The 286,804-nt window shown below is 42.0% G+C and overlaps 17 protein-coding genes and 2 long non-coding RNA genes across 44 annotated transcripts; 9 read left to right on the top strand and 10 right to left on the bottom strand.

Annotated features, from left to right (window-relative positions):
* Positions 1-31,845: 31,845 nt before the first annotated feature.
* Positions 31,846-37,684, bottom strand: LOC118447936 (uncharacterized). The gene is made up of 2 exons (XM_035880508.2): positions 35,250-37,684; positions 31,846-35,077 (listed from the first exon to the last, which is right to left on the bottom strand). Exons 1-2 carry the CDS (start codon positions 35,368-35,370, stop codon positions 33,531-33,533), a joined length of 1,668 nt encoding a protein of 555 aa, XP_035736401.2. The 5' UTR covers positions 35,371-37,684; the 3' UTR covers positions 31,846-33,530.
* A 34,476-nt stretch (positions 37,685-72,160) lies between these two features.
* Positions 72,161-73,537, bottom strand: LOC146872806 (uncharacterized). The gene is made up of 2 exons (XR_014982469.1): positions 73,217-73,537; positions 72,161-72,500 (listed from the first exon to the last, which is right to left on the bottom strand). It is a non-coding gene; the product is annotated as an uncharacterized LOC146872806 (long non-coding RNA).
* Positions 73,538-141,691: 68,154 nt separating this feature from the next.
* LOC118447827 (uncharacterized) lies at positions 141,692-155,066 on the bottom strand. Of its 2 annotated transcripts, none has more exons than XM_035880275.2 (12): positions 154,519-155,066; positions 149,075-149,180; positions 148,776-148,998; positions 148,173-148,688; positions 147,180-148,098; positions 146,979-147,092; positions 146,479-146,874; positions 146,033-146,379; positions 145,412-145,927; positions 145,219-145,331; positions 144,917-145,127; positions 141,692-144,838 (listed from the first exon to the last, which is right to left on the bottom strand). In XM_035880275.2, the coding sequence occupies exons 1-12, from the start codon at positions 154,657-154,659 to the stop codon at positions 144,259-144,261; spliced, it is 4,182 nt and encodes a 1,393-aa protein (XP_035736168.2). In that variant the 5' UTR covers positions 154,660-155,066; the 3' UTR covers positions 141,692-144,258. The 2 variants fall into 2 exon arrangements, with proteins under 2 accessions (XP_035736168.2, XP_035736177.2); XM_035880284.2 differs by having other exon boundaries at positions 144,917-145,124; positions 154,519-155,064.
* Positions 155,067-158,186: 3,120 nt separating this feature from the next.
* Positions 158,187-170,324, top strand: LOC118448015 (peptidyl-prolyl cis-trans isomerase, rhodopsin-specific isozyme). Of its 5 annotated transcripts, none has more exons than XM_035880724.2 (5): positions 158,187-159,809; positions 169,176-169,380; positions 169,441-169,643; positions 169,728-169,870; positions 170,098-170,324. In XM_035880724.2, exons 1-5 carry the CDS (start codon positions 159,804-159,806, stop codon positions 170,192-170,194), a joined length of 654 nt encoding a protein of 217 aa, XP_035736617.1. In that variant the 5' UTR covers positions 158,187-159,803; the 3' UTR covers positions 170,195-170,324. The 5 variants fall into 5 exon arrangements, with proteins under 5 accessions (XP_035736617.1, XP_035736607.1, XP_035736633.1 ...); XM_035880714.2 differs by lacking the exon at positions 158,187-159,809 and adding an exon at positions 168,247-168,386; XM_035880740.2 differs by lacking the exon at positions 158,187-159,809 and adding an exon at positions 168,262-168,396.
* Positions 160,121-161,985, bottom strand: LOC146872805 (uncharacterized). Its single transcript, XM_085658946.1, has 3 exons — positions 160,894-161,985; positions 160,736-160,822; positions 160,121-160,643 (listed from the first exon to the last, which is right to left on the bottom strand). The coding sequence occupies exons 1-3, from the start codon at positions 161,923-161,925 to the stop codon at positions 160,545-160,547; spliced, it is 1,218 nt and encodes a 405-aa protein (XP_085515072.1). The 5' UTR covers positions 161,926-161,985; the 3' UTR covers positions 160,121-160,544.
* On the top strand, positions 162,312-167,530 carry SMC5 (structural maintenance of chromosomes 5). Its single transcript, XM_035880373.2, has 14 exons — positions 162,312-162,942; positions 163,053-163,380; positions 163,463-163,801; positions 163,888-164,016; positions 164,104-164,314; positions 164,399-164,530; positions 164,661-165,185; positions 165,329-165,458; positions 165,538-165,784; positions 165,854-166,261; positions 166,391-166,618; positions 166,687-166,866; positions 166,926-167,021; positions 167,093-167,530. Exons 1-14 carry the CDS (start codon positions 162,884-162,886, stop codon positions 167,222-167,224), a joined length of 3,144 nt encoding a protein of 1,047 aa, XP_035736266.1. The 5' UTR covers positions 162,312-162,883; the 3' UTR covers positions 167,225-167,530.
* LOC146872804 (uncharacterized) lies at positions 167,388-168,852 on the bottom strand. 2 transcript variants are annotated; one of them, XM_085658945.1, is made up of 3 exons: positions 168,726-168,852; positions 168,360-168,646; positions 167,388-167,661 (listed from the first exon to the last, which is right to left on the bottom strand). In XM_085658945.1, the coding sequence occupies exon 3, from the start codon at positions 167,658-167,660 to the stop codon at positions 167,388-167,390; it is 273 nt and encodes a 90-aa protein (XP_085515071.1). In that variant the 5' UTR covers position 167,661; positions 168,360-168,646; positions 168,726-168,852. The 2 variants fall into 2 exon arrangements, with proteins under 2 accessions (XP_085515071.1, XP_085515070.1); XM_085658944.1 differs by lacking the exons at positions 168,360-168,646; positions 168,726-168,852 and adding an exon at positions 167,765-167,899.
* Positions 170,325-170,488: 164 nt separating the features above from the next.
* Positions 170,489-192,772, top strand: Piezo (piezo type mechanosensitive ion channel component). 8 transcript variants are annotated; one of them, XM_085658998.1, is made up of 40 exons: positions 170,489-170,980; positions 174,105-174,197; positions 175,588-175,803; positions 175,873-176,105; positions 176,187-176,618; positions 177,375-177,497; positions 177,928-177,975; positions 178,341-178,452; positions 178,527-178,636; positions 178,713-178,979; positions 179,117-179,443; positions 179,528-179,673; positions 179,752-179,898; positions 179,987-180,117; positions 180,222-180,364; positions 180,426-180,602; positions 180,698-181,214; positions 181,339-181,434; positions 181,504-181,946; positions 182,059-182,464; positions 183,952-184,014; positions 184,567-184,709; positions 185,152-185,328; positions 186,709-187,014; positions 187,123-187,199; positions 187,644-187,721; positions 188,156-188,236; positions 188,690-188,966; positions 189,061-189,224; positions 189,325-189,489; positions 189,615-189,782; positions 189,861-190,008; positions 190,076-190,290; positions 190,409-190,567; positions 190,645-190,771; positions 190,846-191,252; positions 191,393-191,697; positions 191,791-192,037; positions 192,127-192,354; positions 192,469-192,772. In XM_085658998.1, exons 2-40 carry the CDS (start codon positions 174,134-174,136, stop codon positions 192,581-192,583), a joined length of 7,788 nt encoding a protein of 2,595 aa, XP_085515124.1. In that variant the 5' UTR covers positions 170,489-170,980; positions 174,105-174,133; the 3' UTR covers positions 192,584-192,772. The 8 variants fall into 8 exon arrangements, with proteins under 8 accessions (XP_085515124.1, XP_085515118.1, XP_035736124.2 ...); XM_085658992.1 differs by lacking the exons at positions 177,375-177,497; positions 188,156-188,236 and having other exon boundaries at positions 170,489-170,770; XM_035880231.2 differs by lacking the exons at positions 177,375-177,497; positions 188,156-188,236.
* An 881-nt stretch (positions 192,773-193,653) lies between these two features.
* On the bottom strand, positions 193,654-195,208 carry LOC118447985 (uncharacterized). Its single transcript, XM_035880627.2, has 2 exons — positions 195,056-195,208; positions 193,654-194,910 (listed from the first exon to the last, which is right to left on the bottom strand). The coding sequence occupies exon 2, from the start codon at positions 194,872-194,874 to the stop codon at positions 193,912-193,914; it is 963 nt and encodes a 320-aa protein (XP_035736520.1). The 5' UTR covers positions 194,875-194,910; positions 195,056-195,208; the 3' UTR covers positions 193,654-193,911.
* A 108-nt stretch (positions 195,209-195,316) lies between these two features.
* mRpS14 (mitochondrial ribosomal protein S14) lies at positions 195,317-196,342 on the bottom strand. The gene is made up of 3 exons (XM_035880838.2): positions 196,073-196,342; positions 195,716-195,853; positions 195,317-195,638 (listed from the first exon to the last, which is right to left on the bottom strand). The coding sequence occupies exons 1-3, from the start codon at positions 196,193-196,195 to the stop codon at positions 195,453-195,455; spliced, it is 447 nt and encodes a 148-aa protein (XP_035736731.1). The 5' UTR covers positions 196,196-196,342; the 3' UTR covers positions 195,317-195,452.
* Positions 196,343-196,354: 12 nt separating this feature from the next.
* On the bottom strand, positions 196,355-200,335 carry LOC118447961 (elongation factor 1-alpha). Of its 2 annotated transcripts, XM_035880554.2 has the most exons (6): positions 200,273-200,335; positions 199,004-199,085; positions 198,501-198,673; positions 197,649-198,257; positions 197,294-197,569; positions 196,355-197,212 (listed from the first exon to the last, which is right to left on the bottom strand). In XM_035880554.2, the coding sequence occupies exons 3-6, from the start codon at positions 198,642-198,644 to the stop codon at positions 196,853-196,855; spliced, it is 1,389 nt and encodes a 462-aa protein (XP_035736447.1). In that variant the 5' UTR covers positions 198,645-198,673; positions 199,004-199,085; positions 200,273-200,335; the 3' UTR covers positions 196,355-196,852. The 2 variants fall into 2 exon arrangements, with proteins under 2 accessions (XP_035736447.1, XP_085515127.1); XM_085659001.1 differs by lacking the exon at positions 200,273-200,335 and having other exon boundaries at positions 199,004-199,127.
* Positions 200,336-200,472: 137 nt separating this feature from the next.
* Positions 200,473-201,931, top strand: EMC10 (ER membrane protein complex subunit 10). Of its 2 annotated transcripts, XM_035880762.2 has the most exons (5): positions 200,473-200,611; positions 200,782-200,865; positions 200,957-201,220; positions 201,302-201,583; positions 201,662-201,931. In XM_035880762.2, exons 2-5 carry the CDS (start codon positions 200,806-200,808, stop codon positions 201,761-201,763), a joined length of 708 nt encoding a protein of 235 aa, XP_035736655.2. In that variant the 5' UTR covers positions 200,473-200,611; positions 200,782-200,805; the 3' UTR covers positions 201,764-201,931. The 2 variants fall into 2 exon arrangements, with proteins under 2 accessions (XP_035736655.2, XP_035736674.2); XM_035880781.2 differs by lacking the exon at positions 200,473-200,611 and having other exon boundaries at positions 200,647-200,865; positions 201,317-201,583.
* A 132-nt stretch (positions 201,932-202,063) lies between these two features.
* Positions 202,064-220,073, top strand: LOC118451239 (BBSome complex member BBS2). 5 transcript variants are annotated; one of them, XR_014982476.1, is made up of 13 exons: positions 202,064-202,552; positions 202,675-202,794; positions 202,864-203,052; positions 203,153-203,335; positions 203,405-203,627; positions 203,703-203,914; positions 203,987-204,157; positions 204,289-204,393; positions 204,467-204,779; positions 204,905-205,159; positions 205,277-205,476; positions 218,374-218,485; positions 219,934-220,073. XR_014982476.1 is itself a non-coding variant. In XM_085659000.1 (12 exons), exons 1-11 carry the CDS (start codon positions 202,328-202,330, stop codon positions 205,369-205,371), a joined length of 2,091 nt encoding a protein of 696 aa, XP_085515126.1. In that variant the 5' UTR covers positions 202,064-202,327; the 3' UTR covers positions 205,372-205,385; positions 219,934-220,063. The 5 variants fall into 5 exon arrangements, 2 of the variants coding, with proteins under 2 accessions (XP_085515126.1, XP_085515125.1); XR_014982475.1 differs by lacking the exon at positions 218,374-218,485 and having other exon boundaries at positions 219,934-220,050; XR_014982474.1 differs by lacking the exons at positions 218,374-218,485; positions 219,934-220,073 and adding an exon at positions 207,703-208,666.
* LOC118448076 (uncharacterized) lies at positions 203,971-219,934 on the bottom strand. Of its 3 annotated transcripts, none has more exons than XR_014982477.1 (7): positions 219,038-219,934; positions 218,740-218,965; positions 217,496-217,726; positions 217,245-217,380; positions 216,996-217,111; positions 204,314-204,626; positions 203,971-204,185 (listed from the first exon to the last, which is right to left on the bottom strand). It is a non-coding gene; the product is annotated as an uncharacterized LOC118448076 (long non-coding RNA). The 3 variants fall into 3 exon arrangements; XR_014982479.1 differs by having other exon boundaries at positions 203,971-204,137; XR_014982478.1 differs by lacking the exon at positions 216,996-217,111.
* Positions 214,012-217,000, top strand: LOC146872803 (insulin-like growth factor 1). Its single transcript, XM_085659002.1, has 2 exons — positions 214,012-214,377; positions 215,728-217,000. Exons 1-2 carry the CDS (start codon positions 214,016-214,018, stop codon positions 215,888-215,890), a joined length of 525 nt encoding a protein of 174 aa, XP_085515128.1. The 5' UTR covers positions 214,012-214,015; the 3' UTR covers positions 215,891-217,000.
* A 12-nt stretch (positions 220,074-220,085) lies between the features above and the next one.
* Nfs1 (Nfs1 cysteine desulfurase) lies at positions 220,086-223,708 on the top strand. 3 transcript variants are annotated; one of them, XR_004840020.2, is made up of 11 exons: positions 220,086-220,221; positions 220,314-220,393; positions 220,497-220,613; positions 220,688-220,825; positions 220,891-221,096; positions 221,194-221,315; positions 221,404-221,561; positions 221,631-221,902; positions 222,015-222,104; positions 222,326-222,463; positions 223,434-223,708. XR_004840020.2 is itself a non-coding variant. In XM_035880576.2 (10 exons), the coding sequence occupies exons 1-10, from the start codon at positions 220,116-220,118 to the stop codon at positions 222,387-222,389; spliced, it is 1,353 nt and encodes a 450-aa protein (XP_035736469.1). In that variant the 5' UTR covers positions 220,086-220,115; the 3' UTR covers positions 222,390-222,576. The 3 variants fall into 3 exon arrangements, 1 of the variants encoding a protein (XP_035736469.1); XR_004840022.2 differs by lacking the exon at positions 223,434-223,708 and adding an exon at positions 222,759-222,898; XM_035880576.2 differs by lacking the exon at positions 223,434-223,708 and having other exon boundaries at positions 222,326-222,576.
* RabX6 (RAS oncogene family member RabX6) lies at positions 222,708-224,325 on the bottom strand. The gene is made up of 3 exons (XM_035880795.2): positions 223,767-224,325; positions 223,040-223,284; positions 222,708-222,944 (listed from the first exon to the last, which is right to left on the bottom strand). Exons 1-3 carry the CDS (start codon positions 223,944-223,946, stop codon positions 222,746-222,748), a joined length of 624 nt encoding a protein of 207 aa, XP_035736688.1. The 5' UTR covers positions 223,947-224,325; the 3' UTR covers positions 222,708-222,745.
* Positions 224,326-224,854: 529 nt separating this feature from the next.
* CSN8 (COP9 signalosome subunit 8) lies at positions 224,855-237,236 on the top strand. 2 transcript variants are annotated; one of them, XM_035880818.2, is made up of 4 exons: positions 224,855-225,106; positions 225,340-225,410; positions 226,357-226,535; positions 226,911-237,236. In XM_035880818.2, the coding sequence occupies exons 2-4, from the start codon at positions 225,388-225,390 to the stop codon at positions 227,165-227,167; spliced, it is 459 nt and encodes a 152-aa protein (XP_035736711.1). In that variant the 5' UTR covers positions 224,855-225,106; positions 225,340-225,387; the 3' UTR covers positions 227,168-237,236. The 2 variants fall into 2 exon arrangements, with proteins under 2 accessions (XP_035736711.1, XP_035736702.1); XM_035880809.2 differs by having other exon boundaries at positions 224,855-225,073; positions 226,911-231,116.
* An 11,072-nt stretch (positions 237,237-248,308) lies between these two features.
* Positions 248,309-285,677, top strand: Hr38 (Hormone receptor-like in 38). Of its 2 annotated transcripts, none has more exons than XM_035880426.2 (8): positions 248,309-248,817; positions 275,805-276,049; positions 277,354-277,592; positions 277,723-278,328; positions 278,469-278,838; positions 278,951-279,259; positions 279,495-279,729; positions 279,995-285,677. In XM_035880426.2, the coding sequence occupies exons 1-8, from the start codon at positions 248,715-248,717 to the stop codon at positions 280,249-280,251; spliced, it is 2,364 nt and encodes a 787-aa protein (XP_035736319.2). In that variant the 5' UTR covers positions 248,309-248,714; the 3' UTR covers positions 280,252-285,677. The 2 variants fall into 2 exon arrangements, with proteins under 2 accessions (XP_035736319.2, XP_035736309.2); XM_035880416.2 differs by having other exon boundaries at positions 248,309-249,955.
* Positions 285,678-286,804: the final 1,127 nt, after the last annotated feature.

The following is a 286,804-nucleotide window of genomic DNA, read 5'->3' as shown; positions in this document are numbered from 1 at the left end:
CATATATTTTTCATAGAGAGAGAGAGAGAGAGGGAGAGAGAGAGAGAGAGAGAGAGAGAGGGAGGAAGGGAGAGAGAGAAAGTTCTATCAACGAGAACAACACACGATTATTTCAATACTCCTCCTTATTCGTGCTACGCTTTCCCGAGGTAGACATAAATTATTCTGAGAGATCGCATCGATCTTTATATAATCTAAGTATAGCCGAGTACGGTTAAAAATACTCGAATAAACGTCGAAAGGGGAGGCGATTGCACGATGGAAAATATTCGCACGGTATATACGTCTTATGCATATGTTCGATAAGAACAATTGAAGGATTAGATAAGAAATTAGATATCCCGGACAATTTTCGCCAAAGTAAATGATAAAAGAAAGGATATTTTAGGTAGCTGTACGTGGATATAAGCGATATCGATGACTCCCCCCATACAACGAGAGTACACCTGCTATAACTTGTGACCACCGAGGGCCAAGGTCCGGTGACCTCATTTCCTTCCTACTCACCTAGACCCCTTTAGATCGTTTCCTCTTTCTCTGTCCTCTGTTCCTTCTTTCGTCTCTATTTCGATCCATTCCTCGTCACCTGCGAATTCCCCGGCCACACTTCCTTGCAACCCCTTTTTCCGGTCCCCTCCCCCCCCTCTCTCTCTCTCTCTCTCTTGCTCCCACTCGATCGAACGATAGCTCTCGAAGAATCTTCTCTTGTTTCAAAGTACCCCCACGACCTCGTCGTTACACCTCGATAGATTCGCAGCGTTTGAACGACACGCGATAGCGTTCTTGTGGTTATACGAAAACGAACATGTGTTTACATCGGCAAGGACAATTCCTCGCTCTTATACACTAGAACGTAATTATCTTTCCGTAGGTATATTTTTTTATCATATCGTTATACCTAGCTCGTAAGAAAGAAACGATCAATAGAGATGCTACATACGTTGATCTTTGTAACGCTAATGAAAAGTTGGTATAACAGTATTCGAAACATTATCATATTCTCTTCCATTCAGATCCACGCAATATACTCATATATTATTCTCGAATAATCAATGATGTGCTTTCTTTAGTATTCTGATTAATACGCGCGTACGTAATTATAGCAGTGGCACGGGTTCCATTATCGACGCATGAAACATCGTCACGACGATGCGATGGTACGTTCGTATAAAGAAAAGGAATTAAAAGGAGGTAGCACGCGTCGGCGATTCGTCATCTGGCATGCATAAACCGAGTTTACCGCCGCGGGGTGGCGAACTTTAACTTTACGTGGCACCTTACTTTAGAACGCACCTGTGATTATTCGAAATAGTTAAGCTTATAAAATATACAAAAGTTTTTATTAACGTGTTATCATTGAATCGAAACTTGGAAAGACAAATCGTTCATTCGAACTATATCGAAAGATCGAAAGATATAGAATTTACGAAATATAAAGTTGATCGATTCGGCTTCTGTTGAAATTAAAATAGATTCGAAACGAAGCTGCTCGTATATTTTTAAACAACGATATATGGGGGCTTCGACGTTCGGAAAGCTACGCGTAAAAACACGCGAGAACGAGACAACTCTATATAGATCTTTTCGAATACTCTCGCGGTAACGATCGTAACTTATACGATTATTTCTACGAGTACATCTTTGTACGTACAATGAAAGGGGTACGCGCCGTAAACTGTCCCGAATATTGGTTCGCGATAAAAGGGAACTTTAAGAGCGTAGTTTACGAGATGCCGAAAGGATGGGGTCTCTCTTATTAATGACGGTTTTATATTCGCCAAAAGGATAAATCGGTTCTTCCATCGCGTCGTTCACTTCCGGGACGCGCATTGTTGTTCGCGTGTGCTCCTTAAAAAGTAACGAGTAATTTCTCAGTTCACCTTTAAAGGAGATTTAAAACTTACGTACCGCGTAGCTTTATAATCTCGACGTACGAGAGGACACGCGGCAACTTCGCCATGGTGCGCACGAGTTCCTCTCGTATTTACGATCCTAACTTTCGCATTCTCAAAGAAATATAAGCAATTTCAAAATTCGACGAACGTGCAATTCTTTCGTACGATAACGTCTTTTGAACAATAACGTTCGACGAATGACGGCAATTTGTATCCGCGTTAAATTCGATTTTCTTTTCTTTTCCTTTATTTTCTTTTTTCTTTTTTGTCCTTCTTTTTCCTTGATGTTCTTTCTTTTTTTTTTTTTCCTTACAATGATTCAGAGCAAAGAATGAAAGAACATGTAGACGGGCGACCTCGTTCGGCCCTAAGTCCTGTCCCCTTTTCCTTCGGAAAAGGATAAGTAAAACGTAATATCGGTTCAAGGATGGGAAAGAATATATCGAGGATATTACCGACTCCGTCATCGCGCCTCGTCTCGTCGTCGTCGACGCGCTCTTTATCCCGCGTAGAATCATTTCCGGGTGTGGAACGTAAGAACCAAATACTCACCCGCATTTTCGTGCGCGACATGCCGCGAACGAGTACGGCGATCATTTAGACTCTCGACTCCTCTCGACCCTGCTCGAAGCGCTTTCTTTCGAGGCTGGCGCCATGCGTAGGCGCCGTTTTTTCTCGTGACGTTCGAGAGAGAGAGAGAGAGAGAGAGAGAGAGAGAGAGAGGAAGAGAGGTCGGTGATATAATCCGGAGAGATCGAAGGAGATAGAGAGGATCGACGATATTTGTGTTACGCGGTGAGTACCGCTACGCGACCCGAAATCCATGTCAGTGAATGTTTCTCGTGAAAAGCAATAGTAAAATTGGTGACACTGATAATGCAGAGATAATTGAAATCCGGTTCGTATCGCGACGAGACGAGCTTCCGACGGCACGTGCGACCAAGAACGATCTCTAATACGTTTTAATATTGTTTACGACAATAGCAAGATATCTCGATTCGTATTATCGTTTTAGTAATAATGGAACCTTCGTTGATAAGAAGATTATAAAAAAAAAATCTACGAACGTACGAAATAATCTCTTGAAAATTGGTTTAACTCATTTGTAATAACTCGATCGATAAAGAGTTGAAAGCATTATTGGAAAGAATAAAAGGAGGATATGTTTACGGTACTAGATATTCAATGTGTTCTCTTTACCATAGCTATCGACGTTATCGTTCTCGGAGGAATGCCAGATCGTTAAACGATATACGCTCTCCGCATGCCGTATTCCTTGTTCAGCAATTGTATTACACGTCCTGGCGAAAGAAGGATCGATTCGAGTTGAGCAATCGCTCACGATGACACCGACTCGTAAGTTTGTCAGTGCCCGGCGCGCTTCCAAGTGCTGCGATAAATCGACTTTTACCCAAGGACCAATTTCTCTTGGCCGATCTTCTCGCGATCTGTGACGCCGAGTGACGCCGTGGATCGTCACGAGGAGATTTATGAATCGTACGAATCTTAAAGATAGAAAGAGAGATCGTTTCATCTCGCTTCGTCCAAATACGCTCCCGCGTATATCGAACGAAATGGACCGAGTCTTTCTATTCGTACGAGAAGGTTCTCTCTTTCGATTCTTTAGTATTTTTACAACTGTACAAACTTTCTTCGAGATAAGTGTGCTTCGGGGTTGGAGGTCGAGGCGAGGATAGTAAACGATATACTTTCTCTTTCCGATACGGCGAACAAGGCCGATCGCGTTGCCCGAACGTGGACAAAAATACGAATGACACGTAATATCGTCAGAATTTTATTAATTAATCCCTTTGAAAAAATTACATGAAACGTGTATAAGATGGGTGTGAAGTGAAAAGAAAAAAGAAAAAAGAGAGAAAAAAAGAGGAAAGAAAGAAAGAAAGAAAGAAAGAAGAAAAAAAGAAAAAAGAAGAAAAATATGAGTCTAGTAAAAACCTGTTAGCTCAGAAATGTGGAAATTATCGTAAGCCCAGCTGAAAGCCACGAAACAATTCACGTTCTCCTATCATAATAGCGACTTATTATCGGTGGTACGGCTAAAAGCGTTGCACTTCCTATCAGTAGATAAGACCGTTTCCTCAATGGCGAGGAACAATGTACGGACGTAAAGCCGTCCGGAAACTATGCGTACGAAGGCAAGTCGACAGGTAGCCAGCCACAAAAATTCCCATCGGTTCTGCTACGAATACTCACCTGCCATCGGCTTCGTCAGCCTGGCACCATATGTCGACTCGCAATCCGAACATTTCCCAAAGGCGACACACAGCGTACGACTTATTTCGTGCCCATGTTCGCAGAGTGTTTGGCAAACATGTGGATATTCAGCAACGAACATTGTCACAACAATTCGACAATAGACCGAACCTTCTTCGTAGATTTTCTCAAGCGTTGGAAAAGCGTGCATATGCATAAATGTCATAAAGTTTAACCTTGCATTCGTGAAACATCTTGAAATGTATAGAACTTAAAAATACCTGCTTGTAACAATTTAAGTAAAAGTTAACGATAATTGGTTATTACGATTATAAATACAATGATAATGGTTAGTGAAAATCAACCCTGATCCAACTATTATTTCAATTGAGGACGCTTCGTAAGATTTGAAATTTTGTTTCGAGCACGTTTAAGGTACTCCATGTGTTTGCACTTGCCTGGTAAAACTTTATTAAATGGTACCTTGTGGTGCGTTACGAAACTATACCAGATTGGCCGGTTTATCGTGCAAAGTCCCTTAATCCTGCAATATACCTTAGCAGGTATAACAGAATCTAAAAAGACAAACGGAAAAACCAGAATCTTCAACCTGGTTAGTTTTCAACAATGCCGCTCTTAAGAAACGACAAGGCTATAAATTAAAATATGTACAACTACTCAATATAATGCCGTTTATCAGGTATCGTTTAATAATCCATTTAATTATCTTTATATCACGAACGTTTGCCAATTGTGCATTTTATGCGACTACAAAAGGAACTTAAACTCTCTGTCACTTTCGTGGTAGAAATCGGATTGTCTTAGGAATCCCGACGAAAGATTAAAACGCACAATGGCGATAACATTTATTCCATTCTTTTAAGATTCAATTAAAGAACGATATATGAGAGTTACTTATACGCTTAAGGACTTTCGATATATAATCATCGATATTCTAATCACTATCTGAAAGGGTAAAGGAAGGAAAAGGAAGAAATCGGCGAGCGTATTTAACGCGTTTTAATTCAATCGTTCGTATGCGGCGAAGTGAGGCGCGCAGGGTCACTGCGCAGGGTCAATCGTATGCTAATTGCCGACGAAAAGACGAGCTCGCGCGCGAGTCAGAGAAGGTGGTAAGGGGGTGGAGAGAAGGAAGGAAGGAAAGAAAGAACAAGAGAGAGAGAGAGAGAGAGAGAGAGAGAGAGAGAGAGAGAGAGAAAGAGAGAAAGAGAATTTCTCGCGTCCTCCGACGATCGTGCCTATATTCTTGACGTTCGCGCGCGCGCGCGCGCTTGCTGTGTGTGTGTGCTGCGAGGTCTTTGAACCGGCGCCGCGCGCGCACGCTCCGTAATGCACCGTCGTCGTTGAATTGTTCTGCATAAATTGATGATGAGCGAATGTGAGACGCCGCGAAGAAGGTGCACGCACCGTAGGACGAAGACGAATCGTCTCGGAGAAAGAGAGACGAGCCGAGGATGCCCCCGAGGAGGCCACCACGCCTCCGTCGACGTTAATTACCGGAGATCTCGCGCGCTCTCGAGAGTCAAAGTCTCGAACGATGCCCTCCACTTGCGGCCGATCGAACGCTCTTTCTCCTATCTTTCCACTGGGATTGAATCTTTCATACGTGTCTTTCTCCCTCTCCCTCTTTCTCTCTCGTCCTCTTCTTTCTTCCTGCACTTCTATCTCTTCGTCTTCGTTCATCTTCCAATGCAGAGTACCGTATCGCTGATGGAAATGCGACGTATTTCGCAGTGGGAAGCCACCGTTGCCCGCTTTCACGAGATTAACCTCTGCGCCCTCGATCGCACGGTGAAAAAAAGAGCTATGAATTCGAGACATAAATATGCCAATATAAATGGGCGTACGCGAAAAATCGGCATTCGAAGGAAGAGAGGATTGTAGATAGGTAGGTAGGTAGGTAGGTAGGTAGGTAGGTAGGTAGGTAGGTAGGTAAGTAGGCAGGTATAAGGTAGTCGTCGATTATTAGGACGTATGTAGGTGCGGTTTGACTTTCTACGTTGAAACGGTGCGAACGTTTCATCGCACGAGCCATTAATATTAATTAAAATCTTCGCTCTGTTGATTTCAAGACTAAATGAAGATTTTGCTTCTTTTCCAGTGCAAACGACATTCTTTGAAATCGACGGAGATTCTTCATTCTCATTCTCGAGAAACATTCAAGTATCGAGAATCTTCGTCGTGTTCGATGGACTCGTTTTTTTTTTGTTTTTTCTTTTTTCCTCTTTATCCTTCGCCGATGCGCTTCTCTGGAAACGTGCAGCACGCTCACCTTCCACGCGTCCTTGGTGGTACGTGCTCGAACGCGAAGCCCGAACGAAGCCACGGCCGGAGGCTGGCCATCACATGTTTTTCGGGCCCTTACCTGTTCTCCTCTCTCTCTCTCTCTCTCTCTCTCTCTCTCTCCCTTTCTCTCGCTCTACCCCTCTTTCTCTTACTCTTTACCTGCGACACACATGGCGAGCATACACCACCGTCGAAATTCTCTCGAAGCGCGAGCTCACGTTATGTACCTGCACCTGCATTAATGAGCTGGCCAGGGCCACCGACGGTAACGGACACCCAACCTCTGTGCTGCTCCACCATGTGGACGACATACGTTTGCGACAAGAGAAAAAGAGAGTTTACGTTCCTGGACACGTTCGAGACGAAATCGAGTCGGCCGAAGCGATTCTCAGAAATATCCCGATGGATCGACTCACAGAAATGAGATCACCCGAGAGAGCTGATTTCATTCCTCGGAGACGACGAACGGATCGTTCTCGTCCGTTCGATAAGAGAATCGACGTCTCGAGCGTGCCGAGTACGTGAGAAGCTGCCGTCAACAAGTGACGATGCCGAGTAGGTTCCAATCGCGACTTTACTCAGGGCTTCCTCGGTTGACGCATAGTTGTACGTGCTCTTCGACCGTATCACGATTCTCGCGATTGATTCCACAACCACGAGATATCGCAACTAGGTCGAAAATGCGACTTATAAAAATCAAACGAAATCGTATGATCATATGAAAATGTGATCGAGATAATAATACCCATTAACATTCTCCTAGTGGAAATAATCTAGTAAAATGGAAAGAGTTACTTTTACGTAGACGATATAGGAAAGTATTAAGCAATATCGCGCCATTACGATATTCCTTCGAGTCTAACAGAGCCCTTTGCTTACTTTGAAATTCGATACGACGCTATCGAGTAAGTATTTACATATATATATATATATATCCGCTCGCACAAGTCTGTGTTGTGCATCTATGTATGCGCGCATACGTACGTCTCTCTTTCTAATCCGCAAAGATTCTTATATTCAGGACTTCTTTTCTCGAGTCGCTATCTGCCGCGAGAGAAAGGTCGTCGCGAAGGGAAGGTTGAAGAAAGAAAGGATAAAAAGTAGAAGAGCGTCCATCGACGACACCTGCTATCGAAATAGCCAGCGCGTGCTGCATCGGCTGCAAGAGGATACGTTCGAACGAGCGACGTCATCGTTGCGGGGACCGTTTTATCGGTGCCTCCAGCACTAAAATTCTCGCGTAACATCGCCTTGGGACCGATGCGTGCGCGCGCTCGAGCGGGTTCCTAGCTCGTTATCGACACCACGACGCTCTCGCGAGCTCCCCATGTTAATATTATTCAAATATCTTAATAGCTCGTGCCCACGGGCTTGTCGTCTCTCTCTCTCCCCCTCTCTTTTTCTTTCTTTTTTCTCAGGTCCAGGCTCGCTCGATTGTGCCACGCTCGTAAGCACGTACTTTATACACCGTGAATCGTGAATACGTTGTCGGGTATATTGCGAATAACCCCACGAAGTTGAGACTGCCGAAGCTGATCTCGAGAGTCGCTTCTCTCTCTCCTCTCTCTATCTCTCTCTCTCTCTCTCTCTCTCTCTCCTTGCATTTCTCTTTGGGACCACTCTTCCAGAACCCGTACAATCGTGTAAGGCCTTTAAACGGTCTCAAAGTTGCTCGTATGCGTCGCTCGGAGTCATCCGTATTATCAAAGGAACGCTGAAAACGCTCGTCTTCCTTCAAAGAACGCTAAAGACTAAGTAAGGTTAACGTTAGAATCGTTTCTATTATTCGCGTTCCAAAATGTAATCAAACGGAATATAGTTGTTTTCGTTCTTCGCTCGACATAACCTTGAATAGATCGAAAAAGAAGACTCGATCGGAGTCACGAGTAGATTCCGAGAAACGAAGCGAGTTCGAAGAGAAAGTACACAGGGCGAGTTCTCTCGCGCCTCTCACCCATATAAACGCACGCTCGCGCGCGCGCGCGCGCGTACCGCGAAGATATCTCACGACTCATCGACGCCGCTTGTCCTCTCTATTTCGTAACGCCGAATTGTGTACTTTCCGATGCTCCACAAATATTGCATTCTCGAAGTAATTTTAATAAATGACCCTCGCGTAGATACGTAATTTCACGATCGACGCGATCCTTATCGTACGTCACTCGTAAACGATACAATTTAACGCTAATTTAAAAGATTACAGATCGGGCTTGGCCAATCCTCACGAAATAGTTTCGATGAACTAGTTTCGTAGAAATTTTTCATCTCACATACGTATCCACGTATATACGTAGTTATATATATATATATATAAATATATTATGAACGCGCGTGCGTATGTATTATAAATCAGTCGGCGAACTTCAATAAATTTGATCGGTCGATACGATTCAACGTCGAAATCGAAAGGCTTGGAGCACGGTCGAAAATAGAAAGGGCGATGTAATTTCTTTCCTCTCCGTTTCTCCGGTTCTACGACGCGAAATCGCTTCTAATTAACCACCCACACGGTCGGATCCCAACGTACGTAGCGCAGTCGATGTTCATTGATTTCAAGTGCGAGCCGGCGTATACGGACTCGTGAGCACAGCTAATTCGTGCGCTGAATCGAAAGAAAAAAAAAAAAAAAAAAAAAAAAAAGAGAGAAAGAGAGTCGAGCGGCGCGCGCACGGGTGGGCCCAATGTGCCACAAGTCCCACGCGGAGAGAACCTTACTCTCCTCGCACCACACACACGCACCGGCATTAACACCTGACCTTACGCTATCTACGGAGTGCAGGTTCATTATCGGGCATAAATTACAGCGGAAAAACCCGAAGGAACTCGATGCGCTTTGCCAACACTCGGTTTCGATGTATCCTCTTTTTGTAAACCAGCTGCCTCCCTCGCACACACCTATCGTGTTTGTGGCAGCTTTTCTGCGAATCCTTCGAACGCGACGCCCGCGAACTTTTACTTTTGTTACCTCGAAAGCGATACCGAGCTTACGACGGACGAACTCTTCGAATTTATTACTTTTACCTCTGCCCGTTCTTTTGCAATTTTATTGTGCAAAGAGACATTATTTGTCAAAATTATGTTTTTCCTTGTATCACAGTCGGGAAGACGATAACGATATTACAATATACAGGGTCAAAGGCTATATAAAAATGATGTATACCTAACGCTAAACAATAGCAGATATCACGAATGAGAGTGTCTTTAAACGTCAGGTAGGAAGAAACAACTTAATCTCGAAGAGATATCGCACGGGCACAATCGTCGGAGGATTCTCGATCTCCGACATTCGACGTTTACATATATCGGTGGCCGGTCGAGATCGGCCAAGAGGGGTTCGCGTTAAGAGGCGCGCTTTCCAGAAATGCCCCTCGTCCGACGGGATTGAAATTCAACCATAAAGGAGAATGATCTTGCTTGTAAAGGCGCGATTGCCGTCGTCTGTAGAGCCAACGGCGCCCGTCAAAGTAATAAAACTGACGGCATAAACGCCCACGTCCTCCTAACCAACACACACGTCAGAAAGAAAAGAAGGATAGAGAAAGAGAGAGAGAGAGAGAGAGAGAGAGAGAGAGAGAGAGAGAGAGAGAGAGAGAGAGCCACCTAAAGCTCGCAATGATTTTTCAGATGTTCTTTGCATTTCGAAAAGTCGAGCAACTTGCTAACGTTGAATTTTTCTCGTCGTTTTTTCATTTTTATCTTCCCACGAAATTCAAGACATATTAGGTTGCTCGATCTTACCGTAAAACGACTGGCCGAATTAAAATATTCGTAAATCCTTTGGAAAAAAAAATTGTCCTCGATATCAGATATGTATACGTAAGTACGTGCATAAACGTTCCGTTAAACTTCGCTCGGTCTTGGGAATTTACGAACGTAGGACTTCATCGTCCGGGTACTTATTTCAATTTTTATCGACGTCGTTCCACGCCTAATACCTTAAATCTTCCAAAAGCAGAACGCGGATGCGACTTACGAAACGTATCGCCAGAATGTATTTCACGGCGTATGTGCACGCGAGATTACATATCTCTTTTCTCTCTCTCTCTCTCTCTCTCTCTCTCTCTCTCTCTCTCTGTCCTTCTCTCTTTCCATCGATGTCATTCGAATATTCTCTCCCATAAAAAATGGTTTTTCGTTCCTGGAAGAGCGCGTCGTTTCTCGCGCGGATGACCGCGACACGCCGGTTTCGGTGCGGGTCAGAGCCTTTCGTAAAATTTTGCGAGCAATAAATCCTTGCGTGTAAATCACCTGTCGGACGTTAAGAAGGAGGAGGAAAAAGAGTGAGGAGAGATGGAGAAGAAGAAGAAGAAGAAGAAGAAGAAGCAGCGCGGGAGGATGATGCTCGAAGGTGGAAGGGAATAAAAGAAGAAAAAAATGAAGGAGGAGAAGATGTGGAAGAAGATGAAGAAGGGAAGAAGAATAGGAGGAAGAAGAGAAAAAAAAAGAAAAGAAAAGAGTGAAATCGGTGATACGTAACGGTCGCGTTTGGATTCTGCATTTTCAAAAGAAAAACTCATTTTGCAACGTATGCATTCCGTATGGCGAACACTCTTAGCTCTTTTCGTGACACCTTCGAAAACTCCATTTTACGCTCCTTTCCTCTTCCCACGAAGAAAAAGAGAAAAGAAGAGAGAGAGAGAGAGAGAGAGAGAGAGAGAGAGAACGGTATTACACGTAAATTCCATTATTCTCGGTAGTATCTGGAGAACACATGGTCCCCGCGTGGTGTCTTAGACACCATAAAACTTTAAGTCATGGACGGGCCGAACGTGCTTCTAGCTTGCCCTTCGCAACTAGACAACTGGGTAGGCCCACTGGATAGTTTCCGTTCGACCATAGCAAACTCTTTAACCGACTTGAATATTTTCGAACAAAGAGAAATTTAAGACGGTAAGAAAACGAAAAAGATCGATTTCTTAAATCGATCCATTTCAATCTAGATTCTCTAGAAAAGTATTTCAAACTCTTGCGATCTCGACGATGGGAATGAAGACATCAGGATAGGGATGATGATCAATCGCTCAATTATGTCACTCCTCGCAACCGTATCACTTTCACTATTATTTCATTCGGTTGGATGTATATACTTAAATATCTATGTAAATCGAATTTCTCTCCGAGCATAAATCTCAACTAAAGGATCACGATTCTCTATTGGCTAAATTATCTTAATACGGATAACTTGAAAAAAATTGCGACAATTCTGATAATAGATTATTTTCGTTCGACGGATATGACGGAGATAGGAAGAGAGAAAGATAAAGCGAGTAGAGAAGGAAAGATTAAAAAAGGGAGAAGGCTGAGGATGAAGGCGTCGAAGATCGATATCGGGGTATCATCGGTTCGACGAAGGCCTTCTCTCGATCGAATCCTCGCGGAAGAAGCGCGACGAAGACGCGAACGCAGAGCTTCGGCACTGGGAGGCACACACAGGAGCTGTCAGCGCCGTAACGCGCTCGGCTACTCGATAACATCTTGGCTTTTAGCATAAATTTGTGTTTGACGTGGGCGCCAATTAACATAGTAAATAACGTGAGAGTTTTATGGGGCCTCTCTGCTCTCTCTCTCTCTCTCTCTCTCTCTCTCTCTCTCTCTCTCTCTCTCTCTCTCTCTCTCTCTCTCTCTCTCTCTCCCAAGCCCTGTCTCTACAACGGCGGTCGATAAAAGCGAACGAGCGGCCAACTCTGCCTATCCTCTCGTGCTGCTTCTTCTGTTACTTCTTTTACTTTTTCTTCTTTCTCCCCCGGCTCTCCCCCTCTGCTCCTTCTCCTCTTTATTCTTCCTCCCCGCCCCCGCAGCTGCGATTCCCTCTGAAATGAGGGCCCTGGCGTCACGAAAAGTGTATCGCTTCGATTACCGTGCCGCGATTTAATGGAGCCGATCGATTAACTTTACGATCGCTCGCGAAATCAAGACGTTTCGTCGAGTCCGGCCCCTCGAACCTGTCCAGGCTCGTCTACCTCGCTTAAACGCGCTCTTGAGAATTAATGCGACGATCGATACGACGCGCGATTAGCATGGAAATACGTCTCACTTCGATCACCTAAGGAACGAAAATTTATCTCCCTATTACGTCGAGAAATTACGTTACTTTTTCACAGAGTGAATATACGTATGTTTAAATTCTGATATCATCTTGATGGTTTTGAAAAAAAAACAAAAAAAAAACAAAAATAAAGAGAGAGAGAGAGAGAGAGAGAGAGAGAGAAACCTTTTTTCCGCGCTCCGTCGACGAGAAAAAAATAACGATCGATCGAATTAAACGTTTCTAGGCACGTTGAGAGATCAGGTGAATTCGTTCAAGTGAACAGGAAGTACAGTTATTCGGGTTTGACAAAAAAAAAAGCACTTCGTGTATGAAACGTCATGCGTTATTAACGCACCGACTAGCCATCGATATTCAGGGGTACGTAAAACTAATGACACGATGCGATTCCGAAATCCCTCATAGTCGTCGGGGCTATGGGAACCACCGTTGAACTTATGACAGGCAGGTGACGCGAATCGATTTTTTACCCCGCATAACACGAGAACGTATCGTTTAAGTGACTTGTAGTTACCAATGATGTTCCCTCGCAAGCAGGTGTCACTGCGATAACTGGGATAATTCGACTAAATAAAATAAATATTTCGTCTAATCGATTTTGAAAATATTCTCGCGGTCTCTTCTTTCGACGACCTTCAAAATAAACTGACTTGTAAATAAATCTTATATAAATTGTTGACCTCGATAGATTTGAAAGTTTAAATATAAAAGTGGTGGCAAGGTCTGGGCTTTATTATTCAAACATCTGGGGAGAAGCGAGAGACGTTGAACGAGGAAGGCAAAACCTTGGGATTAAAATTCACGAGGAACTCTTCTCGAAGATTATGCGACAGCGCGACATCGTTTACGCCCTCGCGCGACCTTCCGCGGGACTTTCAGGGTGGCTTATAAATTTGCGATTAGACGTGTGGCAAAGCGCGCATGGACTAATTAGCGGCCGTGAAATCAAGCAGAGCCGATGCGGTCGATCTCGGTTCTCCTCTACAAGCGTCTGCGGTCGCAGTGCGTCACAGTTGTTAGCCCTTAACCACCTTAACCGCCGCCGTACCAGGGCCGTTCTCGCCCATCTCGTTACCCCTGTCTATCGCGAAATTTAAACCGTTTCACCCATCTCCTGTCTCTCTCCTTCGTGAAATCTTTTTACTCGACGAAATTAACGTCGCGTTCATTGATATATTTCTTCGTTGCGTCCTTCGTCCCGTCTCATTCAAAACGATATAATATATTCAATACCGTAATATATTGGTAAACCATTCAAATATCAATACGCACGTTAGTGGTTTCTTCGGCGAGACGTTAATATCGTTATAAATTCGATCGTTTAAAATCAAGAATAAGGTATGATTTGTTGGTCGACGGGAAGAAAAAAAATGTCGAATATCTTCGACACAAAGTTTGATCGTTTCATCGAGTCCGTGCAATGTCCTTTTTTTTCTTTTTTTCCTCTTTTTTCTTTCTCTTCTTTCTTTTTTTTTCGTCCTTTTCTTTTTTGTCACAGAGAAATCTGATTCAAAGAAAAGCAATGGGGCCAGCTTGTGCCGTACCTGGAACTGCGAGGAGACGTCCGAGAGTACGGGGATACAGTAAACTCTAATCCCCGCGGACGTTGACTGATTTACACCGGCGACACATTCCCCGCGTACGCACTCTCCAAGGAATGAGAAATAAAAAGAATAAAGAGATTTGCTCACGCGCCCCCGCCATACTCGAACCGGAGGAAGGTGCGAAGGACGAAGTCCTGTAACTAAAAAGACAAGATACCCGGAGACAAAAAAGGAAAAAAAGAAAGGAGGGAAAGGCTTCCTTCGCGTCAGGACTGCGATGAAGTTCCTAAAGTGGAAAAGAATAAAAAGTCCGGGATAGAAGAAGAAAAATAAGAAGAGGAGAAAGATCGAACGCGAGGAAAAAGAAAATTCAGCGGTAAATCACCCCGCTTTTGCTTACTCTCGCCAAACGAAGAGAACGAATCGACGAACGTTTCGACGTATGCGCGCATACACAACGAGCACGGCAAAACCGATGGGCACCTTGTCGTTAAACGACTTTGAAAGTCATCGTCGGTGGTATTGGTGGTAGCTGCCGTCAGTGGTTGTTCCTGCCAATGTGCCGCTAGTGTGTTGCTAGTGTACTGTTAGCGCGCTAGCGCGCTTACACGGCCGAAAACCGCAGAACGAGAAGGGGTCTGGTTAATTTTTATTGGGCATAAATTTGCCAAAATATTCGAACGTGACATGGATGGTCCGTAACTCTCCGAGTTGTCCCACCGCCGCAATCCTCCTCTCTTCTCTTTTCTTACTTCTTTTTTTTTTTTCTTTTTTTCTTTTTTCTTTTTTTTCCTGCTTCCACCGAAATTCCATTCCCCTCTTCTACTCTCTTTTCACGCTCGTAAGGATGGAATCTAGTCGACGAATCGACTCGTATCGGATATTTAAATTGGCAACAATGAAACGTGGTGTTAAAATTTGTCTAAAATTTTCGTGACAACGATACGTCATAAATTCAATCTACGTGCGACTGAAATTCTAATGACATAGGTCTGTCACGAGAAACATTGTCAAACTATAGAGATACTTGTCTATCGTTAAGTACCTGCAGAGTTTACTGTACCCATAACATACGAAATTTATATAGCCTATAAATCCCGAAGCGGACTTTAAAGTTCCGAACCAATCGGTGTACCTGCGAACAAGCGTCCCTCTCTTAAAACTTTGTCACACCCACGCCCCTTATTTGTACCTTTCAGAGTCTCCAAATTATCGAACCACAGATGGGCCGGTCGAGCAAAAATGAGACCGGCTAGAAAATTTGAAAGACCGAAACGCGCTCTTCGCCGTAAAAATTTCGCTTGAAAACGAGGGTGCCTCACGGGGTAGCAAAGTCGAGACGAGAGAGAGAATATCGAATAATAAAGAAATAAGAGAAGAGAAGAGAAGGTAAGAGAAAGAAGGGAAGCGGCTTTCAGAAGCGAGTGGAACGTAAACGAAACGATCCAATAGCTCTTCTAGGTTGCTGTTCTACTACCACGCCAGCACCGCTGGTGGTAGGTGGTAAAATATGAAAATCAATAAGCATAAAAATTAACACGCCCCTGACACCTATAATTTCACCGACGGGAACGTTACCGCGCCGTTAATACCAACATTATTACCATGGTCGACTACGTCGCTGCATTATGGGTGGCCAGGTACTGTAATTTGGCAGCTATATAATCCCCACCCTCGCCTCCCTCTTCTTTTCTTCGTCTTCCATCCCTTCTCGATCCTGACTCTTTCGCGCGCGCTCTCTCTCTCTCTCTCTCACACACACACACACACACACATTCTCGTTCTATTCTTTCTTTCCGTTCACAAAGGTGGACGTCTCGGAGCGTGTCCACTCGTCGTGTCTCTCCTTCTCAAAAAAAGAAGACGGAACGTGTACGTTTGCAAACGCATGTAATACGCATGAAAGAACGAAAGAGCGAGAGCGAGAGCGAGAGCGAGAGAGAGAGAGAGAGAGAGAGAGATAGAGTAAGACACGCCCGTAACAACGGCGGAATGTACTTGCCACGGATATTTATACCCTTAGCGATTTAACCGAGAGACGCGTAGCGTCAAGATATCCTTTTTGACGTAGTCGAACCACCAAGAGGAGAAGGCCCAGCGTGTCCTGCCAAATTATACGGCTAAACGGCCTGATTTACGTCGCACTTTACAGCCATCCAAGTTGCGAGCGGCGTTCTCGTGGAACAACGAGATGACGACGAGGAGAAGGACAAACGAGGCCTCGACGAAATACGATGGCTCGCGCGAGCCGCAAAAGAAGAAGGAAGGAACGAAGAAAGAAGAAAAGGAGGCGTCGGCTCTGCGATAAACGCCAAAGAGCACTACCTAACGCGTTGCTTCTTCTTACGACCTTAATTACGTGGAGATCGTTCTTCGGCTTTTGTCTTCCGAGTCGGGATAGCCGACATCTTCGGGGTGGTCCCTCGAACGATCCGAATTTTATGGAAGACCAAGGGTGTAAAGCCGTTTTACGCGATTTCTTCCTGGTAGAGACGTAAACGCTCCTTCGATTTCTCGTTACCTACTCCACGAAATTCCAACCTCGAAAAACTCCAATGTTATCGAACGAAAAGTCCATGTTTTCCGTTCTTTCTAAATAAAATAAATCTTATCTCATTGTTGTTTACATGTATAGATAGAAACGTAACGATCGTAAGAGTATATTACGTATTATACAAATTGTTATATACAAATACTTTCTTTCGCCTATCGTAAACGTATGTACATTCATTGAATGTCTCTTTTTTCTCATAGGATTAAAATATGCGTCGCGAATTTTCGGGCCCAAGGTTAAACAAGGGAAGGAAATAGAAGAGAAGAGACTCGAAAGACGCTTGTAAACAGAGAGAGAAAGAGAGAGAGAGAGAGAGAGAGAGAGAGAGAGAGAAAGAGAGAGAGGGAGAGAAAGTCGAAAAAACGCGGGGTCGAGGCTTTGCCAAGGATCGTAAAATACGTATCGTTACAACCATTCGCTCCTCGTCGTCGTCGTCGTCGTCGTCGTCGTCGTCGTCGTCGAGCGCTTGTATCTGCGAAAGGAGCTCTTGTCGTTTCGCGCCTTGCACAGCCAAACGAACACGACGCGTTCTCCGTATTCGCTCGACTCGCTCGTACGATTACGAGACGAATTCCACACGAGTGTTGCGAGCGAGCAAGTTGTTACGCGACTGACGCTTGGAACCAGGACTTTCAGAAAGTCATGAAAAAGCAAAAGACCATCTCTCTCTCTTTCTCTCTTTCTTTTTCTTTCTCCTTGGTCTCGTTACCTCGAACACGCGATCGCGGTATGCCATTATCCTGCCATTTCGTCGCTTTATCTTCGCACTCGACGGGCAACGTGATGAGCCAATAAAAGCGTACCAACGGATACGAGCGTCGAACACAAAAATGTCGTTCTACTAATTCATGCTTCTCTCAGGCAACCAAAAATTTCGTCTTGGAAGAACGATGATGATTTTGTTGTTAAACGAAACGGTATCGTGGATAATCGTCAGTCTCAGAAAGAGAGAGAGAGAGAGAGAGAGAGAGAGAGAGAGAGAACCATCAAACTTTTCTGTTAGAAAGAATGAAGATATCTTTAGATCGCAAAGTTACATTAAACAAAAGAAATTCCTAAGGATCAGGACGGGTCAATAAGAAGGCGATCGAAGGAATGGATCGGCTTGGTGGCCACCGAGCGACTCGATCTTTTCATAATATATAGGTACGTATACACTGCACATTATCTTATCAGCTAATCGAGTAGAAGGAAAAGACCGATAGAGAGATAGAGTGGGAGAGATGCGCGATTCTTCCTCACGGATGAGAGAGAAAGAGAGATAGAGAGAGAGAGAGAGAGAAAGAGAAGCAAAGTTTCCCGTTGCAGTTGCATTAAAACGAGCGTGCACGAGGGTGAGATGTATGTACGACCCGGCGATCTTGCCGCCGCAGGCAACGGTGATCTACATCGGTAGTGATCTACCGATCTTGTGTATAACTCCGCGCAAATCGTGATCGGCCTTTGGGCATCAGAAGTGCAATCGTCCGGAATGGTTCTGGAGCCAGTGCTGCTCTATACGCTCGGCCCGGGATGTAACGTTTTCTCCGAATGGAAATCCGAGATAGACGATACGTATTCCCACAGGCTCGTTGAAAGAGGAAGAGGGGAAAGAGAGAGAGAGAGAGAGAGAGAGAGAGAGAGAGAAAGTGGAAGCATCCGTGTACACGAATAATTTTCCAATTCCGAGTATTTCACAATAACAGATACGAAATATATAATCTATAATGGCAACTATTTTCTATTCGAATTATTTTATTTAATAAAGAAAATCGTCTATTTCATAAAACAATGTATTCTAAAGCCGTATAAATTGCAACACAATGATCGAGATTATCGAGAATCGATGTTCACTCCGATCGCCGGAGATAATGTTACGTGGTAATATTACGATCGACCCTTATCTCGCGAGGAACTGTAAAGTTTAAATTGTGAATAACGTTCGAGTCTCGAGGCGCAGATCGTTTGACGAAAAAGACGGCCGTGCGCTGCTGCGCGAAATGATCGCCTTCGAAAGCCAATGTAAACGACGTAGCTCGGTTCGTTCGATATCGAAACAGAGAGAGAGAGAGAGAGAGAGAGAGAGAGAGAGAGAGAGAGTAAACAAACGAGTCCTCGTAAGCGAGAGATTTAAATTCAACTCACGAATGATATATACCGATGTTTCCGAGATAAAAGTACGCGGGAGTTACGAAAGAAGAACGAAAGAGAAGACGGAGTAGGATGCGTACGATTATAAATCACGAAAAGTCGAATAATTCCCTCGAGTGACGAATAGTCGCGATTTCGTGCGATCGATCGATACGTTCTCGCGTATCGATAACGAGAGTCAAACGCGCCTACGCGTATAATTTATAAGAAAAAGGGGGAAAAAGAGACGGAATAAGCGAAGACACGTTTGTCACTTTACGATCGGAGAAGTCACGTTGCAAAAGAGTGATAGTGGTCCAACGAGACCGAAGAAGAAGAAGATGAAGAAGATCGTCGTCCGGTCGTCATCGACGTGCGACGCCCGGGGCAGTGAGATGCGAGGATCGACTTAACGATCCATCGATCGATCGATCGTGACGTAGTCGGAGCCCCCACGACGACGTTTAACAAATCGCCGAGGGAACGTGGCGCCATAGGGGAGCGAAGAGCACCGAAAAATGAGTTCCCTCGAGGGACAATTAGCCGACGACGTCCGAGGCTTTTCCTTGGGCGCCGCCAACAACGTCGGTGGCTGTGCTCTTCTCCGAGGAAGGAAGAAGGAAGAAGAGAGGAGCGGAAGGCCGATCCACGCTCGAACAGTCCAAGAGAGATAGAATGAGAGGGAGAGAGATAGAGGATAGAGCGATGATAATAAATGACGCTCATCAATATGGAATTAGCATGAGCCAGTCGATGACGGAACGGAACACGTGTGTATCGAGTGTGGGAAGCGTAGGACGTGGACGACGAGTGTCGGTGGACTTATCGACGTGTCTTTCTTTATCGAGCGGATAAAGCTATTTTCCAAAATCGGGAGCGATCCTACGAAATCTTGCCTCTTCTTTCAAAACCTTGTCTTCTTTCAATTCTAATATTCTACTCCTGCAATCTGTTCTGTACGTAGATTATGTATGTATATATATATATATATATATATATATATATATATATATATATATATGTATACACACATATCGTTTTGTTAACGTTGCGTCAATAAATGCGATAAAGATTAAATCGTACTCTCACTTGTCTTTTCTTCGATGGATCGATAGAAATTTTTTACGACTAAACGTTTCCACGTCAGGACGATAATTACCAACATTTTTCTTCGTGAAGTCGGACAATTAGAGACGAGCCGAAAACAAGTTCGTTGGCTTCTATTTCTCCCTCGCAGAAACGAATTCGTTTTGAGATCGTGACTGGACGGTGCCTCATCGCTTAATCGTCGTTAGAAACTGCATCCTCGCGTCGTCGAATGACAAATCAGTCCTTTTGTCTCTTGCACGCTCGCTCGTTCCGTTCGCGTTACATGCACCATCACGAACGATTAAGTGGCGTAATTTACTTGATGCGATGAACAATGCCCCGTGCTGTCTTACGTAAGAATTCGTAAGAAGAAGCCCGTCTCTGTCTATTGCGAACATTAGAGAGAACTCGAGCGGAATATTCGGATATTAGAATAGGTAGAGTCAACAATGGAACGATGAAAAGTACCATCGACGAAGTTTATTCCTTTCGAAGTTTTCGAATCCTTCTGCCATAATTCGTTAAAAGTTTCACCGTTGACGTTCTCGCAAAATGAATATTCAAAAGGTTGCTCGATCTAATGCGAGTAAATAGAAACATCGAAGGACCATATTTCCACGTAGAGATATTAATATGCAAACGAATCGATAGAAAACGAAGGTACGCTTTCTTCTAATAACCGTTAGAGAATATACCGGTCTCTCGCCAATTAGGACGCATATCGTGGAAGAGCGCGCGGCTGATTGATCGGTCGCCATAAGTCAGCTGCCTTTTTGACATTTTTCTCGTTGCACGCGGGAAGAAGGGAGAGTAAGACGAGAGTCAAGGGCCTTTGGGACTCCGTTGCGACAACTACGACGGCTCGAAAGACTAAGGAAGAGGAGAAAGAGGGCGAGGAGAATGGGGAGGAGGACCGCCTCGAGTCTCTTCGAGAGACATTAGTCTCTCGCACCGCGAAGAAGAATACGGGCGTTCGTGTTCTCAACGATAGCAGGGCCCGGGAACGCAGGACGACGGAAGGTTCGTCGGAGAGTCGGCTTTGCCCGCGAGGTGCAAAACAATTCATTACCGTGCGACCTCTGACCCTGGAGCGCGAGCCGCTCATTATGGCGCACTTTGATGATCCCAAGCTGGCCCTTGCCAGCCTACGTTCACCGGTACCAACTCGTCCCGTCCTTGGTTCGTGGGTCCAGGCACTTGCCTCTCCGAAACTACTATTCAAAAGGAAGGGGTGAGAAAGCGTTGCACTCGGTTCAAATTTATACTTCCTCGATCTCGCGATATCCGTCTACATCTAGAAATATTTTATCACGAGAGAGAGAGAGAGAGAGAAATAGCATTTTGTCTTGTTGATTCCATCCACGAAATATAAGTCGAGCAAGGAGATGAGGGTCGGACCGATCCTGGTTGTAGTTGGGTATATGCAACGAGCGCGATAACGGTACCGGCTCTTAAACGCCACGTTATTCCGTCAAATGAAATCCTCGTGACCCTTGGGTCCGGCATTCTTTATCCTTCGTCCGACCGTCTCTCTTTTTCTCCGTCCTCCACCCACCTTTCCGGGCCGTCCTCTCTTCTTTCTCTTTTTCTTCTTACCCTTCGCTCTCTTTGCCTCTCCTTCACCCTTTTTTCCTTTCTTTCTCCCTCTTTCCACCGGTGCTCGTGCCTTATAACATTACAATTGCTAATTCCCCCGCTGCGGTTGCACTCCGACGCAATAAAGTTCGACCGTCGTAAAAGCGAGGGCGATTCTCTCCGTCCTTTGCTCGCTCGCCTACGGTTTTTAGCGAAGCCGCCGACGGGACTTTAAACGAGCGCGCTTTCTTCCTGGTGCACCGATAGTGGGTCAAGTTAATATGCCGCATTGTGATTTTTAATATTCTCTCGCAGTTCTGTGCGCCTTATGGACTCTTCTCTCTCTGTCTCTCTCTCTCTCTCTCGCTCTCGCTCTCGCTCTCGCTCTCGCTCTCGCTCTCGCTCACGCTCTATCTCTCTTCGCTCCATGTATTCCTTGCAAAAAAAGAAGGAAAGAATTCAAGTACCGCTGGAACGAGTCGTTTTGCAAAGAGGGCCAGACGTTGTAAAAAGGATCGGCGAACAAAACGAACGATTCTTGTTTTCTATGCAGCTCCGAAGGAGATTTAAGGAGGAAATAATCTCAAAAAAGGAGACGTCGTCTCTAAGATCGATTCGATCGAACGTGGAAGTCGAACGCGAAGCGCGGCAGATTATGTTGGTAATCGAAAGGAGACAGAAACGAGCGGTATTCGCGGTAGTCGTGATCGAAGAGAAGCGATTCGATGACTAGCTCGAGTTGGTCTCTCTCTTACTCTTGGAGTCTCTTAAGTTTCGAAGACACGTTGTACCTCGACAGGTACTCACGCTGAAGGAAGCTTATTAGACGCTACGGTTGCATAACCGGGGGCGTTTAAGCGGACCTATCAGAGTCGACGGTTAACCCGAGGAGGCCCCACTTCTTCAGCGTTCTGTTCGCAACGCTCGGAGAGCCGTGAGGCCCACGATCGTGACCCAACCTGCTGTCCGATCGATCGGACGATGTTGCCCGTTCGCCACGAATCGTGCGATATTTCGCGCTCCCCCGAGATTACCGAGATCCACCGCACACTTCCGCGCTCCCCTTTCGACGTCTTCGATCTACAAGCAGTTAGAGTATACTTCCAAGTTCTATTTTCCTTCACTTTGTGTCGATAGAAAAGTATTTCCAACTCGTTGACCTTCTACGGATAGAACTCTAAATTATATTCCGTTCTATATAAGTCTGTTTAGACAGAAATAAAGTTCTCCGATTTAACCGCGTACACGGATATATACGATATAATCGATCAGCTATCTTGTCCAGCAATCATCTCGCACTTAACGATACTATATGCTTTCTACTATACGCAGGTAAGACTTATGTACCGTACATATATCCCTCCTTATCCCGTCGATTCTCAAAGAGAAACGGTAGCGCGGTAACGTGGGTGCAGCATTAGCGCCCCTGTCAGGTCAATGAATCATTAGAGTCACGGACAGGTCGGTAAGGCGCCTATCGACGACACGAATAAATACCGATCGCCATAATTCTCCTCCTGCGTACGCAGCGTGCATTATCGGGAGCAAAGACGGGGCCCAATCACCGGTATATACAAACTTCGACCGGGACGAGGCCCGAGTAGAACTCTTACCTTTCGAGAACTCTTTCGCTCGGAGAACGGAGAATAAGTGGGACGTTCCCTGACAATGAGACCGACTTCCATAAATCAGCAAACGCCCGTCACGGCAGCGCGAAACGGCAGCAACTCGTTGCTACTCGTATCGAGCAAAAGCTCGCCTATACGCCAGACGGGTTCCATTGTCAGCCGCGTAACCGCTTGCAAAACTCTTTCGATCGGTCTTACATTGCTCCGCTAATATATCGCTTCCGCCTTGTCACGTTTTATACTTCTCTCTTCGCGATCGCGATCGCAGAACGATCACTTTGATATGCTCTCGTTTAAACGGAATTTCAAATCGTAATAAACTGTCAGAACTTTCGATTCGTCATACTATTTTCTATTATTCCCTTCGGTGGGTAAGACCGCGAGCTGATTTCCTGATCGCAATACAACAGCCGTCGGTGTTGACACACCGCAAGGAAGATATTCTTAATTTTTGCTACATGCGATAAATCAAAGACGATGCATTCGCAACAAATCACGTTATCTCACAGAGAAGATACCTATTGCTTTTTAAGGACATCTCGACGGTGACCCGCTTGGCGAACCAAAGACGAAACTCGACGGCCATTCTCTCTCTCTCTCTCTCTCTCTTACTTACTAACCGAGGCGGATGAAATTGAAAAATGACGTGCGGGCAGCGGCTAACGGAATTAAATGGAATTCGCGCGTATGGGCGGACGCAGGAGAAGCGTAATTGTCGGTATTAACCCACTTGGGCGTCTCCTCGACTCGGCCCGCATCGAGTGCGCTCGCGTGTTCGGGAGACAAGCTCTTCGTATCGTCCAATCCCAAGCTTTGCCTCTTTCGCCCTTCGGAACGAACGAAGAGCGAAAGAGAGAAAGACCACTCGCAGTTTTTTCTCGATGCGAACGAGAAAGAGAGAGAGAGAGAGAGGGGGGGGGAACTTCGTGCGCATGCTTTCTCCGTCCTTCTTCCTCGTTCCTCAAGTGTAAACACGTGCGGACATCGCCAAGGAAAAATGCACGCGTGCGACTGACATGAGAAATGTTCTTGCGACACGCTTTCGATGGACTCTCTTAACACGATGAAAAAATGTTAAAGATTACGAGGAAGTGCGCCAAGACTTTCTCTCTTTTTCTCTCTCTCCTTCTCTCTCTTAATATACCTCGACTCTTTTATCACGTTCGATCTCGTTGTTACGAGCTATCGAACATTTACCGTAACCCCTAATAAATAAGTTCTCCCGTTGTATTCGAAATCGATCGAGTCGATGTAATTTGACGGTAATGAACACTTGGACGGAAATTTAACATAAAATAGGTCTTAGTTGATATCCTGGAAAATTCGTGTAAACTATTCTTATCTCGATAGGTAACGATCGCGGCACGCAACTTATTACGCGGAGTAGCAACAGGTGTTATCGAACTTGTTGCGCGTACGCCAAGCGGGAAGGCTAACACGAAGGCTTACACAGTTAAAAGTCGCATAGTTACTCGAGAGAGTCTAAGTTATGACTATGCGCTGCACGAGGCATTGCACCGTTCAAATATTTCATTATGATCGAGCTTATGTATTTGATTCAAAGTCTAAAGGAAAAGTATAGAAACTTGCCCTATTACCTTTTTGCGATTTTAAGACGGACGATTAACGATCGCAGGGGTTCAACTTTCCCAGCACCGACGATAAATTTCGTTTCCCGAATCGATAAGCAAAATTATCACGTGGATAAGCGTTTTGCAAAATAGATACCTAATCGAGAAAGGTAAAGAAGAAAAAACATTACGAATGCCGATCGAAAAGTATCTAATATTAACTAACACCTACGACAATAGTTGCAGCGAGAATTGCAAGCACCACCCAGTATCGTTAATATGCACGATGGAAAAATATTCATAATGAAGTATTCGCGTCGTATCAATTCGCGATAAATTATCACCGCGTCGAGAATCGTACCGCGCCCCGTTTCGTACCGTATTTACAGACACACCAAGCGATTATTACCCGATCAGCAATTAGTACCACCCGGTGATAGATGGCCTCAGCCCTGAGAATTCCTATTACCTCTATACCTACTTCTCACGTTCGCTATCGAGAAAGGAACGACCAATCAGATTTTTATTAGTATCTTCTTTCTTTTCTTTTTCTTTCTTTCTTTTTTGTTCCTCCCCTTAACAAATTAATAAAACTCTTCCTTTCTACTGAAAATCAACAAAAAAAAAAGGAAAAAAAAGGAGAACTAAAGAAACACGATCGAATATGAAGATTCGAGATGACCGGGTACGTTGTTGATTCGAGATCCACAAGATAAAGGAAGAATTCAAGGAAAAAATATCGAAAGATCTTGTCGCAGGTGTAAAACTCTTTCTACCGTGGCATTGCTCCCAAGGTCCGACAAGGTGCACCGTCGTAAGAGAGCACGAGCTCGGAGTTCCGATCGACGGAGATATCGTGCGAGATTACGAAAGCGTTATCTTAATTGCCCTCGAGTGAAGGAGCTACGAGATCTCGGGAAGGGTAGAAAGAGAGGGAGAGAGAGAGAGAGAGTAACGACGGTAGATCGCCCGTTCGCGACGATTCGATCGATGACAAGATCGACCACGGACGATCACCGTGACTTACTTTAATTACCGATAGCTGCCTCTCTCTCTCTCTCTCTCTCCACTCTCTTTCTTTCTCTTCCTCTTCCTCTTATAGAAAGAGGAGTCCTTGCGAACGCCTTATGACCGGACCACCGGCCTCACAGTATGCGAACTATGCGGCTTCGAGGTCGACTCGTTAAGAGACGAAATGCCGAACGTAAAATCGACGCGATCGGGATGGATAATTAAAGACAATTCTATCTTACTCTTTGTTCATGAATTTATTCAATCGAGGAATTGGAAAAAATATAACGAGTAATAAATTTGGAGCAGACGCTCTTGTAGAAGAACTTGTTTATTTTTCGAGTGTAGGATGTCACCCTGAACGAATAAAGAAACTCGGAAGAACGTAGAATTTGTGGAATGCAGAAAGACACTTGCCGTTACCACGTGTCCCTTCGAAAACATTCTGGCTCTTTCACGAGACACTGTCCAGGTCAACTCTCAAAGATCATTTTTCCTCTTTTGCCTTCTCCACTTAGCTATTCCGACCGTCCCTACCGATAATTCAGAAATGCCACTCCTTTTTCAGATACTATACTAGTCTTGGCGATAGCACGAACAAAACTAATCTCGATTATTCGAGACATCCTTATGCGTCAAAGAAAAAGAAAAAAAGAATGAATGTCCGTCCGAAATAAAGCAGAAAAAGGATATAAAACGAAAAAAAGAAAAAACGGAAACGTGCTCAGGAAAGGGTCGTGTTGCGACCTTCCAATGGTCGCCGATCATTATGCTAACCAGTCATCAGTTGGTAATCAACAAACCCGGCTGATTCGCCGCGCACTATTATGCGAGGTGTGGCGCCGCTGAGAGAGACATTGGTGGGTGGTCTGTGAGCGAGTCAGGGAATCAAACGTGTGAAACTACGATTTGGACGTGACGACGAAGACACCGAGATAATTCGATGCATTTCGACTGACAAAGAGAAGAAGTCGACCTCTTTCTGAAATAAAAATTACGTTGACGCCCGTCGATCGCCATCTGTTTAAGTAATTTGGAATAAAAAAAAAAAAAAAAAAAAAAAAAAAAAGAAAAAAAAACCAAAAAAAAAAAGAAGAAAAAAGAGAGAAAGAAGAACAAGAAGCGTTACCGATACTAGAAAGGGACGAGCTGCGAAAGGGCTACCTGTCCTTGCCACCTTCCAATATCGTGGACGGATGCTCGTCGTCTGATTTCTCCCCTGAACTTCCTCTCAGCAATTTCTGGATATTAATCTCCGTCGAAATTAATTAGGTTCACCGTTGCGTACCGACGCGTTTCTCGAGGTGATGGATATTCCAACATTTGTCCGCGACACGGTAACTCTACGCAAGGTGTTCGACCTTCCTCCTCCTTTCCAACTAAAAAGTCTCTCTTAGAATTACTTTGATCATTCGAAACGCCTACGCTTTTATTTCATTAGGCTGAGAAAGCTATGCGATGAAACTTTCTACGTCGTACTCGGGAACGCAAAATTAATCGATATGCTTGTAAATACGATAGCGATGATTGAAATATCAAAAATCTAAAGTCCCTAACGAAACGTTACAAATGGTTAACGAAAGTCGAAGGAATATCAACGATGATGTCACAAGATTCTACGACCTGCGTTTTCGAGCGACGTTAACTCGTCGGCCCTTTGGGATCATTTAAGGAAGGTGCGAAAAGTGCGCTAACGTGGATTTTTACGTGCGAATAAATTCATAGCCGTCGACCAATTTGGGTAGAAAGGCACCGACCTTCTCGTTCCTCGAAGATTCGAAGAAGACCTTTTAAGAAGTTAGTGTGGGTGGATGGAGACAAAGTGGGACGTTTTCGCGAAGGAAGAAGTTTGGAATCCGCTCGAGAGCGACAGGGAAGGCAGGCAGAAGCAGAGAGAGAGAGAGAGAGAGAGAGAGAGAGAGAGAGAGAGAGAGAGAGAGAGAGAGAGAGGCTTCGATCGTAGCCCGCCCTTGCCTGCGAAACCGGCAGGTGGAACCTGCCGCCCTGTCCGTGAACCATCTGTTGCGCACGCAATCTTAAAGCCTTACGAACAAGGCCTGGGTAACAGGTTGCTCCTGCTCCTGCCACGGCCGAGAGCAAGCGGAGATTGTTTTGTCCGCGCTCTTAAAGGTCCTCCACGGGCTAATGAGCCATTCTGCCGGGATATTGGCCCGATGCCCGAGAGCCGCTTTTGATCGTTGCCTCCTGAAATATGGGCCCCATTTGTTTCTACCGTGTAGAGAACGAAAGAGAGAAAGAGAGATTCGATGCTCTTCGTCAAATTATACGAAACTCGATGCGAGTTGTGTTTTACGTTCTCTTACCTCCTTATGAATTTATTAATTACCCTCCTACGTTTTTTCTCTCCTTTGCTTTTTATACAAGGTGTTCTTTTCGTCCAGCACTTTCCAGCGGGATGCCCGGTGTACATAAAAGAGAATAAAGAAAATAAGGAAGGAAGGAAGGAAAGGAAAAAAAATTGTCCGTTAATATATTAGGATCTCGTAATTGTCCAGAGATAAAGGACTTTTACAATTGGTATAATTGTGTGTTTAAAATGGTCACGGTACGATCGAGGACTCCCGATAAAAGAAAAAGTAGAGATCGAATAAGGCAGTAAATAAGAAAGGAAGTAAATCTCGGAGTTAGTCCGCTGTCATCGTTGATCGTATCGTCCCTTCTCCGAGACACGCCGGTCTCGAGTGATCGGCATTGTGAGAAGAACGAGGAGAACATGGTCTCGCGATCGGGCCCTCGCGAGCTTCTTCTCGTTATCGACGATCACGTTTTTCGAGGAAGAAACTGGCGCGCGGGCGCACTCTTCTCCGTACACCTGGTGCTACCAAAAGCACCGATCTCCGGCGCGGCACACACAATGGGACACGTACCACCACGGTGAGTAAAGGGTTGCAAGAAGACGAGAGTCTTCCGGGAAGCGATGAAAGAAGCTCGCTTCGTCTCGCTCTATCTCGTGGCAGCTTCTCCGTGTGGTCAGGTGTGCCACATCTCTCCATCTCTCTCGAAAGGTACGCTCGATTTTAACCGGGGTCAATATCGTCTCGACTTTTCTGTATCGGTCGATGTCGAAGGTCGTGGGATTTCTTCTTCGCGTCTCTTGCTCCGATCTTACGAGACCTACCGTGTCGAAGTAATAAAAAAGAAATGAAAAAAAAAAGAAAGAAAAAAGAAAAAATAAAACAAAATAATAATAATAATAATAATAATAATAATAAGAAGAAGAAGAAGAAGAAGAAGAAGAAGGAGAAGGAGAAGGAGAAGAAGAAGAAGAAGGAGAAGAAAAACGAAACAAAAAGAAAACAAAGGAATACTTCCTTTTTATTTTAATATGGATAAAGACTTATTATTTAGGAATTATATTTCGGAATTCTTTCATTTATTATATCTATCGTAATTCCAAGAAACGGTAGATTTTTCAAAGAGGTCCAACTCTCGATCGAGTCCAGTCCCTTTTGTCGCTTGAAGAGGTTCGAAGATCAATGAAGTCGGGCTTTCCTTATTCCTTTTACTCTCCATTCACAATTCTCCAGGAATATCTTTTCTGGAATCGTATCCAGCTCGTTGTTCGAAAAGAGTAGGTCGTTTTGAAACGTTAATTTCACGCTGGAGTTAAACTAACTTTCAGTTTTCTTCGAAGAGAGAAAGAGAGCGGTGTTACGGTTGGTTCAACCAGAAAGAACGTTTCGATTTTCGCGCTGCTACCTTATGATCGTACGTACCCTCGAGTATAGGGAGAGGGGAGAATTCTTGCAAGAATCCACTTTCTTTCTCTCTCTCTCTCTCTCTCTCTCTCTTCCTTTCGGTCTCGACCCCCTTACCATTGTGTGTCGAAAAATTCTCCGTGGCCTGAGATCTCATTTTGCCGCGACGGAAGCTGCGACGTTACGATCTTTTGTCGTCGTTTTGGCCTTTTGCACTCTCCTCCGTGCTTTGCTTTCCTTTCGCAAAAGTTTTAAAGCACGCACGACGACCAAAAAACGCACACCTCTCGTACATTGGACTACGAGACTTACTTTATAATAGAAACTTTAGCCGAGAGTACAGACGTACCGCGACGCACCTGTTCGATCGGACCACTCGCCATAAAAGCCCAAGGATCGAGGTAGCTTTTGCTTCCACACTTTCTTGCTTCGTATTCGTTCGAGCCGGTATGTCGCGTACGTGGATACACATCGCTACCGCGGATTCGACTCGTTCGCTACTCGAAAAAACGAGAACACCTGTCGGTCAAACGGAGATATTTTCGAGCGTGCCTCGAATTCTCGATTTTTATGGCTCCGAAGGTATATATATATATATATATATATATATATATATATATATTCGAGACAAATCGAATACCTTCGTGCAAAAATTCAATCTCCCGTTTACAAAAGAATTTCTCCGCATATAAATTTCCTATCATCTGTTCGCACGATACGATTAATACGCACGTATTTCCACTTCGATTTCTGCCACATTGATTTCTTACAATGCGACTGCCAAAGTCAGTTCTCTCTTTGAAAAATCAATGAGGCCCTGCGAGAGTCCGTTGGAAACCTAGTAGCTGCGGGAGCTGGAAAAGATGTAAAGGGGGAGATTTTGAAGGAACTCAGGAAGGAAAGGGAAGCCGAAAATCGATGAATCTCTTCTTTAACGTTTTCTCTTTTGCCAGAGACAAGTATGAGATCGTTCGTATTTTTTCAGGACGATTATGAAAATGGACATATAATTGTAAATTTATGTAAACGTTGTTTTGTAAAAACAGAAAGCGTACGATTTAAAATTGTTACAATTTTCCGATTTACCTTACTCAATAAGTATAACTGCGTTTCCACGAAATATTTGCCAATGGAGCCTGCGGATATTGCTAGTACCCATATGGACGAAAGATCGCAGAACAAAAAGGTTTCCCTTCTCTCCCCTCTCTTGACGAAAAGTCTGGCACGGCCGATTGAATCGGCAAATGCGCGCTAAATACGCGTGGGATTTAATACGCGGCGCAGGTAGCCCTGGCGTACGAACGATTCAATGCATTTCGTACTACCATTTCCACGCCATATGTTGTTTGCTTCGCTAAAAGTCCTTTGTGTGTCACGTTCTACGCTTTCTACGCGCCGTTATGAACGCGTGCGAGCGAGATAAATTCTAACGCGAAGGGATCTTCGAAACGATCCTCGAAGCGCGAGTAATCGAGCTTCGTCGATCTTCCTTTGGTTCGCGTGCCAAAATGTAACTATCGCGAGATTACGGCTTATTTTATGTTAAACTACCTGTCGTCGGTTGGTTTGCGTTGTAATTTTCATCGCATAATATGGGTAGCCGTTTACGACGTCCTGTCATCCTCTATCGATATTATTTTATGTACCAACAACATACGCTCCTCGCCACCCGGATAAATGTACGACCTTGCTTTATGCTGATAATAAATCTTATACGTGCATTAATGAGACTCGCCGAATTGTCTCGCCTATCGTTAAGTGCTAAACATATAAGTGAACGGATAAAAATTAAATGGAATTAAAAAATTTGATAAGAAATTAAAAAATACGATTTAAATCTTTCTCCTATGCTAGATAGATTGATAGATAGATAAATAAAATTTTGATTTATGCCAAACTATTTCATTAGTATTTCGAAGAAATCGATTCTAACGAGTTAACGTTATTGCAGGCGTATTATGTAGATCGAATCTCACGATCAATTAATAATGGTCTCGCGCTATTACGCCCCTTTCGATTCCAACGAACTCCGCGAATATACGCGAGTATCGTGCTCGGCCGTAACTCTCGTTGAAATTATTTAGCAACCAACTATAACCCGTCCCTTTCGAATAGATGTAATTATTCTGTTGCATACGCACGTGTCGTACAACGCGATAGATATTTTTAAACGTTCGCTGATCATTCGCTCATCGAATCTCCGAATCAAATCGAATCGATTCGTCTCGATACGCAAATTCTCTTCCATTATGGACAATTGTATCTATCGACGAACAGCCTAAAGGCTTCCTCGAGAATCGAACAAAGTTTCCGTTTCTTTCGACGATATCCCATCTCTCTTTAACCTTGTGATCGTGAAATCCAATATTTTTCATATATGTATTATATTGAAAAACGACTCTATGTACGAGGAATGCTTTATTTATACTGAAAATGTATTTCTTTTTTTCGCGATAAACAATAATAACGTAGAATTTAATAATTGATCTTACGTGAATGGAGGAGATTGGAGGAAGAGGAGAAAATCGTTAAGAAAAAAAAGGAAATTAGTTTCAAGTTAAAAATCCATATTATTTTATTTCGTATAAAATATCTCTATATATAGCCAATATCTATATCTCGATAGTAGTTTATTTTCTTTACAAAACTAGAAATAGTGGTACTCGCCTCGAGTCGCGCTCTATTAATTACAGGCACAAAGATTAACGAAACGACGACTCGTCTTTCAAGCATATACCGTGGTCTCTTTCGTCTTTTCACCTTTTACGGATGGAAAGAGAAACTTTCTATTTTTGTTTTCTCTCGTACGGCGAATAGCTCTCCTTCCTTCTAGTTACACATACTATATGATACAATGACTAGTTTCTTCGAGTAACTTATGAGTGAGCTGTGTGTGGCTTCGGACAAACGTAAGAATACAAAACGAAGAGAAGAGGTGAACAAACAAAAAGAAAAAAAAAAAAAAAAAAAAAAAAAAAAGAAAGAAAAAAAGGAAATAAGATCAAAGGCCGACGGCGTCTGACACCGCCCGACGTCGGCCGTTGAATGATCCTTAACGTTCCGTTTACGCATATACGATATTTAATACTCGACATGCATCTTCCTCTTGTTGTCTTACGAACTAATCGTTGAACGCTTTATTATATACAGCGGAACGACGGCTTTTCATCGATGGCACTTTGGTGCGCTACTTAAGGACGAAACCAAAAAAAAATAAGATACTATTATTTTACGCGTATAAATTAATAACACCCCGCTTATGCACGCATTCTTCTCGACGAAGCAAAGAAATATGAGACACGGTCTTTTTTCCAAGCTTCTTTAATCGTCGACTATGTTTTATCGCGAGTGATCTCTGAAGATCCAATCGAACAAACGAAAAGACAATGTAAAGTAAGTGGAAAGATATAGAAAAGGAAAATATAATGGCACGACGACTTCACGGGACCGCGTCGAGCGGTAACTTTGAACGCTTTCTTCCCGTCTTTTTTTTTTCTTTTTTTTTTTTCTCGTGGCCAAAGCAGAAGCGAGCTTTGACCAAGATTCCGTAAGAGAAAACAAGCGTACGCCGCTACCCTACGTACGGGCGCAACACCGATTATTCTTTTACACACGTACTCGTAATAATACTCTCACTCGTCGCATACACCCATCTTGAATATATTTACAACGCACAACGAATGACGATCGAAGAAGTTTCGAGGGGAAAACTACGCTCGAATCGAACTACAAAAAATACACGTGGGATCGTGTCGTCTTCGGCAATCGATTTCGGCTTTTCAAGTGCATTGCAAAGATTAGGCATCAAAAGAGAGGGAAAGAGGAAGAGAGAAAGAAAGAGAGAGAGAGAGAGAGAGAGAGAGAGGGAGAGAGACGAAATAGAGAAAGGAAAACTACGATCGTTGAAATACACGGCACGAAACCATTTGCCGACCGCTCGTTAAAGTCTCTCGGGACTTCGATTAAAATCCAAGTCGTGAAATCGAATCTTAATCGAAGCAAAGTTACATTCGTATTAACTTTTTAGATGACTCGTCTTTCGATTCGGCGTTTTTCCCAAAGAAGGCACTTTCAGAAGAAATAGAAAATGTAAAAAAGGACGAGCGCGCAAGAGTCTTTCCGTCGGTTCTTTTTTTTGCTTTTTTTTTCTTTTTTTTTCTTTTTTTTTTCTTTTTTTTTTTTTTTAACGCGTCACGTGCTATCGCACTTTTTGTGAGACGCAGGAAACTCTCGGTCCACTCCAAATTTCCTCCATTGTCGATGGCACTTTAGCAACCGTATCCTATTGGAACGGGTACACCAGGACAACCGCCCTCCTGATGCTTCGTCAGCAGAGACATTCGACTGAACGTTTTGCTGCAGGACGTGCAAGAGTACTTCTTAACGTCGCTGTGAGTTTGTAGATGAGCCCTGAGATTGCTTCTGTCGGCGAACGCGCGATTGCAGTGCTGACAACTGAACGGCTTCTCTCCGGTGTGAGTCCTGATGTGTCCTTGAAGTAGCCATGGCCTCGAGAACGCCTTGCCGCAGAGATGACACTTGCATGGCAACGTGTGCGTTCGAATGTGCATTTTGAGAGCACCGAGGCTGACGTAAACCTTCTCGCAGTATTTGCAGGAGAAGGACTTTTTCGTTTGACCTTCCGCCGCGGCACAGTGAAACTGTTGATGCTTCGACAATCCGGAATACGTGGAATATGATTTTCCACAGTCTGGACACTGATATCTTGGCGATGTAGCGGAGGAGGAAGAAGAGAGTGACGTGGAGGAGCCACTCGTCGCGCTCTTCTCGATCTTAGCGTTCACAATCGTTGGGCCTGCTGATGTACTACCGGCGGAAGATCTACCACTGTCGCTTCCCGGGGAAGATAGGTCTTCGGGAGTGACCGGTGGAGGTGACCTAAGGGATCCCGATCCTAAGGAACTGGTAGGCGATAGACCGCAGTGATCGGGACTTGCCCAGTGAGCATAGCTCCTGGCGATCGGTCTCTGGATCGTCGGACAGGTCAGAGCGGCGTGTGGAGGCGGCGATACCGACGAATGATGTTCAGGCGAGGAATGTGGATAAGCTGGCATCGGATAGGACGGATAGAGTTCCGTGCCCGGATGATATCTGTAGGCCGCTGGATAGGGCAGATAGTGAGGTGGATAAAGAGGCGCGGAACGAGCCCATGCCGGTGTCGCGTAATGAGCAAGCGGCTCGACCGGAGTGTTCAGGTTCAATGGCTCCAAGGGCGCCTTGCTGGCCATGAAATGAAGCGGTGCCGTACTACTAGCAGAAACCGCGGCCGTAGCCGTAGCCGCCGTCGTCGTCGTAGCCGGTACCACAGTCGAAGAGGAACTTTCATGCTGTATAACTTCGACGCGAGCCTTCTTTGCAACAGGATGGATTGGTGCGATTCCGGCCGGCGGCGTGATTGCCTTTGTGGGATAATGATGGTGATGATGGAGATGATGCACCGGATAAAGATGATGGGGATGCAAATGTTCCGATGGCGAGACCGGCCTAGGTGCGATCACGGGAGAAGGTGGTTTTATCGGAGGTGACGGCGACCTTGACGGATACTCGCGTTGATGCGTCAACGGTTCCGACGATATCTGATGCTGCTGCAATTGCTGCTGCTGTTGCTGCTGCTGCTGCTGCTGCTGCTGCTGATGATGATGATGATGATGATGATTATGTTGTTGTTGTTGTTGTTGTTGCTGTTGTTGCGGTTGATTCGAATGACGTTCTGCATTTCTACTTAGATCTTCCGGTTTTGTGCTCAAATTTTCGGGCTCGGGAATATCGTCTACCACCACGTCAATGATCTCTTCTGAAGAAGAAACGAAAAAACACGCGTTTAAGCAAATGGATCGAAATATTCGGAGGAGCGAATGAAAAAGAAATAATTTTAATTTGCGAAATCACGATTTGTATGGAAATAATAAAATTAATGTTGATGTATTTTCGCACGAAAGAAAAAAAATGCGTTCAACGAGACTCACCTTTGATTACCTTCGGGATATCTTCATTGAGCAAGACGTGCACCGGCCGCTTCTTAAGCGGGCAGTGACTGTAGCTGTTGTTTTTCTTAACGAAGCTACGAGGCATCTCATCTATAAGCATATTTGGGCCTTCGAGAGCAACGATTACTGATAGATAATAGTTTTGCTCTTCGCAGGTAGTCGACACCGCGAAGGCACTGTCAGTGTTAATCCAATTTGTTGAGTAGCACGTAAACTCGAATTACTTCTTCTATCACACTATGTCGCGATGCGTTCATGAGTAGAAGACCAAATAAGGAAAAATTGCGAGAAATTATAAGAATAATCCTTGATAGCGTGATAATGTCACTGCACTATTTCACACACCAACTTCTCTCTTCCTCGTATGGCACTACGTTTTTTTTTCTATCTCGTTACGTGATTATTCGAACGAATGAAATGAATCGGACGATTAAAGAAAGAAAAATTGAAGAATGAATTAAGAACGAGTAACTAGACGATCGTGAAAACGGTTCGGCTGCGAGCCGGTCTCTGACTGGTAGGGGGTTCTCCAACATCTTTTATAAGAGGTCGCCCCACCAGGCAGGTGCAGGTGGCCCGCACGTGCTGCCGAACCAATGCGGGGCCAGGGGCCCCGTACAGCTCGCCAATGGGGGACGGCCAGTCGCGGGCCGTGAACCAATAGCGACGAAGCCATCTGTTCCGACAGCTCGTGCGTCCTTCCCCACTCTTTGAGCTAGCCGAGCTACGCTCCACGGACGGGAGGTGCAGGATATTTGTGAGCGCGACGCGATTGTCCCACTGCTGCGCTTCCCTCTCTTTTTTCCCTTCGTTCTTCTCTTTCCGCTCTCTTAGTGACCGCGTGCGCACGCGCGCGCTCACGAGATTTTTCTCGCGCGACACGACGCGACGCGAAACAGAGCAGATGCTGGGCCTCTTCTCTAAACGGCCACCCACCCTACCTCCCTCTCGCTGTCGTTGCTGTACGCGACTTTGCGCATTACGCCTTTTTCCATTCGAATTTCCGTTCGATTTACCTGGCCCCCCTACCTCTTTCTCTCTCTCCTTCTTCGTCCCTCTCTCTCTCTCTGGACTCTCAGGAGCATCGCACGTACCGTTTCTTTCGTCATACTCGAGCCTGATGCGTGTGCGTGCGAGGATACAGCGATCCGTTTCGTTCCCCTTGCTGAATTTCAGGCCTCCTTCCCCTCGTCGACCGGCAGCGTGCAGCGCCAGTTTCGAACGTAACGGTCGTGTCGCGTGCCGCAGCATCGCCCACGCGTGCTGAAACCCACACGTACGGGTGGATCCCCCTCTTGTTAGAAGGAGAGCGTGCCAGCGTCAACGAGCGCTCGCGCGCGCGCGCCTACTCGACCACGTTGGATTCACGAGCCCAGAGCACTGCCATTTTCGCGACCAAGAACGTTTGCTCTCTTCGTGATTTCGCCACGTGACCTAATACTTATTTATCTCCTCGAAAAAAAAAACTCAAGATTCATCTCCCTGTTTATGATTTTTCTTGTACGTTTCAGTCAAGTACAATTTGCTCTTACGAAAAATAGGAAAATTTCATGAAATATCTCGCCTCGCGGATACGTCATTCACAGTTTTCCCTTTGAATAGTATATAGTCTTCAAAAGCATCGAGCAAAACATTGCGAACCGTACAAAATTTATCCTAGATAATGTATCCCCAAAAGAAAGTTCCTATCGCAGCACGTACATTTCAATAATATTGAGATTTTCCTTTTTATCCTTCTTCGATTGGCAACGAAGCGGGTTATCACAGTGAAACGAGATCATTCGAATCGGCCGATCGTGAAACGATAACCACCGGGAGACCGGTACGACGACGGGGCATTAAGAAAGGCACGACTAAAAAGATTTTTGACGAAGGACCCTTGTACTTGTCGTCGTAAACAGCTCGTTCGCGTAACACTTTATATTCTTTGGACTAGTTTCCAATGCGCGCGGTTGCGCGCACACGAGAGAGACCGCCCGATCATTTCGTCCGATCGTTTCGTAATAAAGGAGAAACAAAGAGACAGCTACCGAAGCCCGCGACATGCTCTACGACAATTTTATGATAATACCTTTTGTAACTCTATATTCCTTGTTCGACGCGATCGAATGAACGACGCTCCGTCGACAATTCGACGTTTATCCCGTATTAATTAAGAAACTAGTCGCGATTTATAACACCCTCCTGTAGGTAGCTATAAAAGCGTAACGCGTTTACGCGCCCATAAAGATCATTTTACGTATACGTTTTCCTCGCGAAAACGACGCGGGGATCCACGGCCGAATTCCAACGACTTTGATATACCTGCCGCTTTCCGACTGGCCTACATTTTATTAACGTCGTAACTTATTCTCTGCGTGTGTGCGAGATCGTACATAAAAATATTCTTCCTTCCCGAAGGAAGAAGGGATAGAGGATCGATCTCACCGACGTCGCCGTGGATCTTTCTTTTCCTTCTCATAATTCACCACTTGCGAAGCGTCCAACCAAAGCAAAGAAGGAAGGAAGGAGCGAATCTTCGGTTATACGCGCGATCTCTCTCTCTCTCTCTCTCTCTCTCTCTCTCTCTATCTAATTTTAAAAAAGAAGAGAAGAAAGGATGAATCGTGCACCGGTCGCTAGTCGACGAATAATCTACCTGCCTTGCATGCTTGAAAGTACGCTCTTAAGAAAGGTACCTTTCGTAGCAGCTATCTGTCTCTTCTACTAGGCATACTATGCAAGTATCTACCTACCTACCTACCTACCTACCTACCTACCTACCGTATATCCCTATCCTCGCGCGCTCGCGCTTGATCCGTCGAAAAATATTCCGAGGGAGAGAACGAAGAGTACCGAAATAAGAGGGAGAACCGCAAAGAGAGAAAAGGGGAAAGAGAGGGGGACGAAGCAGACGACGGAGAGACCTGCATCTCATCCGGTTATTCCGGTAAGCTACCACTGGTTCCGGTGAGCTATTCCGTTTCTTTCTTCCTTCGTTCTCTCTTCATCGCGAAAAAAAAAAAAGAAGGAAAGAGAAAAAGAGAAGTGGCCTCGAAAGGTGCTCCTAAATTATACCAAATGTTGGGCGCGTTAACTCGCCTTGCCTTTTGTTTGGTCGTATATTCTATACGTGCAAACCTAGCGAAATAAAGAGAGAGAGAGAGAGAGAGAGAGAGAGAGAGAGAGAGAGAGAGAGAGAGAAACGATGGACGTCGGCTTTTCTATTCTCGGTCACCCTCCAACTAGATTGGTCCCAAATTCGGACAGGTTGCTACCAAAATATGTACATATATATCTGTCCTTCCTCTGACAAGTAAAGCGTCGATATCACGAGCAGGTCTTCTCGAAGAACCCTTCGAGGCGGTTGCGATCTTACGCAGTACGCTTTGTCACCGGTACTTTTAAAAGGCTAGAAAGAAAAGGCGTTAACGTGTCCGTTAATTTATAGACTATACTGACGAGAATCCTCTTCTCACCCCTTCCTCTCTCTCTCTCTCTCTCTCTCTCTCTCTCTCTCTCTCTCTCTATTTATCTGTCTGTTTATGACGATTATCATATTTTATACGTTTCAAAAGACACTTTTTAACTTTCGTCGAATGGACAAACTTAAAACAGATGCTACCCTTGTTAGAGAACTATATCGAAGAGAATTTACGGATAATCCTTGATACCTATATCCTAGGATTCGTATAATTTACTTAACGGGCCTTTCAAAATGGAAAATTACACGGTAGGAGCGAAGAGCAATGAAAGGTGTGACTCCAACGATCGTAGAAGTAAGTACGAGTTTCCTCGAGTTCACGAGCGTGTTATATGTATTTCGACGGAACGTTTAACTAGTCGATATATGTGGTGGTCGTCGTAGTTGAGCCGGCCCATTCGAATAAATCTGTATAATTATTACGGCACACCTTGTCTAGGTGTGCGCATGTGTACGGTACGTATACCGTGTGGCTCAGCCGATGGGAGGTAGCCCCATCGGAAGGAAGCTGGTTTGTTTTTTTGTTCCGCCGCCTCTCGAGGCGAGGAGCACCCCATCGCCTCACCTTTGAAACACCTGGCTATTACCGCGAGATCTTCTCTGTGTGAGTGCCTGTCTACGCTCGCGCCACATGCGTAGTTGCCACCATATGCGAGCGGCCCCACTGGGACTAGCTTTACGGACCCATTTTCGGGGCCTCGTAGATCCCTAGACATGTGTAAGGTACCCCTCTCTTTTGGGGGGAGAGAGAGAGAAAAGCAGGGTGCCTCCCCTCTTCTCTCTTGCCTCCGGATCGTTCTCTTTTCTCGTCGCTACGTACGACGACGAATCAAATGTTTTTTTTCGACTCACAAATGTTTACAAATTATTTACTATCTATTTGGAATAATACCGACATATCACGTATGTATGTATATTTAGAAATAAAAAAAAAAGAAAAAAAAAACAACGCATGAAAATCGCATAAATCAACGGAGCTCTTTATCGTAATCTAAATTATCTATCGATAGTTTTAAATCCATTTCAAAGTTGAGTCCATATACAAGTACCTAGTGACGTCACATATTTTTGTCGGTACGTATACCGATTTCTTCGCTATGTGTCATTGTTTTTCGTTTTCTATCGGATTAATAATGACCTTCGGTCAATGGGACAAGAATTTATAATGCTTTTTGTCAAATTATTTGAAAGGTCTTGATAATAATAGACAATAATATATTTTTTTGATAATTATATTATTATTCTGCAAGTAATGCGTAATTGAAAGTTTGTACAATAGTTCAATCGCAATAAATGTAAAAATACAATAACAACTTTCCCGTAAATTTTCCCAAATATGCCGCAAAGATTCTATTGACGGACGATTCGTTTCATCTATCTTATCGTTTCTTATCTTTCACTATTATTATTTTACTCATCGCATATATATATATATATATATATATATATATATATATATATATGCATATTGTTATGGTCCGACAATGAGATGTGTCACTCGTTTCATTTACTAAGAAACTTTACTTTCTTATTTAGTTTTCCAAAGATCTCGGATAGTATATCAGCAATTACGTACTTGCATGCATAAAAAAGATAAGCAATTATTTACATTACTTTTTGATTATATTCTCGTAATGTTAATAGAAAATTTGACCTATGATTTATATTATCATCGTTATGTATACGCGTCCACTCCTTTTCTCATCTCAGAACGTTTATAAGGTTATTAACGACTCGAATAATCAGGTTCCAAACAATATATTCGAATAAGACGACACGACAGTAAATGGTGCTTACTTCCCAAGAACCCAAAGACCCTTTGTCCCGCATCATGTACCTGGCCTACGAATCTTTCTACCAGCACGTGAACCCATGTGGCATTCTTCTTCAAGAGCTCTTCCATCGTTTATTTTTTTACCAATTCTTTTTCCCCCACCATATCGTAACGAAAGAATACATTGTTCGACTGGTTTAACGTGACTGATTTGATCTAAATGAAATAAATAGCAGGTATGTTTCAAATTTTCTTAGATCTCGTCTCGTTGTCGTTACGTTTATCAATAATTACGAACGACAAAGAATTCGTCGAGTTTTGACTTTGCAAATAATATGTAGAATTATAGTAATCCCGAGGAAAAGAACAAAAAAAAAAAAAGAAAACGATGATTGAACCGGACATTCATTCAAAGACGTTCAATAGAAAAAGGTCGTCGCGAGGAGACCACAGAGAATATCCATGACGAATTACGAGAAAACTCCTTTGCAGGGGTTCCAAAGTATCTATACCTTTCCTAACCAAAAGGTTTTCTTAAAGACTCTTTAAAACGCATTTTCTGATCCACTCGAATCCTTCGCCATTCATAGTGGTGAAACGGATACGGCTAGGTTGTACAGGTGTGCGATTCTTGAGGTGCCGAAAGTTCTTACCACATTTTACATTAAGGTCAGTACCACGTAGAATAAACGAGCTCATTCATAATCACACAGCATCATTTCACGTTCGAAAGATTACAAAAACGTTTTTCCCTTGAGACTTTGAGTTCTTCCTGGCATTGCGTCATTGCGATATGCAATGATTGCAGATGCACTTGTACGTATACTTGTACTTTGTTTAAAAATGAAAGCACCACAAAATTGTCGATCCCTCGAGAAGTAACAGAGTTTCTCATTTTGAAAGGAGAAAAAAATGGAAAGTTTGACGATTAAGAAAGATAGGTCACGTGGAACGATCGAGAACCTCTGTGCACGCCCTCTCACAATGCACGCTATTTCGTAGATCGTGAATGAGACTGGTGCGCCGGAGTTTTTCCTCTTTTTTCATATAACAATGAATGGCCGCTGCGGCGCGTAAGGTCTCTCCCCATTGTACGAAAATCTCAAAGAATCACTGCTTCTTCTCTCGAGTCCGCTCTCGCTCTCGGTCAGAGAGACGTGGTATATACTTGCCCTTTGTCCCTGCGAGACCTGCTCCTTGCTTCTACCGCCTTTGCCATCCCCGTTGTAATTTTTTCCAAAGTAACGCCGCTCGCGTTCTAACCAACTTCTTCTCCGCGACTCTATCTCTTGTATTCCTACGAATGTTAAGGCGCACGACGTAGAAATGACGATGGTTGCTCGACTGGACGATAATTTGTCCAGACTGGTTTCCGTGCATGGCGAGGATTTAATAAAAATCTCATTACTATGCCAAAAATGTGTGTATTTTAAGTTCAGACACGTTTCGAGTCGAAGGGTCGTTTTATACCCTTTCCTTGCGTGCACCGTGCAGAAAGTTCGAGTTGCTATATAAGTTGTTATACAGCGTAAGGGCTGAAATCGACACTGAACTCGTATAACCTGTTGAGCGAAGAGAAACGTAAAATAGAGAGAAATAAATACTGGTCGTACGAGTAGACATGCAATACGAGTCTACCGATTTACAAGAAATATCGATTTCTCCTTTCGAGTCTCCCTCGGGCAAGCTCGAACCTGCCGCGATGCGTTTCTGCCAGCACGGCGAAAGAGCTTTCTCGAAAGGGAAACGACGAGGATGGGAGCGGCGCCCCGTTCACCTGAGAACACCAGGTCGAAACCTGGAAAAATCGTTGAAAAAAGTATCTCGAGGGATATAAGAGGGATATATACACAATTTCGAGAAGCAACGTATGCGAATACACCGCCTAGCGGACGGTGGTAACATCTGTCTGGGATCGACGACAGCTGATACACCCTCTTTCTTTCTCTTCGAAGTCTCGTGCCTCCAGCAACTTTTCATTTTTCGAGAAAACGTTCACGGAGCTTCCTTGCTTCTTGAATTTAGTTTCGGACGGACGTTTCGCTAGGATCATAGGGTGTATTATTAAACCGGAAAATCAAATGTTTCGCTTCTCTTTCGAATCTCCGTTCGATCGCGTAACACCGATTCTCCGAGGCTAAGAAATACCTTTATTCATATAATGAATGGAAATTACTTGTGTCAGTTTGAATCTTTCTTTTACTTTTCTTACATAGTTTTTATTTTCTTTGTTTATTCTCTTTGCAAAATACGATGATATCTTTGAAAATTCGTAGACCATTGAAAAATCTTTATATAAATACGATTAAGAATATCGCAGTTTGTTCCTTTTTCCGAGAAAACGAGAGCATATGGTCAGTTCGTCGAACGATTTTCCTATCGTGGTATGACGCGTGCCCAACAGGGGGTTGCTTTATAGAGGCGGGCAGGTGACGAGATGGACCAGATGACCGAAGCTCTACTAAATTTCGATCTTCTAAATATCCCTACCTACCATAGCATACTTTTCTACGGTGCGAAAGGTCTGCGTCGTTTCTTTTTCTTTTTCTTTTCTCTTTCTTTCTTTTCTTTTTTTTTTTTTTTCTTTCTTTTGATGAGTCTGCCGAAATCTATCTTCGATAAGGAAATCCTATCTCCGACCGTTGTAATCCTTTAGAAATATGACTCTCCACCTTTAAAAGAATATAAAATGGAAAACTTGTAAAATTGATTACGCGAGAAGAATGGAATTTAGATATGCTCGAAGAAAGACTCATTTATCGTTTTCTCTCGCCTTATTTGTCGTTGGCGATTACGGAGATAAAAAAACGTCCGTCCCATCGTAAACTTGTTCGCTCGAGCGTATCCTGTCCTTCATCGATGAGAAGTAAGCGTCACGCCCAAAGTCCACGTTCTCGTTCGGACGATATTAGTTTCGACGTTTCCTCGACGAGCACAGGGCCCGTTTATAGAATCGGTTCGGCGTTATAATGACATCACGAGACGTGTCACCGGGCGCGAGAGCGTGCGAACGCGATAAGATCTCTCAGGACGACCACCGGACAAGAAGCTCTTATCTGATCGGCCATTACGGGGAGACGCTAAGCGCGCCCTATGAATCACAACCCCTCTGACTTTTATATTTTCGGGATGTGACTTGGTTTCTTTTTCGGTCACGAACGAAAACAAACGAAAACCAGGAGTTCCTGCCGATTCGAAGCAAGATTTCTACGAGACCTCACGCGTTCTTCTATAAAAAAAAAACTTGAAGTTCAACAATGATCTACAAATTGTTTCAAAGCATTTACGATCGCTATCAAATTCTTCCATATTACTATATATATATATATATATATATTATATATCGAACGAACGATCAGGGAAAACTAGCGTGACGTTTATCTATTCTTGATTTTACAAGTATACGAAATCCAAACGATAATATCCTTATCTGAACGAATAGACGAAGCGAATGCCTGCGATTCCAACCCTATCGCTTATTGCCGCACGGCGTACCGTCCATGCTCGAACAATCTTTCCCTTGTCCTGAGACTCGCTACCTCGAGTTTCTTCCAACTACGCTGTCGTCGTCGTCGTCGTCGTCGTCGTTGTCGTCGATGTCGTTCGATGAACGAAGGAGCTTGCTTAATTAAATTAATTTCAATTGAGCTCTTGTATCGAGTCGAATAGACTTTCACTCTTGCGACAGACAGACCGAGCAGCTATCTCAATCCGATACAGGTCCGAACCAAGCACGGCGTACTACTTGATAACAATGCCGAAGACGCCCTGGGGCCATTTTGCGGCTGTGTCCAGAGCCAGAAAACTTTTCGTCCCGCGTGAACACGCTCATACGTACCATAAGTATAAGTATCTATATTCAACAAGTATACCACTAGCCAACTCCGTTACGCGTCGCGCTTCGAAATTTCAACGATTTATCGGTTGGGAATTGGAACGAGACTAATACGCCACCCGTTGGTCCGCCCGTAATTTCTTATCGTTTATTTTTCTGTCGGGATGATTTGTTACGCGAAATGAGATCTCCGTTGCAGGCAACGAGAACACGACGTCGGGTTACTTTTTCTTTCCTAAAGTCTATACCATTTACGATACTTTTATCGTTTTTTTCTGCGATTACGGCAAGGATTATTATAATTGGAATGGAAATATCAAAGTGCTTCGTCGAATCGTTGAAAAAGACGTGCCACGCGATAACTCGCGATAAGATCTCTCGCGTCTCATCGAGACGTGCCGATGACCGAGCGAAATTCGTTTCATCTTTGAGATCGTTCGCGTCGAACCTGCAAGCTTGCTCGCTCGATCGCGAGATATGCCCGTGTTCTACCCCCAAGAAGGAAAGAGGAAAAGAGGGAATAAAGAGAGCAAGAGCGAGCGAGCGAGCTAGAGAGAGAGAGAGAGAGAGAGAGAGAAAGGGATGGAAGAAAAAAGTCCTCGAGCAGGCCGTTTAGGGTTGAACGACCCTGGGCAGCAGCGCGTCTTTCGCTCGTCGTCGTGTTAGCACGATGCCGACGAAGCTTACGGGTGCGTTCATAATCAGCGTCGACAAGGCGTACACGCATCTCGTCGGCGGTACAATGAGTCGTTCCTCTTCGAGCGAAGGAGAGGAAGAGAGAAGGTAGAGAAGAAGGAAACCGGACCTGTTGCCGATTCAGGGACGTCTTCACGGCGTTGGAAGTCTCGACTAATGTCGAGAAAAGAAAAGACGACGGAATCTCCTCTCCTTTTCTCTTATTCTCTCGCTCCCTTACGAATCCGTTTCTTAAAGAAGTAGAGGAAGAAGTAGAAGAAGAAGAAGAAGAATCGGAGTGCACGAGGAAACCATTTTCTCACATGATCGCGGCTCTAAGACGATCTCTGACCGGTCGAGCACGTTCGGGACCGATTCAGCTCGCTCGTCGTTGTTCACGGAGAAAAATTTCGAGATAAAAGGGGGGCGGAGAGGGCGAGTACGAGAAGAAGAGGGTGAGGAGGAGAGAAACCGGGTTTTAAACTCTTTCCTGTCTATCCACAAGACGATCGCACGAGACTACGTACAAAGGAAGTGCCGGACGTGCTACCGTCGACGCGAGTATCGTTTCGATTGTTTGTAAGGAAAACAGATTTTAGTTCCTCTAAAAGCCTTACTGAAAGGAGTTCGAATGCTTTCTCGCGCTTTGATGACGCCGCGTATTCCTTGTTCTTAAATGAACAAATCCTTTTCGAAATAGAAAAAGAATATCTCTTTTGAAATCCATATCTTTTTCTTTAGGATTAATGCAATATAAATAATTTGCAATATAAATATTTAACGGTTATATATATATATATTACGATTATAATTCCATAAGATTAACGGGAAGAGAAATCTCCGAGCTTTCTTTCATCGATAATAAAGATGTGCGAGCTTCCTTCGAGAAATAATAATAATAATAATAATAATAATAATAATAATAATAATAATAATAATAATAATAAAAAAGCACTCAATTCCAAACCGGCCGATCCCGTATCCACGAATCTATCTATCTCTTCAGCCTGCTCAACAAAATGGAGCATCGGGCGTACCCATGCCGCGGTTAATATTTTATCGCGCGAGGCGAAGCAACACTTATCTCCTCGATTCGAGCGCGGCCTCGGTAGAAAGTAAATCTCCGACGGGTCGGTCCGTACCACGAAGAGGAAAGAGGGAGCATGATGAAGAATAAGAAGAAATGGAAACGGAGAAGAAAGAGGAGAAGAAGAAGATGGAGGAGGAGAAGGAGAAGGAGGAGGAAAAGAAGAAGAAGAAGAAGAAGAAGAAGACGAAGAAGAGTACGACAACGACGAAGGGCCGCTCGCGCTCGCTAGCGAGCATAAACATCCTTACGTATACGACCTGGAATTCTCGTTTGATTTACTGCCGCCATCTCGACGCATTAGTCTTTGGTCCCCCGGGGGCCGATATCATCTGCTTTAAAAAATGCTGCCGTCAACGCGGCCCGCCAACTACCGTGCTACCCATCCTCTCTCCGCGGATCGTCCGTCGCTGTTCCGCACCGTTTATGGGCTATCTCTCTCTCTCTCTCTCTCTCTCTTTCTCTCTCTCTCATTCCCTATCTATCCATCTATCTCTCTTGCTCTCCAACGTTGCACTTTCTTCTTTCTTATTTTCCCTTTTCTCGCTTCTATCGTTCCTCGTGCGTGTGTCGTTCTCCTCATACTCTCAGTGCATCTATCTATTCACCTTCTTTTCCTCCACCTCCGTTCTCTGCTCTCTTCAAGAGAGATAGCCCAATGGCCCCAAAGGGGCGACCTCGACAGGTAGCAAAACGCGCTGCACTTCTTATTCTCTCTCTCTCTCTCTCTCTCGGTACCATTGGAGTTATTGGCTTCTTATCAAACGACATGCAAAGGATCGTACGATATGACGATGTCGGACGGTTCTCCGATTCGTTTGAATATTCGCGAACAACCACGCCGCGGTCTTGTTACGAGTGAAAAGAGTAGTTTGGGTTTAAAATAAGCTCGACGATGCGTCGGACTCGTGTGCACACGATATCTTTTCTTCTTAATGTTGTTCACTTTGAAATCGATTCAACTTCTCAACGTCGAAATATATGACTTCGCGACATTTCGAAAGAGAGGGATAAATAATTGTCGCAAGATTTTTCATTTCAAATGGATATCACGCTCGATGCAAATTCACAGAGAGATATTAGAAGCTCCTTGAGAGAAGAAACGGCAGGAAAAAATGAAGGGAAAACGTGTTACGCTTTATTACCTGGAGCGTCTTTGCGCTCTCTCTTTCTTCCTCTTTCTCTCAGCGATACGTCCGAAAACGAAATTAGTGCGTGAGCTCGCGGATGGGTAGCTGGTGCACCCTACTGCTCTCTGCCGGTCGGTGGTCCCTGCCGGGAATACATTAAATAAATAATCTCGATCCTCCTCTACCGATATAACGTGACTGCTTAGAACACCGGTGAGAAGCTACTACCGGACCTCCTCCTTACGCAACTGTCGGCCGCTCGTTTTAATTAATTAGCATCATGGTTTAAAAGACGAGTCCCATCATCCGCTCCTTCCTTCCTTCTTCTTCTTCTCCTCCTCCTCCTCTTCCTCCTCCTCCGCCGCCGCCGCCACCGCCGCCGCCGCCACCGCCGCCGCCGCCGCCTTCCTATGCCTCTCTCGCGTTCAGATTATCCGAGACGACTTTCATGTGCATGCTCGAGTAGCGCATGCTACTACTAGACACGGACATTAGTTATACGCTACGCGTATCTCGCCTGCTTTATATCCTGGAATACTTATCGGAAATTCATATGTTAATACGTTTATGCATTCGGTGCATGGAGAGACTCGTTTAAACTTTGCTCTCTCCCTATTTTCGACGTCCAAACACGTTCGACTTACGATCGGAAACGATTCGTAATTTTAAAGTACGACTAGTATACGATTTTATGAATTTTTACTCGCGTGCAGTCCCGATAAGGAAAGCGAGTTACGATTCGTTCGAACTCGAAAATATACAAGGTGTTAATGAATTATAATATCTTCGGAATAGTCTGAAAAATCTCTAAAGATCCGATATATATGTATATAGTTGTTAGGAGCGATATCGTTCGCAAAGAATCCTTTGCAAGAATATCGATGGAGATAGAGCATGGTGATCGCCGCCACGATAAAAGAAAAGTCTCGACGAGTTTCGAGCTCGTGTTTGGGCGAGTGGGTGCGATGGCGTATGGCGATTGGAGCAGCGCGATTCCTCTAATCATTCCCCCAGCTATTAGGGTCACACTTTCTCCAAGCGCACGAGAGACAATGGCCGGGAGTTCGATCATGCGAGTGCGCGCAAGTTGCGTACGTGCGTGCGACCACGGGTGAAATTGTTATTGCGAAAATCAGACGATGAAAAAAAGAAAGAAAAATAAAAAACCGTCGAGAAGGCCCAAGAGTAGTGACTAACGGGTCCCGCCATCGCGGAGATTCGAATCAGAAAGAGAGAAAGGCAAATTAATAGGTGGATTGAAAAAGGGAAAGGGTCCACGAGATACGAAAGATTCTTGCACGTTACGTCACGATTGCATGATCTTATAAAAGAAAAATATCCTTTAAATTATTAAATATATACGTATATATATATATATATATATATCCAATAAATTCGAAACTGTAGAAACGATATCTGCAAAAATCAATGTATATATATAATACGAGTTACTCCGAGTTACGTAATTTCTTTCACCGAGATCATGATAGATCTATCGACTTGACGCTCGCGTTCGATCGTTCAAAGTTCTAGTCGCGAGCGTAAACACACGTGCGTAGGAGAGCGGAGAAGCGTTCGAAGGAGGAGGAAAAGGAGGAGGAGGAGGAGGAGGAAGGAGTCTGAACCGCTCTCTTCGCCGCTTGGGACAGTGCGGCGCCGTAAGTGAGTGGTTATAGCGAGATAAGTGCTAGAACAGAGAGAGAGAGAGAGAGAGAGAGAGACTCGGGGACACCCTGGAATGCGTTCTTAATGAACCCACCGTGTCTGCCACTTGCCAACTAACGCGACACCGTGTGTACACAATGCTCGTGGGACTGTCGCCTTGATCGTTTACTTACTCGTGCTTCTCTTTGTCATCGACCGCCCTTCCCCGTCCTTTCTCTCTTGGGATTATTAATCGCCCCGATGCAATTTGGTCCCACGATCTGCGACGCTTTATATCGAACGTTTTTCGTTCGTTCGTGTTTATATTCTTCTCGAGTTAACGCTACGACACAACGATTGTATATCTAATACTCGATAAACCGTACTAGGACGATCGAAAGACGGACAGTTTGTTTTGATTTCACTTTCCAAATCCCTCGTCCCGATCTTTCTCATTCAATTTACATATATATATATATATATATATGTATGTATGTATGTGTGTATGTATGTATGTATGTGAGTAACGTTGATTACAAGGATCAAACTTACATAAATAGTTTAGTCGATAAAGAATTCCTAAGCGATTTCTACGATACCGTTATCGCTTTGTTGGGTCTACGCAAGGAGAAACGCAAGGAAGGGAAGTCGGATAGGAAACGAAAGTATCACGAATGATTTGTACGAAAGACCGATCGATCTATCGATCGATTCGCAAACTGAGTTTCAGGTCGATCGAGGTGCGAGCCTACAATTATATTCTCCTTATCGATACTCATACGTCTGTGTATCTACCAATCAAGGAGAGAAGAGAAATGGAAGGATATCGGTCGGCCGATTAGTCGTAGTACGAGTTATTATTGACTCGTTGTTATTGGCGGTGCGCGTGCAGTCGAGATAAATCTTGCACGATTATTGCCAGTGACCGACGTTGCATCAGACGGCGAAAATTATGTTTCGCCGAAACGTATAGCGTTAAACCTGTTGTCTTTGATCGTTCCACAGGCTGATCACAAAGTCGACGAATATTTTCTACGTTACGTGGAGACCCATCGACGACCACGCGTTTCCGCACCCAACATAACAGCGGATCAAATCGGAGAAATTATTAAACGACTCCTCGATAACGCTTTGTATTTGCTACGTTAAATATATCGAGAAGTAATTGTGTAATTATCGAAGCATTTTTTAGATTAGATATATTTCAAAAAATCACTTAATTAAAAAGATAAAGATATCGCACGATATTAATACAGTTATGTTTCTACTTTTTCCTCCACGGCCGGTTCTTGTTCGATGATTTATTTAATAAACTCAACGAAGCGTTGAAAGAGAGTGAAATCTCGGAGGGTCGAGTTTCGTCGTTTAATTACGAGCACTCGCGATCAGGTGAAGTTACGTCGCACGTGCGCACGCTTAGAAAAGAAAGAGGGAAAGAGAGCCGGCGAGTCTGGACGAGCCGGCGCCTCGTATCGTTGGCCTACGGCGATATTGCAAGAAAATTCACGTAATTTACGGGCGACAATGCGCCCGGTTCCACCTCATTGAAGCGCGATCCGAATGCTGAACCTCTAATCGCCGTCTTATCTCTCTCTCTCTCTCTCTCTCTCTCTCTCTTTTGTGTGTGCGCGCGCACGTGCTCACGCCAACGAGTGTCCACTCTTTGGGTGCCCCGTTGTTGCTCGCCTCGAGTCTATTCGAGAGAGGTAAGCTTTCTTGAATTCCGCGGTACCGGCGCTCCTAATTGCCTGGACACTCTCTCGCGCTAACTTTGGTTAGCTTATACTCGCTGACACGCCAAACTATGGCACTGTGTCACGCGAGAGAACGTGAAATTTACGTGTACGTAGGTACTTACGTACTCTCCTCCTCCTCCTCCTTCTGTCTCGTGGTCTCGTTCAGCTGTCACGGTAGCTATCTCGAAAACACACACCGTACGCTCGCGTAAACTATCGGCCAGACGCAAATCGGCCAATCTGTTAAATCGTTTTTAAAGGGGCCTTTAGAAAGACCTAAAGGATAACGTAACGTGTCGTAGTAAAATCGCGATTGCCTTCCGAAATGCTACTGCCAACGATATCGCTCCCGTTCTCCGTGGCTTTTCAGCTCCTAGATCTTGCTTAAACTCTCTTACGAAAGCTTCTTAGAAGATTGTAAATGCGATAGACTACGAGTTCCGTTTTCTACTTCTCACGTGTTCTCTTCTTTTTTCTTTTTCCTTTTTTCTTCCTCGTCGATCCTTTGAACGAGAACATTTGACGAGCCTTTCTTTGCGGTGGATATCCTAAAAGATATAAGGATATTTTAAACCGTGAAATCAAAAACAACGCCAGCTTTCCGGTGCACGCTCGTTTAACGAGGCCAAACAAATTCTGCTCGCGAGTCAAATCGCCGATTCTTCCAGTCACATCCGTCCATTGCTCCTTCTAATGCGGAGGAAAGGAGGAGAGAGAGAGAGAGAGAGAGAGAGGGAGAGAGAGAGAGAGAGAGAGGGAGAGAGAGAGAGAGAGAGAGGGAGAGAGAGAGAGAGAATAGGCGCCGTCCCTTCTGGGCAGCACGACGATCGACGGCGCGACCGATCAATTAACGCGCCATTGAATCGTATAAGACGATGATCGTTTGGAAAAGTTCCCGACACCTGGCCACCAACACCCACGGCTATGCCGCGAGCAGATGCACTCGTAACCTTACTCCTTTCTTCTTTATTGTGATTTTACCGACCCTATACATCAGGCACAATATGGAAAAGTATTATTAAGGATACGTTAAATCGATATTATTCTTCTTGGAAGTAAAAATCATTTCTATCGTTTGAAAATTGGAAAAAACTAAAAAACAATTTAATTTGCCGTAAGATTTTTTCGTAAGAGTAATGCGTGCACGGATTATCGTATACGTTTTTCACACGTCTAACGGTCTTTCGAAGGGACCAGCCTCAACCTGTCTAAGCCTCAACGGTCATTCCCACAGTCACCTGTGCCTGCGAAGACACTCACTGGCCCATTATAACGACCCCTAATGCGCGTTATCCCTTCAACTTTTCTCCCAGTCTCTCACCTTTTTCCGCTTTGCGTTTCCGACCGGTCCTTGTCTCGTCTTAGGCTTCTTCCAGCACCCTTCCTCTCTCTCTCTCTTCCTCTCTTTTAGCTCTTAGCGACGACGATGATACCTCTCATCTCGCTGCGACGCCTCGCTCGCGGAAGACAAAGAAGTGTCCCGCGGTCGTGGTTGTCGTTGTCGAGCTTGAAATGTAAATTTCAAAGGGTAAAAGGGAACAGTGACACGTTCTTCCGAGGGATGGTGAAAGCTAAAAACGAAGATGACTGTGTCGGTAGGAACGTCAACAAAGTAGAGAAAAGAATAGATGGAAAAGGAGGGAAGGTCTGCGTGAGCCGAGAACCAATGTTGCACTACCCAATCACGGGACCAACTTCATTTTGTCACTAGCCGGATATGCAGAGAAACGGCCGAAGTAGAAGAAGCAGAAGAAGAAGAAGAAGAAGAAGTCGGCATGGTAGAGTAGCAACCGTCGCGTCTAGTTCTCGAGCCAGACCAGTCTTCCTCCCGTTTCTACGAAGCAACCAACCAGTTCTTTGTACCACGATATGCAACCGAGTTGCGCGTCGACGAGAGAGCGAGAGAGTGAGTGAGAGGGAGGGATAAAGGGAGAGAGAGAGAGAGAGAGAGAGAGAGAGAGAGAGAGAGCGACGACGTAAAAACAAGAAAGAGCTGCCGAGTTCTCCCTGAGTTTCGTGTGAAATCTTTGTTTGCCTTGCCATCCGTCTACCAAGTATTAGCATATTTCCGCGTTCACGCTCACAGTCCTTCCTTTGATTTATATTTCCAAGCTGATTAATACGAAGAGGAGTAATGTATTATTAAAAAGAATCTAACGGTGCGACGTACTCGGAAGGATATGGCTTTGATCTATCGAATTCTTTTTGCTATTTTTATTTTTCATTTATTTAAACGACCAAGAAGATGGGACAATTTCCTCAATTTCTTCGACTTTACTCGCGAAACATATTACGTACTCGTCAAATTCTCAATGGCATTATTAAGACGCGCCTCGTGTATCAGTCCGGTTGACCGACGTTTCTCATGAAAGACCAACGTCCTATCTAATGCCAACGATCCATCATCTTCCTTTGGCGGAGCGCTCCTGGTACCGACCTCGGTTATGCCAAGAGACCGTTCTAAATAACGTAATGCCGTTTCCTTCGTGATTCTTCGTAAACGAGATCGAACGTGTTCGCGAACAAACGGAGCTTAATTAATCGGAGCGGACGATCACCGCTCTGTTTTCGATAGATCGAGTCTATTATTCTGAGTATCAGAATGATATAACAGATAAAATGCTTTTATCTGATCCAAATCCTCGATCTTTTTCTCTCGTCATATTCTAAAGGAAACGATAAAATACATTTTACGAAATTGATCCTCTTTGTTAGATCGAATACTTGGATAGAGAGAAAAAAAAGAATAAAGTTGGCCTGATACTTCATTTTTCAAATATTTCCTGGCGCGTGCACGCGCTGAACGAGAATATCGCGAGGCATGAAAAAATATCATAAAAGTGGGTTCAACGTCCTCCGAAAGCATCGAGTTCCGGGAGTTAGGATCGTGACAAAGAGAGCGTGATCGAGGAAGCCGTTGGAGAAAAATTGGGCCGTCGTAAAGGACTAAACTCGCGCAAACAAGGCTCGTTTATTGGAATCGCCGATCTCGTTCGAGCACGTTTCGTCGTTTTACAGTGATGCCTTTATATACCTTTCTTCGTCGATAGGGCTGCAGAACAGTAGTATTTTTGTCGAGGTTTCGAGCACATGCCGCGCGATAAAAGTCTCACGAGCGTCAAACGCGACTGTGCGTTATCGAACCTGATCGATAAATACCGAAGCTGTCATTCCCGTGAATTATTCGCTCGTCACGTATGGTCGTGCACCAGTGCACTTCGACAAAATATCGAAACGTTGATGATTCGAAACGATTATCGACACCTTTTATAATGAATACTTTTCTAACAAGATTCGATTATCTTCAACGGACGTTTGAGAATTGTACCATTTCGCAAGGGTCGATAAACGTATGTAAATTGCTCGATAATTCGAGTTTTTAGAAGTTCTACAGGGGAACCGTCTAATTTGCAAGGATTCCGAAAATTTCGCTGCTGGAATCGGCGAATTCTAACGATCTTGGAATTTGTATAAATATATATATATATATATATATATATATATATATATATATATATCGATTTGAATTCTAATGCGCCACCGAAGAAAACCACGTCGATGAAGAGCCCTCTGTCCGGGCAGGGTCATTAGAGAACTTAAATATACGATGGTGGGTCATAAAATGGACCGAAGTAAATATTAAGTCTGCGGTTTTACGGTTAATGCCAATGTTAGCACGAGCGCACGTGTATTTTATCCGTACCAGACGGAGATTAGGATCAACATTTTTGGAGCCATCGACGACGAAACATCGTAGCGCGTTTCTCTCTCTCTCTCTCTCTCTCTCTCTCTTTATCTCTATCCCTCTCCTCTTTTAAACGCTTTATCCTGTTTCTTGCCAAACGAGGTACGCCGACCGGTAGAGAGACCAACGATGAGCCGGGATTAATGCGCTCAATCTTGCGGTTAGAGAACAAACAGCGAGAGGAAAGGTGAGAAGATAGCTGGTTGCGGTTGAAATCACAAAGAGGAGGGTAGTAAACCTTGCGGTTTTAGCTAGCATCTTTGAATGTACGTATCGATGACACTGGAATCGATCGATTCGTATGTTCTTACTGCTTCTTCTTGTTTTTTTTTCATTTTTTTTTCTTTTTTTTTTTTTTTTAATACCTATATTAAACGAGTTTCAATGAACAAGACAAAGGACATTCGATTGCAATCGATTTATCAGCGATATAAGTAGAATTGTTTCACCTTACGGAACTGTCAGTTGGAATGAATAGACGTTATGCATAAAAGTAACAAATCGATATTCATCTAAACGATGCAAATTTTTATCTCGCTAGAGATCAATACGAAAAAATCATTTCTCGCTAGAGCATATTGTCTCGTGGAAACAATGGACGAAGTGAGACAGAAAGGCGTTCGATAAAATGGGGTCTTTGAAAATTGGAATCGGTAAGTCAGGTTCGTTCCGCGATCGGATAGTTGCGAGTACCTCCAGAGACAGTGCTATCGAAAGTCCGATCGTTTAATACACGCATTAGTTAAATGGTCGAAACCGGTTATTAGAAACATTGAGCTATTATACACAGTGGCATATCTTTACACCGAGCGTCTAGCGCGAGGCGAGGATTATAGATTTTTTTCAATGACGAAACCGCAATATACATCATACGAGGGCCGCGCGTAATAATAGTCCGTATTATCGCGTTTAATCTGCTTGACGTTAAAATTCCCAGGCATTGGTTTCTAACGATATTCGATGCCCCTTCGCGCCTCGGCCGCGAGACGGTTCCCTATTGCCGCGTCACCAAGCTCGTAAATAAGCCGTAGTATAAAACGTGTTAAACGTTCATCGATACTCTACTTTTCTTTTTTTTCTTTTTTCTTTTAATTTATCCCGCGGATTAAGATCGTTATCGACGCGACTATGACTAATTTGTCCCGACCCCGATCGTAAATTTAGTTTTTCAATATCTTTGAAGGTTGATATTTGTAATTATACTTAGAAGAATGAGAATAGGACGGTATCGAAAGAGGCGTCGCATTGGGAAGCGTTCGCAGGAAACTCCCTTCCTTCGCCTTATCTCACGTTCACCGATATCCGAACGATGCTTGCTCGATATCGCTAAGAGATAAAGATTCCGACGCACGTTACGTGTATGCACAAAGTTTCCCTCGCATTATCTATGCCGATTCTCATGGGATCCGCTCTATATTTACAAATGCCACAAGGTGTGCTGTCGCTATATGCGCGATCCTCACCGACGCGTCACCTACTTTGTCACCTGCCAAATTGGCAAATAACGCTATCTCCGATCATATCGACGGCAACGTAGAAGCACCGTTACCGTTCGACGAAACATCTATCGCTACTATTCGAAAATAATGCTGATTTTATTATAACTGTAACGTGACAATTTTTTTATTACTTTTTATCAACAGACAAAGAGGAAAATACGATTTTGTCCAAACTCGTTGACTTTTACACTTTGTACTTGATTTTCGCTTTTGGACGCGTCAATCTCTGTCGCTTGACGGGAACACGTTTTTCGGCCGTCGTATTTGTCAATGAGTCCTCCGACCTGTTGTATGACGCTGTTTATCACAAACCGGTTTTGTTTGTTCGTTATCACGGCTTTCACCCTCGAGCACGTACAACGGGACGTGCTCTCTACGTAAAACCATCCATGATATTTTTATCGTATCCGTTTGTCGTGCTTTCGGATTAGTCCTTGTTTAGAGACGATACGAGCGAGATCTCGGGATAAAGATTCGAGAGCGCAGGTCGGTTTTTCCTTCCTTCCTTCCTTCCTTCCTTCCTTCCTTGCTTTCTTTCTCCCTTTCTCCTCCTTATTCTATCTCAAAGAATTTTTAAGGACACCATCCGCTCTTATCTACGTTACGCGTGTTTACAATATGCGCGCGCCACATTCTTCCAATCGCCTACTTTTTTTTCCAATACGTATTGATCGCCACAATTGACTTTAACAATGATTGGCTCATAGACAATTGTATTAGAGTTAGAATTTTTCGCAGGAAATGCGTATGGTTCGTGACTAAGGGCATAAGGTGTGGAGAAGGAGGAGAAAAAGGAGGGTCAAAGCGCCTTTAAAACCGATTACGAAACCGGTCTTTAGTCTCACAATCGTAGCTCGACACCGCGAGCGAAACGTTGGAACGTCGAGAGGACCGTGATGGAGAAGCCCTTCGAGGCAGTCAAGGTGCCAGTTACGTCGGTGTCAATTAGGCTCAACGCTCGGGGGCGTGATCGACCGTAAAAAAGACCGCCATCACTTTGTTGGATCTTGTAAATCAAATCTTATTGATTCTACGTCTCTTTTTTGACCGATTCTTTGTCTACCAAAAATGAGCAACTCTTTTACTTTTTCCCTATTCATTCGTATTAAATACCTCGCTTGTATTTTCTCGAATGGAAAGCCGTGAAACAAAATATCACGTTGGTTATCGATTATTCGGCAAACAAAATGTTTTTATTAAAAAGATCTCACCTACTGCGACGTCGAAGAAATAGAGAGAGAGAGGGAGAGAGAGAGAGAGAGAGAGAGAGAGAAAGAAAGAAGGGAAGATAGAGTTCACCACCTGCCGGCCCACGCAACGTCTCGGTCAAAATAATCAGGTACCAGTCCATTGGCCATTAGGGTGCATGATACATCGTATTAGCCCGTGGCAAGGAACACGATGCCATTAGGAAGATTGAATCGGTTCGCCTCGTGCGGAGAACGATAAGAAGGGAGAGAGAGAGAGAGAGAGAGAGAGAGAGAGAGAGAGAGAGAGAGAGAGAGCATGTTTATCCGCGTCATGTAAGCATACGTAAGACGGGGGTTGGACCGTCACCCATGGGTGTAACCGCGGACCACGTGGCCTAAGAGCATGTGTTTTTTGGAGTGAGTAGGTACTTTCGTGCCATCTGCCTTATAAAGTTTTCGGCCTATTGCCTATTACTATGGTTGGAAAAATATTTAACTGGTAAGTGCCTCCACGCTCCAAGAATCATTGCCGTGAAATTAAATGACCCTTTGATACCGTTTTAATTTCGACCAGATCCAATAGATAATTTCCAAGGTAATTAAAGTTTGGCTTTGCTTTCAAATTTGTTGATTCACGCGTAAATATCTTGATCTTTAATTACCCAATAAAATAAAAAACTAAAAGGAAATATTTGTCGTCTCGTTTGGAATCCATAATAGTCGAAGAAAGTTCGTAAAGCGTATTTGGCTTTTTTTGCCCTTTTATCTAAAAGTGAAGGAACAAACAGGAAAAACATTTTCCATATCGGAAGACTCTATTTCTGTACGGCGAAGAATTACTTTCTTTGCGAACATAAACGTCGTCGTTGTCGGCGGCTCAAAGAAAATTCGAGGAAGAGGCGAGTGTGTTGATGTTTTGTCGAAAATCTCGAGTTCGTCGGCGAAAGTAGGAGTTCTCGTCGCGCACCCTTCTCCAATTCTACTCCAATTCTGGAGTGTCCCTTTTTCTAAAAATAATACTAGAAACTGTAAATTATTTCCAAACTTTCGTCACCACGAATAGATCTCGAGAGAAGTTGATCGAACATTGAAATAAGAAACGATGCGAGGAATATTCTTCGAGTATTCGAATCCTTGACGTACGACGTTTAATTACACGCCAGCAAAACGCCAGTTTCGTCTTAACGCGTACCAACGACTCAATCGCGTGAGAAGAAGTTAGGAGGCTGTATTTAAGGTATCACTTTTACAGCGTCGAGTCCACTAAAACCGTTGATATACTACATAGATTCACTTTAATTAGTCGGTCATTCGATCCTTTCAACCGGGCACTTACAGCTTTCACGTCTGTCATTAAATTCTTCGCGCGTCATTCACGAAGGGTGCGTAGAAGGCAATTATTAACGTCTTAAAGTCTCAAATCGATAAATAAGATACCTATCTTCTTAAATTTATCGAAAAACCTAATTTTTACTTCGTAATATAAATAAAAAAAGGACGTGTAAATCGGTTTAGCGGATGTCGATCGCAGATGTTCACCCAATGAGACTTTATGAGAAATACTTTTTGCATTTGCTACGAGCATCGATACGAAAATGCGATTCCACGTCTTTCAGCTGCCAAAGATTGCCTCTTGCGAATTTGAGAAAGCTCCCGTGTCAACGCCTTCGCGTGTATCCTACGATGGAAATAAAAAATAATAAAAAAGAGAAAGAGACTATATGGTAACTTCATCCTCGTGAAACGCACGATCGTTGCACCGCCCATGAGCTCGCACGTTGTACAGTCAATTTCTTTTTGGTATTGTTCAAAATATGAAAGAAGTGAGAGCTGGAAAGAAAGAGAAGGAAGATGAAGGTTTAGGAGAGGGTGTTTAGAATTTCATTTCCGGGCATTCGTCGAGGCGGTCTCTCGAACGAGTCGACGTTCTCTCTCTCTCTCTCTCTCTCTCTCTCTCTCTCTCTTTCTCTCATCTCGACTCGTCTGTCGTCTCTCTCGTGCGTCAGAAGAGAGAAAGAGAGAGACGGAGAGAGAGGACAACGCATCTGTCCGCAGATGCGGAGCAGATGCACGCGCGCGACACTCGAAGGGCCAATGCGCGTGCGCTCTAATTGCAACCCTTTTCTTGGGGGTGAATTTGCATTGTCGCGAAACTTCATTCATTGCCCTTGCCTCCGGCCGGAAGAAAGGAGTCGTGGTCGAAGACCGGAGGCATCGGCCTCTTCCGGAAATTATTCAGGCCGCGTTCATTCGCATCGTATTGTCTCGTCCGTCAGTTCGTCTCGAAGCGTCAAGTAGTACCATTTATTGTATTGACCCCTCGTACAATTATCGTACGAGATTAATAAACTTTTTCCATCCTTCTTGTGGAAAAATATCATGCTAGTCTTGGCGTTCGTTGGAACGACAAGGTATATAGGCTATAGAAAATACCTCCCTGAAAGATCGAAGATTCTTTAAAAGACGAGGATCGAATCTCGTGGCACGCTTCTCGGAAAAGTAGGTCCGAAGATCAAACCACGGGGACAGATGCAAAAATTCGTAGGCGAATCAATGGGGGCCGTCATCCCCTCACCTGTCCACACATTTCTTCCGCCTTTATTCGAAGAACATCGTTCCTTCTCCCTTTTTCTCTCGCTAGTTCACCGAAGAAAATTCTACGCGAAGGCATTTTGTGGCTGCACGATGATCGCGCGTTCCAGGGAGAACGAGATTCCGTCTCTCGATCTTTAGCACGGCAGAGGAATCCTGGCAGACTCACCGACTCTTTCTATCTATGCTCTCTGTGTCACCTCGACTGCGAGACCCTCCACGACAAAAGAAGTACCAGGCTCCTTTGTCGGTTTCTTTGGCCGCTTCTTTGTGAAATCTTCTCTATTCAAGTCCGTCGACCATTCATGCTACGCGTACCGTATAAGGACGAAGGAGAACGCGGCAAGTGCGGAATGCCTTGCGCAAACGGCAAGCACAAGTGTACCCACCGATACGAACACAGATTCCTCATAAAAAGAGGATCTTTAAAAGTATCTCATCCCTTCTTTCTTCTCTTGGTTCATCTTCTACGTTAATCGATTTTTTCACTCCGACTACGATTTTTTTCTTTTTCATTCTCTTTTCCATCCTTCTAAGTAATAATTTCTTAAACGATCGTTCCTTCCAAAAAGCTCACGATATTATCTCTTCGAAACTATTTATAAAAAGGACTGGATAGCAACGTTTCGAATAATATTTTAGTCCGGACGAGGGCGCGGTCAGACTCACGCTTGCAGATCTCATCTTCGAGTGGCCAAGATCCAAGAGGATTTCTTCGGATCGTGTTTAGTGACAGGATGGTTTCTAATTTTTGTGGGTCCTTAAAAGAAAATACTTTTCTCCCCTCTGGGATGGATCCTCGAGGAAGGGGCTAGTCGCTAATAGTACAACGGCAGGGGGCAATAAGGCCACGTGTCTTCGCGCGTGCCGGAAATGACCAACCGGATGCAGACATCCGAGATGCCTATTCTTTTTCTCCTCGAACGAACATGCCTCCAGTTGGTTTTGTTCTTGCGGATTACAATGCCGATCTTCTCGTTCCGTCTTCTCGAGAGGGTGGCTCTTCGAAAAGGAGAGGGTTGTCACGAAGAGAGATGTACCTTTCGATAAAGCGACATCTGCTCCTGCCTAAGAAATCTTTTCTCGTTATGGCGAATCTTAACTCTTCGACGGATCTTTTTTCGATCATTCGGATCTATGAAAAAAAGAAAAAAGAAAAGAAAAGAAAAGAAAAAAAAAAAAATAAGAAAAAAAGAAAAATGTTTCGGTAACGTTTCTACTATCATTCGTAGATTCATCGTATCGTCCAATTGTCGTCGAAAATTCGTAGAAAAGTCGTAAAACAAATTTCTTTCCTTAAGAAACGTTTCCTTCGAAGCGTATCATCGTGAAGAAGGGAAAAAGAAAGAACGCGGTTGCTGTTTGGAGAGGAGAGAGAAGCACTTTTGAATTTCGGTACGATCCTGTAACACGATCCTGAGCACCGGCTGTTCCATTTTTGCCGGTCCTTATTAGCAAACTACTTCGTCTCGAAGGCGGCTGCACTTGACCGCAGGAAGCGGCGATCTTTTGTTTCTTTCCGCTGGACAAACGAGGTTCCATCGTAACCGACATTATCGATATGTAACGTGCGTTCAAGAAAAGTGTCCTTTGAGAACGTAAAAAACTTTATACCTAGGAAATTTTCTTTCCGGTTATAAATCTTGGAAGTTAATCGAAAGGGAAAGAAACACATTTCAAGGGAAACCTTAATGTTTTTCTCTTTCGTAGAAGAGGTAGAGAATCCTCCCGCGCCACTCGATCTATTTTCATCCTAAGCTCGCCCTTCTATTTCTTCGTCCTGGAACGACTTTTAGCGTCGATGGCACGCGTCCGTTTTGAAATCTCAAACGAAAGGGGAACGTATGCGTTCCGCGAAAGAGCACATGGACGTTTCTCTTCTCTACCCTTATTATTTTTCGTACACACATGCCTTCACCCCGGCATCCATCCTTCGAACTCTCGTTGGCGAGATGACCGTTGAGATATTCGAGAAGGGGTGCGCGCGTTTCTTCAATCGAACCTGGAGTTTCGAATGAAATGGAAGAAGTTTGGAAGAGAAAAGGAAGAAATAAAAAAGGATGAAAGAAGGAAAATAGACACGTGGTAGGTACACGCCTTTTGCCCGACAAAAGGGCATTTCTAACGAGAGTAACGAGCAACGCCGTGCTTAACAACTCACCCTGATATATCCGGTGGTACTGCTTCTTGGGGTGGGCCCTAAACGATAGAGAAAGATAAAAAGAAAGGGCTTGGCGTGCTTCTAACGCCGCCCTTCAAGAAGTTCCAAAGCCAGCGACGACGGTAGTAAACGACGATCGATCGACAGGAGGTTGCATTTCTTTTTTCCTACACGCATACGTATAAAGGTGTACACCTATCGACGTACATGATCGTACCTACATACGGTTCTACTTCTAACCCTCTTCGAAGCAAGAAGTCTCCTCGTCGTGTTCTTTCAAAATGGTAATCGGATGCAAGGGCCGCACGTGACGTCTTTCCGCCAAGGTCTTCCGGTCGTCAGCAGCAGCAGCCTCCTCCTACCCCAAAGACGAAAGAGCATCCCTTCGAAGACGTTCGTAGGGTTCTCTCCTCTCGAGGAAGAGCTAGGAAGAGAAGACGAAAGAAAAGGAGAGGGAGAGCGCTTCGAGCCCGCCCCCGCTCGTGTGGGGCACGCGCCCGTCACGAACGGCCGAAGGGGAATCCACACCTGCCCGTGCGACTCATTGTAAGCACGAAACTCAACCCCTCCTAGACAAAACTAGCAAAGCCCTCTTCTCCCCTTCTCTACTCTTCTCTTCTTTTCGTCCCTTTAGCCCCGTACACTGTGCCAGCATCTGCTGGAATCTGCGAAAGAGAGAGGGATGCCGCGAGGGCGATAGATTGGCATTGTGCCAGAACCGGCAACCACACCGACCGAGCATGTGTGTGCATGTGTGAAAGAGAGAGAGAGAGAGAGAGAGCGCGTGCGTCGATGGACCTAAAAGGTGCAATGGCATCTGTCCGCGTTTTACGTGCATCGCCACCCAATCCTCCCCGCCTCTCCTCGAAGGCCACAGTAGGCTGTCCAAAGACCTCCCCATTGATACTCGGGCTTCGATGATATTTTCAATCTCCCTCAATGCTTTTAACGGTTTTGTAATCGCCGACGCAACCTTTAATGCAACGTTATTTAGGGAGCCTGCGGATTACGATGTACGTTTGCCCTACGTGTTGCGCTTTTCGCTACGTTTTGTCCTATTCTCGGAAATTATTGAAGTTTTTGAAGAAATTAATTTCGTTAATCTTTTTCTCGCTCATACAATACGTAAGGTGTACCTCGCATTACCAATATGGCGAATATATATGCGCGTGTTGGAACATGTTGGCGATAAAAGTGCCAATGGATGCAAGAGGTATATACGCGCATCTGTCCGTGTATCGGTACGATGCTAAAATTCTCCCCTCCGACTAAACGGTTACCCCCTCGATGGTGGAATCTCTCGATGATCTCCCCAACGATGCCAAATGCATCGGACTCTAACGGTTAAAATCGTTTTGTGATTCTCTTCCATGCAAGCGGTCTTTCTTAAGGGCTGCCTCGCATACAATTGGTACACATTCGTGTACACGTTGAATATGGTTAAAAAAAAGAAAGTTTTACAAACGCATTATGCGTTCGTTATTCCACTAATTAGCGATGAATAATTAACAATGAGTCTTACCGGAAATTCGAAACTTTAAAAGTCCGTTAAAAGTTATCCTCCGAAAAGAATACTGACGTCCATCGTGCGTTCAGAATCTATTCATCGATGCAAAGCAAAGAATAATATATGCTCGTTTCTAAAGTAGAACACACTGTTAAGAGTGGTAGTTAATAAGGAATTGGTCGATCGAACGGGGGAAGTAGCCTCGCAAGAGTAGTAATCGCTAAGAGAAGGACGGCACTCGACGGGCTCGATTCTCACGAGCGGGGCCCCTCTTGTTCGCTCCAAGAGGAGAACCTGAAGTGGCCTTCTTCGGGAACGAAGCGAGACTCTTTCTCTCTGTTCCACCCTTTTCTTCGGCCCTAATTTGATCTAACGACGAAACCAACGACGACAGGTAAGCACGAAAGCGGGTATATTCGTTTCTATTAGCACCCAGCTTGATTGGCGTAAGTACTTTGATTCTTCCTTGAAAGAGGAGGCGGGGGGAGAAGGCGTTTCTTCGTTTCCTTCGGGCCGACGAGGACGAATTTAAAAGAAGAAGAAGAAGAAGAAGAAGAAGAAGAAGAAGAAAGAGAAGGAGAAAAGAGAAATGCAGCCCGTATGTACGCGCAAACTCCGGTCCGGAACTCTAAAGTATCTACATCACAACGTCCATGGGCATATAAGCCGGACTCATTATTGTTCTTCCTGCACCTGGGCACTCGAGAATGGGCGCGCACGCAAGAAGATTTGTAATCACCTTAGCCTTACACCGCCCAGCCCTAACCGCCTTTTGTGATCACGGCTTCACGGGGGTCAGTGCAAGGAAATCGAGATTTCCGTTGGCAATCGTCCCATTCCTACCGTGTTCTTATGCCGATTGAATTGTACACCTCCTTGGCTACCAGGCTAGATGGCTTTGTCGTGTTATGCGAGAAAGTCGTCCACTCCCATAGATATGATTAATAGCCACGAAGTAGAATTTTGGGTCAGCATGCATTACACTGGACTCGACGGTCCCTTACATAAGTATCGTTTGCTTTAACGTCCATACAAGTTGTTACCAGACGACTAGAAAGAACGAGTGGATACGTCGTAAGGTACGTTTAAGACTATGTTAGATAATAAATTAATAAACGCGTTAGCAAGTCGATTTCCTCCTCTCGACTTTTACTTCCGACATCGTAAAACTGTTTACCTGTAACCCCTCCTTGCCACGGGGCCATGTGACTGACATTATCGTTTTATCTAATTGCTCGGTTGAATATCGAAAAGGACGTGTCTCGTTATGGATAGAAATTCTATCTGGCTGGACGTTGCAGAATATGGGTCGCAATATTGTCGTCGGTCAAAATAATTTCAACATCCGTGATGTTTGAAACTAATGGTGGTCATTCGTCTTTACGATCGTACTTGCAAGCTTTCCCACATTCGATGTTAGACGCGATCTCGTTATACAAGAAAGTCTTTGGCGGTGGTGGCGGACACGCGGCTATGATTGATAGCCGGGAAGCGTATTAGGTCAACGTGCGCTACCATGGTAGCGGCCCCGATCAGCTTCAGCCGGCAAAGAGAGTTGCCACCATCGCGAGAGGAGAGAGTAACGCTGCGAATCCAGAGGCCCCCAGTCACTTTGGTTCGCGAGGCCGCCGTTAAGGACCGTACACACATGCCAGATCGCATTCTGATCGATTGATCGCTCCATTAACGTGTCCGTGACACGTTCCCTGTCGAAGTCGACTCAAGCTTAACCCGCGCCAAAGACATAAAGGGCATTCTCTCGCAAAGATTCGTTGACGCAATCGATTGTCACGTATATTACGCGAATCCTTTCTCCAACCTGCTGCGCGTTCCCAATCGGCTCCCGAGGGATATCTCGACGAGATGCTATCGAGAAAAAGAGATCCTTATCTTTAGTTAGCCACGTTCTCGAGAATAGAATCGAAGGTAGTACTAACATTCGACTATACCCACTTTCACTTCGATTCGTTCCGAAGATTAAATCTCTTAGGTTAAATCTGTGGAAACGTATTCCTCCGTATGCGAAAATATAGATTTTATGTATAAACCGCCGGATCGGTTTCTCCGTTAAATCTTAATACCATTGAAATTTTACTACTTTTTTTCTCTCCTTCTATTTTCTTCAAGCAAGAGATCGTATATCGGAACGGGAAGAAGGCGTTGTGTACGTCCAGCTCTTCCGCTTATGGGCGAACCTTAAAGCGGTTTTGTCGGCTAGACGCAAGCACGCGATCACGAGCACGCAACAACGATTCTTCTCAGAGCCTATGTTTGACTATTACGGTGGCGCCGATAGTAGGATTGTCTTGCGCGGTGTTGTCTCGGTGTTTAAATTGACGCTATTATGTTTCTTCAAGAGAGAGGAAAAAAAAGAGAGAGTAAAAAGCAAGACTGTACTTCCACTTGCGAATATCGAACCAAAGAGATCTAACCGTTCTAAACAATCCTAAGATTTTTTTTTATCCTCCTTTACTTATCCGGTATTTCGCTTCGTTAGAGTCATGTCGATACTTATATGGCCAGCTAGAAACCAGAATAGATTTCTCAGGGTGTCTACGATGCTCTTTCAAAAGGGCAATGATAATACATTTTCAAAAGGAAAAATATCGGCTTTCCCTCTCTCTCTCTCTCTCTCTCTCTCTATGCCTTTTGATGATTCCTTTAATTCATCCGGTAAGATAAGATAAATAAGATGCTCAACGAAGTTTACGACCATCTCTCTTCACTCCTTTTTATTGTTCAAAGGAACTGAAGAAGGGTCTTTCTTTTCGTCGAATTGTTTTCACGCGAATGCGAGAACGGGAACCGCAAGAGTGAACGAGCGGATAGCTGGAGCCGGCTCAGAAGAACGTAATCTCATTGGCCACGCCAAGACGGCGGTCTCACTGATCTGCGTTGATCTTGCCACGCTTCCGAGTCGGATCGCATTGTCGCTTCTTTGCGCGCAGATTTACTGCGTTTTCTCGGATTCAAGCTTTTCGTCTCGCGTGATACCACCCCCGTGTACTAGCCGAGACGAAAGTTTTAAGAGACTGAGAGAGAGAGAGAGAGAGAGAGAGACAGAGAGAGATAGACCGAGAAAAAAGAAAAGACACAACACGAACAGAAATAAATGGAGGCGGTTTTATTCTTTTTCTCCCAAGAGATTTCACTTTGTCCCAAGAAACCTTCGTTGCGCCACGACCTGTTTTCAGGATTTACGTATACGCGTTTATGGTCTCCGGAACTAAATGCCACGCAAATCCGTTCTCTCTTATAAGAAAATACATATCCAATTGTCCGTACAATCTTTCCAAACGATCCGGTTATACTTGCATTAAAATATTATACATAATATATTATATCGATGAAGATTTATTTTTCTTTATGGGAAAAGAGTTTTTTTCTTTTTGTCTTTTCTAAAAAGATCCAAACCGTCTAACGATCGGTCAGCCTATACACCGTGTACCATGGTGCGTAAAATCCACCGCGACATAAAGAATTCATACGGTTTTTGGCAATAGCCGCTTGACCAGGATCTGCTCGTTCGTTTATTGTCATTGCGTAGATCCTCCACTCCAGCTGCGGTCCAGAGCCGTGACGAAGACAGCTGATGGCACGTGCCCGTTTTCGAGTATCGATACGAAGTGGGGGAAGAGCCCTCACTCTTGTTCCGCGATTCACGATCGATCCTTGTAACATTACACATCGATTCTTTCATTCGCTTACGTATTCTCTTTTTTTTTCTCTCAATGGTTTTCAAAATCAATTATTTCACGTATATATTTTCTCGGAGAAGACGCTTATCAAACTTATTTGTACGATTAAGCGAATATGATTTTTTTGAAAGGATTCGAACATTTTGGTAAAAGTTTGAAGTGTAGTCGTCGAGCGAAGGTCAAAGGACGGAATGAGAACCATCGATGGAAGTCGCGTGGTAGCGACCGTTCTCATCACCTGCCTTTTTCACGTACAATGGAAGAGAGTGTGCTCGTTCGACTAGGTGAGGCGAGGTGGGTTTCTCTCTCTTTCTCTCTCTCTCTCTCTCTCTCTCTCTCTCTCTCTCTCTCTCTCCCTTAGCAACCCCTCTTCTGCCACATACATCCTCATTATGTGATAGTTGCACCCCCTGAAAGTTTGCTGCGTACGTGAATCGAATATGTACGCACACACTTGAAAACGGGGAGAGTCTTTTGAGTGTGCGTGGCTCGGGCCACATACGCGGTAGGCCTGGTAAGCAGAGAACTAGTAGGCAAGCCAGCCGAGCAAGCAGGCACGAGGTACAGAAAGGCAGAGATTGACAATGCAGGGGGCCCACCTGCCCCTACCCCAACCTGGACACGCGCCCCGCGCTAGCACCTGGTTCTCCTCTCCGTTCAGCTATGGTGTTCCAACGTTACCTAGGATTCTCTACCTATCGTCGTCATTCACGCTCGCTCCCAAAGTCGATGCAACAAATGAATTACGCTTTAGGTAACTCCGATACCTGTTATCCCTATTATCATAGAGCCTGGTAAACCTATCCGTTGGGATGACTGCCTTTTTTTACATTCGAAATATATTTCTCTCCTTCGTCCCTATATAATCTCAAAGTTCGTCGAAATAACGTTGGAAATAACGTTATTTCACGGAGTTACGATGAGCAGCTACATACGTAACTTCTTTCCAGTTGATTTCTCGCGACAGAGAATCGTTAGAACGGCGGAACGTCGAGGTTGATGCGCTTCGGGCACTCCTCTTTCGACTTTATCTGTTGCTTTTTTCGTGGTGATGTATAAAACCGCGTTACCGGGTGTAGTATCGAGTTACAGGGGCCGACGCACGGCTGGCCTTCCCTTTTTTCCTTGTCCGTCCTCTGCTCTCCTTATTCCTTTCATCCTTTGCTCTTGCTCGCGAAGACGTCGACGTTGCTCAAAGAGGAGTGCCGAGCGTTATGACGCTAATGCTATCGCGACGTCCATCAGGATTATTGAACCACAACAACGGCGATGACGACGATGGTGATTCAATTTTTATTAATCGATTTTTCACGACGTTAGCCAAGTTGAACGACGTAGATGTCGATTTATAACCGAGTGAAAATCTACGAGGTACACCTACATACTAGTAAATCAATGTATCTCAATAACAGTCAACGAGCAACAGAAGCAACAAGTTGAAATTGCATAATTGTGAAAATGTTTGTACGATCCGTCCGTCGTCAACGTCGTCGCGTTTTCTGGACCACCTTGATCTTTGCCGTGGCACAGGGAGAGAGAGGTTCAGGGTCGATCTGCATTCTTCGACTCGGTTACTCCCATTATAAGGAGATCGCGGCCTCGCATTCGTATCAACGTCATCTCACCTCGCTCGACAAGCATCGCGATCCGATGTCATAGGCGGCGATGTTACCGAAGAACTTGACGAAGCAAACGAAGTAAAATTTACGAAAATTTTATGGAATCGAAGGATCCTTTGATCCCGCAAAGAAAAGTGGGAGTCGATAAATAACTGTACCCGATGTATATATATATACATATAAATTCTCCTTAAAAAAGTAGGACACAAAAAGAAGTAGGATATCTGATTCGTTCTCGATCAAGGTTTCCAAATACCTATCTACGTACGAAGCTAGGCGCGAATTCAAGGTAGCACGAGTTCCATTGAAAAAAGCCAGGGTACCGTTTCGCGAGGCCACGCTTCCTTTTTATTTTCAGGCACCCACACTACCGTTTTCTCGAGGAGGGTCGGACCTTTGGGGAACGTAGTCTCCTGTTTGGATTCGAACAGCTGGTACGGAGAAAGATGGAAAGAGAGACGGAGAGAAAGAAGAAGAAGAAGAAAAAGAAAAAAGGAGATGGTATTTCAACTCGTGTTTGCTCGGATTCAGTTAATGTCGGCATATACGACGTTTTACCTTCGTCACCGAACGAATGCGAAGCATTCGGTCGAAGGACTTGTTATAACGCGACGCGAGTTTACGATTTACGCACAACCTTCCGGTTAGCTCTATCCTTATTGTTCCCCTTTCCCTATCACGTGTCCCGTACCATTGACTCTGCCCAAGAGTCCCAAAAGGATTAGGCGGTTACGTTCCTCCGATGACCTATCTGTGCCGTTTTGCCGGTTCGCAGCTTGTGCCTCTCTCTCCTTCTGTAAGTTTTTAAATTCCTTCTTTATCGAATATCGATCGCGAGGATTACTTTGCGCCAGGTGATGAAAGTATATAAAATAATCGATTTTAAAGCAGCCCTGGAAAATATCGATGATTCTTAGAAAATCAAATCGATTTTTTATTCGTGGAGCGTGGCTTCTGGCAAACAGTTGTAGTCGTTTTTCTTTTTCAATTTTCTCGAATGTCATATGAACATCACCGGTTCGGTTCGTGGTACAGGACGACCGAAAGAGTTGTTAACGTCTCGCGAGAAGGCACAAAGAAAGACGGCTCTTCTTCTTGTGCTTCTTCCTCTTCTTTAGGAGCAGACGTCGCGACATCTTCAGTGTCTCCTCAGCATCCTGTTGCCGAGGGAATGACAAATTTGCCAAGGTGCTGTGGTAGCAGGCACACAAAAATCAAAAGTCTCCTTGCGTGCAGGTGTCCAGAGCGTCGAATGTATATACACGGACGGCAGGTACCTTTCGGCTCGGCTACCTTTATTGTGCTCGCGCTTCACAAAGTGCCTACACGAGGTACGATCTTGAATGGAATCGAGCTAAGGCCCACGAGGTTGCGTCTTTGACGATGCCAAGCCATGTACCGGTCTTCCACCGAAGATGCATGTGCACCGGGTATATATATATATATATATATATATATATATATACATATATACGCATGTATGTACCCATATATCCTCTATATACGTGGGTATGTGTGTACATACAGACCGGTCGCTTTTAAAGTTTAAAAGGAACAAGGGAAGCGGGGAATATCCTTCCCGAGATTTTCATGCCCCACTCGCTCGAGCGACGACTTTTTTCTTACGACGCAGGAAATCCTGACGAACCGTTTCGGATATCTCTACCTGGATATATCTCTCCGCTATACGCGTTTAGATCCAACGGATCTTCTTGCGTAACGTTTCGGCGAATCTATCTTCTTCTCCCATATTCGTTTCCCAATCTAGGTCGACTTTGAGGTAGTCGGTTTGAAATCGCGCGAGTCTCTACGACATTATCGAAAGACGAAATTGAAAGATCTTCAAATAAAATCGATTTTATCTAGCGGATCTTGGTTAATTGATAAGAAATCTCAAGTATTCGCGATATATTTCTCGATCTTCTTTTTCACGGAAACGTAAAGCTGTCCTCGAGTTTTACGGCAAAGACAGGATCACGATCGGAGAACGATTCAGGTGCACGTCGCGTCACGTTTGTTCTATCCTCAGCAGGAGACCGAGGACAATGTCTTCGACGCATAAAGACGCTTCTTCTTCGCTTTTCTAGTCGTGGCTGCTCCGGGAAGCGTGCCAAGCTCCGTCAGCTGCTATTCTCCAGCTAGCTGGGATACGTTGAAAACGATTCAGGTATGGGATTTCATCGATTGGCAAACGTGCATTTTTAAAGCCGAGAGTCAAGATCGCGATAGACGGATCATTCCCCGAATAGAATAAAATTCGTTAAATTTCCTAATTCCTAAAGAAATATGATTCTAAAGGACAAAAGTTCCAAGTGGAATTTCTAGCGTTTTAATTACGAACAATCTAGTTCAGTCGCATTGAAAAATTTCTTACCTTGAAAAACAAAAAATCGAACGCGGAGAACTCATGGCTACAACATTAATAAATCGTCTCATTTGCTCGCTGTTTGCTCGGCATAGAATCGTCGTTATCTTTCGCTCGTGCTCGCGGGTGTTGGCAGAGCGACCTTCCAGGAGCAAACGATTAATCGATGCAACCGGCAGCAAGTCTCCGTATATATATACTCCGTTCTACCCTTCACGCATCGCGCTATTACAGACACACGGACGTATCGAAGGCGCCGATAAATCGTGCTAAATGCGCGCACCGACCGCAGAAGCATTGCTATCATGACATTAGAATAATTCGAAGGCAAAAGCGGCAGCACGCGCGAGGCCCCCGGCACCTAGGTAGCCTCCATTAATACCGTCTTACCGCACGAACGAACAATTATTGACACGCGAGCGTCCTGCGTGTTCGCCGAGTCGTCGATCTAAAGTTTCGCAGCGTAGACCCATAGCGGAGCCCACCAACGATAAGATCGGTGATATACGACTCCCAGCGAGGCCGTTTACGGCTCCTGAAATTTTGGGACTTTGGCTCCTAGCGTTCCCTTTTTCTAGACGCTTCGGAGCGCTTTTCGTTCTTCCATTTCTGAAATATATTTATTTTAATCTGCTATCATTTAGATTCAACTCGTTGGAATAGTTCATACGTCGTCGGCCCTAAAAATGGTTGCTCACGAGGAAGGAAGATCAATAAGATGATCGGGGAGAGGAGAGGAAAGGAGAGGGAGCATTATCGACGAAAACACCAGAGCCAGGATCTCCCGGGAGTGGAGATGAATGCGCCGATTATCACGGCCGGTAATGTTCTCGGAAGCATGAAGCGGCGATGCTTCTGGACCCGGCCAGTGTCGCCTTAGGCGACCTTCACACCGGACTAATGACCGGTTCTTGTCGGACTGAGAATTTGTTAACACGGTCGCCGATGTCCGCTTACTTTGCGCCACAAAGGGATCGATTAATCACCGACCGATATGGTATCTGAAAAGAAAAAAAAAAAAAAAAGGAAAAAGAAAAAGTGCACTTTCTCTCTCAATTTGAATCTTTGCATGGTCCACGAAAAAAAAAAAAAAGAACGAGCGTAATCGTGAACGGTTCCGATAGCAGACATTAGCAGTGATTTCGATTTCCTCGAAAAATCAAGCAACGTGTGCTCGTATGAAAATTGCTATTAATTTTGTCGCATCTACTTAAGATCGTATCTCCGGTCTATCGTAATAAATATCGATAGTTAATTTTCTGAACCGATCGATCGATTTTCGGTGTGAAGCGGAGTTAACGGTGTTCAGTATTCGCCGAGCCAAGTTAAGTCCGGTCCAGGTGCCGCCTGCTATGCCAGCCGGTGAGATGTTGCTCCTGGTGGACCTGATCGAGCTCGCTCGTGCCATTGACCGCCATTGACTCCCCCACGTACGACACATTGCCCGACGTGTCCGCCATGGTGGCGTGTTCTCGGAGCCCCACCTCTGCGCCCGCATGGACCCATCGAGCTGAAAGAGAAACGATTTTCGGACAAACCAGATATCTTTCTCTTTGCTTTTTCGCGCCGATGTTTTTCTCCTCTTCGCTCGAACGCTCGTCTCGTCCTCTTATCTAAGAATATCGAAGGTCGTGTGCGTTAGAGTGCCGTTAGATCGATCCTACCTTCTCTCCTCGTGGATTTATCAGGGATTATTAAGATGTGAAATTTTGATTATTTTCCGCGGTGAAGAGCGGTACTTTCGTTCTTGGCCCTTGAACATAAATGCAGTCGTTTCGAAACGATAATCTTATCTTCGTGACACGGTCTCTTGGTACTCGTTATGATTCATTTCGAGAGGTAGTTGCTTCTTTTGTGGTCCAAATATTAACATGGAATCCAGCGGGCGAACTACGTGTAACGGGGATCGTAAACGAAATTAATGGACCTTAAAGGAGTGCGGATTGACGTATAGACTCTTAATAACTCCGGGAGACCCCATTACGGACACTTCGAAACCGACCGGATCATTCGTCATTGCTCGATCGTCCGATCGATCCAATTACGGGTTCCAGCCGAAGATCCCATCGATTCGATCCATTGATCTATGGCCTTCTCGTACACATTGTGATCGGCTAATCGAGATGCGCGCGCGACGACGGCCACGTAATGATTTAAAAAAACATTAGTCTCCTCTCCTCTTTTCGCTCGAGCGATCACCCACGCTCTCCCGTAGCTCCTACTCACCTGAAACCTCGGACTCCGTTACGTCCATCGTCCTTCGAGCGTATGCAAATACGTCGTACTCTGGTTAGAATTAATAATCGAGACTTTATTGCGAGACTCGTACGAGAGAAAGATTGACGACTGTCATAATCGGCGTACACGCTTATGTTCTCGCGTCGTGCCAGTTAGATATACGAGGCGTAACGCGTTTCGCGAGATATCGATTATAATATCATTCGGTAGTTATAACTAGACTCGTTCTGCTCTCAGATTTGGATGGATAACATTTTGACATTGTCGAGCCAACTTCGTTGATTCGAGTCGGTCACAAGCGATGCTCGGACCAATGACTCGAGAGATAATGAAAATAATCGTCAGGTAAGCGCAGGCATGCAGGCAGGCATGCAGGCAGGCAGGCAGGCAGGCAGGCAGGCAGGCAGGCATGCAAGCAAGCAAACAGGAAGGCAAGAAAGCGCGTACGTGACGCGCAGAATTTCGAAGGCCTCGCGGCTCGCCGAAATACGACACTTCCGGAAACCGAAACCGTCCGGTCGACGTTACTTTTCACGCCCGCTCGTTCGCGCGCGTAGGCGTACCGAAAGTGTTCCGAGTGACCATATCGCGAGCACGGGACGCGTAAAATAAATGTTGTCGCATAAACCATAAACCTGCACCGTCGTCGTCTCGCTAAACCGAAAGCACGAAAACAAAACAGAACTATTACTTTGAAATCGTTATCGCGTACGACGTAAACGATTTTTATAATAGGTGAAATATAAGAACTAATATTAATGCTAGTATAATATGAAAATATGAAAATTCTTTTTCAAGTTACAATTTATTCGTGATCTTTTAAAACGCATTTTAACGGAAGAATCCGATAATTGGGCGTTCACCGAGGCACCCATTCGATAGCAATGTAATAAATAGGTCGAATCCTAGTCATGTCGATTTATCGGCAATTTATCGCTCTCGGGCGAGTATAAATCCCATATCGGTGGCTTAGATCGCGGGACGGCGCGCGACGCGTGTCGCAAGAGGCGGTGGCGTCGTCGACTTCGACGCCAGAATGGAGCAGGTTTTAGTTCTGGAATCGTTCGATGCGATCTCCGCGATTTCGCGCAACATTATCGCAAGTCTTTTCGCTCGAAGCGCGAGATCTAAAGAAGAGAGGAGGAAGGAAGGGAAAAAGGTGAGAGAGCGCTAAATCGACTTTCTAAGAGGCGGCGTTAGGCGGTAACGGAAAACTGCGAGCTAATTGGTGGTTGCGCTGCGAAAAATCCTCTCACGACCTAAACGCCCTCTTTTCCTCCTTCTCTTTTATCTTCGAGGAGAAAAAGAGAGAGAGAGAGAGAGAGAGAGAGAGAGAGAGAGAAAGAGTCAGAAGTAGACGGAGACGGATAGACGGATAGAAATAAGAAAGAGGAGGAGGAGGAACACGTGGTTGGTAATGAGATTTTCTAACCGTGGAAACGTAGTCTAACGACGAGGGAGGAGAGGGCGTTTGCACCGCGAGAGAGAGAGAGAGAGAGAGAGCGCCTCTATTAAGGTCCCCATGGTCACGAGGCGAGCGTAGCGCGGCGTAGATCGAATCGAGGAGTTTCGGGGCGATGGTTGGGCTACAAGAGGTGAGCTCATTAATTCAAATAAATCGTTTATGCATCGGCGCGATCTCTCGAAGAGAGTAGGAGTCGCTTAACGCTTGCCCTGACCAAGACGAATGGAATAGCGCTCTCTCCTTCGCGTGGCTCCTTCTTATCTCCGATGCATTCCTAAGGAACCTTGCTCTCTGACTTCTTTACCGGCGGGATAACCATGCGCGTTATCCCTTTCCCCGTCTTACGATAATCTCCGCACGAAACTAACGAGAAGGTCACGCCTTCCTTCCGATGGGTTCCTCGTTTACTCGAACAATAACCATACTTTCGAGGTACAAATTAAGGCGATTTACGATTATCGGATAGATCGTCTAACGAACGGTTTAAAGGATGCTCCTCTTTTTCTCATTCTTCCTTCTCTTCGATATTCCAGGTCGTTTGCGAATCGTTACGCTTCTGGGAAATATTAATGCGAACCGTGATGTTTCGCGAGGGAAAGGATCGTTTCGCGAACGGATCGGTACCTCTAATTTCTCGCTTCCTCGACTTTATTAACGATCGGCTGATTACGACGCTTCAAACTCGCCACCCATCGTTGCGTCTGCAGAGACGCAACAACAAACGGCGCAATCGAGTCCCTCGCTCTCTACTCCGACTCGATTAGTCGCGATAGAACGAAATCTCTCGGGCGCGAAGAGTCAGCTCTCTCTTTCTCTCTCCTTCCCTCTCACGCTTTCTCTCTCTCTCTCTCTCTCTCTCTCCTCCTTGTCTGTTTGTTACATGCGCGATACCTATCTTCTCCTTCGACGACGACGACGACGACGACGACGACGACGACGACGACGACGACGACGACGACGCAGCCTGACTTTTACACACGTTCGCCGAGATCGAAGATTTTTAAATTGTCGTCCTCGTATGCCGTCGAAGACAACCGAGACGCCTGTTACGGGTAACAGGTAATTAAATCCCTCCACGAGAGTACACGCTCGCGTAACTCCTATCTCCGTCGTGCGCGATCGTAAACGTTTTCGTTTCTTTTACGACGTTGTCCGTTTTAAAAGCTTCCTTAATTCACGACTTTGCGATACCTTCCAACCGCCGATTCGATAATAATCCTACGTTCTCCCGATTATACGACTACGACGATCTATAATTTCGTAATTACACGATTTTACGCTTTCCTGAGTTTGCCAGGATTCTGCCTCGCACCGCGATACTCTTTAACGCGAATTACACCATTCGAGATGCAAACGACCCTACTTTTCTCCTTTTCTAACTTTCGAAACAAGTGCATCAAGATGAAATTTTTTTCGTGCCAAACTCCCACGCGTGTAACGCTCGGTTGTGGTATGCGGTAGCGATAGATACTCTAAAGGTCGAGAAAATTAGCGAGAAAATTTGAAAGCGGAATGTTGAAAGAGAAGGAAAAAGAGATGAACGTGTATTCTGAATCTATTTCTTGGACGGCATCGTATTCCCTCTCTGTCTCTGTCTCTCTCTCTCTCTCTCTCTCTCTCGTGATTCTTCGCGGCTTATTTAAATAACATCTCCGTTATGGTAATCGCCGGTGGGTAATAATGGTAATAACCTTCGTGTAAGAGGAACGAAAATGGGCCACCGTGGATCGCGACGATCGTCGACATCGACGTGAACGTTGTCGGGAACTGTGCGCTTTTATAAGCTCGAGCCGACTTTGTAGCACCGAGAAGCATCTCGCGCTCGTACGCTAGCTCGGCGCAATATGTGTGTCCTGAACCTGCGTGTACGCACTTATCCTCGCTTACATTACGCTTTACACGCATCGTACACGAGAACCGCATCGCCGTCATTCATCGGCATCCTTCGTTGCTCTCTTTCTCTCTTCGCGTTCGAGGTTGGAAAGGAATCCTCTTACGTACCGGCCTCACGCACCGTTGACTACACTTAATTATTTCACAGTGGACACACCTTCCTGTCCCTTTATTTTACTCGTACGGGGCCGATCGATTGCTTCATGTACACCGATGTCTCGGTGTTGGTCTTTTTTTGTTTTTAAATTATTCACGATAATTGTAAAAATAACGAGTCATCCACGTTAGACGTAGTACGGCGGCGGCGACTTACGGAACGCGATTCCTGCTGACGCACGTTGAACGTAGCTCGTACGTTGTGCAGAGATGCGTGTATGTAGTTACATACGACGTGTATACAGGAAACGAGTCGATGATCGCTCGAGAGAAATTCATTCCTAAATCGTAGGAGCGGTCGTCTAAATCGCATGCTTCCTCCGTTACGCAACGTACCCATTATGGAGATTTAAACTTTGAAAAATTAGCCTCTGTACATCCTCCTGTTACCTTTTGCGCGATTTAAAATGTGCCACGTGAGTATGACTTTATATCTTGTTATCCCGACAAATTGATTTACGTACTTCGTAGAAATGAACTAGTTGCTAGTGGTGTATTATTTCATTTAAAGAGAAAACGAATTTGAAATGTTCTAATTTTATATTGATTTGATTTTATAAAAGTAAATAAAGTCAAAGTATCTATGTATTTTATGTATATCGCTTTCGATTAAAACGCGCTTAAGTCGTTGTGCGAGTCGTGTAAAACGATTTATCGGCTTCTCGAACAGTGCCAGCCAAATAAGTTGGATTTACGAGCGAGCAAAGGAAGCCGCGTGAAAGGAAATCTGAAAACCGAAAGGATCGGAGGCGTCCGAAGGCATAATTCGATTCGCTGGTGAAACGCGCCTTCCTTAACCGACAGGAAACAAAGTGGGCGCATCTTAATGGATTACACTTGTAGACATCGCCTACTGCCGATACCCGTACTACCTCCTGTGCCGCCAATTATAATGCTCTTTCGGTATATAAATACCACATTTTATTGGTCGTCGTCGTTGGACATGTGTGGAGACATTGATCGGATGCTATATCCTTTAAAGAGCTTCTTTGGTATTCCTTCGATATGTACAGAGAAACGTTTCGCAACATTGCTCTCTGAAGAAACGATAATAAATTATTCGAAGAGGGACAATTTCGCGCGTTAAATCGACAAAAGTTATGAGACCTAATATAAAGTTGTAAAGGCGATATAATATAGAGCTGTAAAGCGATCGTTGTATCAACACTTGCCTCCAACGAAATAGTATTCCAACGATAAAATGTAAACTGCTATAATGACCTGGCGATATCACGACCCGTGGTCACGTAGGTAACGCATCGGCCAAAGTTTTTCGAAAGAAGAAAAAACAAGAGAAAAAGAAAGAAAGAAAAAAAAGGGGAAAAAAAAATAAAAGGACTTGGATACTAGAAGGAAGGTATCGCGTTTCGACGACGCGCTGCACATTCTCTGAATGGCCCATTGTGTGTCGTCCGATCGACGTGGATTTTTCGCTGAATCGGCGGTGGAACTCCGACTGCGGTCGCCCTCGATAGGCAAGCGGCAAGAATAAATTAACGTGCCGGTTAAAACGTATTCGCAGCGGCCACGTAGGTATGAACGCCTAGTGTCGCAACGTAGTCCATTGTGCGTGCGCTCAGAGAAAATGGAATTGAACCCATCGCCTCTCTCTTTCTCTTTCATTTAACTTTTCTCGATAGGGCGGCAAATAAGAAAGCCAGTTTGCTCTCTTGGCACCCTCGAAAGGGTGAGAAATCTTTGACTTTTGAATAACCCATAATTCAGTTTCCCTCGTTGATTTAGATGTCGTTTCTATACATGGAATTATGCTAGCGGTCTATGGAGAGTCGATAAGCAGAGAAATAGGTTCGCGATATGGTCGACCACCGTTTTACCATCCCGTATTATTTTCAACTGGATGTTTCTCGATAAAAAAAAAAAAAAGAAAAAAAAATAAAGAAAAAAAAGAAAAAAGAAAAGAAAGAAGAAGAGAAAAGAAGCAGAAGAAAAAAAAAGCAGAAGAAAGAATATAATAAATTACATCGCTACAAATGTACGAAATAGATTCCACGAAGTGCACAGTATTTACGATCGATTCTGCGGTTATCGAGCGAGTCGATGCGACCCACGAAAAATAAGAACAAACGAATCGATCATAAATTCGCTTCCAGAACACTCGAGGAGGAGACAAGAGGAAGAGAATAGAAATAATCTCTTTGAAAAGAGACAAAACGTTTTATTCAGCCGCAAGGAGTCTATCGTAGAGCGCGTGGAAGTGGCCAAAGTGCGCAAAGAGATCTCTCGACTGTCCTCCGGCATGCTCGTATCGCAAATCTCGAAAAGGAACTGCCCGAGCAACCCCGGGTGTCGCGAGAATGCGACTGTAGAAGATAGGAAAGGTAAGAGAAGTGCGAGCGAGTTGTGCGCGCACGCACTATCGAGGTAAGGGTGCTCTCCGCATCCCTCGAGGTGTCTCCTTCTATCGAGTTCCTTCCTTGTCTCTCTCTCTCTCTCTCTCTCTCTCTCTCTCTCTTATTTACGCGAAGGCAGCTTCGCGCGCTCGCGCACGCACGATAAGTTATTCGCCACGGTTTACCGGTGATAGGCGGGCGCCAAGACCACCGACCGTCTGGGAATGTATGCGCCTCCCTCCTCCTCTTCTTTCTTTCTCTTCTCTCCTCTCCCTACCCCCTCTCCCTCCCCGTCACCCTTCCGATAGAGTTCTGAAATCGCGAGACTCGCGCGACTCGCGATTTAAGCGACACCGCATTATCGAACAATGGATTCGGGAGAGCCGGCGAACGATAGAAGCGAGCCAAAGTATACGAAGGCGACAACTCGACGCACGGCTCTTTAATCGGTACCGCAAAGTGTACCGAGAGATAAGAGCACGATGCGCGTTACGAATTAATACCAAGAGATATCGTAGAGTGGTGACATTCGAGGAGTAAGTACGTCTTTTATGCGCGCGTTTAAGTCTCGAAGAGTAAAAGCAAGAGTGCTTCGTTTATGTTTCTTGGTACTTGTTATTTCGAGAGTCGCGACTACGTATGGAAATGGAGAAAGGTCGGAAGGTCGATAGACGTTCCGCGAGCTCCGATCAAAAATATGAGAACGAGAGATTCGTCGGTGGGTCGTCGGTTGCAGTCGGCGGTCGGGTCGACTCGTTTCGTCGAGTCCACCGAAACGAGACGATTCGCTTTAACGACGCGCGTTACGAAAGAGAAACCGAGAGAAGAGAGGGAGCACGCGCCTGTAAACGTTTCGTCGCTGGCAGCATTTTTCATGCCGGCTTCACGGCAGGCTCGTGGCTCGCTCGAAGCCGATGGTAGAGGAGGAGGAGGAGGCCGACTCCGAGAGGCGGTGTGAGAGCCTTTTTAAGGAGCGTTTTATTTTCGTACTGGATGCGACCACCGTTAATCTCGACCTTCTTACCTCGGCGATGATCCGAACGATAAATTCCGCGATGCTCGTGCGCTCCGAACTCGTGCTACTCCTCTCTCCTTCTTTCCCTTCTCTTCTCTCTCCACCGTTATACTTACACGAGCATACCGTATACTTGCACGAGCATACGTTATAATACGCGTAGTCTCGGTCCGCTTAAAAGGCGATTTGATTTAAGGACGTTTAGGATAATCGACGAGCGCGCTCGAGTCATGCCGCCACGTAATCGGGCGCCTCGTGTATGGTAATTAAGCCGCGTGTCGCAATCCGTTCTTAAATCGCGATAAATCCTGCCCCTCTTGGCTTGTCACTGCGCAAACTCGCTACACGAGAGATCAAGTACGAGACGTGCACACGTATGTACGTAGGTAGGTACAATCGCCATCGCGACGATTATTTCGTGCGCGCAAATCAAAGTCGTTGAAATACGAATTTGTTTGACATCTTCCAGCGCAAAGCGTAACATAACGGGTTCACGATCTCGTACGAGATTCTACTACATTTCATTGGCGTCGCTCCTCCCTCAATGCTCTCCCTTCGAAGCTGGCGTTAAAGATCAACCGTGGTGATATCTCTTAGCTCGTATGTAAGCTGACTTCATAATCGTCGAACGAGAGATAAAAAGAAAAAGAGAGAAAGATGTATGCGCTCTATCGCTATACGTCCGTGTGTCCCCGCCCTCAATTCGTATAATTTATCAATTATCCGGGTTCGTGATTAATCGTCCTTTTTGGTCACCGCTATTCCGTGACACAGGACGAAGAAGAAGTGAAGGAAGTCGAATGGGAAAGAGAGAGAGAGAGAGAGAGAGAGAGAGAGAGAGAACGTCGTCTCGCGACGTAGACATTCGTTTTCAGGCTCGTCGTTATATATTCGTTTGTGGGATGTTGAGCGACGAGAGAATATGCACGATCCGTGTCTCCGATCGAGCTGGACGATCCACCGGCTTTTACGAAGGGACGCCTTCGAGAGAAAACGGATAACGTTGGACGATTAAATCTATGGTTCTGCCTACGACGATTTCGTTCCGAGATACGATCGAGGAAAGAACATCGATGGATCGTCCCTTGTTCTTTCGAATTATCCTGTCTCTTTTTCTTTCTCTTTCTTTTCTTCCTCCCTCCCTCCTCCCCCCAACCCACCCCCCCCCCCACGCCCGATCGTAATGTCGAGCCGCGTAATGATTTTTCTTCAATTCATCGAGATATAATACAATCGGCAGGAATGCGAATTAAATTCGTCTCGGATCATCGTCGTGAATTATTCGAAGGAATCGTTGGAAGATCTAATGAGACTCTCGTGACAGGTTCACTTAGATCGCAGCGTGTATCTGATCGTTGGGAACGAGTGTAAATATCCGAGACTGATGCGCGAACGAGATGAAGGGAACGATCAGCTGGAACAGGAAGAGGAGCCAGCTCACCGGAGACGGATAACACGGCAGGCTTTAATGTACGACCCGACGAGATCGAGCTCGCGCTTAGAATATCGCGTGAACCTGTACCTCGAGCCACGTAATCCTTGGCCTTACGATCGAATCGTTACCACTATACGATCCTTACTATTATTGCGTATCAATGTCGTAAACGCGTGTTTGCAAATCAGTTACAACGTTCGACCGGTAAGATTGTTTCATAAGATTCGACTAAATAACGCAAAAAAGAAAAAGACGTTGATCCTTTCGTCAGGAGAGGAGAAAAAAATATGCAATTAAATGTGTTCGATCTTGTCGTTAACCTTGCGGTTCCGTGGCCGCGTATAGCACGCGTTGCGTGTTCGCGCGTGCCTCGGGCGCGGGTGTGCCCGCGTCTCGTGCTGACTCGCACACACACACACACACGCACATGTTCCTCGCACACATTCGAAAACACACTGAGAACACGCACGAGAGCCATGCTTTCTTACCTTGCAAGAAGAGTGTATCGTCTATGCGCGTCGTCCGTGCATCGAGATATCACGATCGCGCTACCATAATAATTTCAAGCCGCGATACGAGTTTGCTAACGTACACGCGGGTCGTTACTTTGTACACAGCACGATCAACACCGTAGTAATAACTGACCGGTTCTCTGCTCTACCAGTTGTACGCTAATTTGCGCGTAACGAAACTTATCGAAATCGTCGGACGATTATTCGATGACAAGGGTACAACGTGTCGTTATTTTTTATTCCCCTTTTTTACAAAATTTCATCGACCTACGTACGAGCATGGAAAAATGAAATGTAAAAAAAGAAACGTGTCTTTCGTCGTGCCTTGGAGAGAAGTTAGCGATTAGATTTTGTCGAACTCGAGATTATTTCGAGATCCTTTAAACGATCCCACGTTCGACATCGTCGTCGATATATTTCCACGAAGGCGATATTCCGAATGGAAAGCTCGAAGGAAATCACCGGTGAGATCGTTATCGACGACGAGATATCTGTGCGAGCGTATCTCTGGTCGGTCTCTCTCATCCGGAGCACAGGTAGAAGCGTTAAGATAGTCACGTAGGAGTAAGAAAGAGAGAGAGAGAGAGAGAGAGAGAGAGAGAGAGAAAGGAGTGGCGGGGTGCGAGGGGCAGCTCTCTGCCCTCGGTGGTGAGTCCCATACTGGTAGTACTAGTCCCATTAGTAGTCGGCTGGAAGATCGCCGTACGCTCGTAAGTTACCAACCAGCTGCCGCCGTTGACTTGCTCTTTGAGTAAGTACTACTCGACTACTCCCCCGCGTGATAGCGGATCCCGTGTTCTCCTATCCGTCTCTCTCTCTCTCTCTCTCTCTCTCTCTCTCTCTGTCTCTCTGATAGCCGCGTTTCTATCTCGTTTTCGCCTAGAGAAAAAGAGAGAGAGAGAGAGAGAGAGGGAGAGAGAGAGGGAGGGAGAGAGAGAGGCGTAGCTGTCCTTCGCCTCTCTCGCGCGCATGGATATCGTTGTATACTTTTTCTCTTCGTTCTTGCCGTTCGTGTCGATGTTGTACAGCTATGGTGTGCTACGTACTCCATCGTGGACTTGCATTAATGTCTTCCGCCCGGAATTTATTAGATTCCTCGATTTCTTCGTGGAAGCTTCTAAATATAGTAAGTCGTTCTAAAGGTAGCTCTTTGCTCTGAGGATTTGGAAGAAATCGTTTATACCGGATAGATCTGGACACGCGATCGCTTAACTCTCACGAAAATGACCACCGTTCGCCTGATGAAAACGTGATCGTTGTTAATCGCTTTGACAAAGATTCTTATCGAGAATACTAATAAGCGATCGTGCCGTTTCTCGCTATCGAGAAAAAGCCAGACTTCAAAGCTATCTCGGAGATTTAATTAGCGCCGAAAGAATTTGAGGCTTATTGCTTCGTGAATAATTACCGTTCCCCGGCGTTAAAGGGAAAATCAATCTCGGTCGAGATCGATTAGGCGCGATCAGGGTAGCGCTCGCTCGCGAACAGAATTATGCCGCTGTAATCGATTTCGTCTTTCGATTTCCAGTCTACGTAGAAACTGGACTATCGCATACTAGCTCAGTTCCACGCTCTACTATGGATTATAACGTATGTGATAAGCGAGAATAGATACAAATCGGGCCGTAAAATGTTCTGATTAAAGACATTGCTTTGGAAAAAGTCTGAACGAAATCGGGAGATCGTATCGGCCGAACCGATTTTACTGTCGCAAATCGTTTAATCGGCTCGTTGATTTCTTTCAGATCCCCTTAAAAGATCTCTGATGCAACATAGTTATTCTCGAGCAAGCACGAACCCGGTGAAATATTTAACGCGCTTAGAATTAGAATCGCGATAAGAAAGATGAGAATCGTGACGTAGAACGAGCTCCGATATCGACGCGTTAAAATAAATCGAAAAACTTAAATCTCGAATCGATGATCCTCGGGCACCTGCTTCTATCACCAGGACTCGTTTGAAAAGTATCTATCTACACTACGGACCGAGTATACGGGTATAATAAAACGATTAACATAAATACGTACGAGAGATACGAGCGATTTTCACATGCTGGAATATCTTTGGATTTGGATCGAGCAAGAGGAGTTCTCGTACGATCGTATGAAAGCACGAATTGAATTATAAGGGCCATGCGGAAACGTGGCCAATTAATGGGTTTATAAATTCAATCGCGAACCGGTCTCTCGAACAATGCGACCCAAGGGAGTAAGCGTGCGTACTATCAATGAAAGGTGTTTTCCAACGTGGAACCAAGTAATGACTCGACGCCGCGGTATTCCAAGGAACAAAAAGGATGAAAAAATCCTCTTCGTTAATAGCCCTGCGAAAGCGAAGCGTCCTTTCTCATTCTATTTCATTCTCCTCGGCACCGATACCATTCTATCTATCGATTGGCTTCGGCGGCGCTACGCGCGACTGATTTCGCGACGATTCACTCGTTAATCAACCTTTTTACGTCTTAATAAAATGTAAGAAACGTGCATAGATACGTGCGCCCGTTAATTTCATTCTGGCGCGCTTCGCTGGGCAAATCACGCGAATCTCTCCCTCTCTAAACTAATTGATTTACGACCTTTCTCGACTTTGGCGCAGGGAATAAGAAGCGAAAAGGAGAGGAGGAGGAGGAAGAAGAAGAAGAAGAAGAAGAAAAGAAAGTCGCGAATAAATCGTCTTCGACGCGTAACGTTCTCCATAAATCCATCCTCCCGATATATATCCCGAAAGGGAGTCGCCATAAATCGCGAGCTAACGAGACCCGACAAAAATTCCTCCGTAAGAATCGAAAAGTATTGCGCGTTTCTCCGATCGAGATCGTATCTGTTGGCGGCGAGAGCTAATCCGCTTCGACCGCAGCGGATCCCATATACTTGCGAACTTGGAACGAAGCCCAATCAAGGCTCGCGAGAAGCGAATATTAGAGACTTATTGTATCGTTATCTTTGACAATCGCCGGCACTGCCGTTCCGTTCCTGTGCCTTGGTGTCCGTTGTGTGGTGACTCGCTCGTGTACGCCCTCGATCCGGCATGTTACGCTCCGCGCGACTTATATTCGTTCGAGCCGAACGAAGGAGCTCGCGAGAGGGCGACCGTCTAGCTATCGACATTCCCGATTGGACAAAAATTCCGCGCCGGACCCAGTGACTCAGAACTGGAAGCAGCACTTTACGAGACCGGGGGCTCCGGCGTCACGTTTCGCGAATACGGAGCAATAAATAAGGCGGTATCGGTAATCGACGGAGCGCACAAAACCTATCCCCACCTCGCCCTCGGCCCTCTCTCCCTCACCTTTATAACGATATTCGCCTCAGCGAGAGATAGAACCTATCAGGCTGTCTCCGCCTGCTCGCCCTGCCAACGCCATCGCTCGTACTTTGTTTCCTCGTCGAACGTGTATATAACAAAAGTATAATATACAAATATTATGCTTCTTCGAGACCAGTCGTGGAAGATGAAAATCGAGAGCGTACGAGACAGAGCGTACGGTACAGATGGGATTGCATATCGATAAAATATCGACCGCAACGGATATTCATAGATGTATATTTTACTTTGGAAGAAAGAAAACAAACAAACATTTTTCACGATCAATTAAATTTCGAAAGAACGTAAAAGATCGCAAGGTGGAAAATGTAGCTGCGTCCTTATGTAAGAGGCTAAGTTAATTCTCTGCCGTCGTTGCAGCTACCGAGGCGTCGATGCGAGAAACGTAACGTAGAAACACGTGACCGAACGAAGGCATGCGAAATCCCGCCGCCTCCGTAGGAGTATCGCTAGGTAAGCATTACTATTTGTCGAGATCCTATCTGGTTGGGTGTAGCAAGTTATTACAGGCAGAAGAGCGCGTTCTCTCTTCGTAGAACGACGACGAGTGACCCTGAACTCCGTGGAATCTTTCATCTCTCTTCTATACTCTTTATCGTTTCACTGCCGACTTTGCCCTTCTCTTTTCGCACTTTTGGCAGAGGAAAGGAATTCTCTCTTTCTCTCCCGCGAACGAGGCGAGAAACGGGAAACCAAAGAGCCCGTTATCGATGGCGAAAGCTCAACGAAATCCGTCGCATGGCTATCAATTATCGACGATATTCGCTAACCTCTAGACGCCGGCACGCACGACCATAAACCATGCGACACCGACTGATATACGCTCTTGCCGCACGTCCTATTCTCCTACCATACCCATCTTTATCTTCAGGACTTTCGATTCCTCCTTCTCTTTTTTCTCTCATGGGCGTAGGCGTCTAAGCTTCTTAAAGTTTTTTTCGTAATATTTTTGAAAATAGGCCTACCTACTAATGAATTCGAAATATATTTTAATCATCGAATAATCTTTCCGATGTTATCGTGAACCATGTCGATCAATTCGAATAGAATCTTTAACATTTCTTTCTTTTTTTTTTTTGTTTTTTCATCTTATACAGTCACGAGTACAGTTCGTTCAGTTGTTTGTTCAATAAATAAATGACTCGATCTCCCTAGACGAGAATACGTACAACGGTCAACCGATCATAGTCTTTCATTCGTTCTTCGGACGGCAAAGCGTTCGTACCGTTCTTCGAATAGACGCCAATGCGTGCTCGAGCACGCGTGTGGCCATCCGTGCCTCGGCAAGTGGCGCGAGCATACTGGTAGCGCGCATTTGGCGCCACGGGAGTCATCGATCGCCTTGGAAATCAATGATTTATCGCTATCATCCTTATATACGCCTAGATCCTAACGTAGACAATAATGTTGTAAGATTACGATGGTCCTGTGAAGAATAGTCCTGTAAGAAGATCGCTTAAAATTTTCAACTTGCACGTCTCGATAACGTATACGTAAGAAGGATAAAAACGATTAGCGTGCAGTTAACTCCGTTGCTCGTGATAATTTTTCTCTTAGTCTAAAGACTCTCGTAACGCGATCCATTCTCGTCTGAAAGCGAGCAAAGGCGACAGAAGGCGAGACACGGTGATTCAGTGATGGCGTAGAAAGCGAGCTCGTATGTAAGAACGCATAGAAATGATTAATTTCACCGTTAATTACTGGTTAGTTGGATAAGATTAGTCGTTCGTCCGAAACTACTTGGACGAAGATTTGTACGTCTGGCTCGCGCGTCCTATAATTCAACGACTTCGAGGAACTTTATCATAAATGTTTTCTCCCTTTCCTCTTTCTTTGAAATATATGATAATGATAACTTATAGTTAATCGCATAATCAGACGATAAATAATTATTACTGACAAAATTCTCACAGCTACTGGGAATGCCTGCAGCTTTCACGCCGATGAAATTGAGAATACATCGTGGGAGTAAATAGGAAGTATTCAGGAAGCGTAACAAAAGATGACACGGGTTCTCGGAGAATCGCGAAAATCGACGATGAGTTTTCCCACCGTATAGAAGAATTGACTCGTAAGTGTTTTCCCACAGGTGGGACCATAAAACATTCCCCATGAGTGCGAAGCATATGCTCCTCCCTTCTCTTTCCATTCGTTATTCATCTCTCTCTCTCTCTCTCTCTCTCGTTTTCGATGCTCACCCTTCGTGAACAAATCTGTGAACTATAATACCGCGTGCGTGCATATGGGCTGTGCAGGGTAAAACATCGTTGGTAAAAAAGTAAGTGGCTGATGTTTGGTTTCGTGTATGAAATGTTGACACGATTTTTCCATCTCGGAAAAGGGTCGAAGCTCCATCGATATGGTTTTCTCCGTTACTAATTGCCCAGAAATAATAAAACTGTAAGTATGACGCACGTTTCGACAAACAAGGTAACAAAGTTCCTCACTTCTCTTCCTCGTTTTCAATGAAATTGTCCATCTATTATACTCCAAAGAAATTATTCATTTATCAAAGGAACTAATCATACTCTTTTTATCTTTGACATATAATTCTTAAGCATTAACTTTCTAATTCCATATCTTTCATTCTCATCTACCTTCTCCGAGTCAAGTTATTCGATTTTGAGGGACGCTTTCGTCCGCGTAACGAACGATCTACTTTTCTCGTTACGATCGATCGAACATCTCGAAAGGTGTCAATTAAAGCTCGACGTTTGAACGTTAATCGCGGACGTTCGTGCTACCATATAAGAGGTAGATAAAAACGTAGGAAAAACTCGGACAGACGCACTGCCCGTGGCTTATCGTAAAATACGAAAGCAATAAGCAAAATGCGTTTCATTATGCTCAACGTAACGTATAATATCCCCATATTCACGTCAGCATGTCGGCTTCTAAACTCATGGGCAATAGATTTCGTTAAAACGCACGTCTCGAGTACGCAGGTCCAGCCTTATATCCAGATAAGGTACTGGGAGTTCCGTATCCATGATATCTTTTCGCGTGTAACGAACGCACCGGTCGCGGAACTTGTACCTAACAAGAGCGTCCCTCGAAGAAAGAGAAAGAGAAATAGAAAGAGATACTAAGAGCGCGGAGGCTGCATACGAGAGATAGACAATCGCAAGAGAAACTCTTGTCCGTCCCACGAGCGACGATAGGTACTGATTTGCAGACAATAGTTCTCAAAAGGGTATAACGTGCACTCGTGCTTACGACAATGGACACGTGACGTTCGCGTGCTGCGGATGACAGTTGACTTCGACGAACACGTGACAGAACAAACGCGAATTCAGTCGTCTCTCTCTCTCTCTCTCTCTCTCTCTCTCTCTCTCTCTCTCTCTCTCTCTCTCTCTCTCTCTCGTGCAACGGAAACGTCGTCGATGTCGAATCCAGGCGCAAATTATATCGGCGGAGATGTCATTAACGCGACGAGATTGATAGCGTATTGTCATGGCTGAGACGAGAAACGATCATTTTCCTCTCTATCGTCTTTCGAATTCTCAACGTGTGTGTCTCCTTGTACGCTAGACGCACGCAAATGCAAAGTCAACTTAAAGTTCTGAATAAACGTGACTCATCCATCAGCTGCGATTGAGTATTTCATCGCGGTATACTCGGTATACTCGTTAAACGGGATGTTTCTCGATATTAATTACACGAGGCTCGAAGCGTTAACATAAAAAATACAGAATGGTGTCATAACTTTCCCCGCGCGGTCTTACAAGCGATCGCGTGATTTAAAGAACCATAAATAAGCGTTAAGTATACGATATAAATTGTCGTGTAGTAAAAATCGGACAGATAAGAGGGCCGCGTTACATTCACCGTAGCTAAGAGCGAGTCGTTTGATGGAACTCATTCGGATTGCCTTGGAATTTCTTCGAGAAGAGGAAAAATCATTGACGTCACTTCGAAGCCTACGATCGATATTCTTATCACCGGCAAGGAGGACTCTTATCGAGGTGACACCATCGATACACAGAGGAGTATCGTGTAGCGCGTCGTATCGTCGATTTTTAATTAATACAGCTTCATTAGCAAAGAACGATAGGCGGTGACGGTAGCGCCGGCGCGCGTGTTCCCGTCTTGTTACGGCGCCTAATGGTGTTCCTCCTTCGGCAGAGAGGTAGGATCGATATCCATGTGTATCGATATGGCTATTAGCCGATCGTTATACGATCGCTTGTAACACACGTAACCGAGGGCTAATTAATCCCACAGATAATATGACCCAGTTAGCGGGTACTCCCTTTCGAGAGCATTGCTCGTTTCTTCGATGTGTACGAGTATATCGGCTTTACGCGTACATATGTTGCTCGCTTATAACGAAGCGTGGTGCGTAAGGGATCTGTCTCTTTCTCTTTCTCTATTTCTTCCTCGCCTTCACTCTCTATCTCCTTCTCGTCGAAGTAAATGGTGACTCTCTCGAAGCGACGCCGGTGGTGGCTGGGCGCGTCGTACACGAGCGCCGGCGGTAACAGCTACGCAGGCCACACTAACGAGCTGAATTAATTTATACTCATTGAATTTTGTTGTGGCAGAACCGCTTTTCGAGAAGTCATAATAAGGACACCACGGGGCATTTCGATTATTTAGCGTCTGCCCTCTCGTCTATCTCCTCTCCTCCTCCTCTCTCTCTCTCTCTCTCTCTCTCTCTCTCTCTCTCTCTCCCCCCCCCCCTTTTCTTTACGTGAGAATTCAAAGGATCGAAGGATATTACGGAATACGGGACAGAATGGAGACTTTAATAAGTACACTGCGGCTTGAACCAGTATCACATGCGAGGAACGATTAATTACGAGATAAAGATAAAAGATTTATAAGCATTAAACATGGGAAAACGTGGCATCGATGGAACCGATGGTAAAGAGAGGCGAGAGAGGGACGGAGAAGGAAATTGAAATAGATAGATGAACTTTCGTTTTATAAGCCTACGTCGTAGAACCGACGAGGTAGTGATTTATCACGATTGAAAAAGAAACGATTATACTTTTACGAGCAGTACTACGAACCGATCGAGGAACTTTCGCTAGTGCGTGAATGTTGTACGCGTAAGCGCTGTCTGAAAAAGAAAATCTCGTTTGTATACGCCGACGATCACAAAGACGTTATATCGAGCGTAATCACGGTAGTATTCCATTAAACGTCAAGGGTCGACTTTCGATGGTGCTCGGGTGGTTTAGTCCATAGACACTTTAGTTCCCACAGGTCCACTCTCATCGAGCTTCTCCGTTATAGAGCGCTAGCATATTGCCGCTGTTGACAAAAGCCATGGGGGGTTCAGGAAGATTCCGTGTACCCGTATCATCCCTGTAAAGCGAGAGAGAGAGAGAGAGAGAGAGAGAGAGAGAGAGAGAGACAGAGACAGAGGGGTGCACCCACCAGCAGCATCACCAGCGTTGCGAGTACCTCCGAGGCACCTTCGCTTAGGGTGGGAAAGCATGACCACCATCTCATTACCGGTTCCCATGGGTGCATGTGCGCGCGCGTGCGCTCTTTCGCGTGGTCGCGTGTATGCCGCAGGTCCGCTCGAGAATAGGTCTATATTCGAGGGTGCATCGCATTATTTAATTCTGATGGAGCAAGCTTTGTCGCTGACTAAACGAACCACCACCTATCTCTCCTCTTCTCGCGTGTGAACTGTCCTGGACACTCGTCTTTCCAACGACGCTGTCACAATTATCGATTATGGATACGTTACTTATTACGTTTTTAAAAATCTTTTTCATTTTATGCTATTATCATTCGAGCGTGGTAAATTCGTCTGTATAAAAATATAAGATGATTTTTTGTCGAAGCTACGGATCGTGAATCAAACTATTACGAGACGTTCACGTTCGATCTCGAGATTCGTTCCGATATCATCGATGAACGGTTGGACGAATTCGCGACGAGTGATCTGACCTTTGAACGTTGGCGCGTCAGGTTGGCGCGATCGACCCACCTGGAGATTCGATGCGGCGATCTCATCGATCGTGGGAAAGCTAAAACGAACACGAAGGAAAAAAGTCCCTTACGCTTCTCGATTTCTATAGACATTTGTTATTGCCATAATAAATATTTTTCACGTAGCAAATATCAGTCGATATATTTTTGTACGTACGATTAATCGCGACGGTTTATCGCGAAAGGAAGATAAGACTATCCTATAAGCTTATACTCGATCCACGGATTTCATGGAACAAGATTTCATTATAATCCCTAATAATCTCTTCTGGCTCGACGTGGTCAGGACGTAAACGTATCCGTGATATCGTTCGGATTAGGATAATGTGTGCGCGGGTGCACGCGTTCGGATATATTACGAACGTACGATAGCTTTGCCTAGGAAGTAAATCATGAGGCAAACACAATTCCGTTCCATTTGGCGTCCTCATTTCGGCGACGGTAAATTTTTCGCGTTATCTTTGTACCATTGTTCAGTGATAGGAACGTAGGTTAGCGAACTACCACGTGCGTGTCGGCACGTGGCCAGAAGTGACTCGATTCATATAATTCAATTCCGGAGCGAGCATGACGAAGACAGGAGGAAGAGGAGAGAACTGACGGAGCAGCACCCTATGTGAACGCTAGTAAAGTTCGGTATTGTTTCCCTTTATCTTGGATATACGAAAGCGGAGAAGAAATAGATCCTAGTATCCGTTATCGAGGAAGCAAGAGACGCGATCGCACGTGTTTCTGCATCCGGCCGTTTGTTCGCGATTCTTTTGTCACGAGTTTTACGAGTATCAATCGAACGTTGTTGCATCATTAGATAACGAATTCTCTATTAATATATCTTGATAGAATATACCTGAAATTTACGAATTCTAGTTAATCTCGAATATAAATGCCTCGAGTGACTCGTTTTAAATTGCATGCGCGTGGACGGACCCCTTTGGCTTTGAATCATACGGAGATCTCCCTCGTAACGCGAGCTATCTGCCGACTAATAAAGTTTGGCACTCGGTCAAACCGCCGTATCGTGTTGGTCCGCAACCCCATGGGAACGACGTCTATGTATTTCCCACAGACAGCTTCGAATTCTCTACTCATTATTGTCCCGGCTTCTGAAACTTCGAATACAATGTACGATCGGTGGTACGCATATGCTGGCCGACAACGGGAGTAAGTATTGCGAAAAAACTACCCTCCAAATGAAATTCTAACCAGGTCCTTAGGGACTTTCATGCTACCTCAATTTGTCGCCCACGATTAATCGTAACGAGCTTGTCTCCACGTTTTATGTCTTGTCTATTCGAGTAGGGTCGATGCAATAGACCTCCTCGATTGTGGCTCTTATTCCCCGTGTAAATGACGTAATTTAACTCCAACTCGTCTTGCATCATAACGAATCGATAATTTCCTACGGTAAGATCTAGAGGTTTTTGATTTAATGGACATCAACCGCTATATCGTTAATATGTATATTCGCGAATATTGTCCCTTTCTATTCTCCCGGATGAGAGCTCTAGTTCTCGTTAATGATTCGAAATACATTCGTCGTACGCCAAAAGGTCGACGTAGCGTGGCGATGCCAAGAGCTGGTACTTAGTTCAATCGTCTAGAAATCCTCCTATGACGCACATCCGCCGGTGAATCAGATGACGGCAGGCCTCTCGTACGATTCTACGAGAGATTCGGTGTGCGAGAGGGAGGGAAAGAGAAAAAAGAAGAAGAAGAAACAACGAGAAGCGACGCGTAGAGATGGAGAGAGAACAAAAGAGAGAGAGAGAGAGAGAGAGAGAGAGAGGGAGAGAGAGAGAGAGATGAAACGAAAGAGAGTGCGCATATCCGAGCTGACCACTCGTACCAATCGGAAGCTAGTTGTTCCGCGCACCCCGACACCCACTTTTCCCCTCAATCTAGCCTGCAGGGTGGCTGATGGATTAACTGCAATTCACTTTGCAATTCGCGCGAGTACGCCGGAAGACGATATTGTGCGATCGTCACAATCAATTCCTTTCATATACTTCTCCGTACGATATCAAGTATTTAGTTCGTCTCTAAAGGATATTTGTAAAAAAACTTTTAAAGTCAACTTCAAGATGCGCTATTTTAATTTGGATTAATTCTCCGATCGTGAACAAAGGTTTATTACTATAACTATATGAACTGGCTACCACGTTCAGAATACGTCGTTCCGAATCTAATATCGAATTGGTAAAATACAAGGGAATATTCGACGCAGAAAGATATGAAATCCCTAAGAAGATCAGTTGAAATATTATAAGTATATAAGAAAAAATTTTTGTCGAGAGAGTACGCAGAATGATGATCATGCATTATTCTACCAGCAGACGTTGATGGCAGCATTAGTAATAGTTTGAAGTAGATGGGGATGAAATAAATAGGTGGAATCGAAGGGTGGATATACCAAAGAGGGATGGTGAACGAGCTTTACGAAGAATCACACGGACTACTGGTGCACGATGCAGGTTCTGAGAGTGGCACGTGACTTTACGAGCGTGGGACTGGTGCATCATGAAAGTTGGTGTACCTTCGTTAGGATCGCGGGTCGGAGGAGAAGACCGATAATATTGGCACGAGGCATATTGCTGGCAGGACCCTTTTTTCTTTCCAACTCTCCTCTTCCCTATCGTTCTATGGCCCACATTGCTCGAAGCTGCCTGCTCCTGTTTGCAAGGGTGTGGAAGGCTTGCACGAGATCTTTCAGTAAATCTTATCGATCTATTGCAGGCTTTCACGTATGGGAACATGGGTTTACTAATTGTTATTATTATTTTGCATTTTGATTTGCATCGTTTATAATAGCATCCTATGATAATAATAAAAAGAAAAAAGAAATAAAAATAATGAATCGCTTTGCAAACGATTCTTACTACGTATTCGAATTAATATTATCCCGCCGAAATTTATTCCCAAACATTTGCCGTCTGTTTCTATTTCCCACGAGATGACTAGTTCTTTCGGTTTATAACAAAATTCGGATACGAACGATTTAGCGTGAAATCATTCCGGAAGAATGATCGGACATTCGAGCTTAAATACTACCTGCATCTTTACCTGTGGGCCGATAGACAAATTAATTCGTTAAGCATAATATGTCGCTGCAGGATCGACCCGCATGATCCCAGGTGTGGTCCATGGACGACTAAATTCAACGGCGGACATCGGAGAGAGAAATAGATAAATATCGTGGTAAACCCGTATCTATTTTGATTGGACGAAATTGACCGAGAGAGAGAGAGAGAGAGAGAGAGAGAGTCTTGTAATAAAGGTAAATGGAATTGGGCGTACAATTATGTGGGATGGATAAGGTGCTTTCCAAGAACACGATTGGAATGAAATTGATATTAATGGCTAATTGTGGAATATTTGAAAGAGCTCGAACGAAAAAACGTTATCTGCAATTACAAGAAACGATCTCTTATGAAATTGATTACTATTATCGTAGTAAAAGCTACAATTATAGCGTTTCTTTTTATCGTTCGAAATCTGCGAGATCATAGGATAGATAGATAATATTACAAGCTACATATATCTATCGTTTCATCGCGAAGACTTGTTAAGGAACGAAACGAAAGCAAAGAAGTAGAAATCTGCGCGATGAGATCTTGACGTAGGACAATTAATTAGAGCGGACAGCCGCGATGTGCTAATGACGCGTGAATGATTCGGACCGATCAGTAATTGAAGACCGCACTGGTCTTCTTTTCCACGAGATGCCCGATGATTGATCGTGCTCGATGCGGAAATTGCGCCTCGTAGAGTTTGCGAAAGGATCCCATCTGCGAAACAGTGCCTCGCATCCTTGCTCTTCATTACTTCCTTCAGCGTGAAGAAGTAACGAATAACGAGGCAGCTTCAACGTAGATATTTAGCTCGGAAATTCACTACTTCGCCGCTCTACTTTACCTTCTTACCTCGCCACGAAATACGATGATTACTTCTCGGCGAATATTAGAGAGCCTGATGCAACTCTGTTATTTTGCATTTAGAGCGAAATATTACGAGTACCATACCCGACCGAGAGATACGATCTGTTAAATATATAAATATCCTAATGTAATACTTGTTAAAAATAGACCCTTGGATTATATCTAATAATATATCGTAGAAGAATCAGGCGTTTACTATGTTTAATAATTACTCGAGAAAAAGAAGAAGAAGCAGCACGAAGGGTGCAACGTAACCGTGGAAATTTTCACGTGAGGACGATCGCGGATGACGCTCGATTATTTTCTAATGTGTTTCACTCCCACGCACATGGATCTATCCGAGGGTAGATTTAATTCGTCACTGTCGCGAACAGACGATCGGTTCGCATCGTTTCGTTCTGAGGCGTCTAAGCGTAGAGTCATCGATGATACCAAAACGAATTTATCCGAATGGAATGGAACGTTTTACGTCTCATAATACCGTACATCCGTGTATATTAAAACGAAGGGACATTTGAGCTCTCGTCTAATTGTAAAATATTAGAAATAGTCAATATTACGTTCCGTTATGCTTCGTTACCTTCGACCGCGATACCAAAATGGATCAATTAGTGGGTAATACCTCGTTAGAGGTCAATTACCTCGGAGGAGAATCTCCGCCGAGAAAGCACTTTTACGTAAGTAAGAAAAGTGACAATGGCGCTTTAGCCGTCCAACATCTCCTCCTCCACTCGACGAACATAAATAAGTTTTGTGTCGTAATATTAACGTTATTAGCGCATTGACCCGCATAACGAAGCGACGGCGCACGTGAACGTACCCATTGTATCGGCCGACGTAGAACGCACAATGCCGCGTCGAGCACCCTAATAAGTTGGCGATATAGTGCGAGTGGCAGGCCACCATATTCGCGCGAGTTCTTAATTACATGTTTCAACACCGAGAACCATAGTGGGTGATATACGATCCTCCGAGCGGAGAACGCGCAGTGCGTCGTGCGCTAATATCGAAGAAAAATATCGACCGAAGCGGCAATAAAGCACGTCGCTCGTTTCACCTGAAATACTTAATTGCAACAATAATTATTGCTCGCTCGTACGGTGTAACGCAAAAGTAAACTATATAGGCGCGTACCGACATATACGTATATGTACATATAATATTGTACATGTATGTTTAAACTTTAACGGTCGTTGGAAATATCATGGTGAAATATCGCCTCGAAATGTCTGGAAAAAGATTCGGAGCTTACGATCAGGTCCGAGTAACTCGAGAAGAATCGTGCGCGAGGAAACCGTCGTATTTTCCGCGATATTAGTAGGGCGGTGGTCGCGTAATTCAAACGCATCTCGTGAAAAGAAAGAAGGCTCTCGCTCTCTCTCTCTCGCTCTCTCTCTCTCTCTTTATCCTTTAGTTAGGGAGATCCGTATGGAAAACCGTCCTCACGCTCTAGATCGTTTTACTCGCATTCTGGTATAACTCGGAGCGACTATGTCGAGCATTATGGCGGGACTAGGAGATAATACGACCGATTGTTTGAATTTTACGAGGGTCATGCGCGCTCGTTTCACGGCGTGTGTTCCAGCTCGACTTTCGTAATCGTGAATTCGCTCATGATTGATCGACATATAACTAAACTCCGTATAGTATATTATTCGTGGCTCGCCAGATGCTGGAAAAACTCGATTGTCCATTAGCGAGCTTCCCCGTGGATTACAATACAAGGAAAGCACGATACCGTTCTGAAAATGTTTCTCCGAAGGAACTAGACTGTCTTCCACTTTCACCGTTTCTTTAATCGATCCTCGCGAAATTAATCTCGACGTGGAAAATTTGTTCCTGCCTATTTGCCAATCCGCTATTTCAGAGTTAATTGCAAAAAGATAAACAGTTCCGATCCAGTTCGTAGACGGAGAGACGAAAAAGACTTCTCGGTTTTCCTTTCTATCGAACGTGATTTAACGTCCAGTACTCTCGCGTATAATGGAGGTCGAAGGTGGAGAATCGAGCCTGGACTGCTATATCGGATACGTTGGGTTGCTACAGGTGGATTAGAGAGAAATAACAGGCGCTTTCTCAGGCCCCAATACGATTACCCCGAGACTAAGTACCGAGCTACGTCCAACGCTTGTCCTTCTTTACTAAGATTAACGGTAGTTACGAAGTCACTCGTCAATTCTCCGTGAACGAGAAGATATACGGCCGCTATACGTTTCGTATGAACCCACTGTCAAAATTAACGATCGCAAAAGTCAACTTTCCTTTTGCCTTTATTTTTCTATCCCGATAAGATCGTAATTCACGCTAGATACCGTATACCTCAATTCCAGCTTGTCCGTTGAATGATTTAAATTCTTGCAAACAAATGAAAGAAAAAGTCCCATTGCTATATCAATAAAATTCTCGGCCAATATTCTTGAAATATAAATCGGGCAATAAAAAAACTATATTAAAATTACACGTACCGTTATTCCCCTTAACGTTCTTAGACAGAGACATATGCCAACGTGGACAAATTCAGGAGGCACATAGAATCGTCGTTAATAGCGACAACGAAATTAGTTCGATGTATCACGCGGTGCTCGCAGAGATGTTGAGGAAGAGGGATGTGCGAATACAAAGGAAGGAGAAGGAGCCGAGAGTAAGACGAAGAAAGCTCGCTTAACCAAGACGCGCCGTGGTCTTTATTATCGTCGTTAGAGGAGAGGCAGGCACGAAATTAGAGGACAGTTCGACAGGTCCGCTCCCGGTAGGTACTTAATTAACGCCGAGGCGATCGCCTCTGCCCTTGCGCCGCAGCCTTAATTGATTTACAAACGTCGTTGGCCGCGTGGTCCGCGCGCCACGTCACGATCGCGATCTCGATCTCCAAGCCGATGGGATCGTGCGCCGACAATTTGTCTTGCTCCTCTCTCGTGCCCGAGAGACGTCTCGCCACCTCATCGCCAGCTCATATTAGACTTATACGATGCCTCGGCGTAACTCGATTTTCAACGTCTAATTTTTCCTTTCCTTCTTTTCCTTTTTTCTATCGTTATAATTATCGTTATCATTATTATTATTATTATTATTATTATTATTATTATTATTATTATTACTATTATTTATGCGAATAGAAAATATCATCGCCTGGAGGTAAGTCCGTAAATGTGCGCGTAAAAATTGACAACGATTCGAGATCGAAGATATAATCGATCCTTGTAACTCTTCTCTTATCTCGGACCAATCAAGTGTAATGTTTAGATAAGCCACCGATGCATTCCACCCCTCTCTTTCTATCCTCTTTAAAGAGATCGCCATGTATATCGATCCGGATATAACTCCGGTATACGCGGGCAGACCGTCCCGCACGCAGCTCAATTCTACTCTCCATTCGCAACGCTCTCTCCCTTTTCCCCTTAGCTCCTAGTCTCGTGTTGCGAACGTGTAAACGGCGCTACGGTTAAGGGTCAGTTACACAACGAGTGCTACAGTTACACTGGAAATTGACCGTCAGTCTTTATATGCTCGCCGACGTTTGCGTGTACGCAATATGCGATCAGAAAATTAACATAGAGAGCTCGTATCTTCCGAGTCACGAGTACGCCCACGCACGAATCCGCGTTAATAATTTTCTTCGAATCGATTAATCATTACCGCAGGACCCACTATGCTTTTCCATGTTCTCTCGAACATTTCCCAAGGTTATTTTCTTATTTGATTAATAAATCTAGCAATAACTTACGAGGACACCAAACTGGCTTGCACTCGTGGGCATCGGTACGGAAGAGACCGGGAACGCATCGACGACACGTGGTGGGCGTCGAGAAGATTCAGTACTCGACGAAGCCGCGCCAAGCCCAAATGGCATTTCATTCGATTCCTACCGCCAGCGGCAAGCATTAAACTCAACCTGTTCCAGTTTGCTCTTAAGCGCGTTATAACCGAGACACTTCCTCCTGCGTAAAATGAACTTTACGAGGGTGCAGGAACAATGAGATGATACCGCGCCGTACCGCGAATCTCTCAATCGAACTCGACGTTCAAGCCGTGCGAAGCTACTACGAAAGAGAGATCGAATGGTCTTTTGATTTTATGTCTTCGCACATACATATATCCTGTCTACCACAAATATTTCTCGTTAAAGTGAAAATCACTTCCTGATATACTTAATCGAATTGCACGAATATAAATCTTTCGCAGACTCGAACACGAAATCGTCCTCCTTCGATGAATTATCTCATTCGACTTTGAATTTTCGCACGTCCGTGAACATTGCCTACGTTCGATTCGTCGATCGACTTTTCAGATAATCCGTATCACCATCTAAGGTATAATAAGTAAGTACGTGATTTACACGCTCCAAGCATATGAGTTCTCGTGCGAGAATTTTACTCCCTCTTCATAGCCATAACCACTTCCGGCGGCTATACATGGGCATAATCTTGCGCTAAGAGCTCGGATAAATATTGACCCGATTGTAATCTGTGTGTTCGTCGACACGCAAAACTTATCGCACGAGTTATATCGTTGCACGGAACATCGGAAATGTTGAAAGGACCAATTGAAATAAAGATATTTGGACGCTTTCATTCGGACAGAATGCGATTCCGGAAGGAAAAAACGGAAAGAAAAAAAGCAAAGGAACGTGCACTTTGTACCACGACGATGGCCGAGAGAGGTGAAATTAAATGATATTTAGAGCAGCATGAAATTTCGTGTTAGGACGTATCAATGTAGATAACGGGACGATAAGACGGCCTTGTTTGTTTACATTCGCATCGATTCGTATCGAGGTAGGTAAACTATTAAAATTGCGTGTTACTGCTTTCACCGTCGATCAGCATAGAAAGTGTGCGATCTCGTTCTATTGGTTTAAATTATGTGTATATCCAGGACGCGCGACGGTGAACGTTCGAGCGTAACGTATGCTTTCCATGCGTTTTTAGGGCGTATCCGATCGAGTAACGACGCGCTTCCTGCGAACGTCTATCATAATAAACATGCTTATACGTTTAAAATACTTAATTAACGATTAACCACTCTTCTCCTTCCTTTCTTTTACCTTTCTCCTCGTTGCTCGAATAACAGCAAGAAGATACGCGTAGCTTGTTCGTACTTATCGGGCGCACCATCGACGTTTCAACTCTCGAAATAGCTTACGCAAACCAGTAAAATTTTTTTACGAACGACGAAAATAAAATACACAACGCGGAGATACGAAGGGCAAAAGAAATCGTTTTCCTGCTCTAGATGGGAATTAAAGAGGCATAAATAACAGGGTATTCGTTAAACAGCGATTTGCCTACGGTATAATTTCGTTCCGTTCTAGGTATCTGTATATCTAAGCTTTATGAAATAATATACCGACAGGTTTTACAATGGTCCGCGAGTGAAGCCTTTTTAAAGGCGACGCCCCCGAACGTATCCAGTTCTCTCTAATGCCGACTGATAAAGTCGCGGAGATACAACAACACCGATAGATTTACACCGTTCGGCGTTATATACCTAAACGAGAGAAGGAGATTGAATTTTTCAATTTTGACGAGCCGCGAGTCGCACGAACTCGAGAAAACAGATCATTTTTCGAATTCACTTAGCCGTGAAACCTCGATTCTCTACAGACATAATACGAGCAACGTATTATACTGGCATCTTGGCTATTGTTGGCACTGTTCTCGTTTGCTCTCATTGCTGCTGGATATTTTTTCTGCAGAAAGATAAATCAGTTACAATTCTCGTTATAATTATCGCACGCAGGGCCCGATAGTTTACCCTGAGATTTTTCAGGCTGCTCCTTTCGAGGACACTACACGACTACACGACGAAGTAACTACCTTGAGCGAGTTAACGCGCGAAAGGACTTTCTTTGTTCCGTCGACGTTTTTTTTTCTTTTTTATCCTTTGGGAGAGCCTTCCAATCGAGCTATTAAACGTAAGTATGTAGCATTAAACGCGATATCACGCGATTGTTACAGAATACTGTCACAGATTGGCGATATTCATAAATTTTCCGTACTTCGTCATCTTTCGGCCGAGCCTTGTCAAGATCATCCTTTCCGCTCCTGCTTCCCCAAGCACGCGATATCTCGAAGCCACGAATGGTATCGTACATAACGCCTTTTATAGGTAATTAATTTTTCGCATCGGCTCTTTTACGAGCCGATTCAACTTATCGTTAAAATGTTTAAAGATTTATGAATCTGATATTCTAATCTAATTACATTTTCGAAGCTATGGGGGGAATAATTTATGCGTAGATATATTCGAACTCGAACGTAGCAAGAAAGTTTCGCTCGATGTGAAAAATTCATCGAGAAATTCATCGAGAAATTCATCGAGGGTATTAAAGTAAAATCTATCGCCGAGAATATTCATAATTTCGCGAGGCAGGAGAGTTTTTCCGTAGACGACAAAAACCGAGGTAATGTTCGACGATACATCGGTACCCGGATGGTGGTGGTTTGTGTTCGATGTGTAACGACGAGAGCTAACGTCGATACGATATAAATTTAATTACCAGAGCGTTCATGCTCGAGGGAGCAGACCCCGGTGGCCCGAGCCAAACAATCACTTTACGTGAAAGTATGAAAATAATTCCAGGACGAAGGAAGCGGACAGTAGGTGGGTCCGCTCGACTATGGACGCCGCTATGGTATACGTGCGTATAACCGTGTATCTAGCGATCGTTGGGTGCACCGATCATTAGGCTGCCGCGCTGATCAGTAGACTCATGGGCGGCGACTACGGTGAACCTCGAGCTACTTTCGAACATCGTAAATTCGCCATCCGTCGTTTAATACGCCGAAGATCGAGCTGCAAGAGGCACCTAAATACTGCTAAAGCTAAACGTTAGCTTAGCTAGTAAGCTTTTCATAATACATGGAAAATTTATGAAAAGGGAATTGATAAAATTCTTTCGAGAAACGATATTTACGAGAATGATTTACGAGATACCCGCAATTCTGACGTTCCATTACGAAGCGAGCTCGTAAAAGCTACGAGAAAGACATACGATGCCAAGTAATCTATCATAGAATCACTCTGACGTTCATAATACGATAATGACTGTGTCACGAACTCATTGAACATATACATCTATGATCGTATTTGTTAGTTCCTTTAGAAATCTTACGAAAGATCTTTCGAAAATTCGAAATATCGATATCTCCGCCCATGGATGAGTGTACTCGCGTAGTTACGTACGTGCGATCCACGTGCACCACGACTATGGACGCCGCCGGACGGTTCAGGATGTCGTCTCGAATGCTCAGGTGCCTCACCTAATCCAAATTCCTCGCCTGCAATCTTCCAGATCCAATCGAGCGCCCGTCGATTATTGCTTATTGTCTTATTAAATAAATTATTGTACCGAACGACGAGAGCTACGAGACGCGCGAATGTCATTTTAAATAATTGCTCCGTGCTCGTTAGCTCGGTCGTTAGCTACGCGCGATGAAAATTAAGAAAAATTATCGACGAACCTCCAAGAATTTCATAACTTTCTATTGGAAGCATCTTTTATATTCCCGTGCATCGTGTACGGGAATACCTATTGCTCATTTGCAGTCTTCGGAATGGGACAAGGTGCAATGATTTACAGCTGTATTAATAGCGATATTTCACGCTCGCAGTTGATAATCCTCGCACGAGCTAATGATTCCCCGTTAACTGTCATCGTGCTAATTAATCGCACTTTGATTTTCCTCCTTTGATTTTTATCGATTACCTCTCCCTTACTCGTAATTACATTCTCATGAAGGTATATCGTCGCAGATTATGAGCACGGCCATATGCGATCGATTCTACGAGCAAAATTAAGAAAAATGATTAAAAAATGATCGACAACGTTCAATGCACTCGCAATGAAATTAGCGCTTGAAACAGCAATACCTTTTGCTCTTCTAAAGTCTAAGCGTAATGCTAGTAGCTTTCGAAGAATAGTCCGGGTGAAACACGAAGATTTCCTATATCGTAGTTATCTTGCTGGTTAATTGCGACCCGTTGAATCCAGTTTGTGATTTACGAGAACGTCCACCAAGATATCATTTCGTCCCTTTCGCACCAAACCCATCCGATATTATCGATTCTTCCTGCAGAACCAGTTAGTTAACGTCCCTCCAACTAACTTCTTTCGAATTAATACGCAATAACGCGAGCGATTATATCGCACAAAGTTGATACAAGGTGAATGTTTAATCCCCTTAATACGACGTGAAAGTAAATATTGAATATACAATCCGTACGAGAGGTGAAATAACAAAGAAATTTTTTGAAAAAGGTTATTATTATGAGTAATAAACGTTGAACCAATCAACGCGATACTCGCAAGTAATCTTACATAGGTATTACGTGTGTAACGTTATTGAACCAAGTGAAATGTCATGCAGAATGGAAAATTTCGAAAGAAATAAGAGGCGTAATAAGCGGATCGATCCGACGATACCGAAGCGCCGTCTACCGAATTTAATTCGAGTCGGCCCTATCGAACGTCTATCGTCTCTCCGATCGCAAGAGCCAAGAGCGAAGAAACATTCAACTCTGTAATCGGCCATTTATTTCATCGAACGGTCTCATTATGCACTGCCTATGCGCCCCGGTGCGAATAGTATGCAAGAACACAGTGCTCTTTGATTCTCGAAAGTCCCTCGCATTATTGGCGGCCCCGAAAACCACCTGAAAGGACCCATTTCGCTCGACGGGGGTCCTCCTACGGTAATGCGCGATCATCTTAACGGACGCACGAATACGCGCGCTCGTAATACCGTAGAAACGATGCGTTCGTTAATATACTGACCCCGTGAAATGTGATCATAATTATCGATTCGCAAACCATTTTACCTCGTGTATCTCCCCGAGGCGATCTACAACGCCTTCGAAATGCGCTAAAATACTCTAATAAGACGTCATATTTTATATATCCTACCAATAAATTGGTACGCGCCGATGGAGACGATCTACATTCGTTTTGATTCGAACAAAAGGAATTATCGTCAGATAATTCGCGAGGTGACTTGGTCATTAAAGTCAGGCCACGGGTGGGCTTTACCACGAAGCAAAATAATGATTGCTATATCTGCACCAACGGTACAGTCGCTCCTCCGACGAAGAAGAAGAAGGAACAAAGTAGGAATAAAAGTGTAAGCTTGCCCAACGAGATAGTCTTTTTCATAAAATTTCATAAAAAATTATGTCTTATCCAGTGGGTGTTCCAAAAGGCTACCGTAGATATATATGTGTGTGTGTGTATATATATATATATATATATATATATATATACATATATATATATATACCACGGGTGCGCACGAAATGGAGCGTTAAAGGTTCACCCCAGGCATTATGCTTAATAAGATATTTTTCTGCGTATTCCATATTCGCGAGACTTTAATGCATTGTACCGGAATCGGCGTTTCGTTGCTGATACGTAATCCGTATGTCGTGTCGTAAGAGATAGAGAATAATGGTCCCTATCTGGCAGCAGCGCAAGTACTTTAATATGACGAGAAAATATAAGGTTGCTGCTCTCGATATGATACCGCACGCTGAGTAACGATGCAATTTTTCCACATCGCGTTCTACACGTCGCCTTCTACACCGGCCGCCATCGTACGCGCGCCTTCGACCTCTAATGCGTGCCACAGCAAAGTTGGTAAAGATAAATCGTAATTTTATTCATCGTACCCCGCTATTCTTTTACTTTCACACCCGGCTCTCGTTACCGTCTCGTACACATGCGTACGAGATCGTTCTCCCAACTAACAAGAAAAAACTCGAAGAAACTACCTGTACGCGTTATGAATTAAGTGCGAATATTTATCCTATCAATAATTTAACATTCGAAAATATCGAAGCTGCGGGATTTAAAAAAGGTGCTTAAGACTCAACTTCTTTATTAACGTTACGAAAAGAAACGAGCTAAATGCGAAATCTCTCCTACATCGTCTATACATATTTACGTCCGCACTTTTGCTCGCGCTTTCCACGCGAGGCAACACGTGCTCGCGTGCGATACGCATGGCATCGGTGTTGTGGAATGAAATGAAGGATAATGGTAATTCCGGCTGCTATACAGGTGCCTTAGCACGACACTAAAACGTATGCTGCTTGCCGACGTGCAATGCTATCGCGTGCTCGCGTATTCTTATGAACTTTTATTCTTTCCCATTCCAACCTGCTCGACGTGTCGTGATCGTCGTCGTCGTCGTCGTCGTCGTCGTCGTCGTCGTCGTCGTCGTCGTTATCGCTATCGTTGTAAGCTTACGCAACTATCGTTATTTTTTTGCGAAAATCTTCAAGAAGTAAACTTTTATGCGCCGTTTTCTACGTCGCAGCGCAATTTAACTTGCCACCGTAGTTGGCATTTTAATACGATTATAGAAACGTAAACCGTTCGACACTCGATATTCTGCGACGCGAATATCGTAATCATTTTTTTTCGGCTACCGCTAGAAGCCGTATAGATAAGTTGCGTGAGTTGTATTCATTGCTCTGTCACCGTACGATAGAGATATTATTCTATTTACTATTATGATACACGGAACGAGCCCAGCTTCTTTCCTCGTTTTTTTATCCTTTTTCTCGCTTTTCCTTTCTGCCCGAAAGGAGGAGAAAGAGAGAAAGAGAGAGAGAGAGAGAGAGAGAGAGAGAGAGAGAGAGAGAGAGAGAGAGCAAACTCTTAACCACGGAACGATAAAATTCATAGTTTTCGTTAGGCGAAGCGTAACTCGTAGACACCGTATGTCGTAAGAGGTGAATAATAACGATCGTGATATCAGGTGAGGTCGGTGTTCTCGACTCGATACCGCATGCTGAGAAATCACGCTGACTTTTGCGCCCGACACGTACCTATATGTATGTAGATACATACGTACGTATGTACATATGTAACCGCCGCAAGTCTCTTATCTAGTGAGAATTTTCAATCAAATTTCGTTACTATAATATTCGTTCGTTCTGTCGGTTCTTCGAAGAAACTCAATTTTTCGTTCCGTCCTTAAATTCTACCGAATAAAAAATCGAAAAGGTCGAAAGGATACACGTTTACCACCGAAAATAAATAAATATATGTATATATATGTATATATACATATATATATATATATATATAATACGATGCAGAATCGAGACCTGTACGGCCATGTATTTGAAAAGATAGATAGACGAGAGATAGGCGCGATTTGTCCTACATCCTGTCGAGTGGATCGAATGAAATCGAGCAACGCTCGGCTCGTAAGAATCACTCCGTATAACGACAGAATAATATTAACTGGTTGGGGTTCGCCGATCCGGAGAGAAATATACTGCGTCGGAGTTGATAAAATTGTCGATTTTTCTTGCGGAAGTTTAACAAGCTAACGAGCAAACGACGACAACGAGGAGAAGGACTTCGTAGTGGTGTTGCGTGGAGGCCGATCGATAGAAACGAAACGTCGTTTCCTGGCCTGTGTTTCAGGTCGACTTTTTTTCCTCCTCTTAATATCGCAAAGGTCTCTGAAAGCGCGACCGGAGCACAACCAGAGAGCGTACCTCGTCCCTCGGTTCGATTCGTGGAATATCGCCCAGCGATTAGTATAGTACGAGCACGGAGTACCCATAAATCCTTCCCGCGGAGCGCGACGCAATGCGTTTACGCAACAGAGTGCACCGAGTACACTTGGAAATAAAAAGGCACATACACACGTGCATACACGAAAACAGTACTACGTGTCGGCGATACGAACTCGCACGCACTAAAACACCCTGCTCGACAAATCGGTCGATAATACGATTAGAATGATAATTAATCTGTGCCGCGATTTCGATCGGTACACCGACCCACGTTCTCCCTCCCTACCCAGTAATTGTCCTCGGAGAGAATGCTTTCGTCGATTCGTCGAGAGGAAGTGTCGAAATCGCGATGATTCGTCGTATTTCACATCGAGAAATGAATTCGAATGGATGAAAAAGGTTCCTACATCTTTATCGGTACTCGGATAATCGGCTAAAAAAAAGAAAAAAAAAAAAAAAAAAACAAAAGAAAAGTAACTAAAAAGAAAGAAATATAGAGATCAATAACGATCGCGTATCGTGATCAACGAGAGCAATATATTGATTCTTTAAAATCAAATCGCCGACTGACCAAGAGAAATAAAGCGAGATAAAAGGTATAGGTCTGTCATCGATGTTATCGCAGATCCGTTTGCTCCAAAAGCAATATTTTTGAATGGCCGTGCAATGACATTTGTGCGCACCACTTAAGTGATACGACGAGGCAATTCTACAAAGCGACTTTCTATCGTAATTGATTTGTCATGGTCCGGCCGAGTATTGGTTAAAGTTAATCGACGATGAAAAGACCGTAGTCCCTGCCAGCATTCACCACCGGACACGGTTCTCCTTCTCTCTCTCTCTCTCTCTCTCTCTCGCGCGCTCTCTCTCTCTCTCTCTCTCGCACTCTCGCTCAGAGACACGATATTTTCATACCTTACGCGAAACAGTTCCAGCGTTACTCGGATGTACGAGCTCGGATCGTGACGGTGCTTTCGACGTATTATTGCCCGTGTTTCGCAAAAGATCGATCGGTACAGCGCGTGTGGGTTAATCTGAGGAACCCGTTTTGCCAGAAGGCGATATTTTCCGCCTCCGCGTGGCGCCTCCCTCTCTCTCTCTCTCCTTCCTCGTTCAATCTCCCCTCCTCATGTTGATCCTTTTCCTCTCTTCCTATCTCTTTTATGCTATTCTCACTGTAAAATCGACCGAAGCGTTGTTACTGCGTTTATGCGAAATTAATTAAACGGCCCGAGTTAATGGTCCAACAAAAAGCTCATAATCCATTGCGGATAAGCATCGCGGTGAAACGACACACATAGTATGTTATATCGTTTCGAGAAACGCACCGGTTCACCTTTTGATCCGTATTAAACTCAATGAGAGAAAGAGAGAGAGAGAGAGACGTTCGAGCTCGATGTTGCGTAGACATGATACATAGAGGTACATACAGGATTCTTACCTATATCGGATGTAATTCGCGCCAATATGAGAAAAGGCGCGTTCGCGCGAGAGAATTACACGCGACCCTAGATCGCTCGCGATCTTTCTCGCCATTAAATCCACTTACGCTGGGAAAGAAAGAATGGAAAAAAGTGCTAGTATTATCGCTTCGATATAATTAAGTTGTTAGACTTATGCGCGGCGGAATATTGTAAGAGAACTTGAGATTGTATCAAGGATGGAATTTCTCGAATGGGTAGACGTAAGTCTAAGATACGGAAGAAAAGTCATGAAAGTCGCGTGTTACTCGCAAAGTTTGGCTTATAAAATCGACGAAGAAAAAGAAAGAAATACAAAAAAAAAAAAAAGAAAAACAAGAAAGAAAAAAAGAAGAAGAAGAAGAAAAAGTAAAAGAAAACGGAGAGAAAAATATTTGTAGAACGGTGAAAATCGATCGTGGGTGCACCTTCGAACGCGTTTCTCGTTGTTATTCGTACCTGTCGATATTGGCATACACGCACCGTCCCTCGCACTTTTCACAGCGCATAAAGCCGGTCATTACGAATGCCGGTCGTAAGAACCTCGGCCGCTCCGGCGAACGAATGATATAAAAGTAAAGCTCCGTGATCTAGATTTAGAGAAACCATGGAGTAACACACAATGGGAACCTTCGGGCGTCTTTCCACACGTTCGTTTGTTAGGACAAACACATTTACCTCTTTGCTCTCGTCACATTTTACGTCACGTTACGTTTATGTACCATGCTCGATCGTTATTCTTTCTTTATTTCTTCTGTTTTTTTTTTTTTCTTTTTTTTCTTTAAAATTCACAAATGCTACGCATCACCGAATCTAACGTAGCATGAGAAAGAACGTAGAACGAGGAAGACCGTGATATATAATGATATGTAAGAATACGAATGTCATAGATGCGTTAGCAAAAGACATGCGCGATTATGGAACACACCGAACGCGTGCTGTGCCACGTTGGAAGATACAATACGTCTTTGATATGAAGCAAGACACGTTATTTGTCACGGAAGGTCTTGTCAACGGTATCACGACGATCGCGACACTTGCACGGCTTGACGTGCAAACGTATTTCTTGTAATCTACGCCCTAAGACATCGAGCAAAGTTACGCTACCATGAATCACTATGTGACATTTAATCGCGTAACTGACTTCCTCGAAGGAACAATGATCTCTCGTTCGACGTTAGGATAAACGACGATCTTGCCGAGGAATTCCTCCGTCTCGTCTCGTCTCTCGTCTCGAGCGACGAGGATAATTAGGGGTTATGTTGCAGCGATAACAATGCCATTCGTCGTACATTGTTTCTCGAATTGAATCTATTAAGCAGAAACGATATTGGAAAGCTCGTTTACAAAAGAGAAGAACTGACATAAAGTATATTTTAGATTATAAAGAATGAAATAATCGATGAGGAACGAAGATCCAGTTTGTAACGTGAAGCGCAAGCCAGAGTTAACTTATCGAATCCGTCTCGAATGACAAGCTCTGAGGCATAGATAACGCCCACGAATCGCGTGGTCGCATCCAACCGAGTCGAATGATAGACGCTGACGGGGATTCCTGATGAAATTGATGATGCCGGAAGGACATCGCCTGCTTATCCGTGTAAGCTTTATTTATCGATGCGCTCGCATCGTCGATCGGCGATCGAGCGTTATCTCGCGAAGGCGATCAAAATCGCGAATCGAAGTAGAATAAATTCGAATCACCTCTTCCAATCTTAGGACTAAGACTTAACCATTTTCCTTATCGCGTTTACTACTTTATCCATATACATTTTAATTTGGTTAAGAAAAAAAAAAGTATTTAGAAGAAAAATCTTTCGCTATAAGGAAAAAAAAGAAAAAAAAAAAAATAGAAAATCGTTGGTGCTTACTTATCCGATTTCGAGTCAACGGGCATTAATAAGATAAATGAAATAAAGAGAGGAAATGGCAAAGGCGTTTTGTAATATAATCTTTCGGTACGACTAACGATACAAATGGTTCAGAACCTTGAGAGAAACTTTCACTAACCTGGAAGATTATGGCGCAGGAATAGCATCTTCGTACGAGATACTAATCCTTGATGACGCTTTAAGGTCGACAGGGCAATTTCATGCGATCAGCGTAATTTATTCCTCCGATTTTGTCCGGCTATCCGACGACGAGATTTGCGATCCGGTTGTATCGCCATGTTTTACGTACGAGCACGGACTCGTGCCTAATGCCACCGGACCGCGTACGTTTCCGTACGCTCGTTGAAATCTCTTGTGTTTACTTCCTACGTCTATACGGGAGACATTTTTCTACCTTCCTTCTTGTACGATCTTGTAAGACGCGCTCGTGCGGAACGACCGCTGAAACACCAACGGAGAACGCGGGATTACGATCGTTTGCCTTTACAAACTACACTTGATACTTTGTCGCCATTGAATCTCCTCTTTAAGAAATGAAATATTTATACCGGCGGAGAATTACATTCGAGATAATGCCAAAGGCGAAAGAAAGGAAAAAGATAGACGTAGGTAGATTTTAACGGTCTATATAAATCTAGACAAACTTTAATATCGAAACGTTCTCGACAACGTTCACTACCGCTAAAAGTGATTTCTCTCGCGATCGAAATATTTGACGATTGTTTTCCTTTCAGATAGGACCTATCCTATGGCACGAAACCAGAGGAGAGAATCGGGTTAAACAAACGTTGTACAGGACATAATGGCGCCCTAATGACTTGATAAGCACTCTCCGGTACTACGTTGCAATAATCCTGTTACGACGAGGCCTGATCCGTGCCTGGCAATCCTCCAGGAATGAAGAGGCAAACTATTTCGAGTAAGCGAGGCAGCCCGAGCGAGCTTAAGTGGTAAGTTCAACGGTAACCGAGCTGCCGGAGAGTCTCTACCACGCCTCCTACTGAAAAGATTAGATTGCTCGCGATACCAATTACCCGCAATGGTAATTAGTTTCTAGTGGTGCCGATTGCGAAAGTAACAGGTCAACGAAGTTAGATTCGTTCGATACTTTTGTATTAATTTTGTAAAATAAAAGTCTAGCAGCGAATAAAAAGAAACGAAATAAATACTATACAAGCGCTCTTTTTATTTACCTTAGCCCTCATTCTCCGATCTCAATTCCTTTTGCGATAACATCACAATAAAATTTCTATTCCTACTTCTTTGGCCTAAGATGAAACTTTTAGTAATTCTGGTAGTTAAGACTCAAAGGTCAATTCATCGTTGGTGGGTGCTAGATTACGGTAAAGTAATACGATGTACCACGCGGAAGAGAAATAAACACGCTTCTAACATACGAGAGGTCAGTGCGTCGGCTACCTCTCTCTCTCTCTCCCTCTCTCTCTCTCTCTTTCTTTTTCATCATGGTAGCCGAGTACTCGCACACACATATAATTAACTAATTCAATAAACACCGAAGCAGTGACAGCGTTACCCCCTCTTTACACGAGTATATTCCAACCTGTCATTACACGGACGATTATGTCGTTAGAGCTTGGTGGATTTTAACGTGTAATTAGAAGAAGTCTCGAAGAGTCGGCGACGACGATGACGTTGCACGAAGGTAGAAACACATCCATAAAGGGATTTACGTGAAATGAGTATTTTAGAGTTAACGGCATTTCATCGAAATCAACTTATGAAAAACATCAAAGGTCAAAGAAATTTGACGTAAAAATTATCATTATCCTGGATAAAAGTTTGTACCGATTTAGCAGGTGCCGCGACGTTATGATGTAAACGTTGTTATGCCAAGGATAATCTATTTATATATATGAAATGTATCGTTGTCAATGGCAATCTGATTGAGAATTTTACGAGGCAAAGGAACAACTTGTAAATATTCCAAGGTAAAAGAAAGAAAATTATGCACCGATCGTAAAGCGATCAGTTTTCTTCTTCGACTAGGGCGAACCCATACGTAAACGATTGAGTCGTAAAAATCAAAACGAAATGATGGGGTTTGTGTAAAAAAAAAGAATTACTCTCGCGGGAAACGACGCCAGGTGTCGACAAGACGGTCCTATCTTTCGGTGGTATCCTTGCAATTTCGAAGAATACGCGAAGACGTCGTTCACCTTGCCGCAAGGAACGAAATCTTTAAATCCTTGTATTTCCAGTCTACGCGTCTCACGTATGCGAGGCCCCTTTCAAGGCTAACCGATGTAACGTGACCGTCTAGTAACGAAGGAGAAAAAAGCCACGACGAATAAAATATCATCCCGTGATGATCTTGAATAATGAGATATTTCGCTTTATGTTAATACAGATGATAGATTTTCTTCTTCCGGCTAAAAAGATTTCGATGTTTTCTCGAAGAAGGGTTGCAGAAGGATTAGCAATCTCCGCGATGTCGATGAGATAAAAATGATGAGTAGCGGACGAAACGGTTCTCTCCGTATCCGCCTTCTACTATTCTCGACTCTTACAGTCTCCTACAAGTATGGTTGCCACAAGTTGGCACCTGCAAAGCGACGTTAATCGCTTCGTAGCTCGTAAAGGAACCGATCCGATAGATAAGAGAAGCAAGAGAGAACTTCTCGTGGCTCGCTCGCCGCTCGTACATACGTACAAACACAAACGGAATCGTCGGTGATTTATCTCAACGTGCGAGTGAAATCGTTCCGGCGGGGGTTTCGTCACTTTCGCGGCGCAGAGTGAAACGAGACGGTCGGTTCGTTCCGTCCTCGCGATGGAAACCAACCATCTCTCTCTCTTTCTCTCTCTCTCTCTCTCTCTTTCTCTCTGTCTTGGAAGAGCAAAAGACAGAGAGAAAGAAGAAACAAGGCAGCAAATAATAATTAATACTTTCGTCGTCGATCGTTATCGCTGTGTACGTAGGTATGATTCTTGCTCTGCCCGCGAGTTGATCGACAGCCGAAGAGCTTAAAACCGGGATGATCGTTCGTAGATCCTCGGTCACTCGGTGTGATCCGGTGATTTATCGTGCCACCGCCCGCCATCTATCATGCCTGATAGCGCCGATAGTCGAGACTCTAGCCGAGACTCTAGTCAGCTCGTGCAGAGCTGGCCTCTCTTGTCCATTGGCGTCGAATACTTGGGAATCTTTGTTAATATTTATCTAAAACAAAAAGAAAAGGAAAAAAAAATAACAAATAAAAAAAAGACATTGTCAAAAATTAGATTCGCGACCACACAGTTTAACGTTTGAAAAATTTATTCGTTCAAACGATCCGAGTGTGTATGTACGAAATTCCTCGTTTGCCGTTTGATCGATCTATTTGATCGTTTTGCAAATTATTCCTCGGATATGAAAACGATAAATACCCAAATTATCCTGTCGTTGAATATTCTTTTTTTTTTCTTCTCGAGCTCATTAAAAATCAATTTGACGATAGCAGGATTTTGCGTTTAATTCGAACGTAGAAAATGATCTGTCGCCGCCAATGAATTCGCCTAGTACGGTGCTCAACGCCGAGCAGTGGTATGCTCTCATTACCACTCACGCTGGTAATCGCGAGCCCATAACGCGCCAAGGTTAAGGACTCTAGGGCATTGCGGGACCGAACGAAAGATACACGTTTGCGATACGCGACTTATTACTTCCTATATGATATTATAATGTGTGTCCCGTCGTCCCGTTGAGTCTCGTCTTGTTCCCAATGGTACCATACCATTTACTATTCCACCCGAGTTGCCTGGAATATTCCGTTTTAAATCTCGACAATATAATATTTGATCGATTTTAACATGTCGTATTTTAAATTCCAAAAGAAGAAAATTCTCGAAGCGATAAAGATATCTTTCGAATGCTTCTCGATTCTCAAGAATTTACGAACCTTTCACCGTTTCATAATAATCCCCACCTAGCGGCAACGTCCAAATCGAATAATTTTCATTCTGTATACTTTGACTTAATCGATGTTTGCCAAGTAATTCTTACAAAATACATATCTTATAATATCTATAGGTACTCTCGATTTACAACATATCGAACTAATGATAACTTCTGTTCGTGCTCGCGCGCACGGAGGAGACAAAGTCGGAGCGATGTTATCTTACATAGAACGACTAGGCAGATCCCGAGGTACGACCTACGCTTTCTCTCGACGCAGAGAGCTGCCGCCGCCGGCTTAGCTCATTGAGCGAAAGAAAGAGAGAGAGAGAGAGAGAGAGAGAGAGAGAGAGAGAGCGAGAGAGAGCGAGAGAGAGAGAGAGAGAGAGAGAGAGAGAGATTGCCTACGAGCATCGCGGCGGGCACAAGCGCGCACCGCCGGCGGTTTTATTGTCTTAAAGGCGTTTCTCGCCGTCTGGGCGGCCAACTTTTGTCCCGGTATATATCATCGTTCGCGAGTTACCTTTGCAAAGCGCCGGTGACCCCCTCGAGTTCTCTCTTTCTTTCTCTCTCGTTATATGTCTCTCTCGTCGACGCACGAGAACGCATACGAGGGGGTTGGTAGGCGCCACACATCGAGGATCGAACTTTTCTCACGAGATGCGGGTCGATACGATCGATGACTTTCTCGATCACACCTGCGACCCGGCAAGTTATGCGAAACGCATTGCGCGACCACGACGAAGAGAGTCCTACGAACGCCAAAGAACGATCTACGAGTTATGTTACGTTTGTTGCTCTTTAAAGAATTTCCTTGTGGCTTGCTCGAATGCCCCTATGAATTATTAGATTATACAAAGTCTAAAATATCTATACGTTGCGTCTACGTTTTTACGATGGAGCCTAGAAATAGAAGATAGTTGATGTCAATTTACGCGTCGTAATAATCGCAAATCGATTTGCAATGGCAAACGAATTGCGAAATTTAACGCTTCCGTTATTTTGAATTCTCAAGGGACAACGTGTATCGAAGAACCGTTAAGGCGGCACGCGTTTACATTCGCCAGGCTTTAATTTATCGCAACGTTTTATTACTATCGTTTAAAGATCGAGACGCCCAGGAAATTCTCGGCGAAAATTCTTTGAGGATTCTCCGTTGAATCGAGCCAAGACGAGATAGATCGAGGGTAGATCGGGACGGTGAGAGAGCTCCAACCATAACTTAATCGCCGCGAGTCGCCTACACGTGGCTATAGGACGGCTAAGCCGCGGATCGTTTATTTCGCGTTATATCCTCGAGAATGCAACGCACCGCCGATGTAGCGTGTATTACGAGAATGGCTCGTTTATTCAAAGACTCTCGGCTTTCCCTCGGCCGATTTATCGGCTCGCGCCAGATAAGATGAGCCTGGGAACGTTACCGATGCGATACTTCGATTCGGCGGCTCGTCTCGATACGCCTAGAAATGCATAGATGCCATTAAAAATGAGAAAGAAAAACATATTTTTCCGTGCGATAACGACTGTGTGTAGGATACTGTTTATTGGCATTGAAAGAAAAAAAACAAAAAACAAAACGAAAAGATAAAAAAAAGAAAAGAAAGAAACCAAAAAATGTCAGGATTGCGTCAGGATATTAGTCGGAGCCAACTCGGCGAGCCGGAAGGAAAGCGGGCTCTTTCGAAAGGTGGATCGCGTGCGATGCCGCAAGTACTGTCGCGTATTATGCGACATCGCATACAGATTGTTTCGAGCCCACGCGAAAACCGAGAATAATAACGCGACGACGTATTTCGCGTCTCTCGCTTCTCTCTTCCATATCGGTTATTATGACGTTTTATTCGTTCGCTATACCGGCCCAAGGCCTGCTTATCGGACGAAAGATCTAACGATTCACGATCGCTTCGTTGTAGACCTTAAACCGCATTTTCCAACCTACTACACTTCTTCGTTAAGAATTTATATTTATCGATATTGATACTAAATATCGGAATAATGAGGTTCAACGTCACGCCCGCTTACTTCGCGTTCCATTTCTCGCACCTGCGTGCGTACGACGACGTCTTACGCAATGACCCCGAATGGGTGACTGGACGAAAGGTCGACCCGCGAAAGCACGCACTCTCCTTTCGAGGATCGAGAAACAAGAATCTAGTTATCACGAGCTGGTTCTGATTCAGCCAAGTTTATGCAAACTAACGCGAGCACTGTCTGCTCCGGGGTCCACGGAGAAAGGATAAAGGTGAAGTGTTCCGTTGTCGTCGCACGGGCACAATTAAAGACCCAACGAGCGAGTACCGAGACTCGTGATCCGAGATAAAATTATTTCGACTCTAAAAGCTTACGTCCGCCAATTAAAGCCGACGAAAGCGTGAAAGCGTAAGTAGCACCGAAGGATAACGAGGCCGGTGTAAATCACGAGACGGAACAAAATTGAGCTACCCAATAGATAATCATCGGAGTAGTAGAGGGAACGAATGTAGGTAAATATATAACGATCTGTAAAGAATCATGAGGCAAATAAAGAAATAAGATAAACGTAAAAAGTTGATCCTCTCTCACTCGCTCTCTCACTTCCCTTCTCCGTCTTCTTCTCTGAAAGCAAGCGATATCGCTTTTTCTTAAGGCGCGATGCGAAAAGGAGATTTCGTCCGTGGGCCCCGTAATGCGGTAGCTCGGTTCATGCCACGCCGTCGAGACGTAATTGCGTGTTTGCCGAGAGCCGAGCGAAGGTAAGGCGAGCCAAGCCGGTGTTATTAGTTTCGCCTTCGCCGCGCACGCAATCCTCCTCTCCGGGCGCTCTGGTGCTCCGAAGGAAGAGAGACGGTGAGATAGCTCGATCGACTCGCGGACAATAAGAAACCGTGAGAGGGTGGAGCTGACAAGGAGCGAGCTACCAGCCGGTTAACCGCTCGGATAAAGCGCCTTTCGACTTTTTTTGCCGAGCCTCCTTCGCTAACTCGTCTATACATCGCACTTCTCCTCATCTCTCCCTCGTCTCCCGTATCTGCGCACGAGATTTCAGATAACTTCTACACACGACGTCAAGTTTGCGCGACGAACGATCCAATTTTATTATCGATATATGCATATATACATACATACATACATACATATGTATATATATATATATATATATATACATAGTGATTCTTTACGAGATCCTTAATATCGTACGTGTATTGTTAATCTATAGAATGCAGATAATTTCTTTCCACGAAACGCGAGTTGCTATCTCGAACGAGGAATCGCACGTTCACGGATCGATAGGTCAGTCGTAGGAAAAATAAATCGAGATCGTTAATAAGGCCAACACCTTTCGCGACTCGACCCACGTCTTCATTAAGATACTGCGCAGTCCATTAGTTTACCGTACGCGGGCAGCTCTACCATTAGGGATGATATTTAATTAACAGTCGAATGAATTGGAAATATTCTCGATCGGCGGGACGACTCTGCGGGTGTGCGTCCGGTCCACGTTGGCGTAATTAAAACTGTGGGATCGTCACGCCTGCGTTTTCCCTTTCGCCGGATACGCACGTGCGCTTTCGAACGTAAACGCCGGTTCCTTTTTCGTACTAGGTAGAAATCGATGACGATGACTCTTCAATCGATTATCTCCTTCTTTATTTCTATCTTTCTCTGCGTGGGACTAGCGCAGGTGCATCTTCTCCTCTCTTCATCATCGCGTGAGTAGTCATAGATTCGTGCTTGCTTTCGTGCCAGCTTCCTTCTACGACGTCAAGATATTCCATATGAAATACAATCGATGTGCGAGAGTAGGCAGGTAAAATCACGGAACGTCGAACGTTCGTGAGCTTTGACGATTGGATTTTATTATCTAAGATACAATAATCCTAAAATGTTATCGCGATCCTCGATAAATTTATCCATTTGATGTCCTTGCATTCGTCGAACGATAATAATATTTGTTTGAGTAATTGAAAGCGGATTTTCAAACTTTGATTTGATTAATAAATCGAAAACATTAAGATTCTTAATCGAATTTATAAAGTAATGGTTGTAAGCGTGCCACGAAGTATTCCAAGAGAGAATTCACCCACGATCGCCGTGCATACACCAGGGTCGACAGACTTTCTCTCGTTGAAGGCTCGTTAAGGAACACGATAGGAGCACGAAAAAACAGGCTCGCGGCGTTTTTCGGGAAGGAAGCAATGGACGAGCATTCCCCCCGTAGTCGGCCCCTTCGCCAAAAGAAGAAGTGAAGAGAGGAGGAGGAGAAGAAAGGAGAAAGAAAAAGAAGAAGGAGAAAGAAGAAGGAGAAAGAAGAAGAAGAAGAAGAAGAAGAAGAAGAAGCGGTTAAAATCCCGGACGATTCAGGCACTTCCTCCGGCAGACGCCTTTTAACCACCAGCCGAGTTAATAATTATCGCTCTTGGGTACACCGTAGTTGGGATTCTCTCTCTCTTTCTCTCTCTCAAGGGGTTGCCAACGCGAGTGGCCAACGCGAGTGGTCAACGCGAGAGGCCGCGTTTCGAGCTATCTGTGCATCTGTCTCGTAAATGGGCTCAGGATTTATGGTCGGCCCAACACGCGCCGAAAATCGTTGTTCGTTTGCCTCCACTACTCCACGAAGATATTTATAAGCGCGACCTTGGCAGTCTCTCCACACCCTGTCATTACCCACGCATATGCTGCCGAGGCTCCTGAATGAGAAAAAGAGAGAGAAAGAAATCTTTTTCTTTTTTCTTTTTTTTCTTTTTTTTTTTTCATCGACTCTTTTCTCTCCGACGTGCATCGCGTGGCATCCATCTTGATGATCTACTTTCCTTTCGTAGGTCTTATCTCGGAACCACGATCCTTCTCGGTGGTCCATCGAACGTTCACTTCGAGCAGCGCAAACTGCTCCGCATTGACGTAGGTTCCATCGCTCGGTGAAACGACTATCACGGTACTCGAGTTAATTATGTCACGATACAAAGACTATTCTAGCTTCTCGATGGTAGAAAGTAGAGGATGATGGATGCGTTGTTAAAAAAATCCTTAAAGGATTCGAACTTTCGCTCGAGCAAAATCTCGAAACAAAGTTCGAGACACCGAGAAGCGAGGAGAGCTCGTAACGTCGGAATCTTCCAGCTGCACGCTTTCAACGGTAATTCGAATTACGTAATCGAAAGTAAAAGAAAAAAAAAAAACGAGAGAGAAAGAGAGAGACGCGATATCCGAATAGACAACCCCTTAGGATGAATAATGACTCGCTTTAACGCGCCGTGCGATCATCGACAAAAGCGAAGCCAACAAGTGTAACGCGTGGTCTGAATGCCCTGAAAGATGTTCCTCCACCAGTCAGTATCTACGGCTACAGGCAGATCGGAGAAAGAGGCGAAGTCACTCTTGGAAAAAGATAGACGCCGGGCAGTCCGCGCGGCAGGCTACGGTCCCCGCGATCGCGAGAAGAGAGGCTGCATATAATAGTCGGTTAATGATCACCGCTGAATACACACGCCGTGAATCGCCGTGTGATCACCTCGCCGTGCAAAAGAGTTTCCGACGGAGAAAAAAGAAATAAATGTAGATGGAGATAGAGCGGCCGAGTGAACGAAAGATAGAGAGAGAGAGAGAGAGAGAGAGAGAGAGAGAGAGAGAGAGAGAGCGGGCGCACACGAAAAAGACAGTGGATCCTTCTTTTCTTTTTTCTTTTTTTCTTAGTCGATCTTACATACGAGAGTCCTCTTTCTTCCTACGGCCGAGCCGTCTCTTTTAAAAACCGCGTGATTTATCGTCCGTTCCCAGGCGCCGGACAGGTGGACCGTTTCTATGTAGAAAAGACGCGTGTATACGTTACCCATACGAATAGAGGAGGACAGGAGAAGAGACGAAGCTCATAATGGATACTCGAACGAGGATCAAACGCGAGATTCTTCTCGGATTAGCGTCGTTTACCACGCTGCTAATCGGCCAACAATAAGAGCTCCGACGGAAGTTCGCTCGAGCGTGCGAATTGACAGTAATCGGGCTATCTCCTCGCCCAATGACCGTACCGTACTACCGTACAATGATCCTGACAGAACGAGATTCGCTTAAAAGAGAAAGAAGACACGCGTATTGCTCCGCTCGAGCGCGAAACGAGCCAAGCTCCTCCATTCGACCGACATTAACAAACTACCGTAATGGTCAGCTTTCTTTCGAGCTGACCTAGAAAAAAAAAAAAAAGAAAAAAAAAAAAGAAAAAAGATATAATAGAAAATTATACCCGTCGGTCTTTATCCTTACTTTAATTCAATCCTGCTTTCAAATTTCGGAATCGACGACTACCTACCTACGAATAGTAAATACATTTTAATCGACGTTGAAACTAAGCGAGTTTAGCGACTCGTTACTCTAAGTAATGAGTTAATTACGAGCACGTGCGCGCGTCCTATTTAATGCAAGCACGAGGTGGTGGTTCGCTATAATGAAAGGCATTTCTTAGGCGTCGTTCAGCGCTCTTTGTTCGAGCCGCTCACGATACACGGATCTACTACGGGCCGAGGCATAATGATGTATGTATAACAAAGTCGAAGAAAATGAAAGATTCAGGAAGGTTAAGGAATCCGTCAGGGCGGACCCTTGCACTGATTGAGACATTAATTTGCTGTCAGAGCACGAACATACCGATTCCAAGTACGGCGAAGAACTTCGATATATGTACATATACGCGAAATATTTCTACGATTTGTTTCTACAATTGATCAGGAAAAACGACGCGAGTTAGCCGGAATACGATTATTGTTCTTATTCGTTCCTATTATCGCAAAGTATACACGTACGAGATTGTCATTACGCGATTGTCAGTAAAATAATTCTCGGTAAGAAAATTATGGCTCCTAAGAAAAGGAATAAGGTGTAATCTATTACACGCACTTATCAAGATTACAAGTTTCAAAAGATAATCTTTGCTTTTTGCTCATTTCAATTCGAATATCCGAACGCTCGAGGACTCACGAAAATCAATGCAAAAGATCAGGTAGCATTGATTACTTGTTCGTTGAATTGCCATCAATTTTCACGACGTAAATATTCCGTACAACTTTGGTATTGCCATCGCAAAAAGAGAGAACGAGTCCATCTTCGATTTTTCATTCTTTCGGTGAGTAAATAAAATATTCGAGAAAAGTTCTTTGGTGATCGACTGTTCGTCGAGATTTAAGCGGCCTGAAACTAACTACTAAGGCGAGGGAATCAATTTAAGGCGTTATAAACAGGCCTCGACCGTCATTAGGATAATTCCTGTCCCAAGGCGTGTGGGTGGCAGATGTACGAGGCATCCTTGCGAAAGCGGATTGCGTAAATCGTGAATTAACGTCCGGCTAAGGGACTCGGTCGATCTCTCGAATTTGCCCGCGAGTCAAATCGTACACCGAAATTCTCTGGCCGTGAATGATCAAGCGTTGATCGTTACCGACGATAAGGAAACGTAATTAAATAAAATCGACGATGCGATGATATATTTCAAATTAATTACGATTCCATTCGGTCTGGATTAGAATTATAAAAAAAGAAAAGGAAAAAAAAAAAAAAGAGAAAAAAAAAAGAAAAGAAAGAAAATGTAAAATGTAAATGTGACAATTGAAAAGAATCGACGATTAGACGATTCTCGTCTACGTGCACTTGCGGATAACTCGCAGATTTGCGTTATACGTGAGATAGCCGGGCGAAAGAAATAATGGTAAGAACGGTGACCTTTTGGGAACGCAACGTCGACAAGCGTGCGGAATAATTAAATCGCGTAGACCGATGTGAGAGACGGTATCGTGGCACGGTATCTCGCGATGTCGATATAACCGGATTAAGTCGACCGTTGAACGCGATTAACAATTGCCGGTGCTGCCAATGGTCCAGGACAAGCGTATCCCTCTCCTCCGTTTCTTTTCGAACTCTGGTGCGCCTCTTACGTGCGCGCGCGCTTGCTCACGTATCGCTAGACGTACTTGTATGGCCGATATGGCGAATGATCGATCAATTCTCTGGCGCCGTCCTGCTCTACCTGCTTCCTCTCTTTGTACTTACGTGTACGTCGGGCACTAACTAAACGCGCACGAGGTACGAAAGAACGCGGTTTATCGTTCTCCTTGCTCTACACACGACACAATGGCCCGGTGACACAATGGGTCTGTGATTTTAGAGAAATGTCTTTGGAATAGTTTCTCGCGTCGTTACAGCTACTGATTATTAATTCGCGCCTTGTCCTAAAATCCTAAAATCTTTCTCTCGGACGAGAATTACCGTACGAAAGATACCCGAGATCATCCAAGTTTAATTCAAAAGGATTCTCGGGGTCTTTTAGCGAAGATCCCGAGTGACCCACTTTTCCATCCGAGCGGAAATTCGTCGTCACCGTAAGCGGTCCCGCTAGACAGCGGATGCTGCAAAAAGATCGTCTGGTTAAAAGTTCGGTCGAATTTTTCAAGCGGAATCAGAAGCGAATAGGAGAAAGGGAAAATATTAATAAATCGAACGGTTAGGAGGAACTTCCTGGGTCCCGACATTTATGTTATGGCTGCAGATGTACCGTTCGTGTGTCGTATCCGTCGATAATCGATCTATCGTTCTTTGTGCCCAACAAAAGACGGCCTCATTTTTATCGAAAGAATATTTCTTTGACGAGATTCGAATACCCAACGGTTGTAATTGGATATACATAGAAAGACACGCAAGGATTGCGTTTAATCCATTCCCGGAAGAAACGCCTACGATCGATCAAACTCGACGTATCATACACGCGGAAGAATAATTTATTCTTAATATTATGATATAGATGATGGCGTGCCGGACCAATACACACTACTACTACCAATACACACTTATACCTTTAGATTATCCCATAACGTATCGTATCTTATTAACAATAATACTTATTAATCGAGACGTATAAATATTGCGTATTAATGAAAACGTATAAACGAATGATAAAAGAAAGATTATTCTATGACGGATATGTTTAATTAATCGATGGAATGGCGTTTCTAGTAAGTGGGATTAAAAGAAATCGAGACGAATGCGTTTTAATAGGAAGGGCGACGGTAACGACGTTATAAATCGATAATGTGATCCGGAGACGTGTCTCTCGCGGTGAAAAGTATCGGGACGCGATTGGTTGGCGCGAAATCCCGCGGACCGGACACCCGCGTCCGGACAAGTTTCACGCGGCGAGTGACACGTCCGGCTAATTTATCGTACCGGTATAATTATCTCGGCGTCTAGCGAGCTCTGGTAAAGGGTGTTCGGCCAATCGGCGAGCGCGACCGCCTCTCGAACGCTCCTCCCCTCGCTCGACTCGAGAGAGTCACACGGATTCTTCCCCTCTTTTCCATCTCCAGATCTCCCTCGTCTTTGACTTTCCGATCCATGCTGGTCTCTCGTCGATCATCTCGGAGGCGCATCGTCGATCCTTCCGCTTCGCTCGGTTAAGCTTGCTAGTTCACGTGTCCCCGTGTACGAGCACTCGCAATCGACCGATCGAGCGGACGCAGCGCAGCGCAACGAGTCACGATAAAGGATCTATCGATGTACGACGATGGAGACACCATACTCGTGCTCCAATTTCTATCTGATTTATTCGACGTGTCGAGATAATGCGCGACCGTGCTGCTCTCTTACTCATTCGTAAATGGCGCTCTCGCGATTCTAATATTCTTAAAGGGTATTGAGAAATCTCGTGTAAGTCGACTGGAAGAAAAGTGCTCTCGTAGATGATAATGGAGATGATTTTAATGATCTCGATTATTCTCCCCTCCTCTCTCTCTCTCTCTGACACAAAGGAAAAAAAGATAGGCGATCGAGACGATTCGAAAATCCACGACGCACGCAAATCACGCTTTATTATACGAGATAGAGAGAACGGAATGGCGAGGAAGGAAAGTTTGCTTTACGACTCGGTATTTCGAGGAAGAATATCGGCGATCTCGGCTCTCTCGGTTAAGCGACGATCGAGAATCGAGTATGTAAATATCCGTGCGAGGTTTCGTTACCCTTGTGTGTCCTCCGATCGAACGACGAGAGCAAAGGTAAAAGTCGGCTTCGCGTATAGGTACGCCCGCGTGTCTCTAGGTACTTCGTGTTCGCTCTTTCTCCGTTTTTCGCATGAGCTCGCGCGCGAATCTATGCAAATAAAGTCTCGTGGGCGGCCGGTCTACGACTGGCGGAGCCTGAATGAACCCTTGCGCCACGCGAAGTGAATGGATTTGCCTAGCGTTTAACGTCCACCGACGTACTTTTGCCTACGTTTGGATCTCTCCCGGCGTATTACTCGGCTGGAAGTCTTCCGTTTTCTCTACGTCGATCGCGCAGGTGTGCCGTCGATCTATCGATGTCGTACCGAGAAGAGAGAGGAGATATGTATAAATAAAAAGGAAATTTATTCGCGCGCATAAATTCGCGCGTGGAATCTCGACGGTTCTCGCGGGAAGATTGTAAATCTATCGAGGGTAGGACGTAAAAGCGAAAAAGAACGATCACATTTACATAACGGTCTTTCAATCTCTCTCTAAAATACCTAAATCTGGTACAGCCATATAATACCGTCTAGATCTTTACTGTTACGCATTCTATTTAGCTACCATTATTCTATACTCGAACATAAATCTAATCGAACGATCTATCTCGATCTTAAAAGAAGATCTCGCAAAGTCGGAAATTTATTTTGCACTAGGATCGAAATACACGAGATTAGATATCTCGCTAAATTAGTGGCATAGATTAATCGATACAGGTGCAGCTACGCGTGGTTGCTCGTCGAACGACGTCTATCCGATCGCGAGGAGTCATCTTTTAAAACCATCTCCAGCGAGCTGGAGCGACCATCATGCGAGATCGCTCGTCGCGATTTCTATCCTCTCGTAAATTGGAAATAATCTTGCAGGAAGATATAAATCGTTGTTCACCGCCGATCTTTCTGTTTTACGTGCTCGCCCGATCCGATCTATCGGTCGTACCTATTAGTCGTGTGCGTGCGCGGATCGAACCTTTATCGACGTAAAGCTGCGAAACGCAAGAAAAGAAAAGTATATATATATATATATATATATATATATATATATATATATGCATACACATATATATATATATATATATATCCGTAGTTGTTTCTCTCGCGAAACTTTGTCTCCGCTCTGCGTTCCTCTCGTATCGCTTTCCAATGGCTGCGATGTACCGTTACGAAAGCACGTGTAGCTGCATTAAATCTTGAGAAGGGGACGAAAGAAAGAAGCGGAAAGAGTGCGAGGCAAAGAGAGAGAGAGAGAGAGAGAGAGAGAGAGAGAGAGAGAGAGAGAGAGAAGAATCGTAAGGTGCAGCCATACAGCAAGAGAGCCGTATTGCCCACGCCTCGTGATCCTTCACCGTTCTTCAACGTCGATATTCAAATCAGCGTCTCCTCTACCCCGTTCTTCTTTCTGCCACGACATCGGCACGACGTAGCGCGTCCTCTTTTTACCACCTTTTCGTGCCGTAATTTACCGTTACAAAAGGCTTCGCCCACGCGTCTCCGCGGCTCTCCCCCCTCCCCCCACCTCGTCCTCCTTCTCTTCTTCTCTTCTCATCATCGGCTCTCACAATCGGCCATCGATCCGTCGATTCACGCTGCCATTGTAATTCTTTCTCTCTCTACCTCCCCACCCCCCCTTTCTCTCTCTCTCTCTCTCTCTCTCTCTCTCACTTTCTCCAAGATGTACAAGGAAGATTTTCTTCTTCCTCCGAGTTCTTCCTTACTCACGAATCGTTTAGTCGAAGGACGTGGCAGGTGCCTCGGTTAACGAGAGAATATCCTCGACGGTGACGCTGACGAAAAACCGAGGAGATCGATGCCACTCCCTCTCTCTATTTAAAGAGGAAGAGAGAGAGAGAGAGAGAGAGAGACAGCCTTTTTGGTTTTTGAAGAGCCACTGATTAGCTCGAATTCGAGTGGAGATCCCTCCGAACGAGGCTCGCATTCTCCTTTATAGATTTAATTCTGACAAGCCCGCTCGCTATTAGCACCGAGAATAGACCTTACGATGCTCGAGATTAGAAAGCTACCTGTTGAGCGATCGCCTCCATTTCATTTTAAATTGTCCATTTACACGCTCTTTGAGTATTCTGTAACTGATCATTCATTTCTTAAATCAAATTTAATGAAAGGAGAAAAATTCGAAGAATCGAGAACTTGTCGAGATCGAATCGAACGAATCATGAATAGAGCAAATATAAACGTCTATTTTCTATCGTTACTCGATAAATATTTATCCGATGCTAGGTTAATCAGAGAAGAGGTATGTCGCTTTAGAGCTTGCCTGAAAGTAACATCGAAATACCACACCCAAGAGGAATTTAATCTTTTTGATAGAGGCGTGTGTGCTCGGACGACACCTTCTCGATTTCACTGTTATCGCTGTTGTTTCGACGACGCGCAGAATGACTCGTGTCAGCGTAAAATCTTTTTTTCTTTTTCCACTTCGTTTAACGATTAATCGTAACTCTTTAACTATGAGAATTATCTTGCAAATGATATACGATTCTCTGGGTAGCTTCAAAAAAAAAAGAAAGCGAATTAGATCATACGATTAAAAATTGAAGTAAATTATTAAAAGGAAAACAAGAAATACTTGAATGAAATCAAACACAAATGCGTGCAAATAGTTTGAACATTCGTCGACATTTCCTATATGCGTTCGAATTACGTTTTAACCCTTTTGCAAGTAACGTGACCTTCGAATAAAAGTGCGGAAAGCTGTAGGTCCATACCGAGAATGCCAAGTCGCTAACATTCGATCCAATCTCTTGCGCTTCGTGCGGAGGAAGAAGGGGGAGTAAATGCAGGACGACGCGAGCGATGCCAGAAGGTGGTCATAATATGCACGTGTCGCGAATATTTTGCGGATAGGAGCACGCGCGGCTGAAACCCGAGACGTCTCGCCAAGGCGCGGAAGATGGTGTCGTCGGCGTTGTAAACACAGCCGTAGCGCGAAACGTCATCCTCTTTTGCCATCGTCGCTCGCCTTTTAACGCTACCCACGTATATACGCGAGAACACGATCTGTAACACGTACCTACAAGAGTCTTATTCACTCTGTACACGCGCCTTCGATATCTCTTCTTGGATAAAGAAATCGATTGGACAAAGAAACGGTAGTAATTAATAAACTAGTCGGATGTGTGGCGTAATCGCGTTAGAAAGGGTCGAATCCAGCTGAAAGAAAATGAAAATATGTGTATATATACATATAATATATATATATATATATATATATATATACATATATACATCGCCAAGTATCGTATAAGTTAGGCGCGTAAAACGCGTTCGGAAACGCATTAAAACCACCAACGCGAGTCTCCATTTTTCCCAGGCGATATTACGAAACAGTCTTCGTCGTTGTCCAATAGAGCCAGACAAACGTTTTGAAACATGGATCTCGAGGGGTATTCATAAACGTCCAGCTGTATCATAAGATCCGGCGAATAGTTCCAAGAGCATTCAAATTCGATATTTAAGCGGCTTTGGATCGCGCGCGTGTAGCCCGCATAAATCGTCGTCTTCATTGCGCGCCGATTAGGAATTCAAGCGGCGTCATAGCGAATTGCCACGATACAGCAAATCTCATTATAACACTCGCGCTTATTCGAGAGATATTATTGTCGCTTTTGGGAACGCACGCGGTTCTCAAGTATGACCGACGGAAAGAGAGATAGATAATAAGAAACAACGTAATAGCGGGAATTATTCGACCGTGTCTCTTGCATTTTTTTCACACCTTATGAGCCCCTTGCGGATATAGTTCTAAGCTGCGGAAAATAGATTATCATAGATTATCATCGAGTTAAATGACGAGCACGATAGTACTCGTGTTACTCGTGATCGAGATTTAAAGAGATCGCATCGAACCAGATCTCACCACATGGAGATGCACGGGCTAAAACTGCTTACTGATTATAGTCGATTGCAAATTCATAAATTGCGAATTTGCCTTTATCCATTCGCGAGAAACAGCGTGGAGTCTTTATTAATCATCTTGAAAATATCTAGAAAAAATTCTAAGCGACTGTCTCGAGACGATTAATTGACATAAGTTTTTACATATAATTTGTACACTCTGGGAATATACAAAATAGGTATGTGGATTTTTTATAATCTCTAGTGTATTACACATTGACTATTAAATAGTAGTTGGGATTTAAGAAGAAAATATTGGGTTCATTCGTAATAAATTTTATAACTAACTCATTCAACGGGATTTATCGAAGATAATAAAACGGTTCTCGTGCAAATAAATGGGCATGACTGAAATTGATGGCTATACATCGTATTACAATTTCCAATTCTTTTGAATTTTTCCAAATTGTTTATCTATTTGCAATTGAAATTGATTTAATGTTGCATTGAAATTAATTTAAGAAATAATTAAACTTGGTTAGGGTACAGGAAGAAACGGTTATAGCGTTACAACGAGCCTTGAAATCGATTAGGACTTTCAGAAGATGCGAATAGGGTGGTCTTCGATAAAACGATTTCACAGTTGTCTCTAGAGTCTGACGAGGATCTCGATCCTTCGACATCGTTAGAGCCGGAAGGAAATGAATACGCAAACTCACACGTGTATCTTATCGAAAAATTTTAGAGTCATCGGAAAGCGGCCTTTCACAGGCATAAATATAATTGTTAATTTTTACGCTTCTTTTTTCCTTCCGTCCAGTTCTCTCTGACATGAAATTGCAAAAGAAGCAAAGAAGAGATATAAAAAAGATCGAAAAGTAAAACGCGCGTAGGTAAGGATCCTTGTCCTTCGTGCTCGTCCCGCGAAAGATATGAATTCACGTCTCTCGGTCTCGATGTATAAGCGCAACGCGACACTCTAAATAATACTCCCCATCCAGAAGGATTTATTTCCATCTAAACGATGCTCGGCACGCTGGGGTTTCGTTGACTCGGAAAACTTATGCTTCATCCGCGTTGGAAGAGTCGGGCGAAACGAGCGAGCGAGCGAAGTATGGAGGGTCTCCTTGTATGTAAAATCGGCGACTCTACACGGCAAATAAATGAATCACAGCGCGTAATGAGCTAGGCGCGCATGGTATTGCCGTAAAACACGATCGTCCTACACGTCCTCACCTGTCGAGCGAAATATCGCCAAGAGCGACGAACTACCGCTCGTTTGCGAAATGCTCGTCCCTGAACGTATCGAAAAACTATCCTATGTTACTCGATAACTTTCGCTCGCGCTATGACGTTTAACATTTTAATCTTACGATTAATGACATACATATTATTATTTATAGAGAGAAATCATTTCCTTCGGACACGCCTTGACCTCCAACAGATCTTTCAGTCTCGAGAATTCGCATTAGGGTTATCCGATTATATTCGCTACCTACTGCTTCGTCGAAGAGACGAAGCTTTGCAATTTAATTTAAAGCGCTCGTCAAGTCGAACCACAGACACGCTCGCGCGTTCATGCACGCACGCACACCGGATCGACGTAGTACACCGTTCCATCAACATATTCAATGGTCTATTAGCGTCGAACGAAAGAAAAACGACAGGAAGTTGCGAAGAAGCACGAAGGTCAAGAAGGCGGAGCACCCACACTCGGTCTAACGTAGATAGGTATACACCGATAAATAATTTTATATAAGCGAGCAAGTAAATAAATCGATCGATAATAGGCGGCCCGTAAAGAACGACGGGGAGTCGTCGGCGGAAGCTCTTGGATCATACACACACACGCACACACACACATTAAAACAATGGCCTCCTCTCGCGGTCGTCCGCTCGCAGAGTCATCTTCGAAAATTGGCAGGTGCCTCCTGCTTCTTCGTCTCTACCTTATTTTCTTCCTCTTTCCTTTCTCCTTCTACTTTCACAGGTAAATCAATATTTAATCTCGCTCGCGTAGACACAGGGCAGGTGCGTTAAAACTGGCCACGTATTGTCTTAAACGGACGTTGATTTTCGCTCGCTACAGGGATCCTTCTACTTTTTCTCCTTTTCACGCTCACTCGACGAGATTACCATCTCGTGGAAGAGATACGAGCAAGATAATTAACCGTATCTATCTACCTCGGATCTTTGCTCCTACGTTATTATTAAACGTTCGATATAAGGTATATATATGTAACTTGGGTATATAAGTTCGTCGATTTTCGAAAAGCGAAAAGGAATTCGGTCCTGTGAAATAAAATAAAAGTAAAGGATCCAGTACGAGCCATGAATCATCTCGCGAGGAACAACAAGAGAATCCATAAGCAATAAGAAGGAGGTAAATCCTTGAACCGGACCTTGGCGGTGCGCGCTTAGCTGCACATTAGTCAAACAATTAAGAGTTTGTAATGGAACGTCACATAAATAACGTCAGTGCACGAGACGTTTCGCGATGCGTATGCCCTCCTTCCCTCTCGAGCTTTCCTCCTGAGCATCGGACCCGCTGGATCGCGTTAATGGAATACGTACGTATGTGCCTTGAGCCTGCGTGTACATGAGCACGCACGTGTGGCAAGAGGGCGTTTAGGTTCGATGTGCGGTCGCGCTAATATCGCGTGGGCGGTTCAATTTCCAACGACCTAACTTTCTCGAATTGCACCGGCGACATTAACCTGTCATAATTACGACGATCTCGAACCTCCTTCTTTTCCATCGGTTCGCATTTTTATTGCAATCTACATAGTCGCTCGAGCGTTTCTCGTGCGATGTTTCCTTTACGTCATCGATCTTGTAAGTTCGTTAACCCCTCTTCGATCCCTTAAATCCTATGATGAGAAACCGGCAATCAAACAGATTACGGACCTCTATTTCGATCGATAAATAAAACCTACTCAAAGATCTCGATAATTTTAGACTGGCTCCGTTTAAAGAGATTCCACCGTAATTTCCCAAAAGCATTGGAATCCTTGAAAAGACGTTGTCGCGTGAAACTTTAATTACTAGAGAAGAATGAACGATATAAATTGTTAGTAGGAGTAATTAGTGTCGGTCGGCTGCCCCCTTGAGTAATTAGCAATTAAGCGCCACATAATTGCCTAATTCCTGCCCGTCATTCGAGCACGGTCCTTAATACCGATAAGATCGCCGACGTACCTCCGGGCGATCGTTAAAGGCGTGTGTGCGTGCGTTCGAGCAAGTTCGTGTATCGGACGCATCGATTCCTCTAGAGGTACCTTTTCGTCGGTTCTTTATCTTTACGGCAGGTAGCACGGGAGCCTTGTTTCCTCGAACGAGGCATTTTTACGATCACCCCTCGAGGATGTAGCTCCGCCAAATCATGCACCGTGGCGTGAACGAACGTCGTGTTAAAGACACCAGTAATTATCACAAACGATTCATGATTTCAATCTCGAACTGATTTATTGGATTCGTTAACGAAAGAGAATCACATCGACGATGTTACCTATTTATTGACATTTCTACGAGAAAATGGAGAAAAGTAGGGGCGGGGGGGAGGCAGGAGGTCGTGCGACCTTAGTTCATCGTTCTCGTTCTACTCGTGAAAATGAAAATCGGCTCTCGAACGGCGTCTAAATGCCGCAACCGGTGACCAATCGTGAACGGTTTTGAGAGCGTGCGTGACAATGAGCCATGAATCAATTTGGTCACGTCACATCAAAGTTGCTCGACCGCTTAAGGTCTAGATACCGACCGGTTGGCATTTCGCAGAAACGATACCGCCGTCCGTTGTTGTCGCACACGCGCGCATAAGAGTGCTCGACTCTGTCAGCGTGATTAAGGTGCACTACAAAGTGTCCGTGTCCGCCTCTTTGCGACTATTCTGTCTCTCTCCCTCTCTCTCTCTCTCTCTCTCTCTCTCTCTCTCTCTCTATGTATCTATAAGACTGATCGAAGAACGAAGATATGGCGATTAACCGGGAAATTATGAAAGATACTCGCGATACGAATCGTCAGGATTTCGACACGAATCTTTACGACAATAATCATCGAATTCATTCACATTTTTAACGAATAATTTATTAACGAAACATACGACGAACGAACAAAAGAGAAAGAGAGAGAGAGAGAAAAGATTTACTGTCCCAACTGCCAACGAGGACGGTGGTCTAGCTCGTCCGACAAATGGATAACAAGATTCGTGCGGAGGTAAAGTGCGTGCAAATTAGTCACCGATCCTAGCGCGCACTCATGATTCTCCGCACATGTCGCACATAAACGTAGAAGAACCATAGGAAGACCGAGAAGAAGAGAGAGAAGAAAAGAGCATACTCGAAACGACTACGACGACGACGACGACGACGACGACGACGACGACGACGGGCGATTCGCGTCGTAAATGCGTAGGCAAGGGCGAACAGACGCACTCCATTCACTTGGCGCCACATTCATTCATAGCTAGAGCAAACTATGTGCTAGAGCGCCACGAATCTTTCTCTCTCTCATTCTATATCGGCTATAACATGGTCGACGAGGATGACGACGTCGACGATGTTCGCAGTATTACCTTCCTTCTTCCTCCTCTTTCGCTCTCGCTCTCTTACTCGGTCTAACTCTCACGACAAACGTCCGATCCGGTTGCGTTATTATCGCGCGTGTGCGTTATTACACGCGTTTACCATAGCCACGCTCCCCATTCTCTATATACCGGACTCTGGCTAAAGGCGACCATTCAAGTGGGTGTCGACACGTTTTCTCCGTTCGCCATTTTTACGCTCACCATCGTAGTCGGACGCCTCTCGTTCTATTCTTTTAGCTAAAATGGTCGGGGGATAATTAAAATAACGATTTTAAAGATGAAAACCTTGAAAGATTTGAAACAAGCATGTAGCAGAGAATTGCGATCGTGCGATTCGTTTGGAAAGCAATCGAGCAGCGCTCGAACAAACTCAATCCACCTTCGACACGCGTTTCGAGGTAATTAAATTTATCGAGTCGTGGTCGCCCGCTTAACAACGTTTTTACAATTTTATCCGACGAATTGTAAGGCCGTGCTTGTATATTTCATTAATTGTTCCACTCTCCGATCGTTCTCGCGTGATCGTTCGTTCTATCCGAGCCGCGGGGTAACGTACAACACGAATGCGCACCGTCGAATAAATCCTTGGCGCACGCACTAACGGCGTACTGTATCACCTACGCGTTATCTACGCGATGTTGTGTATAGCGTTGTAATAACTAATCGCAATTAGCATTTGTTTAATTCTTATCTTGGAAAAGCTGTTTTACCTATCGAATTAATCGCCGCGACGATTTTTACGCGTACCGAACTACAATAAATGTATATTAACATAGAATAAACGTTCAACAATAAACTATTCTTGGCCTCTTACGGATCTCGCGTGGTCGTAACGACTTTTCCCGTTACGTAAATTCCCATTTAATGTTGCACTATCTTGGAAGACGCGAAAACAAATTAATTCGTGTAAAGGCCATTATCGTGCGCGTTAATTTCGAATCGTTGTACGTTAAGTACGTACGAGATACGTACGAGAGACGTTTCAAGAATTCCGCTCCGCAAGATTCCTTTCAGGATCGCTTCTCCAAAGGTGTATACCATTTAATAAACGTAAACTAACGTTTATACGTATCTAAAGCGACTAACGAACGAACCCGTGTCGAATCGCATTAGGATAACACATAACGATTCAAAGTTCTATCCTGTCGATGATCGACGCGTGTCGTTGAAAAAGACCTCCCATTTGTCGCGCGTACCTATGCACGCTGTTAGAGTATGTACGTAGATACGTACCTACTTACGTGTTTCTCTAGCCTCGGGGGTAAGAGGCTACGCGGGCTCCGTGCATAGCATTCGTATAAATCGTCGGCGCACGCACTTACGGCCGTTGTATGTCACCTACGCGAATACCTATAATTTAAAGTTATAATAACTAGTTGCTGGCTGGTTCGCTTGCCGGGGCGCCGTCTCTAGATGCACGTGCAAGTATTGTGCGGCTCGAAAGACAGAGAAGAGGAAACGAGTCGTAGTAACAGGTAGAGGGAGAGAGAGAGAGAGAGAGAGAGAGAGAGAGAGAGAGGGAGAGCAGAAGAAAAGACCGTCGAGGGACGGAAGAGCGATAGGAAGGCTCTTATCTCCGCCAGGCGATGATTCACACTCTCCGACGGAGAAGGTGTCACTGCTTGTATGCATAAGCGCGACTCATTACGCGGCCATCCTGAGAGCCCACGTGCCTTCTACATCGCGATGTATGCAAATCGAGAGATTGGATAGCCCGTAACATCCTCACGTTTCATCCTCGTCTTCTCGTTGGGCTCGTTTTGCCCATTTAAAATCGACACTGTTCCTGTAAACGATCCAAAAGATATATTTTTTTCTATCGACTTCCAACCAGTCAAAAAAATGTCTAAATGTCTAAATACTTTTCGAAGAAACAAATTTATAAACAATCCTCGTGACCACGAAGACGACACTTTGTGCAATGGAGAAACCAACGAATAACACAATCGGTAATAATAATGTTCACTCTATCTCCGTTAATCTGATCAACCTGTATCTTTCCATGGATCCCGAAAAAATGCACAGACTTCGCTCGTACACGCGTCTGATTCATTTCGTTTCCGATTCTAGCTCCGTGCAAGCGACAAAACGTTGCATAGCGTGCGGATTAATATTCGCGGCATAAGCGTAATCCATGTTCCGTCCATTACCGCGATACGTATCGTCCAACGATTTCGAAAAAAATTCGTGCCGAAAGATACGTTTATCCGACGATTGAAATATTTCCAAATGCTTACGATTGAAATATTATCGACGATCTACGAAAGGTGAGACAAAAGTCGAGGAAAATAGAAAATTCGTTGAATCGAGGGATTCGACGCCTATGACGCCTCGACGTACGCGTGAGCGCACGACTACCACTCTTCGTCTACGGACCACGCCGTCATTTTCATAATGACAATGGCCCGACAGCCCACACGGGGTGCCCATGATGAGTAGTTTACGGTGCGACTCCCGCCACCTTCGCAAATCCCAAGCCGGTCGAGTCACTGGTCCCTGTCGGTCTACATCGAGCAACGTGTCTCGTTAACTATCCTTCGGCTTAACGATTTCATTAGGGATTTTCGCAGCTCCTTGACCGACCACCATTAAACGTAAGATCGATTTAGAGATTATTCAAGCAACACACGAAAATCCATCGAAACGTTTTAAACGAGTATCTTACCTATCGTCATTCTTAGCTGTTAGACGTAGGCCTTTGGAAAGATCGTACCGTTACGATAAAGCATATAACCCAGAGAGGGCGTACTAATTGTAAGTAGACGCTTTTTAACGAGCGCAATTAAAGGAGTACAATCGAATCGTGATTCCGCGAGAGGAAATACACAAACACATAGATATTGGCAATGGTTATCTGAGGAGTGTCATCGAGGTCTCCGTAGGAGAATCTGGATCGGTAGCTATACCTGTTTCACGAAGAGACGATTACGATAAACTCGAAATCGATAAGGATCTCGAGTTTATGAGGGGAACCTCCTTGGGTGGGATGAGGATGATCGGCCGAGATTCTTAATCTAATCTCTGAACGGAGCAATTATCGTTCCTTTGGAGAGGGTCAAAGCCTCTCTCTCTCTCTCTCTCTCTCTCTCTCTCTCTCTCTCTCTGGCGAGGACAGGAAAAGGCGAAGCACGCTGCACATGGATGGCTAGGCAGGAATAATACTATAGGTAAGTAGTACGCGAAGGAGATACGCGAAGAAAACGGCGCTCGACACTTGCCGCGATGAATGCTCGTGCAGATCGGTAATCTTAATGGGACACCCACGTGCACCGCGTATCCCGGGGGAGAAGCATCCTCGTGACATTAGAAATCGTGCCTCCCAGAACGCGCATCGTATCGATTCGACACGATTCGCACCGGCATGCACCGTTCGTATTCCGTTAATTGCAAATTTATCTATAACGTCGCAGTCGCCGTCGCAGTCGCATAGATATCTCCGCGCAAGACATCCAATGAAAAGTCGTCGTCTCGTTCTCGAGCGATTAAGTCGAGCGAGAAATAATCCTTGGTTTTCCTCCGTTACGAGTCAAACCAATCGATTACACGTAAAAGCAAGTCGGTAAATCAGTCGTAACATTTCATTCTTATTCTTCCTTTCCTTAACCATGGTATACCCACCTTCTAAGGTCTTTTCCTTTCTCCATTTTATTTTTCACTTTTTCTCAAACGCTTTTACTATCCATAGATTCGCGCTTCTCGTCTCTTCTTCGTTATCGGCCATCGAGAGATGGCAAGTAGCTTGGGTTAGCACGAGCGCGAGTCGCTTACATTATTGTCAGAGCGTGACTCATTCGATGTCTGTCGCTCGACCACGCGTGATTATTTCACGTTTCAAACCACCTCCGCGGTGGTAGGTATTAGCTATACATTGCCACCTCCCGTTTCCGTACCTACATTGCGAGCTCTCCTACTACCATCGATCGCGTTGGCAGCCTCGCGCTCAAAACTTTATTCCTTTCTACTTTCCGCAACTTTTATTCCCCTTAATCCGTCCTTTCCCCGTCTCATCTAATAACTATTTCGAGATAATCGCTCTCTCATTTATGAAATACATTGCAATGTTGAGAGATTATAGAGCGTAAATCACGTAAATTCGAATGCGCCTTCGAAGGAACGATATACTGAAATCGATTTATTTTCTATTAGAAAGCCCATTAAATTCTAGACAATAATAGCGTCGCGGTAATTTACTAAGTATTCAAATAGTTGCGCGAGCTGTTGATCTTGATCCATTATAATAAACGATTACTTTCGATCGTGGAACGTGATCAAATCGTAATAATTTGATCGGAAAGATATTCCTTTTTCCAGGGAAATGAATAATAGAGAGGAATGTGAATAAAATCTTTTATTAATCTTAACGCCTCTTCTAAAGGCGAACAACGCGTAACGTCGTCGCATTTCACTTATCCAGAAGACATTTAACACAATGGTACGTCGACTAAGACAATGCGTCGTTAACGTCTATCCGTTCTTCCGTCACGATTTTTCACCTGCCCGTTCCCGCTCAGTGAAAATAAAGAACGAGTCCCTCGGTCCATGTCTTCCCGACGTCGAGCAATTTCGCGAATGCCGCAGGTCGCCAAACTCGTATGAATCCTACGAAAGTCTTGCGATTACAATTAGTAGCGACTCTTAACGAGACAGTCGAATAATCGTGAACTTCTTGCGAGGGTTAATCGACATTTGCAAACAATGAAGTGACATGGAAGGTAGTACATAACTACTCGGCTAGCGTAGGAAACGTTAATGGGCGTCGTCGTTAAGTATTCTCCAAAAATTCTTAAACGTATTTCCGCCGAGTCGATTCGCAACGTCTATTCGATTTAATTCCGATAATAAACATCCAATTTGAGAAAGAGAGAGAGAGAGAGAGAGAGAGAGACGTTTCGTTCTATTCTCTCAAATCGTTTTAGCTCTTCCATTTAACAAAGTCCATAACGCATGAGTCCATAATACGCACTAGAACGTCTATCGAGATTTCTCGATCTCGTTCCAACGATCGAACGTCTTCGTTTACCTCTATCGAGCCTCTCGGTCTCTCGCTCCCTGCTCTTCTTGCGACAATGCGGACCAATGCGGGAATGCAGTCGTAAAACAAACGATAGAGAGATAATATTTTCTAGCGAGCAAACAATGGCTAACTTACGGCGATCGTAAACAATCCCCTTATCCGCAGGTCGTTAACGCTGCATAATAACTTTCATCAACCCCCGCCGAGCTACGCGTACCTACACACACTTTGTCTATCGACATAGTTTCGTTAGGTGAACCTACCACTTCCTCCAATTTCGCATCGTTCCATGCTGTTGTGACCGGGCTTACTTTGACTAAAAACGTTTATGTTCGTCGCAAAACACCGGATCTAGCTCGTTATCCATTAACAACGTGAACAAAGTGAATAAGATACTCGGGAGTAGTTGAGAAAAAGGTGAATTTACGTTTCGCTCTGGTACCCCAATAGAATCGATTGCGCAATTCTCGCAATCGATTTCGTCGCGAACAAAAGTCCTTCTCTTTTAAACCGTCCGATGATATTTCCAAATCACAGAAAAGAAAAGGAGATAAAGCGATAGGTGAGAAAAATTGCTCTTGATAACGCCTCGATTTCGGGCCTCGCCACGCCCACGTGCACCAACGAATGATCTATTTACGATCGAGCGTGATCTATCGGCGATCGACGAACCGTGGGTGTCGGACATTCGATCCACTGTACTGGATATCTCGTTGCGGTGAGAGGTCATTCTGACTCATTTGAGCCTCCGGTGCGATGTGTTAACGACGCCGGCGCACAGCCCTAGTAACTGCAATCATAATGCGGCGCGATTATATAAGCATAAACTAAGAGATACGATACCAAGGCGAATTACGTTGTTCGTATCGTAACTCGTACCGTCTCGAGCGCCTAAGTCTAACTGAGATACTTTACGAGCTACGAAAGTGGACGACGAAGAGGAAAGAAAAAGAAGAGAAAAAAAAAAAAGAGCATGAGGATGAAAGGCTTCGACTCATAACCGAACGTAATGCGATTACGGTGCTCTTCGTAAAGGTTTTTTTTTTTTTATTTTTCTACGATAAATCGTTTATCGTACGATCCGCGCGATCTCTTAAATATCTGCGCGATATATCTATCTTAGACCATATTGATTTCCCTTTTCGGCTTTATCAAATAAAATCAACTAGTATTTTCACACGAAAACGATGTTGTTGAGAACGTCGAACAGGAAATACAAATGATCCCTGGTTGGATTCAAAAGAAACGTTATTAATCGTCGAAAGATCAAAGAACATTGTCCCTGAGATAGGGAGAAGCAAACCGGCTTCTTAATCGCGTTAATTTGTAAATCATTTGGGCCGTTCGTCGAAGCTATAAAAAGAAAAGAAAAGGTATGGCAGGCCGACGGGTCTATACACGTCGTCGCAAAACACCCCCCGGGGAGGTTCCGACTCGGTGCGGCGTGATATATCGATCGAAGCTCCGATTGCGTAAGTGCAATTAAAGCGATCTTGTAATAGTCAGGTCGCGTATTATTAATGAACGAAATTCGCGCTGACGCTCCGAGCGCCTTCTTGTCTATCTATCTCCCCGCTCGATCTCCCCCCACGGCCAGACTGACTAAGCGTAATTTGCCATATTGTCTCTAATAATCCCAACTAATTAGTTTGCTCTGATATTTTTATGGATCGTTAGAACGAAAAGACGAAATCAAGAAAGTAAAACAATTGGAATTTCAAAATAAGAAGAAAATACTACTTTCGTCCTCCGATTGTCTACCGTCGCTCTTAAGGCTCTATTGCGAGTGAGCGAGTGGTCAAAGAAACTAAATTGAAATGTAAAAGCGGACTAGGAAATAATCAAGGTCTCTCTCTCTCTCTCTCTCTCTCTCTCTCTCTCTTTCCTTCGCTCGTTGCTCCTTCTTCCTCGGCAAACAGCGCATAAAACCCGGCCGGTCATAAATCCGCGACCTCCGGCCAGCGTGATAGCCGGACTTCGTTTCCCTTTCCTTCCCTCTTACCCTCTTTCTCTCTTTCTCCCTTGCCAAGTAGTAGTGCCGCCTTCGCCAACATCCTCCGCATCGTCGCATTACCCTTGGCTCTTGCGCAGAACTAATTCCATCCTCTAATGGATCCACGGACTCTCTTTGCTACCGTATTCGCTATGCCGAGACGTTAAACAGATTTAAAGTGGCTCTTCTCGGTTGGACTGACCTTTAGCTTGACTCTCCTCGAGATTCAAACGCGAACTGCTCGTGATTGATCTTCGTACTAAATAAAACGCCGTTGTTATTGTTTCGGATAGAGAGAGAAAGAGAGAGAGAGAGAGAGAAGGTCATTTCCCAATGTCTCGCATATTTGTAAATCAAAGCAAGCGAGGGGATACGGTGCGTGCGACGTAAATACGTCTCTTTCTTCAGTCATTTACGCCCACCGACACGACCGTAGCCACGCGAGCATAACTGATTCGCTACTAAGATTTATCCGGTCCACCGCGATCTTTTAACGGAGATTTCCTTTGTTGTGTTTATTGGCTTCACATACGGACGAACGTTTACGATGACCGTGATGTGTAATTAAAGTAACACGACACCTCGCTCCGTAATGAAGACGCTTTATAGAGCTTCGGAATGAGATAGAACAAAGGAGAGAGAGAGAGAGAGAGAGAGAGAGAGAGAGAGAGAGAGAGAGAGAGAGAGGACGAGTGAGTGAGATTGTCTATCCTACCAGCGACATTTTATACCTTCGTCACCGTCTCCGAGAGATAATATAAGAAGCGCACGCTCTGCATATTTGCATAAAATGCAAGTGCCGGCGGTTAAATCGTCATGGATAAATAATTATCTCGACTGATTTGTAATTAATCTTGTTAGATTTCCGTTAGAAACTTGACGCTATAGTTAACGTTTATAAGTTCCATTACTATTGTCCGTTTAACGACGAGTAATATTCTCGTTTATAAATCCTAAACTCATTCGGTCGTGGATATATCGATCGAAGGATTCGGTCCTCGGTAAATAACGACGATCGAAAGAGGCACGATAAAAAAAAAGGGTTCTCGGAGGAGCCTCTTGTGCAATTTCAACGAGTCTTTTTCTTCTTCTTCTTCTCTTCCTCCTCCCTTCTCACGTGCATGCGACATAACTTTCGAGAAACGACTTCTGGCCGGGTCTACGGTGGACAATCAGATAAGCTCGAACGCCCGCACGATCTTACGTAACTGTACGCGCGTTACGTCGTATAAACGAAACTCGCGACACACCGGGAGTTAAGCGCGCTCGCTACGAGCACAAAGCAAGAGCTTCGTTTCTCGATGAGAAAGAAAGGAAAGAGAGAAATAAGAAAGAGATCGTTTCTCGATGCCATTAGTAGGTACTACTCTTGGAGAGATCGCTCCGAGAGATCCTCCACGAGAAGTGTCTCCTTCCCTTTATTTCTACCTTCTTATATATGTGTATATATATATATATATATATATATATATTTTTTTTTTCTCTCTCTTCCCTTTTCGTCGCTACTTTTCTTTCCTTTCACGAGAAACCGTGTCTTCTCAATCGTAGATAAGAGAATGGTCTCGTTAGAATATTTTATTTAAATCTATATCAACGCTCGATACCTCCTCTTCTGCAAAAGCGAGTACCTATTTTTATAGGTAATAACGCAACGTGCATACGATGTCCGATATCAATTTTTTGAGTACCGTTCGATTTAAAGCTACCAAGAAAAATAAAGAAATTGTGAAAGAGGGAACGAAACGTCGTGGCCAAGTTAAGACGGTGATATCGTAAGATCTTGAAAGCTTCGGAATTCGGATGAACCCGCATCGTTCCTACGTGGCGCCGTGCATATATTTTACGAGTTTTTGTAATCCTCCTTTTTTCTCATCCTCGGTGATGTCCTTAACCTCGTGCCTAAGAATTAGTCACCGAATAGAACAGAAACAGATTTTTTTCAAATGGCTTTTCTCATTAAATTCATCTCCATTCGCTAGGTAAAGGATTAAACATTTCATTATAGGACTCCCATCTTGAGCTTAATTGACAAAAATTGATGAATGAAATTGATAATGAAAAAATCCTCACGGCCGATAAAGTACCAACGGATAGTAGAGCAGGCAGCTTAATTACCGTCGATCGACATTACAGAGAGCTCTTCTCGAGCGCGCCAAATTGAAATTTTATAGAGACGAAGGGAAAGAGGCCACAGAAATAATATGCGATATCAAATGTTTTATAAATTGAACATTCTTTTAACATATAATTCGAGAACGAATAATAAACGTTATCAGGCACGCTTCGTATGTACAAAATAATAATATACAGAATGTGCGTGGGTAATTGCGTCCTTAACTCTGGTTGTTCACGCACATGATGTAAGAATAAATAATGATGTATCGTTTGCGAGAGTAAAATCAAAAATCTCGAAAAATAGATCTTCAATCGTTTTCTCGTAAAGCTAACAGATAGGAAGAAAATTTGTTGGTCGATACGATATCAACGCATTAAAACGCTATTCGTTATAATCAAATAAACGATTCAAGTCTACGTTTGCGATACGCAAAGATCCAGAAGGATCGAGCATATCACCGAAGACGGGTGCAATATCATTCACGGTGTTGGAATTCTTTCTCATTTATTTTAATATACTGCTTTTCCTCCAATAAGAAGACTAGGAATGCTCTGCAGTAAAAATACGAATATTACGCGTTTAAATATTTAAAAGCTAGAGACTGGAATTGAATTAGAAATATGAAATGACATCTCTTACGTCTTTCGCGAAATCAATTTTTCAATTTTTTGCGCGAGATAAAAATATCTTTGATCCGTTTTACTAATATAATTATTTCGTTAAAGACGAAGAGAAATCAGAATGCCAAATATTTCTCTAAATTCCAGCTGTGCGAATTCTGTCGAGAAAATTATTACGCGTGTCAATACAATGACCATTTGTAATTATTAACTTTTCAAGCTCTTCGCCGTTTGCCTCTTAACGTTATTCTATGTTGACATAATAGAATCGTTCATCGAGCTTTCTTTATCCATTAAAACGAAGAGACAACTAAGTTTCTATATCTTTTCAAAAAGCTTCTCTTTGTAGATTAATAAATAGTTTTACGATATCGTACAAATTTAACGATTAAGCGAATGTTAAATTAATGATATTCAGCGAGGATAAAATGGCAACGTAATCGATCGATCGAGGTCGAGCACAGTCGGCTTGATAAGACGAGTGATCATAGTGAAAGATAACATTTACAATTACGTATTACAAACTAAGTTACATGTGGGTAAAAATTTGTAATAATTGCAACGAAAGATATTGTTACGAGCTTAGATAAAACATGTTTTTAAGAAATGTCATGACTCTTGCCATTTGCTCTTTCAATATATAAGATTTTATCAAATGCTATGTACCATAATGCTACGAAGTTTCGTTTCTCTCTTTTTTTTTCCTTTTTTGTTTCTTTTTTTTTTTTCGTTTTTCTTCTTTTTATCAATTTTTAATATCTTTCTCAGTATTATGCTGTCAAGTCAAAGTGATAAAAATGTTCTAGAAAGTGTTTCAAGTTTTGAAAGTAATATCCCTCTTGATATTCGAAAGATATTTTATCTATATATAAGTGTTATAAAAATAAATAAAATGAGAACGGTTTACTAATCTACGCGTGTGCATGTAAAATAACAGCTTTCTTTTGTTTTTTTTTTTTCTTTTTTTTCTCTTTTCTCTTTTTTCTTCTTTTAATCCAAAAGTCTTACGGAATATTATACTATTCGGGCTCTATTTAAAACGAGCCATCTCTCTTTTCGTGATATTATAAAAATGAATAAATATAGACATCTATATAAAGTGAGAAAAAGTGAGGAAACACGATGACTCTGTAAAATTAATCTCTTTGCGATAAGATATAATTCTATAATTTGAGAAAGGAAGAAAATGCAAATTTGTTTCTTTTCCTCTTAGAGTAAGTCGCTATAAAAAATTACTTACGCAGATATTAATATTGTCGTTGGTGAAATAGTGTCTCTTTATATCGATAACATCAGATCGTAATAAACATGGCTTAATTTTACTATGTATGTATCAGTCTCAAAAGTAGATCGAGCGGAAGTCAATCGATGTACAATTTAGGATCAGATTGGCCAGTACTTTCTTACTACAAAATGTCTCGACCGTCGACGTTTTTAACGCGTGCGTCTTATTGCTAACGAAAGCTATACGCAATCCATTTAAGTATCCTATTATATCTTTCGACCGACTAATGCGACGGAATATCGTCTAGAGATCTATTTTAAATCTCTCACTTCGTTTTATTTATACTCCAAAAAATCTTCAACGAGCTTTAAGACATCGTCGAACGTTTAACCTTCTGGTCGCACCCTCATATTTTTAGGAAAGCGGCGCAATTATTGATCGCACATCTAGTACATAGATCGTACATTAAAAAAGGAAGAATATTTTGGTATACATTGTTTTGGAATAGCCGTAGCTAGTAAAACTGGCCAAGAATTTTGGCAACGATTCAAAGCTTGATCATCAATTGGCTCTACCATAAACTCTCTCGGTAGAACAAATGTAACGAAATTGTTATTCTTTGGCTCTTAAAAAGTTCTAACAAAAGATATATACCTCGAACTAGTAACCGTCGATTTAAATTCTAAGCTCTATTCTGCCTCTTTATAAATCGTCCACGCACGTTATACACACTTGCAGCCCTTTTACTTTTTGTGTGGCCACAAACTGTAATCGATTAAACTCTTACATTATCTAACAAAACTTTTGACTAGTGACCACATCAGAGAACGGAGACTTCCTCGGTGTCCTTGTTATTCCTTGGCATCATGGACACCATTTCTTCCGTTTGTAAGTTTCCCGTATTGCCATTCCTACTAAGTTGCCTCGTCGAGGTCACCATTCCTGGCAAAAGATTGACGTACTTGTGTACAATGTCTTTCTGTTGCTTGTTGGAATTCTGGCGAGAAGCAACGGGCCCCTTTATCGTTCTTTCGAGACCTAACAAAGGAATTGTACCATCTTGACTGGAAACTCTTCTGTCCGAAGAGAACTCCAGATTTTGATTGTCATCGTGGGAACTTATTTCGAGTAGAGGCGGACTGATCGACGTAATCGACGACGTTGGATCGGACGATTGCGTAGACGACTGTTGTTGCTGCGACCAGGGCAAAGAGAATTTTCTCACGCTATCCGTCAGATGCATCTCCATTTGCCCGGTGTGTTCAAGCTGTACACTAGCAAGAGGTACGTCGAGGCAAGGAGATAAAATTCGAGGATTCGTCGCCAAAAACTCGACGATCTCCGGTGCCGATGGTCTCTCATGTTGATTTACAGACCAACAAGAGTACATCAAGTTTTCTCTATAGATAAGAAATAACGTTAATATCAATAAAATTTCGCTGTCATCCCTTTTATGATTCGTTATTTTCGATACTTACAGCGGTGACTTGACACCTTTAGGAACTACAAGACAATTGCCGGCCTTAACGTGAGCTAAAACCTCGTTATTGCTCATCCCTTGGAAAGGGAAGCTCCCAAATGTAATAATCTCGTAGAGCAAAACGCCATACGACCATACGTCGGAGGCAGCGCTAAATATTCCCAAACCAAGGGACTCTGGTGCCATCCATCGTACGGGCAACATACCTGCTTGGCATAAGAAACGATTTATGATTGAACAAAATTCGAGATATATTTCAGATATAAGACGGCTTAAACGATTCGTTTGATGGAAAAATACCTTTTCTATTAAATCTATAATAATCGTTCTCGTACATCGGCCTGGTCATACCAAAGTCGCCGAGTTTAACGACTCGTTGTGCGTTTATCAGGCAATTACGAGAAGCAACATCTCTGAGGAAAAGAAATTCATCGATTAATCGAACGGATAATACCTTAATGCTTTCAAACGCTTCGATAAGTAAAAGATTTACCTATGAACATATTTTAATTGCGCTAAATAACTCAGAGCTCTTGCGACGTCCAAAGCCATAGCTGTTAATTTTTTATTCGATATCTCGTCCGAATCCTCGTAGCTTTGATCGTTTACCAAATGTCTTCTCGCGAGTAGATACGTTTTCAAATCACCGTACAGCATGAATTCCATAACCGTGAGAACAGGTTCGGACTTTAAGCAAACGCCAAGCAGCTTGATAATATTTTTATGCTCGAATCTTTTCATAACTTCAAATTCGCCCAAAAAGTCTGATTTTTCGTCGGTCGAACTTCCAACTTTCAATGTCTTCACCGCGACAGCCAGCCAACCCTTTTCAGGGAAGAAAGTTTCGCCACCGTATACTGTACCGAAAGCACCCTCGCCGATCTTTCTATTGATCACAACTCTATTTCGCGGTATGTCCCATTTGTCTAAGCTCGAGGTATCCAATTTGGAAAAGTCAAGTCCCAAAGACTTCATATATTTCTCGTGAAGCCGAACTTTCTCGTCGTATCTGGTCGAACAGAAAAAGAAGAAATAAAAAAGAAAGAAACGAAAAAGAGGGAAGAAAGAAACATTTGTAAATGTGAAAAACAAGATCGTTGCGAGCTTTACGTACTTTCTCTTGATAAAAATAAAACCAATGATGAGCAATATTCCAAGGAGACCGAAGCCGATGATATTGACGATCACGATGGCCGCTTCGCAGGAAACTTCTAAAAGTTCAGCGAGTCCGCTGAAAACGCATTTAGGTGGAGGCTCGGAGCCGTCGTCGGGCATAGCTTTCGACAGCCATACAAACGCGGAGATGTTCAAATCCAATCTACCGCCTATCACTTCCCTTCCAGTCTCTGAAATGTTTGGATGAAAATTTCCAATGATGCGCGTTTCGTTATCAATATTTTGGACAACATTGATGATGGAGTATCTCGATGGTCCGCCAATGAACTTGATTCGACCGGAAACCTATAAAAAAAAAAAGATGGAATAAAGAGAAACTCGTCGTCGAGCGTATCTATAGGAGTTCGATGAATTATTCTAACGTATTAGGAAGACATTACGAACCCCGTTAAAATCGGTAGCACCGATAATGTTGGTCAAACGATTGACGGTCTCCTCGCTATGAAGTCGAAATACGTAGCTTTGATTTTCTTTGATTAGAGCATCCATCGCGTAGGCATAGGTCCACATGGCGTCATAGGCATATCCAGCGTAATTGGACGGCGTCTGATTTCGCATTTTACACAAGGACTCGTAACGATCGCGCCATTGCCGTACCGTTATACCTTCCTGCATGATGTCATCGTCCGATGCAAAGTACGCATGCGACAGACCAAGATGCCCATTTATTGCTTTTGTCATCTCAATCGTACTGCACGGAACCTGCTCGCCTTGTGCGTTATATTGATCGGTATCGTACCACTGCGGTCGAAGCCATAAAGGCAAGAACCAAACGTATCCCTAGAAGGAACGAAACGAAGGAACAAAAGGAGAGTGAATGTTTCTTTTTTTTTTTTTTTGTTTTTTTGTTTTTCTTTTTTCAAAAAAAGAATCCGAAAGATTACTTGGACAGCCGTCATTTCCAGTTTATACGCTTCGCACATGACTTGCCGTGCGACTTGATCGTACACATCGGCGATAATTATCCTTGCCCGTTTCTGCTTCAAATCTAGAAGGCTCTAAAACAATAGATAAGGCAATTTAAGGCAAAATCGCGTTTTAAACGATTAACGAACAACGTTCGCAAACGCAAAGCCAGTACGCACCTTCGTTATCACGTCAGGATCCCATTCTCTCGGAAACTTTGCATTCGCCACGAACGTAATGCCATTATCGCGCAGCATATCCTGCATATACGATATATATTCCGTATACTTTTGTCCATCCTCGGTCAACGACGCAACTCGGCGCCAACCCAATCGCTGAAGAAGATACAGATATACGTGTTTGTATTGTCTGTTTTCACCGATCGTCCTAAAGAAGTAAGGATATCTAATTCGATCTTTGAAGCTGGATCCTTCGGCGCTATAACTGATGATCACGGTATTGTAATGCCTCGACACGCCGACAAGGGGTTCGACGGTTTCGGAGCAAGCAGGTCCAAGAACGCCGACGAGTCTCACGTAATAATTATGGACGATGTAATCGATGAAAGATTTCATTACCATGTCGGACTTGCACTGGCCATCGCTCGCCAATAGCGCCATATTGTAGTCCCTCAAAAGACTATTGTTAAAGTTTATCGCCTCTCTCGCCATGTTGGCAGCGATCACGATAGATTTGGCAGTGTAGGACGTGCCGGTCATTGGGAATATTCCACCGACGTAAAGAGTGTTTTTATCGTCATTGTTCGGCATCCACTTGGACATCGCATAATTTAAATTGTCCGTAAGCCAACCACAGCCGATCTTCGCCTCATCAAAGTTCTTCGAATGCACGTTGTACCGATCGATCAAATTTTCATACATCGCCGACGTAAACTTGACGCGATTTATGCTCTCAAAGGCAAACTTTGCCGCCGACTCCAATCCCGTCCAGACGACTTTGGTCAGTCTGTTAGATTCGTAGGCACAACCGAGCTGCGAGTTGTTCGTACCGCAACGTGGAAAATTGATGCTCACGAAATCTCTCTCGTTGGGTATCACGGTACTCGGTGTCCAATGAACGATGACCAACGACCTTTGCCTAATGGCGAGTAAAAGAAAAAATTGCTCGTTACTGATATCCCTATATGGGAATATAAATGGAATTAAAAATACCTGATGTTCGAAGAGGAATTTGTCGACGCGTTAGTGTATTCCTCGATCAGACTTTTCGTAAGCTCTCTCAAATGTGATCCGACCCAAGCTACTTTGACGTAAAGATTTAAACTATCGATATCCTCTTTGACGAAGGACGTTACGTCGGGATGACCGGCCAAGAGTAGAGCGCAAGGTTGGGCCTGTTTGTCGGAAGTTTGGCATTGCCGAGGAACGTACATACCGTGCTGACAATAGGACGTCTCGCAGTAATAACTATTCGTAATCGGATTGATCGTAAAATCCTTGATCCGAAGTAGATTCGATTCGGAAACGTCGAAGCGAGCTGCTCTTTCCTGTTTGACAAACGACACCCAGCTATCCTCGATGTTGTACAATTTCTCCGGTACGAACCAGGCGAAATGTCCCGGCGGCGCGACCGCTCCACATTCTTTCACGTCGTATTTGTTCAACAGCGGTATCGTATCCTCCTGCGGCGGTATCCACACTTCCATATTTACCATTGTATCGGGAAACCTTTTTTAAGAAGAATAAAACAAATACACCTTGCTTCTTTCTTCTTTCCTCGAATCCAGAACGAAATCCCCCTGCGAATCTACTTACTTTCTGACCCCGAATACCAAAGTGTCGGATAATCTTTCGTAAATATCTGTTAAGTAAAAATCGTCATCATTCTCAACTATCTCTACGTCCATATAGCCTAATACCTCCTCCAAAAAGATCTTGGTAACGTGAGTGACTAATCTCTGAGTGATCTTTCGCGAAACTTCGAATCGTAACCCAATGGTTTTACCATTGAAGACGACCAATCGTTTTGGATTAACTTCTGCGAAAAGGATATCGAAGTGAAAGCTCGAAATTGTTTCTATCATATAGATCATTCATCGTTGGACCATGCGTACCTTCTAACTTCGTAAGGCAACGATTGGATTCGATGATCTCGAAACAGACCAGAATCAACAGGAGGCCAAAAATTCTCCATGATCTTGGCATCTTGACGTATGTTTCCTGAAACACATTTTTTTTTTTTTTCTTTTTCTTTTTATCAAACATAACCATTTCACAGTCATGACGTTTAAATACTTGTTAAATTAAATAATTGACGTAGTTAAAACGCGCGCTTTCGCGTTTCTACATAGCAATAAACGATAAATTTATAGTAGTTTGCGAAAGGGAAACATTGGTTACTTATAATCGCGGAGATAATGCAAGTAACTATTTTCGCGATATGACAAAAACGAGACGTACCTACGATACGTATACGCGCACGTTTCTCGATACCGTTACTCCTGGTGCGGCGTGCGTGCGTGCATGCGTGCGCACGCCTATGTGCCTCGATATACTGCAAAACAGAATTGAGCTCTGGGAACGAGCTTAATTGACCGAACGTCTGGGAGTAACTTTATGCGCGTAGATAGCCGAGTTATTAGACCATTTAACGATGTAATAGCAAATGAAAATGAATATCGACAACACTAGACTAGTTTTTACGCATGAAACATCTTTGATGACGTTTAATCATGGCAATTCCCAACTCTATATACCTCGAAGAAGATATAAATCGAGTTTAGATAAATTATGCGTAAATCGATTTAAAACCAATAGTCATCCTGATTTTTAACAATTTATTTCTCGTTAAGCAATGCTCTACCAAGGACTCTCAACCATAGCCGCGAACTGTTAACGCGATGCAACTCGAATGACATAAAATTTACGATTCCATCGCGATGAATTTCAATGTGACGAACATATATATATATATATATATATATATATATATATATATATATATCGACATATAAGTCGGGGTCAAAAAGGGAGGGTTGGTCGTGGAAGCAGACACCGAGACTTTCTGGCGCCTGCCTTGCGGCGTCTCGCCGAAACGTATTCGAATGAACGTTTTCTCGTAACGACCAAATGTGTTTTCATAAAAACAAAATACCATTTCGAAATAAGTATTTACAATAGCATGAGAAAAAAATATTGTTATTTATACGAGAGCTATCGATCGTCGATAAAAATTCTTCGAATTTGACGCTTAACGTAATTCCCTCAATTCGCAGAATGAATGTATCTATTACATATATCTATTACATATGAAACAAACAACGTAGCAACGACGTCGATATATCTTGAAGAATAAAATGAATTAAGGAATATCATGTCGATCGAGATAAAAGATTAAATTGGATCGAACGTGGAGGCACTTATAGCAACAAAGTAAAAACCTTCTAGACGATACTACGCACGGCGCGATAACGTTCTCCTTTCGATAAACAGAGTTTTTTTCAACAGGACCTGTGCCGTTTAGACAGGTGTGATACCAGATCGACGTGCTATAGGATTGGTCGAACGACCGTTAGTAACCATCGTTGCTGAGAACAACGACAACGAGGACGAGGAAAAGACGATGAAAGAGCTACACAACGACTAGAAGCAACATGAGAAACGCAACGATCGTCCCTATGCTATTCTGGGACGGTCGACGGCATTGCGACGGTGCCTTGACTTCTGACCGTTTCTCGTCGTCGTGGTCTCAAATAGTACGATTTGCTGCCACCTTTAACACTTTTCCTCCTTAACAGAGGAAAAAGAGCCTAGAAAAAGGAGCTTTACGATCGTCAAAAATATCGTCAAGACCCGCCGTTATAATAGGTACTATACGTGCGAAAGTTTCTTACATTTACGTATTATCAAGAATTAAATGGTTCATGCGGAACGATATTAAAATCGATGTTACTCTTAAAAAATCTGAAAACATTCTAATTTCCAAGAAAGAATATACAAAATAACATTGATACGAGCGCAAGGTCGAGGGTTAACGCGATCGTTGAAGCGTACACTATTCGTGCGTCCATGAGAACGTACAAGGTTACACTACGAGAAAACATAGTTTGCCTAGTTCTCGTCTCGCTCGATCGTGATAAAGGCATCTGTCCTCTCTTTCTCTCTCTCTCTCTCTCTCTCTCTCTCTCTCTCTCTCTCTCTCTCTTTCCACTCGTTACGTCGTTCGTCTTTATTTTCTATTTTATGTTCTTTCGATCTCCAATCCTTCTTCACGAAAACAACTCGCAATGTAGTCAGCAAAGTAGTCAGACTTTTGAAAATAGAGGCGATCTTGGAATATCATAGAAACTTTATGATCTCTTTTATATACGTATATTAAGTAATATATCATAGCTGGTAAGCGATTACGAGTGATATTTTCATTCTCGTTGCGTCATGTAGAGACTATTACGAAGTAAATAACAACGAATAGCAGGGTATCGTCCGAGGGTCTATTCGACACGTTCGTTTAAAGTGAGCGACACGAATGACGTTGGAAAGTAAATAGAGATAAAGAGAAACTGGGGATCGAGCAATATAATATGATCGAAAATATTAAACGATTGCAATTTAGTCGTTTTGTCAAGGCGTTTAAGTGGCCCAACCTACGACCTCCCTTATCACGAATGAATAAAACATTATGGAGTACGAAGCACGTCGACGAATAAATGAATTGAACTCTTACCGATGCACTTTGAACTCTTGGCCCTCCTTCTTCCTTCTCCTCTATCCGCCGCGAGCACATAGGTATAAAATGGTGCGTACATTGAACGCTTTAAATAATAATTCGCACGCTTCATAACGCGTACAACGCGTATATTATCGATGAATGACGAAAGAACGAATTAAAAATAAGAGAGCCATCGTGTTTCCTATTTATATTTATTCATTCATTCATTTATTTATTTTCGAAAGGAGAAAAAACAAATAAATGTATATTCTTTTATAATAAATATTTGACATTATCGTCAAAGTATCGCTTTTCTTATTCGCGAAATATTATTACGCTTTTAGAGTCTTCCACGTCGCGTGGCCCGTCGAAGAAAAATGCATGATAGCATGTTTTTACGACGAGAACGAACGAGACGAATGGTAAGAGGAGACCGTAAAAATAAAATAACCAATAATATACGTATTATGTATGTGTGTATCTATGCGCATGTATATTGTATTAGCATTACAATTCGCGGAAACGATTAAGCATTGCGCATACTCATTATTTTTCATAAAAAGATGACGTCTTTTATAAGCTTTCGAGCTTTCATTTTTCGAGCAAACGAACGATCATTCTAAAATTTTCTTTTCACCGATAAATCTCAGCGATAAGTTTCTCAAGTACAATGACGCCCAGCAACGAGAATAGTTTACGCACGGTGGCTTCCCGGTCGTCTTATTATTTTCGAGACGCGTATCGAGCTATCATCGTCAAGGCCGACTTGAAAGTGTTTGCTCTTGACACAAGCTATAATACTGGCTATCGCGAATATACCGTTTTCGAGCAGTAAGCTCTTTGAAAACATTCAATTTAATAAGCGAACTTTAGCCGATCCTTACCCTTCTTAATCGAATATCGTTTGATCTATGTCATAATGGATATGTGGAAATATATATCGTGTAATTAAACAAATTTATCGATACGAGAATGCAAACAATTATAAAATATGCTATTATAAAATGTCGACTTCGATATTGATTGACGTCACGATGACACTAGCAGTTTATCACATCGAGATCACGTCTATTCCGATCAACCATGATAAACAACAATTATCGTGGTACAGATAAGCGCTGACGAGAATCATGGTTGGACGAGCATTTATATTTGGATTCCTTTCGTATTTCGAGTTCTTCGACGATGGGATGCGATTAGCGTCCAACTGCAATATCATCGATAGATTAGTCACACAGCATGCAACGATTTCATGGCAAACTCTTCGTTATTGTCTTCATCGACAGTTTATCGTTGCCTTTTATATAATCGACGAAGATTAAAACTCCATATACTGTAGAATTCAATTGGAAAAGAGAAAACAACGAACGAACGAACGAGATGCTTTTTAGTTCTAAGAACCGTGATCGGTCCTACAGATTTATGAACATATTCGATCTACTTTTACAGTCATTGTAATTCTATATCCTACTATCGTTCTTTCACGTTGAATGAAAAAATGTGTAATTTATAACGTACGTTGACGTAAATTGGTAACGTTATTTACGCGCGTCTAAGAAATGCGATGCTCGAAACGAACATTATATAAAAAAAGACTAACACACGTAATACATTGTATCGGCCATGACGGTCAAGTATTTTTCTCGTCATTCACGTAAAATATTACTGTGCAAACTTGGCGCATTGTAAGATGTCGCAAAAAGTATTTGTTTTTACGACTCGCTGAAACATATTGACCACACAACCTTCCGAGTCGTTAAAAAGACAACGACGACGACGACGACGACGTAACGCGCACACTATCAATATAACACAAGATTCATTGGGCCGTCTTTGAACGTCGAGACTAGATAAAACCTTCGACTGAAGGTCAAGGTATATCGATTCAATCCGATCGTAGGAAAGAATACGTCGGTATGAATTTTTTTTTAGCGAGCTATGAGACAAGAAAATCTCATCGTGAAAAGGCCACAGATAACGACGATAGAACGTAATGTATATCTTGAATGGACACGCGCGTTCTCCCGTCGGACTCCGATCCTATCAAGAAACTGCTATTTACATCGATTTCATTAGTAACGCGTTCCCTCTCTCTCTCTCTCTCTCTCTCTCTCTCTCTCTCTCTCTCAATCGAGATAAACAAAGGGCTAAACGACAGCAGGAATATTATCCTACGACCAGAGAGTATCCGGATCTCCTCTGAAAAGGAAACTTGCATTAAAGGCAAACATCCGAAACAAGTATAAAATAAAACGAGTATGGAGCCGTGTCAAGGACAAGCTCGGTCAATCGGCAAGAAGGAAGTATAGTAGTGGCAATAGTAGTGGTGGGTGGAAGGCATCGACCTCACAACAATTCATCTCGTTCGCTCGTATAATTCAGTCATCGCCGTGGAATGCATCGCATTCAAAACACGAAGAACGAGAAGATCTCTCGAAACGCAAGCACGCACACATCGTCAGCGTATTTGTTTTCTCTCTTTATTTTCCGCGTGGTCTTAAGAAATATAGAAATTTCGTCGAATAAATATTTTACAAGATCCGCACGATGTTTCTTTGTCGCAAAGCAAAAAATAATCGCACGAGGAAATTTGTTTTTAACAAAACACTATCTGACGCATCGAATACGCGCAATAATAAGTATAGCGAAAACGCAGAGAGAGAGAGAGAGAGAGAGAGAGAGAGAGAGAGAGAGAGAGAGAAAGAAATAAGGATCGAACGTGCTTCGAACCCGTTTCTCTTTTCATCGATTCTTTTTTCTTTCGATATTATCGCAAAGTATTATATCAGCTAGCTCAAAGCCAAAGGAAATACATAAATCAGATCGATCTCCGTAGAGCCGAACGCCTACCTTCCTTCTCGAGACGAGTAACTTTACTTTGTCGTTACAACGAGCGAGCAAATCGCGGACGTCGACGTGTAGTACCGGCTCTCGACTCTTTATCTTTTTTAACAACGTCATCCTCCGGCTGCGATCCGCCTTCTTCATCATAGTGATTCATCGTAAAAGCAGCGCCGTTGTTTTTCTCTCATCCTTGGTCGAAGTTACAGGTGCGGTAGTAAAAGATAAAAAAAAAACAGCTTGGTAATAAAGAGAAAGCGATCGAAAAAACACGTAGTACGTAAGTACGTTGGCTCGACTTTAAACAAAGGAGGAAAAATATGGGTAAATAATACGTGTATTCCCCGTTATCGCGTGACCGTTCGTTCGTTCTCCCTCTCTGTCTCTTTCGACTCGACATCTGACATTTTTCACTACGAACGAAAGAAGGGAAGATACGTGTTTGCGCGATAAAAACTATATTCGAGGCCAATCTACAAAGCGGCCGAACGCGCGCAAATCAATGACATAATGTTCACGTCTGCCTAATCTATCCTATCTAACGCTATATTTTCCTAAAGATTTCAACAACGATTTCAACGTTAGCGACGCGCCTTGCATCACATCTCGCATCCCTCCTCGCGTTCTTAGGGATTAATTCGAGTAAACGAGCGACGCAATATCTTTTCTAAATTACGACGAAGACGCGCAATAATGTGAAATTACGTTCGAAGATTGAACGAGAAGAAAATACCAGTGAATCGTACTATATTCGACTAGCATACCATAAGTATATGCTATACGCATATATATATATATATATATATATATATATATATGTTTATATCGCACGTATGATAAATTGGTGCAGCATACCGTTGGCGGGCCAACGCGTCATTTATTTAGAGTACAAAAATAAGAATAAAAGAAATAAGAAAGAGAAAGAATAAGAGAGAGGGAGAGTTTACACTTTCGTCGACGGTACTGGCTACATAAACAACCGATTGCCACAATCAGCGTTTCTTATTCCTCTTTCAATTTTTCTACGTCAACGGTTGTGTCGTTGGCTCGACTCTGTCGATGGAACGCCGTCGTCATCGAGTCCTCCTTCTCCTACAGCATGACGATGTGAAGACAAATTTTGCGAAAAAGACGTAATAAGGTATCTCTTTCTACGAGAGAATCTTCACGTCACACGTCTTCTCCACTATCTACGTGCTTTCGTCATCGTCACGCGTACGTTAATACTATACGTATACGACATATGTAAGCACATACGTATACGCTTCTTTTACGTTAGTCCGTTACGTTAATGGTAATCGATCATAGCGAACGTAATGAACTCGAATTTATGTCAAAATAGTCCTTTTCTACTCGCGACCGTCGAACGCTCATTTCAATTTCAAATTTAACAGCAATAGGATAAAGACGATTCGATAAAAATATGGTTTATCGAAGCAACGACTTTATTTCTTCGCAAAAGCAAAAATATTGCGTTATCGCGAATCAAGGATGATTAAAGAGATATAGAAGAAAAACGAAGGACGACGTTGTCGAAAAGAAACTTGTGTTATTTACTATACGCGTTGACAAATATAGAATACCGTAAGATAATGCATAAAAATTTTATTCACCTTCGGTCGCGTGATTTCACGCAGATAACGCATACACGCGAGCGAATAAACTAACTACATAATATTATGAAAAACGAATGTTTAGAAAGTCATCCTCTCTCTCTCTCTCTCTCTCTCTCTCTCTCTCTCATTTCGTAAGCTAACAGGAAGCGATGGTACTAATTCAAGTTCGAGAGTGTCACGCATATACATAAAATCATATATATATATATATATATATATATATATAAGAGAAAGAGGGAGAGAGTGAGAGAAAGAAAGAAAGAGAAACGACGAAGCGACGACTTTGAAAAGAACGCGTTCCTATCCACCCACGTTAGCTATCAGAAGCAAGTTTATACGACGCTCTATTCCAAAGGTCCGTTATACGCGCGTGCCATGGTCACTTGGCTTCCATCTCAACTTCCTCTTCCCTTTCTTTTCTGCTCGAAAGTAAAGCTTTGCGCGTGCTCTGTTGTACGATGAAACTCGGGGAGTTTGATTCGTTTCAATTAGCTTATCCGAGCGTAGCGTAGCCATGACAGAAAACTAATAGCGCACCAAACCTTTTGGCCAAAAGACTCGTCCGTCGAAATATCTTTGGCTACTTCTCTCTTTTTCTGTATAAAGTCTAGGTCATCGAACGAGCTTACTCACGATACGATTCGTGTACTTTACCCAGATAGATAGAGGGCCAAATAAACGAGGACGTAACTCGTGCAATGCGACGAGTAATCGTCAAGAACGAAAAGAGTATTTTTACTTTCAATTTTGATACGCGCGTTAACACGGACACGTACGTTAATCGCGATAATCTTATCTCGAAGTCATTAAATATAACACATCAGTAATAAAATAAGAAAGAGAGTGAGAAAGAGAAGAAAAGAAACGAAATTTTGTCGGTACACGGGCGAAGCAAGCAAAACAAGTTTGTTTGTTCCAATGAAAGAGATATGCGCACGGAAAATACGTGTACGTAGGTGCCCTCCTCCTATATATGAGAGCGATGTGAGTCACTCGATAGCATTTTACAGCCATCCCAGATCCGATTTAATCCTCACGCGATATCTCAACAACAACGGTGACGATCGACGTAAAACATCTATGTATGTATGCTTATGTACGTGGCATCGTACGACGAGACCTCGAGAAAAACAAGTGGTACTTCTCTCTCTCTCTCTCTCTCTCTCTTTCCTTCTCTCTCGATACTTGTGAATGGACCATTGGCCTTTCGAGGTCAAGCGAGTCTATGAGACCCGACGCTATCGGAAAACGTACGATGCGACGCTCCAAGATGTTTCGTAAAGAAATGTACAATTTTGAAACGTTGTGTCTTCCGTCGTTGTCGATATCGATGAAGTTCTAACGTAAGAACTAATGTATGAAAATAATACTTACGACTAAAGAGATTTGCGTACAAATTACACGCAGGCAGTACTAATGCCAAGCCGAGCCAGCGATTTACGAGCGAACGACCCTTCTACTTCCTACCGACCCTCGTATCGTTATCGTCCACGCAACATCTTCTTCATCGCATCGTTCGACTTTTTTTACATGACCTTTCAACGCATATAATCATACTTTATCAAGCTGAATAACTTGTTCAAATCTATCCAACTAATATTCTCGAAGGAACGGCTGAATATTTTTCTATTCCGTTGCAATATCATCGCTTTCTTTCACTTTCTAATTCAATGGATGAAGAAACGAATAATGATCGACAAATTGTTATTTTGTCTTAGAGATAGAGACATTCAAGCGTGACGTTTACAGTAACAATACAAAAATGATTACTTTCTGGTTATTTCGTTCTTTTTGCGGAAATAATCGAGCGGAAAACAATACGACGCGGAAATAGCGATGGACGTCACTTTTGAGAGGAATTCCGAGTATCGAAATTCTATTTTCGAAATAGCCCGTGATTTTGCGTACCCGTCCAATATACGAGACGACGTTTATCGAGAGAGAGAGAGAGAGAGAGAGAGAGAGAGAGAGAGAGAGAGAGAGAGAGAAATAGCGCGCGCGTGTGTTCCGTAATTGTGTTCGTATATAAGTAGCTAGCTATCGCTTTATCTGGAAACGTAAGTTTACGCTCGATTTGATCCTATTACGTTCTCTTCGTCATGCATCGGAATGATTCTTGCGATGACGATCGCAACGATTTCTCAATTTTTTTCTTCAATTTTTTTCTTCAAACATATTCATCGCTAAGTTAATCATCGAGCAATCAAAACAAACGACGTGCGATAAAAATATTATTACTATCGTGTTTTGTCTTGGCATTAATTGTAAGATGTATTTATTGGGATGGAACAGAAGAGAAAAAAAAAATTCTTGAACGAAGAAACGGAATTGAGAAGTTGAGGTTTATCCAAGACATTCGGTGAATCGCGTTAGTCCTTGAAGATAATCAAAACTTTCGTCTAGACGTACACGAAAGGAACTCGTAACGTATCTCTAAGCCACGAGCGTCCTTACGTTACTCAGTCACGAAATCGTGCCAATGCTTTAAAAGAAGCGAAGAAAGCGTCGTGGGAATATGAAAGACGGAGGTGATCGACGTATGGTTCAAACTCGATTTCAACTAGACTTTATTCGAAGCGTCGAATTGACGGAAAAGCTAAAAGTACTCGTAATACATACTCGACGATATCCAGCTGTTTATGGTTATTCATTCAACGATGCTCGGTCTCTGCCCGATGTCATCAAAAATCCGACGGAATCTTTTCGCATATTTCGTTTGTCCATTAGAGCAGACCAATTATATATTTAGTTCGAAAAGTTATTTGTCGCGATAACAATGTTCCTCGCTTTGACGCACTCCGCACTCGATAAAAGTAACTGGCATCTCATTGCCGCGTCCTCGCTATGTCCTCCTTCGAGCAACAATATTTTCCCTTGGGTAAACGCGTTCTTGATCGAACAATCGGTAATCCTTAATGTTATCGTCGATCGATCTTCTTCTTTCCCCAATTCTCTTTCATAATTCGTCATAAAGAACGCACCCGAGAGAAGAAAAAAAATCGTGCAAAGGCGCGAAAAAAATTGTACCTCACTCCACGACGAAACGAATCGCGCGACTGCCTGCGCTATACTGACACTGGGTACGCTTCATAATAAAAGCTGGCGCCTCGTCGATCTTAGGAACAGTCGCGCGCAGTCGCGTGATCGCCTACGCCACGACGAATCTCGCGGTCTTCTTCTTATCGCCCAAATTAGAAAGAACCGCATGATTTTTCGGCGAGAGCACCAACGACCCGCGATGCTCTTTCATAGAGATCGAGCAAAAGAATTCTTTATTTCGATACGTAAATCTAGTCGAATAGTAGTACTTCGAGTATGACGTTCTTCAATCGAGATATCAAAATCTCATCGTCGACCATTGCTCGTCGGGTCTTCCAATGCGATTAAAATATAATACAAAAAGGAAGTCGTTCTATTTTATTCTAATAACTAAGAAATATTCGAATTAGAGATAAGGAAAATGGGAATCGCTCCGGCGATCGCGACGGTCATGTGATCCTTTATTGTGATAATGAACTAACGATAAGTCTCTCCGCGGTGATTATAATGAGAGGGACGGATCGAAGAATTGCGTCGTTAGTTATGAATGAACAAAACGCGTTTTTCTGCTTCTCTATCTCCTTTCCCGAGTTCTTCCAACTTGCGATATCAACGGCATTTTTATTTTGTTAACAGGATATGAGCGTATGTATGTTTATCGTTTCCATCCTAAATTTAAAGTGCGGTTAAATCTATACTACAACATTGTCGCGGTTATCTAATTGAGTTATTGTCGATAGGTCGAGAAAGAAAAAATTATCGTTATCGCTTTTCCCGTTGAAAGAAAACAAATAAGAAAGTTGTGAGTCTTTTTGGATTCCGTGGCTCACGGAAGCACGCGTTAAAAAAGTGGAACGACGAGCTTCGACTGTTGACGAGACCCGTCTATCCGGGTCAAAGAAAAATGTGTAGATTGTTAAAAACACGTTTACCTTGTAAGAGGAGCGTAACGGATGTATCATTTGACAAGAATATCGCGGCCCAAGTTCAAAAAGAACTTTGTCGCTTGTAATCTATCTTAATCATTATATCACATATAAATATTATTACTTTTTCTATTTAAGCCACATAAGTAAGTACACGTACAGAAACAGACAAACTATTATATTATCGAATACTCCGAACTCAGGGACGAAGTTCGGATCGCTTATATTTACGTAATACGTATTTCTTAATCTGACGCATCAATTAGCAGCATCTATTATTACACATTCTCAGTATTCAAAATAAAATTCTTTTTGTGTTACCCAGAAACTTGCCAGGGCGCCTTCAATAACCCGTGAAAGGAATCAATAAGGTCACACATGCGTAAAAAAAAAACAAAATCTTATTGTTAAAATCTCTTATTGTTAACGATTTTCTTCCTTCGATTTTTCCTCGTTAAAACATTACGTTGGTCGCGTTGTTGGATTTGCATGAGCGCAAGGAAATCAGAAATTGTATTAAAATCAACAGATACGTTGTAATGCTTCCTACGATCTACGAAAAGAACGAAAAAGAAGGGTTATTGATATCAAATAGAAATTTTGAAGGTAAACGATTATAAAACTAATAAATATAATTGTTTAAACCGTTGTTAAGAGAGACGCGTCCATGGTGAGTCCCTTGGAGGTGAACGTGTTATCACGATGCAATACTTGCAAGGAAAATAATTGCAGCTGCAACATCAAAGAAAGCGTCGAGTAGCTTCTCGAATGAACTTTTTCGTTACGAGGACGTTACGCCTTACCTCGTTTTTAATATCCTTGTCTTTAGTATTGATAACTACCTCATGGATCCTAATTCCAACCTCGGCAGCCTGATTTTTAGCGGTTTCGCATGTCCACGCTATTAGACCTAACTTGATGGAATAATATGTTATCGACGTTATAAAGTACTCATACCAGATTTGATTTTCCAAATTTACTTCTTTCTTATTGACCGTTTGCAATATGTAAAAGTATAGACTGAAAGTTACTTCCGCAAAGGTCATCAAAGACGTGATAATAATTTGAGAGCCAAAAGTCGAGTTCAATTGTTGAAGAACATCACTGACTTCTTGATGTCTCCTTTTAATGGCCTTCAATTCCATTAAAAGTAAAGGATTCTTTTTTTCATGATAGACCCTTCTCAAGAGATGAGGCTCGCTAGTCACGACAACGTGCTGAAGATTTTCCAAATTTTTGTTAATTCTCTTAAAGCATTCATTAATTATGCAAGTACAATTCATATAAAGCATATCCATTATGAAAACTGTCAATGTCACGTATAATAAGGAACACTTGGTAAACGTTACGGCCAAAGATCGGTTCAACACGTTCGGCATTTGTCCAACCAAAAAGAAGAAACCGATTATATCTTTCGCGTGAATATATTTCGAGAGCTTATTGAAGGTTTCGGAGGGTAATTTTGAGGCTACTAGATATAATTGTTGAAGGAATAACAATCTATGACGTAAGTTATAGTACGCGGTTACAACTACCGCGGTACCAAGGATGAAATAAAAGTTGACTTGTAAAATTCCCGGTACGCTGTCGTACTTCACTACGCTGGACACATCGGTTTGATATAGAACAATGAAAACGTGAACGACGTATAGACCTGTTACGAGCGTAGAATATAGGTAGCCAAATTTTGACATGCTCATGTTCATTGGAGTGGCGTTATAGGGAAATACACCTAGTATACAAGAAATGACGAAGCATGGTCGCATCAAGGAACAATAATCTTTAGCGCGGAAAATGAAATACTTTTTACGATGAACTGGTACTTCGAATTTCATGTTTCACGATTAAAGGCGCCAATGGTATTATTGACGGCAGGAAATAACGATAAGGACTCAACCAACAACCGCTTCTTTTCTTTTCAACTGCATGAAATGTCTTTGTTCCAGACCTTTATGTGTCGGTAGATCATTTGTTAGCAATGAAGTAACCATAGCGATGATGTTTTTGGATCGATCGCTTATCACCCTTGGGATAAAATACATTAACTAATGATGTTTTGGTGGTGGTAGTTAAACGAATAGTTCCACATGCTTGTGTCTAACGTATTACATAATAGTCTATGTGTGTATTAACTGATATGTTTGTTTTCTTTTTTTTCTGTCTTTTAATTAATTACTCCTACCGAAATATCCTATTAGATAAGGAGAATCTCTCAAGTCGTTATATTTAACGAATTACTTATGTTACTTTATAATAGAAAATCACAGAATGTGTAGGAATTGTAGAGATTGTCGCGAACACGGAAATTCAAATGTACGCGGGCACGTAGGCGTTCAGTACCGTGCCGACCTAACCTTTAATAATAGAGGTAACGCGCATGGCAAAATAAATTTTAAAGTGACTTGAAACGTTGTTGAAATATTTTCTATTTCTCATATTTCAAATATTACATCGAGAATAAGTTATTAAACGTCGTTGTTTGTCGATCGAACATTTGCCTATTTTCCACAACTAATGTTTTGTAATGAATCTTATTCGATGAAAATTTTAATTCATGGTTATGTTCGTTTCTAACTGTTAAAACGATTAATTATTATTTGATAAATTTATTATTAACGCATTAGTTGATACAATGTACGATTTAAGTTTAATTTTCAATGCGATTTCAATGCGAAGAAAGGAAAATGATGTAAATACCTCGGACATTTCATAGATCAACTTTGATAGTCGATCGCAATAAGAATAAACTTTTCCCGTTCAAATTTATAAACGTGACGACTTTTAAAAAATACGATGGAAGATAACGGAATTGAAAAGGGAATAATAACGCAAATTTATCTTGAAAATTTTGTGTAAGTATTTGCAAAGAAATATTGAAACTTTAATTTCCATATTGTATCAGATGATTACATTACTTTTAATTTATTATTTTCTTCTTTTTCTTTTCTATTTTTATTTGAAGAACTTATAACAAGGTTGTTGTCAAGCCCGGAAGAAATCTGAATTTAATCATTGGCCCTAATGGCACTGGCAAATCAACAATCGTATGTGCAATAGTACTTGGTTTAGGAGGTAAACCTAACATTATTGGTAGAGCATTACACGTGAAAGATTATGTAAAGAATGGTTGCAACGATGCAAAAATTGAAATTACATTGAAGGAGAACCATACCAAATTTGTTACCATTACAAGATTATTTGATAAGAAGGGCAAATCATGTTGGTTGATAAATGGACAATCTGCTACTTCCGCAGCTGTACAAGAATTAACAAATAGTTTTAATATTCAGGTATCCATTTGGGATTCAACATTAACAAAATATTTTTATGATATATTATTAAAATTCTTTTTTTCTTTGCTCGTCCCTGCAGGTAGACAATCTGTGTCAGTTTCTTCCGCAAGACAAAGTTCATGATTTTTCAAAAATGAATGCCCAAGAATTGTTGGAAAGTACGGAAAGATCAGTTGGTGATCCAATATTATTAAAATATCATATAAAGTTGAAAGAGTATCGTATTCAACATAAGGATTTAGAAACACAATTAGCAAGTAAACAACGTTTGTTAGAAACTAGAACGCAAAAATATGAACATTTGAAGGGAATTGTCAGTACTATCAAGGAGAAAAAAGCAATAAAGAATAAAATTTTGACATTGAAACAAAAAAAGGCTTGGATGGAATATGATCAAAAGAGAAAGCAATTGGTCGAAGTAATTCTTCCAAATTCAATATTAAATCCAATTATTGTGTATCTTTGCAGACCTTTCGTTAAAATATTTTTATTTCACATAAATAGGTAAAGAAGAAGAGAGACGTAGCGGAAAATAAAGTAAAATCTGTACAAGCAAAACTCATGCCGATAAATGAGATGATACGGAAAATACAATCGGACATTAACATGCAGCAAGACATAGTAAATGACCATGTAAGTATATTACTTCTGATATATCATAATTTATAGAAATGTTTACAGGATAGGAAGCTCAATGTCATTAATATCCTGTACTTTTAGAATTCAAACAGAGTCATTGGGACGACATTTAAAGCCAAAGAAGTAATGAGGAAAATTCTTGAGATTGAAAATGAGATTAAAGAAATTGAAAACGAATGTTCACGTAGAATACAAGCGGAACAAAATCGCGATCAGGATATAAATCTTGCGCAGCAGCAAAAAAATAAACTGGATAATGATTTAAGTCTAATGATCAAGGATATTGGTTCGGGTATGTAATTTATGCAATTTATCTACCATACATATGCATTTCAATTCTATGTGATTTAACGTGTATACCTTTAAACTTATATAGAGGAGACGTTAGAAATAAAACAGAAAGAAATTTTGTCTCTCTTGGAAAAGCAAAAACATATTAATAGTAAATTGTCAGATCAGATAATCATTTGCAAGCAGGAACACGAACGAGTTGAACGAGAGATCAGAGGTACTTTTCATTATTACTTGAATCGAAGACTAATATCTAGAATTTGTATTTGCCTCTGTGATTTACTATTATGTCAAAAATTGATCAAACTGTTTTGTGATATTATATTATAAAGTTAATTCTATTTTAGCTGTAAAAGAAGAACAGAAATCCATTAATATTGAAGCTAAGCGATTGGAGCTTTTAAGGCAAAGAAGTCTTGATACGTACAAAGGTGTACTGTGGTTGCGTGAAAATAAAGATAAATTTCGGGAAAAAATATATGAGCCCATGTTAACGTTGATTAATGTTAAAGATATTACATATTCTAAATATTTGGAAAGGATAATTCCTCATAGAGATTTAATAGCCTTTGTCTGCGAAAATAAAGAGGATATGAATTTATTGACAAAGTGTTTGAGGGATCAGCAGAAATTACAAGTGAACGTGGTACATTCTGATCCTAACAAAAAAGTGTACATGGAACCGAATATACCATTAAAAAATATTAGAAGATTCGGCTTTGAGTATTATCTAGGTTCGCTCTTTGACGCGCCATCTGCTATAATGAAGTATTTAATACCATCATATAATTTGAATAATATACCGGTTGGATCGCGTGCTGTCGAAGAAAATGTGGATAATATACCGCACAGTTTATCTTGTTATTTTAGCGGTGGGTAATACGTATTAACGATCTGAATGTTCAGATCTATCGTTATTTTTTTCTTTTTTTTTTTTCCATCTTCAATATACAGAGAATAATTACACATAATTTGTCGCACTTCTCATACTATTATGTATTATTTACATTTGTAGAAAATCATATATATTCTGTGAATATGTCCAAGTATACCGGTCAAAGATCTATTAAAAAGATACAAGTAGTTGGAAATGGGATATTATCAATAGTATTGGATACCAATAAATTGGAACAAATGGAAAAGAGGTATACTTATAATACTCTGATATATGAACTCATTTATGAACTCATTTATGCTGATCATGAAAGTAATACATTTCTTTAGATTGAATCTTCTTGAGGGAAAAAGGGAAGAAGTTCTGCGTAATGTAAAAGAATTCGAAGAAAAGATGTGTAAAGAGAATAAGCAATTGGATATATATCGTGAAACTAGAACAAAGTACCAACATAACCTGCAACAAATGCAAGCGCTGAGAAACAGAATATCTATAGCTGATAAAAAGATTAAAATTTTAGAAAATGAACGAACGAGTAGAGAAGATATTATTGCGATGCATAATAAAAAAATTCAGGTTTTTACAGTTTATTTAAAAATGCGTGGTATTTGGACTTATTAGTTTTATTCACCTATATTTTTGCAGACCATTGTACATAATCAGTTGGATAAATACAGAGAATATAATTCATTATTGAAGGATTGTTTGAAATATGTAACGATTAACGAACAAGCCAAGTTAAAATTATATTTGTACAAACAGCTTTTAATAACTAGAGAGAATGAAAATCAAGAATTGAAAGAGAAATTATCCGAGGCAGAGAAAACGTTTAAAGAGATTGAACTCGATTACAAACCGTTAAAGCAAGAAGCGATCAAAGCATACAACGAAGCTAAAGATCTTACCAACGGTCTTAGCCCGCAAGACGAAGAATTCAAACCTATAAATCAAACATTTGCTAAATTACCACTTACGATTGAAGAAATAGATAAAGAAATAGCCGTAGCGCAAACCAAGGTGTTTTGTATGAAACAAAATGTTGATGCCGAAAATGTAAAGTATCAGAAACAAAGTCGTTTGATTATTGTTATTATTTTATATGTATATATATATATATATATATATGTATATTTTATAACACGTGTTTCTCATATCGCTTCTTATTATACGACATATTACTAGATATACCGGGAATATGAGGAGATAAAAACAGACATGCATAGTTTAAAAGAATCCATAGAAAGGGAAAAATTACAATTGGAATCCATTACGCAAGACACCGTTAAATTACGAGAAAAATGGTTATCGCCTTTGGAGAGATTAATCGAACAAATAAATGTGAATTTTAGTTCACATTTTTCAAATATGAAATGTGCTGGCGAAGTTACACTTTGTCATGGAGATAATATCGTTAGTATCATATAATTCCCATAGGACAATTATCCTAGAATTTTGGATTTTGAAAATTATATTTTCAGATGGACTTTGATAAGTACGGTTTGAAAATTCGAGTCAAATTCCGAGATACAGACGAGCTACAGGAATTGACGAGGCACCATCAAAGCGGTGGAGAAAGGTCATTAACAACTGCAATCTATATGATTTCTCTTCAAGAATTATCTAGAGTGCCCTTTCGCTGTGTCGATGAAATTAATCAGGTATTTTTCAAATCAAATCTACGAATTTATTTGATATGTTACGTTGATTATATTTTCAGGGAATGGATGCAATTAACGAAAGGAGAGTTTTCGAACTGCTGGTTAAAATAACAGGAAAGCCAGGTAGTTCCCAATATTTTTTATTGACGCCAAAAGTGAGTATCCAGCAATTCGTAACATTGTAGATTGAAAATTAGATTTATATTAATATTATTCCTTTTTATAGTTATTGCCTAATCTCTCATATTGTCAAACTGTAACTGTACATTGTGTGTTTAATGGTCCATTTATGATACCACATTCGGAATTGGATGTAGAGGAGTACTACAGGAATATCGCAAATCGTAGACGTGATTAAGCTAATTTTTCATAAACTCATACATAGTATATAATGTGATTGCAAAAAGGTATACATGTATAATTTTCTCTAATTTTCAATCAAAGAAGGAAATGAATGAGAAAAAAACTGAGGATAGTCATAGGTATATGTTGTTCCAATATACAAATTTGTAAAGCAATTCTCACTTTCTTCCCTTCTTCCTCTTTTTCTTTTGTGCTTCTGGCCAGGGGAATCCTCGACATTTTAAAACATCCATGATATTGTGACACGTATAATAAGCATTCTCCATGGCTTCTTCATTGAATATATCCATAGTAAATTTCATTCTTCCACCACTTTTTTTTGTTCTTCTTGCACCTTTACCTTTCTTTCCATTATTTCCCTTGCCAGATTTACCATTGTTCTTATTGTCGCTGGAAGATCCTTTTCTTTTGCCTTTACCTTTTGTTGCCATGCTAAGGGAAAGAAAAAAAAAAAAAAAACGAATATATATTATGAATCGTATTTTATTTTATTCGCATCGAATATCGTTGATGTATTTATAGATTATCAAAAAACCTTTTGAAATATTAAAAAAATCCGATCACTTGTCACAAGTAGTTTTCTTCTTTCGATTTACGAAACAATCGTTGCCATGCCGTCAGTTGTATCAATAATGCTACTCGTTACTAATTATATATAATGACACGCGAGTAAAATCGCATTTTATTATATTTAAGCACTTTATTAAGAATGAATAATCAATTACAAAATGTACTTTCCTATGCAACAATAAACGCCATGTAATTTGTTTTGTATAAGAAATGAAATCGATACTTATCCATAGAAAAGTGGATACGAAGGATAAAACGAAATTGGAAGGGAAGTTCATCTAATTGGATCTTTCGAAAGCATACGTGAGAATGAGCGCAGACGCGCGATTCATTCGGTCGAGTTTGACTTGGACAGAAGCGCGTTGACCGTTCAACGAAAACTATCGTACATATCTAAAGTGGATGTGTGACATCTCGATATACGTCACAAAAACTTTTGCGAAGAGCTGTGATTTCTCTTTTTTTTATTTTTCGGTCTGAATGAAAGTAAATAGGATTCCATGTGTTTGAGCTTTTACTCATTGAGTAAAACCATGAGGTGTTTTTTAACAGTTGCTTACCTAGTTACTCTTGTTTTACACAACGAGGTACCATTCCGTAAGATAATATTCTTAATAAATTTTTCTTAAATCGCTTGCTACCCATTCGCAGTGATACATATTAATTTGTTCTCATTAAATGTTCACGTTCATTTTTTCCTTTGACATTTATTCTTGACATACATTTCACTTGAAGGTTTCCACAGAGATAGGTCGGAGCAATTATATGGTTTCACTATTCCGTCCTGTGAATGTTCTTTCGTTGATACGCACAACATTTCATATCGTTTCATTGCAAAATAAATGATCTTGAAGTAAAGTCAAGATAAAATTACATTTTGGTAAAAAAGTCGACTTTAAGCGGTCAATAAATTTTTATCAAAATACCTCTATCATCTCGATGAGAATCGTCATCGTTTTATATCGTTCGTGTGGTCGATTAAGCAATCGCAAGTATATATCCCTATGGAATTAAACGGTTAAAAAAAATGAGATCAGAAAAGTCGAATGAACGACCAGATATCGTGATCCCGCGTTCGTACATATCAGATATAAGGTTTCCCTCGTTCTCTTATGCGTACGCGCATGCGCTCTTGCAGAACTTGTGTTTGAAATTTTATATCTCTCGTTGTGCGTCGTCGAACTATTCAAAATGAAAGGTGGTATTCGCTTTGCACATAGATAGAAATCTATCCGCGAGAGAAGAGCCTGCGAATGATCAAAGCGACACTTCGTAAAACTTGTTTTTTCTATGAGTATATTGTGCCTTAGAGACCGATAAAGGTTAATAAACGCGTCAAATGGAAATTTAACTTTTAAGAATTATCTTTCTTGCAGGCTGCTACTTTTACGGTCACCGATAAGGTATATTTCGACGTCATGATAGACGATCATCCCGCCGGAAGAATCGTTTTAGGCTTGTTCGGGGATATCGCTCCAAAAACAGTGAAGAACTTTCTTACGATAGCTACGACCGGTATAGATGGGAGAACTTACGCGGGCACGCCCTTTCATCGTATTATTAAGAAATTTATGATTCAAGGTATCATTAATTATTCCTACGTTGCACATTAATCGATCATATAAACAAATCGAATCTCAGGCGGTGATATCGAGAATGGCGATGGTACTGGATCTATCAGTATTTATGGGAAATATTTCGACGACGAGAACTTTGATTTACAACATACCGGACCATTTTTTCTTAGTATGGCAAACGCTGGTGAAAATGCTAATGGTTGTCAATTTTTCATTACGACCGTTGCTACGCCTTGGTTAGACGGAAAGCATACCGTTTTTGGGAAGGTAAAGAACGAAGGATATATTAGAGAAGAATTTATATCCTTCACTTTTATACGTAACTTTTCAACAAAATGTTGAATTCGACAGGTGATCGAAGGACAGAGCGTAATTTTCAAAATCGAACTGACACAGACGGACGTCTATGATAAACCGGTCAAACCGGTAGTTATATCCGAATGTGGAGTAATTCCGGTGACGTCGCCGTTCTCCGTTTCCGACGATCCCTACAAGTAAATACCCTTTTCTGAATTAACCATCTTCGATAATCCCTCGTAGGGTTTTTTTCTTTTCCTTTTTCAAATAAAAAAAATATCTTCAGGTGATCGGAAAGAAATCCGTAAATACATTAGTCCGTAATTACATTTTATTATAAATCCATTTAGTTTTAATCAATGGTTAATTGATATGGTTTCCTCGAAATGATTCGGACGGCTATCGTTCATCCATTAATTTGCAGTATCTGGGAATGGATCAAAGCGACCTGCGTACCATTGACTTTCAGTTTCACGGTTCTTGCTTTCTTTCACTGGATGATGAAGCAACTTGACGTTTAAAAATAATCTAGAAAGTGACTTTATGTACTGAAAGAGAAAGGAGGGAATATCACGATGGAAGGCGTTCAGATCGAATAGGATATAATATACGTATATGTCGTAAGGGAGAGCAATTGATATTACTTATATGGATTCTGAATAAATATTTGTTAAAATGAAATGATACTTTTCGTCCCTTCACCAAAGTTGTAAGACCAATATGTACGATCCTGACGGTGAGACAGCATCGAACGCTGTAAGGCGCATGCTCGAATTGCCGCTCTGTCCGCCGTTGGATTACGCGGTGAGCGCCAGTAGTAGTAGGGATTGACATGTCGCGCAGAAAGGAGATGTTTCGAAACAAGTGGTGTTTATCGCTTCGGTAGTAACGTGCCGGCTGCGGCAACGGGATGCGTGTTCTCCGAGAGTCGCTTAACGTAAAATAATAAAACGTATAGAGGAGAATCGAGCGCGAGCCAACTCTCGTGTGCGTAGTGTCTTCTAAAGCGGGCCTACGTTTCGACGGTCCTAACCAAACCTGATTGCAATTCGTTCTAAGATAATTGTACGACTTAATCGTAGAAACTTTTAAGGAAAGTAAGTAAATAAATGATAAAACGGTAAATATAACATAGCGTTTGCTGATAAGAAAATTCGTGATACATTTATTACTTGATGCCGGGGTGCTCGCGAGTGGACTAGGAGAGCGCATTTTGATTGCTCTCTTCGAGAGATTCGATCGGTCAAAAAACAACTGGGAGAAAGTTTCTAAAAGGAAATGTTTTAAAATCCCCAATCCCATACAAGGTAAAAGGTATTTATGCATATTTCTTAATCCTTTATCTTCCTTTGTTTCCATATTTTCTTCGTAGAGGTTAAGTGTTTTCCTTTATTTCCAAATTCTACGTTTCGATTCCACGAGTTCCATTCTAATGGGTGTCGTGCTTGTGCAAAAAGTTTTTATTATTCGCTTCATAATTCGACCGTTCGTAGAAAGCGGAACCACGTATAAAATTAGGACTGGCAATGTGTACGATAAAAGATCGAGGCGGTACCCTTTTGGTAAATCTCTTTGGTACATATTACGTTCGTGCCTTCTCTATCTGATTTATTACAATTTCTCGGAACTTGGTACCAAAGTATCAACTTATTTTATTTTATTTCATTTGAATGATCTCATCCAGGATACAGCGATTATTGCTGTTATATATTACGTGACAACGTATATACCGCTCGCGAGTAAATTCGAATGTTATTTCTTATAATTAAAGAACAAATAAATCGTACAATTCAACGATATCATTGATCTATAAATTAATTCAAAGATACTTTCTATGAAGATCAATCGGCTTGATTTTCTTATCGATTTCTCGATGACTATCTATCATCCGCCGTGCTTTTTTCTTGCGATTTATCGTCATAAAGCGAACCGAGAAAAGTCTCTCCCCTTCCTTACCGAAATGCGAATAGTCGTAAATGAGTTGACATTTACAAGGTTTTACGATTTAACAGAACACGTCGAGGTCGCCGAGATTGAACCGTTGGCACAGTTTCCGAAAGCCGTTCATCGATCTGTTTATAAAGACAGCACCTATGTTCTCGTCCATGTATGCGCCTACGTATACGTGCACAATGCGAATAATAAATAAATTCCCACCGTTCTTTGAATCTTCGCGCGATAAAACAGCGTATGGTGCCCCTTGTTTGTCTCAACGTTTAATACTCTTTTCGGCTTTTCTCATGTCGTTTCATATATATATGCATGGATATATATATATATATATATATATATATGTGTGTGTGTGTGTGTGTATGTATGTATATATCTCATGGCAAGTTATAAAGAAAAAATCAATTATCCTTATCGTATTAAGCGTATTCCCATTCCACTTTTAATGCAGAAAAAAAAGAGATAAGGACAGAGAGATGGGGAGATTAGATTAGGTAATTGCAATTAAATATAAAAGTACAATTTAACTCTATGCTTATATCTACTTTGAAGCCGTTTCAAATTTGACACACTCCCTTGATTAATCGTGTCGCATGTCATGAGTATTAGCACGCAAAACATAACATACATCACGTCATTCTCGTGTGCACACCCTTCCGTAAATGGCTATCCTAGGATCGTAGTACGTCTCGCAGGGTCGTAAAAGATTTGAAAATCATCGAGACGGTATTGGTTTACGAGCCGCCATAACTTCTTCTTTTTCGGATTGCGTAGTACAAGATAATTCAATTTTCTCCTTCTCCCTCTCTCTCCCCCCCTCTCCCATTTAAAATGAAATCTCCAATATTAATTAGAGAAAAACACGAAATATGATTGATTAAAGAAGATAAAGTGAATGTCTAAAGTCGATCGAAGATAAAATAAAAACCGGTCAATTATTAGTCATTACGCTGAATCAAGAAATACGTATCTAACGAACAAAGAGTTCACGAACGGTCATAGGAAAGCGATAGTTCTGGCCACGCTGTTATTCTAGATACGATCGATCGTGTCACGAATAGCTAGATACGTGTATTCTATCCATTGAGCAATATAAAATGTACATACATATATATATATATATATATATGTATCATTTCTCTGTTACAGCAAACACCTTTGTTATTTCATATGGATAGTTATTGCGTTTTAAGCCGGAAATAAAAAATTGTGATAAAGTTATCACGAAAGAAACGAACGATAATGAACGAATTTGTTTGAGCAGAAAGGACTTTGCGAGTAGAAAAATATTAAAATCAACGACTTTTCGGCGATGATACTTTCGTCGCTCTCTTTAAAAGACATTCTATGAAAAAACAAGCTCGAGATCGAGTCGATATCATTAAACATTTTCATGGTTAATTTGTGGTAATCAAGTTTAACTTATTAGATCGTATTCGATAGTGGAGATTACTATATTGATATATCAGATAATAGGCCGTACAAGAAAATTGTGCGTCAATGCAACGAAAAATGTGGCCACGTATGTATGCGTACGTAATCTCTTCGTTGTCGATATTAGCCATTATCACGCGTTCTTTTTTCGCTGCGTACTTTCTCTTTTCGATAATTTTGAGAGCGAGTTCATTTTTTTCTTTTTTCTTCCAAGTATGTAATCGCGAATCCCGTAGGTAATTCGAATCTATCATTTCGTGTCGTACAGTGAAAGAGAAGTCGGCGCACCTCCCGATGGAATGACGAACCTTCTCCTTTTTTCCCTGTAATTGCTCCGTAATTAAATTGGGTGTGCCATTACTTTTTCGCCGTTTCGTAGAAGACCTCTACGCATGATTTTTATCGTTACTCATCGTTAATAAAGATCATTTACCAGTGAGAAACATCACTATTGATTCGTCTTCGCAAATAGAAAGCACAGACTAGGAGTAAAGATTTGGCGTTTGAATAAAACCGAATGAATTTGTACTGATTTTCATTCATGGAAAGAATATCTATGACGAAACCAGGAAATGGAGTCGGAAAAGTGCGATTGTTGTTCCTGTCACGTATCATCAATGTTATTTTGTGCTCCATTATCGTTGTACGCAAACGCGTTTGAAGAAAAAATACCGTCCCATCGTTTTCTAAAGCATGCCATGTGGTTCGATACAAATCGATTCTCAAAACGGAACCGTTATCTTTTTGGCAGTGAAGCACGAACGAACATACGTTGCTTTCGAAAGCCTTTAAGCTTTTACGTTCGATCGTTCTGATGTTTATGTTCGTTCCTATCTGAGCACTTATTGCTACCTTTTTGTTGTAAAGGCGATCTTTAAAATGTCAGCACTGCGTCTCCTAGTAAAACAAGGTTAAAGGCATTCGACTGCAGCAGTGCTGTATCGATTGTAGCGAGAGAGGGAGAGAATTGACGAGAATAATACCACATCTCAATATGTATTTGAGTCCTTAATCAGGTTGAATCGTCTCCTTTTCTTCTTGTTTCAGGGTGAAAGACCAACCGTGTGGATCGAGTCATGACGAGATATTGGTTCAACGTCATTCTTTTCAGGGTCTTATTTCCGGCCATATTAGCAGGATGTAAGTTAACTATGCGAAACGAATCGTTGATTAATTAAAATGGTGAGAGAAGAAAATAATTTACTGCAATTTGCTGGAATGGTCTCCGATCGAACGAAAAAAAGCAACGATTTTTATTACTATTCGAACAAAGATAGATAAAAGCTATGTTCGATGACATCACGCCATCAGAATGGTTTTAACAACGGATTAATGACCTTAGATCGTGCGAACCTTTAGTTCGTTGTAAATGTCTGTTTCTGTATCACAGGAAAAACGGTTTGTTCTTTCTGTCAGCGTCACGAACAGAAATAGAAACTCATTATCAGTTCTGTAATATCGAAAGCGTATTGCTGCACTGTAAAATATTTCTTTTAATCCATTATAGTCTTATATTAGAATTGGTAATTCAGTTTTTATGTAATCTCTAGTAGACATTCGTCGCGACATTTTTGACCAGTGTGCCTAAATGTTGCCTAAAATTAGATGACCTAAGTTTTCGTTTCCCTATCGTTCGTCGACGTTGTCACAACGCTCGACGTTGTCCATTTCTCTTAAATATTCTCTTTTGTAATTTCATAGTATACAAGAATTTCTTTTATGTTACGTAAAGTAACACAGATGATTAAACAAGTCAGCCAGTTTAAAGTAATTAATGATAAAATTACGAATTATAAATTGTCGTTTCATCCCATTTAAAAGAAATGAAAAAAGAAAGAAAAAAACGTGGAATGACAGAAATCTCTCCGCTATGCGTGTGACCTCATTACGCACGAGTTTCGTGATCCTCCTTTCATCTAGGTCCGCTTTGACCTTTAACTTTGCCGACAAGATAAATTATTAGACTCGTGAAGAAATTAAAGTGGTTATCAACTTCCTTTATCTTTCCGTATAACTCATATTACCTATGTATGCATACATTTTATGTATATATATATATATATATATATATATATATTTTCTCCTATGTAAAATATTCGGAAATTTTTGTATTAAACAATAATTCGCACACATGGAGTACGATATAAGATAAAATGTCAAATATCGAAATTTAGCAATAAGTATACATAGTACAGAGCGTCCGGATTATTAATTACATATAGATAGAAAAGTTACAAATGCCATACGTTACTTTATAATCCACAATCAATCTATGATAATACTTTAATAATTGTTCGCTCTTAGGGCATTTTAAATGGACAACGAGCGACGATCTTTCTTTCGCACTTCGTCATAGCAATTAGTATTCTGTATCTAAACTCAACGCTGAATGCTTCCTCTTGTAAAAGCGTTGAATCGCAAGTTTCGCTCGTTAACGGTGTATACGAAAAAGACAGAATTTTTTTTTAGATTCGTGACATCATCGCATACCTTCCTAAAGCTAATAAAAGTTTTAATGATTATCTCTAAGGTACGATATGGCGACCGGTAGGACTATCTCTCGTATATTTGGGACTTGGGTTATACTCGCCGATAGTCCCAACGCCCACGAGCAAAACGATGTCCGGTCATACAGGACTTTATTTGAAAGCAAGCATCTGTTTGTCCTTCCTCGTCGCCATTACTCAGCTCACGTTTCACATAGTTTTATTAGCGATGCCGCCATATGGTTATTTTCTTCAAGATTGTACGTATGACAGAAAATGATATAATCCAGGGTACTTAAACGAAGTAAACAACGATGATGCGTTTGCAGGTCAATTTATGGAAAAATTGTTCAGACACATAGGTTTAGTAAAACTAGATAGTACAACGGTATGGGAAGTATTTTACTGGCTGACACCGGAATTGATTGTTTTACCGACAACGATAATTATATACGTCACATGTCGTTTCTTAACCCAACGTAAACCAGGTGATGACGAAGAGGAAGTACCCGTTCAACGCGTTAATGATTCCACCAAAAAAACCGAGGATAGGACTACGAAGGTGACTTAAAATCGATTTGATAAAGTTTCGCGATCAGTGGTTGAGAATCAATGTAAATTCGTCTATTCACTCGCTATGCAGATAATCAACTTCTTCGGTCATATCGGCACGTATGTGGTTCTTGCCTCCTTGTGCTGTACGGCATCCTTGAAGCCATCGGTGGAAGGAGCTTTCTACTTTCTGGTCTTTCTCAGTGCCGCCACATGGTGGGCCTGCAACAAGGAATTACGAAAAGGTTTTGCAATTTTATGCAAAATCGTTATGGTCGTGGTGGTCGTACACATTCTAGCGCTACTCAGTTATCAAAATCAATGGCCTCAAGAACTCATACCAGTCAATAGCACTTGGTCTCGTTATTTCGCGCTCACTGCGATTTATCATACTAATTGTAATCAACCGAGGTACGTCGAATATACGGACAAAAACGATTGGTTACCTTATGGATACGCATTGAGACTCTTCTGGCTCTACTATGTCCTGGCTCTGCAATCACAATTTCTCAGTAAAAAACCAGTAAGTCATTTTATTAAATTTAACATATTTTATACATAATTGCCAATAGGTTTTGATCCAAAGTTAAGATTCGATTGAATTAAGCTCACTGTACGAGCTTATTTACTTTTAAATTACGGGATTTTTATTCGATTCTTTATGGCCGTCCAAGTGTTATCGATGTTATACTTAATTTTGAAACGAGACCTAGAGGCTTTATCGTAAATACCCTTTCGATGACAAGTATGCCCATTTTTATTTATAAGAATTAACATAATAAAAAGAGAGTGCTAAAATTGTTAAATAACTACATGCTTGAGCAACTTTCAATTTCAACTAACAAAGTAACAAATCTATCGGAGCCACATTAACAGACTCGGTTAACATCTATGTATGGTGTTCTTTATCAGCTTTCATTTAAGCGTGGACAATGGACGCGTCGTCCAAATTTTTAGAGCTCTAAATAATACATTTGTGACTGCCTATTGCGTCAGAATAGACATTTAATCTATCAATGAATGAAAAAAATAATTAATACCGTCGCTATATCTACAAATTGTTTACAAGTTAATATACATTCTCGCGATATTACGATAACTTGTTAAAAGCAAAATATTACGATATAAATAGTCAGCATGAAACGAGTCCACGCGAGTAATCGTTTGAGTTTGAGACTGATATTGTCAAGAGTAAATAGCAACGCAAATATAACGTTTATATCGGTTTTATTTTCTCTCTTTTAGCCGATAAGTAGCTTTTACTAATGAAGCTTTGCAGGCAAAGAAAGTGGCACGATTAAGCGGTAAGCTCGAGAACTTGGATACGCCATTGTCCAGACACGTTTCGATCAGACGAAGGACACCGTCCCAAAGATGGCAATCCGCACGACGGAAGGCTCGCGTAAGGATTTTTCCTGCATGAGCCAAGTCTTAACGTACTTAAACACCTTAATACACCCACGTGTTAAACATCTGGATGTGTAGCATGGACATGGAATTTCTTTATTTTTCTCGTGAAAGACATTTTATTTCAGATTGTGTTTCCCGGAAGGATACTTCTTTTCTCTCGATTTTTGTTTTTTCTTTTTGTAATTATGCTTTGTAACGCAAAACAAAAAAAAAACAAATTTTGTTTATTTAGCGAAAGAGACTGTGGCATTTTGCAGGATAAATGGAATAAAATGAATCGATCTGTAAAATGCTTCGGTCTTTTTCAAAAACTTTCTGAATTTTGATTTGCTGTGGCCTTACAGATTTATGGTTGTTCCTTAACGCTGAGCAAAACACTTTTCCGTTTGGATGCCGCTATGTTTAGTTTGCCATTGTTTTAGAGGCCGATCATTGATACGTCGACGACACTTCCCGACGAGAGGACACCCGTACGTATTTCGTTCAAATATGCACGAGTAATTAAATAATTCTTTATCTTCGAGTTTCTATATCGTTAATTAGTGTACGTGTATGTATGAAGAAGATTTTGTTGTCTGATATTTTTTCAACGCTATCATTACTCGTACTAACACTTTGGTGAAAGCACTTCATTTCACAATTTAATTTTTTCCTTCACAATTTAATTCCTGCACGCAAATGCTTAACGATATAATAATTTTGCTTCTTGACATTAATTCAATGTAATTACAAAAATGTCTAAAGATAACTTTTATTAGTAGATTGATTTATATTTTCTGAGCATCGTTAATTTAACCTCGTAAATATATGATATGTCGAACGTTTCGTTTCTTAGTTGATGCGTTTTGGATCTGGAAGAACGGGACTTTTGCAAGACTCCACCGGCAGCGTTATCATACAGGATGGTCATCAAGATGACGGTATTCAATTGCAAAGTCTCGATGAGGGTTCGTAATTTCTCATTGAAATTTACTTTCACGTTACTATCTAACGTTACCGACGTTAACAATGAATTTTTCAGGCGCCCCTGGAGATAATCCTGGAATTTTGGAACATATCATTATGGCAGTTTACTCGATATTCCAGTTATTAATTAATTCCTCTTATCTCGCTATGAATATTATCATGATGGTAAGGAAATAGATCTCGATTATTTCGATTTTGATTATTTCGAATTCGTTAATTCGTTTTTTTATTACCTATTTAGACGTGGAGTATAATGTATCACAGTTGGATGACCTTTGCTCTTTTACTTTGGGCTTTAATCCTATGGATGATGTCCAATAAACGTGCTTCAATGATGAAATGTTCACCTTTTATCGTCTTTTATTCGACTCTTTTGTTACTCGGGCAATACGTTTACAGTATGGATTTGACCGAGGAAGAACTACCAACGACGATTAACGGTATAAAAATATCCGAGATAGGATTCAGCAAAGCTCAAGAGCTCAGTCGTTGGCATCTGATTGTTAAGGTATATTCGAAATAAAATAAAAATCAAATATCTTTCTTTTTCCGATAGGAAAAGAAAAAAAGAAAAAAAAAAAAAGAAAAAATGAAAAAAAGAAAAGGAAAAACAAAAAAGCAATGATAGATCCGTTCCACTTTTAGTGTTCATTCATGTTGATATTTTGGATCACGATGAGACAGTATACAGCAGAGTGGAAACAACAAAGACGACTGTCTACTTTGAGAGACATGGTTGCGCCTTTGCACGTTTCAGTTTCCACAGCCACCACAGCCATGAATCAAGAAGTACAAGAAGTGAAAAGCAAATTTATGAAAAACGTCGGTATAATTTTGAAACAACTCTTGACAAAATTCTGGATAGCCGTTGTGGCCATTATGCTCTTCATTTGTGGTATCACCGGTGAACGAATGACAGTTTTTAGGATTGTTTACATGTCGTTGTTCCTTTTCTTCGTGATTACATTTCAGGTGAAACAAATATTGATTATTGATTAGTCGCGATTAAATATCGGCTAAAGTAAGATCGTGAGTAATCGATTGGAGAACTTTCAGATGTCCTGGTTAGTATGGAGAAAAATAATGTATACATTCTGGATAACCGTCATTGGCTATTCGGTAATCATGTTGATACTAGTATATACCTATCAGTTCCAAAATTTTCCGAAATATTGGAATTATTTGGGCATAAATGAACAATTGCAAGTACTCGCATTTAGCACACAACGTTATTCCACAATTTGTCTTGTCCTTTATTATAATCATTATTTTCTCCATAGACAAATGGATATTGGCTTGGAAATATATGAAACGAAAGATTTCTTTGTAAGACTGCTGATACCAACATTTTTCGTTATTATCACAGTGCTTCAGATGCATTATTTTCATAATGACTTCTTAAAAGTAACGACTATCGATAAGCTCGGGTATGTCAATTCAATAAATAAAACTTTTCATCGAAAAAGCACTGGGCTTTTATTATAGTATAATTTTAACGATTGATCACTTTCTTAGACCAGAAAGTGCTCTTAGACGATCGAGTCTCGGCCATACTCCTAGTTTGAATGATTCCACAACGTCGCCTGCACAAATTATTCTTGGAGAAGAAGAAACATCCAATATGTATACTTTGAATCAACTTAAGCGTATGTTAATGCATATTAATTTATTAAGTCTAAACGTAAACAAATATCAGATCGTATCGGATCGTTTAAAATACGTGTTTAAACATTATTATGTATTTTTATAGATATGTCAAGATTGGAAAGGATCGAATTTGTAAGAAAATTAATGGATCATGTCTACAATTTTTACAATTATACCTGGTTATTCCTGGAAATTCACATGCAGAAAATTATCTTTATTTCTCTGATTCTTTTGTGTGTCAATGATGTGAGTTGTTGTATATGTTCTTATTAATGGGCCTATAATATGTAAGCGTTTTCATTTTTAGGTATGCGCGATAAACCTCCTCTTTGTCCTTGCTATAGTTATCATAATTAATTTCAATAGGAACATACAGATTATGTCGATCAACGTTATAGCTGCGATCATTGCCCTCTTAATGGTAATTAAGATGTTGTATCAGATAAAATATATCGATCATAATAATTGGAATGTAAATTGTACGGTGAGTAAATAGTCATTGTAGTACCAACAAATGACTATTTGTTGTATTCATTTTCACAGTAACATTGCCAAATCGATTGAATTATTCGCTTATAGAAAGCAGTTAACGATAGTGCAGAAAAGTACGGTACCAATGAAACCGTATACAACATCGTAGAATGGTTTGGTATAAAGAAGGGTGAACCTGGACATCTCGCAGAATTGTTGAAAGGATACATTGGTATCGTCACAGTAACGACCTTAAGAAAAATCATTCGAATTCGACAATGGTTTTATCGAAATGCGAAGGGAGAGTCTTTGGACACTCCTCAAGTCATGTTTCCAAATATTATCAGAGTAGATGCAGATAAGGGTATACCGGAATGCTTGAAGTTCCTCTTTAATTATGGATTTTATAAATTCGGCCTTGAGATGTGCCTTATCGGAATTGTGGCACTTATTGGCATGAGACTCGACTTTTATTCCGTTCTTTATGGTTGTTGGCTTCTATTGTTCTTCTCATTGAAGAGAAAAACCATTTCTAGGATATGGCCGTTCTTTAAAACGTTCGCTATAATATCGTTGCCTATACAATATGCTTTGGTGGTAGCACCACCTACATGGTTTTGCATAGGTATATATGTACATATATATATATATATATATATATATACACTTTTAATAAGAATTGCTAAGTGACGTAATTCCGCTCATCGATGTAACATAATATATTATTTTCATCCAACTTTAATATGTAGAATATCCTTGGAGTCATTCGGAGACATTACGAAAGCTGCAAGAATGGATGTATTTTCCAGATCCAGATTATCCACCAAATCCTAAGAAATTAATCTGTAGGTATTCGTTCTTATTGCAATGGCGAAATGCTACGATTACCTTTAACTATTACCTTTGGCTTTTAGGCGACTTTTTATTACTAATGATGATCAGTCGGCAGAGCCTTGTATTTAGTATTGAACAAAATAACATACTGTCCGTTCGAGAATTCGTCGCTGGCCATAACTTTTCTGTTTATCAAGACATGGACAATCCGAATTTTATAAATCCGGTTAAAGACTATGTCTCTCATATACACTGCTGGTTGGATGTATTTAAACGTGGCAGTATGATGAGTCTAATGTGGATCACTCTTTCTATTATGTTTTTGGCTGGAACAAAAAGGACAAATTTGTTCTCCCTTGGATATCTTATAGGTGCCTTCGTATTACTATGGCAAGGTAGCGATTTCTATTTGAGACCGGTCAAGACAATACTCAAATGGTGGAATATGTTAATTGGTTATAACGTCATTGTCATCTTTTCAAAATCTTTACTCCAAGGTGTCGGCTGTATCCTGATGCAGGAGGTAATAATATCTCGTTTATTATTTCGTTTATTCTTATACTTCAACAAAGTTTGCTTTTAAGAAACAAGTAATAATGACGAAAAAACAAAAAAACAATAATTCCATTGTTTAGCTACAAGATTCTGCCTACTGGCTAGTCCAATTACTAGGTATTGCCTGTCTAAAAAAATTCCACAGTGCAACGAACGATGGAGAAATCGGAGGAGATACTTGCCAAGTACCACGAGAGGATATCGGCATGGTTTGGGATGGATTATGTTTTGGCTTTCTCTTGATGCAAATGCGCCTCTTTAAAAGTTATTATTTCTTCCATATCGTGGACGAAACAAAGGCAATGAGTATATTAGCATCGCGAGGTGCTGAACTTCTTGAGGAGCTACATCAGAAACGCATAAAGATCCAAGATAATGTGGAAAAGGCTATCCTACAAAAACTCAAATACAAAATGGACAAGATTAAAGCTAATCAAAGAAAAATTCAGGGACCGTCGTATAGAGAACCTGAAACCCACAAAATAGGTAAGATATTGTTTCTTTATTATTGATCGCAATTGTCGAAGTTCAAATGCGTTCTAATAATAGAATCGATCGATTTATTGGATTAGTTCGTTTATTTGACGAATATATTGGATGAACGGTACAAAGTTTGTTGATACGATATTATTATAAATTGTAATGAGGAAATGACACGTCTCAGAAGAAGAGGCCAAAAGTCAAATTCTTAATTCGGCCGTAATTCAGTCCTAATGCAGTTTGACAAGAAAAATGATATTAATTTTAAATCCCTTATTGACCCTCCGTAAACACTTTCGAACGTTTTTGAAGAGTTCGTTCCCTCTCGAACCTATTGTCCTATATCATCGAAGCCGACGAAGTTTATTCTAGTGAGCCGAGCATGTGAAACGCACATTAATTCGCACCTTAATTCGGAGTCTCTTTATTTAATGCAAACGAAAAGGGGAAGCACCTTTGGCGAGGTCTTCCAGCGTGAGTTCGTGCGTATCGTCGGGTCACACGCCACCTCAGGGCTATCAGACGCCGATCGACGAGAACAATGACGAGCCACCTCCGTTAACGCCAAGAACGGCGTCGCTCTTGCAAGCGCCAACACCGAATTCGGCCATCATGACGGTGAGCCTCGAGGCTTATCTCGAGCCCACTCGTATATCGTTCGGTTCTCCGCCGAGTAGCGAGCTGAATCCACGTGGGCCCTCACCCGACGAAACTTTCCCAGTCTTCTCTCCTCCGCCCTACGATCAGCCTCTTCAAGATCGCTCGTTGACCTCCTCGACGAGACATCGACGTCAATCCAGTTTCATCGGTCCACCGTGGATGAACGGACTGCAAACGCAGAGGCAGTCCATCGTCTCAACCGCCTCTCGTTCCCCGCACTCTCATCACACATGTAACGACACTCCAGGAAACAACGTCCTCGTCGTCAGTCTGCTACGATGTCCTGTACATAAGCTTCCACGCTCTAGCACTTCTTAGTTCGTCTTATCCATCACCACTAACCCAGACCATTTTTCTACCTTCTTTTCTACTTTCATTGCGCCGTATAAAAAGCGACTATAGGAATGCGGCAACAGCAATTCAGATAAAACTCTCCTTTTACAATATTTCATTCAGCCAACGAAAGATATTCGATTTACGTAGAAACTCATTGGCTGTTACCTGTAAAATAATTCCTCCACGAATTGCGATTTCCGAACGATTCATAGCGTATAACTTTTTCTCATTTTCGTAAGGATTTCGTAGTTTTAATAGTCGCGTCATTCAGGTTATTGATTTATTACTTTTTCCTTTCTTTTCTTTTCCTTTTAATTCATTGTTATCCTCTCATCGTTATAAATTCAAATCATTATTTTGTTCCCCGTTATTTCAACCGGCGAGATTTAAGATTATTACAAGGCAGATCCTATGTCAAGTATTTTTCATCACCTTTTCCACTTATATATTTTTTTCTATATCCTACATTTTATTTATCTCATGTTATGTTTTGTTAGATACTCTTTATCCAGGGACTCGGCCGTTGTACAAAGTTCGCGTGCCAAAGACCAACAGAGAGGGTAAATTAATAAATTTTTGCGGCTTAACTCTGAGCTTTATTCCCGTCTTAACCGGTGTCTCTCCAATTTAACCACATGAAATTATTACAGGCAGTACTAATTATTTGTATTAATTATTGTACATATAACAGCTTGTCTAACTGATGTCGCTAATGACTGTGATTACCCTAATAATTAATCTTACGATTAATTCTGTACATTATGTATGTTATCGTCTATGTAGGAATACTAACGAAGAGACATAAATTACTAAAATTAATTTTATCAATGATATGTGTCAGAGAAGCGAATCAGATAAAATTTTGAAATATTATCTAAATAACGGAACTGATATCTCTTAGATAATTGTTACGAAAAATTATTTATTCGAGCAATAAATAAATAATTTCTACAAAATTAATCTGATTTGGCTTCAACTATGAATAGCTTCGGGTATTCTTTGCTTTATCTATAAATTTAAGAGATTCTTGTATTCGGTGCATGGCTTTAATTTCTTTTAAATCACTATCAGGTAATAGTATAATAATAATAATAACGACTTTTTCTCATCAGCCATCAGGTCAGGCGATTACTACATGTTCGACGATTTGGATGACGACGATATAACCGATATTGTGGCTGATACCGAGATAGAACGAAAGGAAGACGAACAAATCCCCGAAGATACACACGACAGAAGAATGACCATAACGGAGGTATGTCCTTTGAATTGGATGAAATTCGTTTGTATTGAAAAAAAGATTTTACTAACTCTTCCCACTTCGTTTACCCACCCAAAGACTATAATCTGATGAAACGCTCATAGAAACGAAACGATTATCGTTGTTGGACTTGAGACAATATAAAAATGAACCCCTCTTGATATTCAAGTTTCACGATATCAAGGAACCTTTGGCTAAGCTTGATTTGCGTTATTACCTACCTATCAACATACTTGCGCGTACACATACGTTTCATGTTTTCTCGATTTGATCTCATTTCACGCACGCCTGATATTTAAAATGTCCCGAATATAGTAAAAGTATGCTCTTATTTTTTTCACTTTGTGCCTATTCTCGAGGAGAGAAAGAGAGAGAAAGGAAAAGAAAATATGATGAAAAAGGGAAAGAAAATGAAGCGTAAGTGTGGTCCTTGCAGCTGATGGATACGCTGATTAAGACAGACATTGCGATAGCGACCCACGTTGCCATGTATGGAGGAACGAAAAAGGATGCGTTGAGACTTCGCCGTCGGAGCGTACCGCTGACGCGGAAGAAATCGTCCATGTCCTATCTGAGCGCGCGATCTGAGACCGAGACTGCCGTGCCGACCGACGTGAGATCCCCTTTACAAAAAAAAAAAAAAAAAAAAAAAAAAAAAAAAAAAAACTAAAGAAAAGAAAAGAAAAGAAAACGATCAAAAAAAAGAAAAAGAAAGGCTGCATGATTCTGCTAATTCTTCTTCCTTCCATCCTGAGCCGCCGCCACCGCCGCTGCAATTGCTCTTGCCATTATTGTTGCCACCACCGCTGATTATATTTTATATTTTTTTTCGTCTCATTTTTTATCTCATTGTTTTCTTTTTTTTTTCTTTCGTGTACGCTGGGCGAATCTCGTCACGAAGACGCGGCCTTTTCTCTTATTCTGCCTTAACAAAACTAATTATTACCTTATAATACTTCGATCGTGAAATAAAAACGCTATAGCTTTCTTTGTAAATTTCTTATCTTTTGATTTCGCGATCGCATTGAAAGATTTGAGCAAACACAGACAATCTTTTTAAAGTTGCGATAGCACGAAACTCGAGTTAGCTTGTAACATCTATATGCTTCAGTCTGCAATGCTCTATTTATCTTTTTATACACATACCTCTTCTTTCAGTAATCTATGTACTTAATCTTCCATATCTAATATAGTCAATATTGAATCGTAATTTGACATATTTCAGCTAGCTAAATATATGTTAGATTATGTAATTGCAATAGAGGAAATTTAACATAATTGAAAAACTTTCGTGAGTTTTAACAGTAGATGTAATAATACTTTGTAAATCCGATCGCTTTCTTTCCACCAGGAACATATATTCTTCTCACGCGCTTTCTCAGCTTCTTCAAAATGATGGCGAAGGTATATCTACGTGTGCTCTTCTCTTTATGACATCGACAATCTCTTATTGCGTATTTATTCTCAATGTTCGTAGATGCAGTTGACAGCGAGACTTCGTCGCTAATATATATATATATATATGTGTGTGTGTATATGTGTATATATATGTGTGTATATATATATATATGTATATGTGTATATATATACATACACACGTTACATGTAAATCGCTCGATATATTGCGCTTACTATCTTTATTTATTGTTTTTTACAGTCTAGGGCCTGCAATCACAAGCTTCTTGTTATTTAACAATAATCGTTAATAATGAATAATCAGCGATTGTATTTTTGCTAGACTTGTAAACGATCGGCTCTATCAATTTGAGGATTTGATAAGAGAGACGTTTAATTTATTTATTTACCGTGAACGGTGATATATATATATGTATATATATATGTATATATATATATATATATATATATATATATATATATATATATGTTAAATCCTAAAAATTGATCGTATGATCGTTTTCAATATCAAAATATACGTGGACGATACATATACTTACGAAATTGATATTTTTTTTATATATTTTGGAAATATTAGGCCGCCGATCGAACGAGCATTACATCGAACGAGATTGAATCGGAAGAAAAAGAATTAAGAGCGGTGGACTTGACGAAACCGCAACCTTTCGACGAGGATGAAAGAGAGCAAGGAGATAAAACGGTGGAAAGAAGTATCGAAGAGGATGACGGAAAAGAAAAAAAAGTTTCCATTTCTACGTATTTTCAATTCTTTTTGGTAATGGTCAATAGTACTTTGATCTCGATGATTAAATACCTCAATCAATTTTCACGAGATTATAGATATATTCGCAAGATTTTAGCGTTGGAGAAGAAACTATTGAAGGTATGACACATTATGTATATATCCTAATATATTATTTCCTTTTGTGAGTGTACATTTTCGTTTGTTTTAAATGAAATAAAAATTTTTTTTCTTCGTTTATTTTTACAGGAAAAATCGGATTTCAGAACAGGTTTCAGATTAGGGATTAATCAAATGTGGCAACCGATACCACTGGTACAAGAAAGGTAAGGAAACTTTTCTATCGTTACATTTTTTGCTACTTAAACGTAAATCGTGTAGGTATATATAATTATTTCCAATGTATACGTCAGAAATATTGTGCTATCTCACGCTACTGTATGTACTTGAAATGTGATTTAATTTTAATATCCTTAAGAAATATCCCCATCTTCTAGTTGTCTTCTTAACAAGTATGTTCGTAGATTCAGCGACGTAGTTCGACTATATGACGATCATTTTTATAAATGAAATGATGATCACTCAAAGTTAATATAGCTTAAAAGATCGCTAAATAGTTTTAAAGAGTAGTAACACACAATATTTGTATCTGTACGAATAGTTATAGCTCCTTTTTGTTCTTTTCTTCTTTGCTCTTAAACATATGTTTATATATGTATACGGTAGTTTATATATGTATAGGATAGTAGTAAATGTGCTCGCTCTGACAGATCGACAACTAATGAAGATACAGAAGGAGCTGCTAATCCCGGTGAAGGTCCTAGTCAGCAACAATTGCAAATCGAGAGGTAATGCTTTGATATCTTAACAAAAATTCCATAGAAATGCAATAAATAGAATCTCCTTTAATATCTTATCCTTCGATCCTGTCTAGGGTGTTACTTTAAAATCAATATAATGAATATAGTTAAATTTATTATTTTGTCCAAGCTTAACTAGAAATGCAAGAAATATGAGGAACAAAAAGTCACGTTACTCATGATGTATCTTTCGACTATAACAGGATATTACTTTCAGTACTTTCAAAATTGCAAAACGCAAAATGACGTATCCAAACAGAACCTTCCACCGTAAGTTTAATCCTTACATTCCATTCTATCCTATCTTGTAACACTCCTAACATATCGTCCTATCATATTCTTGTCGAGAAATATTGCATTAACTGTGTATTCGACAATGTGATCTAAAATAAACGTAGAAAGAGCGGTGTTATTTCTGCTAGGAAGGAAAGCACGCTGACGGTACCTCATATACGAATCCTGGCGCCAAGTTTGGAGCGAGGATTGGACAAGTCCTCCTCTAGGTATCGAGGTTGCGTTGTATATTTTAATTGAATGGATTATTTGCATAGTAGCGATAACTCGATACACCTTTGCACGCATTTATTACATTTAGCATTGATCACAATTATCGTCTACGTCGTATATAGGCATATATTTTAGATACAATTTCATGTTTTCGTTGATATCCCTGCTTGAAGAATCAAAGAATTATGGTATAAAGAGAAAATTTCGTTCGTTTTATTTTTATTTAGCACGTGCATTTTCAAAGATTCGAATTTATGAAATTTATAATTAGTTCTATTTTACAGGTACGTTTACATTGTTCCCGAGTTAAGCTTTAAATGTGCTTTTTTTCTAATGTTGATGATTTGCAGAAATTCATGATTAGCAAAAAAACATACAATTGCTTTCTGCAAATTCATATAAAAAATAATGTCTAACTAAAAGATGATCCAAATACTTTCTGCACGCAGCATGATTTTCTCGCAAATATCGCAAAGCCAAGTCGAAGAGGAAGTTGCAGAGTTGTCCGAAGTTGATCAACCACCGATAATTCAATTGGCAGCATCGATATGGTTTGGAATTCTGGCACATTCGAGCCTCCTGTGTTATTTTATGGTATTTCTTCATCAAATTAAAAATGCCTCCGTTATCTCCACGCCATTACCTCTGATGGTATTTTGTTGGGGTTCTCTCACGATACCGCGACCTTCGAAAACCTTTTGGGTGACTTTAATCGCTTATACGGAGGTAAGAATTTGTACAAAGCGTCAAATCTGAAAAACGATGTTATATGCGTATATTAAGAATTTATTTAATAAACGCTATATGTATATGCCCGCAGGCAATCGTCATTATAAAATGTATTTTCCAATTGGAACTCATTCCTTGGAGTCGAAAGGCAACATCTAATGATCCGCTTTTCGCGCCAAGAATCATTGGCGTTGAACAACAACAAAATTATGCGTTATGGGATTTGTTATTACTGCTTATGGTTTTCTTCCATAGGTACTCTCTATTCCATAAAGTATATAAAACATAAGAGACATTGTTGTTTAATGAATAAATTTGAAATGATAACGTTTAAATTGTAAATATCCGAATGTAGGTTCATGCTCAAATCATTGGGACAATGGACCACACCGTCGACGAGGCCAAGGAAAATTATCCCTTCTAATTTGACAGTGGTTCAGTCAAAACCTCCTAATCCTCCTTCTGGTGATGGCCAAACGGAAGAATCGACGACGAATTCTTGGCAGCAAGAAACTGCAGAGTATGTTCGTTAATAATAGTTTTATTTACGATAGGCAAGATTCTCTCTCTCTCTCTCTCTCTCTCTCTCTCTCTCTCTCTCTCTCTCTCTTTTTCGTCACATTGATGATTTTTTCTGTTATATAGATCACACGCCAATATTAAAACACCAAAGGGTAAGATTTTAAATATTAAGGAGAAAACGAATTCGCAAAATAACGCAGTAACGGTAAATGAAAATGAGAAGCTTGTAGCTATTCAAGGTGAAGAGATACATCCTCACAGTGAGAACATCTCGACAACCATGAATATGACGTAAGTTTACTTCAAAAAAATCAGAGATAGAAAGAAATGATCTGAACGATTTAAACTGTATCATCGAAATTATTTCAGATTTGACAAATATCTAGAACCTATGAAAGAATTCTTTACTAAAATTCTTAGTCCCGTCGGTAAAGAGAAGACAAATGTCTATGCATACATGTTTCTTTGCGATTTCTTTAATTTTCTTCTGCTGATTTTTGGATTTTCTGCCTTTGGTGTAAGCGATACGATTCTTTTTCTATCATTTCATAATCTCGCCATTAATATCAATTTTTTCTCTGCAGACACAACAGGGCGATGGTGGAGTGACGGCTTATTTGCAAGAAAACCGAGTGCCCATGCCTTTCTTACTAATGTTATTACTTCAATTTGCTTTGATAGTTATCGATAGAGCTTTGTTCTTGAGAAAATCCATTGTCGGAAAGTTGATCTTTCAATATTGCCTGATATTTGGAGTTCACATGTGGATGTTCTTCATATTGCCGAGCGTTACAGAAAGGTGATACATTTATTAATGATATATGTTGTATAATTTATTCTAAATGTTTTCAATATATATCATATATATGTATATGTATATATATATATATATATATCATATCTTTTTAATATTACAGACAATTTAATTACAAATTACCACCACAGATCTGGTATATGATGAAATGTTTCTATCTGTTGCTCGCAGCATACCAATTGCGCCAAGGATATCCAACCCGCATACTTGGCAATTTCTTATGCAAGAAATATAGCATAGTAAATTACGTCTTATTTAAAGGGTGGATATGTGTTTTATATATTTTTTAAATTTCCATCTTACAAAGTGATCGAATGAAATCTTATTACTTTCGCGCAGATTCATGTTAGTTCCATTCCTGTTTGAATTGCGAGCTGTCATGGATTGGATTTGGACCGATACTTCTATGACAATAATGGATTGGTTTAAAATGGAAGATATCTTTGCCAGTATTTATCAAATTAAAGTATGTTCCAAATAAAAGTATCATTGATCGAAGATGATATATTCATTTATAAAATGCTTTGCATCGAATTACAGTGCATGCGCGGAATGGAAACAGATTTTCCACAACCACGAGGAGAAAAAAAGACCCAAATGAGCAAGTATCTCGCTGGCGGAGGTGCACTCTGTGTCATAATTGGTCTTATATGGTTCCCTCTGTTATTGTTCGCACTTGGCGGAACAGTTGGCGTTTCGAATTTGCCTTATGAGGTGTCGATGAAGTTAGCGATAGGACCGTACGAACCGATTTATTCGATGTCTGCTCAGACCAGTTCGATCATGAGATACAAAGAAGAGGAATATAAAAATTTTACGGACTTGTATACTCAGGATAAAGCAGCGATTACCTTCTTAGAAAATTATATTAATACAGATGTGGCGGTTATTAAACTTAGTGGTTTCTCCAGAAAATTATGGGATATTTCACCGCCTGACAAACTAAGGTTTACTTCGTCGATTTGGCTTGTTAATTTCTAATTTTTTTTTTATTACATTTTCTAATTGTAATCAACCTAATCCATGAGCAATTTCCAGCGATTTCTCTTATTTATAAATTATTATATTAGGACATTTTTTATTACAGATTAATTGAAGAATTGAAATCTTCGGCAGACGTTGTTGTTCACATTGAATGGACGGTTTCTAGAAAAACGGATGTGAAAGATTCGTCTGGTAAAACAACGAGTCGTCATGACGTGATATTACCAGCAGTTATAAATGGAGAATTTAATCCTACGAGGAAGACATTAGTAGACATGTTATCTATAAACGGATTAAGTCCGTCTAATGCTACGATAAACGTACCATATTCATTTCCAAAATTCCTCAAAGTTACCAGTAGATCCGCCGAAGTTGTTTCACAATTAATGAAATTATCGAGCTCACAATGTAAGCATATAATATCTAGATGCCGTATTTATTATAATAAAAAGAAAAAAAAAATAATTTAAAACAGAATAAAAATGAAGAAATCAATTCCAGCGTTAAATGAAGAGGACGATGATACGCCCACTGACAAATATCTATATAGAAATATTAGCCTTCAATTATCCATTGACCGGCAATGTTGTGCAAATCAGCAATGGTGGAACGTACAAGAAGTTTGCGATGATCGTTTTTATTTAGATTTATTACAAAAGATACCATTGAATGATTGCAAATATATTACGATGTTCCTTTTCAACGATAAAGTATTTCCAGAAGAATTGAGCTTTATCAGTGGGTTTGGGTAAGGCAATATTATAGGAGACAAAAAATCCACTAAACTTATACTATCGTCGCATAATCCTGTAAGCTTTTTTATTTATTTTCGACTAGAATTTTGGGTTTGTATACTACTGCTGTAATCGTGATAAGCCAAATGATGCGTAAGGTGGTAAGCGATATGGCGCCAAAGATAATGTTCGACGATCTACCGTACGTCGACAGAATTCTTCGATTATGTTTAGATATTTATTTAGTACGCGAAAGCGGTGACCTGTGCTTGGAAGAAGATTTGTTTGCAAAACTCATATTCTTATATAGATCTCCAGAAACCCTTATCAGGTTAATATCTATTATTATACTTTTTTTAATTTAACTGTGTGCGCGTTTACGTATTATAATCCAATGATATCACTAAACAATCTTTTATCTTCTATAATCTAATTCTTTATACAGGTGGACGAGACCACCGGAAGAAGGAGAGCGCACTGACAATGAGGATCAAGATGAAGAAGACGATGGCAATGAAGCAGAAGGAAGAGAATCGCGTGAAAGACCTCATCGTGATTAAATTATTAATAATGACGGTGACCATCTGATGACGTAAGAATGATGTGTACTATATATAGTGTGTTCATTTTATACAATAAGAATCAATTCTGATGACCGAAACGGAAAGTCAACTTCGAGAGTAGGTGAAGTAAAAAAAAGTTGTATATCAAAAAAGATTTATTTCTTATTATTAAGGAAATGTTAAAAACGGGAATACTCTTCATTTATCTAAAACTGCAGAGGCATGCTTCTAATAATAATGCAATTTATAAGTGGCTTATAAATGAAAAAATGTAAAGCTTTTGGTATGCAAGTTTTTAATAAAAACGACGAATGCTTTTAGATTGAAATTATATACGAAATGTGAAATATATACGCTTTATTTATAAGATCGTGCGAAAGCGGAAAAAAATAAGACGTATAATGAATATGTTTAAAAATGAAAAAGAAAAAAGAAAAGAAACAAGAAATGACACACGAATCAAGTACTGGGAATGTTTGTTGGTTGCTTCAGAGATGGCCTATACAAATTCACAAAGAATTTCTCTTCATAATTGTACAAATGGATCAACAAATTCTATCAATTATTTGTTAATGAATATATCATTCATTAAAAGACATGTTGAATTTTTAATATGAATTCTATCATGAGTTATGCATTTAAGTATACATTTTCATAAATAATTTTATAATCTTCATTATGCTTAATACTTTCTAGTTAATAATATAAAACTATGTATATAAAAGATATATGCTTGAAAGCATTTTATAAGTATTAAAATATAACAATCTAATAAGAATAAAATTCTTTATTAAATGATTGCATACACATTGTAATTAATAAATATTTATGCAGAATGTATTAAACGTATTTTTAATGCATTATCATCGGTCTGATCACGCGAATGAACATTATACACGATATACCGATTTAATGATATACTGCTTATATATATATATATGCATTTAGCGGAATAACAATGCGCAAATGTGACCGCTAACAATGGATTACATTATAAGTAAGTAGTAATGGAATGATATAAAAATAAATTATTTTTGTTATAACATACTTGTACGTACGATTAACAATTGAGCGAATATCCTACAAGCAGGCACAGTTTATTACATTTATTATGGGGAACTTTTAATATATATATATATATTCCTACTTAAAAATTTTAACAATTAAATTAACAATAGGAAGTTTAGAATGATATCACCATTTGGCAGAGATTTGTTAATAATTCATTGGCAAACTATAGAGTAGTTATGACATGTTATATTAATGTTAAATGTCATTACTTTTGAAGTATGTTACGTCTAAAGTCTTAAAGTCTGTTTTAATATTCATTGTTGGTGCATAGATAATTCTTTACATTTCAATTTCAATGTTGTGTTTTCCTCTTTAAGAGATTCTAACTCGTCTAATTTCCTTTGTAAATCGCTATATCGTTTTTGTAAAATAATTAAATCCTCTTGTAATCTTTCATTTTCTTCTATTAATGCTCTCATACGAATTGAATCCCTGGTAGGATGTATTTCTTTGATTATTTCATCGGTTTGTAACAATGTACTCTTAATAAAAGTTTTTTGTGAATTGATGTGAAACTCTTGCATAGCTTTTAACAATTTTGTGCTTTCTTGTTTGGTATATGTGCTTATGAGATCTTTAATTGCATTAAGTAATGCAACTGGATCATATTCTTTTGTTTCAGACTTCTTTATAGAACCTTCAATCACACGCCCTCCCCTTTCCTTCGTCATATCAATGTGAGGAGTGCTTCCTTTCGAAGAATCTGCCGGACGACTGTTCTCTTTACTGGAACTGTCCAAGGAACGGGTATTATCCTTATAACTACCAGATCGACGATTATGATCTTTAATTATAATTTTACTTTCTGATAATTTAACCTTTGCCTCTTGTTTATTATCCTTATCTCTAAAGTCCGATTTAACTTTATTTTCCATTGACTTTAATTTATTTTCAGCACCTTTGTCCTTTCTCTCGGAGGATTTTGCTTTTACCATCTGCTTTCTGGTATCATGTTCGGTTAAACCTTTTACATCCTTTATAGGCGACTCCTTTTTATTAGATTCTCTGATCTGTGGCAATTTTGATACCTTGGTCGAGGCACTTTCAGTTTTTTGTTGTTGTTGTACGAGTTTTTCAAAATCATCTTGTTCCGACAAACGTTGTAAGGGCGAAGAGGTTGTGTGTCTAATCGTTACATGTCGATCTACTTGATTTTCTACAAAACTTCTTTTCTCATTTGGCAATAAATCTAAATCTTCTAAAAATGAGTCATTCATTATGTATTACACACCAGTTTTTGGTTTTGTTTAAAACTGCAAATAAATACAAAATAAATTTTCATATTTTCTACATTGTAAAAAAATATTTATGAAAACTTATTTACGACTGATAATTTGATAATTATATTAATTTTATTTACGATTAAAAATTAAATCTTATATAATTAAAAATACGTACGGTATTAATTATAGACTGAAAAATATACAACGACGATGCGGCACTCTCCCGCTATTTAACTGTAAATAGAGGCGACCATGGAGATCGTTGGAAGAACAGCTGATTCTATTGGTTAAATTTGCGCGCTATCTATCGGTACTTGAAGACAATGGCCAACGAAGTTATTATAGTTCAGTAATATGTTGTTGAACGAACGATTTCATCATTTTAAAATTCTAAGATGAGAATAAGCGAAATAAAACGAATTTTAAGATCTTTTTTTTTTTTTTTTTTTTTTTTTTTTTTGTATTTTTCACTTCTTACAATTTAAACTAGACATATATAACATGAACCATACACGAGAGAAGAAATAAAGATCAAATTTGTTCTTTATCAATGAACTTATCATTTTCGTGTTCTACCACATGGCTCGTTGTATACCAGCTAATTTATTATAATCTGCTAAGTCACGGAACATTATCCTTGATAATCTCCATCTGTATACGATTCCTCTAGGTCGCGAAGTTAGTACACACCGAAAAGACAATTCTCTTAAAGCAGTCTGTCTAGGAATTCTTTCTTGTATTTCTTTCTCAACGAGATCCTAAAATAAACATTAAGAAAGATATATTGTGAAATAAAAAAAGGCGTATGAATAATCTCTAAAAGAGATTTAGTTACTCTAATTTCAATAGGTAAAATGTCATTTCGCTTCATTGCAACCAATCTCAATCTTTCTTCTGCATATTCTCCAGCCAATTTTCTACGCTTAGCATCGCGTCTCATTCTGCAGCCAACATAATTGCGTATTTGTTGAAACTACAATAATATTATAGTTCACATAAGCAAAAGAAAAAATATGCATTTATTATTATTACATTTTTAACGTGTTATTTAAGCATGGATTTGTAAAAGGTTAAGTTATTTCGTACATAATCATTTAATAGTAAAAAATATCACTGAAACTTTCTTCGTGCGTGTGTATAGATTTATATATACACACGCACGAATAATTTTAAGGATTTTAATCGTACTCACATCACGCCCTAATGATCTTGAACTTTGTGAAAATATATTAAGAAAAGTGGAAACACCGGTTACAAGCGCGGCCATAATTTTCGAAAGTGCTGCTTCCTGCTGCCGGTGGATCGAATAATTCATAATTCGTTTCAGTTATCAACGCTATCGCCATCTATCCAAATTCATAGCATGCAAAGATATCGAACTGACCTACCTAATAGTAAGGTCGCTTTTACAAATCATAATGTTAAAATAAAACTATTTGTGTGATGGAAGGGATTTATCTGATAGAAGGATAAATATCGCAGATGGAGAATTTATTCTTTCCGTATAATAATTAAAAAAATATAATTAAGCCGAGTTTAAATTATTATTTCATTCGTGTTGAGTTATGAAATAATATAGATGTTATTCAGTAGCTTTTACTCTTGCTTCATATATTTCATGTAATAGCGTTGTTCTTGCCATCATCGACAAGGGGTCGGTCATCGTCGATTCGTTGCCTCCCCTGCGGAATTCTTTACGATGAAACAAGTTACGAAATAATAATCTTAATAAGATCGACGTACGTTGAAAAGCTTGGATAAATACGCAGTTATCATGTCTAAAATAATAAAAGTCAATTTTTTTCCTTTTCGTTGAATATAAATTTATAAAAGAGATTTTAAAAAACAGAAACGATAACGATAAAAACATTAATATAAATGCCAGCTTATATGAAAGATATGAAGAAAGAACGCTAACTATTTCAGCTGTAATAAACCGGTTAATCCGGCGATAAACATATACGGAAAATAGTTATTTCTTTTTCTGAGCTTTTTCGGCAGCCTTGGTGACTTTTCCACCGCTTGCATCCTTAAAAGTAACAGCCTTGATTACACCGACTGCTACCGTCTGACGCATGTCACGGACAGCGAAACGTCCCAATGGCGGAAATTCTTGGAAAGATTCGACGCACATCGGCTTGCTTGGTACAAGAGTAACAATAGCTGCATCTCCTGATTTGATTGATTTTGGATTCTCCTCGGTAGTCTTGCCAGTACGGCGGTCGCACTTCTCCTTAATTTCGGCAAATTTGCAGGCAATATGAGCAGTATGACAATCCAATACCGGTGTATAACCATTGCTGATTTGCCCCGGATGATTTAGTACAATGACCTATATTACGTATTTTTTTTATTAAAATAAATTCAACTTCATTATTTCTTGGAAAGCTATAAACAAATAAGTTTATTTTACCTGGGCAGTAAAGTCTGCAGCTCCTTTAGGCGGATTGCTCTTAGAGTCGCCAGCAACAAATCCACGACGCAGTTCTTTGACAGAAACGTTCTTCACATTGAAACCGACATTATCACCAGGTACAGCCTCTAGTAATGCCTCGTGATGCATTTCCACCGATTTTACTTCTGTGGTCAGACCAGCAGGAGCAAACGTAACGACCATACCTGGCTTCAATACACCAGTTTCAACCCGACCAACAGGTACAGTTCCGATACCACCAATCTTATAAACATCCTGTAAAAATGATATCATGTAGCAAAAACCATTAAGGGGGAGATTTTTTAAGAGATAGATTTATTAAATAAATAATTACTTGAAGTGGGAGGCGGAGTGGTTTGTCGGTTGGTCTGGAAGGTGGAAGAATAGCATCGAGAGCTTCGATAAGACATTTCCCTTCCGCTTTACCTTCCTTACGCTCAATTTGCCATCCCTTGAACCAAGGCATTTTGCTCGATGCCTCCAACATGTTATCCCCGTGCCAACCAGAAATTGGTACAAATGCAACAGCTGCTGGATTATAACCAATTTTCTTTATATAGGATGATACTTCTTTCTTTATTTCTTCAAAACGAGTCTCAGAATATGCAGGCTCGGTTGAGTCCATTTTATTGACACCAACAATGAGTTGTTTTACACCAAGCGTAAAAGCCAGTAATGCGTGTTCACGAGTTTGTCCATTCTTTGAAATACCAGCTTCAAATTCTCCGGTACCAGCAGCAACAATCAATACGGCACAATCCGCTTGGGAAGTACCAGTAATCATGTTTTTTATGAAATCTCTGTGTCCAGGTGCATCTATGATTGTGACATAATATTTGGAGGTTTCGAATTTCCAAAGAGCAATGTCGATAGTAATACCACGTTCACGTTCTGCTTTCAGTTTATCCAAAACCCATGCATATTTGAAGGAACCCTTACCCATCTATAATTTCCAAAAACACAATTGATATATAAAATATGTTCGATTAAAAGAATAATAGAGTCATTCCTAATGTTATATAAAATTTCACAACATTATGCAAAAATAAGAAAACTTTAATTGCTCGGACAAATATGAATTATCATCGCTGGCTTCGTAATTTTACGATCCGAAATTTTATCGTTTAACTTATGACATAATTTAGGTAAAACATGAAAAACATGATAGTTAATACACAGAACTTACTTCTTGGGCTTCCTTCTCGAACTTTTCAATGGTACGCTTATCGATACCACCGCATTTATAAATCAAATGTCCAGTGGTAGTCGATTTCCCAGAATCTACGTGCCCGATGACGACAATGTTAATATGCACTTTTTCTTTACCCATTTTTTAGCTTTTGAAGTAGCTTAAAATATCTACATAAAAAGATAAGATAAATTTCATATGAAATCAATATTGGAATTATTAAAGGAAACTTTTTTTTTCATTTCAATATTAAAAATGAAAATATACTCAATAGAAAAATAATTTATTTACGATTTTTAAAAGTTTTCCTTAGTACGTATGTTGTGTAATACGAATAGAGAAATAAAACTCTTATTATAATATTTGAAAAGTTATGACCAAATGTGTAACGGGTTTAAGGTTATACGAATATTAAAATATATTTTTTGATATTATTAATTTGTCTTAATCATTTATTAAATTTTATCGATTAATAGATTAAAAAAAATTTTCGTTTTTACCAATATTGTAACTTAATTGAGAATCTCTTCTGAAATTTTCAAAGTAGTAAGACCTCCTTCCTTCTTCGTCCACGTGGCGGATCTGAGCATTCGGGAAGAGAACCGGCGACCATTTTGTAAAAGAGAAAGCAGATTTGCGCTGTTGTCACATCTTAGATTTACAACTAATCGTAAATCTAATATATTCTTATAATTATAACCTTTATAGAAATAATGGTTCGTAAAGTCTTATAATCTTTTCGGATGGATCAAAATTCATGAAAAAAAAAAAAAAAAAAAAAGAAAAGAACTCGGTAGTTTATTAACTCGTTTTTAATCCTAATACCATTCAGATCGCGTATCGCAAGTGATGAAACTCAAGAAAGTCCTTTGAAAAGATTCTTTATTCTACGGTAAGACTGTTCATCGTCCTTGGTTTTATAATGATCTATCCCAACGGCAGACAAGAACTCAAGAATAATTCTTGAGCGACATTGAAAAACAAGATCTCATTTTAAAGACGAAGTCTCGGAAAAATGATCTCTTTTCGAAAATAGTTTACACATAAAAACAAAGCTTTTACAAAAATTCGAAAAGGTCATGTCCTCGCTTAAATCTTTGTCTTTAAAATGACATCTTGATCGTTAAAATCGATAAAGAATTACGCTGAGATTCATTGTTTGCCGAAACATTTTTTGAAAAAAAAGCAAAAAAAAAAAAAAAAAAAAAAAACAAAATAAAAAAGAAAGAAAGAAGTTCCGTATAGTAGCGCCCCTGAAAATATGCGGCCAAAGGGAAGAAGTTTGAAGAGAAGCTCCGCTACTGACGATCTCCAATCACGCTCAAATGGGGGATATGTTTGTTCCGTGAAGTAGCGATTACCTGCTTATTTGTGTACGTAAATAACTGATGCTCAAATTTTCCGAGTTGCATTCCAAATGCAAAGAAATACGTTTCACGATATTCGCACGGAGAATATACGATAAATTCGCTCTTTGAACAGATAATTCTATGGGAAAAAATAAGAAAATTCGTATGTCATAAAGATCGTTACGCGCGAGAAACTTAAAATAATTTTAATAAAAAAATTTCATCTCCGGACAATTGTCCTTGTTTAATATGTCCTTATTTAAAATGCGCTTTTTGTTAACTCGAACGATTAACGAGTTAGTCTTTTTTTTTTTTTTTTTTTTTATTTATACTCCTATCACTACAAGACGCACCATCAAAGAGAGATATACCATATGAGAGATTGAAAAGTGTGAACTCACAGTTTATTAAACTACTTACTCTAATCCACACGAAACGAATAGTTATGCACGAATAGTTAAAGGAGAATAATCAACACAAGCTCATACATCGATACGATAGACGCATGGTAGGGACAGCGTTCCCCGCTTATATTCGTATTTCATATTTTGTCCATACCTGTCGCTGAAGTCGCACACGCTTCGAATAAAAGTTAATGAAGAGCCTTAATGTTTTTCGAAGTAATTGGATCTTGCTTAATTATTAAATAGTATTAGTAATAGTAACATGATCTTATGAAAATAGTATACGTAATTGCGTATTATAAGTACTGAATAGTGGTGTTGCTTGATTTTTTGCTTCTATGAATCAAGTTTCAAGGTTGGTCAGCCTGACTAGCATTTAACAATTTTATTATAATATCCCTAATATAGTTACATAGATAAATTTCTATAAAGCAGAAACTCTTGATATACAATGAAATTTATGTATTTTTGATTCTGTGATTGTTTTATCATTTTCATGATTTTTATTTTTTAATTTTAAACTAGTAAATCGATAAATAAGTCAACGACATGCATCTGTCATGTGTTATCTTTAGTCTGTTCTTAGGAATATCATCATTTACATATGGGGTTAGTGTAGTCTATTATGTTTCGTCAAATTCATAAAAACATCAACAACATTATTATTATTGTAATGAAATAATAATCATTTAAATTGTAGATCGAACTTGATATTGATGGTTGGCTTCAGTTGAGATTATGGCATGCGCTCAATGATGAACCAGGACCGAATTTTGTAGAAAGGGGAAATGTAACGATTACTAGTGTACGTAGTGGAGCTTCAGTTGTTGGACAAAATGGACTTTTACAAGCACAAATTAATCAATTAAAAGATCTAGCTAAGAACGATGGAAAGTATAGATTAAAAGCAATAGCTCGTACTTCTTCTGGAAGTGAAACAACTTTCTTAACTTCTATACCGGCGGTAAAATTATAAATTTTTCTTTTATGCACATAGACATATTTTTCTGACATATAATCAATTCAAATAGGTGTCTTAAGTTAGATTTATAAATTGCAGTGTTATTTACTTGGATCAGATCTTGAAGATATTTTAACAGTATGGATAGATAGTACCGCGGAGCCAATAGCAGTAAGTCTATCATCTTCTGGTCCATGTGTTATGGATAGTCCTTTTACAAATATGTGGACTACAAATATAATAGTCAAGTATCCTGATAGCGGTCCTGCACCAGATACAGCGACTTATATTCAAAAACTTGAACGAGAACGTGAAGCTCGAGAAAGAGGAGAGACCAAAGATAACAGATCATTCCTCGCGAAATATGTAAGATTTCCATTACACTCATATCATAATAATCTTTAGACTTGGAATTCTCATTTATTTCCTTTTCCAATATTTCAGTGGATGTATATCGTTCCTGCATTGATCTTCGTTCTTTTAACATCAGCAACCAATCCCGAAGCTGCTGCTGCCGGTGGTAGTGGCAGCGGTCAAAGACAGTGATTCCCTTTTTTAAGACTACTTTACTGTACCTGCGAGTATATTGTGACCTAAATTGTGATCTTGCTGATGTGTGAGACTTTTCTGTATGTTTTCATGTAATTATTATTGTATTATATTCTTGCTTTAATAAATGTGTACAGTATAAATATATTATACGTTACGATAGGATATGCATCTTACACAAATTTATGTATAATTATATTTATCTAAGCGTAAACAAATCATATATTTCATTATTACATTTTAATTGTATCATATATGAGCGTTTTTTATTTAGTATATACGAGTATATTATTATAATATGTATTTATAACTGTTATATACTATAAAAAATTAGCATAATGTAAAATATCATAAAGTAGGTAATGATTTTTTATTAAGGGAGCGAAGTTTGTCCTTGTTATGAATCATTTACAAACTAAATTTGATGTATAGCTTATATCAAGGTGTGTTATATAATATGGCAGAAAAAATCAATACACCACAGTCTACTCTTTAGTATTAGGAGCAGAAGAAGGTGTTATTTATTTGGACCTTAATACATCTAATTTACAATATTTCTAAATGGCTGCATTTTCATTAAATATTCAAAAACGTATAGAATCAGGTCTCGTAGCTAGTGGAAAATTTGATGGTTCTCATGCTTGTTTAACAGCTGTAACCTCTGGAGGAAATATTTTAATACACAGTCCTCATAGGCAACCTCAAATTAAAAACAATGATTCTGAACAACCAGATGGAAGATTATCTTGGAGTGGGGAACTTGCTGAATTGCAAATTGATAGTCAGGTCGGGCGATATCTAAGAAGCATGTGAATTAAAACATATTTTTTATATTAAAGAATAATATAAAACAAATATATATTATATTGGATAAGGAAAATATAAGATTGAAATTATTCATTTCTTAGGTAACAGCAATATGCACTGGGCATCTTGGGGAAGATGAAAGAGATATTCTTTTAATAGGAACTTCTACGCACATTCTCGCTTATCACGTAGAGGATAATGCTGATATTTTTTATAAAGAGGTAGTTAGAGGTTTAGCAATTATGATAATTTGATAAACAACGTTTTGCTAATATATCTTTATTTAACAGATGACAGATGGTGCACTGTATATAACGATAGGAAAACTTGGATGGTTATCGGATCAAGTAGCAGTCATTGGTGGTAATAGCTCGATAACCGTCTTAGATTCCAAGGGAACCGAAATTTTTTGGACAGTGATGGGTGACATAGTTACTTCCATTGCAATATTTGATTTTGAAGGTGATCACGAGAATGAGGTATAATGTGCTAACATTTATATATATATCTGATAAATCCTTTCATATAAATGATGATATATTTTATATATTTAATTGTTTAATTCGGTAACACTTGTAGTTGCTTATTGGGACAAAAGATTTTGAAATAAAATTATTGAAAGAAGATGCAATAGTGTGGGATACAAAAGAAACGGCATCGGTAACTGCATTGGCAGGACTTTCTAATAAACAATTTGCATATGCAGTGGGAAATGGAACAATAGGTGTTTATGAAGCTGGTCAAAGGCTTTGGCGAGTTAAAGTGAGAAGTAAAGATGAAAAGACATCTACAATAAACGATCTATATCCACTTTATCTAATTTATTTTTAGTCTAAACACAGAGCAGTGTCTATACGAAATTTTGATATAAATGGAGATGGTGTGTTAGAGCTCATCACTGGATGGAGTAGCGGGAAAGTTGATGCAAGATCGTGTAACACCGGAGATGTCATATTTAAAATACAATTGTCTACTGGCGTGGCTGGCATTGTAGAGGCTGATTATAGAAGACAAGGTAGACCAGATTTAGTTGCCGTATCTATTTCTGGAGAAGGTATTTAAATTTCATTTAATTTCATTCACTTTTGGCAAGTAGATAATCATTATTATAATAAAGTAATATTGTTAGTGCGTGGATATGCGCCTGGAACTGCAATGGATGCTCCAGAGCCTGGTGAAATAATGCGTGAATTATTGTCTAAGAAACAAGCGTTACAAATGGAACTTCGACAAAGAGCTGCATCGGTTCCAAATATGTATCATCATACAAAGCTAGCAGTTAGTTTAATATCAGCTAGAGGTGCAGCCCGTCTTGGTATTGCAGCCGGACCAGGTCTTTTGGTAATACATTAATTTGTTAAATCCTAAAATTATTACGAATAATTCTTTTAATTATCATCATTTTTTACATAGGTTTATTGTGCCATAGTATTTGCAGAAGGTGTATTCGAGGGTGAAACACTTGTGGCTCATCCAAATAGGCCGCAAGGTGAATTAGAAATTGAATTACGTCCTCCAAAAAATGGGCCCATCGATATTCATGTAAAAATTAGTGTTGGTCCACCTGGTGCAGATTTATTACAGGCATTTGACATTTGACGTTTATAAACAGCTAGAATAGTTTCAACAAATATAATAATAAATATCATTTATTATTTTCTTTTTTTTTTTTTTTTTTTCTTTTTTCTTTACACTAATACTCTTTTATCTTATAGGTTTTCGAAATGACAAGACAATTACCCAGATTTTGTATGTATGAAATTATTTCACATCCAGAGGAAGCTTCCCAAACGGTAATAGATGGCGGTATTACTATAGAGGTAAATTATTAAAAGAGATTTCTATATAGTGATCCATATCTTAGGATTAATCAGAATCATGATATTCATATAGGTTGCTGAGAGAGCACAGCGTATTGCATTATGGTTGAATCAAAGTCTTCTGCTTGCAGAGGAGTTTGAAGTCGCGGAAGAAGGGCCAAACGCTGCCTCGATCGAACTTTGGCTTCGTGGATTAAGAGATAACAAAGTCCATTGCTTTACAGCGAGTCCTTCTGGAAAAATAACAGTACAGACGGAAGACTCGACGTTTGCTGGTGATATAGTTCAATCTTTGGCAATGTATTTGGGTCTTAGAGAGCTTAATTCTGAATCAAAATTTCCAAACGAAGAAAGTAAAATGCTAGAAGCTTTAGAACGCGTCAAAGGTTATATCTCATTATTTAACATATTTTTTAATAATTCATGTTACACGTATCGAGGTCATCGGAAGTTAATCAAAGGTGACGAGATATAAATATAATAATTTAAGATTTATTTTCGTTCATTGCAGGGTTAAAAGATGTCGATGCGAAACTTCAAGCGGAAGCTGCTAGTACTGCTCTTCTTCTTAAAAATGTTGTTATTCGCTTAGAAGATGCACGAATATTGCAAAATGTAGAAGAAATGAGAAAGCGATTATTACAATTGAAAGCTATAAACAGTGACCTAATTAGAAATCATGAAATCAGAATGAACAGTAATCGAGATCTTTCAATAAATTTGAAAGAATTGAATATCGGTGTCCAACGAGTCGCAAAATTAAGAGGTATTTAACATTTTCACTACGTCAGTTGATTAGATTATATAGCTTATTGATTATTAAATGTTAGAAATATGCGATAAGAACGTTACGAAGAAGTTTCCTTCCATTTCATACTTTTAGTCGGTAAAGCTGCTACAAATGCAGTCTCACGGTGCAGGACTGCGATACAGGATGAAAATCCAAGGGCGCTCCTCGCAGCAATGCGAAACGGTTGATTCTGACACCTTACGTAAGGACGAATATACGGTATTTTTATTTTTCTGCGTCACTATTGCTACACCTGATAATGAAATACAGTCTTACATGTACGTTGTAAATCGGTAAGTAAGATGCAATCACGTTTCTGACTATTCTTAAGTATTCGAAATGAATGAATCTAATTTGAAAGTATTTTTCTGTGCATTTATTTTACTCATTCAATAAAAAATCAGATAATACAAGGAATGCTTTATGAAGTGTATAATTACGTCTATTGTGATTATTGGATGGTAGAATTATACGATGGTAGGCTTTTAATGATTAGGATTATGATTATTTAACATTAAACTCGTTCGTTCGATTGTCTTCGGATATGAACATAAAAACAGCCATGACCTGTCAAATAGAAGTGTCGAGAGCACACAGTCATCATCATTACATAACGCGCGAGATATCTATTTTGCTGTTAAAAGAAACGACTTTTTTTCTAGTTTAATGAATATCGTAGCACGTGGCACATTTTTCGAGTTAAGCTTAGATTCTTGCATACGATAATATATCATATTTTTCATAATATGTTGTTGCATCAAAACTTTTCAAGTTTCGTAACACAATTTGTTGTTAATAAAGCATGATTCCTCTTAAGAAATTCCTTGCAACTTAATATTAATGGACCATATTAATGGTTTCAATAGGATGTGCGAGAGATGAAGATAGATTCGAAGAAAAAAAAAGAAAAGAAAAAAAAAGAAAAGAAGAAAAAAGAAAAAAAGGAGAAAAGATAAAAAAAAAAAAAAAAAAAAAAAAATGAAAAGTCTAGTATGCTTAAGTGTTCATAATGAGCCGTTTGTTTCAATATGCTTAGATAATCGTACGAAAATGTATGTACGCGGTATCACGCCTTGAGAATGACAGATATAGATTTTGTTTACAGCTCACGATCACGCGTAAATGCCATGATCAGCTTCTAAACAGTAAACAATCGTTTATAAAGATAAAGTTCATTGCGATTAGACCAAGACATTTGACTAGAGGGTGAACTATTATAACTATTTTCAGAGTTTTATATACTTCCGTGATATACTGCATTGTGTTGTGTCTCTGCTTTGCTTCTCAAGAGAACAGAAACGAAGAAAAATACTAAGGAACGATAGCATTTGTATGTACGATTGCTTTTTATCTTTTTTTTTTATTTTCTTATTTTTTAATTTTTTTTTATTTTCTTATTTTTTAATTTTTTTTTTATTTAAATTTTAACAAATATTACTTTGATATTTTTATCAACTTCGTTGTCGGTATTAAATTCATAATATTTTTAAATATATATTTAGCACGCAAAATCGTTACCCAAGGGTGACAAGCTAATGCATATAAGCGGCATTTGGCCATTTCTATTTTCTGTTTATCCATTTATACTAGGATAAAAAAAGTTTACGATTATGCACTTCCGTTGGAATGCAATAGAACGGATTTTAGATTGTTATCGTTCGTCGTATGTTTTTTATCGATAAGAAAAATTTCATCTTTCGTCGTTTGATATCAAAATCGTACTTTATTCCTTCGTACTTCTTCTCGATGGAAAAACTTATTCACTAATCAATACCCGATATAAGTGTAGAAAGTGTTAGGTCGGTCGATCATATCAACGTCAATGATAAAGTATTTTTCTAGTGGAAAAAAATGAAGGAATCCCTTGACAAATTCTTTCTATTTTGGCGCCATTTCTCGGAATCTAATCCCATTGATAGGTTAAATATAGACGCCTGGATTTAAGAACGAATAAGATGGGAGAAAAGCGTGCCGCTCTGCGTGACCCCCCGTCTGTTTTCTCGGGTTATCGTTGTTTAATGGCACTCTCTTATCACTTATCACAACGACAGCACGGAGTTATTACTCAAAATTCTTTACGTTCGACACGACTCGGCTAAGCAAAAAAGTAAAGAAATATAATGATGAATCTATCAGATGATCTTAACGCCTTTTACGGATAAGATAATGCCATGTATTCTCGTCTATCCATCTTTTAAGCCAGAAGAGAGAGAGAGAGAGAGAGAGAGAGAGAGAGAGAGAGAGAGAAAGAGAGAGAGAGAAAGAGAGAGAGAGAGAGGAGCCATAAGAGGAAAGACCGTTAATTTTGTTTTCGTAATGAGATCGCCGACACATTGTACGTCGCTGATATCTCGATACGGAACTTCGTGAGATATCCAAGAGGATAAATAATATTAATTTAACGAAAAACGATGGCTGAATAGAATCTGAATCTGTATTTCTCCGAAATATTCAAGAATATTCTTATGGTTTGATGATCGCTTCCCAATTTTTATTTTTATTTTTTTGTTTCATGGGAGGTCGAAGAAGGATCAACAAATGGCTGAAGAATTAGAAGGGCAGAGTTATTTTTGACGAACTCGAGTAAAATAAGAATACACGTAAATCTTGTTGAAAGAGCTCAAAGTTTTAAAGTGGTAAAGAGGGCGCACATATGCGTGGGCGTATTTTGCGGAACGACTCGAGAATCGCTTTCTCATGTTTCCTTTGGGTTGTGTCTTCGAAGACGTCGTTGTGTAACTTCAAACAATCTGCGTACGCAGAACCGTCGAGAATACTTCATTATAGGTGGATTGGTAATGAAAAAGAAGGTCAATGGCTAAACTTGGCAGGAAGCTCGCATGGTCGTCGCAGGAAGCGACTTCGACATCGACGTCGACGTTGACGATGGGACGGCTGCAGCTCACACGTCAGACACGCGTTTCGTTTTATCGCTTTACAATGACAAACGTGAACATGCAGAAAGTATCTTCTAATTTTTATTTCATTTGCGAAATGAAAGATGAACGACAAGGATAATAATTGAAATGGTCTGGTAGAAGGTTGATGTACTACTTGCCTTTGAATTGACCGCGAGGCTTTTCTTTTAGTTGATTAACGCATCCAAATTAGTCAAACGTATTTCCGTCAAAAATATCTTAGAATCTCGTATCTCGAAGAAATTTATCTGCTATTAATGGTTAACGATTGTGTTCTATCATTGATGCGATAGGAGTATGACGTAGATGTTTTTCCCGCGCGATTTCGTTGATAAGAGAGTCGTCGACTCGTGCGCTTTCTCGATTATGTCGACGCCAGGTCGATATGGTGATTTGAACTTGGACCTCACCGTGACAAGGAACGAAACTATTTCTTCTCGCTTTTGCTGATTGCCATGTATTTTTTTCATCGATCTTCGACTTCTCCTGATTTATCATTTTTTTAAATTTAACTCGTACTCTTTTTTTTTTAGTAATATTCTACATTCAACATTTTCTTTTTATATTTTGAAATTTCAATCGGAGTCGATTTTCTTTGGGATCAAAGTACAATTTCTGTAATTACATATGAGTTACAACGAATTACTATAGTACCATTAGAAAGGTCTTTGCAACAGATCGGTAGAATTAGATCGACCTATTTCTGCCGGTACGTCTGCACTCTATTATTCAATATCATAGGTAAGCCACCTCAAACGGAAGGACTGCTTAACTTGGTTGTACCAGTAGCATTTATGCGATGATAAAAATAAGATAGTTAAACGATCCTAACATTATCTTCTTTTTTTTTTTTCCTTCCATCGTGTACGATATCAGAAAAACATTTTATTGTACCTCGTCGATAGACTATTTCAATTAAAAAATATTTCTATGTGATCTTTTGCCGCCGGAAATAATTAAGCATCGATAATCTTTCGACATGAAAATGATGTTTCTCCAATAACGAAGATATAGATTTAGAACTTCAGTTCTAAGTGCTGCACTCCGCTATTCGTATGCATTAGATAAATGCTCAGATAGTGAAATGAATTATCTTGTTAATATATCAATAGTAACTGCAGTAACAATTGGCGCAATTGCAAAGACAAAATTATCTTGTTACTATCGGTAGGACCTAAACTATGATAAAAGTCATTGCACGTGTAGTCAACTGTTGTCGGTTAACAACTGCTTAGTCCAATTTGTATATTCTATGCGCTTAGAAATCAACTATAAAGAATTCGTTCGGTTTTCCTTCAGAAAATCAGAATATATAGATATGTAATTTTAAGATTATTGTTCTATCATATTTAGATAAAAATAATACATTCGAAAATGAAGTAGACAAAAAAAAAAAAAAAAAAAAGATAAAAAAAAATACAATCGAAAGAAGGATAAACGGATAAGACAATCTGACGATGTTGTGAAGGCCAGTGATTCGTTGAATTCATCCTCGCTTGTAAGATTAAAATTTTGCGAGCGTAGACGGTAACTAATAGTCAGCGATGGATCACGAGGACAAATTGTGACTGGTGCAATGATAAAAGAGACTGGGAGCTTACTCGATTACACCGACGTCAGGTCGGTTGCGAGTTGAACTTGGACCTCTCGTAGCAACAGGAACGCTCGAGAATCGTTCGACGAATCCCTTCGAAGAGTTGGAACGATTTTAAAATCGAGATATACGAGATGGTCGAACGAGAATCAGATCGCGTCGATTCGACGTTATTTTCTTCTCGAATACGCGCCGATAACTTTGAGAAAGAGAATATTATCAATCTTTCGTGTTCAGGTTAACGATAATGATCCTCGCAGTAAGTAATTTCATAATCGTAATTGTAATCGATAAGTTCAATTAATTGTAACCTAGTTACTTTCACAGCTTATTTTATATTTACTAACAGCGATAATTAGCAGCGATATTCTATTCTACTGGAATTTAAGAAATTAAAGGTAAAAAGAAGCAAGACAATCGGCCCTCTCGAATGGCCCTCTCTCTCGATCGGTCGTCTCACCGACATACGAATTTCGACGTCGCGCTTAATAGAGAGACAACGACTCGACGGGGAATTATGCGGCGTTGGGCGCATAATCATGAGCGTAGTCTGATCGAGACAGTTGCTCTGATATGACCCCCTGCGAGAGTGGTCTCAATTTTAAACTGCGACCGATAGACGGCAAAGAGCGGAAAGAGAGCAAAAAGAGAGAGAGAGAGAGAGAGGGAGAGAGAGAGAGAGAGAGAGAGAGAAAGAGAGAGAGAGAGACGAAAAGAGAGCCTATAATGGACCGTCGCAAGCGTGATTGGCGTAACAAGTCGGGCCTAGAATCGACTTCGACTTGTATACATATAACGCCTACATTCACATATATCGTAGCCTGGATCTCGAGCGTGCACTCGAAGAAGAAGAAGAATAAGAATAAGACGATACGCGAAGAATATAGTATATCGCTCGTAAATATACGATAAGTATGCCGCGAGCTTATGCCCCCTGCGAGAGTGTAGTGCCTATTTCAAAGTGCAAATGACAATCATTCACGTGATGTTTGCAGAAATCGGTTTTACATGCATACGTATCGGATGATATATTCGCTAACTCGTAACTTATACTTTACTCTATCGGTCTCTACCACCAGCTGCACGACCGAGTTTCTCTCTTCTAGTCGTTCTATTCGTTAATGCCTCTCTAAAAAAAAAAATATCTCGATCAATGAGGAAAACAGCAGATAGGGAGAATGATTGACGGATACCGAATAAAAATACAAAGAGCTTATTTTCGTTGATCTCGGGAAAACGCGAAATCTAAGCTTATCGAAATAAAATTGACTATTTGCCGTTCGATTTCTCTTTTGCCTCGATGACCGATAATCCTTGCTAAAAATAAAATCATTTCTTCTTCGGGTGCGAAGTACGATCCGTATTTCTCGGGTTGGTAATTATGCGGTCACTGCCACGGGATAATTTCAAAGGAAAGGAAAATATCTTCCGTGTCAATAAATCGGTGCCAGAGGTCCTTATAAAATGGCCCCGATAAAGCAAAGAATATTTTTCTAACTAATTAACTAACTTATTAGGATAGCGTTTGCTTTTACGAAAAGAAAGAGAAAGAAAGAAAGAAAGGAGAAAAGTAAAGGACCTCTCCTCCCACATACGAGTCAATCTAATTCTTTCCTCTTAAAAGAGAAAAAGAAGAATGTCTTTCTCGTTAATATAGTAGAAGAAGTCAAGTACGGTGGGGTCAAAGAGAAAAAGAAGATGTATATTCGACAATCATGGACGATTAGTCAGCCACGAGAGTGCATCGCGTGAAACACGTGGGACATTGTACGTCCTTGGTGTCGTTCCCCTTTCTTCTTTTTCTTCTTCATCTTTCGATGTCTCTCTCTCTCTCTCTCTCTCTCTCTCTCTCTCTCTCTCTCTCTCGCTCTCTTAATCGAACGGACAAACGAAAGAAGAAACAAACGCAGTGTGAGTGGACAGCTTTTCGCAACTACGATATATAGTGCTCGTACACGTGACATAATAAAAGTAAACCTAACCGAGTACAGTTTCACTGCACGGTAGTCGCAATTACATCTATTAATAGATCACGAGAAGACGTGTACACGAAGCTTTCATCTCAATAGCACGTTACTTTACGGTGACAACAATAAAACTCGGTGTTCGAGTTGGCCTACGCTCTAGCATGATATACCGGTCGTCGTAAAAGAACCTCGCGGTAGAGATCGTGGATTTCTAGTTAGGCGAGTTAGACGAGAAACGCGAACAAGAAGAAAGAGTCAGCTCTCGTAGTTTCCCCGCTCGATCGAACGTATAATTCCATAACGATCGAGGGAGTGCCTTTTGTTCGAGGATCGAGAGATAAGTAGAATTTTATATTCGAATGAAGCGGTTAACACGCTTCTCTAGGCGAGATTAATAATTATCTTTCTTCCTTTCGATCGATGCTTGAAACGCATAATCCTAGCGCACAATCGTCCTATTTAACAGGTATGCTTCGCGGAAATCGTTTAAGCGGACCAGATACGAAACGCAAGGCTTTATTTGAATTGTAAATGTTCATAACTGGATAATTGGTGTGATCGTTACATCTCGTTGATCCTACGGATTTATTCACATTATAGTTCGTTTTCATTGGATCGTTGGCAGCAGAGAATTCTCGTATTTATCAAGGGAAAGCGTGTACGATGACGAGATCGAAGGATAAATCTAAACCAGAAAAAGGACGAGAATTTTAGAATGTTAATTTTAATGAAACTTAATTGAAGTGATGAGCAAAAAATCCACGAACTCGAGCTTGTTTACGGTTTGCAACCGTTGATGGTCTCTATGAATAGACGAGGGACTCAAACGCAATTCTTTTTTCAATTCAAGATATCGGAATTGGTACAATCGCCGGAAAGAAACGAGGGTAGGAGGTCGAACGAGCGTTTCTCTTTCTATCTCTCTTTCCCTCCGCTATCTGGTGAAAAGTACGGAAAATTTATCGTACCGAGACAAAACAGGCATTATGATTAATTAATGGATCCCGATAACACAAAGCATCCTTTGTTTCCGGTGATCGATAGAAATCGAAGATCATTCGGGATGATTCTATCAGTGTGTTTCTTGTAAACTCGTGCGTTCGGTGCTTCACGTTTTCTTTCACGCATCGCCGATCGATCCTTCAATTATATTACAATGAGAAAGATCTTCTTATCTCGCGTGCTGCACTCTCAAGTACGATAATTTATTATGTACGTAATGGAATATCGATTACTTTGTACTTTGTTTCGAGTAATTATTACGATATATGTACGTACAACTCGCACGCTCGGGTTTAAATTAAATTGAAAAAAAAAAAAAGAAAAAAAAAACAAAACAAAAGAACAATAAAACAATTTTAAGCGATTCCGCGTCTGCGCTCTCAAAGAAGACAAATACGCTATGTTTTATTTATAAATGCTTTGGAAATTAAGACAATCGGTCAACGACTACGAATTATCTTAATTCTTTTTTTTTTCCTTTTTTGTTTTTTTTCTCTCCTGTATTTATAACATTTCCATGTTGTGTTCCCATTAATGAGCGAGAACTGTAGATTTACAAATCCTTCGAGAATGAATTTAATAAGTTGCAATAAATGTCTCATCTCGAAGAATGTGGTTATAAAGCATATAGTCATAAAGCTACGGATCAAAATATAAAATAGAAATGGCTATTGAAAAGCCGAAATATATGTTGTTGTTGGTAATTTATTTGAAAGAAAAATAATCGTTCGTACACGAGCGATTCGGTTCGTAAAACATAAAAGATTGTTACGACGTCGCGACGATGCAAAAGCATCCCCAGGGCTATTTCTTTTCGACATAGGCGGTCAAAGAAAACAATAAGAAAATGCAGACGAGTCCTCTCTGTCAGCGTTAACCCCTTCCCTACATTTCTGCGATCGGTTTGCACGCGTCTGTCCACCAACAGGCATGCTCTCCTTGTTTTACCCCCTCTCTCGCGGCTCTCTCGGGGCCCGTAAAATCTGGAACAAGAACCGCGTGGCGAGACGAACCGGTACCAGTGACACCGAGAGACTCGGTAGCAACGGAGCTCTTCTAAAGTGACGACTTTCTCGGTCTCACATTGGTCCACGTCTTTAATCTTTTACACGAATAAGAAAGTACACGAAGACAAAGAGGAAGAAAATTTAAGAATACCGAAGTCAAATTCGTCTTTCCTTCAATTCTCTTACGAGTACGGAAAGAGTATCTGAAAAAGCAAAAGGAAAAACTCTATAAGTAACAGTGATAGCATCCTTTTATCTATTTATAAAAAATTTCTTCGACCTATCGTCGTTTTTCTTGATTTTCGTTGAATTTATCAAAATAAAAATAAAAGAGAAAAGACAGGATGACGTCGAAAAGATATTGTTCGACAACGGGAATCAAAGGATTTGGCACGGCAACTCGGATCGTCGTGACGATCTTTCTCCTTTTGAATATTCTCGGGACGATGGATTGCGCGCCTTACAGAAGATCTCATTTGAGAACACTGAGGTTGTGCTCGAAAAGACTCAGCGACGCGTTGTACTTGGTGTGCAGCGAGCGAGGATACAACGAACCCTTCTCCTATAGCGGCGAAGATGAGCCACGCGGTCCTACTGGCCCTGGACTCGTCGAAGAATGTTGTTATCATTCCTGCAGCTACGTACAGCTCGAGCAGTACTGCAAGCCAACGTCCGAGGAGAAGCGGGGAGGTACCCGCGACGTCATGTGAGTGGATGTTAGTTTCTCTTCTGGTTTTTATTTCATCTCTCTCTCTCTCTCTCTCTCTCTCTCTCTCTCTCTCTCTCTCTCTCTCTCCCCTCTCTGCCTCTTTCCTTTTCTCATCCTTGCTCTGATCCTTGCTCGCTGCACCAGGCCTCGTCATTTTCATTCCTTCTAGCGCAAAGGGACTTCTTTTTTCTTTCAAAAAGATTTTCATTAATTCGTTTAAAGCTATCTCTTCAGTTTAAAGATATCATTTCTTTTTTGATAAAGAACCACGCCGATTCGTTTTATTTTTAACGAGAGAAAGATATATATTATAATTTTACGCATATATTTTCAGTCGGTTTCGAGTTCCTTGACATTATTCGCTCGAGATTTCACAGAGCAATCGTAATCATCACGCTTATCCTCTTATTATGTGACTTATTTTCTAGCATATTAACTACCACGATATCTTTCCACGATAATAGGTGCTTCGCCCTACACCATCGGTGCAAAGACTCTTACCATTTCTATTGACAACGATTGACTATAAGGAGGAATCAAAAGGTCAACCTAGTAATTGCAATAACCTTTGACTCTCTCGATCAGCCTTCACACGCGAACGTCGTGATCATTCTCCTTGTTTCTCGACGATTAATCTTATAATCTGATCCCTTCCAGTCGTGCCCGATCGATCGTAAAATACCGTTAGTTATTCTATTCGTACGTTTCTTCGTCAAAAATCAAAACACATCGATAACTTGATTGTTATCATCGTTTCGTCGTATCGAAAATACCAACTTTCTTTCTCTAATCTTCTTTATTCTTTTGGACTTTACATCCGAGCAAGATAATAGATGGTTTACATCGAGCATTGTTAATTGTACACAAATCGCCGGGAGTAAGAAACCGGAACAGCGTGTGAGCGAGTGAGCGAGCGAGCGAACGAGAGAGCATAGTTACCAACTTTCTTATCATCGCCACAAAGATAATCCATGTTACTTTTATTAAAGTTCATGGTTATACGAACTGGCCTTTAGTAGCAAGATTAGTCCGAAGTGCTAGGACAATTCGCTATCTCCGCTTTTTCGTTTCATTTTTTTCGCTTTCTCCCTCTTCCCTTCCCTTCCCATCGCTTCTTTACTCTTCTTTTCTTTTCTCGGTTGATTTAACGCGATGTGATTTATACACTCTCGTGAGACTTGTTTTTCCGAAGATCTTAATCGATCTTTCTTCTTACATAAGCAGTGTTTAGGTTACGATCGTGACACGCGCGAGTCCTTTGTTTGTTTCGACTATTTTAACGAAAAGAACGCGTTGATAATGATCGAACGAACTGTTACTTATCCTTATGTTTTTTTCGTTTTACAGAGAGGAGTCCATCAGAATAGTGAACCTACCCGACTCTTTTGCGAAAATACAATCGCCGTCGAAAGAAGAGAAACCGTTATCGTCAAGTAATCACCGTACAAGAAAAGGCAAGGATTGTCGGACGAAGAACGGTCGAAAGCACGGACATGGCGAATGCTATTAAGAGGAAAGAGATTTTTCTTCATAACCATAACAAAGGAGAGAAATAGCGAATCGTAATATCCGCGAGCGTATTCGAATGAAAGCGCCGCCGAAAACGTCGCCAATCTCGACTGCCTCGTTAAGAAAGTTCGCAGAAACTCATTTTCTACGTCTTCGGCTTCGTGATCTTTCACAAGATGGGGATTGGAGATAGAATGGACTCGAATCTCTTTTTCTACAAGACAAAAATAAACTACACCAACCATCAAAAGGATCAAGGACGATCGTAGATGCTCTGAACTTTTTCGTATATATTTTAAGTAGATATATTTTTAAATAATCGAAGGACGATAATAGCTCGACTTGCACGCTGAGTGTTTGTGCGTGAGAGAGGGAGAGAGAGAGAGAGGGAGAGAGAGAGAGAGAGAGAGAGAGAGAGAGAGAGAGAGAGAGAGAGAGAGAGAGAGAGAGAGAAATAAGCCACGTTATTTCGATACGTTAAGGAATCTAGTCCCACAAAAGGGTGCTGGTTGGTCGTTGTTTTATAATCGACGTTATCAACTTTGTCGTCCATTTGTGATTTTCTTCGTAATTTACGGGAAGAGGATGATTCGACGAATCTTTTTTTTTTTTTTTTTTTTCTTTCATGATAAGACTTATAAAGTCGAAAGAAAAATGGCGAGGTTAGGGAATGAGTTTGAAATGCAAAAAATTGGAAGACATGAAATTTGTGGATCGCCAGCAATGAGGGAAGAAGAATCAAGAGCTTTGCCTCTCGAGTACGACTTCCTTATTAAAGACAGTAATGATTAACGTAACGTGAGAAAATTTGTGATTCATTCAATCCATTAATATATTTCTATTATTTTTCTTTTTTTTTCTTTCGTTCTAAAGATTGAATTTGAGATTAATCACGTGATCTCACAAAGGAAGACTTAATAAAGATTTTATTAACGTAAAATATTTTTATAGGCATGTCAAGTGCAACAAAGCAAAAGCTTCGCTTTCGAGTTGCCGGTGACATTAATTCTCTTACCGACTGATGATCTCACTAGTATTAAATATCAATTATTGTTTAGCACTAAATAATCATATTATTAACCTTAACGATTAAGTAAAATACGCACCTCGGACTATTGGACGTGGTTAGAAGCAAATCGTTTGTACGATTCATCTGCGCGCGAGAATGATCAAAATGAAATAACTTTCGATCGGGAATCAATTGAAAAATGCTTCTGACTATCTGTTAGGGATCAATATTAATTCATTGACTTAGTCCTTTATTTATTGGAATTTCGCTGGCAATTGGGTCGTATGATTAACGATTAATAAATATTTATATATAGATCCGTTCATTGTTTTCTATTTAGCGTTACCTTTGTCTTTCCCTTTCCACTGTCATTCCTTCACAAAGCATCTTAACGCATCGCTGACCATACACAGAGAGATCTCCCTTTTCGCAATCGTTGCATTCTTTGGCATTTATCATCTTTAGAGATAGAAACTCGAAACCTAAGATAACATTGACATCGATATATCGTCGACTTTTTCTATATCGTATATCGGATTATTTCAGCGTTATCACATTTCTATCATAATTAAAGAAGGAATAATCTATAATACTCACGTTTGCGCGACCATCTTGTATGTGTATAATTAGAAAATATAATATACGATAGCGCTTCAGACGTCTCGTTTTAAATTGAAATGGCACTTAAAGCGCCGTAAGATCCAAATATATTCCTCCAAAAATTGAACTTCTCGGTAAAATATTTCTTAGAAACTATTTAACAAGCGATATGTCACTTTTACATACTTGCACTTCGTACTTTTATTGGTGGGTACGCGTTTTACGGTTCTGCAAGATGATTAACTATTAGCATTCGTTCTTCCGCTGTTGGAAATATATCTTTGTCGCAGTGACTGTCTTGAAATATTCGAAAGTATTCGCAAATCTACCATATCTTACTATAACATTACATATAAATGTTATATTAAGATCACAGGGATATACAAAGGTATCGATAGTTTGAAAATGAAATAATATTTTATTTCTCTGACAAGAGAAAAGCCTCGGAAAATATATGTTCGTTCTTTTCAAAAACACAGGACGTCAATATTCTCGGTATCGCAAATATTATCCTCGTAACAACAAGTCTTAGCAAAGTCTCTTAGTTTTTTTTTTTCGTTCGGCTTGCGTAAAAGATCTTGGGAATCGATCGTTAAAATCATTATAAAGCTCGTACAGTTCTTCGACTGGCCATTTGAAATGGTACATCATCGTTTTCCCTTTACCAAGTAAGAAATAGGACGATCTCGACTTTGTTATTTTTCTTTTCTTAACGCACGTAAGCACATGCATTGGAAATCACGTCGGATGCAAAATTCTTTTTTTTTCTTCGTATAATATTTTTAGACACATTTAATAGACCTTAGAATATCATAATGTTTCACAAAAGTTAATTACATGGATGGATTAATAAGATGTAAAATTATTCATTTCAGAAAGTTGTATACGTCTTTGAAGCAAGATTGTCCGGATAAAGAAGCATTATCCGAAGAACATCCTCATACTTCGAACGAACTGACATGAGCAAACGATAACGTGCAATGCAATGTGAGAGTTTAGCCGGTGTCATTCATTCAGAATAACCTTGTAATCTTTACAATTATTTACTAGGAAGGATTGCGACTTTACGAATTCGACATTAAGCTCGAGACTTTTCGTTGTTTGTATAAATTATTATTATTTAGCGCTAAACAATCGCGTTATTAGCCTTAACGATTAAGTAAAATACGCACCTCGGTCTATATTATTAGATATCATTAGCCTAACGTATGAATTGGAATAATAGACTCCTTGAAAATTACCTTTCATCTTACGAGTATTTACCGCAACATTATGAGACAGTACGGAAGCAGATGGAAGAGATTTCGATCGATAACACCGTTTTTGTTTGTGTAAATCTTCTCGGATAGAATCAGAATTAACATCCACGATATCCTCTCCCCTTTGGATTTGCTATTTTCTCAGAGATATCTCTTTTCTCGTGTTTATCGAAGGATGTAGATTTGTTCTCTCGTTCTAGGGAAAAATCTGAAAGAAGAAAAGGAAAGTAGAAAGTTTGACCGATCGATTGATCAGAAAGTAAGATCTTATTTTACTTGCCAATAGATTCGGTTAGCTCGAATTTCTTATAATCCGTCTTTTTTAAATCAAATTTTTCGATGCCTCTTTTGAGGCGATCGTTGCCACAACAGATCTTCGTGAAGATATCCATCAGCCGATCTTTGCAATCTTCTCTAAAAGCCGCGTTTAACGTTATTGGCAGCATAATCGAGAGGGTCGTTACGATTAATAAGGTGTCCTGTCTTTCGCTACCTTTCCTCCTCATATTTGCGTTTGTCGCAGAACGATGTTACTTGGACGACTTAACCATTTGTTCAGCGTTCCTTTCACTTTAAATCGAGCCCTTATCTGAGCGTACGTGTTTAAAATACGCTCGCACAATCTTGCACGATGAAGGTTTATTTATCTGTCGCACGTACTTTACCTGCTCGTCTTACGATTAATTCGATCATCGTCATGTCTTGAGAATGTAGCAAAGCGACAAACTCGATTATGCTCGACAAACTCGCGAATACCAGGAGAAAGTGATCGAAACGTTTATAGATCTTCCTTATGTCGACTTGATATTTATAACGTCATTTTCATTATTAAAATAAGTGTTACGGTCAAATTCCTCGAGGGAGGATCCGATAAAAGAAAAATGAAATATTCGCATACTTTAACGGATTAGCTGATTTTTGTCATTGAATTGGTGTCTATTGGGGAGGACAACCGCAATGACGTAAAACTAATCCAAGCTATTAATAGATATATAATAATGAATAAACGCGTTAACGAAGAACGTAATAGATATGTCTATCTCTTTGACGGCAAGTGCATTTTTCAAAGGCAAAGTCGAAACTATCGATTCATCCTATAAAATAACTTCGTCGAAATTTCCTTCGAAACATATTTCATTTGTAATAATCATAAAAAATTTATTTTTATTTTCATAGGAATCGTTAAGTAGCGCCGTCGCTGATGAAAATTTGAATAGCACGTTTCAGCGAATCACCGGTAGATGACACTGTTAGGTGATACTGCACCGAATGACAGAGATTGCTAAGGTTAAGGGCATGCGGAATAGTCGAATTGGCGGGCACGATCAGTAATTACTTATAATATTAATATTTTCATTATGTTTCGGCCGACTAGAAGTTTAATGATAACGTTACGGCAAGTTAAAGATTGTCGCTCTTTAAGTAGGTTTAGTCAACAATTTTCAGAAATCACCGAATACGAATGTATGTTTTATTTGTTATTACATATCCTATCTGTCGTTACTTGTCAAAGTACGATTAACATTTTATTATAGCGGTTTTATAATTATCCATAGCTCCTATCACCGATGAATATAAGAGAGGACCCTTGGAAGGTAGATCGCTTTATTTAGATGCTCAAGCTACAACACCTATGGTATGGATTAATATTGCACAATCTTATGCTTTAACAGTGCAATGTCTTTAATCAATAAGTATAACGTAATAGGTTATAAAATAATAGTACGATTAATGTTTAGGACCCACGGGTATTGGATAAGATGATGTTATATTTTACTTCTTATTATGGAAATCCACATTCTAGAACCCATATGTATGGATGGGAAACAGAAGCTGCAATAGAACATGCTCGTAAAGTTGGTACAATAGTATATGCATTAATATGGGAATAAAGTTTTCCTTTGAATATTTTTAATGATTCTTTCCATAGCAAGTGGCAGATCTGATAGGTGCCGATAAAAAAGAGATTGTTTTTACGTCTGGTGCAACAGAATGCAATAACATTGCTGTGAAGGGCGTAGCAAGGTTTTATAAATCAAGAAAAAATCATGTTATAACAACACAAACTGTAAGTATTTACAATATTAGTTAAAGATGAAGTCATTCTATTGAAATCGTTATATATACATTTAGGAGCACAAATGTGTATTAGATTCATGCAGAGCCTTGGAGGCAGAAGGATTTGACGTGACATATCTACCAGTTAAATCAAATGGACTTATCGATATCGATCAATTAGAAGCCGCTATTACGCCAGCTACATCGCTCGTTTCTGTAATGACAGTTAATAATGAAATTGGTGTTAGACAACCTATCGAACAGATTGGTGCTATTTGCAGGTACACGTATAATTGTATGCTGAGAAATAAAATATTCTTATTTTATATACGTATATATATTATATATATATTAGATTAATCATCGTTTTTTCTACAGAAAGAGAAAGGTTTTTTTTCATACCGATGCAGCTCAAGCCGTTGGCAAGATACCGCTTGATGTTAATGCGATGAACATTGATCTCATGTCTATTAGTGGTCATAAAATATATGGACCCAAAGGTATTATATATATATATATATATCTCGCGCTATGAACTCTTGCAAGTTTTTAAATTATGTCCTATTTATGGTATAATCGTTTGCATAGGTATTGGAGCACTCTATGTAAGACGAAGGCCACGTGTTCGCATTGAAGCGTTACAAAGCGGAGGTGGACAGGAACGAGGTATGAGAAGCGGAACTGTTCCAGCACCTTTGGCTGTTGGGCTTGGTGCTGCTTGTGACTTGGCACGATCAGAAATGGAGGTATGCTTCATCATTTTATAGTTCTTCATATAGAACTTTCTATTACTTATATTAATTACTCGTTTTCAGTATGATCATAAATATATTACGAATCTTTCAAATATCTTGATTGAAAAAATTATGTCTAATTTACCGCAAGTTGTACGCAATGGGGACTCAATTGCTTGGTATCCTGGATGCGTTAATTTGTCATTTGCATGTGTAGAAGGAGAATCATTATTAATGGCACTGAAAGAAATAGCCTTAAGTAGTGGTTCTGCATGCACAAGTGCAAGTTTAGAACCTAGTTACGTGTTAAGAGCAATTGGAGCATCGGAAGATCTAGCGCACTCTAGTATCAGGCAAGTATAAAACGATAATAATATATAAAACAATATACGAGCATATATATGTATGCATTATACGTATCTATGTATACACATATAATGTGCTTTTGTAATTCAATTTGGGCAGATTCGGTATTGGCCGGTTTACTACGCTGGAGGAAATTGAATATACTGCAAAACATACGATTGAAGAAGTTAAGAAGCTTCGCGATATGAGGTAAAACTTCGTTGATCATAGTATAAATTTTTATTTAATGTAGAAGCATGATTAATATACAATTCATTTTCAATTTGCGATGCGTGAACATAATTATCGTTACTATCTGGATGGATTCATTGTCGAACGTGTTTTTAACAATAGAATTATGTTGAATTCGATAAAAAAAAATCTGATAAAATATCGAGATTACGTTAATCACAAAATTTGTTTCTTTACAGTCCCCTGTGGGAAATGGTCGAAGATGGAATCGATTTAAAAACTATCAAATGGACTCAGCATTAGTTTTTTCTTCTTCGTCAGCGTGTGAGTTAGAAGGCTCATATATCGAGATAAGCAGAGAGAATTAAGCGTAGAGAGTAAGTTCGTAAGAGTTAAAGCTCGGTTAATTAAAATTATTCTCGAAGTATAATAAAATTAAAATTTAAAAATCGTTACTGCTAAGGACCTTAATTTTATTCCTAGATATTTATGTATATAAAATTTTTACGTCAGTGTTTCCAAATACTTGCTCTGTATTTGGAAAAGTGCATCTGTCGTATACACGCGTGACGTGAAATATAATTCAATTCCTTTGTTTCTAAAAAAAATTGTAAAAGTTCGTTGTTGTTGTTGTTTTTTTTCTTTTTTTTTTTTTTTTTTTAACATAAACAGGATGGATCGGTAGCTTCGTCGATATAGGAAATTTTAAAACGATCCTTGTCCATTTCGTGAAGTTCCATACGAGATCGATTAGCTTCAACTAGATGCTGCGCAATGTCCTCGAACATTTCATGTATTCCTTCTCCGGTTTTACAAGACGTTTTGTAAGTTCCAGAGATTAAGTTATGACATTGCTCGCTAAAGTGATCATATATGTTATATTATAGAAATTAAGAGAAATATATATATATATATATGTATATATTTTTTTTTTTTTTTCTCAAGAAACCTACCAAAATTGTTCCATTTCTGCATCCGTAACTTGCGGAGTGACCCCTTCCAAGTCACTTTTATTACCGCAAAGAAAAATCTTTGCGTTTTCCGCATACGTAACTATATCCAATAGATGCTGAGATAAAAGATGAAAAGACGTTGAGTTATCTAGAGCAAATACCAGAATAGCTGCTTCGGCAAACTTGTAGTAACTCGATGTTACGGATGCTACTCTCTCCATACCTCCGGTATCCCATAATTGTAACTGTAAAGGAAAGAAAAAAAGCAAGGAAACTTTTGCGTCAACTATATTTTAATAAATTCTAATTCATACGTTTCCATGTGCTATCCTAACTATGGAAGAAATAAAAAAAAAGGTTAACTTTTTAAGAAAATTTCTGATCTATATTTCAGAGAGCGCAGAAAACAGAGACAGAGCGTAAAAAATGTACGGAAACGTTCCTACGATTAATCTCCACCTACGGGCTACCTACGCATCAGGTGCATATATATGCAAACTGTCTAAATCATCTATTCCATTCAATTGTAGACCGAGGATGGTGAAATATAGATTGAGCTTTAATGCGTCGTTAATGTCACTTAAAAATTAAAGTACTTGAATTACTCGTTGCATTATACATAAAAATTCGATTGGAAAATATTCAGATATTGTATGAATTAACAATTAAAATCGCATGGTAAAGGATAAGAGAGAGAGAGAGAGAGAACAAATTTGGTCATACTTACACGTATTCGTCTGTCGTCGACTATATATTCTTTGTCGATATTATCGAGACCAAGCGTCGATTTTCGATCGTTACTTGCGACGAAGGAATTGTTTGCAAATCGCCTGAATATAGACGTTTTCCCAACACCATATTCACCACAAAGAATAACTTTCTGCTCCGTTACTTTGACGGTAGCCATGTCCCATGTAAAATCGCCTTAACACCAACCGAAAACATCAGCAGTCAGGTATCATATTATGATGTAAAATGTACCTTTGTAAAATGGGTACGGCAACGCGAATTATTTCTTTTTTTTTCTTTTTTATATTGAAACGTTCCTCCGACCGTACGCACTTGAGGATCTCCTAATGCACGGAAGAAGAAGTAATCCTACGTTAACGCGATAGAATAAAAATAGTAGACGATGGACCATGAACTATCGCTATCGCAGACAAACGATTCGATTGCGATAATAATAATTAGGATAAAATTTTCTTTCGTATAATTTATGGAAATGATATTCCATTCGAGATTTACATATGTGATCGTTATGCAGATACAGCGTCATTGTTTACAAGCAGTCGATCGTTGGTTGTGAGATTAGTCGATTAATTTAAATTTTTACCGGCGGGACAAGTCACGGTATACAAAGTCATGGTATACAAGGTATACACCTCAGCGCACACCTCAGTTAGTCTAAATTACTTATTTCTTAAGAATAAGAAATATTACAATATGCTCTCTAGTATAAAAAGTGAAAAAGAAAATATTATTTTAAAGAGCAGTGAGATTTATCTTGTTCTTGGTCTATCTCAAAATGGGAGATGACGCAACCATTAGCAAATCGAATAACCAGTTTTAAATAGTAGTTTATTTCTTATTGATTTCGGAATGACACAATGTTTCGCAAGATGGATTTAATTATATTATAAGAATAATTATTGTCTCCTCGTTCTTAAATAAATATATATTGTCAATTGTAATCGTCGATACGTAGACCGATATCTCGATATCGAGCCTTTTATCCTGGACGTTGGCTATCGATGGGGAATCGATATGCGATTTAATCGAATTCGCGAGTTGAAGCGTCGTACGGTGTCGCCCTCTAGAATGCTTATGTATTTCTTTGTGATCCGTGTCAGTCTTTGGCAGCTTCAGCTGTTCAAAGAATTTTCTTTGACGTTACTTGATTTCGATGTTTCATAGATTCCTTCATATTTTATTCGATGAGTCATTTTTTTCTCTAAGGAAATAACGAAGCTCTTCATCATGGTGCTAAACGAAGTTGGCAAATTCCTTCTCGAATTGGAGAAAGCCGAATTAGAGGTTAGCGCAATTGTGTGTCCAATTTATTAATAGGTATATTGTTTCTAATTTATCAAACGCCATTGTTCTTAGACGTAGAAAATTGTACATAATGATACGTTTAAATGTTCTATAATTCTATCAATTATTGAAACTTCTTCTATGGTCAGATCTTTCTTGTGTCACATCTTTCTCTTCGATTACCGAATGTAAAATATTTTTAAATATATTTACAAAATTGTATCGCTCAAGCCTTTTAACCTTTATTCATGCGATATTATTTTCAGGCACCTGCTGGAGTTGCGTCGGCACAAACTTATGCTCAACTATTGGCTATGTATCTTTACCAGAATGATTTGTAAGTCTATCAAATTACTTATCAAACTATTGTCGAACCTTATGCGTGCCAGTGTCACAAAGAATGAGAAAGATCCACACGATTTACATCTATCTATGGATCTTTTACTTTTATTCGACTTGGATAACTTTTTTCAATAATTGTATCATTAGAAAAGTGACCGAATTAACGTTTAATTACTCGTCGTATCTAGTATTTCTTTTCTTTTTTTTTTTTTTCTTTTTTCTAGTTTTTTCTTTTTTCTTTCTTTCCCCTCCTCCCACCTCTAAATCGCACTTGTCCGTCGATAGGCGTAAGAATTGTACCTATTATTTATTAATTTTGATAGCGTCGAGATAACACGTAATACCAAACGTGGAATATCGTCTAGCAATTAAACTTTAATTCTATCGCAATCTACGATACAATTCTGAACTAATTTAGGATCTATAGGGAGATATAGTTTGATCGGAAAATATATTTCGAAAATGCAGAAAACGCCTTTGATCGGCATACGTTTAACTAAGAGCGGTATCTCTTGTTTTCACTTTAATTGCATTCTCCGTGCTTATATCGGCAATTATCGCATTCACGTAGTCGCGCTCGGTAGCCGGAGAATGCTATTAGTCTTGGCTAATTTGATCGGACGATTTTATGGTCAAAGCACTGTTCTCCGATTTTATCTTACATTAACTTTCAATTCAATTTGGCATGATCGTTAAGAAAACCGGAGCGGGGTCTAGTCTTTACCTTTTAATAAGATAAATGCATACGCTTATCGTGATTTCTTTAGTGCGATCGATAACATTTCGATATTCCACGTTGACTTTACTTATTGTATATCAATGCTTTTGCAAGAAATATATGCTTTTGAACAAATATATAATTATGCAAGATCAATGCACGTGACAAGTTTTTAAAACAGTTAAATACAATAAGGGAAGAAAACAAAATTAACTCATCGTAGATGCAACGCAAAGTGCTTGTGGAAACGAATACCGTCGAATCTGAAGGATGCTAATTCGGAATTGGGCCGAATATGGGCGGTAGGGAAACACATGTGGCAACGGGACTGGCCCGCGGTGCACGTAGCTCTCAACGCGGATTGGAGCGAGGACGTTTCCGGGATCATGACTGCTCTGAAAGGTATCGTTAGCTATCGGAGGTATCGACGCGCACCCTACCTTCCACGATCTCGATAACTTTCATTATTGTCTTGGAAACCTTTTAGCGAGAATCGCGCTCATTACGAAAGCAAATATTCACCGGGCAATGTATCCATATGTCTGTATATATATATATATATATATATATATATATATATATATATATGTGTGTGTATATATATACACATATACGCACATATATATATATATATGTACACACATATACATATATGTGTATATGTCCACATTTATTTGTTTCGATTCTGGCGCGAAAACTCGCCATAAATCCGAACCGATTAATTTTTCCAAAGATAAGGATAAAGGATTTGAATGCCATCGTGGACGATCCTTTCAGATAGCGTTCGCGAGCAAGCGATGACGCTGATATCCAAGGCTTACTCGTCGTTAGGTTTGACGGTGCTCGCAGCGATGACGGGTCTTGCATTGGAAGAGGCTCAACAGGCGGCGATGGAAAGGGGCTGGAGCATAGACGGGTCGATGGTCCAACCGGTTAAAATCGACAAGGAACAATGCATCTTTACCAACGAGATCTGCCTGACGGAGGATCAACTGAAAAAGCTCACGCAATTTGTCTCCTTCTTGGAGAATTAACCAAGTGCCGAACTAACGTGAAAGAGAGAGAATCGATCCTTTCGGTACTTTAAAGCCTTTAGCTTTTACAGCGTAATCGTATTACATAAACGAGGAAGTGCGCGTCAAAGGAACACAACGCGTCAAAATATCTCCGTACCTTCATCCTTTAGAAATATTATGTCACCGTATCTACCCACGCTGTCGATGTTCGTTCGATCGGAAGAACGTGCACGGTGTCGAACGTGCGAAGAAGCTCTTTGAGTTCGATCACGATCGATCGACCATCGTCCACGATAGTGACACTTTTTTTGTGCGAAATCGACTCTCGAGTGTTTTTTCTTTCCTTTTATTTTCTTTTTCTTTCTTGTTTTTCCTTTTTTCCCTTTATTCTTTTCTCCTCCTTTCCCGTCGAAAGAAAGAGCAATAAAAGTATCGCGAAACGTAAATATACCCGATTCCTTTCTATGCTTTTTTCTTTTCTTTCTTTATTTCTTCTCTTCTCTCTTTGTGGTTAATCACATAGGACTCTACTTTCTGGAAGAGAAACCGTTTTGCAAGAGCACGCTTCCAAATTTCTCGCTACCTATAGATCGTAGATAGATTGGGTGAACTTGCGTAACGTATATCTATAGAGTTCCAAAGTAATGGGTGGCGGACCGTGCGGTGATTTCTTCGATCTCGCGCGTGAAAGCAATGATCGAGCGAGCGATCGCGGGTGCAGCAAATTTCGCACTTAAGGAGATTCAGCCGGAGGCATTGCGTCACACTCAAATCGAATCTTCGGTTGTTTTTAAAAAATTGCGGACGGTCAGGTATGTTCTCTTTCTACCTAGAGAAAAGCTATATACCCACCGACGCCAAGTAATTCTCTATGAAATCAATTCCAGGCCGCTCGACATTGTAACGTGCGCGGCTTTGCGTTGGGATCGAGATATATCTAGTAGCGTTACACGATTGTAGGCTTTTTCTCTAGACGAAATCGTTCTTTTATCAATACCCCTAGGAAGTTTCTTACGATATTCATTCAGCGGTACAACGATGTCGGTCTTGCGTATTTGGATCTTTTTTCTTTCATTTTTTTTTTCTTTTCTTTTTTTTTTTTTTGTTTCTCTAGACGTTCGAAGGAATTGGCAAAGTTTGCGAATATTTTCCTTTTCGTACGACTATGTCCATCCGTTCGCGTCCATGGTCCACGATACGTGGGAATGAACGAAGAAAAGCGCCGAGTCGTATCTAGAAGGCGTTCCCACGCGCTCCGTAGGACGTGTTCTATAGAAAAGAGTGCCTATCCTAGGTGCCCCGTACATATCGAGAACGTGCGATCTGCGCAATAATTGGTATCGAAAAAGACGTTCGATCTCAGCGGGGGAGGATTTCAAAGTGGATAGTAGTAGAGAAACGATGCCACGTTAAGAAAAGACGCCAAGTTCCTCTGCGTATCTACTCGTATCGCGGCGTCCCTTGCGCCTCGACGTACCACGTGCCGTTCTTCGAATAATGCAGATTCATCGTCGTTTCAACGAGCGAGATGATTGCATCGAGATATCGCGCAGCTGTTTCTTTCTCTTTCTTTTCCTTTTTCTTTTTTTCATGGAGCTATCGCGCCTCGGCAGGCAGGCGGCGCGATCGAGCCTCGTGGAGAGGGTTAACCACGCGCGAGGCGAAAGAGAGAGAGAGAGAGAGAGAGAGAGAGAGAGAGAGAGAGAGAGAGAGAGAGAGAAAGAGGAATCACGAGTCGTTCAGGATGTTGCGAATGGCCGAGTCGATTGTTACCTCTCTTTTATTTTGCCCAAGTACTTTGGCTCCGTGGTGTACAGGTGTAATCTGATCTTCTCTTTTCGAGAGTATCGTCGTCTCTGCCATTCAGAGATGATCAAACTCAAGAGTCGTTTTTCTCCATTTATCACAAAGTTTGGAAAAAATTGTAAAAAGTTAAGATTAACTCGTAGAGAATATTATACGAAGAACGAGTAAAATTCTTCGTTATTATTAAAGAAAAACCGGTTTCTTTCTCTAGCGAAGTGAAAGCGAAGAGTGTCATTTTCCTCTTTGATTTTCGCACGCTCGACGATCATCTTCGCGCGACGTTGACGTTGCAAGACGTTCCTTAAAATGATAGATTTTTTTTTCTTCGTAAATCATTTCCAAGGGTAGAAATTTGTAGGATATAAAGGTGAATTGTAGAATCCAATAGAAGTTTAGCTAGAATAGGAAGATAGCTCGGGACGGTAATAAACTCGCAAGTCTTAGAGAGACTCGCAAGAGAGGAGATTAATCGAAGCGCAAAGAGGGGCGCGAGGAGGTGCATATCTCGGCGAACGGGGCTCGGCGGTCGTTGCCGGTTACCTCTCGGTTGACCTCCCCTAGCGAGCGTGCGCGAATACACGTCCTATCCTAGGCTCATCGTATAGTAACTTTGCCGTCTCTTCTTTTCCCGACTTAGCAGAGAACGAACGTACATAAGTACTCGCATCTCTCTTTTCTGAACGTGTACATGTGACGCGCGGCGGCCCGTTCCCGGTATGACCTTTGCACGGTGCCGCGGAAAACGCCGATGCTCCGAGCGAGCGAACGGCACGAATCGAACGAGCGACCGCTCGATTTCGAAAGTCCGCCTTCTTCGCGAGCTGCGGAAGGCTTGGGACGTTGGACCGAGAGAGAAAAGGAGGAGGAGGGGGAGGAGGAGGAGGGTGATGATAATGACGACGAGTACGACGGCTCGGGGTGAATGCGTTTTTCTCCCATAAATGGTACCGCCATTGCTCGATCGGTAGTACCGACACCGATACTACCACCACCTCTTCTTCTTTTTATTTTTCATCCTCCTTTTTCTTCTTCTCTATCTAATAGCCGGCTAATGAGCTCTAAACAGCTCGCATACGAGCGAATATTCTTTCGTTCGTTCGTTCGTTCGTTCGTTCGTTCGTTCGTTCGTTCGTCGCCGTTGCGGTCGAACGACTTGCGAAAGATCATCGTCTCGACAGAATCCTGACGTTAAGGATATTTTCTGCCGCGTCAACGGATTTCGTCCGATGACTATGATAATTCGTTCTACATCGGTTCTGCATGGTGTAATAATGAAATCAGAATCTTTCCTAGGCCACTCCCCTTTATTATTACGTTTCATTGTAAAGCAAGGTGGAACGGTACTCGCGGTATGACAACAATGTCTCTACCGATATTCAATTACTCCGCTTGCGTAATCCGGCCGATTCACCTCTCTCGAGAGAGAGTTCGTAGAGTTCGAAGGATGATCCGGGTGATCGTCCTTTCTCGTTCGAATCCTCCTCCTCCTCCTCCTCCTCCTCCTCTACCTCCTCTACCTCCTTTTCGACCAAGTCACGTATCTCTCTCTCTCGCTCTCTCTCTCTCTCTCTCTCGCTCTCTCTCTCTCTCTCTCTCTCTCTCTCTCTCTCTCTCTCTCTCTCTTTTTCTCTCAGACACACATACTCTCAGTCATATCTTTGCGTGACCTTGAAGCGCGAATTGTCCATCGCCTCCCTTCTTTTTCTTCTTCTCCTCTTTCGAAGGAGTAGAAGGAGAATATCTCCATGATTCGATTCGCAAGGGTTTATACCGTTAGCGTCTTATTCGACGCGCTTCGAAGCACCGAGCGCGAAAGGAAAGAACGATTAGATGGATGGATAGATCGAGAAAGAGAGAAGGAGAAAGACAAAGAGAAATGGGAGTAAGAAAGAGAAGGAGAAGACACAATTGAATGTTGGCGGTCTCGTGGGCGGGACCGAGTTCGATTGTTTCTTTATCGCGATCACGCTCGTTCCTTCTTCTGCGAGCGCAATGGCAATCTCACCACCACCGACTATGCTTCTTCGTCTCTACAGCTTTCTATATCTGTATATATATTAAGTTTCCTTCTCGATCGTATGGAGATTTCTCTCTCTCTCTCTTTCTCTCTCTCTCTCTCTCTCTCTCTACCTATCTATCTATCTTTCTTTCTTTCTTTCTTTCTTTCTTTCTTTCTTTCCTTCTTTCTCGTGCACTCGGTTAAGGCGGTGGGTGCGCTTAGAATGCACCTTCTCCGCAGCATTCCACGCGGAAAGAAAACTGATCGTTACCTTTAGCACAATTACAGTTCGCGGCTATTCGAACGTATCCGCAATCGAATCATCGATCGGTCTCACCCTCCACTTTTCCAACTTTCCTCAGATTCGAAGAGATTGCGAGTGTAGATCGTCCTGAAAGTTCGCCAGCTACGTTACGAACTCGGAAGCTTGGTATAATTAAAGGATAGAAAAGTCGATCGTCGAAACGGAATCGATGCGGGATCGATCTTTGTTTAGGTAGAAGAAGGCGTTGTCACGGACTTTCCTTGGGTGGCACGGCTTTCCTGAGAACGGCACGAAGAAGGATTCTCAAACGGAGTCTCTCTCCCGCTCTCTCCTCGTTCGTCGGCAGACAGGCAAGCGAGTAGGCGGATAAGCTTTTCCGAGGGCCAGGTGATCGGTGGCCCCGATACGACGGCCCTCTCGACGGAGCCACTCGACTCGGAGGCACTTTGAGTTCTCGCCGGCCGCAGAACTTGTGGGATTTCGCAAGCGAACGCTTGCTTCTCGACTCAAGCGGTACTACTACTTCTCGGAGAGTAGCAAAGATAAAGAAGAGAAAAGAAATAGCTAAGAAGAGGTGCAGGTGAAGCGAATGCGAGGCTCCGACCTGACACGCGAGAGACTCGCGGAGAGAAACGAAGAGTGCACGAGGGCTCAACGGAGAGGGGGAGGAGGATGGAATAGAACGTTCAACGGGAGAACGGAATATGGGATCACCTAAGGTTAGGGTTCGCGATGCTGCGCCCACGTACCTATTGTCTCTCTACTTTCGTGCGCGCTGCGGGAAAAAGGACGCGACTTGCCTTCGGTGCGGCGCACCGCGTGTACACGCTCGACCTCGTCTCTTTCTCTCTCTCTCTCTCTCTCTCTCTCTCTCTCTCTCTCTCTCTTTCTCTCTCTCTCTCTCCCTTCCTCTCTCTCCCTCTTTCTTTCCGTGTAGCGCGCTTCACGGGATGCTCCGATACTCTATTTCCTTGAGCGAGAGAGAAAGGTGCGTTCCTAGCTTAGAGTCGGCGGCCCGTTGCGTCTATCCAAGAGAGAGATGGAGAGAGAGAGAGAGAGAGAGAGAGAGAGAGAGAGAGAGAGAGAGAGAGAGAGGTATCTGGCGGATCCTTGGGTTTTCTCACCTCGCTTTTGCCGCTTCTTCGTTACGGTGCGAAGAAACGCGGCGGAATCGCGCGGCCGATGCCGCTTAAATGCCACAGCTTGCAGGCATTTTTCGCGACACGCCGGGATAAATAATGGTGTCTTGCGCCAAACGATCGAGAAATTACGCGAACGGCGTAATTTTAGCGTTGTGTAAGATGTCCGATGAACATGCTCGCGCGTCAAGTTCTTTTTTCTTTTTTTATTGACTTTTACATATACAAGGAAAAAACACGGATACAACTTTATTATCTTATATACCCCGAAATACATCCTTGTTAATTATAGACATAACTTGGATACAAGGTGAATTAAGATTGGTCATTGTTATCGCAAAAGTGTTGATCGAATTAAAACATTTTTACGTACGAAAATCCTCAAAGCGTCATCGATGAGAGATTTTTATTCGATCCTACGTCGACCGAACGCTATCGGACGAGTTCTAATCTGGTTACCTTGAATGACGTCACCCGACCAATACCCTTTCTCGTTCATTCGCTTTCTCTCTCTCTCTTTCAACGTATTTCCAATTTGCGGATAGCGCAGATGTTCGAAGCGTTCGATAAAGCTTCGTGTCTGTCATACACACAAACACACACACAGAGAGAGAGAGAGAGAGAGAGAGAGAGAGAGAGAGAGAGAGAGAGAAGAGAGGAAGAGAGAAAACACGTTCTCTTTTGTTCGACCATGTTACCACTTTATTCATTTCTGTTCCCGTCCGTTCCACGTGTAAATTAGATATTGAAACTTAATTGCCACTTTACTCGTGTTTTTTAAGTACGATAAAATTAGCGAGGATGTCGATGAAATCGCTTTTAAATCGATTGGAAATAGCTTTGAAATCGCTTGTAAATCTATCCGCGTCCATCGTTGAAACGGCAAGTAGTATAAGTCAATCATATATCGTCAATGTTGACTTATAGCTTCTCTCGCGCGCGTTGTTTCACGGAAATCGTTGTTGCAACTTCATTAGATCCATTACAGATCTTGATTTACGTGACGTCCATCTCGGACGTGCGCTTGTAGACGGCGGCTAGAAAGGAGTTTGAATTTTTGGGATAAGGCGCGAGTCTCGGCGGTGGCGGCGGCGGCGGCGGCGGCGGCGGTATAGAACGAACGATCGATTTACCATCGTCAAACCGGCTTCGATCGTTTATCTCAAATGAAACGAATCTAGCGCAAGGAAATCCAACGTCTCTGCAGTCCTTTATTCCGGGTGGCGGCCACCAACGTCGTGCACGAGCATGCTCGAAGCTTCCCACCTGGGATTCCGAACGTATCACTGTTCTTTAACAATCCCACCGAACTGCCGTTCTTGTAATTAGGCACGATGTTCGTGTCAAGCGAAACGGCAAGGCTTCTTCGAAAGGCGATCGTGTAACGCTATTTTCTACTCGATTCGCGTAATCAGCGTTAAAATTAAATCTATTTCGTAAACTCGTAGGCTACGTAATAACGAGATAATTTGCATCAAGCAAAGTTACACGATTCGGAGAAAAGACGGGAGACGAAAGACGATCGTAGACTTTTGACTTGGACGTATTAAATTTTTGTGAAACGAGGGAACATCGATGGGAGAGTTGTTACCGAGTGCCAGAACGCGTGACCTTGTTCAATGAAATAACGTAATAGTAATAGAATCGTACGAATTACGTTGCGGCAGTACGGAAACTTTAAAGTCAATTGATACGCGTAAGTGTATCTAATCGATTTCTTCTGTGTGCGTCTTTGAACGAGGTATCGCTCAAGTGTATCATTGACGCGTTTGTGCGTCCACGCATTTAATTACTTTTATCGGGAACTATTTTTCAACCGTATGAGATTTAAAAATCTAACGAGCGAATTTAACGTATGGTATTGAGATAGAACCAATTATTTTTCCACCGAATGCGGACTGTTCGGCATTTCGCTTCGCTTATAGAAATCATCGGGTTTATTACCTATCGGCGATAAATTTCAATGTGGATTTATCGTTTATAATTTGTTACGATTATACATATATTTATTCGTCATTTGTTTGGACGATCGAACGCGTTGAGAAAAGTCGAGTCGTTAGACTTTCGACAAATAGAAGCGCGATCGATTGTATAACGATAGAAGGATTAGATGTTGTTTGACGAGGATGAGCGAGCTGGTTGGTCTTTCAAATAATAATAACATAACGATCGGGGACGGAAAACGAAGCACACACTTACGATCGAACCTCGTCGATTGGTTCGAAGGTGAGTTCGTAAGGCGAACGAGCAGGCTCTATAAGCGATCGGAGCTTTGCCGTTCAGACAGGAATCGTTTAATCATTCAAGCGATGGTCGTCGGATTCATTGAGAGACGCTCGCTGACAGCGAGAAAAGCGACCCTCCGCGAGATTGATTTCTCATTAAGATCTCAATTATGTACACTTGATTTAGGACAATCGATTTTTTTCACGGCGTCGCAAATATTGAAAAAATCAAACGTTGAAAAAATTTAATGGCCTTTTTTTCCTTCCCTCTCGTTTCTCTTCTTTTTTACGTTTGTTTTTGTTCTTTTTTTTGTTTTGTTTTTTTTTTTGTTTCTTCAGAAGAATCACCCCGGTCGGCAGCAGCCCCTACTTTTCTCTCTGATCGCTCACGCAGCAATCGGTGGTGTCCCACTTAACTCGGATAGCGTGGGATAGGCCCTTGGGAGATGATAATTACACGTCGCGTTACGGGTCGACCTACGGGCATGCCGGCACGACCGTAACGTACCGTACGTTACGGCCGTGCACTCTCACCGGTTAGATTCGCCGTCTTCTCCCTTTCTCTCTATCTATTCCTCTCTATCTCTCTTTCTCTCGCTTTCCGCTTGCGTTTAGATCGAACGCTCGAGAGGCGTTCGACATCGCGCGATACTCTTGCTACTTCGTGATCGGTACTATCGTCGCAACTGTCCGCGTCCTCGCCGAGAAGAGTACCAAGTAGGAGGCTAAATGCCGACCTCGACAGTCGGTGCATCGAGCCGCGATATCGCATCTGCTCGATCCCGAGAGAATAGAAAAGGAAACTTGTAGGGATCTAAGGAGCAGAGACTTTGAACTTGATTTTTCGAAAATCTCTTAAAGAAAAACGTCGATAATTGGTTTGAATTTTCCTGACAGTTTCGTGTCTCCCACTTTTCGTGCGAGTCGACGAGGACGACGAATCGCTTATAATATGATAATAGCGCGAGGCACTCCCCACGGCTAGAGTGCCGTCTATGCGCTCGCCTTCGTCTTCTCTCTCTCTCTCTCTCTCTCTCTTTCTCTCTCTCTCTCTCTCTCTTTCTCTCTTTCTCTATCTCGAAGTGAAAGGCGGGCGAGTCTTGGCTTTGCTCGCAGCACGCTAGTTTATGCCGGCGGTCCTCGCGCGCGCTGTGTCGGCACGGCACGGTTGCCGCGAGGTTAGAGGTCGGCTCACCCACTCCCCTCCTGGCCCTTCACCTCCTATCCTCGAGACTCTCGCGAGTTGTATCTCGCTAGAGAGAGTGAGAGAGAGAGAGAGAGAGAGAGAAAGAGAGAGACTCTTTCCATCCGTTCTTCGTTCGCTTGATCGCTTCTCTTATACTCTCTCTCTCTCGCTCTCTCTCTCTCTCTCTCTCTCTCTCTCTCTCTCTCTCTCTCTTTCTTTACTACCTCGATCTCGCTTCTCTCCTCTCCTTGCGTGTCGCCATTCTCTCTTTCTCGCTTAGCCGGGAGACCGAAGCTGCTTAGGCGATATTATAAAGACGAGCAAACAGGATCTAAAGTCTCGACGCACCGTAGCAAGAATCACAACTTTTTTCCAAGATATATTCCATCATTTTCCAAATTTTTTCCTCAACAAAAGAATATAATTTGACGAACATCGAGGACGATAAGTCGAAAAATAAGGTTCGTTTTAATTGTGAACGTTTATCGAAAGGAAATCGTGTTATGGACGCTAGTAGATTTGAAAAAAAAAAAAAAGAAATAAGAAGAACGTGGTGGAGTATAAGAAGCGCGTGAAACGCGACGGAGAAGATGGATGGTGTCGGATGGAGTAAAAGCGCGTTATAACGACGGGGAATAAATATTGGAGTAGGTACACGGACGATATTACCATACAATACGCATACCGCGTAGACTCGGGCCACGCGAGGGGTGCGACGACTCTCGCGAAGAGGTCCTTTCTTCCACGTATACTCGGGCTCGTGCCGCCTCGTGCTCTCTCTCTCTTTCTCTCTCTCTCTCTCTCTCTCTCTCTCTCTCTCTCTCTCTCTCTCTCTCTCTCTCGTGTCTCTTCCTCTAAGCGCCATTAATCAGCCTCGATCTTCCACCCAGGTCCCACGCAAGGCACGTTGCGTACACGCTACCTCGAAATACCGGAGGGATAGGCCTTTCTCGTATTATCGAATAACTGTAAATCGTGGTTTTGTATGAGAGAATATAAATGAGTGAGAGGGAGAGAGAGAGAGAGAGAGAGAGAAAGAGGAAGGCACGCAAGTATACACACCTCCCGAAATGATGCTTTTTAATGAATTCGTTTTTTCGCACTCTCGGCTCTTTATCCTTCTATCGGCACGAGTTTACACCCTTGCGAAGAAGCATTTAGGGAAATTACGTTTGCTGGACAAAAGAATATAATTGAAAGTAAAAGGAAAAAGTTCATATAGTAGTACCAGGATGTCGTTTTCGATCGGATTAATCGTCTCGTTTATTTTTTTTTTCGAATGCCTCTTCGAGGCATGCGAACGAGCGAGACTCATGCGAAAGGAAAAAGTCCTTCTCTCCCGTATAATTAACATACGTCGCACTCTTATTTATTACCGACTATTTTAATTATCGTCATTTGAATCTTTGCCGTATGTTTTATGTATAAGAGATGGAACGGACCCGTGTATTTTGGAAAGAAATAAAAAGCTACGGTACGCGCAGATTCCAAGTCATTATTTGCCTTTTGCGCGTGCAAATCTTGACGAGGAGGAGGAGGAGGAGGAGGAGAGAGCAAGCACAGCGGACTAAGTCAGAAGTACAGCGAAACGTCTTTCTTGTCCGAGAATGATTCCGGTGGCGCGTCCGTGTGGAGGTGTCCGTCGGAGGCTCGTCGTCGTCCTTTCCTTTTTCGCCCGGAGCCATCTCGTCCTCTCTCTTTCGTTTCTGCGCTTGGGTGACAGGTGAAACGACCTATACGCGATGCTCAGCGAGTGCCGCGAGGTCGGCATAGACCGCTCGCCGAGAGGATACCTAATTCCGGAGAAAAGAAGAAGACGTCTCTATATATTGGGGGCTCTCCCGATATGCACGATACATTTCTTAGGATGATCGATAAAAGTGGCACGAATAAATTCTCAACTTTCTTTCCAAAACGTACGCAGAATAGAAGATAGAAAATTCTGCAAAGTATTTTCATTCTAAAAAGGTAAGATTCTTTGAAGATCCTTCGTAAGCTATAACAGCTGGTACAGTTGTACCTCGATAGAGAAAACGAAACGTATGCATCGTCTCGTTCGTTTCTGAATACGAACATTAATTAGACAATTTTTGCGCGGTCTAACGGAGTTACGAGCGAACAACGAGTTAACGATCGATGAATCGAACGTCTATGAATTTCCTGTTTGTCCTGTTAAATTCAAATCTAACGACCAAAGATTATCCTCCGTCGTAATTAGAGAGGCGAAAGTAGTAGGCAGGTAGATATAGGTATACACATGTATACCTCGTGCGTCCTCGTAAACGCGTAATTACCGCTTGTCTCCGCGGCGGCACGATCAGAAGTCGCGGAACGTAAGAATCCTTTACGATTACTTCATGTAAGGTAATGGGGATGAACGCTAAGTAATATTACTTAATGTATCCTATGTACGTAAAGCAATAACGGTTCGCGTCAACTATTTGCGATAGCAACGTTTCAAACTTCGCTTTATATCCGGGGCAAACGCATTTAGGTTGCGAAATTTCTCTTTCTTTTGGTCCGTTGCACGGCTCAAATCTACAAAGTTTTAAATATTAACGCTTAATCTACGTTGCGAAACGCATTCGAGCATATCCGTCTTAGGTACTCAATACGATCGACGTAACCCAGACTACAATGTCATTCGTGCCAATGGAGAAAAGCCGATTGTAGAACGCGTTACGATCGAGAGACCACGAATCGATGATAAACGAAACTTTCTTGCGTGGTTTCTGCAGGAGAAAAGAATACTCTTCCTATTTCTTTCTTTTTATGTAACTAATCTGTTTGTCCTTCCGTCTGTAGGAAAAAAAAAAAAAAAGGAAAAAAAAGGAAAAAAAAAGAGAAAGAAAAAATAGGAAAAAAAAAGAAATGCGTAAGAAACGCAAGTTGCACAAGTAGAAAGAGTAATTATGTAAATGAGCGATGTGTGCTCGGTTAGTTTCACAAGTTGACATTGAGAGGCTATTCGTGTGCGAACGAACGATAACGAGACGAATTTATAATAAACGCTTTGCCTTGAATTTGTTTCTTCCGGTCATCGTTGTCGTCGCCGTCGCCGTCGCCGTTGCCGTCACCGTCGCCGTCATCGTCGCCGTCGCCGTCGCCGTCGTCGTCGCCGTCGATCGAATGCGAAGGCACGGGAGGTAAATGTATAATCGAAGAATCGTCGAGAAAGTATGCAGAAACGGAAAGCGAGATGAGAAAGAGAGAGGATGGTACAAGTATATACACGTAGATGAGGAAATTCAAAGACAAACGCATACATAGACAAGGGAGACGTGTACAGATCGTACGGCAAATCGATGCGAGTCGTTTACATCGATCACGAATCCCGGTTCCACGATCCGTAATAGGAAAATCCGCGATCGACGAGGGACCGCTCGAAAGCTTTGCCGTTTCGATCGATCTCTCGAAATCAAGAAACTACGATGGATAGTAAAAGACGACGTCCACGAGCCGTGGAACGAAAGTAAGTAGGATTAATGGAAACGCGTTAGGATGAGAGACAAAGTCCAGGTAGTCAATGAAATGCTCCATACATCAAGCGCGCGAGGTGAGTAGTAGGTATTAGGAAAAGAGATAGGGTATCTAGAAAAGTTTTCAACCCGTTAACCATTCTCGACCAAGGCCAAGCACGGTTGTTAACTACCTTCGAGTAGGCTATTCGCCGGGCTTTCTCGGCTAACTCCTGTCGTCGGCGATTGCCGTTACTATGTTGCTGCCACCGCGGCAACATTTAGCATTAGTCATCCGTCAAAGAGACGATGAAATCCACCGCGTATTACGTGCGCACGACATCCGCGATCTACCGCGTCGATTTTCTTCTCCCTTTTTTCTTCTTTGCCTTTTTCCCTTTTCTTTTCTTTTCTTTTCTATATTTCTCTCGCGAAAAGCATTCTTGTCGCGGAGAAACCGGACGAAGTGGCAAACTGCCTCTTCTCATGCGCTATCCGTTTTTCCCTGCTCTTCTTCTTCTTCTTCTTCTTCTTCTTCTTCTTCTTCTTCTTCTTCTTCTTCTTCTTCTTCTGCGGCCGTCTTCTAGTAATGGCCCCGTCTCGGATCCTTTTGTTCTCCGGACGGATGATAGAAAGCACGAGCGGTAATTTCAAAGAGGAACGATAAATCAACAAAAGTAGACACAATGGCGTAACGCGGATTCGAAACGGCATCTTCCAAAATAACGTATAGCGTATGCGAATACCTTGTGCAATGAAAATGCGCAACGTATAGCGATTATTTAGCTTCCTCATATCGATTTGGTAGTGCTCGATCGATACTAGCGACGTAACCGATACCTATTATACATGTACGAACGATCAAATCGAATGGACATTTAGCGAGCTATCTCGACTATCTTCAATGTACGTGAGATCAAAGACGATCCCTGTTATCCGATAAACATCGTTGACTACTAGCCATCTTTATGCTAAGCGCGAGCGGAAAAGCCAGCCTCACCGAAAAACTACGAGAGAGAAAGTGCCTATATCTCTTGGATGGCTCAGGCACAGTCGCGCGAAAAGAGATTCTCCTCTTTCTTCTCGGAATACCTCTCCTTTCGTAGTTGTCTACTCGCCGGCTTATAACCGGCCGTCTAGCTAGGCAACACACACGTATATATACCGCGCTAAAGATAACGAGTCGTCTCGTTAACGACTTTGTGCAGATCGAGAGGACGACGTTGGCCCGTTGCAGCTCGTATATCGACTCTCTCGCGAGGGTGGGAGGTCTCCTCCTCCTCCTCCTCCTTCTTCCTTCCCTTCTTTTTTTCCTCTTCGAGAGAAATAAGAGTCGGCTCGAGAGATCTAGCGCCGGAGAGGGGAGGTTCACCGAGATAGAACTCAACGACGACCCCGCGTGTGACCCCACGACTCGAACGTCGATTCTCCTCCGCGTCGCGGAATAATCGTGACCATGCTGTCGGCCGAGAAGCTAAAAGTGTTTCGCGGACAGACAATCACGTTGGATCTCTGTTTAGACGGAGGTCGATTAGAAAATTCGACGACACGAAATTCATCGCGCGATTCTCCGATCCGATCCGATCGACCAACACGTCCTTTGTCTTTCTCCTCGATAAGCTTACGGATCGAAATTTATGAATACTCCTCGTCACGTCACAACTACGTATCTCGATATAACTAGCCATAAGGAATATCGAATAATTATAATTAAAAACGTGGTACACTATTATGGTGGTATACTTATGTTCGAGCAATCTTGTATCAAAGATCTTCAAGATCGATACTTTGGGATCAATGTTAATATTATTGCGTTGGAACGTCGGAATTGAATTTTGAGAATGCGAACGAATCGGATTTAAAAGCGAGTTTATTCTTGGCAATTATCTTTGTAAAACATATTACTACTAGATTACCTATCTAGTATATTGGACTAGATTTTACATTTTTATAGAAAAAATATAACTCTTTTTTTCTTTTTCTTTTTTCTTTTTTTTCCTTTTTTTTTTCTTTTTTTTTATTATTACACGTTTCTACAGAAAAGTTGACGTATCGACACATTTGAATGCATTGTCAGCTACCTTGTTTTTTATCGAGTAGGTATTACTTTTACGTTTGAAAATACTTTTTTCCCCAAAGGGGTACCGATATCGCTACAATGGACAGACACTTGATACCAAACAGTTTTCTTCGGAGCAACCCGTTTCCCTCGATATTTCATCAGATAGGAGGATCGTTATTTCTTGCGATAATTGACTGGTATCCAGAATCTCCGATCATACGTCTTGCCTACTTAACGATTTAAACCAGTGATTTTTGTTTGTCACGAGAAACACATTATACCATCGTTATCCCAATGGATGGTAGAATGGAAAAAAAGATAAGTAGAAATAATAAAATTACAAAGTGATCGGAGTTGCCTCGATCGCGAGGCTTCTATTTGGCATATTTACTAGTTAAAGAGATACTCTGCGATTTTCTCTTTCGTTTCGTTCGTGAAATTCAAAGTGTCAAAATCGTCTTTGTGCGACCGAAGACGAAGAGGAAAGATGGTCCAAGGATAAGCGGAACGATCTTTGTCGATTCTCGACGCTCTCTCATTAGCATAGCAACGCGGAAACACGCGTCGACGTGCATGTACACGCGAAACCCGTGCTCTCTCTCTCTCTCTCTCTCTCTCTCTCTCTCTCTCTCTCTCTCTCTCTCTCTCTCTCTCTTTCTTTCTCATCTTTGCGACTTGTCTTGCGCGTTTCGAGAAAGAGAGAGCGAGAGATGCTCGCTTTGCACTCGCACGAATTTTTTTCTTCGTTTCTACGCATAATGTAACCGTGCGTCTTCGTATCCTATACGAAATTCTCTGGGTTAACTAATCCGACCCGTGCTAAGATTCTAGCGGATCTTGTATCTAATTTTCTCTTAATTAGAGCAACCTTGTAAATGCTTGTAGATTTTGATCTACAACAACGACGACATTTTTAAAAAGCGCTAGAATAGACGAATACTTTCGAATTGAGCTAACGTTACATTAAAAATTGCTTTAAAGAAAGAAACGTAAAAGAGGATATAGAGGTCGTTTATCGAATGAAAAAGAAATGAAAAAAGATAGAAAAGAACGGAAGAGAGAATAAAACGTAAAGAAAAGGAAGAAGGAGAAGTATCGGGATGTGGAGGGGAGAGGAGAGGACGAATAGACGTTACGTACGAAGGAGAGAGTCGTTTCGAGCGCCGGGGTCGATCGTCCTCCTCCGTGAAGCCGACCGCTCGCTTTCCCTTTCACACGCGGCGCTAATCGCCTATCGTTCTCCGATCTACGCCGAGAGAGAAGGACGGAGGCACGGCGAAGCGGGAGAAGATGCGAGTCGACGCTCCTCTCCGCGCAACGCCGGATGCTGCCTGGACCAGAGACGAGGCCGCGACGAATCGAGCGAGCCCGAAAAATTACCGAACGCCTTTGCTTTCTTCGTTCTTTTTATCTACGCCAATTATTAACCAACGTTACTTCAAATTTATATATACATATATACACACACACATATATATATATATATATATATATATATATATACATATACATATATGTATATTACGATATTATGTCGTAAATGTGTATAAATATTTTTAGAGAGAGAGAGAGAGAGAGAGCTTCGATGCGCATCTTCAAACTCGATTTTCAAGATCGTGCCTCGCTCGTAATTTTCACCGGAAGCGATCGAGAGAGACTCCGACGTGTTTACGATCGTTTTCGTAGCCAAAAGAAGAGAGACGACATCCTCTTCCGCAATGTTCGAAAGTATTGAGTGGGTACATATTCTCGAACATTTTGAGGGATCGTTTCGAGAACGACCGAGGAAGCTGATCTTTCCGTAGTAACGGAGGAAGTTTCCCACAGAGCGAGCGGCTAATCTTTGGAATCGAAACCTCACGACGTCGGCAGTTACCTGGTTTCCATTTCGCGAAACGCTTCTCTCCGTAAGCAGCCGCTTACATTTCCTTCCAAGCGACTCCCGCGCATGCACTCTACAAACTCTTGCGTGTGTGCACATTTCTCTCTCTCTCTCTCTCTCTTTCCCTTCTGTATTCGTTGTACCGACACCTCCCACGCACTTGACGCGTTTTAATCGATATCGCCGCGCTATAACGAATTCTCTCTCTCTCTCTCTCTCTCTCTCTTGAACGAGCAAAAGAAAAGAAAATTACGTACACTCTCTTCGCTATCGTGAAATTACTCGTTCGGGAAAGCGAGCGAGGATTTTTCGCGCCATGTCACGCGACTTGTACTTAATTTAGGAACGCGTAGCACCTCGATAATCTCGAATACGAGTCAGCCGCAGTACCAACCGTGCTATAACTTTTGTTATTTTTACCTGCATCGGAAACGCGCGCGCTGTTATCTGCGAGTAAACCGTTATTCGTTCCTCTCTCTCTTTCTCTCTTTCTCAACTCTCTTACTTTCCTTAAAAATAGTCACACACGCAGGAGCCACTGCTCGTACGTACGTACGTATGTATGTATGTACATACATGGTTATCTCCGTTTCTTCCCTCGACTCTTTCGTACCGTTCGTGCGATAAATTAATTAACCGTGCCTTGTCGCACATTCTGCGCTAAGAGATTCTCTTTCCCAGATCGGATGTTTACGCGTTGTCCCAACGAAATATCGCCTGAAACATTTCGTTGAGATTTAGAAGATTCTTAGTAGTCGAATCGGTGGCTCGTACCACATTCGCTAATTCGGGCCCGGCTAGTAGTTCGACTCGGTATCTCGCGTGCGCCGTCCGTAACGACACGAAAGGTGTACGTGCCCATCTATAAATAGTCTATAAACCTATAGATATATATATATATATATATATGTATGTATGTATGTATGTATGCATGTATGTATGTATGCATGTATGTATGTATATAAGTAGGTAGGTATATAGATAGGACGGTGCGACGTACGCGCGTTACACCGCGACAGTCGCCTTTCGTCTTATAACTCAACGTACTTGCGCCGTGCACGATTGCGTAATAACAGCTGCGCAGCCTCTCACCCTCGCCGATTCTTCCTGGCTACGAGAGAACTCGTGCCGATAACCGGTTCCTCCTCCTCCTTCTCTTTCTCCTCCTCCTCCTCCTTCATCTCCTCCTTCTTCCATTTAGACGCTTTCCTTTCGTGCCTCTCTTTATCCTTCCAGGTTTATTCGCATCTTTCCTTTTTTCTTCGAGAATTTGAGTTCCTTCCTTTCGTAACGTAAATAGCCTTCCAGGGTGTGCCTTTTAATATAGCGGATCTCGTTGCGGCGTCGTCGTCTCCAACTAAATGTCACTTATTTCTTCTTCCGTTATTCGATTCTCTCGCGACGTCTATTAGTCGCGCTTAACACGTTCGTATTTTTTATTACGCGAGGAATGTTAATCCAAAGTTGTTAGACATTGTGGGATCGGCGAGATTTAATTATTTTAATGCACTCCTCGGTGATTGCGTCACGCCTCGAGTCGAGCCAAAGACGAGCTACATCAACGATATATAACTGAAATCGATGACCCATCCGTGATCGAGGATCGCGACGTTTGAAAACCTTTCGCCTAGTAAGATTTCTACGTAGTATCCTTTTTTAATCGACGATAATACCTTTGGGCCGACTCGAAAGCTCGATACAAAGCTCGGATACCGAATGTCTTGAATTTCATTATATCACGGCAATCGCGGAAACCGTGTTACACGTCACAACTTGATATACATTATCACGGATATACTCGAGCGGGTACATCAGCCGGCAAACAAGCTACATCGATTTCTAATCGATTTTCATAGGTCCGCGAGGTACTATCGCGTGTAATATAGTGCACGCGATTGATATATTATTTCTATTTGCATATACAACGTGACGCGATTTATGCCGGAGATTTGAAATTTACTTTGAATCTCGTTCAATTTCTGTTTGCCATCGTGCGCGACGTCTAAAGGATTAGGAAGAGAAGAAAAGTAAAGAAAATATAAGCGATCGCTTCAATTTTCATTCCTTCCCATTCTAGTCTATCTTCTCTTCTCTATCTTCTCTTCCGTTTCTCTTTTCCCTTTTATCACTTTTCTCTCGGAAATATTCTCTTTCATTTGCGAAGAAAGATATTCAGGCGGGGGAAAGGAGAAGACGATTGAAATTTACTATCGCAGGCGCGTGTTCACCTTCAAAAACTCGTCGCGAAACGTCATCGATGGCGTCCTCCAACGAATCGATCCAAGTTCTTGTTTTTCTTGGTTTTTTTTCGTTCGAACATCGATCCATCGAGATCGGCTTCCTTTCCTCTTGTTCCTCCACTTGCTTCGATTTTACGTCGCACTTTCTAAAATGATCTTCTTTGAATCGTCGAAATTGCCTTGGATGACCGATCGCGTTAACTCGACCTCCCGTCTTCGATCCTCCCTGGTCTAACGGTGAACCCGTTGGGTCACGTGCCGCGCGACTTTGAGCGATATTTTCGCGATAAAAAGGTGCGCGCGCGCGCGTGCGTGTGTGTGTGTGTGTGTATATATATATATACACATACATATGTATATCAGGAAGGAACTTTGAGATCGCACGGAGTACGCGCTCTCTTTAAAAATCGTCGCACACATCGATCATGCTCCCGTGATTTCATGGCCGGCATATCAACGAAAGGCCAATGATTGATCATTCCAGATTCACGGTAGATAGCTACGTTCGTCTTTAAAGTCCATTTTTCCTTCTATCGATTAATTAATTCACCGACGTTAATAAGTATGTTCACGACCTTTCGTCGTTATAAGTTCATCCTCACTATATTCATAACGGTATCGCCTATCGATTAGCTAGAGTATTATAAAACTGGTCGTATAATCGACTCTTCTCGTTGACCCTTGAGAATTTTCTAATCGGGATGCGCTCGGTTGGCGTAAAAACGAAAATCGGAAAGAGAGAAGAAAAGGTGTCGAGCGAGTCGGAAAAGAATCCAATGAAAATCCTAGTATCCTCCTATCTCTCACGCACGGTCGCGACCATCGCGTTCCATAAAGCACGAGTTCTCCTAGGGCCTCGGTCTTTAGCTTCTTCCCCTTCTCTTTCATTTTCACTACTGTGTCAGTGGAACGACCCGAGGCAAACCACTTTTTAATCGGCGCGAACTCTTCTGCCTCGGCAACCGGACCGCATTTGCACAACGTCTGGCCGCGGACCCGTTCGCGGTGGTAGGGGAAAGAGCTCGACCTCCGTTCCTTCTCTCACAACGATCTTCGTCGTTATACCGGAAGAAGAAGAAGAAGAAGAAGAAGAAGAAGAAGAAGAAGAAGAAGAAACAGAAGCTTACGGGGGCAAAGAGAGAGAGAGAGAGGAAAGATTCGCGTCGGCCTTCTCTTACACGGTCACTCGCTCTCGATTTCACAGATCTCGACCATTCGTCTTATTATATTTCTTTTTACTCTCTAATTTTTATCATTTGTTTCGTTTTATGATCGATTCTTCATTCGTAGTTTTCTAATATCCGAAAGTATCTCACATCTATTATTATTAGTTTTTCATTAAATACATAATTCACTAGATATCGTCGTAGACATAATAATGTCTTTCTCTCACGATCTCTTCATCTTCGTCAAGCTCTCCAAACGAGTCGCTTAAACTAGGGCAACGTGTCGAGCGGTCGCTTACGCCTCCGCTCCGCTACGCGTGCATCGTGCTTCCAAAGAGGGGGTGGACCGCGGCATTGCCTTTAGGTCGGCCGATGCATGAATGAAGGTTGCATCGGCGGTGGAATAGACACCCCCGCGATTCGCTCGGAAACACCTTCTCTCTCTCTCTCTCTCTCTCTCTCTCTCTCTCTCCCTTTTTCTCGGTCTCTATCTCTTTTTTATTCTCTTTTATCACGACGAAGGCTTCCCACGCACAAACGACAGTTTCCGGTTTTTCGAGGCATCGTTGGCGTAGCCAATGCGGCCGGCATAAATCCGCTTCACGCTCGCAAGCAGGAAGATCGATCGGCGTTACGTTGCTCGAGGAAGCGTTAGAACGTCGTCATTGCTTCGAGTAAATCGGGATAAAAGAGACATTTTATTCTAGAGACGTCTATTTTCGAATTTTCGTACGAAATTCATTTTTTCTTTCCATCCAACATATATATACACATGTATATGTATGTATGTATAAATATATATATATATATATATATATATATATATATATTACGCATGGAAGAGCTCCATTTATTTCACGCTTAAAATATTATCAATAAAATTCTGGTACGCGTAATTGAGAGAGAAAAAAGGTTCACGCCTTATTATGAATCGTCGTAAGGGTCGATAGACGTGTATCACGTGCGAAAGTTCGGTGGGCGAGAAGTGGCAAGAGGCGACGAGACGAGGAGAGGAAGCGGCTTTCGATAGCCTCTTTATAATCGCTTCATCGATAATTCAAAAGCCGTGGTCGGTAAGAAAATGCCCGCGCCAGTGGACGTCGAAGAGGACCAGAATATTCTCAAAGCGAGCGGAGGAGGAGGAGGAGAGAGAGAGAGAGAGAGATAGAGAGGAGAGGAGAGGAGAGGGGGGAGAGATAGAACCGTCTCTCTCTTTCTCTGGCTCGGTCGGTCGGTCGGTGGGCCGCGTGCCGGCACTAGGTCGCGACGTGAGGGGTTGCGGGCGGTGGGTGGCGTGCTGACGTCACCGTAACGGCATCATCGTCCGCGTGGGCCAATGAGGACTCCCGCTCGCCAGGCCAGGTCCATCGATCCGTTGGCCGCGTGTGCCCCGGGTTATGACGTCCGCGAGAGAAGAGTGACGTCACCGTTAGCGCCGTTCTCCGACACCCCCACTACCCTCGTCACTACCACCTTTGCATTCTCCTTGTCGTCTTTGTCGTCGTTGTTACACGGCTATAGTGTGCCGTTCTTGTTTCCACCACTATCGCGGCAATAACGGCAGAAGCAGCAGCAGCACCACCACCACCACCACCACCACCACCAGCAGCAGCAGCAGCAGCAGCACCACCACCACCACCACCACCACCACCACCACCAGCACCACCTCCGCTACCGTCACCGCCGTCGCTCTACACGCGCTACGCTTTTAATATAGCGGCGGAACGCGCGCGATCCGGACTCAGTTACGCGCCTGCCGGCCAGCTGTGCGAGTGTACCATTCTTTCTTCTCTCGTTCGAAAACGCGCACCGGTGCCGCCGCCGTTCTCCTTGCTCCGCATACGACATACGCGCGTTCTCTTCCTTATTGAATAAGGATTTCTTCGAAGAAATAAGAAACGTGCTTTCGTTTTTCCCTATAGGAACGTGACTTTACTTCATCGATGGTGATATCGATCGTGAACCACGAGATCGCGGGAAACCGTTTATCCTTGTTCTTGCCAAAGCGATCGATAGACAAAGATTAAGAAGAGGAATCAAAAATCAAAAAGGATAGAGAAATAGTATAAAACGAGCGTGACAATGTCGTCCGTTGTGAGAGAGGAACGATAAAAAGCGAGGACTTAAAGGTGGCTGCATGCGAGTGCCCAGGTCCGAGATCTTCGGGCTCCTCGGTGGAGCGCTGACCTCCAACGACATCGTCTGGAAGGATTCATCTTGCGCTACGACGACGCACGCAGGTCGGTGGTAGTTAAAAGAGCAAAGAATCGTTCTCCTTGACACACCCCGTTTCGATTCAGTAAGAAAAATCAACGACTCTATCCCTCTCTATATTTCAACAGAATTTTAACGAAACCAAAGACAGGATTTTTTTTGTGTTTTCTCTTGGCGCGTTTCAATGGTTTTATCGTGTGCGTGCGTGCGCGCGCGCATTATCCAGTGTTCCCTTTCGTCGTTTGGTCTTGGCCGTTCGTCGTAAAGCGAAATAACAGCGAGCGAGTGAGCGACCGAGGGAAAGAGAAAGAGAGAGAGAGAGAGAGAGAGAGAGAGAGAGAGAGAGAGAGAGAGAGAGAGAGAGAGAGAATTCGATTTGTGCACGAGTACGACACTAATTCCTGTTGTCCGTTTATTGTTCAGCCACTATCCGTCCTTCATCCCCAAATGTGAACGACGACGCGCATGCTCGTCCAATTTTTAAGGAAGACGCGTCCAATCGCGCAATCTTTGCCACGAGAAAAGTTTCGCGACGTTAGACTTTTCATTCTTCTCTTTTTTCCTTCAACTTACTTTCTCGAGTCGTCGAGTTTTCGAGGAAGCACGCCAAACTTCCTCCACCTCCACGACTCTTCGGTCGTGTTCGTGCGGGTGTTTCGTAATAATCGAACAGGATCTCGCAAGTCTCGCGGTAGCACGTGCTTCTCGGCACGCGCACCTAAGCACGCGCGTGCAAACGTGCGCGATCGGGATGAGGCCGAGCAGCTAGTTCAAGTAGACGTATAGATATCGATGTTTTCTCCCGGTGAGTCCGGTGAATTCGATCGGTGAATGAAAGAGAAGCGATCGTACGCGCGATGCGTACCGTAACCGAGGATGCAGGAACCGAAGGAACAACCGGTGGGGGACCGGCAGCGACGATTCAGCAACGTCCCGCGCCTATAGGCCGCCACCACGTCGTCGTCGATCACGATCGCATCGAAAGCGAACAGCGTGAACGATCGACGACGACGACCACCACGACCACGACGACGATCCATTTGCCGACGAGCGTACCTTACCATCAACAGGTCACCATCGCGGCGGACACCAACAACAATCACGACCATCATCGCAACCTCGAGCAGCATCACGCGCACCAACGCCACGATCATTGGAACAAGTGTAAGTCTTCAGCAACCAGCGCGAACAAAGAGAGACGTCTTGGTGCGCTCTTCTCGACTAAATAAAAAAAAAAAGAAAAAAAAAAAATCTAAAAAAAGAGATAAAAAAATAAAAAGATTGAATTTTCTATGGTCGCTGATGGTTGCCGCAGGTGATTACTGCTTATGGTGATGGTGATGGCTGGTGATGGTGATGGTAATCGCGTTTAACTCGTCGATCGTCCTCCAACGAAGAAACGAAGGATCGGACGATCGAACGAAGGATGTGATAGCCGAACACGAACCGTGCGTTCTTCGAGCTTTCTTCTATTCCTCTCCTTAGGCTTTTCTTTTTTACTCCTTACAGAAGGGTCCTTTCGTTGTAACGACCGGTCGGAAAGGTAACGCGATCACTAGTCTAATATTCTACGATTAAGTTTATGGCAAAGAGACACCGTAAAATGTTAGCAATTTATTTATTTCCGGCTTTATTCGACGAATTTAACATTATTAGCAAGGACGAGATGTCTCGGAGCTTAACTTTATAAAATGTAATTACTATTAGACGTAATACATAGAAACGTAACGAAACGAGTCCTCGAATAAATTATAAAGCGCACGGTCCCTTTGAAAAATGATCAGAATTTCGACGATTTTTAATAAATATACACATGCGTTCTCGCATAATTCCGCTCAACTTCACTCGTGACATCTTCGATAACTTCGATTTATCACGAGTCTATTACGCTACCGCTCGTTTATTACATTCTGAAACGATATTTCTCGAGTTACGAGTTGTTCGCGTGCCGCGCGAAAGAATGGAATCATCGTTTCCGTAGCATCCTATCGTGTACGAAAGGAAATCCGATTATAGGTGGAAAAATAGCATAAAAATCGATCGGTCTCGCAGCTTCCGCGTCTCTAATGTCTCGGAGAAGCATTTTTCGTACGAGCTGTCTTCTATCCGTCGCGGCGGCGACGACGACGACGACGACGACGACAACGACGTTGAAAGTTTAGTCTTTACAGGTGTAACCGGCACGTTAAGGTAAATATAGTCTGGCAGTGGGCCGAGCGCGCGACGTTTCTTTTCCGCGTACATACTTGGCCTGCACGAGACCGCAGGAAAGAAGAGAGTACAAACTACAAATATAACCACTTACAGCGAGTACAGGTGCGGTCACCGGTTCTGCCGCATTATTGTCGCGAGCCACCAGCGATGTCGAATCGCAAACCAAACGATTGTCCTTTTCCCTGACGAGAGAGTAACGGCCGTGACAATGGTAAATCAACGCTTATGACTTCCGTGCATTAAACGCACTCGTACTTTTACTGTAGCACCGTTAAGTAGGCGCTGCCACATCGATACTCGATAGATCGAGGCTCTCTCTCTCTCTCTCTCTCTCTCTCTCTCTCTCTCTCTCTTTCTCCTCCTTCTCCTCGTTTCGTTTCTCGTTTTGTCTTTCAACCGCGTGGGTTGGACGATCGCTAAGATATTACGATATCTTGATCCGAGAGAGAGAGAGAGAAAGGCTTAGACCGATCACTTCGACCTCGTATACGCGCGGATTAATTACTTCAACATGCTTTCGAGAGATCATTCTTGTCGATCATTGTTTCTTCCATTGTCCCGCCAAGTCTTATTTCATGTTTTATGCGTCGAATAAATACGAATCTCATTTCTCGCTTACTTATCGTTCAAACTTATCGTTCAAGCAGTTCGAGTCCGGCCGGAACTTGTTACGACGCGATGCATCTTTACGCACTCCCTGGTCTGATTTTATATCGCACTTGACTACTTCATTCCAGACTCGTCTAGAAATTCGTCCGATTAGATTTCATCGCGAAACGATCGGAAATATTTTTCGACAAAGGTATTTCCATTTGTCATATCGAAGGTTAACAGGATGGATTTACCGTACGCAACGGTCTCGATCAGACGACCATTCTGCATCCGGGAATGAGTCGTTCTCTAAACGATGCAGTTACTCGACGAATCCTTCGCCCCTTGACTTGTCAAGGCTAACTCCATAAGCGGACACGGTCTATGTACATAAATTAAATATCTTTATTAGATATGTGTGTGCGTGTGTGCATTATGTATGCCACAAGGAAGAGGTCCGTCCTTTCTCTTCTCTCTCTCTCTCTCTCTCTCTCTCTCTCTCTCTCTCTCTCTCTCTCTCTCTCTCCCCATCTCTCTTAAATGCCAATAGCCTTAATAAGAATATCTGGCCTATTTCGATCTGCCAATTTTCGTAATTATTGCACAACTTTTTAACGATCAAGTCATTTTAATTCTACACTCTGGCCATACGAGTAAGAGCGATGTTCGTAGAAGTATGTTTACGCGGTACAGAGTGCCACCGAAAAGAGTAGAGAAAAAACGATTCGCGCTTCCTAGAGGCCAATTGCATTGTTTTGCTGGCCAAACTAAATATATACGTGCGAGGCGGGCGATCCGCGGCTGCCTGGCTAGGCCACAAAAGAGAAGAGGAGAGAAAGTTTGACGAGGTAGAAAGAGCGAGAGATCGATCGAGAAGAAAGGAGATCGCGTGCTCTTACACTTTTCACCTATTCTCCTTGGCGTCGTTGTGCTATAATGGCCATGCTCCCGTGCATGGAACCGTTCAAAGTTAACGATGAAACATCATCGGTTCACGCGCTATTCCGAAAGGAAAAACAAAAAAGAGAACAGATCGGTCGAAAACGTCAGAATGTCAATCGGGAGCATGAATCATCCTTCCGATACTTGGACGTAGGCTACAACGTCCGATAAGCAATTTCGTCATTCCGATAATAGCCATCCGGTTATCCGCGTCTATATTGATTTTTTTCACAACAATGATCGTAGTTGCATATACCACGTGATTTCACTTTTTCGTCTACTTACTTCTTCAGTATCGATCATTCTTGAGCAAAGATAAGAAGGAATGCGCGACGGTAATTATCGCGAGTGTGACGCGGAATGGTTCCCAATGGCTACGGCATCATTCATTCGCTGCCATCAATGAAATTCTTTCGACCGCAAAAGGCTGGCTCTGCTCGTGAAACGCGCCGATAGCACGACGACTTGTCGATGAACTTGCGGTTTTTGCGGCAACGAATGCCGGGAGTCCTCTTTTCGGGAGAACACGCGATCTGCGCGCCTTATAAACGAGGAAAAGAGAGGAAACTGCGAGACCACAGGTGACGCAACGTAGCTAAAAAGGAGAGAGAGAGAGAGAGAGAGAGGCGAAAGGGACTGGTCTTACGTGAATACCGTTCCAACGGAGGGACTCGTTCATAAAATATGAAACGCAGACGTAGCGGGACTCTCACCTGGCACGGGACATAGTCTTTGGGAGCGATTTAACAGAAGTCGCTATCGTGACTACGGCGGTGAAATTTTTCTCGATCGATTTATCGATTGGCTCGTGCAAGGAACAAGCTGGATACTTTGATACCATTTAGAAATTTCAAAGAGAGTTCTACCTATCTATGCTGTAACGAGTTTATAATTAAAAGTCGATGTATCGGAGTTGGTACGATTATCGAGAGGATCAGTAGCCGATCGATGATAAAGATCGAGTATGCGAGTCGACAGCGGTTAGCTTTGAATAATCCTCTCGATGGTCGTAAGTATCGCGAAATAATGGAAAAATCGGAAAAAGAGAGGCACGTGCCGTTATATGGAAATTACTTAATGAAAGGTCGCACCTTGTGAAACTTAAAAATGAAAACTTTACGTGTGTGTACCGGTATTCGTCAGCTGCGCGCTCGACTCGCGCGTGCTGATCGAAGTGAAAGGGTCGGTGTAGACGAACGAGGAGGTGTCACGAGCACAATGCCATTAAAAACTCCTTTTTCCGTCGTTTTGCTCGCTTTATCCCTCCCACTCCCCGGATACGATCAATAGGAACGTCCGATTATTATTTATAACCTTCTTATTAACTCGCGATTAATAAATCTCTATCTCTCTCTTGTTATCCTTGTTCATTCACGAGGAAAACATAGAAAAGCGGGATTTTCAGTGGCATTGATTTCGATGACAGGAAAAGTTAACGTACCTCTAGCTTTCCCTTTGCGAGAGAAAAAACTAAATCTATGCTCAAGCATAAGAAGGCGTAAGGAGCGCAAACGATAGACGCTGCTCTCCTAGGTTCGCTTTCGCGCGTGATTTATTCGTGCGAAACGCGGATAAAAATGTGTAACGCGACTCGCCTTGTGACGCACGGCCTTGTTTTACCTGAAATAGATTTCACCGCGAAAACGTATTCCGTGCGAAATACTTGACGAAAATGTCGATTCCGAGTGGACGCGAAGACGTCGTTCTGCACGAAGACGTTTGTCTTCTTTAGACGCTTTAAAAGCAGCACCTTCATATACGAACGGACGTATTTATTTTTAGTTGAAAGAGTACCTACATCGTTCGTACAAATTGAAAAGAAGTTCTTTTTTAAAAGAACTCCATGCCCTTCGGCTAGTCAAGAGAAAAGAAGGAGAAGAAAGGAAATATCGGACAACGGAAGGATCGGTTTCGCTCTGCCGTTTCATTCAAAGTCCGAACAGCTCCGAGAAAAAGAGCGAGCGAGAAAGAGAGAGAGAGAGAGAGAGAGAGAGAGAGAGAGAGAGAGAGAGAGAGAGAGAGGCCATTGGATCGAGCGCAAGCTTGGGAAATACAGAGCGCAAGCTCGGTGCGTCGGTGGCGTCGCGGCGGCGGCGGCGACGACGACGACGGTGGTGGCGTCGCTCGCTACACCGACGAAGGCATTAACGTTGACGTCACAACGCCGCCCCCGTCCGTCATCGACCGACCGACGGCATTACGACGTCACGCGTACCACCAAGGACGACGCTATTTTCGGCGTCATGTACCGTCGTCGCCATCGGTGATGGCGTTTGCGCTCCCGATCTCGTCCTCCTCGATTCTCGCTTCCTCTTTCTCTTCCACCTTTTGCTTTCGTTATTGGCTTATACCTCTTAATCGTCGCTAATGTTGCGCGCAATTTCTCTCCTCTTACTTTTTATCTATGGAAACGTTTTATTCTCGTGAATCATCTCTCATAACGGTTACAAACTCATTTGCAAGAAACATCGTCTTTCTATTTTTTTCTTCTTCTTCTTTTTTTTGACACAAAGTCGATAAAATTCTCTTGCGAGTTTCTCGCGAGACGCGTGTAGCAGCTTCTCTAAGAATGTTTAACGATACTACGTTTCACCGTTCCGCAGCTTCCGCGAGTGTGGTAATGCGCCTTGCGAAACTTTTTCCTCTTATGTCTACAACTTATGTCTGTTTGAGCGGAGACTCGTCGTTGCTACTGGATTCGCAAACTCGAGAAAAAATTACCTTTAACATTCTTCGACGAGCGAACTCCGTCGTATCGTCGGATAAGTCGATAAGTTGGATGAAGTTAGGTATGACTTCGATGTCAACGATGATGTCCGCCGGACAGGAATTTCGCGGTTTCAGTGTCGACCTTGAGACAAGCTCCCGGCGCTTGCAATTTCGTTTCGACTCTATTTCGCGGAAGTACCGTTACGCCGTTGGCTTTCGTAAGGCGAGAATAGGAACGAGCCGTAGAACGGAAAAGAGAGAGAGAGAGAGAGGCGATAAAGTTACGCCGCTAACAACTCGCTCGCGTAATAGTCGGCGTGGCAGTGGGCTAAATTTAACGGGCACGCAGGAAGACGGTAAAAAGCAAAGAGACCGAGACGGACGGATAAAGGAGAAAGAGGGAAAGAAAGAGAGAAAAAAAGACATTTTCGTTACTCGTGCCAAAGCAAAGCTATGACGATGCATCGTACGCGTCTCTCCTCTTCTCAAACGTAAATACTCTAGTGTCGTCGTGGTATTTGGTGAATGACCGCCAACTATGAAATTTTATAACTCGCGACCGCTCTGAAAGAAATCGGCAAGAGTTTCTTTTTATTAAATCGCCAATCCGTGAATTCAACGATTTAGCAATCGGTAATTACTTTTGCTCGTAATCAAGAAAATCAAGTTATTTCGAGCGATGTCATTGTACAGAAACGCAAGAGGCTGAGCTAAAAGCGATAAGACAGAAAGAGAAAGAGAGAGAGAGAGAGAGAGAGAGAGAGAGATTCGCGCGGCTCGCAGGATGCATTGTGCGCGTGCTTGCTTCTTCTCAAGTTTTTTGCACCGCCTTGTAACCAAAGTGACGAAACAGAAGCAGCAAAACGTATTGGTGAATGACCGGCGCGGAAATGCTCGTTATGCAACGCGGCTAGAATGACGAAAGAGAAGCAACAAAATTAAGCAGTTGCTCCTCGCAAGAGCTAGAAGCATTTAAATCCTTTTTTCGTGCGCGCCCGCGCGCGCATAAGCAGAAATTATTTTTGTACTGGCAGCGGCGAGGGAGGCTATCGGACATAAGTACACGTACGTAAGTCGTTCCGTATCGATCAAACGCAATAATCCGCTAGGCTTAACGAACTCCTTCAATGATATTCCAATTTCTTTCAATTTTCGCAATATTCCCACGTGATTTATCGATCGCCATAATCCGTTGTGCGTACGTGGCCCATGACGCGCGTATAGATCCTCCCTACCCAGGAAAGATCCTCCATATCCGCCGCTATCGGATCAATTCTTTTTCAACATTCGTCTTTATCGAGATTTAATAAGATCCGTCGTATCACGAACGGGGGCGTCTTATCGAAACGTTTAACGGTACAACGATATAAGGGATTTTTTATAACCGAGACAACGCTCGAAATTCCAAAGGATCGCACGCTCAGTCGGTACATTCCTAATAAAAGCGCACAAGAGCTTGTCGTAGAGATTGAAAAGTATCGAAAAAAGTGAAGAAAATAAAAGAGACCACGGCGTCTCCTTTTTGTTCTCATTAAGATCATTTTCACTCGTTCGTTTGCTCGAGCAAAGTGTCGTCGCGCACGCTCAAAGGATTAAAGAACGTAATATAGCGTTCCTTCGGTCTCTCATCTCATCCCACGCTCCTCCAAAGGCATCGCTTTGGAACGATTCTTCCGCTTGGTATGCGACCCCTGATACCTGCGGAGGCGTTCTATCTTTTCGCGCGTTTCTTGATTGAAGGAACCCGGTCTTGTCCGGTACGCGGACAAAAAAAAAGCTCGGAAGGTGCGTAGGCAGCAGGTGTTTTCCGCACGTGCGAACGTCATTGAATCGAGCAGAGATCGAGAGGGTGCCTCTTTCGCCGGCCCTGAAGCATCCGATCTCGCTAGGTAGTGGAGGAGGAAGAGGAGGGTGGTTAGGTGCGCGCGCGTGATCGATGAACGGAACTGCGGCACGGAACGGTGACGTCATCGACGACGTCGCAGTATGACGTCATTGTTGGGGAAGGCGACGGGAAGGGGGCTGAAGTCGTGCGCGTAGGCGCTCAGGTAGATATCGGCCCGGGGAGAGCGGGGTGAAGTCGACCGACTGGATGTATGTTGACGACCCAGAGCGCGGGAAGGGTGTGCTCGTCGTAGTCGCTCTTGGTGTGGGATCGTGTGTGCGTTAGACGGGGGCGGACAAGGCCGCCGGTTAAAGGGGATAGCTCTAACGGATATCGAGCGTTCCTTTTAACAGGTGGAATCCGAAACCGCCGTCTTCTCTACTTTCTCGACTTTTCTTCCGCTCGTCCGTTGTTCGGCTCTTTATTATTTTCCTCTTCCTATCCATCATTCCTATCCACCTAATTTTCATTAATTTCCTAACATCGCCATTGACGAATTTTATTCGTAAACGACTTTCGTGACTCGTCCAATCCTTGAGTTTGTTTCATCGGATCGGACGAGTTTCGATAAAGGGACGCCGAGAGAGGGGAAGGGGCCGGGGAGTAACGTCGGAATGCTTTTGATATTTCGCGCGATGATAGGAACGATCGATCGAAGCCCGTTTCTCGAAGGCCGAAGCCGTTGGACCTTCGAAGACACCGGTAATAATTGGAATTGCGAGTAATCCGCTAACGAATCCTTACTCGGTACGAATGAATGGGCGTGATTTTCACACTTGCACGCTTCTATATGGAAAGAAAGTGATTCGCGGTATTATCTCGATCGACTCGTGGACACCGAACGGCGCTTTAAAGAACGATTAGCGCGGACCATCGGGTTAATTACTTTCGCACGAGTCTCTCCGCGACGTCCGACTCTTTATCAGATTTTCTATCAACTATTACTGTCTTTTTTCTTGTTTTCCTTTTCTCTCTCTCTCTCTCTCTCTCTCTCTCTCTCTCTCTCTCTCTCTCTCTCTTTTTTTCCTTCCATTTCGCGCACACCCACGCGCTTTCGCGTCTACCACCGTTTGCTAGTCGTCGTTACTCGTAGAACTCGTTGACGGCCGAGCGTTCACGATCAGATAGCTTTCGTAGAATCGTACTTGGTTTTACAGCGACCGATTTATCGGTCGCGCACGCGCGATTTTCTTTCTATCTATTAGTTTAAATAACGATACCTAGGTACGTATACAGGTAGACTACGCGATAGTCGTCTAGTCGATGGACGTACACGAGATTTTTTTTTTCGTGAAACGTTTGCGGTGTCTCGCGAATAAGAATTACCGTGAAAGTTTGTGGTATATCAATTAAACGCACGTTTTTCTATCGTTCTTTATACCTTTGATCTTTGCCCTCGTCGGTAAAAATCTTCGCGATAGATCCGTTTGCGTCTCACTTATAGATACGTTCGTATCTAAAAGTCTTCTGGGGACTAGCTCGTAGCCGGTCGAGAGGTAAACATCGAGATCGAAAGAATTCGATGCGTCTACCGTCTCCTGGCCTCTCGCCAAAACGCAAACTCTCCTACTTATTTAGCTATTCCACGGACCTGATTCAAAAGTATTTTATATCCCAAGGCGTATTCATAAGAGCGAAATCGAATTAGAGCAGGGTTGCATTAAGGACGCGACATTCGTTTACTCGACCGAACGCCCGTTTCTATGGTTTGCATTTGGTTATTGGCACGAAAATAAAACGTCAATACCGATCTAACGCGAAATTGTTTTTGGATTTACGTGTCGTAGCTGATTTGCGTCGAATCAGCATTAATTCGCGAGTAATGGACTTTTAGCGCGATGGCTCGACTCGACTTGCCATCTTGGCGAATTGCAACGGAAGAGTGTGCGGAGTAGACGCGCGCGCGCTCTCTCTCTCTCTCTCTCTCTCTCTCTCTCTCTTTCTCTTTCTCTCTCTAGATTCTCTCGAAAATAAGGCTTGTTTGGTCGGTCGAGCACGAGGGAGAGGCACGAATTGGCTTTACGAGCCCGACGGCCTTGAGGCCCAACGGTGTCTCGATCCACTCGTAGTCGGTCACAGTCGTTTGGTATGCGGAGCTCGATCTACGCGACTAAATCAGCCGCTTGCTCGTTGCACGCTACGTCGTGCGTATACGAACGAATCCTCTGTCATTCTCTTCCCTTATCCTCGCGTATTATTCTCTTGGAGATGTGCACACGAATTTCTCGAACCAAAAGACCGCGCTTCCTTCTCTTTTTTCTTTCCTTTTTTTTGTTTTTCGGTTTTTTTTTTTTTTTTTTTTTTTTAAGATCTTTCCAGATCGATAAGGACGGTCCGCGAAAGGAAAGATGAGAGATGAAATTTATCGTGATCATTATCTTCGCAAAATGCGGTAGCACTTATGGATAAATACGACGTCGAAACACGTGTGAGCAGCGTATCATACATAATTTGTTATTCGAATGTCGGAAATTATTTTACTTTTTTTCCTTCCTCTCTCTTTTTCTCGCACTCGATCTCGACTCTCGAGAGGAAAAACGAGTCGCGCACGTTCCACGTCGTCTACGTTGCCGTGTTAATAGACAGAACGAGAAAGTTTTCTAATCTAGCGTTACTTCGACTCGATATTAACATTGAAAACCTGTCTACTCGAGGTATTTTTTGTCCTCCCTCGACGTACTACCGACGACGTCACGCATCAACGAGCATAAGCCGATTTCCGAGCGTGGACGCGAGGAGGTTTGTCAAATTTTTTCTTTTTTTATCGCATTCGTCTTCTCGTTTCTTTAGTTCTACGATTAATTATTACAGGGACGAACGGCTTCCACGAAAAAATCTCCCAAAGATGATCTTAGTCTTACGAAATATGGGCGCCTTTGAAACTCTCGACGCCGACTTTCCTTGGCGGACCACTTTCGATCATAAACTTTGTGTCTCTATATAAGTATAGATCGAAGTATGCGATAAAATTAAATGCTCGAGGTACGAGCGTAAAATGACACAGTCTGCCGCGTAAGATTATGCGAATGGAAACGTTAAAGTGCAGTTGGTTTTTTATTGTACGGTCCTGTCTGATACGTTGCGATAATAATACGACTCTAGTTCACTGTAACATCGTCGAAGTTCGTCGAGAAACGACGAACGAACACGGTGTCGTTTTTGCGAGCATGCATTTCACACGCATCGCGAACAACATAGAAACACGGTGGACGTAGCAAGAAACTCTTTGGTTTCGGGGCGATATCCGGTCTGTTCGTCGATCGATCCTTTCCTTCTGCGAATTAACAAAAGAATAACGATCTTACTTGCAACTCTTAAGAGGTTTTCCTCATGGCATATCTCAAGAGCGTATCCGTGGTTTCGGGGTCACGGAACCTGCAGCTCCGTATGCTCGCGCGGTATGGGTGTCGCGTATCGGTCGCTCTGGCGCATACCAACCAGAAAGATCCTATCTGTTGTGCGCGCTGTCGCGTCGGAACACGCTCACGCACGGACTACTATACCGAACGTATTTCTCTCTCTCTCTCTCTCTCTCTCTCTCTCTCTCTCTCTCTCTCTTCTTGTCTTCTTTTCTCCCGTTCTAAGAAGGCGCGCGCAGCAGCACGCCCGTAGAGAAATTTCAAGGAGAAATCGAAATCGATACGAGATCGCTCCCGAAAGCGGTTCTCCGACTTTCCTTTAAGCGTCCTGCACGTTATCGCGTTAAACGTTATCGATAACGGGACATCCCTGACGACACGGAAATACTAACGTTGCTAGTGGGCCAAACGAAAAGTCGATTAATGGAAGATAGAAGCGCGTCCCGTTTCTTCGACACGCACGTCCTCGTGGTCGAGGACGATAAGAGATATTCGAAGGTCTCGCTCGTGCGCTAGAAGGACAAGAACCGACAAGATCGTCGAACTTGAATAATGTCTCTGTAAAATGTCGTGTCTCTCTCTTTCGGATTTCACTGAAGGATGTTAAGATTCGTCGAATTATCGGCAAATTCGAACGAGTTCGAAGCGAGATATCGTCTTTGCGAGCTTTTCCGGTATATCGATTTTTCTCGACGACGACGATGACGATGACGACGACGACGACGACGACGACGTTCAAGGACGATTCGCGTAGCCGATTACCGAACATTCGTATCACTCCCTAGCACCTTCGCCCTTCACCTTCACCCGTTTTATCATGCTCCTCTCTCTCTCTCTCTCTCTCTCTCTCTCTCTCTCTCTCTCTCTCTCGCTACCCTCGCTCGACGTAGTACGGCCTACTAACTTCAACATTGATTTTCGTAGCGTAAAGAGTTTCACGCGCGCAACCTCGTCCAAGGACGGTTAGGAGCTACCTAGATCCTGCAACCTCTCGCACGAGAGCTTCGAGAGACGTAATAATTCGTGCTCCGTTTAAGATCGGATCCTCCGTACGAGCTTGGACGATGATTAACGAGCCTATCGATTCGCTTCGTTACCAAGTCGTTGCATAAATCGATCTTAAATTTATTCACGCGACAAGTTGAGAAAACGGAGCCTGGGTCACGCAGTTTCCACTTCGAAAGGGGGTCACTCTCGACTTTGCATGTACCAGCCTCCTTCGCAAGGATGGATGTCTATATTTGCGAGGATCGTAGATGGAATTTATTTTAAGCCGGCTAATGGAACGACGATCTTAGACAAATTGGTCTTAGAAGGAAGGAACGTTCGATTTAAATTTTACAAGAGCTTCACGCTGATCGAACTTTGTGACAGGCTAACGTTCTACGTCATTTGTCCTCCGAGCGAAAAAAGACGTTTGCCTGATTATTTCCGTGTTCGATTCGATTATCGGTAATCGGTGCTTATCGTCGACGAGAACTTTACGTATTCCCTTCTCCCCTGTTATATTTTTAATACGATCGCTTGATAATTCGAAGGAGATTACAAAGATGTCGCTTTTGCCGCTATCCAGGAGCACCTTAGCAATTGTCCGTTCGTCGTCCGGCGTCGTTGTCGAGAATTTTGCGCGCAGAACTGCCAGAGCAGACCGCGTTATGCTCTTTTAAAAGTAATCAACGGGCCCTTACCGAAGTGACGGGGAATGAACCAGGTGGTTCCCATTATCGTTTTCACTATGTTCTCGCCCCGTCTAAATTTACACGCGAGCAATTATGTGGATCGTAACCGGTTTCGACTTATCCACCGCGCTCCATTGACTTCTCGCTGCGGCGACTCGAACGGCGCGCGCTCGATTAGAATTTAGAAACCGTGAGCGCGCGCGCGCGCCTTAGACTCGGCCAAGTCCGGCGAGCTTCCTCTCAAGAAAGAAGATTCTCAAAATAAGAAGAAAACAACTAAGTATTTATCTCGTTGCGTTGCGCAATCGATCTCTTCCTCGATAACTGTCCAGAGTAAAATTATGAAGGAGATCGGGAAGAAGGGGGAGGGGCCGGGTCTCTATGTATAATCCCATCAGTTCTTATCGTTTCGAGCATGATATTCGACATATGGAGGGCAAATTGAAATGCTATTAATATTGTGATAGATTAGAGAGAACGTTGATTCGACCGAAAAGCACCTCTTTTACCGATCAAAGGCTATCAGCGCGGGCTATCGGCATGGTATCGAGATGATCGTCGATAACGAGATGGTCGAAATGCCGGCTTCGTCGTCACGGTTCGTACGCGCATTCACTGTTAGGAACACGTGCGTCGCTCGTCTTTTTGCGTAATAATTACAGCCGTGACTGCGATTTGCCCGCCAACGCAGGATGTTTTATCTCGAATAGAACAGCGCAAGAATACTTGAACCGATTGTCTCGTAGACTTATGCTAATTATTATCACCGTAGAACCCCTAAGTAAACTACCTATCGGTCTTTCTCATTGTCTCATTGTATTATATCTCGAAAGGAACCGAGAGATTTGTTCGGACGAACGGCTTTCGTCGAGAACTCTTTTCTTTTATAGCCTTTTCTTAGCCTTCGCCGTTCTCAAGTACGGGCGAGCCTTCGGAGCCTCGTTGCTCGCCTCAACTCGACTCGAATAAAGAATTTTTGTATTCCGCGTGTACGTACGACCAATACGTGTACGAACAGCGTACTACAGCGTATACGCCGTTTACCTCTTGCATGCTATCGGCGCCCTATGTAATTACTCCCTCGTGGCGATTTAACGTATCATTAATACGGGTTACGTGAGCAAACACGTTCGAGAGGTTGCAGGAACGTTTAATATCTCGTTACCTCGTTCTCGCTCTCGCCCACGGCAGGCCACCACCTTGTTTCATGACTCTTTCCTATCTTTGAAAATTCTTCTCTCTCTCTCTCTCTCCCTCCCTCCCTCCCTCCCTCCCTTTCTTCCCCTTTTTCGTTCCTTTCGTCCTTTGCCGTTTTTCCAAAAAAACCTCATAGGAGAATCGCTAACGCGATCGCTAGTCGCCTCAAGAGGCTTCAAAAGTTAGAAAGTTGTTTAAACGGCGAAAGTAGTTTGACGGATTTAGGAGGCTCCTATGAAAGGCTCCATTCGTTTCTGGCCAAAAATATTTTCAGATAACCACGGAGAAATTCTTTTATCCATCCGTGTCTGTTGCCTCACCGGGAGAGATTAGAAAGATTATTTCGAGATTTAATGTACGGATTGCTATTGACTATATCCTATTGGAGAATCTATGGGAAGCACGTAGGATGCGAGGAGGAAGATCGGAGATTATTCCTTGCCGAATCATCGTCGAGGATTATGCGAAAGAAAGTACGGATGATACTTGCTCGCGCGGGACAGGGTAGTGGGCAGCGCGGGAAAGGAGTAAAAGAGGCGCATGCGTGTACGCGTGCGTGTAAAAGGAAAAGGCTAAGAAGAGAAGAAGGGAAAGGTGAAAAGAGAAAAGAGCGAGACGGAAGAAATGACAAAGCGAGTGCGATGGAGATAAATGGCGGGTGGGAATACGGTTCGGCCCTTCGAACGCGCCTTGGTTGGCGAAGCGATTCGCTCGCCATACGGCAGGCGTTTGCGCGCGAGTAAACTCGCCGCGGGCGGTATAGAAAGCTAGATGGGATTAAGGTACCTATTACGATATTCCTACCGATTACGTCCTCCCGCCTACTCGGCGATTTCCATAGAGCGAAATCGCTCTACCGACCGGAATGTAACCGAAACGTTACTCTTCCCTTTTTTTCTTTTTTTTTTTTTTTTTTTTTTTTTTTTTCTTTCTTTCTTTCCTTTTCCGTTCGATAAATATTATCCATTCTCGATGATTGAAACTCGACGATGACCGAGATTGAAATTCGTATATTTCATGCTGCTAAAGTTTGGACCGACTGAAAGACGATCAATTGGAATCTTTTCGAATCGAGCAGCGAGTCATCCTCGATGCAACCAAGATTATTAAGAGTCCGATCTCATTCGACGCACGGGGTAAAAATATAAGGTTTTTATAAGCAGCAGACCGATATGGCGTGGATCGTTTTATAATGAAATTACAAGGGAATAAATCTTTAGACAGCTCGTTTAATCCGCTCGATTAATCCAGGTAGGCATCGAATAGGAATAGGCCAGGACGGGTCGGAATCGAACTCGACAAAAAGCGATACGTCTAATCGAGCGGTGATCGCTTAATCGAGCGTGCGCGATCGACGCTACCCGTCTTACGAAATACCTCGACGAAGATACGCTCGCGCGTATAGTTGTATATAACGGTGTGCTCGATGCGTCTGGGTTCCGTCCGTGAAAGTTTACGGACACAAGACACAGATAATTCCACCTCCGCGCCAACGCCATTTCTTATTTGGACGATCGTACATCGCCGGCGTTATCGCTTACGACCTTATTTGACGACTATCCCGACGTACACTTGCGGTTTCGTGAAAGTCTATTTCCCTGGCCGCTGCCGTTGCGTTCAGTGTCAGGATTAGTTTCGCAATGCGTGCTCGCGGTTTCCAGAAACATTTGAATCTCGCGTTTATGGTCGTACGTCGAAAGCGACGCTTCTAATCCTTCCCTCGGCGATTCATCCTTCCTCGGGACTTGATTGATCGATTCGGCCGCACGTCCAAAGATTACATTTTCAAAAGTTCGCTCAAGCGCCAACCAGATAAAACTGGTATAACTTTAATTTAATAATGTTTCAGTTGAAATCTCTGACAGCCGACAATGTCTCTTATCGGCCCCTCGCGATACCACATTTTATTTATATTATATATAACTTCTTTACTCTTGAGCGTAAGGAGACATTAGGATAGGGAGAAAAGCGCGCCAGAGAATTCTATATACGAGTATCATGGAATTTTTAACAACGATGAAAACGTCGATCCCGCGCGTTCAAGCCAAAAAAGTAATCGCTAAAATAGACTCTGTAGGAATGAAAGATTGATGAAACGCGAGTGCTTCTCGACCGAATCGTTCCCATAACTTTGAAATTAACGAATCTATTTTCACGTTGCACACTTCTTCTCTTCGCTCTTCTTCAGCTTCACTTACATTGGCAAAAAACCTTATCTATATGTATAAATTGTAATACGAATATCTCTACGAGATAAACTCTTTATTCTCAGGGAGAATATTTCGAGCGTCAATGAATATGTCCCGTTCGCGACTGTTTACAATTTGGAAAAGACGATTGTGTTCTCGGTCGTACGATTTAGATTCTTTTCGTAGATCGAAATAGGAGAGAAAACAAATCCTATCGACTTCGATGACGCTTCCACCGTGGCTTTACAAAGATCGAAAGAGTCTATTAGCGGCACTCACTTTCACGCTGTATTAGCGTCCACTTTATTTGCCAATGACGTTCTTCCGTCGCGCGCTACTACTAATCTACATAGATTCGTTTTCCTTCGGTCTCGGAGATATTATCTCTCGTTTCTTTATCTTTCACTTTTTCGTCCAATTATCGTATAGATAGGCGAAGTTGCACGAATCGATGGAATAAATGCGAAAGAATAAGTTCGATTCTTATTGATAGGAAGGTCCATAGGAAGGATCTCTTGAGAAAGGGAACATCGCGAAAATCGAATTATTCGTTCGAGTCCTTAGATTTTAATCCGTCCTTTAACCGATCATATTAATTGGCGATTATATCCATTAACACGGTCTCTTCTGTAAGTACGCGATGACCCCCTATACAGATCCTTTCTCCTCTAACGCTTCGAGAAGTTTAGCCGGTACCAACCAACGGCTGCGGCGGACTCGACGCAGCAGCTGACTGCAAGGTGCTAGACACGCTATTCGTCTTTTATTTTTCTCTCGTTCGGATTCGCTTATACATTTACTTGCCTACCGCGAAAGGAGATACTCATCGCTCGAGGATTCCGTAAGATTCGTTAAGATCGTCGATATAAGTCGTTTAGAAATCGTCAGTATACGATTCGTTGGAATAAGCCAAGTTCCGAGTTATTTTAATTTTTTAACGTTGGACGATCCTTTTCGGAGATGGTTTTCGAGATGGCAAAAGATCGAGCCGATTATTTCGTACGATCGAAGACTCGCATACCGCGAGTTCTTAACGATCCGACTATTCGATCGGAGAATCTTTTAATACCGACCAGTGCAACGTTGGCTGTGACGCACCTGTGATGTCACGAGCTTGGTTGCGTTCATCCAAGTAAGATCCTCTTGAACGACACGAAAGGAAAAAGGCAGCAGGAGTGCAAGAGCGATATCAGATCGAGCCGAGAAAATGATTATCCGCGACTCTCTCTCTCTCTCTCTCTCTCTCTCTCTCTCTCTCTCTCTCTATCTCTCTCTACCTTTTGTCCTTAAAACGCACCGCGACCTTCTCGATGTTTTTATAGGCAGCAGAACGAAAGGCAGATGACTCGAGCTGTCGTCAGCGTTCGGTATCTTCCGTATCGATCAAAAGAGAAATCTTAAAGCCGGAGAAAAATCTCTCTCTCTCGCTGCCAGGAATTTTTTCTCTTCCAATAGATACACTACTTACCATTTAGTACTTGCCTTGAAACTACAATGCGCGGTCGTATAAATGTAGGATAAACGTGGGAACGCTATAGGTAAAGGCTTTTACCTATCGAAAACGCGTGTATAGGCGTTTATATTAAGAAAACGATGGGATCGATCATGACTCGCGCGAAAGATACGTACGATAAATTTCGAAGCATTATACACGATGAATATCCATTTTCTCATGACCGAATAAACTCCGTTTGGTAACGGAAGAACGATTAACGTAAATCGAAGCGAATCGAAAAGGATATTCACGGCGTAGAATCATCGATAAAATGATGCGCCGTTGATCCGAGAGAGCCATGCTCTCTTCTCGCGCGACGAACCAATACGACGACGTAATCGATGGTGCAATTTACGGTTCGGAACTTTCGCGGGAGAGGTAGACGATCGACGCCGAGATAAACGCCTGCACGTGCCTACACGAGTAATCGCCATTGAGACATTCCAAAGCGTAGACCGGACATTGTTTATGCTCTCGTATTAATATCGAGTTACCGTGCGAGTTACGGCCCGTTTAGCGGCCCAATTTCTGTCTACGATATGACCAATCGCCGTTACGTATCGAGCCACGGTTCTTGAAGTTTCTTTACGTATAACACCTGTCATAGGTTTCTTACGATCGATCCTTGCAAGCTAATTTCACTCGCGAGCACAGAGAATATAAGAAGCGAGGTGGATCGAGTCATCGTTCCTCCTTCGAATCTCTCCTATGCGGCGTCATCGCTCGATTAGAGAGATCCCGAGCCATGGCTCGCATACGATTTCGATGAAAGTAGTCACCGAACGTCCTTTCTACCGCTATATATCCCATGGACGACGATTCGATTCGTCCGGCGAAGATTAGAGCATAGACGTTTACTCGCGCGCCTAGGACGGACCGATTAAAATTCGATCCCAGAGATAAGTCGAATTTTACTTCGATCTACGATAGCGCTATTCTCCCATAGAGGCAAATTTAGATAATTATTCCTTTATGGCTACTCGTATCGTTTCGACGAAACGTGAAAAGCACGTGTACGTGGCGGATACGCGATATATTAGGGCGCAACGCGTCGCTCCCGAATAAAATCCTTTATATTTTACGATCCGACCTTACCCCATTTTTCGGCAATTTTCTTTTTTCCTTTTTTTAAATGCTAGTACGTGCATGTGCTGCGAAACGACTAGAGCTTCCTTCGAAGAAGGAACGATCGAACAAATTTGCATTGTTAATTAATATTCGCAAGGAAATCGAAGGAGCAAGAAATATACCGATTGGTCGTTAAACGAGCCGTCGCATCGTTTCTACGCCCAAACCTAACTAGTTTTCGTAGCAAAGTTGTCCGGCAGGACGATTGCAATTAAGACCGGTCGAACCTGCCCGTGTTGCGGACGCGCCGAACGTGGCCTCTTGCATAATCATCCGACGCGTTTTGCAGGATGCGTCGTCTTCGCGTTCGTTCCTTTTTTTCTTTTCTTTTTTCTCTTCATCTTCTCCTCCTCTTTCTTCCCTTCTCTCGCGTGGCAAAAGTTCTCTCGGATACGTTCTCTTTAGCTCCTTCATCGTTCCCTCTGCTTCCTTCTTGCTCTTTTTGCTAGATTCGAGTACGAATAATTGCCGAGGATCTTACGTGTTCATCTTGTAAAAGTTGACCGGCGATCTCTCAGATTTATGTGCGTGGACTTTCTACGTTCACCCGTATGCGCGTGTGAGCGAGAGACTCGTAAAACGCGAATTAAGGAGGAACGACGACGCGTAAACACTTAAACGGCCTCTAGGATTCAACGACATGGGAGAATAGCTTTCCCCGCTCCTTCCTCTAATCCTTTACCTAGTTCTTTTCTTCTTTTTTCTTTTGTTCTTGTTTTTCTTTCTTTTTTTCTTCTTTTTTTTTTTCTTGCTTTTTTTTTACAAAATTTGTTCACCTTTCGGTGGGTAGATGAAAATAAAGTCTCTTTGGTAAAGGGCAGATCGGCCGGTGAGCTCGACGCCCGTCGAAGCGCGACGTCGTTCATCCTAGCCCCGTTTCTTCGGTTCGGTCCTTCTCTCCGACCTTCTTAAAAAGGGACCGAGCAATCGATACTCGTCCGTGGAACACGCATGCGAAGATCGAAGCGTGGGTGGAGCCGACCTCGACACAGCCATCTTGCTTCTCGGATCGTTTCTTCAAGCGAAATCTTCTTACCGTTTCTAAAAATATTGATAGAGATTCCCCCGCCCCGCCCCTGCCCTCGTCTCCCCCCCCCTCCTCTCTCTCTCTCTCTCTCTCTCTCTCTCTCTCTCTCTCTCTCTCTCTCTCTTCTTTCTTTTCTATTCCGTTGACGTCTCTTATGCCCATCGCGTCCTCTGGTTCGCCTACTCAATGACGAAATTGCAAATTTCGCAAGACAATGTTACCAGGAATATAATTGCACCGGTAGTACCTCGCTCCGGAGATTTCTATTTGCCTAGTCTTTCAGCTTAGGAATTCAAGCGTTCAACGCGTTGGAGAAGACGAAACAAGTATCGCTCTTACAGGCAAATGGAGAAAGAGAGAGAAAGGGACAATAAAGGATCTCTCTCTCTCTCTCTCTCCTCTTTGTCTCTCGTTCTTAGTTGAAAACTTTTCGTATGATTTATCACCGGCATGTTCGTCTAACACGCTTATTTTCCTCTTTATGGTTGATCGATAATTTATCGTCGTTCGAGAACGTCCGAATCTCAACAACGGCAACGATCGCGTCGTCGTCGAGTAGTAAAGATCTCCCGAGACGGCCTCTACCAGCGAGTACGACCGAGAGAGGATTTCCTTCGTAAGATTTACGGCTAGACTTTCGCCTTGATGCACGGCCCCTTTCCGATGGTTATCGCCTTCGCGTCGTTTTCGATAGCTCGACAAAAGTTTCTCTTCTTTCTCGAAAGCCTCCAAACTTCAATACGTACGTCTCTTCTTTCTATCCGATACTCGGAATCAATGATTGACGGACGCATTGCTGTTTCGTTACTCCTCGACGCTGGGGTCCGTCCGCAGGAAATGCGCGACGTCGATTATTTTAATTACGTCGAGCGCGAAACGCGGCATTATATCTACACAGATATATACCGCACTTTCTCTTATTACAGGATCGGCAATCGGGATATCGGGAAGCCATTAGATCTGTAAAAATATACATGGATACAGGCGCATAAACGCACATACATAACTCTCTTTTCTAGCATCGCCACCGGTTGACGTTTGCGTTGCATAATTTTACTTAATTTTTCTTTTCTACTTATTAACGCGTACCAAAAGTTTCTAGCGTTATTTGGCGCACATAGAAAAAGATGGAAGAAAATGTATTCGCAAAAAGCGTCGCAAGAGAGTTTATTTCCGGGCTGTAGCGCGTACCAGAAATTACATCACGATCTCCTTACTCGCTCTCTCTCTCTCTCTCTCTCTCTCTCTCTCACACACACGCTCGGGCGCAGGCCGATCGAAGAGTCTTGTAAAAGATAAGACGACTCGAGTTTGAGCATGGTGCTTATAAATACGAATCGCGCGAGAAAACAGTAATACCTCGTAGATCTTGGATCGTTTTGTGAAGCAAAAAGTCGCGTGGAAAACGATAAAAATAATGAAAATGGAAAACTCGTTTCGTAGTTGTACATGTACAGTATATATATACATATTCGTTATCATCATTGATCTAATTAATCGTCTTAAAGAGCGGAGATAAGTCGGAGGGCAAAGGGAAATAAGAGAATGATTGGATCTCGCTGCACCCATCTTGTGAGATTTTTCCCTTCTCTCGTGTCATACATACCCTTCCACTTGCTGTTCGTCGCGGAGGTGGTGGAGAGTGCAAAGGAGAGTGCTCCAGGCCGGAGCTAAGTCGGTCTCACGGTAGTTGTTCGGGGTCAGGGGGCGATATAGGTACCAACCTACCTACCCATCAGGCCTGCCTGCGTGTCGCAAGCGCCTCTCCTCCACCTCCTCCGCCATCTTCGTCCTCTTCGCTGCCACCGGCTCTCTTCTTTCACCTCCTTCGACAGTATGCATCGCACTCTAATCCGTCCTAGCAACTTGGCTGCATTCACCCACAGCGATTTGCTTCTTTGCTCGCTCGCAGCTGGAAAGCCTGCACACACGTATACGTAGAATGCGTACATACACACAGACCTATAAAAGCTTTGGAAACGTGCGCGAACATTATCGGGCGCCACGACTCGTGCTGCTCCTTCTCTTTTCCTTCTTTCTCTTCATTTCTCTCTCTCTCTCTCTCTCTCTCTTTCTCTCCCACTTTCTATCTTTGGTTCTCTTTCACTCTTGGAGCAGCAACACCAGGATCGCTTTCTTAGATCGTCCTTTCCGCCGTGGGAACAATCGCTTTAACGGAACTTTGTCCGCTCGCGCCTTCCTTAATTCCACTTAGATACACGTGTATATCGTACTCGCCGATATCTATTTAAGCGTACGAGAGAGAGAGAGAGAGAGAGAGAGAGAGAAATCGGCAATTATCGTACTCGCCGTCACGTTTCATTCCCAACACCCAACTGGAAAGAAAGACGCGCGTGCTACTATAATATTTATCTTTTATTCATCTATAAGAAGCATTTCCGCGATCGTTAGAGAAATGAGTTTGACGAAGACGTCGCATAAATGCGAATAAAATAAGGCGCGTTATTCGATGGATCATTCGACGAATATTATTACAGGATGGACTTCATTTTTGATACACTAGAAATCTCGCCTCGAGCAATATCCCAGAAAGATACAGAAAGAAAGATGATGAATGGTTAAAAGCGTTCTGCATACGCTCAAGGATTTTTTAACAGAAAAAGATATATTCTTTTTCTTTTTTTTTCCTCTCGAAGACGCCTCGATACGTCCTGTGAATCTCCCGAAAACATGTCCACCGGTCATTGACACAAGCTACGATAACATTAATCTTGGACAAAATTTAATTAAAGTGAAAGCAGCCCGTTGCGCCGCGCATGCCGCTCGTATATCAATACGGCTTTTTAAATCGTTGGGACGCGAAATCGGCGACTTTCAAAATAATATCCTTTTCATTGGGATAACGAACGGCGACGCCTTCTTCTTCTTCTTCTTCTTCTTCTTCTTCTTCTTCTTCTTCTTCTCCTCGTTTATACGAGAGAATTTTTATTCGATCCTCGTCGCTATCTATTCCAGCTCGGTAATGTCTCGAAGGAAAGTTACGAATGGCAGCGGCATCGACGCGACGATACACGGACGCATAAATAACGAAGGAGAATAAAAGCGAGGTCGAATCACCGAAAGGTGTTCCTTCGTATCGGGAGGTACGTCCGATAATTCGCGTAAGAAAATAATTCAACGTCGATAGGGATAATTGGAGAGATTCCGAAACGGAGAACTCGTTAGCGTACGAACGAAAAGGAACGAGAGAAAAAGGGAGATAGATAGCGAGAAGATTTCAGGAATATCTCTTACTTAGCGGTGAAAGGGTTAATTATGATCGTTCAACCGGAGTCTCTGGAGCGTACGAAGCCCGTTCCGGAAACCGTTTCTCGCGTGTGGGCGAGAAGTCGAGGCCGAGTCGGGTCTCCAGGCCGAGACGAGAGCTTCGATCGAAGACACGCGTCCTCGTACTCGCACGCGATTACGCGTCTTGCGGGTACGACGCACCGAGATCGGGTCCCACTTTCTCTCCACGCAGGTAGGAGCGCGCGCCTCGCTTAGGTGTGCCCGCATACGAGACGCATACGGGACCTAAGCGTTTTCTTCCAAAGAAAGTTCCAACGTCCTATTGGCTTTGTTGAAAACTGGAAAAGCTTCGCGACCGAGCGAGCGTGAGCGCGAGCGCGCGCGCGCGCGCGAGAGAGAGAGAGAGAGAGAGAGAGAGAGAGAGGGAGAGAGAGAGAGAGAAACGCTCATAACTCGTTGGAATTTATCTCTCGCCTCTTCGATGTTTATACCGCCTCCTGGCAAGAAGAAAGGAGTATCGCGGCCAGCCGAAGAATCGCTCGTTAAAAGGCACGCTTTACGTCCTACGCCGCAAAATCAAAGGCCACACGTTCTCTCTCTCTCTCTCTCTCTCTCTCTCTCTCGGTCGTGTGTCGTTAGACGCGACTATTTTTAGAGGAAACTTTTCTTCGCCTTCGCTAACGTTCGATTTTACGAGCTATATCAAACGAGACGTCGACTATTATAGGTAGTTTTACTTACGACAGTTAATTTTCCTCGTCGACTCGTCACAATGCTCAACTGTACTTTCCATCGGGCAAGTACATCGCGTACCTTCCTAATGAATTAATTTGGACGTTAATGAGATGAGAAGCGCGCGAAACCTTTTGCGAAAGGGTACCGACTGGTTGGGACGTAGGTAGGGTCGAAGGGTACCGGGAGAGGAGTTGGGTGCACGCGACGACGACGCGACGGCAATCGTGCCGCGGCACGTGGAGAGGCGTGGTTCGTGGGAGGGACGCGTGGACCGCGGTAATCCACTTGGCACACGCTGTTCGACAAACCCTACTCTTTCTCTTGCCGCTCGACACCCTACCCTGTCCTCTCCTCTTCCTTTACCCTGCCTACGTCGGCCGAGAAAGAGCCGAGCCGTGCCGAGCCGAGCCGAACCGAGCGGGTTCGGAGGACAGCCACGTTCTTTCCTCTTGCACGTGCAACCTGTTCAGGTGCAGCCGACTAAACGCTCACCTACGTAGGTGGGAAACGCAAGCACTTTACTTACTTGCTTGCTTACGTACCACTGTCGTGATATTACGTACCTACCTCTCTCTCTCTCTCTCTCTTTCTTATTTACGTTTCGATCGATGGACCTTAGTAGTCCAAACTAAAATGAAATGTCCTTAGAATAGATTAGAAAAACATTCGGTCTCTAACGGATCCGTTAACGAGACCAAATAATAACGGGATTCTATGAGTTTAGGGAATGGGCGAGTGTGTCAAGATAAATACGATCGGTCCTATCTCCCTCGTCGACGTTCTTTTAATTTGCAATAACCGTGACAGTATCGTCCCTAATCGTCTCGGCAATTTCAACGTCCCCCTTCTTTTTTTTTTTTTTGTTTTTAAATTGATGCCCTCCACGGTGAGATCTCTCGCGATTTAATTCAAGAGCGTTTCAAAATGTTTTACCAATGAAAAAGTCACGGGGTGAGGGTATCGTTATCGCCTATCTCGATGGGCTATGTTAGATTTCGGGAGGGAGAGATTTTCGTCCGGCTGTCGTGGTATCCGATTACGAAATTATAACGCATTATATTCATTCTCAATATCAGTTAAACACATTTTTCGAACATGGAAATAATACTGAAGACGTTGTCAAATATTAAGACATATTTCCGCGTTATAATTGAAAATGATCGAAGGAACGTTGAAAAGTTATGAGAAAAATGGAAACACCGTAAGTACCAAGTAGAACCGTCGACCATCCCTTGAGATAATATCGCGCAATAATAATCACGATAGGGCCGGGTTGCGTCTATAGAACGGGGTGGTAATATTTTAAATGCCAACGATTTCATGTCTCCCTGGGGGTGCCGATGCGACCCTATATAGGAAGAGGCGTCAGCATCGAAAGCCTCAGTCGACGAAGAGAAGAACGTTCTCCTGATATCGCGCTCGTCCTTGGACGCGCGACAGGAAGACATTTTCAGAGGAGGAACGAGAATTAGGAGGAATTCGAGAACAGTGAAAGTGCTTCTCGAAATTCGGTCGTACGGTTAGCCGCGGGGCCATAAGAGGCAGGGACGGCAGTCTTCGTTAGAGCTCTTCGAAATATTTTATTTCATAAAATTCCAACGGCCCGCTCGCATCCTTCGCGAATGTTGAAACGTTTTCTCTACTTGTTTCTGGTTTCTCCTGGGCAGAAATGATCGTCATGGACGACGGTCAGTCACCGTATCGAAGATATTGTACGTACCTACCCGCATATCATTATACGCAGATAAAACACGATACGTTTTCAACCAGAGCATTTCCTTCTCTTGGATAATGTATATATACATGCGTATCATCGTGTGTGCATGTGTCTATATATATACATATATATGTATATATATATATATATATATATATATATATAAACGAAAATATGTTTCTCTGTGAACAAAGATTATAAATCTTTATTTACTAATTAGCGGTTATTTACTATTTATAGTCTTACCTGTGAACAAAGAAACGACAATTTACGCTTATTATTCACTATTTAAATTTTATTTAATATCTTCTTTATAAAGTTTCTGAGTAATCTCTCGTCCTATTTCTCTCGTCTAAGTTCTATTTTCTAATGCCCGTTTCTCTCCAAAATCTTCGACTTGTAAATAACACAAGTCAATCGAAGGGCGGAACATGAGAAGCGCGGCAAATTTAACTTAAGAAAGTATATTTTCTTCACATATATATACATGTATGTATTTACGTATGTATGTACGTACATGCGTCTAGGCGAGATACGAAAAACGGAGAGATCGAAAGCAATAAACGGCATGATAATGGAACGTATGTCTCGCTGAACATCCGACATCGATATCGCGTTTGAAATTAAACTTTAGAAATTTTTTTCTCCGACGTATAACGTCGCATCAATGCGACCGTCTATTTCCTTCTTTTTCCACCAATACGCCAGGTGTACAATGCGCGTGACCCATTTTTCCATCGTTCGATTCATTTCAATGTCGAACGATGAAAAACGTGTAGGAGAATCAAATTGATTGATTTTGTCTTTAACGAAAAAACGGGAAAGTTTCCGATAATGAATGAAACGGAGAACGAGATAGGGTATATTTAAAGGATTTCTTGTATTTTCGGATTGCAGGGCAGTTGCACTCGCCGAACGGCGACAGCGACAACAGCAACGGTAGCCAACGTACGGTAGCCGTTACGCGAAACGAGATAGAGCAACATCAACAGCAGCAGTCGCATCGACAGCGACAGCAGCAACAGCAGCAACGACAGGCAACAGCTACCGTTCCGGTTCTCGGCTGCACAAATCACTCCTCGATCACTACGACCACGACGGCCTTCACAGTAGCCTCAAGTATGCTCCTGCTGCAAACACAGGTGAGTTAATTACCATTCATTCGAAAGTCTATCTTTCGTCAATCCAACTTTGACGTTCCCCTGAAATCGAATACAATAGATATCGATCCGATATCGTCCAGAATAATGAAACATTTTCCGTCGGCTATCTTTGCCATTAATTTTCTCTTTTCGATTTGTTCCTTAAAACGATTATATTTTTAGAAGAGATAAAACGAACTTTACTATATCTTATGTACTCGTACATAACGGTTCAAGAACCGGGATCAGGATCATCCACCTCGCACTTTCAACGTCTCGATCCCCGACTGGTTAGCATCGCGTTCCGTCTGCATTCCAACCCACTATCGTAATCTGCATTCGGGCTCTCCTACGTTATCTTACTCGTTTCCTTCTTCCTTTCTTTTCTCCGTATGGAAAGGCTTTACGCGCAATTAATTCGATGAACGATCGCGAGGCGAAGAAGCATGCTAGAAATTAGCAGGCTAACGTCGTTTTTAGCCTCGAGGAGCCCTTTAGAAGGCTCTTCTGCGAAGGACGCGGGTTTTGCGGTGCTTCTCTCTCTCTCTCTCTCCTCCCTCCCTCTCTCACTTCTCTCTCTCTCTCTCTCTCTCTCTCTCTCTCTCTCTCTCTCTCTCTCTCTCTCTCTCTCTCTCTCTCTCTCTCGAGGGAGCGATGAGCAAAATGTCAACAGTCGACTCAAATTGAATATTCTGATTCTTCATACTTTTACTGTAACCTCCGATCCAGACCTCTCTATACTTTGCCTTCCTTTCTCTATTTCTATCGTTCCTTTTATTTCTGACCTTATGTTACAAAATTTCCTTTGACGCAAAGAGAAATAATATTTGGACGAGAAGAAAATAATGCCCGTAGCAAATGGTCAAAGTTGAACCGAAGAGGAATTTTTAATCGATCTCTTTTTTTTTAATATCACTCTCGATGGAGATGTGGATGTTTATAAAAGTAATCTTTAAATATGCGGATAAGAGAATGACTGTTCCTTGCTTTATTTTGCTTTCCTTCGAAAAAAGAAAGGTTGATCGACTCTATCGAACGCCAGGTTCTAGGCAACACGCGATACTGCTCGGTCTCTCGGAACATTCTAGTTGCGCGCCTCGATTGCGTACATCGATGTCTCGGCGAAATGTAATCGCGCTTCAACGAAACTTGCAGTTGGTAACTTGGACCTATCGCTGGAACGACTTTTTGTTTAAACGAACGCGATACTTTTCAGCAAAGATAGCTAACTATTAAAGTCCCTCGTTTTTCTTTCTCAAAATGTTCTAATAAATATATCGCACTCGAATTTGTTTAAATTTCAGAGTCCATTTGGATGCAGCAGTTTCGCGGATTTGTTGAGCGCTCCCTACACGGATTCCGCGGATGCCGGAAGTCTGCCGGAGGAGCTGGATCCATTTCCAGAATTACAGCTGGGTAATCCGCAGGGTGTGCCGACGAGCGATGAGCCGGCTCAATCGCAGCAAAGCGTTCATCATCAAACGGCGCAACCTCCTCCTCCGCCACCACCCCTTCCCGAAGAAATTCAAGCAGATTCGCTAAGGTATTTTTTTTTTATCTACGATCTGTGTGTGTGTGTGTATGTGTAATGTACATTTAATTGTATCGATTCCAAGACCCAAGAAAACAAGTGGTCCAAACGGTCCTCAAAATAGAATGATACTCTATTATAGTCCTACGCCATTGCCGAGCTTCCAAGAGACCTACACGGTGCAACGATATACCAGACAGGAACTCCAGGGTCTCGGCATCAAGATGGACGATGACTGTTACGAAAATTCGGTATATTCGTGTGGCACTGGTCACTATTCCACCGAGTTCACACCGGCCGTCTCCTATCACGAGCACCACAACCAGCAGCAACCTCATCAGCAACCGCAACACCACCATCATCATCCCCAGCATCATCAACAACAACAACAACAACAACAACAACAACAACAACAACAGCAACAGCAGCAGCAACAACAACAGCAACAACAACAACAGCCTCAACCGCAACCACATCATCATCATCATCAAAGCTACTTTTCAACGGAATCGTCACCAACGCCGACTGCGGCGATGCCATCGCCGTCGAGTCATCGGCAAGATTCACCTTACGGAGTAGCAGTGACCGTACCTATGGTATACGGTCAAGCACCTACCATCACCGGTGGTTCCACCGTATCGGTACCGGTCCCTCCTACGGACATTTGTCCAAACATCGAGAACATCGTCGTCGGTCCTCCACGTTCGCGAAGAGCATCTTTACCAACTCAAAGATCGGAATCGGCAAGGTAATTATTCCGAGAGAAGGAACTATATATGTATATATATATATATATATATATATATATATATATATATATACATATACATACATTTAAATAGTAATAAATAGGAAAGGTTATCGAACCGTTTTGATCGACATCAACAGTAGCGGCAGCAACGAGTCTCCCAAGGCACGCGGAGGTGGTAACGCGAGCATCGCTAGCATAGCCAGCACAGCGAGCACAGCGAGTACCGGGAGTTCGGTCAGTTCACCGTCGCCCGGAAGCGGCAATACCGGTGAACGTGCACCGCCAAGCCCGAGCCAATTGTGCGCCGTTTGCGGTGACACGGCGGCGTGTCAGCATTACGGTGTGCGTACCTGCGAAGGCTGCAAAGGTTTTTTCAAGAGGACGGTGCAAAAGGGTTCGAAATACGTTTGCCTCGCCGAGAAAGCTTGCCCGGTCGACAAGCGTCGCCGAAATCGTTGTCAATTCTGTCGCTTCCAAAAGTGTCTCATGGTCGGCATGGTGAAAGAAGTAAGTCGATCTTCCTTCTCCTCCTCCACCACCACCCTTCCAGAAAGGAGGAGTCCGTGAAGGGTGGTGAAACTCCAATAAGATGGTTAGGTATTAAGCGTTCGTTCGACAGGTCGTTAGGACGGACTCGTTGAAAGGCCGTCGCGGAAGATTGCCTTCGAAGCCGAAATCACCACAGGAATCGCCGCCGAGTCCTCCGGTATCCTTGATCACGGCATTGGTTCGAGCTCATTTAGACACGACGCCGGATCGAATGAATCTCGATTACTCGCAGTATAGACAATCGAGACCCGGAGATTTGTCCGTCACCGAGGCTGAAAAAATTCAACAATTTTACAGTCTGTTAACCACCTCGATCGATGTGATTAGAAATTTTGCCGACAAAATACCTGGCTTTACGGACCTGGCACGAGAGGATCAGGTGAGCGATCGTCCGTCCTCGACTATGTGCATTGTGCTCGTGCTCGAATACGACGAAGATCGATAAGCTCGTACATTTTCTAAAAGGTCATTCGTCGTCGAGCTTTCGTTTCGACAATAACTCGTGCTCGAGTTGGAGTCGTCTATGAGTTTCCCCATCTCACGCATCATCTCTAGTACAATCATACTACTGACCAGTAAGCATTGCAATAGTTTCTCTTTCCCTTTTCTCGCAGGAATTGTTGTTTCAATCGGCCAGCTTGGAACTGTTCGTCCTCAGGTTGGCTTACCGGACGAAACCGGAGGATACAAAGTTGACATTCTGCAATGGAGTCGTCCTAGCGCTCGAACAGTGTCAACGTAGCTTCGGCGACTGGCTCCACAGCATTCTCGAGTTTTGCAAGTCTCTTCACGGGTTGGACGTGGATATTAGCGCGTTCGCCTGTCTTTGCGCTCTTACCCTGATTACCGGTGAGTAGTAGTCCGTTCGTCTTTGACTCTCCTTATCCGACTTGGTCATTGGTTATTCTCGACTCGACGTAGATAGAGCCGATCAATTATTTATTCGATCCGGCCGATCCGCGGTATCGTACGACTCCGCGCGGCACGCGATGTGTCGACGTACGTCGAGAATCTACCCGCACGAAACGACTCCTTCCTTAGTTTCGGATTCTACCTAAGAAGGACTAACCTTTCCTAGTTTCAATCAACGGATCCGTCAAATTTTCATTTTCAGAGAGGTACGGCCTTAAGGAGCCACATCGCATGGAGCAACTGCAAATGAAGATCATCTCGTCGTTGCGCGACCACGTGACCTACGATGCCGAAGCGCAAAGGAAAACGCATTACTTGTCGCGCCTTCTCGGTAAGCTGCCGGAATTGAGGAGTCTCTCCGTTCAGGGTCTCCAAAGGATCTTTTACCTGAAGCTGGAGGATCTTGTGCCGGCGCCACCGCTGATCGAAACGATGTTCGTCGGTAGTCTACCCTTCTAATCGTTTCCTTCCCCGTTAAACCACCACCGTCGACACGACCACCACTACCACACCCACGCCACGATCACACGAAGCCTAAGGCTAATGTATTATTCTCGTAAGACGATAGTCGCCGAGATCCTACGTGCGGTTACGTAATTCCATCTTTTCGATCTTTATTTTTAATTAATAGCCTGGCTTTCGTTCTCTCTTCTTGCGTATTTAAGCGCGCCCGAGTGTTCGTAAGTGTCTTTGTCCTTTCGAACGAGTTCACCGAGGAGCAGCTGAACGGATATATGGTCCCTTATTTTCTCCTTCTCGATGTTACGAATGCAACTCCCGAGAATGAATCTAATATATTATACACTAGAATATATTCGTACGTATGCGATTGTACATGTCCTATGTACAATTTTGCGTGTGCGTGATTATGCGCGAATCTACGAGTGAGTGGGAGAGAGAGAGAGACTGGAGAGAAAGGATAGGCATGAATCTACGCGATCGGAGTTATCTTCTAAGGGAAAGTACCCCAATGTGCGTGCCTGAAGCTCCGTGTGCGTTACCACTATTACAATTACTATTGCTATTACTACGCAACTATTATTATTACTACTACTACTACTACTACTACTATTATTATTATTATTATTATTATTATTATTATTATTATTATTATTATTATTATTATTATTATTATTATTATTATTACTGTTACTATAATTGCTATCATTAACTATTATTATCACTATCATAACGTTACCTGCGCGTGCCGTCGAATGGTAGGAAATGAAAAAGAGCGCTCGACGATCGGAGAATCGGTAAGCGATTGAAAGCCCCTTGAGCTAGCGGACCACGCGTTACTGACGAAATTTTTTTCGTATACCTTTTGCTATCGTTCTTATCTTAGATTTTAGATCGAGTTTTAAAGAGAGAAAGCGAACGAGTTCGTTTCGCGCGAAGAAAGTTATATCTACATACAAAAAAATGTGTATAGAATTTTTATCACTTTTCTACCTACTTTATACGAATTACGTCGCCGTGTTGTCCGCTGCTTCGCCGATCGATATCGTTTATACTTCGTCGATTCTTCGCCGATCTGTCGTGGCGCCAAACGAGATAATGAAAAAACGCCAAAAAAAGGAAATGAGAGTCAAGGACGAGAAAGGAAGAGAAAAACATTATTTACATTTTGGCAAAAGCTCACGTATCGTTCGTCGAAGAAGACGCATTGGCGACTTGCAACATATCAGAACATCGACAGAGGAGCGAACGTGAGCGATTAAATTTGTTCGCTTGTGAAGAAATATTAACGAGAGAGAGAGAGAGAGAGAGAGAGAGAGAGAGAGAGAGAGAGAGAGAGAGAGAGAGAGAGAGAAAGAGAGAGAGAGAGAGATAAATGATGTGCGAGAAAGAAAAAGAGAATAATGATGAGAGAGTGCGAGAAAGAAAGAGGTACGCATCTACACGCGCACACGGGTTCTCTCCTTCGTCCTTTTATAATAGGCGTTTAGAATGCGGCTATGGTTGCACTCGCATGAAACAGCGATGCCTCGTTGCAAACTTTTTGATCTCGAAATATATATTTTTTTCCTATGCGAAAAACGAAGTAAGCGCGTGGTATCTGTCCATATGAATTAAGTGCCACGCGCGCGCGCGTACGCGCGCGTCCGCGAACTCTCAATGGGGGGACGGTACCACCTTGAACGTTCTTCGTGCGACGAAAGATCTCACCTAAAATGAAATTTATTTAATTGACCGTGTATGTATTTTATCTCGTGCCTATTGCCATTAGAGAAAAGGAGAACGAGAGAGAGAGAGAGAGAGAGAGAGAGAGAACGTTCGAGACATTCAGTGCACACCGGCGCAACGATGATCGAGCATCGTTTATCACATGCGAGTGCCGAAACGTACGGTCGATCGTTGTCGGCCACCCCCATTCTTTACCATTACTTTTGCGTTTATGTGATTTTAGAGAGTTAAGGCGAAACCACGAATCCGTCTTGGCAAGTAGCGGAAAAGTAGAAAGAAAGATAAAACTTGGGGGAGTGTGCCTCGCGAGGCGGATTCGGCATAAAGTTACCTATTACATTATGACGTTTAATTTTAATCAAACTAACGTAAAAAGTCCTATTTATATATATACGTATACCGCGCTACAGCTGCTGCTATTACTACTATTATTACTATTAGAATTTACTACTATTACTACTTACTATGACTACTACTACCACCAGCACCACCATCACTACCACACTACCACCCCCAACACCATTTACTACTTATTATTATTACTACTACTACTATTACTATTACTATCAGATCTATTACTATTATTACTACCCATTACTACTTATTACTAGTGCTACCAGTTTATGGCGTTATTATTATTATCACGACCATTGTTACCATCGATACCTTTGTCGTCAATTTGTGTTATCGTTACCACTATTCCCTAAAACTGTTAGTTCATCGCTAGACGACGCTCTTCGGATGGCTCTTCGAGGAGAACGACGACGACGACGACGACGACGACAACGCCAATGAAGATGACATTGGCTATCTTACAAGAAATAGTGGCCTCGCATCGGACGACAGGAAGTTCATAAAAAAGAGGAGTAGAAGTTTCCTGCGATAAAAATATGGAAAGATTCCTTCACTTTTTGGGATCTCTCCTTTTTATCAAACGTACGTACAACGTCGTCGTTTTATCCCTCTTCAACGCATGGTATTCCGTCGGGAAGAAAACAAAGTAACCGGCTTGCAAATGATCGCAAATCAAATGAGGGCACGAAAGAAAGAGAAAGAAGAAGAAGGAAGAGCCACGCGCGAGCGGAACGAAAAGCGAACGTATTAAATACGTGTACTACTTGCACAATAGTAGATATATTAACTACGTGTGTATACGTCGTTACAAAGCCGTGTGTATTCGCAAAATATTTGACGCTTTTTCTCCTCCGAGCGTTCGTCGGGAACGCTTCGAGGATTCGAGACACATCGCTTTCGTATCCTCGACGTATCCTTGGACGAATATTTTTATCTTTTTCTATCAATTCCTCCCCTCTTTGATTATTATCCGCAACCCTTTCTCTCTCTCTCTCTCTCTCTCTCTCTCTCTCTCTCTCTCTCTCTCTCTCTCTCTCTTCATCCCTTTATCTCTCTATAGGATCGTTCCTCGGAAACAAAGTATATACATATATATATATATATAAATATATACATGTATATATATATATCTTTTTTACATTTGGTTTAGTATTATCTTTGATCGATGAAGAAAAAAAGAAATACCAACTATCGTCCGCGTAAAATTCTTGATGTGTAAAACACGACACTCGTACGGAAAGGTTTCGAGATCGTACGGATTCGCAATATAGATATATGCAATATATGCGAGCGGACGCGTGCGTGAGAGTAATTTACGTTTTGAGAATAATTAGAAAATGTTCGAAATATTATAATAAAAAAGGCCCGGTAAGAATGCAAGGTAAAAAAAAAAAAGTTCCAAGGGAACACAAAGAAGTTACGAAATCGACGTGTTCTCTTCGACCGATAATTAAAGTTAATGCGGAGGGACGGATAGAATCGTTCGATCGAAGTTATCTCCTAGCAAAAGTGCGTTTCCTTCGAAACGTGCGTCGATTCCACAGAGAATTTCTCGATGGAGCAAATTTCGTTTGGTTCGATGCTCTTGGAACATCTCGTCTTCTTAAGGAAGATAAGAGGTAGATAAATTCGAACGGTCAAATCCCTTAGGGAGAAATTCTCTCTGGACATTGATGGCGGTGATCGCGACGTAATTATTTTTTACAAAAGTGCCGTGATTCAGTCGTCGAAGATATTCGTGGGTCAAGCTAAAAAGGAAATCGCGTCGCAGGCGAAACGAAAAAGACGCGTTTGGAAAAGATAAAACGTGGTAGACGAGGAAAGGCAAGGTCGGATCGTTCGAATGTCGAAATATTCAAATAAATAACGAGATCTTTTCTTTTTTTTTTAGAACAAAAATTATGACTGTTACTTACTTACTATACGTCTATTGGTGTAATGCAAAAAAAAAGAAAAAACAAAAAAAAAACGAACAAACGAAAAAAAACAAAAAAAGGAAGAAGCAACTTAACGATCAGATCCGTTTCGTGTACAATTCCCTTTTCCCCCGTTTTATCAGTGTATGCAATAAATGTTCGATCAACAAATAATTTTTCTCTCCTTGAATTTTTTGTTAATAAAGTTGTTTTTCGATCGACGACGACGACGACGACGACAACGACGACGACGACGACGACGACGTCGACGCGACGAGTCATCCTTCATGTCGGTCCCTATCGTGCACAGCTATCTTCGAGATCATTCATCGTTTCTTTTCCTTTCCTCATAACAAAACGACAAACATAACGACGAGACAAACAACGAGAAGTTGTCAGAGCCGTCTCGAGATCTTCGCTCCGTCCTATATTTTCTCCTAACGATTACGACGTCGAGGAATCATCAAAGAATCCTCGAAGAATTCTCGTTTACGCGCTGATATTTTCACGTCGATCGATCCACTCTGCCGTACGAGCTTTTAGTTTTCCTTTTGCGTGCAAAAGAAAAGACAAAAAAAAAGATAATAAATAAAACGCAACTTATTAAGTAATCGCGTTCTCTTAATTGCACAATAATAACGCAAAGAGAGCACCGCATCGCAAGTTCTAGACGTTATACCGAAAGTATAAATTTGTATTGTATTACGCGCCCACGTAATCTTTTGGCAAAGCCATCGATCACGAGGATCCACGACGTTAAACGTAAGTGATTCGAGACGAAGCTCGATGAAGTCGCGCGAGATCGAGCACTCGTCTTTTGGCAACGAACGGACGAATTAGCCGGAACTAGTACGAACGATCAAGAAAAAAAAAAAAAAAAGGAAGAAAGTCCTACGTGGACGAGAGGGAGAGAGGGAGGGAGAGAGAGGGAGAGAGAGAGAGAGAGAGAGAGAGAGACACGATCGTCCGTCCTTTCGTTCGAAACGAACGCAATAGATTCGGCTTTATATACGAAAAGGAAAAAAAGAAATAAAGAGAAAAAAAACTACTATACGTAACACACATCGTTGTAACATATTATATGAAAGATTAACCACGCGCGTGCACATTCACAAAGACGTTTCGCGGCCTGATTCGTGTTAATTCAGTACCGAGCCACACGATTCCTTCTCGCTTGAGCGTGTTCATACGTGTGCGTATACATGCACGATGATATATGCGTAGTATGTATATACATGTATAAATACGTGTTCCGTGACGCGTATTATATACGTATAAAGAAATATATGTATATAGGTATGTCGTGTACGTAAAGAGAGAAGCGCGTGTACGTGCGCTCACACGGCGCGAAGAGACAAAAAAAAGCATACGCGTAGAGGCGCACACACCGCACGCACGCACGTTTAGATATATGTATCTATATACGCTTTCGATATACATATATATACATATATAAATATATATATATATATATATATATATATATATATATATATGACGGAGAAGCGGTTAAAAGGCACGAACGTGAGAACAAAAATGATAACGATTATATTTTATAAATAAAAAAAAAATGACATGTGATATAGATGGTAAGGCACGCGCAATGCACGCGCTGCGATGCATTATGAAAGCGAATGTATTCTGTATATCGTTTCATTAAATCTACTAAAACGATCTTTTTCTTTTCTTCTTCGATAGCCCTACGAAATTCCTGTTCTGGGTCTCTCTCTCTCTCTCTCTCTCTCTCTCTCTCTCTCTCTCTCCTTTGTTCCCGAATCGTAGCGGTTCGCGAGGGTCCCCTTCGCGAGGGAACGAAGGAAGAAGGGTCGCTCTCGCTCGCTACAAGATCCTTTATTGTAACCCACGGCATACGCCCTAGGAACGCACCTGCCCGTCTCTTTTGGATTTTCATAGAAATCTGGTTCTCTCTCTCTTTCTCCTTAGGAACCAATCGGAATCTACGTGTTTTACGAATTTACATAACCGTTTGTATATCGAGAGATTCGAATTTATTGTTAGTTCGTTGATTACGCAAGAATGTCGCTGAAATTCGTTCGCAGGGAGAGCTTCCTATCGATCCGAATGCCGTTCGCAGAGCTCTGTAACATCGACCGAGGAAAGAGACGCTTCGTCTCAGAACCACTGCCCTCTATTCGAGTACCCATCTCTCCGACGTTCTTTTTACGTTGTGCAATCGGTCGGATACACGTCTCTCCGTCTTTTTATCGCTGCCTCGCCAGAGAGAGAGAGAGAGAGAGAGAGAGAGAGAGACGGGACGCTCGTCCCTTTGCGAGATAAGATTCTCCCCTGCTCACCCCCCCTCCAACCGCCCACCAACCGCTCGAGGATGAGTACATTTCCGTCGTAGAAATGGTCAAACCCCTTTACTTTCTACAACATTTATATCGAAGCGATAGCTATTCTTGATAATTATTCTCGATTTACGATCGCGTACACATACCGTATATCAGATTTTCGTTGATTCGACGAATCAAACTCGATGATTGTCCATAGCATTTTTCTCTTTCCTAAAGTTCTCTTTTCTATAGTTTCTT

The sequence above is a fragment of the Vespa mandarinia genome, chromosome 8, assembly GCF_050613455.1.
Source record: "Vespa mandarinia isolate Hongniang chromosome 8, ASM5061345v1, whole genome shotgun sequence".
NCBI lineage: Eukaryota > Metazoa > Arthropoda > Insecta > Hymenoptera > Vespidae > Vespa > Vespa mandarinia.
The sequence above is the reverse complement of the archived record's forward strand: the minus strand, read 5'-3'. Positions and strand labels throughout refer to the sequence as shown.

Coding starts and splice junctions, on each gene's coding strand:
- LOC118448015 (XM_035880714.2), top strand. CDS start 168,300: ATGTGTTTGAGCTTTTACTCATTGAGTAAAACCATGAGGTGTTTTTTA. Junction 168,387..169,175: donor CTCTTGTTTTACACAACGAG/GTACCATTCCGT, acceptor TCTTTCTTGCAG/GCTGCTACTTTTACGGTCAC. Junction 169,871..170,097: donor GTTTCCGACGATCCCTACAA/GTAAATACCCTT, acceptor ATTAATTTGCAG/TATCTGGGAATGGATCAAAG.
- LOC146872803 (XM_085659002.1), top strand. CDS start 214,016: ATGACGTCGAAAAGATATTGTTCGACAACGGGAATCAAAGGATTTGGC. Junction 214,378..215,727: donor GGAGGTACCCGCGACGTCAT/GTGAGTGGATGT, acceptor TTCGTTTTACAG/AGAGGAGTCCATCAGAATAG.
- LOC118447827 (XM_035880275.2), bottom strand. CDS start 154,659: ATGATGAAGAAGGCGGATCGCAGCCGGAGGATGACGTTGTTAAAAAAG. Junction 148,099..148,172: donor AATTCCTCTTCGAACATCAG/GTATTTTTAATT, acceptor ACTCGCCATTAG/GCAAAGGTCGTTGGTCATCG. Junction 147,093..147,179: donor ATCCTGACGTGATAACGAAG/GTGCGTACTGGC, acceptor CTATTGTTTTAG/AGCCTTCTAGATTTGAAGCA.
- Piezo (XM_085658998.1), top strand. CDS start 174,134: ATGACGAGATATTGGTTCAACGTCATTCTTTTCAGGGTCTTATTTCCG. Junction 184,015..184,566: donor GCCAAAGACCAACAGAGAGG/GTAAATTAATAA, acceptor TTTTCTCATCAG/CCATCAGGTCAGGCGATTAC. Junction 188,967..189,060: donor CTTTAATCGCTTATACGGAG/GTAAGAATTTGT, acceptor ATATGCCCGCAG/GCAATCGTCATTATAAAATG.
- LOC146872804 (XM_085658945.1), bottom strand. CDS start 167,660: ATGGCAACAAAAGGTAAAGGCAAAAGAAAAGGATCTTCCAGCGACAAT.
- LOC146872805 (XM_085658946.1), bottom strand. CDS start 161,925: ATGAAATTCGAAGTACCAGTTCATCGTAAAAAGTATTTCATTTTCCGC. Junction 160,823..160,893: donor ACAAGGATATTAAAAACGAG/GTAAGGCGTAAC, acceptor TTGATGTTGCAG/CTGCAATTATTTTCCTTGCA. Junction 160,644..160,735: donor ACGCGTCTCTCTTAACAACG/GTTTAAACAATT, acceptor TTCTTTTCGTAG/ATCGTAGGAAGCATTACAAC.
- LOC118447961 (XM_035880554.2), bottom strand. CDS start 198,644: ATGGGTAAAGAAAAAGTGCATATTAACATTGTCGTCATCGGGCACGTA. Junction 198,258..198,500: donor TCGAGAAGGAAGCCCAAGAA/GTAAGTTCTGTG, acceptor TGGAAATTATAG/ATGGGTAAGGGTTCCTTCAA. Junction 197,570..197,648: donor CACTCCGCCTCCCACTTCAA/GTAATTATTTAT, acceptor TCATTTTTACAG/GATGTTTATAAGATTGGTGG.
- SMC5 (XM_035880373.2), top strand. CDS start 162,884: ATGGAAGATAACGGAATTGAAAAGGGAATAATAACGCAAATTTATCTT. Junction 163,381..163,462: donor CAAATAGTTTTAATATTCAG/GTATCCATTTGG, acceptor TCGTCCCTGCAG/GTAGACAATCTGTGTCAGTT. Junction 165,459..165,537: donor TTGGAACAAATGGAAAAGAG/GTATACTTATAA, acceptor ACATTTCTTTAG/ATTGAATCTTCTTGAGGGAA.
- Hr38 (XM_035880416.2), top strand. CDS start 249,649: ATGCGTACCGTAACCGAGGATGCAGGAACCGAAGGAACAACCGGTGGG. Junction 277,593..277,722: donor ATTCAAGCAGATTCGCTAAG/GTATTTTTTTTT, acceptor ACTCTATTATAG/TCCTACGCCATTGCCGAGCT. Junction 278,839..278,950: donor TGGTCGGCATGGTGAAAGAA/GTAAGTCGATCT, acceptor TTCGTTCGACAG/GTCGTTAGGACGGACTCGTT.
- LOC118451239 (XM_085659000.1), top strand. CDS start 202,328: ATGGCTGCATTTTCATTAAATATTCAAAAACGTATAGAATCAGGTCTC. Junction 204,394..204,466: donor ATGGCGGTATTACTATAGAG/GTAAATTATTAA, acceptor ATATTCATATAG/GTTGCTGAGAGAGCACAGCG. Junction 205,160..205,276: donor ACGAGTCGCAAAATTAAGAG/GTATTTAACATT, acceptor TCATACTTTTAG/TCGGTAAAGCTGCTACAAAT.
- CSN8 (XM_035880809.2), top strand. CDS start 225,017: ATGGTGCTAAACGAAGTTGGCAAATTCCTTCTCGAATTGGAGAAAGCC. Junction 225,074..225,339: donor TGGAGAAAGCCGAATTAGAG/GTTAGCGCAATT, acceptor TATTATTTTCAG/GCACCTGCTGGAGTTGCGTC. Junction 225,411..226,356: donor TATCTTTACCAGAATGATTT/GTAAGTCTATCA, acceptor AACTCATCGTAG/ATGCAACGCAAAGTGCTTGT.
- Nfs1 (XM_035880576.2), top strand. CDS start 220,116: ATGTTTCGGCCGACTAGAAGTTTAATGATAACGTTACGGCAAGTTAAA. Junction 221,097..221,193: donor CAGATTGGTGCTATTTGCAG/GTACACGTATAA, acceptor TTTTTTCTACAG/AAAGAGAAAGGTTTTTTTTC. Junction 221,316..221,403: donor TAAAATATATGGACCCAAAG/GTATTATATATA, acceptor TCGTTTGCATAG/GTATTGGAGCACTCTATGTA.
- LOC118447985 (XM_035880627.2), bottom strand. CDS start 194,874: ATGAATGACTCATTTTTAGAAGATTTAGATTTATTGCCAAATGAGAAA.
- RabX6 (XM_035880795.2), bottom strand. CDS start 223,946: ATGGCTACCGTCAAAGTAACGGAGCAGAAAGTTATTCTTTGTGGTGAA. Junction 223,285..223,766: donor TCGACGACAGACGAATACGT/GTAAGTATGACC, acceptor TTTCCTTTACAG/TTACAATTATGGGATACCGG. Junction 222,945..223,039: donor GCAGAAATGGAACAATTTTG/GTAGGTTTCTTG, acceptor TGATCACTTTAG/CGAGCAATGTCATAACTTAA.
- LOC118447936 (XM_035880508.2), bottom strand. CDS start 35,370: ATGCTTATAGATGAGATGCCTCGTAGCTTCGTTAAGAAAAACAACAGC. Junction 35,078..35,249: donor TATCCCGAAGGTAATCAAAG/GTGAGTCTCGTT, acceptor TTTCTTCTTCAG/AAGAGATCATTGACGTGGTG.
- EMC10 (XM_035880762.2), top strand. CDS start 200,806: ATGCATCTGTCATGTGTTATCTTTAGTCTGTTCTTAGGAATATCATCA. Junction 200,866..200,956: donor TATCATCATTTACATATGGG/GTTAGTGTAGTC, acceptor TTTAAATTGTAG/ATCGAACTTGATATTGATGG. Junction 201,584..201,661: donor GATCATTCCTCGCGAAATAT/GTAAGATTTCCA, acceptor CCAATATTTCAG/TGGATGTATATCGTTCCTGC.
- mRpS14 (XM_035880838.2), bottom strand. CDS start 196,195: ATGAATTATTCGATCCACCGGCAGCAGGAAGCAGCACTTTCGAAAATT. Junction 195,854..196,072: donor CAAGATCATTAGGGCGTGAT/GTGAGTACGATT, acceptor ATATTATTGTAG/TTTCAACAAATACGCAATTA. Junction 195,639..195,715: donor TTTTACCTATTGAAATTAGA/GTAACTAAATCT, acceptor TGTTTATTTTAG/GATCTCGTTGAGAAAGAAAT.